Source organism: Furipterus horrens, unplaced genomic scaffold (assembly GCF_987537825.1).
Source record: "Furipterus horrens unplaced genomic scaffold, mFurHor1.1.pri manual_scaffold_11, whole genome shotgun sequence".
Classification (NCBI taxonomy): domain Eukaryota; kingdom Metazoa; phylum Chordata; class Mammalia; order Chiroptera; family Furipteridae; genus Furipterus; species Furipterus horrens.
In genome coordinates, this window is record NW_028327181.1 from 54,605,853 (window position 1) to 54,870,313 (window position 264,461).

A 264,461-nucleotide genomic window follows, 5' to 3' on the forward strand; every position below is an offset into this window, starting at 1 on the left:
AAAAGAACAATAACACAAAAAATTCAAAATAGTGCTTACCTCTGGGGAAGAGAGAAGGCCATCCTATGGCAGGAGCACACGAGGTGCTAAGATTCAATTTTTTAGACTGGGTGGAAATATACAGGTGTTCTATTTTATTCTCTTTTAAAGCACAAAATTTTGTAAAGTAATAAAAAAACACAAAAGGGAACACACGAGAATATTGTAGGTAATGAACCCATACTATCTACACTCAATGTTTTTAAAAATAGTCAAACATGCCTGACTGATGTGGCTCAGGGGGCTGGGTGTCATACCGCAGGTAGAAACGTCAGATTCAACATGTACCTGGGTTGCAGGCCAGGTCCCCGGCTGGGGGCATGCGAGAGGCAGCCGGTCAATGTTTCTCTTCAACATCAGTATTTCCTTCCCTTCCCCTCTCTAAAAATAACTAAATAAAATCTTACCCCCCCCAAATATATATATATATATAGCCTAACATCACCAACTTTTCAACAGTTTTTATATTTTAAACTGATTTTATAGAAAGAAAGGAGATAGAGATTTGTTGTCCCACTTTTTTATGCATTAATTGGTTGATTCTTGTATGTGGTATGTGCCCTGACCAGGGACTGAATCTGTAACCTTGGCCCTTGACATGTTGGGACAATGTTCTAACCAACTGAACTACCCAGCCAGGGAATATACATATATATATATATATATATATATATATATATTTAGAGAGAGAGAGGGAGAGAGAGGAACCTTTTAGGAATAGTTCTTATGGAGATATATCAGTGATATGACATCCAGCAAATTTGTTCCACTTTTTTCTCCTAAAAATTATTGAATCTATTAAAGTAGTATGTGTTATAAACTGAATGTCTTCCCAAAATTCTTATGTTAAGACTTAATTCCCAATGTGATGGTGTTTGGATGCAGAGCTCTTGGGAGGTGCTTAGATTACAAGGGTAGAGCACTCACGGATGGATTTGGTGTTCTAAGAGATCCCCGAGAGCTCCCTTGCCTTCCGCTATGTGAAGGCCCAGTGTGAAGACAGACCATCTCTCTGAATCAGGCACCAAATCTGCCAGTACCTTTATCTTGGACTTCCCAGCCTTCAGAGCTTTGAGAAATGTTTGTTGTTTATAAGCCAGTCTATGCTATTGTTATAGCAGCCCAGACTCAAGACAGTATGTAAATAATCCCAGTTTTAGAGAGAGGGGAAGGGAGGGAGAGAAACATGAATGTGTGGTTGCCTCTCGTGTGCCCCTAGCTGGGACCCGGCCTGCAACCCAGGCATGTGCCCTGACTGATAATTGAACCAGTGACCTTTGGTTCACAGGCTGGTGTGGCTTAGTGGATTGAGCGCCAGCCTACGAAACAAAGGGTCACCTGTTGGATTCTCAGTCAGGGCACATGCCTGGGTTGCAGGCCAGGTCCCCAGTTGGGGGTGCGCAAGAGACACCACACATTGATGTTTCTCTCCCTCTTTCTCCCTTCCCCTCTCTAAAAATATATCAATCTTTAAAAGAAAAAGAAATAATCAGGAATTGTTTGCCAACTACCAATACCAGTTTCTTGGTAATGGAATTTGGGATTTATTTCTATAGTGCTTGGAGATCTTTTATAATAAACACATAATCTTTTTAATAAAAAGTAATTTCTTTTAAGCCCTGGCTGCTGTGGCTCAGTGGATTGAGTGTCGGCCTGCGAACCAAGTGCCGCTGGTTCTATTCCCAGTCAGGGTACATAATTAGGTTGCACTTCAGGTCCCAGTTGGGGGCGCATGAGAGGCAACCACAGTGATGTTTCTCTCCCTCTCTTTCTCCTTTCCTCTCTCTCTAAAAATAAATAAATAAAGTAATTTCTTTTAAAACAATCTAAGATCTAAAACAATTTGAGATCGAAATTAAATATAGCAAAATGGTATCTATTATCTATAATCTTGGAGGTTAATAGATCTTGGCCATATCACATTCTATTCTTTGAAATATAGTATTTTAAAGTTAAAAAATATATCTCAAGTAAACCAGAAATAACTTGCAGAGAATATAGGAAGCTGACATTTACATTAGGTGCTAATGAAAGAAATTATGCAATGGCCAGCTAAATACAGCAAATTAACTCCCCAAACCTTTTAACTTCAGCTCTGAAACATTATTACAACACCCATAATCTTCTCACGGTTGGTTCGAGAACAAAACAAAAACTGGTTAGAAGCGCCTTGAGAAACAGGTAGGAAAAATACCAGAAAACCTGCCTCCTGGTGGTAGTTTTACGGGTGGTAACTCCTGCTCCTGTATTTTATCTTCCTACACTTTTCCAAATTACGTTATAATCATTAAAATAGGTTAAAAGCTGTTATGGTCATTATGGCCTTAATGTAGGAAAAGGGCTAAATCTGTTTGACCACAAACCCAGGACTGAGCGGTGCCTGGCACATAGGTGTTTGTTCAGCGGGCCAATGTGCCATCTGCTCTCATTTGCCACCTCTCCTCAGCTTAGAGCTGCTGAAAGCCATAAATGGCACAGCAGCCCAGGCAGGAAGCGGGGCCTGCGTACTGCTGCCCACCAATTACACACTCGATGGACACACTTTTGGTCAAAATTAGTAAACTTTATTTAAATTTCAAAAAATAAAACAGAGAAAGGCAGCTTTAGCTTTGTTCTTGAAGATCAGGGGTAATGACCCAGCACGGGAACTACCCCTAAGAAGTTAAAACACCCTTTACCCCCAATCAAGCCACAGGCAAGGAGGAACCCTCAATTTGGGGACAGGGCTGGGTAGGTGGGGTAGGAAGAACCCCACAGTCAAGTGAGTGGGTTCTGAGACAGCACAAGTGGAGAACAAGACAAAAGCTCCACTGGAAACCACCAAAACTTCAACAGGGAACTCTGACACAGAAGCTATGTACAGAGGAGCCAGGCTGGGGGCCTGTGCCCCACAAACGAGGCGAGAGGACCGCCAGGCACCACCCCAGCCAGCTGCTGCTCGGCCCTGCTCAGCCTCAGTTCTCCTCATCACTGTCGTCCGGGCTGATGGCTGGGCTGGTGAGGCTATAAGTGGGGCTGGTGGGCGAGTAGCCAGGGGAGGTGGGAGAGTAGGTAGAGCCTTTGGGGGAGGTGGGTGAATAGGTGGGGCTCGTGGGTGAGTACTTGGGGGAGGTGGGGGAGTAAGTGGGGCTAGTAGGCGAGTACTTGGGGGAGGTTGGGGTGTAGACTGGAGAGGTTGGTGAATAAGTAGGAGACGTTGGTGAGTATTTCGGGGTGGTAGGCGAATAGGTAGGGCTGGTAGGAGAATACTTGGGAGAGGTGGGCGAGTATTTTGGGCTGGTAGGTGAGTACTTGGGAGAGGTTGGGGTGTACTCTGGCGAGCTGGGACTGTAGGAAGGACTGGTTGGGGTATACTTTGGTGAGGTAGGGCTGTAGCTGGGAGAGCTGGGACTGTAGCTGGGAGAGCTCGGGGTGTAGGTTGGAGACTGTGGTGTATACCGCGGACTTGAAGGAGAGTAGCTGGGTGAGGTCGGGGAGTAGCTGGGTGAAGTTGGAGAGTAGCTCGGAGAGGTTGGGCTATAGTTCGGGCTTGTTGGCGTGTAGTTGGGACTGGTAGGTGAGTAGCTGGGCGACGTTGGGCTATAGCTGGGGGACGTCGGGGTGTAATTGGGACTGGTTGGAGAATAGTTAGGGCTGGTGGGTGAGTAGCTTGGGGAAGTTGGTGAGTAGCTTGGTGAGGTGGGAGAATAGCTCGGAGACGTAGGTGAGTAGCTGGGGGAGGTGGGAGAATAGCTGGGTGATGTTGGCGAGTAACTGGGAGAGGTTGGGGAGTAGCTGGGAGAGGTTGGTGAGTAACTGGGAGAGGTTGGTGAGTAGCTGGGTGATGTGGGCGAGTAGCTTGGGGAAGTTGGAGAATAGCTGGGAGAGGTGGGAGAATAACTGGGAGATGTCGGGGAGTAGCTGGGAGATGTCGGGGAGTAGCTGGGAGAAGTTGGGGAGTAGCTGGGTGATGTGGGACTATAATTGGGACTGGTTGGAGAATAGGATGGAGAGGTGGGGGAGTAGGAGGGTGAAGTGGGCGAGTAAGAGGGACTCTGGGGCGTGTAGCCCCCAGGGGAGCGGGGCTCATAGGCAGGTGACGTTGGTGAGTAGCTGGGAGACATGGCACCACCTGTAGGGAAGAAGCCAAAAGGAGTTAAGTGACTGGCCCGGAAGGAAACATCAGGGAAGAAATGAACTTGGCACTGACGGACAGGGACAGCTCACCTGGTGAGGGGATGTATGGGCTCGAGGGGCCCGGGGAGCCTGGAGAGCCAGGTGTGGGAGACCAGGCAGGGGAATAACCGGGGCTGAAGCCGCTGGCATCCGAAGCAGCACTGGGAGAGAAGCCAGCCGCCCCTGGAGTCATTCCGCTCCCTGCAAAGTGCAAGACACTTTAAGTTAAAACCGCAGCTGGAGGCCACCCAACACCTTCCCCAGAGCCCCACAGCCTCCAGTGTTGCAGCACGGTGACTTTCCACGAGCCTTCTGGGCCCCCTAGAGGGCCATCCGCCTGCGCTGGGTCACTCACCGACACTGGGGGACCAGGCGCCGTAGGCTGGGGTTGCACCCTGGTTCCAGGGCGTCATGGCCGGAGAAATTCCTCCCATGGGACTGGGTGCTGAGCCAAAGAACATGCCGGTGGCTGCAAAAATGCACCCAGGGACATGTGAGTACCAGCAGCCGGGGACTGGCGGCCCTCCCGCCCATGGCCTGCCTCCCCTTCGGAGACACAGCCAGTTGCGTGCAGCCGAGACTCATACTCACGTCCAGCGGCACCCAAGCCGGGGATGTTGGTGGGGATCTCCATGCCGTACTTGCACTTCTCTGCATCGAGCAGGAGGTCGAAACAGCCGGTGCCGGCCGGAGCTAGCTGGCCCAGCATGATGTTCTCAGACACCCCCTTCATGGGGTCGCTCTCTCCATGTGCAGCGGCTTCCATGAGCACATCCACCTGAACCGCCAGGAGACAGGGTGGCCCCCTTAGATCCCTCCACATAGCACTCCAGCACTGGCCCCCCACCGTGACAGCTGCCCACTCAACAGGGGAAAGACCTGCACTGATGCCCACCACAAATTCACTCTGGTGGATACCCTTTTCCCCACAGCACTCCCTCCTTCCGCCCTGTCCAGGAGTTCTGCCATTACCGTTTCCTCAAAGGAGCATTTCATGAGAGGTCCCGTATCCTGGCGGTTGACTCCATGTCGCGTGATGGCCATCAAGTGGCCACGACAGGTCATGGTATCACACAAGAGAGCCAAGTGCCGGTAATTAACGTAGGAACCATCAAAGGAGATGACATGGTACAGCTCCCGCTCCAAGGCCTTCCTGACGGCTTCAATACCCAATACCTGGCATGGGGGTTGGGGGTGAAGGGTCAAGACAGAGCAGCTCTGCCCCCAGCTCCTACCATCTCAGATTTAGAGGGGCAGTCAGTGAGGCCCAGAATCAAAGTGGATGCAGGCATAGAAAACCAACCGAGGGTAATCCCATGAACGGAGAGCACAGAATGCCAACAGCTGCCAAGAGACCCAGGGAGGGGGCCTTGAGCCGGAGATCCCGGCCAGACTGCTGGGCAGTGGGGCTGTAAGGGGCTCACCGTAAAGATCTCCACAATGTCATTGGACGTGGTGCGCACAGGGTCCACGTCCTTCTCACTCAGCACCCGCATCAAGCTCACGCCGTCCGTCTCTAGAATCCACTCTTGCAGGGCCTTGAATTCCCCATCCTCTGTGATAATGATCTTCTTCTTATTGTCTGTCTGCGGCAAGTGCATGTACACCTGGAGGGGGCAGAGTTCAGGTTGGGAGGGGCAGGGTGGGAGGGAGAGGAGTGGGAGGTGGGAGGGCTGCTGGGGAGAGAACGGCTGACCTTGCTGATCTGCTCGATGCCCTGCAGGGTCATATCTGTCAGCATGTTGGACTCGATGCAGCGCAGAAAAACATCATCGTCCATCTTGTCCACCACCTCTTCTTCCTGTAACAAGAATGAGGTGAGCACTCCTGGAATCTTCCAGGCTCTTCCCAGGCTCACCCCAAACTGTAGCTTCCTCAGGGACCTAACAGTCAAGTCAAGGCCCCAAACTCTACCCTCTTCAGTTTCCAGTGAGATTATCTATTGTCCAACAGTTCAATGGTAGGTTCTGAGCTTTTGCTATGAAAGCACCAGCCACCCACACCTGCTTTAGCAGCCATACTACAATGGAGTCACCAGTCAAACACTTTATCACACCACTCTACCCAGGACACAGCAATTTCTCCTGTCCACCCTGCCCCCCACTCCACCCCTGCCCTCACATGTGACCCTCAGGGGAGGAGACAGCCAACGGCAGGGCTGTGCAGACGAGCCCACTTCAGCGCTACCTGCTCTATGTGGCTGATACTTAAAGATTTCAAAGATTTTGCTGCTACGAGTTTTTTCAATCACTGCTACCCACAATTACCCATTCCTACATTAGGTGGTGTAACTGGCACCTCAATGTTGCTTTCATTTTAACTTCTTCGGTCATGAACAAGATTTAATGGTTTCCTATGCCTGACACAGCAAATTCCTCATGGGCCCCATTTACCTCTTGCATCTTGTTTTCATCACTGTTCATGATGCGAATACGGAGCACCAGCTTTTCTGCATTATCATCATTAAAGATGCAATTCAAATCATCGCCAAAACCTGGTGGGAGGAACCATGAGAAAGATCTCATCTACAGCACTTGCTTCTCATGGTCCCAGTTCATCTGCCGCTCCCCCCTCCCCCCGCCCCCACAGCACCCTTTTGGACAGAGGGAGGGGCAGCACTGAGAAATAAAAGGGAAGGCAGAGGGAAACTGGAGAAGAGGTGCCTTGGGGAGCAGAACCAGTGAATGAAAGGTGGTGACGGCAGGTGGCTTGTTGGAGACTATAGAGTGCCGTGACATGACAGAGAGATACCGGCAAAACTCCAGAGCAGGGCCGGCCCTCCCAGCCTTACCAGCATTGATCTTTTCAGCAATCTGCTCCATGGTCAGCTTCCGGTCAGTCATGTGCTTCCGGTCCAGCTCCACGCGCAGAAGCCAGGGGGAGATCCGGGCCACATCAAAGTCAGGCATCTCGTAGTAGACATTCACCCATTCCTGATCCTCTGCCACCACCGTGCTCTGGGGGTTGGGGTCGTAGTAGATGGCTGTGTTGGCAGTCACCTTCCTCAACGTTGTATGTTCCAGACGGCACAGAATGTCCTGGGGAAAAAAGGGACTCCTAACAAAGGCATTTGGGTAGCCCTAAAGGCCTCTTCACATCCTCCTGTAGAGGGGATCCCAAACTTTTTATTCAAGGAACAAGTGTCCCCCTCCTTTTCCTCCTGCCTGGAAGCCCACCCACCCCAAGCCCTACCTTGGCTCTCTCAGCATCTCGAGCAGACTGGCCCAGCAGGAAGACCGTAAGCGAGGGGGTCTTTGGCTTCTTGGAAATGTTGATGAGCTCCTTAAGTCGGGGCACACCCAGAGTCACATTCTTGGCTGAGACACCAGCATAGTGGAAGGTGTTCAAGGTCATCTGGGTTGCAGGCTCTCCAAGGGACTGTGCAGCCAGAGCCCCCACCATCTCCCCAGGATGGGCCTGTGGAGTAAGGAAAGCCAGCATCAGAAAAAGCCTGTGTCTCCTGGTGAATGATGTGATGCAGTCAGGGCTGGGACTATCTTGTCCTCTTAAAGGATATGGGACAGAGGCATCTGGAAAACGCAGTGACTTAAATTTAAAAAACCAACCTTATTTGATCATCCCCTTCTCTCAATGTTTCAATTTACACACATAATTTCTGCACCCTGCCACCTAAACCCCAAATTTCTAAAAGTACACTAAGTATTCATTTGGTAATAGTCGTCTAAATGGGAAGCTCCCCAGCACATTATTTTAATTGACATATAATCACTTAGCATAAAATATAACCCTTTAATTAGAATTACACAGTAAAAAGCCTTTACAGACTGGCTTCTTTCACTTAGTCATATGTACTTAAGGTTCATCGTTGTCTTTTTGACAATATTATCCCATGATAATAAGCCCCTTATACTTATTATCATGGGATAATATTCCCTTGTATGGATATACTAGTTTGATTGATCCAGTCATCAACGGAAAAACATTTACATTGTTTCTACAGCTTTGGCTATTATAAATAATGCTGCCATAAACATTTGTACGCAGATTTGTGTGTGGACATATGCTTTCAATTCTCTTGGGTACAGTCCCAGGAGTGGAACTGCTGGGCCACGTGGTAACTCCATGTTTAAACTTCCGAGGAGCTGCCATGTCTCTTGCCAGCAGCGCATGAGAGTCCCCGCTCCTCCAGGTCCTGGCCCACACTTGTCTCCTTATATTTCATTTGAGCCATTCTATTGGACATGAAATGGTATCTCACTGTGATTTTGATTGGCATTTCCCTGGTGGCTAATGACAGCATCTTTTCATGTGTTTACTGGTCACTTACGTACCTCCTTTGAAGAAAACATCTATTTAAATCTTTGATGGCCCTTCGGTCAGATATATGATTTGCACATATTCCCCTTTTCATATTGTCTTTTTACTTTCTTGATGGTGTTCTCTGAATCACTTAAGTTTTTAATTTTGATGAATTCCAATATATATTTGTTATTGTTGTTGCTCATGCTTTTGGTGCTGTATCTAACAGTCCATTGCCAACCTAAGGGCATGAAGATTTACTCCAGTGTTTTCTTCTAAGGGTTTTATAGTTTCAGATCTTATATTTATATCTTTTATATATTTTGAGACAAATTTTGTATATGGTGTGAGGTAAGGGTTCGACTTCATTCTTTTGCATATGGGTACCCAGTTGTTACAGCACTACTTGTCGAAAAGACTATTCTTTCCCCCATTTAATTGACTTGGCACCCTTGTCAAAAATCAGGTGACCATAAACATGAAGGGTTTAGATGGAGACACTCAATTCTCTTCAATTGATCTGTATGTATCTTTATGTCAGTAGCACGCTATGATGATTACTGTTGCTCTTTATAAATTTTGAAATCAGGAAATATGAGTCCTCCAACTTTGTTCTTTTTAAAAATTGTTTTGCCTATAAAGAGTCCCTTACAGTTCTGTATTAATTAGAGGACCAGCTTATAAATTTCTGCAAAAAGGAAACTGGAAATTGAGAGGAATTGTACTGAATCTGTAGATCATTTGGGGGATTATTGCCATGTAACAATATCGAGTTTTCTAATCCATGAATACGAAGTGTCTTTCCACTTATGTAAGTCTTCTTTAATTAATTTCTTTCAACCATGTTTTATAGCATTTCCTAATGCATTTTAATTAATAAAAACAGGATTTAGAGAAATGAATTCAGAAGCATGCCTATAATTATAATGCCTCTCTCCTTCAATTACCCAGTAAAATCCTTAAAGATGTGATAATATACTCTATTTAATCTATAAGCCTCTTTTCTGCTTACTGTAATTCCCTACCTCTAATTAAGAATTCTACACACAAGCTTTTCAAGAAAATAAAGAATACTTTCATTTCATATCCCAGCCATGCCACTTATTTCCTGTACGACCATTGTACAAACATAGTCATGCTCTCCCCAAGGCTGTTTTTTTCTCTGCAACACGGGACTAACAACTCTCACCTACCAGGGTCATCTTAAGATGACTAAGGAACAAAGGCATAAAGCTTCCAACACAGGACTTCATACACAGCAGACTCTCCGTGAATGAGAGCTATTATTAGATGATTGTGGGCAGGGGTGGGCTGTTCTCAGAGCCCAGAGAAGCCAATAGGTCAAAGGAGAAAAAGCAGCCTGAAGTGATGACAATACTCACAATGGCTTGGTTGAACTTGGACTCAATCTCTCCAAGTAGCCAGTCAAAGGCCTCTCCACTGAGCCGAAATTCCTCAGCCATGCGACGGGAGCACAGTGTGGATCGAAGGTGGATGTTGAAGAGCAGCGTGGCGTTCTCCTGAGCCTGCCGACTCAGTGGGTCATCCCCATTCACAATCACCAGCTTCTTGCTCAATTCCTTGACTCCTGGGTGGCAAATGAGGGGCAAGGAATTTGTAGACCACAGCCCAGCAGACTCTTGACCCCTATTCTTGCCTCAAAGCAGGTACTCACCCTCTACCACCTTGATGGGGTGCAGGTCGGAGGGAAGTCGAGGGTTGATGTGGAAGATTTTCTGAGCGTTCCAAATCATGCGCAGTAGGTTACAGGGGAGGACAACCTGAGGCGGGAGGTAAGGGAGGAAGGATCAAAAGCTGGGGACAGCCACACAGGGGGCACTTCTGTAGCCCAGCCCTTTCTGCTCAGACGCACCTTGCTGTCCCCAGTTGGGAAGATGACCCTGAGCACCTCCCGATCCTCACGCATCCTTTCAAATTCTCGCTCCAGCTCATTCTGAATATGTGCGTTGCTCAGCACATCCTTCACCAGATCCTCCTGCAGAGTGCGCCTCAGGGCCCTCTCATTGGTATAATCAAAGCGGAACCTGCGAGGGACAGAGCACAGAGTCTAGGACCAGGTGGGCTCTGGGGCCTGATTCCCGCAAAGGAGCACCATGAGGCCCCCAAAGGTGCATATTCCACAGGAACAGGGCTTTGGAGACAAGACTCTTGAGCAGAAAAATATAAGATTTAGGCCCAGGGACCGCCAGTGGGACCCGGGCCTGTGCCAGCCCCTCTAAGCTTGCTTTGTACCATCACCAGAAACAAAGCGGTGACAGGTCTCAACCCTGCCCTCCACCCACCCTCCTCCACAGCGCAGCTGCTATCAGAGCAGTGGGAAAGGGCTGTAAATGGTAAGGTCCACTGCAAGACGCATTCCAGTTGACCTCTGTGTGTGTGAGAAGGGGAATCCCAGACCTCTGGCCTGAGCCACAGGAGTGAGAACCACCCGCCTGCCACCTCCTCACTTCTTCTCAAAAGCCTTGTTGGAAGGCTTAAGGGTAGCCAGGTTCTGGAACTCCACGCTCTCGCCTGCCAGGCCGTCCTCGCCATAGCGCAGCTGCACCACCTGGTTGATGGAGTTCCGCACAGTGGCGTCGTACTTCACCATCACTGACTCCATGGACTTGATCAGCCGCCGTTGGATATATCCTGGGGGAGGCAATCAACTATGGCACCCAAAGCAAGAGGAGGATGACAAAGCCCAAAGAGCGCTGCGGAGCCCTAAGCGACCTGACCCTCAGAAGAGCCAGCTAGAAAGCCCCTCATCCCTGAGGTCTCCCACTAAAAGCCACGTTCACCACCAGATGAAATCAGGGCCCAGCAGAGTCCCCTAGGAACCAGCCACCATGTGACAGGTCAGAAGCAGAGATCCCAAGACTCCATCCCTCATCCTGAAATGCTATACAGCAATCAGACAAAGGCATGTGCCCAACCCTTGAGTTTTAGTCTCTATTCTTTCCATAAAGATCAAAATTACATCTCTGGGAACAGAAGACTTTAGCCCAAGAAACCCCACTCCCTGCCCCAGGGGCTTCTCTGCCTGTAGGACTCTGTGGCCCCAGCCCAAGGAGCCTTTCGTCTTAAGGCCTCACCCGTCTCAGCAGTCTTGACAGCTGTGTCGATGAGCCCTTCACGCCCCCCCATGGCATGAAAAAAGAACTCAGTGGGTGTGAGGCCGGCCAGGTAGGAGTTCTCCACAAAGCCACGGCTCTCAGGCCCGTAATCATCCTTGATGAAGTGCGGGAGAGTCCGGTGCTTGAACCCAAATGGGATCCGCTTGCCTTCCACGTTCTGCTGCCCGACGACAGCGATGACCTGGGAACAGGTAAGGTGGGCATAGCTGCCTAGGCCTTAAGAATGAATTCCCAGTATTGCTCCCCAACAGCCCCACCACTAGCAACACACACCTTCCCTCCTCCTCCCAACCTTCAGTGTGGCCCCATATCTGGAAAGACAAGGCTTCCCACCTGGGAGATGTTGATCTTGGAACCTTTAGCTCCCGATACGACCATAGACTTAAAGTTGTTGTATTCAGATAGAGATTTCTGGGCAGAGGAGCCAGTCTTGTCTCGGGCATCATTGAGAATGCGGTTCACTTGGTTCTCAAATGTCTGCCGCAGAGTGTTCCCTGGGGTGGGCTCCAGCTCATTGTTATGGGCCTTCTCGATGACCTGGGTGCAAAGGAGGAGGCACAGTTCTCAGTGAAACATCAATCCCCATTTTTACTCCCCTTCTTTCTAACCCTGACACCCTCTTTGCTCTTGTTAATTAAGTTCAAAGTCCATAAAAGAATCTCTGCCAGCCTTCCCTCTCACCTCTATTACATCCTGCTTGGCCTTCTTAATAGTGTTCTGAATGTCCTGGTAAGTCTTAGAATCAGCAATAGAGTCCCCAATGCCAATGGTATGACCTAGAAATAAGGAGAAGCATCAGCAACACCTTCTTTGGACTCCCAAAAAACAGAAGAGTCACCGTCAAGAGAGTAAATGGAAGAACACCAAATCTAAGGAGGAAAGAGGGAGAGATCAAAGAACAGGAAAACAGTGGGAGAGGATTCATACAGAGGGCCTGGTAGAGCCCTATACTCACCCTCGATGAGGAGCCAGTTGTTAATGACAGTCTGAATGTTGGAATAGAAGAGGCGAGTGATGTCATGACCCATCTCTAGGTAAGAGATGTGGACCAGGGAGCCAGCTGATGTGCCCAAAGACTTCTTACACAGGATGCCCATGATCAGCTCCCCATTCTCCACCACCACCTGCAGACAAAGCACCCGCTCAAGGCCCCTGCCGAGGCTCCCACATCCAAGTCTTGCCCCCACACATCCAGAAGGCAGGCCCTACTTTAGTGTCCCCAGGAGAGATGTGCTTATAAGGGCCACTGTCCTCATCGTCAGGATGGGTGCTGTGGGTGCGGATACAGTTGATGTGGCCTGGGATGATGAGGGAGAAGATCTGTTTGCCTGTCCACAGAGGCCGGGGCTTCAGGATGGCTGGCTGTGGGACCTTCCCGTCCCACGTGGACAGGAACATCAGGAGGTTCATCACTTCACCCTGTGAGACCAAGAGGAAGAAGGACGGTGACTCAGATGCGCCGGCCTCGACGCTGGGGAATGTCAGGGGAGACCAACCTTCCCCGGGGCGGGGGCAGCGATGCGGATTTTGGAGGCAAAGAGAGGCCAAGAAAAATATTTTCCAAAATCTTAATTAAAAAGTTCATTGTCCTAATGACTTTTTAAAAACAGTAAGTACGTTATAGTACATTATTTATAATAATTAGGAAATAAGTGGATGTAGAAAAGTAGATAAATAGAATTTCAACACGGTCACTTATTTTTCCTGACCTTTTCTTCCCGGACAATACCTCCAGTCACATGACATTTTAAGGAATTAAATGTGGAGCTAAAGTCATATAACTTTTTTGGCCTCTAATCTTTTCTAACCTCCTTTCCTTCCACCTCACAGGGAAGTCTGTCTCACAGGTCAGTACAGAGCCAGTCGGGGCAAAAGTCACAGCCCTTCCTCCCTAACCCTGCCTCCCCGCCCTGTGGCCCCTTCTGCCTGCCAAGCCAGGTGTCCGCTCAGGACCACACACCCGCTCCAGGAAGACGTCTCTCTTAGTGAATTTGCGCACTGCAGTGAGGGTGTCCTGCACAATGCCCATGACAGGGCGATTGCTCTGGGGAGTGACAATCATGCGTGGCACCATGGCAAGCTCCTGGATTTCAGCCCGTGTCTCGAGAGACTGTGGCAGGTGCAAGTTCATCTCATCCCCATCAAAGTCAGCATTGTATGGGGTTGTCACACTGCAGTGAAAGAGAGAAGTCAGAGCTGGGCAGATGCCTGCAGTGAAAGCTCAGGGAACGGCCCAGCCCCAGTCTGCCTCCCTCAGCCAGGGGACTGACCTAAGGTTCAAGCGAAAAGTAGACCAGGGGAGGATGCGGACCCGATGTCCCATCATGGACATTTTATGCAGAGTTGGCTGCCGGTTGAAGATAACAATGTCCCCATCACACATGTGCCGTTCCACCTAGGGAGGTAAAGTGGAAAAGTCTCAGTGAAGGGGTATGCTAAGAATGAAAGGACAGTGGACCTAAAATGTTTCACAGATGGAAACATATGACACTGTGGTATGATCTCACTTGAAATAGTTATTGACCACCCTCTCTGGGCCAGACCCTGGAGCAGATACAAGGTTATCAGACATGACTAAGAAAAGTACTCACCAACCTCAAGGTTCTCAGTCTGGGGAGAAAAATCAAGAGATTCTAAACAAGAAGCCTCTGCTCTGCTCCTCCCTGAATCCCTCTTCTCGGCAATCTATGTCCCTCATGCTGCCCTTGGGTTTATGTGATCCCCACCCGGCTGACAGCCACAAGCTATCCTAGGGCAGCAGTTTCTTGAAAAGAGACAATGAGCCTAGATCCTAATGAACGGGACAGGCTCAGCCGGCCCACTCCAGCCGGCCCCCATTCTAGACAGCTTCCTGCTCAGGTAAGAGAGGCCCTGGACTGTTAACGTGCCTTATAACCAGTCTGTAGGTGAAGGTCACTGGGCTTGGGATGAAAGCGCAGGTCAATGCGATCGCCACTGTCTCGGATGATGTACTTGGCCCCCGGGTACTGGCTGTTTCCCCTGCGCACTAGTTCCTGAAGTCTAGGAAGCAAAGAGATGAAATAAACAAAACACTTCCCCAAAAGCCATTATCGGCACCCGACATCCCAAAGCCCCAAGTGGAAGTCCAGCTTCTAAACTTCAACGCTCCCTTCTGTTCACGCCAAGCCCATTCCCCTCACGTCTCTCCCGCAACTTCAGACAGGACTTGTGAATTGAGCACACCTGTCAATGTTGAAGGGGGTAACAATCTCTGCAAAGGTCATGTTGGCGGCAATGGAGCGAGGCACGCCAACCTGGTCAATGGAGAGGTTGGGGTCGGGAGTGATGACAGTGCGGGCCGAGAAGTCCACTCGCTTGCCCATCAGGTTTCCGCGCACCCTGCCTTCCTTGCCCTTTAGCCGCTGCTTTAAGGACTTCAAGGGACGCCCAGACTTCTGCATGGCCTGTGAACACACAGGGCAGGGGGCACCCCAGCGGTCAGCACCGGCCACTCCTCCGGAGCTCGGAGGACTCACGTTGGCCCCCACCTCTGTCCCCACCCCTTTTCATCCCATGCATGGGGTGCTGACTCACGCGAGGCAAGCCAGGCAGCTCATTGTCCACCATGGTGGCCACATGGAACTGGAGGAGCTTCACGTCCTCTGCAATAACATGGGCTGCCGCACCATTCTGCTCATTGCGCCGAAGCTGATTGTTGATCTTCACGATGTCAGCCAGTTTGTGAGTCAGATCATCCTGAAGCAGGAAGTGAGTGTGGTCACAATCCAGCTACCACTGAGCACTCAGCATGCACATGCCAACACACAGCACCTCTGTCGTCCTCAGACCACCCAGGGAGGCACGTCTGGACTCTCATTTCAGATACAGAAGCATCTTCATCAACTTTAACCACCTTAGGGCCCTCATTAAAGGTCATACAGCTGGTAAGTGGCAGGGTGTTTCAGACCCAGATGATCTGTCTGTCACCCATGCACGCTGCACTGCACTGCTGCCTCCTGCACACCTCCTGCCCCCACCCACAGGGCACCCTCCCCTCAGACCCCTAGCCATTCAGCTGAGAGGCAGAGCCCAGAAGCCACTGACCTGGTTGCGGGCAGAACCCTGCATCACAACAGCAGGCCGCACAGACAGGGGAGGAACAGGCAGCACTGTGACGATCATCCACTCGGGTCGGGCATAGCGTGGCTCCATGCCCAGCACAAAACACTCCTCATCTGAGATGCGTTTGAAGATCTCATGCACTCTCTCAGGACTCAGCAGGATCTTCTTCTCCTGAGAGTCCTCGTTGACATGCTTCCACTCTGCATACAGCTCCAGGCCTGAGCGCCGGATCCTGGGCTGGTACCGCCCACAGCCACCATGGCCCTTCCAGGAGATCAAGGGGCCTTTAGAACCCAGAGATCAGGCCACCTCCCCCACAGCAGGCCAGCCCCTAGGACTACCTCCTGGCTCCTCCCTCCCAACAGGCTGCCAGTCCCAGCTACCTTTTCTTTGGTCAAATCCTCATCGCCTTCAGGCTGTTCCACACCAAACTTGTTGTCCATCTCCTCCCCGCCCTCGCAGATGTTTTTGCCCTTGCAGAGGTCATAGACATGGGTGAGCCGCTTCTTGGGCTGCCCCTTGGACTTGGCCAAAATGTCCTTGATCTTTGGGTTGTTCTGGAGATAGAGAATGGCAGGGTCAGTGAGGCATGCTCCTCTGCACCCCGACCATGTAACCCCACCCCCGGACCAGGGCCCATCCCCCACTCACCGAGTCCACAAGCAATTTGGAACAGAAGAAGCAGACACAGCGCAAAACTTTCATCGTCTTCACCAGGAAGCCCACGTGAAACACAGGTTTGGCCAGCTCAATGTGGCCGAAGTGGCCAGGACACTCTGTCATGCTTCCTGTGGGAACACATACCTAACGTTTTCCTCCCAGCTCTCTCCTCAGAGACCAGATCTCCAGGTGTCCGCCCTCCCGGCTGGTCTTCTTTAAGGGCTGCAGCCTCTCTCCTTCCCGTCATGATTCCACACCAGCTGCCCCCAACACTCACCTGCGCATGTTTGGCAGCGGCCACTCCGCTCAATCACCCCCTGTCTCGGATCCATAAGGCCCCCAAGCTTGGGGCGACCTCCCTCAGTTGTCTCAGGGTATTTGATACCACCTTCTGTCACAGACATTCGCTTCTGTAAGAAAAAAAGAAAAAGGCCAATAACGACTACATAGGATTCCTAGTTTTCAGTGTTCACATACCAAGGTTCAAAGAACCACAAACTATTTATAGGAAATTAACCAGGTTTAGCCTGGGAGGAGGGCACTGGCGTGTGTGTGTGTGTGTACCTCCGGAAATACAAAAGTTGCATGTCACAAGTCAAAAGCCTGTCCTGGTCACTGTCTGAGCTGAGGGGAGCTGGTCTGACCACGTAGTTGCCTACCTCTAGGACACCAGACATCTCTCTGGGTTGAATTCTAGGTCACTAACATACACGAGATATAACAGCAAAATAAAAGTTGTTTCAAGGGGGGAGGCACGGGTGTCCTGCCTCAAGACATGCCTTGCCAACTCTGAGAAGGTAGGTACTCTTTGCCCCCATCTTCGTAACCTCCTCCTTCTCAAGGGCCTGGCCAGCTTGAAACTCTCCATGTTCAGAGGGAGATTTGATGCTAAGACAGGAGAGCCAGGAGCTAGAGTGAAGACTGGTGAAAATTACTTGGAGCAGAAGTAAACCCAGGCACCTCACAGGATGAAGGCAGAGGCAACGGCCGGAGCTCTGGGAAAGGCGGAGCCAGGACTCACTGGCCCCACTTCAGTGAGAAGGGGTGAGATGGAAGAAGGTACTAGCTGAAGAAGAAATTTCTGCCCTGGGCTAGAGGGTGGTGGAGGAAACCTTTAGCTTTCATATGCTGACAACCAAGGACTTTAAAATTAGCTAGGCTTTCTGATCCACTAAATTCCCAGAAGGAAGAACTTAGAAGAATTTGATAAAAGCTTCAATCTGAGTGCCAACTTCATGCCAGGCACCAAACATTGTTTAATGTACCTCATTTCTCTAATCCTAACCACAAACCTAGGAAAGAATCCTGTTTCTTTACCACCTGAGGCTGCGAAGTGACTTGCTCAAGGAGCCAGCAGAAGTCAAACCCAACCCTCTATGGTCCCAAACACATGTTCATCCCACTCCACAATGCTGTAGCAAAAATGATTAACCTCTAGGACACATCTTTTTGGTGCCAAGCGGAGTGCTACCTGATTCATTCTTATCTTCATAACTAACATAAAATTTGCATCACTGTCTCCATTTTATAGATTATAAAACTGAGAGGCCCAAGATCATGCAAGTAGAAAGTGTTAGAGCCAGGATGTGCCTGTGCATTCTTTCCTCTGCAGCAGGCTGGAGAAACAGGTGGGTGAGTTCAGATCTGCAAACTGCAGTGATTATTTACCAAGTGCTTATACACAGCTAGCTCCCTAAGTATTCCACCTCGTTCTGCTACCACCACGTCTGCATGACGACTCCAGATGAGCTCCACTCTGCCAAACCCAACAGACCCGTCTCAGTCCTGGCCTGTTGGCCGGTGAGATTCTACAGATGGCCCACTCCTCCTTGATCCTCACTCTTTCTTCCTATTCCTCTGGCTGCTGCTTCGTAATCTGGTTCCCAGGCTCCTTCAGCACCGCTGCTCCCCAAGGTTTTGGTTCATCCACACTTCTCATAGCACCCTATATGCTATCCCATGATTTTCACTATATACTGATGACACCCACATTTCTACCTCCAGGTATCACCTTTCTTCTGGACTTTGGAGTAACATGAAACCATCTACTGAACTCTCTGCAAGTATCCTATTGATAAATCAAAGCCAACATGTCTAAAACCGAATCCCCGTCTCCACAAAAATCTCTCCTTTTCCTTTAGTCCCCATCTAAAATGGTGGCACTCAAGGCCAAAAATAATACTTACCCCTTCTTACCCTCAGGCATGAAACAGTAGAAAGAGCATAGGTTGAGGACAGAGACCCCTGTTTTCGAATTCTGTCTCTGTCACTCATGAACTATGTAAACATTAAGGACTTAATTAGTCTGCTTAAACCCAGGATATGTAACTGTCCAGTCATTCTCCAAGTACTGGTCACCTGTACCTCCTAAATATTGCCCCTCTTGTCCATCCCTACTACCACTGCCTTGGGTCAGGCCTTTCCTTTGTGGTCTACATAGAGCATTCCACAGGTCACCAACCCGTCTCTCTCCAATCCGTCCATACAATTGGGGTGCTCCCTCTAGAATGGAAATCTAACCTCCATACTCTCTGGTCCTCAGAATAACGTCTGCGTTCAGCAGGACAGTTCACAAAAAGGGTTTCACGACATTTTCACCTTCCTTTCTTTGTCCACATCATTAACAGAGTCCCTTGTGGTTCCCCTATCACCTAGCTATGAGCTGCACCCCCCTGGGTCTTTGTATATGCTATTACATATGCTTGGAATGCCCTTCCCCACAAGACAAACTGTTATTTAAAGACTCAGCTTGGGTATTATTTCTTCAAAGCCTTTCCACAGCCTACTCAAGACTACCTGGCACCCCTCCTCTGTGCTTCTCAAGCATCTCATATGCAATAAAGTCATCCATTGGGGTCTGTTCCCCACAGATTTTAAGCATCTCTCCGGCAGGCAGCGTTTCTCTATCATTCTGGATCCTATGGCTCCCAATAAATGTTTGGTAAGCTGAACTGCTTAGGACCCTCCACAGCAGGGAAGTGCCCTCAAAGAAAACTTGGAAAAAAGAGAGAAGGTTGTCTCCTGGCAGACAAACCAGTAATCTGCTCGTAATGGATCTGACTGGCCACTGCTGAGTAGAAACCAGAATGGGTTACAGACGCTGGGCTAAAGAGGTTCTGAGCACCCACGATGCTCATCAAGATGACCTGATGAATCTCAGGGAGACAGGTCTGGTGGGTGACCGAATTCACAAAGCTGGAACCTCATCAGCTGCACTGTGTCTTGTGAGAAACAGAAAAAAGTGGAAGCAGGCCTGAGCCTGGCTGCCAGAAGAGTTACTAGAAAAGGGCCTATGGAAAATCCCACTCAAAACTTTTCACCTCCCTCTGCTCCAACTTTATGCTCACCAAGCCCACCACCTTCTAAGGACTAATTCTGCTTCCAGGCATTGAGACTGGGCCAGGGGCTGTCCAGGAATGTTCTGGACTATCCCTCTACTGTCAATAAGCAAATTGTCATTTTGGATTATAAGCAAACTGCTTTAGCCCCCAACCCTTCATCCAAACACTAGGTCTCACAACCCACATGATACAGGGCAGACTCCTGAGGAGTGGCTGGGCCCAGGTGCCTCTGAGGTCACAGAACACAAGGTATGCCAAGGATTGTCAGTAAAAAAAAACTCATTCTCTTTCCTCTGCCTTTAAAGTACATAAGTTCCTTACAAGTTGGCTTCAAAGCATTCTTACAGCTTATTTGGTACCTCCACACCCCATTTATGCTCCAACTGCAATAGACTTCTCAAAATTCCTTTTCTTCACATGCCACCTACTTTCCAGTAAACTCCTTTTCACTCTTCAAAACCCAATTCAAATGTCAGCTCTTCAGAGTCTTCTCTATCTCTTCCTGGCCTTATCCACACCCTAGCAAGGTCCCCAGCCCAACTGTAATTACTTGTTTACACATCTCTCCCACTGGATTGTAATCCTCAAAGGGAAGAATCATATTTCATTTATCCTGATATCCTCAGCACCGAGCACAGTAACTAGCACATGGTAAGGGTTCAGTAAATATTTGTTGCATGCATAGGAAATCTCGCATTAGATTATAAATAATTTGAAAACAAGGATAATTTTTTGATTCACCAGTGTAGCCTACACTACCTGAAAGAGTCTATTACTGTCTTAAATCCTTCTTGGAATAAGTTGGGGTATAAATAAATCATGCTTTCCCCGGAAGATAGTTGCTTTTTATGAATAGGAGTCACCCTTCAAATGCAATCAAGCACCCATTTCCTCTGACTTTGTACACACTTTGCATAAAACCCTAGCACCAAACTGCCTTGTTTCCTTCCCCCTTACTAGGCAACACCCAAACACATCTTTTAACAGCAAAGACAATAGCTCGCTCTTGCAGCCAACTCTCAGAGCCCTCAGTACCTCAATACACACACCCCACCTCAAGATTTATGAAAAATATTCTGTGCTTAAATACTATCAATTCCGTAAGAGGGCCCTTACCCATCCATCCTCCTACTCAACATGGAAATGTTATTGCTTCAAAATACAGGAGCACTATATAAACTGCAAGCTATGATCCCTGTAAGTTTTGTGAACAGCCTTTCACATGTTTTTTAAAAGTATAAATAAGCCCTGGTTGACGTGGCTCGAGCTTGAATGCCAGCCTGTGGAACCAAAGGGTCGCTGGTTCAATTCCCAGTCAGGACACATGCCTGGGTTGCAGGCCAGGTCCCTGGCTGGGGGCACATAAAAGGCAACCATACATTGATTTTTCTCTCCCTCTCTTTAAAAAAACAAAACAAAAAAACCCACTTTTTTTAAAAAGCAAAATAAAAGTAAAAATATGTTCCCACTTTTGCATACTGTTTAATAACCTTTTCATTTATCCAGATTCCTAAACTTTTATCAGTTCACGGTACCCTCAGTGATCTAGATCCAAACAACTTAAATATTTATGTCCTACCAACTTAATAGCCATTTGCAAAAATACACATAAATTCATAAATTGAGAGAAACATTTTTAACATATTAAAGTATTTTATTTCCCAAATAACCACAACTACGTACTTATGACACCTGCTGGGCACTGCACAACACCTCAAATCCTGGAATCAGATTGGATAGCACCACCCTTATTTCTTGCTCTACAATGATTTTGCCCAGAACTTGGCAACTGTTAAAAACCAAGTTTCACAAAGATATGACATCATCAGAGGGGATTTGGTGCCATCTAATGTTGAAAAGGAACTACCTGGACCTAGTAAGTTAGTTCCCAGAGCTTGCTTCTGCCCTTCCTAGAAGTTCAGTTTGGGATTTAACCTACTGGGAAGGTCATGTTCTATTTTAAGAATAGACCCTGTGTTATTCAATAGGATTCCTATTAGTAAGTTAACATTTAGGCAATTAATCTTTTCAAACAATGTCATTTTCAAACAATATTACAATAAAATACTTCTACATGTATCTTTGTGTACTGTTCCAATTATTTCATTCACTCATTATTTCACACTTTTTAATTACATGCCTATTACGTGCCAGGTACTACTCAAGATGCTGAGAAAGTGAATACAAAGTCTCTTATGAAATTTACATTCTACTAAGGTAGCAAAAAACAGAAAAACAAATCCTCTCAGACAGTGACAAGCTATGAAGTAAATAAGTCAAGACTAGGGATTAGAGAATGCAGGATGCCATTTAAATAGGGTGGTCAGGGAAGAGCTCCCTTTTTATATCTGAGCAGAGAATCTACTGATGTAAAAAAACAGACCTGAGGAAGTCTGGGCAATGTTGTTCTGAGCATCAGGAACAATGTATAATGAAGTCCTTGAGAGAGTAATGAGCTTGTAGTGTTGAAACTACAAGCAGATCAATGTGGTTAAAAAAGAGCAAAGAGCAGATTGGTAATGAGATGGTGAAGTGCTTAGGCAGGAGCCAAATACAGGACCTCATAGGTCACAGTAAGGGATTTGGATCCTTCAAGAGGATTCCATGAAGGAAAAACATGAAGAAAAGCTCTCTCTAGCTACTCTGCAAATTGTAGAAAGTACAAGTGGGGCTAGGGTTACTGCAATACTCTATGGGAAAGATGATGTTGGGGTGGACCGCGGTGGTCGAGATAGTTATAAATGGCTGAATTTCAGACATATTTGAAAGGCCAAACTGACAAACTGCCAGATAGACTGAGTGGAGGTTGTAAGAAACAGAAGAATCAAAGATGGCATTTGGGTTTTGGCCCTGAGCAACTGGATGAATAGCGGAGCCATTGCTTGTTTGCTGAAGGCAAGACTGAGGAAGGAGTATGTTCAAGGGGAGAAATTATGAGTTTCTTGAAGATGAATATGCACATTAAACTACTCATTAAACTGTCAGTCCTCCAAAAAGGTTGTATCGATTTATCCTCCTACCGATAATGTATAAGCACGCCAAAATCCTATATTTTAAAAAATATTTAATTTTTTTAGAGAGGGCAAAGTAGGAAGAGGGAAACATCAATGTGCAAGAGATGTTGATTAGCTGTCCCTCGCACACCCACAACTGGGGACCTGGTCCGCAACCCAGGCATGTGCCCTGACAAGGAATCAAACCTGCGACCCCTGGGTTCGCAGGCCAGTGCTCAATCCACTGAGCCACACCTGCCAGGGCTACATTCCAATATATATTTTTGTACTTTTATTTTTAGAGAAAAGAAGGGAAGGTGATGGGGGGGGGTATTGATTTGTTGTCCCACTTATTCACGCATTCATTGGCTGATTCTCACATGTGCCCTGACCGGAATCAAACGTAGAACCTTGGTGTATGGGGATAACACTTTAACCACCTGAACTACCCAGCCAGGGCCTATATCCCAATATTTTTGCCATCGGGGGGAATATTTTATTTTTAATTTGCATTGTTTTTATTAGTAAACTGATTATTTTATTTTTTAATCCTCACCTGAGGATATGTTTATTGATTTGAGAGACAGAGATATTGTTGATTGCTTCCCATACGCACCCTGACTGGGGAAAGAACCTAGAACCTAGTTATGTGCCCTGACCAAGAATCAAACCCCCAACCTTTTGGTGTATTCGACAATGCTCCAGCCAAGTGAATCACCCCGCCACGGCAGTAAACTGAATGTTTTTATTAGCCATTTGGACTACTTTTGTGAACTGCCTGTTTATATCTTTTACCTATTTGTCTAGTAGATGGATGTGTGCCTTCCTTACTGATTAAGTGTTCCTTGTACATTAAGAAGTCTAATCTTGTTTGTCACATTGTGAATGTTTTTTGTTTTTTTAGCTATTCATGGTGTCTGTGATAGAGAAGTGGCTCTTATTTTTACACAGGCATGCATTACTATTAAGGGTTTCTATCCCTGGTATCGGCCCCCAAAAGCCTTCTGTATTTTTTGAGTGCTTTATAGTTTCATTTTTAGATTTAAGCCTAAACTCCATCTGGAATTTATTCTGTGGCATGGTGTAAATTCAGGAGGTTATAATTCCAGGCACAAATTTCACAGAGCTGAGCCTTCTCCAGCAAAATTGCCTCCATCCACCAACAGAGCCACTAAACTCCATTCTCTCCAGCCAGCTGGCTCCCTCCAGTTCACCCCCAAAAAGGAGTCCAAGTCACCAACAGCTTTCCCCTAGAACTATCTTCCTCCCTGGTCTCTCCTGCTTCTACACCTAGAGCACCGACCAACTGGGTCTTCATAGGGCAACAAAAGTAGTAGTTTTTAAATGTAAAATTGATGTCACTCTTCTACTTATAATTTTCCAATGGCTTCCTACTGAAATAAACTTAAATCCAGATCGTTAGGTTTTTGTTTTTAAACAATATCCCACCTGGCCTGCCCCACCTCATCCTTCTCCAGCCCATTTGGATAACACTCTACTTCTCAACCACTGAATCCCAGCCACACTGGCCTTCAGCCCCTGGGACACACCAAACTCATTCGTTCCTCAGGCCTAGATGACAGGGCTGCTTCTCGTCCGTCATCCATCTCTGACAGGCCTTCCCAGACCCTGACACCACCTCATCTAAACTAGCTTCACCTAATTTGCTTTCCATCGCATTAGTTTTTCTTTATTCAGGGCACTTGCCAATGATTAAATTATCTTGCTCGTTCATTTATTTGTATGTTTTTTGTGCGTCTCCTGTGCCCCTTCCCACAAAAAGTACTCTAAAAGGCAGGTTCCTTGTCCTTGTTCACAACTCTGATTTCCAGCACTTGTGTCTATCACATAACAGGTGTTCAATTAATATTTATAGACAGAGGAGAGAAAAAATATGGGGGTCGGCTTCTTATCTAAACTTGCGAACGGTCCCTATAATTCGTCTGACTCCGTTTAAGTCGGTATCACTGTGGTGTGATGGCAGGCACTCTTCTGTCCCTTTTTCTCTCCCTCCAGCCTCACCTGCGGCCATGGTCACAACCCTAGAAAAATAACTCCGGGAAGCCGCGAGGCTGGACCCTGCATTGCCTTGGCGGTGCTAACCCATCCCCCTGCCTGTCCCCAAAGGCAGCGAGAGGCACCAAGTTTCCGCAGCCAACGTCAAAACCCCGCGCGCTGCGCTAGAGGGAGGAAGAGAGCGAGAGCAGAGCCGCTTACCAGTTCATCCGGACTGAGAATTCCGAACTGCACTCTCTTGATGGTGCGCAGCGGACATGCGCTGTCCCCGGAGGGGGGGCCACCCCCGTGCATCGCGGAGGCAGGCGCCCTGCGCAGGCGCAAACCTCAGTACAAAAAGCCTGCGCCGCCTCCGCCTAAGTGCTCAGACCCCGTCGGGGCGGCCACCGGGAAGGACCTTCCCTAAGTTGGGAGGAAGAGGCCGGAGGAAGGAAAGGTGGGGGAGGGAAGGAGGTGGGGAAATTAAAAAAGGAGCGAAAGGAATTTTCCTCCCCCTTTCCGGAGATTTTTCGTCTCTCAAAAAATAAAAAATAAAAGAGGAGGGGGAAGGAAAAGGTTGGGGGGGAGAGAAGAAAAAGGGTAACGAATAAATAATTAACCGGGCTCCTGAACGGCAGAGGTTACGGCAGTTTGTCTCTCCCCCTTCCGGGAGCCACCTTCTTCTCCAACCGTCCCGGCCGCGCTCTCGGCGCTTCTGAGAAGCGAACTGACCGAATGACGCCTTTTATAGATTCGCCCCTGCGTCTCCGCCCCTTCCTTTCCCGCCCTCCTTTGCGCTACGGGGTTGCCTGCGCCGGCCTGCACGGGACGCGCGCTCCTGTCGTTGCTCCTCCCTTCCCGACTCTCCTGTTGAGCGACGTTTTGAAGAGACGGAGGGGAGGGGAGATTTATCCCGCCACCTCCCCAAGCTGCCCACTCCCGCACTGAGGTTTAAGGTTTGGAGGACCGAGGGTTAATATAGGCTGCTTTTATTCTAGCTTGGAGTGTGTTTTCATCTTCAACAAAAGTTTGTTATTACTACTCTCCCCCCATTCTGGAAAATGGTCTGTTCTGAGACTCGGTAATTAAGAAGGCGGGGCGAATCGGGTCTCCCCCAGTGGGTTCCCGCAGGGGGCAGTGCTGCATATTCATGAATATGCAGGAGTCACACTGAATATGCATGATGAACCAAGATGGCGAGGCCGATTACTTGTCCGGAAGTAGATATTTGTCGAGAGGCTTCCTGGGACGTGTGGGCAGCTCCTGGCCTCTAATGTATCCCAGTACGGAACTCTGGTCCGGATCCGCGGCCTGAGCCGCTCAAAGAGACCTCAGCTTACAGGCCTGCTCCGGAAGGAGGCTGGCAGCTGTGTGGGAGAGAGATCACGGGACCGTGACAATCCAGGAAAAGCAGATTATCCATGGGGCGGTACACAGGCCCTGGGGGATTCAGTGTCAGGGTCAAGGCATCTGAACTTCAGGGAATCCTCCTCCTTCTAGAATATTTCAGAAAAAAGAAGCGGTGTGTGTGTGTGTGTGTGTGTGTGTGTGTGTTTGCACTATCCTTCCAACGCAGAAAGGAACAAACTGCAGAGCCACGTTCAGAGTGATCCTTGTTTGACGTCAATGTCACGTCACCACCCCAAGTTGTGGGGGGAGGCACAGCCACCAGGAAGGAAAACCTCACTCAGAGAGAAAAGGAAGACTCCCTTCCCCCAGCGCAGCAGCTTTCCCTGTCTGTTTGCCTGAAATCCCCAAACATTCCAGCCCCAATGCTTTTCTCCCTGCTGCTGAGGGAAAGATCTTCCCATGGCTCGTGGCCTGCCTGCCTCGGCCCCCTTTTATCTGCTTCTCAGACCTTGCCCTTTAGTTATGCCCTGATCCTCTAGCCCCAGCCTAGATTCCACATCTCTTGGTCCCCAGGCTTGTTTCAGGTCTTCCAGGCAGTCCCCTTATACCAAGTCCCCAAGTTACCCTTGACTCCAAGGGATATCCCTCTCCCGCACCGGTTCTTTTCAAATCACTTTTTCTCCCCAACCCCTTGTCCCCCAACCCCAACCGCCAGCCTCTCAAGTCAGTCTCACTCCTCCACCTGCCCTGCCCTCTCATAGCTGAGGTTGTGGGTGGTGATGATGACAATGTTGCTGAACACAACCACTGCCCTGATAATGTCAGAAGGTGCCATGGTCTCAAAGAACACATAATGCTGCAGCATCAGGGCCAACACCACCTCAGAGTGCAGGATGACACACACCAGGGCAAGGTCGGCCTTGGTGACTTCATGACTCACACACCAGGGCAAGGTCACTACTGCCCCCACACTGCTCCAACTCAGGGGATCATTGGACAGCATGGGGGTCTGCAGCAGAAAGAGGCCTGGTACGGAGTCCACCAGTCCCACCAAGCCATGTGGGGGAAGTCCCAGGAACGATACACCAGAAGCCAACAATGACAGTGCCAGGCTGCCCAGAAAAGTGAACACAGCCCTAGCTGGTGTGGTTCAGTGGGTTGAGTGCCAGCCTGCAAACCAAGGGGTCGCAGGTTCAATTCCCAGTCAGGGCACATGCCTGGGTTGCAGACCAGGTTCCCTGTTTGGGGGCGTGTGAGAGGCAACCAGTTGATGTATATCTCGCACATTGATGTTTCTCTCCCTCTCTCTAAAAATAAATAACTATTAAAACAAACAAAAAAAGTGAGCACATAGCCAAGGGCAGTGTAGAGGCCCTTGACCTCTTTCTGTAGTGTCCCTAGTCCAGGTCCCAAAGTAACGATGAGCCCCACAGTGCTGTTCGACAAGCCACACCAGTATTAGCGACTGAGACCTGGCTCTCGAGACAGAGGGCAAGGAGAGCAGCGTAGAATGTGGAAGAACTTTTGGGACAATGGCAGCATTGCCAGCAGACATCACCTGAACTGCACTGTAGGCACGTTCAATGCTGAAGATGGTGCAGAGGGCGTGGAGGCAGGCCTGGCCCTGGACATTGAGAAATTCCGACAGTGAAACACCACAGTTGCAGTAGTGAGGCAGTGAGGCGGTAGAAGGGCCATTAACAGATGAGCAGCACCAGCGAGGGTAAAGGGGAAGTCTGGTAAGCCATCAGGGAGAAGGGGCCCCCCCGAAGCCAGCAGGCAGCCCTCACCCAGCAGGGCTACAAACAGACCCTTGGTGGCAGTGCTGGCGCCCTGGAAGGCTGTGTAACAGTGAGAATTGTAACAGTGGGGAATTGTAACCCACCCCAGTATTTTTTTTTTTTGACAGTGTTTCTGTTAGTGCTGACTTTGACTAATATGTGGCTTTTAGATAAATAGCATGTTTGTAAAAGAATCCTAGAAACTAACTTCAAAAAATACAGACTCCTCGGGCATCCCAGTTCCTGGAATTCTTGCTGCCCTCCCTTTCAAGGCGTCAGCCACCTTGAAATTCTTTGCTGGTGAAAGAAAATGGGTGTCTGGGGAGTCAACAGACTCCAAACTGGGTAAGTCTGCAGTGTGCACAACCAGGAGCCCCTGCCCACCACTTGGGTTCTTTGAACCATTTGGGATTCTATAGTAATCAATAGGCACCCCTCAGTGCTAGGCACGGCTCAGTGACAAGAAAAGTCCCAGTTCCCCAGTGTGGGATTTAGTTGGAGTGCTCTTTTGGTTTTGGTTTTCATATATGGCTTTTTGAGTATTATTTGTCTTTCTTGTTGCATACTGTTCTTTCGTTTGTTTTGTGCATTTTATTTTTTGAATTGTTAAAAGTATTTTGTTGTATTTCTTTCCATTACCATTTATCCTCCTTATACCCCTCCCCCCACAACCACCATCCTTTTGTCCATATTTGAGAGTCCTTTTTGCTCAGTCCATCCACCCCCTAACCACAGCCCCCATATCTGTCATCTGTTCTCCATCTATGAGTCTGTTTCTATTCTGCTTGTTAGTTCAATTTGTTCATTAGATTCCACATATGAGTGAAATCATTTGGTACTTTCTCTGACTGGCTTATTTCACTTAGCATAATGTTCTCTAGGTCCATCCATGCTGTCACAAGGGTAAAATTTTCTTCTTTTTTTTTACAGCTGAGTAGTATATTCCATTGTGTAAATGTCCCATAGTTGTTTTATCCACTCATCTACTGATGGACACTTGGGCTGCTTCCGTATCTTGGCAGCATACTGCCTATTAATTGTCTGTTAGCTTTGTTTCTCTGTTCCTCCATAGTTGGAAGTCAGTTTCTGTTTGGTTCTCTCATCTATCTGAAATGAAAGCTATGATTACAATTGTTCTTTGCTTGCTTCCTTAATTTTGGGGGACTTGGTTTGATCTTTGCTGTTTTGTACACACCAGGAATCCTCTGTCTTCTCTGTTTGGACTTTGTGCCATTTGGACGTTGTCAAGGTCGGTGTGAGATAAGATTCTAAGACTAGTCTCAGTCCCTCTTTTTAGAGGATTTAGTTTGAGAGTACTTGTTTGAACTTTGTCTTTCCTTTAGATTTTGTTTTTGCTTCTGTTTTGAAAGAAGTGGCTCAGGTCCTGGCTAGTGTGGCTCAGTGGATTGAGCGCTGGCCTGCAAAACGAAAGGTCACCGCTTTGATTCCCAGTCAGGGGACACGCCTGGGTTGCAGGCCAGGTTCCCAACTGGGGGTGAATGAGAGACAACTGATTTAATTGATGCTTCTTTTGCACATCGATGTTTCCCTCTTTTTCTCCCTCCCTTTTCCTCTCTCTAAAAATAAATAAATATAATTGGAAGAAAGAAAGAAACAAACAAACAAATTCAATCTTAATCCCATCAGCAAGTCCCTGAGGTCACATTTGAGAAGAAAATTGTTTTGCCAAAGTTCTGGTACATAGGATAAGATCGCTTACATGCAAGCTTTCATATTGTTACATTATAAGAATTCTACTCAGAAAGGATTTAAACTTATGGTTCAAAGAAGGGGGAAAAGATCTCACTCCCATTCCAGACAGTAAAACCCAGAGAGAGAAAATAATGAGACAAGGAGTCTTTCAAACATCCCTAAATCCTTCTCCTGGAGGCCTGGGAGCTGCAGCAGTCCCAGAATAATGGAGAAATTAATGTTATCCCTAAACTCTGTTCAGGCTGTGGGAACAGCAGGGGAGAGTGCCCCACCTTAATGTAAAGGAAAAAAATTGGCATTGAAAAAAAATTTCAAGCTCTGCCAAGCCAGATATCTACCCTCCTCTTCTTCAGTCTCCTAAAAGTTATCAAGGTCATTAGATATGAAACAACTCACTTTTGAGCGCTCTAAAGGAATGCAGTACTTACCAAGAATCCAAATGGGTAATTTATGTTTAATTGATGTCTTTTAAAGTTACTAAAACAAAATTTTTTTTCCATGGGTTTACAAAAAGTTCATGTTATCTCTATTATGCTTCTTAAAATGTAAATACATTTGCCAGTGGAAAAAACTATTTCTGAGCCCTGGCTGGTGTGGCTCAGTGGATTGAGTACTGGCCTGCAAAACGAAAGGTCACCACTTTGATTCCCAGTCAGGGCACATGCCTAGGTTGCAGGCCAGGTCCCCAATGGGTGTGCACAAGAGGCAACCACACATTGATGTTTCTCTCCCTCTCTCCCTCCCTTCCCCTCTCTCTAAAAATAAGTAAAATCTTTTTAAAAACCTGTTTCTGAAATTATTAAATGTATTCATAAATTTATCAATCTAAAGAATGCTAATTACTTTTAGTTGTCACTAAAAATTGAAAAAGTCTAATTCAGTTGGGAAAGAATATGTGGTTTTGGTAATAAAAGGTGTTAAGTCATGGCAATATTTTTTGAAGGAAATAAGATTGAAATAACCAATCTAAAGTCGGTTATTTCTTTTTTAAAAAAATATTTTATTTATTTTTAGAGAGAAGGGAAGGAAGGGAAAAAGAGAGGGAGGGAAACATTGGTCAGTTGCCTCTTGCACGCCCCCAACCAGAGACTGAATCTGCAACCCAGGCATGTGCCCTGACTGGGAATCAAACCAGTGACCTTTTGGTCTGCGGAATGATGCCCCGCCCACTGATCTACACCAGTCAGTGCATAAAGTTGGTTATTTCTGAATGAGTCAAGAAGAAGCAAACTAAAAGGGACTAGGAAAGTCGCAGAAAGATTGTGTACATTGCAGAAGGATTGTGTAAGTCACAGAGGGTCTGTATAAGTCAAAGAGGGCCTGTACAAGTTGAAGGATTGTGTTAGAGAGAAGGAGCAAAAAGAGAGAATTGAGGAAGTGACAAATGGTGAGAAAGGATAAAGGAAAGGTATATACATATTATAGAAAGGAAGGACATTGGGGAAGGAATTTTCAACAATTGGAAACGGAAATGGAAAAAAATAACTAAGAAAGAACCCTGACTGGTGTGGATCAGTAGGCTGGGCATCGTTCTGCAAACTGAAGGGTTGCTAGTTCAGTCCCTGGTCCGGGCACATGCCTGGGTTGTGGGCCAAGTCCCTGGTTGGAGGCATGTGAGAGGCAACTGATTGGTGTTTTTCTTGCACATTGGTGTTTCTCTCCCTCTCTTTTTCCCTCCCTTCCCCTCTCTAAAAATAAATTTTAAAAAATCTATTAAAAAAAGAAATAAGAGAGAAAAAAGAAAGGCATATAGATAAATGATAAAGCAAAGTCATAATTTTAATGGCAAATAAAAAAGCCAAAAGCTCCCTTTGATTTTCCAGAACCAATTGTTATTTCCCTACCAAAACCCCAGGTACAATTGACCGTGGAAAACAAAGTAATTGATTTCTTAGTCTGATGTACTGTACTTTCATTTGTAATTCTGATTGTTATCTTAAAATGTTGTTACAAAAAAGTAAATTCCTTTGTCAACTGCATTATAGTCTGATCTATAACCATGTCATTAAAAAAAATTTTTTTCGTCATTTAGAGACCATCATTGTTTTACTCTGATGCATTTGTAAAAATGTTACATTTTGCCCTAACCAGTGTGGCTCAGTTGGTTGAGTATCATTACACAAAGCAAAAGGCCACTAGTTCGGTTCCGGGTCAGGGCACATGCCTGGGTTGCAGGCGGTCCCTGGTTGGGGCATGTGCGAGAGGCAACCAATTGATGTTTCTCTGTCTCTCTTTCTCCCCCTCACCCATAAACAAATGAAGTCTTTTTTAAAAAGTCACATCTTCAAAAAGATCCATAGAAAGGACTCTGACTTATTCTAAAATATTAATTTATGAGAACAAATTTTAAGATCATACATTTGAAATAAAATGGGGATTTGTGGGACTCTGGGCAGCGATTGGATTCATGGAAATACTGGTGGATAATTGGGATAAACAAGAATTGATTGTGGAACTGAATGAACAGAGGATAATTATTGTTCTTACAATTTGGTTCAATATATTGCTGATTTTATTTTATTTTTTTAAGATTTTATTTATTTATTTTTAGAGAGAGGTGAAGGGAGGGAGAAAGAGATGGAGAGAAGAGGAGAAACATCAGTGTGCCACAGATACATTGATTGGTTACCTCTTTCATGCCCCTAACTGGGGACCTGGCCTGAAACCCAGGCATATGCCCTGACTGGACATTGAACTGGCAACCTTTCGGTTCGCAGGCCGGTGCTCAATCCACTGAGCCAAACCAGCCAGAGTTGATTTAAAAAAAAGTTGTTTGTTAGAACAATTTGGTAAATTGTAACAATATTGGAGCATTTATATTTTTCTCCCTACTTGATCCCTCCAGAATTTAAAAACTCAATGAGTATTATTATTTTCATGGCAATATATTTATTTGCATGAATACAATAGGAATCTGATTTCTTCCAGTTTCCAGTTATGGTTTTATTAACTAAGACTTTGATTGGAGACTCTGGATATCACAAAACTTTAAGGAATAAAGATTGACCTTGAAGCCAATAAAAGCCCCTTGGAGAAATGGCCTGATACCTTGCTTATTTACATGGTTCATGGCAATCTTTCCAGATAAGGAGTGAAGGTTGCTTTGCTGTGAGATGGCAAGGAAGAACCTCAAGACATTTTGGGGACCTTGAGAACTTGAGGAATTTACCCAAACCTATAGATATTGCAGGCAAAACCTGATGGCAACTATGTGGCTTGGCTTCCTGGCTTCCTGCTTCCTGAGCCTGAGGGGCTAATTAAAGTTCAGTCTGAAAATTCCTTGTAACATTCCAGCAATGTAGATTTAAGAAAGCCTATCTTAGAGGGGAGAGGGATATAAGGGAACTAAATGGTAATGGGAAAAAGTACAGTAAAAACAAAAAATTTAAAGCCTATATAATCAATTGCTATTCTTGTTGTGTTCATACAAATAATCAGGTTTAATTGAAACTGGACTTAATACAGTAAATGAATTAGTCTTGATTTGGCTCTTTGATAAAAATGAGGGTAATTTTAGGGGAAAAACATGTTTCAATAGAATCTATAACACAGTTGTGGATATTAGACTGATTCTGTAAATCGTAAAATTTTATTTTTCACCTATAAATAAGGGTGAATCCTGAATTCTACTTTTCTCAAATGTTTTGGCTACAACACTCTAACTTCCATGGACATGGAGGAAAAGTTGACAGTGGGGAAATGTAACCCCACCCCACTGTTCTTTTGACATTGTTTCTATAAATGCTGACTCTGGCTAATATGTAGCTGGTAGATAAACAGCATGTTTTTTACAAGGATCCTAAAAAACTAACTTCAAAAAATGAAGACTCTGACCTTCAGGCATTCCCAGCTCCAGGAGATCTGCTGACCTGGTAGATAAACAGCATGTTTTTTACAAGGATCCTAAAAAACTAACTTCAAAAAATGAAGACTCTGACCTTCAGGCATTCCCAGCTCCAGGAGATCTGCTGACCTTCGACTGTGGAGCCAGGATAACATAAAGCCAGGATGATGCACACAGAACCATCACTTGCCTTATCACAATGGACTTTGTTCCTCTGCGTGTAGGGAAATTTTCAGCTCTCTCCCTTGATCTTTGTTCTTTTGCCTTCTTCCTTCTTATAAAAACCTCTGCCCGCACTGAGATGTTGGAAATGGGCTTTGAGACATGAGTCCCTATCTTCCAGATGGCAGCACCTGAATAAACCACTTTCCTTTACATCAGCACCTGCCTCTTGAGTATTGTCTTTCGATGCAGCCGGACCTGTGTTGTGTTTGGTTACAGCTCAGCGGAGTGGCGGGGGTTGTGGAGGGTGGCAATGTCTGGGTGAAGTCAGGCAGGTTGACGTAGGGGGTGACTTGCCAGCCTGTTAGGAAGATAGGAGCTTGGGCATTAAACAGCCATAGTCCAGGGGACCTGGGGTAGGGCAAATGCCAGCCTGGAGGTCTAGGACCCTGTGGAACAGTAGAGGGGCAGGCTGTCTTGCTGAGGAACTTGGGAGCTAGAAAGGGCCTGAAAGATGAATGAAGTTGTACAGTGTGGGCCTTGAGTCTCTAAAGCAGGAAGCAGGTCCTGGAGCATCGTGTTCCTCTGGGTAAGTTGTTCCTGGGAGGAGAAAAATAGGACCCAGGGATGTTCTGTTAGTTTGAGGAAGGGGAGGTGGCCTCGGATGCTATATGTTTATGTGATGTCACAGGTTCCAGGGACATCTGGGTGTCCCATTGTGAATTTCATATTTGGGTATCTTAGGACAGCTGGGAAGCTTTAGGGAAGGAGGAGAAAGGGAGCAGCCAGGAGTTATAGGAAGGGATGCTGTGCCCCCTTAGTCCTCACTTTCACCATTTTTCCGTGGACTTCCTCTTTCCTCCTGGCTCAGGGCACCTGGACCCCTTCTGAGCTCCAATCATTGTGACTTGGTTGGAGTGGAGGTGGGGTTCTTCACTGAAATCTTCCTGAGGTGGGGGTGGGAGGTTCTTCCCTGGAACCTCCCTGAGATGGGGATGGGTCTATTTTTTCATTGTGTTCAACTCTGCTTGCTTTATATCTATGTCTTTGTGACTCCAAAGTTTTTGATTCTTTTTATTTTTCTCTTTAGGACTAGCTCTCTGATGAGACGACTTTGGTTTTAAAATAATTTATGTCTTCCTCGTTTCAAAAGGGTTTTTCAGAAAGGATCTCTGAGAGCTGGCTCCTGTCTCCTGATTTTTTTTTTTTTTTTTTTTGAATTTTTGAACAGCAGGGAGGAGATTCTGGGACTGTCCCTCTGGAGTTTAAAGAATGTGCTTCTTCTGTGTGTGTTTCCACCTGGTGTTTTGTTGGTGCTGTCCCCGGAGGCCCACACCAAGGCCTCTGCATTTACGGACGAGTATATAGAATTGGATATTTCCTCTGGTGGTGACAAATACCTAGATGCGTGTTCATCTGTGCTGGTAGTCATTTATGTGCGCCTTTTCTGTAAGGCTGGGGCACTCCTGGCCCTCGGCCTGATGGGGTCCCCTGCATTTCTGGGGAGTGTGTGTGTGTGTGTGTGTTTGTCTGTGCGCGCGCGCGCGCACGCTGGTTCTGTGAGTGTGCTGACCCTGACTCTGCGGGTCCCACAGGGCCTGATTGTGAGCCTGCCATGTTGTGTGTCTGTGCCCTGAGAGGTTGTGCTTGCTCTGGGCGGTGTGCAACGCTGAGTGAAGGGCATGCGGTGTGTGTGTGGGTGGGTGGGGGGCTGTTCCTTCCTAGGGAGTGGGTGGTCGTGCGATCCTGCGGGAGAGCTGCAGCCAGGCCGGCGCCCCGCTGGATGTCCACCCGTCTGGCGGCCCTGCGCGCAGCCGTTCCCTTCCCTGGATCGGTCCGGGCGAAGGCCGGCTGGTGCGCTCGCCCCAACCCGAGCCCGGAGCCTTGTGTCGGTGTCTGTTGTGCTACGCCGGCCTTCTCTCGGCGGCGGCGGCGCTGGGGGGGCCTGTTTCCGGGGGTGGGGGTGGGGGTAGGACCGGGGGTGGGGGGGGAGCCGATGATGTCAGCGGCGGCGGCGGCTGCGGGGCCGGGCCGGGGCCGGGCGCTGGGGGGGCCGGAGCCGGAGCCGGAGCCGGAGCTGGAGGCGGGCGAAACAGGAGCGGCCGGGGGCGGCCACGGTGATGAGCCGGGCCTGGCGGACGCGGCGCCATCACAGTCAGGTGGGCCCCGGGCTAACCGGGCAGGGCCAGGGCGGACCGGAGCCAACAGCCGGGCCCCCTCCCCGCTGCCCGGTGCCGCGGGGGCCCGGGTCGCGCCGCGCGCCCGAACGCTACTCTTTGGGGTTGACCTGGGGGCTCAAGGGTCGGGGGCTGAGCCTGGCCCCGCCCCCAGGCGCGCACGGCGCTGCGAGGAGACTAAGGGGCCCTGGTACCGCGTCCGACCCAGCGGCGGCCGGGGGAGGTGCGATCGCAGGGGGCCGGGGAAGGGGCCTTCTCACTCCCCTTTTGAAAGGTTAATTTTGCAGCCTGAGGGTCCCTCTCCCCTTCTGGGGCAGGTTGGGGGTAGGGTTAGGCGGGTATGAGGCCCGGCCGGCGCTGCTAGCTGCTGGGAGGGCGATGGCGTAGGAGCCAGGCAGAGAGGGGGAGGGGTGGGCCGGTGAGCGCCCCAGAGTTAGGGTGTACGGGGTGCGCAGGACCAGGAGGGGCCCCGGAGCCGCTGCGCCGTCGGAGCAGGGTTATGGCTGTGAGTCCTGGAGATTGTGTGTCTCCTGCTGTGTTGTGGGGCAAGGTAAACCTCTTGGGCAGCACTGTTTGCTGGTCTGGCAGCCAGGGGTCTGTCTGGGTAGGGCCCTCGCTGGGCCATGGGGACAGAAAGCCAGGTGCTGGAGTGTCCAGTGTTGTAGGGCAGAATTACAACATGTGGCCCTGTGGCTTTGGGTGACAGGTCCACATTCCAGGCAAGGTACAATACATGCAGAGTTTGTTAGATGTGGGGTTTTAGGCATGTTTTATACCAGCATGTTTTCTTCTTCCTAACTGTACATATGAACTATTTACGAACTGTTGTTTTCTGCATAGCTAGCTGGTGTAAATGCTGTGGACCGCACCGGAGTGCAGGGTGTATGTGCCTGTTTGGAGGGGGCGGTTGTTTACCGTTGAGTTGGAAGGTGTCGCTTCTGGGTCCCATTTCTGTTTGCTGAGGTGTGTTCCAGTCTTGGTGAGGATGGCCCCAGTGGAAGGGTTTCTGTATCTGTGTGATGAGCAAGTTGCATGGGGTGGGGGGTGGGGGGTGTACATCTAGAACTGAGGTGCCACCTATCATATGGGACTTGAAAAACCGTAGGGTGTGTCTCAGGTACTTGTGGAGCAGCTGGTACTGGTGTGAGGGGCTCTGGGTGGAATGTGCAGGTTGTGTTTATGGGATTGTGGGCAGCCTAGTGAGGGGACGGTTGTGTGTGTGCAACATTCTCTAAGGAATTCTTTTGTGACATTGTTTGGGGCCGGGGGGGAAGCCTGTCCGTGCTGTTGGGCTCGGAGGCGAGCTGTTCAGAAAACACTGTGGGGAGGGAGGTGGCGTGACAAGGACATGTGGGCCTCAGCCTTGAGACATCAGCCGCAAGCTGTGTGTGCGTGCCTGCCTTTTGTGTGTTTAAGTGGCCTTGTGGGGCTGCTGTGGGGCTATGTTAGGAAGAAGACAGGGAGATAAATATGGGGCAGAGCAAGGGCAGCAGGCGGGAGGCCTGGGTGTCGTCTGGGTGGCCCAGCTAGTCTTTGTGCAGGGTCTGTGAGCTTGCCTCTCACTGGCCTGCCCAGCGCGTTCAGGGTCACTGGGAGGAGAGGCCTGACGGCTGCAAGGAAACTGAGCTTGGACAGAGTGGCTCCTTGGTCATGTTTACGTAAATGTCGAGCATGACTCTTGTCACTGAAATGGAAAAAAGAAACACGAAGTTTTCAGCCTCCTCCTCTTGCTTCCCCCTCTCCCTACCCCCCTGGCTGGTATCTCTGCTTTTCCATCTCTTCTGTGACGCACACTGGGCAGCTCCTGTGACTGTGGAAGGGTCTGAATTCGCTCGCTAGGCAGATTCCTCAGAACAGGTTTTCCTCACCTTTGGGGCCTGGGCCCTTCTGTAGATGCGTGTGTGTGTTTGTGTAGGGGGGTGAACCATGTGTGTGTTCCAAGTGTGCACACCTCTGGGTACTGCGCCTGGCTTGGCCTGGAGGGTGGGTGTGCATGGGGGGCACTGTGGTCGGGCCTCCTGCACGGAGGGGTTGCCTGGTGCTGCGAGAGGCCTGTACAACAGGTGCACCACCGCCTGGTGGAGGGGAAGGAGGCCTAGACTGGAACTGAGCCGTGCTGGCCCTACCGCGTCCTCACTGGCACCTTTCCCTGAGCGAGCCTCAGTTCCTGATCTGTAAAACGGAGCGAATTGCCTGCCCTGCCTATCTTCCGACAGGGTTGTAATCAAGGAGCACATGGGAAATGGATCTGGAAAACAGCTACAGTTTGGGGACTATGCCTGTGCCAGCAACTGTCAGCCCTCTGCCAGCGCTGAGCCCCTATTGGGGCTGGCCTAATAACAAGAGCAGTAAACACTTAATTTAGCACTTACTGTGTACCATGCACTGTTCTCAGCTTTTACACATGGTCACTCGTTTAGTCTTTGCAGTGCCCCATGGGAGCAGGTATTCTAATTACCTCCCTTCTTCAGGTGAGACAGCTGAGGCCCAGAGCAGTAATTTGCCTAAAGCCACTGAGCTAGTAAGAGGTAAAGCTGGATTTGAACGCAGGCAGTCAGGTTCCGGATCCTGTGCTCTTCTATGCTGTCCTCTGCCGCCCTTCCAAAGCTTTCTGTGGGCCCCTCTGTGCACACGCGTCTCCCCAATTTCTGTATAACTTAACACCCACACCATTCCATTTTAGAAGACCCGTATGCCTAGTCGCTCAGGGAATCCTAGCCTGGGGAATGAGCTAATATCTGCTGCTGGTTGCTGGCTGTGGAGGCAAAAAATGTTGATGAGCCAGGTGAAGGAGAGATTGTCCTTGTCCCATGGGTCAGGGAGGGCCAAGAGGGTGGTGGCATTTGAGTTTGATCTTACCACTTGGAGGGCTCTGGGGGAGAAGTTGGGGGAAGGTAAGGTTTCTGACAGGAGGCCCAGCAGAGACGAGGGCACGGAGGTTCGGGATGTGTGGAGGTTGGATCGTACACTGGGTACTTGAAGGGAGACTAACACAAGGCAAGATTAGAAAGGAAGATTGGAACTAAACCCTTGAATGCCTGCCTGGCTGAGGAATTTGAACTTTATTCAGAAGTGAGTGGGGACCAATGAAGGATTCTGAGACTAGGAGTAATACCACCTGAGCTGCCTTGGAGACACTGACCTTCAGTGGGAGGAAGGCTGGCGGGTAAGCCTGGTGGCAGGAAAATAGCTGGGAGGCTATGGCCTTAGACTTGTGTTAACAAGGCCCTGAGCTAGTTTGGGGGCCAGAGGGGTTGAAGGGAAGGCTTCCAGAGCCATTCCCAAGCTGGGCTGCAGACTTGACCACACTTGGTGACTGCTGGATATGGGGAGTGAGGGAAAGGAGAGTCAGACCTGACACAGTTAGCATTTAGCATGTGAGACCTTGTGTGGTGATTTCTGCAGCCCACTGGCTGGCTGTAGGCCCCTTCAGGGCAGGATCCGGCAGTATGGCAGAGGGAAAGCCTCAGTGTCTAGATTCACACAGGCCTAGATTTGAATTTTGACTTTGCTGCTCACAAGCTGTGTGACCTTGAGCAAGGTATATCCACCCATCTGTGAGCCTCAATTTCCTTATTGGTAAAATTGGGATAATATAAATATTAACTTCGGTGGTCCTTTGGGAGAGGTTATTAAATATGGCAATGCATGTGAAGCTCTGGAAGTCTATCAGGCAAGGTAGGAGCGCCCCAGAAGTGGTCAAGTTACACTCATCACCCCAGCTCCTGGCCAGCTCAGTCCAATGCTGAGGATGGCTTCCTTCCTGAGGGCAGGCAGACTACAGGCAGACTTGGGACAAGGCAGATTCCTGCATTCACCAAATTAAAAAATAAAAACTCCCGTTACGTATCAGGTACTGTTCTAAGCATTGGGGATAGCAGTGAACAAAGCAGACAAAAGTCTCTCCCTCTAGAGATAAATGAACAATATGTTTTGCTAAGTGCCAAGGAGAAAAATAAAGTAGGGGAGAGAGATAGGAAGTTTGGGGAGACCGGGGATGGCCAGGGCAGGCCTGGGGCGGGGGGCGGGGGGGCAGTGACTTTAGTGTCTAGGCTTAAGGGAGGTGGAGCAGCAAGGCAGGAGGTTATCTGAGCACAGGACATGCCAGGCAGAGGTGGAGTGTGTCTGGTGGCCGTGCTCAGGTCCCCACCTCGGCAACACCTCCAGGATCACATCGCCGGTCAAGAGTAGAGAAACAGTAAAAATAAATAAAAAACACCACAGAGCCACCAAAGCTAACATGAAGCCTGATTTCTGCCTCTTTCTCTTCACCACCTCCCCCATCATTTTCCAGGACTGAGTTCCAAGATGATAATAAAAGCTAGCACTTACCGAGCATTTACTGTGTGCCTGGTGCTCTTCTAGGTTCCAGTTATTAGCCGACTTATCCTTTATAATAATCCTGTGAAGTGGAAACTTTATTATCTCCATCTCATAGATGGGGAAACTAAGGTACAGAGAGGTTTAGTAACTTGCCCAGGGTCACACAGCTAGGGTCTTCTCCACTCCCATAGGAGAAGTAGGGTAGTGGCCAGTGTGGGGCAGTTGAACTCAGGAGAGCTGGGTTCAAACCCTACTCGGTTAGCAATGAGACTGGGGGCTAATCGCTCTGCTGCTCTGTTCTCCGTACCTGGAAGTGAAGAGTTTATAGAGTATTTGAAGCCTCAAGTTTCCTCATCTGTACAATGGAGTTGATGATAGCCCCTGGTTCACTGTGGTCCTTTTTGAGTGTTGAGATGATGCAGACAAAATGCTTAGCTCTGTACTTGGTACATAACAAGCATTTCATAAATGGCAGCTACAAGAACCATGATTATGGTGATTCTAGGTGATGTCCAAGGGCCAGGCCAGCTTTGGACTTTTTCTGGTCCTAAGAAGCCTTAATAGGCCTTGTCCAAGTATCTTGGCAGTTGGCACACAGCCTTGCCTCAGCAGGCACCATGCCTGTGTGGTTGTGCAGGTAGGCAGGCCTGGCCAAGGGGGTGTGTATGGGCTGGAATTGAACCTTTGCTTCGTTCACCTATGCGGGACTGCTGCTTCCTAGTGGAAGGGCCCTTCCTGTGATTTTAAGATATGGGCTAGTAGGGGCACTCATTGGTGCTGTCGGAAGAAAAACATACACCTATTTTTCTGTCTATTCACAACACTTCCAGTTCTCTGACACTGGCTGGGTTTCCTACAATTCCATTCAGTTCTCTCGCCAGCTGGAGATAGTGTCACATCCCACAGGTTAAGGGCTCAGTCCCACAAGACTGCCCCCACTTCAGATGCCCGTTGCAAATCCAAGTCTTCTGTGTGCTTCTGACTGACCAGCTATAAATTGGGGTTTACCATGACCCCTTCCTCAGATTTGATAATGTGCTAGAATGGCTCACAGAACTGAGGGAAATACTTATATTTACTGATTGAACAACAAAAAATATGATAATAAAAATAGCCAATGAGGAGGCACATAGGACAAGGTCTAGAAGGGTCCTGAACACAGGAGCTTCTGTCTCCAGAGTTGTGTGCACCATCTTCCCAGCACGTGGATGTTTGCCAACCTGGAAGCTCTGTTGACCTGACAGTTTAGAGATTTTTATGGAGGCTTCATCACATAGGCCGATGGATCATTAACACAGTCTCCAATCCCTCTCCCCAGCCCAAAGGGCGGTGGGTGGGGCTGGAAATTCCAAGCTTCTAATCATGGTTTGGTCTTCCTGGTGACCAGTCCCTGTCCAGGAGCCACCAGCAGTCACCTCATTAGAACAAAAGATGCCCCTTTCCCCCAGGAAATTCCAAGGGATTTATTTAGGAGCTTGGTGTCAGGAACCAGGCTTAAAGACCCAACGATTAGAACAAAATACACTCTTCATACTCTTATAACTTAGGAAATTTTAAGTTTTAGGAGCTCTGTGTCCATTCTGGAGATGAAGACCAAATTATATATATATCCCTATTATATCATAATATCATAGCTGTAAACAACACTTTACCTTGATGTGGTATAGTCAAGAACACAGGCTTTGGAGCCAAACTTCCTGGAATCATATCCCAGCCCTGCTACTAACTGGTCATATATTCTTGAGTGAGCTACCTAGCACCTCTGAGCTTCAGTCAGTCACTTTAAAATGGGGAAGCTGCCCTGACCAGTGTGGCTTGGTTGGGCGTTATCCTACAAAGCGAAGGGCACATACCTGGTCAGGGCACATGCCTGGGTTGTGGGCTGGGTCCCTGGTTGGGGTGCATGTGGGAAGCGACCAATCAATGTTTCTCTTGCACATCAATGTTTCTTCCCCTCTCTTTCTCCCTCCTTCCCCTCTCTCTAAAAATCAATAAATAAGATCTTTTAAAAATAAAGTAAAATGGGGAAATGAAGTACTACCTTTTAGGGTAGCGAGGAGGAAAGGAGTAAATGAGATAATGCAAGTAAAGCACTGACTCTTGGGGATCCCAGTGGGCCAGTGGCTGTCCCAGAAGAGAGTTTTGCCTTTCCTCACTTAACATCCAGACCTCCCTGCAGTCCAGCAAATGATGGGGTAGACAGACCCAGGTGTGTACCTGGCCATCTGGGCTGTTGAACTTTTGCATATCACCCCTGTTGATCACTTCCCTGCTTCTCCAGGAGAGGAGTCAGAGTAGTCTTTTGGGAAATTGAAATGGACTGTGGAGGGAAGGTTTTTTAACCTAGTTAGTATGATTACTAAATAGGAAAAGGGTGTGTGTGTGTGTGTGTGTGTGTGTGTGTGTGTGTGTGTGTGTGTCTCTGTGTGTGTGTGTGTGTGTGTGTGTGTGTGTGTGTGTAGGGGTGTTGGATGAGGAATTCCTGATGCCGGACGCCTCAGAGAACATGTGTGAACCAGACCATTCAGAAGGAGAGTGCTCCCAGGCTTCGTGGAGGGTGGACGAGAGGGACCAAGAGCTCTGCTCAGGTTAGCAGGCCTGGCTCTGTGAACAGGCCCCATCTGTTGTCAGCTCAGTGTGACTTTGGCGAAGTCACCATATGGCTCTTGAACCCAGATCTTCAACTGACAAATATGACCCCAAAGCCCTGGCTGTGCCCACTGGGGAGTGTGGCTGTGAGGTGCCTCTTGGGCAGTGGTTGCCACAGCTCAGATTTGGGTTGCCTACTATTCCTTTTGGATGAGCTTCCCAGAAAAAGGTGAGATGGGGGTTGTATTTCACCCCCCATTTTTAAGCCAAAGTCCCAAAGTCCCCAGCTCTCAGAGTAAGGAGTGAGACCCAAGTTTCCTCACCCTTGGTCTGGTGGCCTTGTGTATGAATTGTGGGTCTTGGATGGTCTCCTGGCACTTGGGCCAGAAATCCCCTGAAAGATTATGGGGTTCGCACCTGTGAGAGGAAGTCCTCTCCTCATTTGAATATCTAGCAGCTTGGTCCAAAACAAAAAACAAAAAAAAAAACCTCAAGCAAATATATTTTGATATGTAAATGAGACCATTATTAAAACAGACTGTGCAAATGTTTGATTTCCTTTGAGCTCCAAGATTGGGCCAAAGGGACTTGAGAGTGATCCAAGAGGGTTCCCTGGACCTGTTAGGACTGAACTAACTTGTTTTATGTTTTGAGGTGAATTGGGAATATGCAAATTATCTTGTTCCTGTAGTTCTGGGGGCCATCAGAACAAGGCTGCAACGATCTGTGTGACCTCCTAGGTCTGAGTGGATGCAGCTACGCAAATACCCTGACAGAGGCTCCTGGGAGGGTCATGGTCTGCAGAGCAGCCCAAGTGTGCTCTTTGACCCCGAGTGTTCTACCTTCCGGTAGCTCCTGGGGTCCCTTCCTTCCCAGTTCCCTTACTGAGGACATGGTTTCTGTTTCTTCAACAGAGGGAAGAGGCCCAGCAGAAGGGACTTGCTGAGCCACTCCCATTCTGCTCCATGTTGGCTGTGCTCTCAGGTGAGGTGGTGAGAGGCTTGCAGCTGAGGCCGCAGGCTGGCAAGGGCAGCCATTTCGCCCAGCCTGGGGAGTCCTATGACATGGCCATTAGTAACTGGGGCGGGCTTCCTTCTCCCAGTGGGAGAGAGGTGTCCAGTACTTACTTCTCTAGTCTGTGTGACTTTGGACATTTTAACCTTTGACCTCCATCAAGACCTGAGGTATCCCTGGCATCTTCCAGCCCTAGATGTTTGACATGCTGGTGTTGGGTGCTGGCCAGACATGGGTGGCTAAGCTGAACCCTTGATCAGAAGTTAGACTCCTGTGTCTGACTGATACCCCCTGATGTTACAGGGCCCTTGCCCTCTGCCCAGCCTCTGAGACCCCCCCCACCCCCACCTCTTCCCTGTCCAGGCTGGCGCCATGCCCCCCCCAGCGGAAGTGACGGACCCATCCCACGCCCCCGCTGTCCTGCGCCAGCTCAATGAGCAGCGGCTCCGAGGTCTCTTCTGTGACGTCACCCTCATAGCTGGAGATACCAAGTTCCCTGCTCACCGCAGCGTCCTGGCTGCTTCTAGTCCCTTCTTCAGAGAGGCCCTGCTTGCTTCAGCTCCACTGCCCCTCCCACCAGTTATTGGGGGCTCAGCCCCTAATCCTGCTACCACCACAGCTGCCTCCTCTTCCTCCTCCTCCTCTTCTTCCTCTTCCTCCTCCTCCTCTTCCTCCTCCTCTTCTCCCCCTCCAGCCTCACCCCCCGCTTCATCTCCACCCCGGGTCCTAGAGCTGCCAGGGGTCCCAGCAGCTGCCTTCTCTGATGTCCTCAACTTCATCTATAGTGCCCGACTTGCACTACCTGACGGTGGAGGGGATGGGGCAGCTGTGGCAGAGATCGGCGCTCTGGGGCGGCGTCTGGGCATCTCCCGCCTACAGGGCCTGGGGGAGGGAGGTGATGCCTGGGTACCTCCTGCCCCTGCCCCCATGGCCACCTCGCAGCCTCAAGAGGACAGCTTCGGGCCTGGCCCTAGGCCAGCTGGGGAGTGGGAGAGGGACAGGGCTGAGGCCCAGGCCCCTGACTCACAGCCTTCCCTGCCCCGACGGCCGCTCCCCTGTCCCCGATGTGGAAAAAGCTTCATCCATCCCAAGAGGCTACAGACCCATGAAGCACAGTGTCGCAGGGGGGCCAGCACTAGGGGTTCTGCAGGGCTGGGAGCCGGGACCTCTGGCCCTAGTGGCCCCGCAGGAGTGGATGCCTCAGCCCTGCCCCCCACAGTGGGCTTCAGAGGTGGCCCAGAGCATCTGGTGAAGGTGGTGGGCGGCCATGTGCTGTATGTGTGCGCGGCCTGTGAGCGCTCCTACGTGACGCTGTCCAGCCTGAAGCGGCACAGCAATGTACACTCCTGGCGGAGAAAGTACCCCTGTCGCTACTGTGAGAAGGTGTTCGCCCTGGCTGAGTACCGCACCAAGCATGAGGTGTGGCACACCGGGGAGCGCAGGTAAGTGTCCTGGAGATGGGTGTGGGCAGTGGAGTCAGCAGTCAGCACTTAGGCACCACATGGACAAGGAGGAAGTGGGCAGAGCGTGGAGCCTGGGAAGTCATCCTGAGACTCCCGCTCACCTCTGGCCCTGCTCACCTGCTCTTCCACACCCCTCTGTCTTCCATCAGCCCCTTATTAGCACCTCTAGGTGCCATGTCCTGGCTTGGTGCTATGGAGAAGACAGAGGAGGAAGGAGACTGTTGCCCTCACAGGAAAAAACTATGGCGAGCGCAGGCATGCCTGCCAGTAGTTATAATACGTATTTCTATAATGTGTCCCTGTTCATAAGACATTTCCGCATCCTGTCATTTGAGCTTCAAAAGAAGGCTTTGTGAGTTAGGCGAGGTGTGTGATTATTCCCAGGTCACAGAGGGACAGCTGAGGCCCAGCATCTCACAGCTGGGTTGGGGGGGCCCTGAGCTAGGACTGGTGTCCCTCCTGAGGCTGGTAGGGTGGGATAAGCAGCATGAAAGGAGGGTGAGCAAGTAGCTGAGGGAGTTCTAGATCTGAGTGGAGGGCAGTTGAGGGTGTGGGAAGCTGAGGCCCTGGCTTCAGGGTCCCTGACTCAACTGGCTCCATCCCTGCCCTATTCCCTTTGCCCTGGCCCAGGTACCAGTGCATCTTCTGCTGGGAGACCTTTGTCACTTACTATAACCTGAAGACCCACCAGCGAGCCTTCCATGGCATTAGCCCAGGCCTCCTAGCCAGTGAGAAGACACCCAATGGAGGCTATAAGCCCAAGCTCAATACCCTCAAGCTGTACCGTCTGCTTCCCATGCGGGCAGCCAAGCGACCCTACAAGACCTACAGCCAGGGAGTCCCTGAGGCCCCTCTTTCTCCAAGCCTCGGCACACCGGGCCCTACGGCAAAGCCAGCCAGCTCACCGCCTGGACCCTCGCCTGCCCCAGAGCCTGGCCCCCCACCCTCCGTCATCACTTTTGCCCACCCAGCTCCCTCTGTCATCGTTCATGGGAGCAGCAGTAGCAGTGGAGCAGGGGGTGGGTCGGCCAACACAGGGGGTGCCCAAGCCGCCTCAGTCATCACTTACACTGCTCCCCCGAGACCCCCCAAGAAACGTGAGTACCCGCCTCCTCCCCCAGTGCCTGCACCCATGCCAACCAGCGCAGCCACAGCAGGCAGCCCAGCAACGGCCGCGGGGCCTGCCACGGCCACGGAGGAGGCCAAAGGCCGCAACATGCGGGCCGGGAGGACCCTGACCTATGTGGCCAAGCCAGCTGGTGGGATTGGCGGGGATGGGGGTCCTCCCACAGGGCCTGGCCGGGGTCCTCAGCTACAGGTGCCACCTCCACTGTGTCAGATCACTGTGCGAATCGGTGAGGAGGCCATTGTGAAGCGGCGCATCTCAGAGACTGACCTGCGTCCTGGGGAGCTGAGTGGAGAGGACATCGAGGAGAGTGAGGAGGAGGACGAAGAGGAGGAGGAAGAGGAGGAGGAGGAGGAGGAATCGAAGGCTGGCGGGGAGGACCAACTCTGGAGGCCCTACTACTCATACAAGCCCAAGCGCAAGGTTGGAGCCGCAGGCACAGGCAGCAGCGGGGGCAGCGGGGTGCCCAGGGGCCGCAGGCCACCACGCTGGAGACAGAAGCTGGAACAGAGGAGCTGGGAGGAGACGCCAACAGCTGAGGGACCTGCAGGGCGTGCCTGTGGTGAGCGGAGGCACCGCTGTGGGGACTGTGCCCAAACATTTGCCACCCCGAGGAAGCTGCGAAAGCACCAGGAGGCCCACAGCGGGGGCTCCCACAGCTCCCGGGCTGGACGGAGACCTTCCACCCGCTTCACCTGCCCTCATTGCGCTAAGGTGTGCAAGACGGCAGCTGCCCTGAGCCGCCACGGGCAGAGGCATGCTGCTGAGAGGCCTGGGGGCACCCCGACACCTGTCATTGCCTACTCCAAAGGCAGCACTGGCACCAGACCCGGGGATGTCAAGGAGGAGGCCCCCCAAGAGATGCAAGTCTCCTCATCCAGCGGGGAGGCAGGTGGCGGGAGTGCTGCTGCCGAGGAAGCTTCTGAGACCGCTTCGCTTCAGGACCCTGTCATCTCAGGGGGTGAGGAGCCCCCAGCGGTGGCAGGAGGGGGCACCTATGCATACCCACCTGTTCAGGAATTTCCACTGGCTCTGATTGGAAGTGGCCGGGAACCTGGTGGTGGTAGGGGAAAACCTGGGACTGAGGGGCCAGCGGGGGCTGGGGAGGGGGACCGGATGGAAGGGATAGGAGCTGCCAAAGTCACCTTCTACCCCGAGCCCTACCCACTCGTCTACGGCCCCCAGCTCCTTGCTGCCTACCCTTACAACTTCAGCAACTTGGCTGCTCTCCCAGTTGCTCTTAACATGGTCCTACCTGATGAGAAGGGTGGGGGGGCCCTTCCTTTCCTACCAGGGGTCTTCGGCTACGCAGTCAATCCTCAAGTCGTACCCCCTACACCCCCAACTCCACCCCCGCCAACTCTTCCTCCACCAGTTCCCCCTAAGGGAGAGGGGGAATGGGCAGGGGTTGAGGGTACCCAGAAGGGAGATGTGGGGTGAGCTCTGGGCCCAGATCTCCCCTTTCACCAGATGCCACCCTCCCTGAATCCCCCGCCACTACCAGCTCCCTGGCCTCCCTACCCCTTGGGAGCCCCTCCACACTCTCGTGCAGGGACTTAGGGGCCCTTGCAGCTCAGGAGTCAGGCTGCTTTGTGTGAGATTGTAGTTTTCCTATCTCCTGGGAAGGGATCTTTGGTGGTTCCCCTCTCAGTTCTCCTCCAGGGAATGGCCTCTGTGAGGGGCAGGGCCAGCTCCCATCCCCTTCTCCAGCCCTTGGGGCAATTGAGCAATATACTTATATGAATCTCTACTCACGGCCCCCACCAGCTCTGAATGTCTAACCCAGCCCCCTGATTCGTATACCTAGGGGGAAACCATCTCTCTCACCTAATGATCCCCCCCCCCCCCCCCATTCTGAAGCTTTCTTCTAAGACCTAGCCCAGATGCTTCCTAGCACATTCCATTCTTCAAGGCCTGGGGCCTGGACCAGACCATTGTGATACCTGACACCCACCCACCTGGGAGCTTGGCTTTGGATTCTATTCTTCTGATGGTGGATTTCTGTGTCCCTTTTCCCTCCACATTAAGATGCCATGCCTTCCTTGGCTTCCATGCCTTTGGATCTTCCATATTCCTCCTCATACTCCTACACTCTGGACATGGCCTCTCCCAATCCAGGTCAAAGAGGTGTTGGGGAGGAGGGCTACCCACCTGTTTCCTTCCCAGCCCAGGGCAGCACCAATCTTGGCTCTATATTGATCCCCAAATCCAGTGAGCCCTAGATTCTTCCAAGGCAAAAGAGGTGAGTATATCACAGCTCTTTCTGCCTCTACATATGGCCTCTTCTGGGCTAAATCAGGTTTGGGGGCTAGGAGGGAGGAGCTCCATTTGGGATGGGGAAGGGAATCTACTTTCTCCCTGTTTTTTCCTGATGGTTTCTCCCAGACTAGACCAAATAGCCAGAAAAATAATGGGGGTTGGATGGGTGGGTAAGCCCAAGATTTGCACATGACCTCCCATCCTTACCTTTACTCCCATCTCCCCCAGTGTCATTTCCCTCACCAATCACTCCAGATGGTTTTGGGGAAACCATACTATTCCCTTGGTGGGCTTTGGGGTATCCCCACCAACTTTCCCTCCAAAATAGCACCTTATACCCCATCTTTGATTCAGTTCCCCACACCCAAAGATCCCAGCCTAGGATGGGGTTCAGGGACCTTAAGTAGTCCCTAATCCCTAATTTGCACTAGTTAACCCTGGTCAGGGTCCCTATGTTTCCTTCCAGTGGGGAGTTGAAGAAATGTTTGCTCCTAATTCTCTGGTAACTGGGCCTCCCAATCTGTGATTGGATGAACATTTCCCATCCCACCTTCCTCCCTTCCCCCCCAAAAATCCCAGCTCACAAGGGGAGAGCCAGTTTGGGGGAGCAAATTTGATAAATGGGAATTAGAGGAGTGCAGTTTAAAAAGGGAAGAGTTGCTGTCATCAAAATGGCAGCCTTTTCCCTAGCTACTGTTTTCTGGGGCCAAGATGGCTGCCCTCTCAACACACATTGAAAGGGCAAGATCATGGCTTTTAGAAGGGGAGGTGAACTTGGGGGAGAGGGACAGGAGCAGCGTCCTGCCTCCTCTTACCCTCCCAGACTGTACAAAAGAGTCGGTTTTGACAGGCTCCCTGAATGTCAGCCATGGAGGCGAGTCACTCCCTCACTGCTCCTCTGTCTCTTTGCACTTTTCCTGGTCTTGGCCACAGTCCGAGTGAAGAGTTTTCCTACTGAATGTACCTAGTTCCAATTTTTATGGGAGGAAAAAACAATTTTAAACAGGGAAAAATGCAAAAAAAAAAAATCACTAAAAATTCCCACAAATCTTGTTTCTGGCACTTTAGAAAAACTGCGAAAAAAGTACATAATAAAGGATACATACATATATATATCTACACACAAATTATATATATATACACACACAGCGGAACCACAAGAGAGGCTGCGGAAGGCCTTAGAGGCGGGGGGGCAGATGGAATGATACTCTCCTTATATCCTTAACCTGAACTCCTCTGAGGCAAAAAGGCATGGGAGATGGAAGGGGTGGAGGATAGACCAGGGAATTTGAATTTCAGGACAGGTCAAAGTTCTAAAACTATTTTGGGAGAACTGAGATTGTAGACATTTATTTTTTTGAAAATATGATTTAGGAAAATAAGTTTCCAGAATTTGGTGGTTCTGTGCAACAAATGAGATTGTGGTGAAATGGATATTAAAAGCTATGGGGAACTTGAATATTGTGAATTTCAGATGTTGGAAATATGGGGTTTTGCAATTTCACCTTGAAAATTATCAAGTCTTGTCAGTTTGTGCCCCCTTTCCCCATGTTCCCTGGGCAGAGTGGTAATGGTGGGAGGGAAGGCCGCTGGTTCTGTGCCACAGCACGCAAGATTTAGAATTCTACAGACTCTAGCTCTATATGTAGTAAGGACCCAGATTTAGAGAAACTGACCAATATTTATCTCCGCATTTGTGTGTGTGTCCAACTCTCTAGGCCAATAAACCAACAAGACAAATGAATTGTGCGCCACAGTGGGATGCCAGGTGCAAATTATTTGCGTGTCTGGTGGGTCTGGCTGGACAGGGACATGCTGACCTTGTCCCACAGGGATCCTGGGGAGTTGTAGCCCTATTCTCTGTCTTAGGACAACAACCTCCAGTAACTGAGTAGGTGTGAGGACTTGCTGACCCTAGGCACTTCATTGTAATTGCTGCAGCTCCTAGGCTCCAGCTGATTTTGGTCTGACCTCTAGGAAGAAACATTCAATCAGTTCAGTTCACACAGCCTGCTGGGCACAAGATCTTCATGTCCCAGAAAGGCCTTACCTTAAACCAGCTTCAAACTTCTCCAAATTGAAAGAAAACTAAGGCCAATATATATATATATATATATATGATGGCCATAAGAGAGGCAAACTTCCTTTTTCTACTCCTAGCCTCCCACTGGCTTCAACTCCTTGCAACCTCCTGCCCTCCCCTGTGTTTCATCTAGTGTTATGTACAGATGAGTAAGTAAAATGAGGGAAGCTTGTCAGGTGGATGGAGGCTTTGAAGAACTGACCAGAGTGGGCAGCCACTAATCAGCTCTGACAGGTTGTTGCCAACAGGGGAATCAGGCCTTGTGTTGCTGTAGTTTTTAAAATATTTTCAAGAGAAGCCAGAAATCCGAATTTCTCTGTGGAATACCCAACATTTAAAAGTAACAAATGAATTCAAATTTAAAATTATGCAAGCCAATGTCATGGGTCAAACAAAACACACAAGTTTACAACCTCTGATACATTTTGCATAATGCTTTTGTTCCATCTTCTCATAAGATCCTCAGAATAGGGGGCAGATGCTATTATTAGCTCCAAAACTGGAACGTGGGTATATTTAAAGTGCACTTTTTCCCTCTCATTACAAATACATCCTTTTAGAAATAACCCCCTTCTTTCTTTCAATCCTAAGGGTAATACTTATTTCAAAACATTGTAAATTATGCCCTGGCTGGTGTGGCTCAGTGGATTGAGCACTGGCATGCAAACAGAAAGGTCATAGGTTTGCTTCCTGGTCAGGGCACATGCCTGGGTTCTGGGCCAGGTTCCCAGTTGGGGGTATGCGAGAGGCAACCGATCCATGTTTCTCTCCCTCCCTTCCCCTCTCTCTGAAAATAAATTAAAAAACAAAGTTACAGAGAGGTATAAAAAAGGAAAAATGACCACTAGTCCTAACATGCAAATATAAGTGCTGATTTTTTTCCTTCCAGAAAAAATGTCCCTATTTATTCAACAAATGTTAAGCAGGATATGTGTTAGGTGCTGGGGACATTACAGTGAACAAGACACAGTCCCTGTCCTCCGTAAGGCTTACAGTCTAGTTCTTGTTCTTTGTTCCATTTTACTGGAAATTTGGGTGTTAGAAGCTGCTTTCAGAAGCCAAAGACTAAATCAGCTGATAGGGCGTTTCTGGTGGACCCCAGTATGCCCAGTCCCACTTGGGCTCTCTCCCTGTAAACAAAAGGAGATGACTAGATCCCTTGTGAAGGAGTTAATATGCAGAAAGGAATGGGGCTCCAGAGTGCTGCCCAACTATCAATTTAGCTGGCTAAGGACTTGGGTGTTGGCCCTAGGTCCTAAGGAAAGGGGTCGGCAGGGGGCAAGTGGTATGTGGCATCCAGGAAGATGATGAGGGTCCCGACACTGGTGAAGATGATGAAGGTCCACAGGAAGAGGCGGTCCACTACCATGGCCACAAATTGCCAGTCTTCCTTCAACTGAGGGTAGGCAGAGGAAACTGTTTTTGAGCTCCAGACCCTAGGGAAGGCTACCCCAGAGCCCAGGTCCCAGGCCCCGGGCTTACCACCGCTCTGAGACCAGAAGGCTCCGAAAAGGGTAGCCAAACTATGGGCGGTTGGTGAGGGTAAAGAACCAGTCGGAAAGCAGGGGGGCGGGATCAAATGAGGCAAACTTGCAATTAAAACAACAAAACAAAAACAACAAAAACAAACGAGTGCTAGGGGCGGAGCCTGAGTTTTCAGGTGGAGCCAAGGCTACCAAGGCTTTGCCCAGCTCCACCCTCACTGGACTTACTGCGTCGTGGTCCTCTTGTTCCTGCAGCTGTTGAGCGATGTAACTGATCGAGGAAACGACCTCCCGTAGCTCAGGGGGCAGGCCTACAGCCCGGTTTGGACCATTGATAAATCGCCGTAGATCCAGCGCAGACAGTTCAGGCTGGAACCTGGAAGAGGCGGGATCGTTTGGTCACGCCCGGGGTGCAAAGACACAGCCTGCCTGGGCTGTAGACCCCGCCCCAACACCCTGCCCCCTTTTCAAAACTTTTAAGGCTCTCCCGGCCAGCAGCCAAGTGGGCAGCAGAAGGGATACTACAACTCCCCTGATGCTCAACCACAGCATCTTTTGGGAGCGCCGGCCCTGTGCCTCTGCACAGTCTTCTGGGAACTGTAGTTCTCCCATTCCTGAGTAGGTACTACCTCTTGGATTTGGGGAAGAGAAAATCACACGGTGGCTTCCGAATGAAATATTCATCTGTTCCCCGACCCCAGCCACTTCCCAGAGAATCCCTGAGGGCTGCAGGAGGTGGCTCTGGCATCTGGTCTCTCTCAGGTTTAGGCCTCTTAAGACCCAGGTACAGAGGGAGTTTGTGGATGAAGATCTGCAGAGTAGAAAAAGAGGCATGTTGGAGGGGGCTCTGTTTTTAGACCAGAAGGGAAGTAGCTGGCCACCCTCACGCCACATGCCCATTGCTGAGCATGCGTGCATATGTCCCACGGAGCTACACAGACAAGGAAATGCAACCACATAGCCTTCAGAGCTCTTAAGTGGGCTGGGAGTCATCCTGACTGGAAAGGAAAGTTTTGAAGGATTCCACCCTGATCATACCTAACCCTCGTACCTAACCCTGAGAATATTTCCCTGGGATTGGGATGGGCAATGCTGATGAAGAGAGTGTGGGATCTATGAAATGGTAATGATGGGAGGATAAATTTAATTGTGCAGTGTTTCAACAGCCAACGGGACTTGGTGCTTCAACACTCCACAAAAAGTTGTTCTCCCTCAGGTCTGTGAAAGAAAGGTTGAAGTGGTAGGAGGGAGAGAGGAGTCATACCTGGACAAAAAGCCGAGCACTAAGATTAAGAGTCAATAGCAACTCAAGGAGATTTTTCTTACCTGACGGACCCAAAGGGGCATTTGGTGGGTGTGAGGTGAGCGATGGTGCAGGTTGAGAACAACGACACTGAGGATGACTGAGAAGGTGACGAGGATCATGGTAAACATGAGATACTTGATAATGATGGGTACAGATAGAGAGGTCTCAGGCACTTTGTCTGCCAACAGCAGCAGGAACACAGTAAGAGTCAGTAGGGCAAAGATTGAGAGCCCCATTTTCTCTCCTTGGGAGGGCAGAAGGGAAGGCAGAAGGATTAGGTTTTGTCAGAAGATAATTCCCACAGCACAACTGATGACCATGGATCCAGCCCACTCAAGGACAGGCTTTTGGAAGGGCCAAGTGCCTGCAAATGACTCCTACATTTATACCTCCAACCTGGACTTACTCCCTTAAATTCCAGACTTATATTCACCTGCCAACTTAACCTCTCCACTTGGATGTCCAATAGAAATCTCAAACTTAATATGCCTAAAACCTAATTCCTTCAACACCAACTCCTTCCATAGTCTTCCCCATTTCATAAATAACAACTTCATCTTTCCTGTGGGCACAGGCCAAAACCCTTTGAGTCATTCTCAGCTCTCTTGCTCATGTAATATCCAGTTCATAGCAAACCCTATAATGGCTCTGCCTTCAAAATATATCCTGAAATTGATGGCTGATCACACCTACCCCTACTACCGTGGTATAAACCACCATTACCTCAGGTCTGAGTTATTATAAAGGCCTCTTCTTTGCCCTTATCCACCTCTGTTCTCAACAGAGCAACCAGATTGATTCTGTTAAAATGTAAATCAGATCCTATCACTAAAAGTGAAACAAAATATATAAGGATATGTATGCTGAGTGGCAGTTATTCCTGTGGCATACAACAGACTCTGCAAACTTTATGGAAGATACTGAAATAAATAACTTTTATGGTCTGCTCTACTTTAGTCCTATAATATTGGGTTCCAAGGTTTGCCTTGCTCTAGGAGGAAGTAAGCGTTACATTTGGAATTATGTCCTAGAGCTGCATCACTCCCCTTCCCTAGGTAGAAAGAGGACTTGATTTCAAAGAGAAGGAAAACATGTTTTGAATACCAGAGTTAAGGATATCAGTCTCTGAATCAGACTGGCACTAACCAGGGTTGGAAAACAACACTGCCTCTTTCTGACTGTGTAATGTCAGGCAAATGACATAAACTGTCTCAGCCTCTTTATCTTGCTCTGTATAATGGAAAATAAATCAGTACTTAACTTGCAGCGTTGCTGTAAAGGTTAGAATTGAGTTAATCTGTGTAACATGTTAATTGTATTACCTTACACCAAGTGCTCAAAAGTAGCAAAGACAATACTGCCCTTACATAGAATTTACTGCATACCAGGCATAATTCTATGAGTTGATCCTCAAAATAATCCTGTTCAGTAGGAACAATAATTGTCCTCATGTCCAGATTAGGAAACTGAGACACATAGAGATTAAGGAATTTGCCCAAGGTTACTCTTACTACATTACATTGTAACCTAGAGAAATATTGGTTATTATTTCCAAGGGAAGTGAAAGGTTAAAAGACTGGTAGTTGTCTAAAAAGTTGGGGAAAGAGGATGCCAGGAATGAGGATAGGGAAAGGGAGTGTTGTCTAAACCCAGGAGTTTGTTATTCAAAGGAGTGAAGGTTTCAAGAATGAGATACTAGGATTCTGAAGGAAAGAGTTCAGATAGTACTGGGTGAAAAGAAGTGGGCACCAGAGGAGAGGTAGAGACTGAGGTTGGAGGGAAAATCGGGATCCAGATGAAAAGTCTCTGGTTAAAGAGAAAACCTGAGTGAGATTGGTGAAGCATCACCCATGATGGCTTGACTTGGCAGGAAAACCTTGCCTGGATGAAGGGTGGAGAGAAAGAAGCTGAGATATTGGTAAGAAGAAGGCCTGGGGCCTCCCCCGCCCCTTACCTGCATCTGGTGGCAGGTAGAAGACAAAGATGGCCAAGAGAGTGATGAGTATGCATGGAGCAATGACATTGACCAGATAGAAGAGAGGCTTCCGGCGAATGATGAGGTAGAAGGTGACTTCTTCACGCTGTCCTCCTCCTCCTCTCCTAGGATCCACCGGAGGCTGGATTAGTCGAGAAGGCTTGTGAATAATCTCCCATTGGCCATTCTCTTGAGGGAAGGGGAAAACAGAAGAAGGGTACACAGGTGTGGGACCTGGTCCTTGTTGGTGCTGCATATGGCTTGCTCAGTCACATTCTAGAGCAGAGGAGGCTGATGTGTTAAGGGGCTAGCTGTGGACATTAGGCTGGACAGCCCATCTCTAATAAACTTAAGTAAGTCTCAATTTCCACATTCGCCAAATGTAGATAGTCGTACCTATCTTGCTGACCCCACAGGGTTGTACTGGGCATCATTGATGGAGTATATTTATCAGCTTTTTAGAAACTGAAAGTCATAAAACCCATGGATGTGGGAGCTATGTCCACTCACCAATGAAGGTCCCTTCATGAATGTGCACTTCCTGCCGCTCCTGTCCATGTGGACCCAAGCCAGTGTGCAGGCTGACCTCTGAGCTGTCATAGCTATAGGAACTGAACACCATGGTGCAGTTCTGCCAGTCAAAGGGAAAGTAGGTGACCTGGATGGAAGGAGGAGTCACTAGAGCTGACAGACAACTTGTCAGGGATGAGGGAGTTAGGGAGGTCACAGGGCAGATAGAGGATATGGGGCACCAGGGAGACCGGGGCCACCAGGAGAGGTCACACAGACGGGGTCACAAAGGAATTTGGAGGTTATTAGGGGAAGCCATGGGCAACGGAGGGGAGTTACTGAAGTTACTGAGGAAGACTGGAAGTCAATGAAAGTAAGCAGAAAAGATGAAACAATGGAAAATAAGGAGGGCAAGAGAGATGAGTGAGGGTCATGGGAGATAATGGAGGAAGGTTTCTAAGAGCGCCTTGAGTTTCCCAGATGGAGCCCAGAGACCTGGATGCTGCAGCTGCTGCGATAGAGGCCCGGGGGCTGCCAGCGTACGGAGCCGTCGGAGGCTACCACAACGTTGATGTCCAATGCGACGCCAAAATTTCCGTCGTTGCTGCGAGGAAGGAAACTTCTCATGTGGGATCAGGCCCCGCCCCCATGATGCCCCGCCCTTCCAGAGGCCTCGCCCACCCCGCCGTCTTGGAAAGATCCTACTTGTTCAGTAGCACCACATCTGGTAGCCAAACTGATTGAGCCTGGATGCGGAGAAAATCGATGTCTTCGTACTCCGCGGGGTCCCAGCTCAGCCTGTAGTCAGTCCACTCCTAGGAAAGCAGAGGCTAAGAAGAACTGTTAGGGACTGGAGGCTGGGAGGAAACTTGTAATATCCGAAGGAAACGGGCGGTGAGTTCAAGGGTGGGGAGCCGCGCAGGCATGGGCTTCTGATTCTGGAGGTCGGGGGTTCTGGTTCCGGCTCCACCTGCTAATGTCCCCTTCCCTCGCAACGGGCCCCAATTTTTAGTCTATAACAAGGAGGACGTTGCACTAGCCATCCTCTAAAACAGTGGTTTTCAAACTGCAGTTCGACTCTTTAGTGGCCCAAGAATCAAATTAGTGGCCCCACACTAGTGTTTAAAAAAATTAGAATGAAACAAATGCATGAAGTGCAACTCTCGTAGTAAAGGTATGTTTCCTGAAGCTTCTGTTTCAGTTATAAACGTATTTTTTTAGTTCGTGATGCAAGAAGTATTTTTGACTGGACCGGACATTCGAGGAAATTGTAAAGGCAGCGAGACGCCCTCTCCCACCCCGTGGGGTCTCCGTACCAGATCTAAGTACACCTTTGTGCTCATCTCCTCATCCTTCTCGTTCTAGAAGGGAAAAGTTTAAAAGGTTAAGGTTATATAAGTGGACAGAATTAAGAGGGTACGGCGGGTCAAGCTCTCCCTGGAAACTCCCTGCTTTTTCTGAGTCCCACCCTCTTCGGCCCAAGCCCCGCCTCTCCCTCCGAAACTTCCTGCGGTCTACGGTGTCAGCCAATTCCTCTATAAGTCCCGCCCCAGGCGGGCTCCAGCCACAGCTCAGAATTCACCCAACCCTGAATCTCCCCACGTTGCTATTGATTGACGCTGTCCGGCACCAAGCTCCGCCCCAGCCTGTGACCGCGCCTCAAGGCCCGCCTTCCAGTCAGTCCATCAGCCCCAGATCCACTTCAAGATCCGTCTACAGGCAAGTTCTTCACCGTACTCGGCTCTACCCTTGGCCTGCCCAGCAGCCACGCCGATTTTGACCCAGGGTCTGCTAACGACCAGTCCATCTCTCAGCCTCGACTCGCCCCAGCCGTCCCTCTGTACTGCCCCATCCAAAGCCACGCCCCCCAACCTGCCGGGGAGCCCTGACCTCAACCGTCCGCGTGCGCCCTCACCAGGCTGATGAGTTGCGCCAGTGTGAGGCCAACGCTGACCCTGACGCGGTCTCCCACCTCCCGCGCCGGCCGCACCGAGCTATCATAGCCCGAGAAAAGTTTCTCGCGGAGCCGACCTTCTGCCTCCGAGCCGCGGGCACCTGGAGAAGAGTACTAAATGAAGTCATGGTGCTCGGCCACGACCTCTGACCCTGTCACTGCCTTTTTGAGGCCCAGACTTACCTGGGACGAGCGACGTCCCCAGCGCCCCCAACAACAGCAGCAGCGGCGCCCCTGGGGTCATAGCCCAGCCGTGTTCAGTGAGTTTGCTCAGTGAACCGCCCGGACAGCCAGTGCAGGGGAAGTGACGAGGCACCCAAGAATGTGCACCTGTTGTTGGGGGGCAGCCGCCAGCCCACCCGCCCCGCCCCTGGAACTTGGTCCCGCCCCGAACAACTGCCAATGCCCGCCACCCACAGATGATAGACATCAGTTGTATAAATCTTCTTTAATTGAGAATGCATGGAGTGGAAACCCGGTCCCCTGGGAGCAGAGCCAGGGGATGAGTGGAGCCTGGGGGCGGGGGGGGGGGGTCTGTGTGGGTTAGGAAAGTATTAACTCCACTTGCAACAAGTTGGAAGTAGAAAGAGCAGGAGGAAAAGTGACCTGCCTCCTGCGTCTTAGACCCTCCCTTTGGGGCCTCCTCAGTCTACCATGCTCAGGTCTGAGGCTACTCAGTCTACCTCCTAGTTCACTAATGGGTTCCTGATCTTTTTAAAGCCTACCCTTTGCTCTCCACGTTTTTCAGAAAAATCTAGTCAGGCCCCTTTTGGGTACCTAAAACACAGCTGAGATTATAAACTGTAAAGTAAAGCAAGTTCTCTTCAGTTAGAAGCTCTGGGGGGTATATGAGGTCTAGAATCCAAGGGGCCCTCACCCTCCTTGGCCTAACCTAGGGGAGAGTGGTGAGACTTATTGCTGAATTGGGGTCTCCTCACTGGGGGAGTCAAGGCTATGACATATTTATCCTTTTTATGTTAGACCCATTACCCTAAAGACCTCAGCTTTAAAGGGGATCTGAAAGGAATTCCTGCTGAGGTAGCTAAGTGTTCATGTCCCCCCAACCCAGGTACAGGTCCAATTATGTCATGGTTTTGGCCCCTCCCCCATCCTAGCTTCCCCACTATGAGCCAAGGATTCCTTCTAAAACTCCTCTGTCCTTCTTCAGAATTTATTTCCCTGGACCCCAGCTGAGTTGCAGGAGCTAGAAACTGCATGTAAAAAATAAGGTTAGCATTCTATAGGGAGGATAAAATTTTTAGAAAATTATCCAGGAAAAACAATACATAGTTCTTAATCCATCCAAGACTTAGTTCTTTATGAATCATAGCTGAGTCCTTTCCAGAGCTCATCCTTAATAGGTATCACTAGAGAAGGTGGAAGGATGGGTCTAGAACTTACTCTAGAGCAATAATATGGCTATCTAGGCTCCAGTACCATCGTGGAGGGAAGGGTGAAGAATCACAGTTTATATCCTAGAGCTGAGATTCAGAAGGAAATATGGCTCCATATGTGTCTAGGACACCATGCTCCAGAATCGGGTGTCTCTGGGATAAAAAAGTTAAACCTGTGTGATCTGAGACTGGCCTCAGTTCAGGCCAAAGCCAAGAGCTGAACGGGGCTCAAATCCAGCCTCTCTCTGCTTGGAAACCAGGGGTCTATCTGGGTCAAAAAAGCCTGATGGATCCAGAACAGAGCCTGGCAGCATGCCTGCATTCCAGCACAGAGCCTTAATGCAGAAATGGCCCTGGCTGGGGTGCATGGTGTTCCAGAACCTGTCCAGAACAAGGCAGAAGGTGGAGTAGGGAAAGAAAACTAATCCTGAGCTCCAGTAGATGTATAAATCTATGGCTCGGTGGCAATGAAAAGGGCTCCAGGAACTGGCTGAGCCTGGGGTGGGGAGTATTTGTGTCCTGGTTCTGTCAGTTTGGAAACCCTCAGTGCCATCTCTGGAAAAGACCTTGGGGGTATGTACGTGTGGAAGAAAAGAATTGATCAGCCAGGACCATTTTCAAACATTCACCTCTATGACCCCCTCCTGGGTCCAAGAATCTAAGGGTTTCAGCAGTTCCTAGGCTCCCTCGGGGTAGAGCACCTGGTGGGACCTGGCTGCTCAGGGCATGAGTATGGCAGCTGGGGTGAGAACAGGGCCAGGAGCAGGGCTGGGAGACAGGCTGAGACGGTGGCCAGATCAGTGCAAGTGCAGGAGCCTCCGGTCCAAGGTCTACATTTCAGGGGGCAGGGGGACTGGAAGGGGAGGTTTCAGGAACACTGTGGAGAGAAGGCTCCCGGTACATGGCCACTGTGGAGGGGAGAGAGAGGAGCAGGAAGGAGAGTTAGGCACACAGAGACCTAGGCAGAATCAGAGCTCTGAAAGGGCTCCCCTTCCCTACATTCATCCTCTGGGAACCCCAACCCATAGGAGGAGAACTCCCCAAACGCCCAAAGGCCAAAGTCTTCCTGGCTTGACCTGTCATAACAGGTGTCCTCTTAACACTTGTAGCCCCTAAGCTGCTGTGTGTCACTTAAATGTCTGTGTCAAGGTCAATACCCTCCCATGTGGCCCACATTTTCTTCAGTCCATACTCACCCTCCAGGAGCTTGGGCACAAAGTGAGCAGCTGCCTTGGTCTTCTTGACTCTATTTCCCTTCATGACTCGGCCCTCCTTGTCCAAGCCTAGGTACCAAGCCCGGCCAGAACGGCGCTGACGGTAGAGAGCAGAGGCGTACAGGACATAGTAATTCTCAAAGACACACTCCTTAAAGCGACACTCAGCTGTGAAATGTTGCTGAGGAGACAAAGACCCAGGAAGGCACACACAAAGAGACAAATAGACACATCACTGGACAGAAGGGAGCCCTGAGAAGAACAAGCCAGGACATAATCCATACATTTTTAGGCTGGGAGGCCAATTTCTGAGTCTATGCAGGAAATGGGAAAAAGGGAGGACAAGAAACAGTCTGGTAGGTCCCTGAGGGTTAGGAACTAGACTTTGTGGGGCTTGGAATAAGAAGATATCTTTTCGCCCTGACTGGTGTGGCTGAGTGGGTTGGGCATTGTACTGCGGATTGAAAGGTTGCTGGTTCGATTCCCGGTCAGAGCACAAGACTGGGTTGCAGGTCAGGTTCCCAGTTGGGAGCATTCGAGATGCAACCAATTGACGTTTCTCTGCCTCTCTTTCTCCCTCCCTTCCCCTCTCTCTAAAATTAAATAAATAAAATATTTTTTTAAAAAGAAGAAGATACCTTCTCTTGACTGTATTCCCAACCTCTCACCATCCCCTCTCCTGAATGACTCTGGGGAAGTGAGTAATAATGAAGTCTGGAGGAGGCAAGATGGGAAATAGGAGCCCTAAAAGAGAAAGAGTTGGATATTCAAAAAACCTGGGGGCATCTGGAGGGCTGTGTGAGAGTAGGATTAGAGGGACCCCAGAGGAGGTGCTCTGGAGTGGGCAGTGATGACAGGACATCAGCAAGAGCTGGAGTGAGAGGGAGCCCTGAACTGTAAAATATCTGTAGTTGAAAAAGTTGCAGTTGGAGAGTCTCCAAACCCCAAGCCACTCAGCCTCATTTTCTCACCGAGCTGTAGAGCAGCCCCTCGGCATTCATGGCCATGTAGTGACCCAGCTTGGCACTCTGGATGGTGACCACACGGAGTCCCACAGGGATCAGATTGAAGTGGGCTGGGGATGGAGAGAGGGGACATCAGTACCTCAGGCCTTGAACCCCCATCTGCGCTCCCCCATCCCAGCTTCACTTCTTCCCTTGGAAGTCACAGAGGCAGACCGAAAACAACAGAACCTAAAGCAGGAATAAGATTGTCCTAGGCTCCTAGCCCCACCATCCCCCTTCCGACCCAGGGGTCAGCTTTCCTGCTCACTGAAAGAGCTGGTGTCCTCTGGCGTGCCCTGAATGCTCCCGTCGGGATTTGCCTGGAGGTAGAATCCCTGGCGGCAGAAGAGTTTGGTGACGATGCCTTTGAGTTGAGGCTCTAGAGAGACAGACATTTGAAAATGACATCTCTGTTCCCAGAAACATTCCTACACTTGGTGGGATCAGAGGAAAGAAAGGAGAGTGGAGGGAAGGAATAGGGTTCTATGGCCCAAACTTTCTCACCCTCCAAGAAAGCTCTCTCCCATCTCTCGATTCCTGAGGACGCTGAGTTGTAGGTCCCTTCTGCTTCTTCTAACCACCAGCTTTCAGTTTAATTTATTGAAATTTATTTAAATAGTTTAATTTTACTCTACAGCTTAACCAGAAAGGCAGGGGGCGGGGCAGAGAGGAAGGGAAGAGATCCATCAAAAGGCAGAGGGAGACCGGCAGGGCTGCTGAAGGGGCGTTGTGTTTGTGAATGTGGGGGGCAGCAAGGTGACCACCGGATAGGGCACCCCGCCAAAGTGGGGGTGGGACTGGGCCTGACGCTGACTCAGCACCTGCTGCTGCAGCTGTCGCTCGCTTGGCGCGGGCCTCGCCTTGGCACAGCGCCGGCCAGTCTGACACTGACCCATCTGTCTGTATCTGTCAGTCCGCTGGCTCGGGGGGCCCAGGCCTCCCTGAGGCTCAGCCTTTCCCCTTCAGCCAGGTAACCCGCTCAGGGTGGGGGACATTCAGTACGAAACCAAGGAAAGGGGAGGGGCGGAGGAGGTGGGGAGGCAGGCTGAGTCACGTGGGGGCCGGGTCTCACTACTCAAAGGGTGGGCTGCGGACCGTACCACTGTGGCGGATCGGCGGCGGCGACGTGGGGGAGGGCTCGAGGGGGCTAACCTAGGGCAGCTGGGAGCAGGCAGAAGCGGGGCCAGAGGGACTCCCTGGCTGTGGCACCTGGACGGGGATCACACACTAACCCTCAAAACTCTCCTTGCTGGTCGCTTGCTCTCAGCCGACTTCCGTGTACCCCCTTGTAGGTGGTACGACCCCCAGGCTTGGCTCTGGTTTTCTACCAGCCTCGTACTATGAGTTGCTCGCGGCAGAGGGTCCCCTGAGCTCGTGGGACCCGATTTCGGAGTAGCGTGGAGGGTATTGGGGGGTACCCAGCTCCTCTCTTGAAGCTCAGGTCACGGGAGGAGGGCGCACAAGAGGGGCGAGCTGGCGAGGTAGCTGCAAGGACACCCAGGGGAGAGCTGGGGAGATTGGCAATAAGCCAGGCAAGCTCGGCTGGGAGGAACCAAGCCAAGGCGTGGAGGAGCGGGAGAACCGGGGGGAGGGGGCGGGGCTGCCGGAACCACAGAAACCCTCGGGGTGACCCAGGCGTCCGGAACCCCCAGGACCCTGGGCTCTGGATGGAAAGAATCGCGAGAGACAGCACGTAGGCAAAGGGCGGTGGGGATGGGGATTCTGGGGTGGGGTGTTGAGAGCAGGAGCTGCGGGGCTTGGGGCGCCAGAATTAACCCCTCAAACCTTCCCTTGCCCTCGAAAGCAAGGAGACTAGGGGTTATGGGCAAAAGAGAAGGGAAACTGAGGCACAGACTGGCAGAGACTTTGTTGCCCACCCCTTTTCACTTCCCGGGAGCCTCCCTCAGTCGGGCCCCATTCTTCAGAGCCCCTCATCTCAACCTCCCAGGCAGAGAGACCCCAGTTGCGGAGACCCCGCGTCAGCCACTCACCCGGGCCGCGGTCCGGCCGTCCGGGCCGCCCCCCGCACAGTCGCACCTTGGACAGCAGGATGAGGAGCTGCTTCTGGCAAAGGGACTTGGTGCCGCGGGGACACACGCGCCGCTGCGCCGACACGGGCCGGCTGCCCCCGGGCTCGCGGACCTCCCGCTTCTGCCGGATCAGGCTACTGGCCAGCGCCGCCATGGCGCCCCAGGAGGAGACACCCCCAAACCAGCAGGCACTGGGAGCGTGCTGGACTCCCCCAGAGAAGCCCGCTCACCACCACGGCATGCTCTTGACGCTCTTCCCCGACTCACCGCCCCACCCACAGGACCTTAGGATAAGCCTCAGCGTCCCCTCTCCAACCCGCAGCTCCCACCCCTGAGCCCCGGCGCTAGCTACACTGAAACCAACAACCTATGTACCTCTCAGTTAACCCCACCCTCAACTTTTGGCCTCTACTGAAAACTACCCCTCCCCTGCTCTTCAATATCCCTGTCCCCACTCCCCCTATCCCAAAGTCAAAACCCTTAAAATTTCTGGTATGTGGTTTTAATATTCCCAGGCATCTTTTCACCCTATTTCTGGGGCCTCTGTACTCCTGTCCACTCTTGTAATCTAAAGAGTGGGTCCTTAGCTTTGAGGGTATTAGCTCACCTCACCCCTACTGGAGCACTGCCAATGTCAGGGAAGAGCCCCACCTGGTATCTTTGCCACCCTCTAAGTGAAGAGGATCTCCCACTTTTTTCACTGAAATCCCCCAAAACTGTGTCTCAGAATATCCAGGCTGTCCCTGCTCGGTGAGAACGGATTCCCAGACTCTGTCTCTACAATAGCTCTTTTTCACCAAGTCACCCTCATTTCCAGTGGCACAGGGTTCCAGCTGCTGAGCCCCTTTCCTCACCTTGTTACCCTCCACTCTTTGAAGTCACCTCCAAATCCACCCTTCCGGGCAGATACACCAGGTGGAAGGATGGGGAGGAACCCTTGGTGGACGTCGTCTGGAGGACCCTCTGTCACCCCGGAATAAGGAGCACCCGTGTTTTGTTTTGTTTTCCTGGCTGCCCCTTAATTTCCTTGGGGACAGCTGGTGCTGTTTAGATCCTACGCCCTCTGCTCCAACCAGCCCCCCAGGAGAGGAGTGCGCCCATTTCGCCAGTTCCCAAAGGTGAACAGGCCCCCTGGAAATCAGTGCATCAGAGCTTCCTGCGACTGGGTTTCTTCCTCCTCCCTGGGACTGCCTACAGCAACCCCTTTTCCCCGACGCCCCTCAACCTGTCCTTTTGGTGATCCCGCGACGGGCGCTGGCCCCGGTTCCAGGCTCCTCCCTCCCTGTCCCCCGCCAGCGGAGCTTCCCTCCTCGCCTGGCTAGGCGCCTGGGCCCCCAAAAGAGTGAGGGTATCTCTGCAGAGCGCCCTGGTCCGGTAAAGTCAGAGCACTGGGCCTGGCGGCTGGACCAAGTGCGGCGGCGGCGGCGGCGGCGGCAGCAGCGCCAGTGCGAAGCTGAGGCGGCGGCGGTGGCGGCGGCGGCAACCGCAGCTCCCCCTTCTCCCAGAGCCGGCCGAGGGGGCGGGGCAGGGGGCGGAGACGCCGGGAAAGCGGGGAGGAAGCTGGGCGGGCGGAACCCCGGGGTTCCTTGGAGGCAGGGCGTGGGGACCGTCTCCGACACAGGCGGAGCCGAGGCCAGGCCGCAGGTCTCGCGGTTCAGAGGAGGAGGGACAGGGAGGTGTCTCCACTGAATGGAACCTGAATGGGTGGGGAGGTTGAGCTTCATATAAATGGTACGGAGGACACCCCGAGACTGGAGAAAGAGACCCTACTGCCCAGGATGGGAGGACAGCTGAATGAGGAAAGTAGGGGTAATAACTGAAGAGATTGGGGAGGAGGTTAAAATCTAGCCTGGGGTGACATGCGACCTCCTTAATAAGTGTGCTTTTGTGTGAGACAAATTGGTCTCTCTGGTCTCCATACCTGCTTTCCACGTTTTGTCAGCAAATATACCCCCCCCCCCGTCCTTATTGACTCCTGAGAGAAAAGACCACAAGAACTGGGGGAAGATGATTGCCAGAGGCTGTAACAGGGCACAAGGGATGCTGGCCACAGAAAAGCCAGGACGGGACGACCTGTACCAAGGACGGGGCAGGAGACAAGTGTAAGGTTGGGGAGGAACCTACGAGGACATCTTCTAGAAGGGGATCTTTGGGCTCCAGGGTACTAAGTTTGTCTCCCAAGTGAGGGGCAATTAGTCCCCTCCACATCCCGCTCGCTAACAGAAGCACCTTCCATACCGGTAGAAGTAGTCTTTAATGGGCCCCGCCTCCCACGCCAGCCAAGCCGCCCCCCTTGCGCGCAGCCTTGGCCTCTTCCACCGTGGCGGACAGGGCCCGGGCAGGGTCCCCGCGAAGCCGGGCTAACGCCGCGAGCAGCGTAGCGGCACCGTCCCCTGCCCAGAGCTTTCGGCCGCTCAGAAAATAGTGGGGCAGCATCCCAGCCTCGAGCACACGGGCCAGCTCATCCAGCAGCCCCAGGAAGCAGGCACCTGCGTTCTCGGGCCGAGCCAAATAGAGTGCGGGCAGTCGCTCGCAAGCCCAGTAGAGCAACGTCCGCAGAAGGTAGGGCGCCGCGGCCCGGGTCCCGGCCACCAGCGGGCGCAGCAACGCCTGGGCAGCCGCGTGCGCTTGCAGCAGTGGGGCGGGTATGAGCGCCTTGAGCGCCAGCTCCTGGCGGGCGAAGCATAGCTGCCAGCCGGAAGCGCCCGGCCTTTCTATGTCGCCGCCAGGCACTAGGTAGAAGGAGGACGACTCGGAGGCCAGAGGGCCAGCCCACGAATGGCTCCGAGCCCCCTCGGGCCACCCGGCTGCGGACACCACGGGGATCAGGTCGAAAAGCAGGAGGCGGCGTGGGGGCCCCGGCGTAGCCAGGAGGATGGTTGTGAACCCCGCGTGGCGAGCTGCGTGGACCAAGAGCGGGGCACCTGGGACCGGGATCAGGCACTCGGCGACCTCAGCCAGCATAGCAAAGAACCACACAGCCACCTTGGCAGGGCACAATGTAGGCCACGCCTCGGGAGCCTCCGACGGCCGTGGGACTGATCGATCCGTCGCTGCTTTGGTGACGTCACCATCCAGCGGTGCGGGAAAGCCAAGATCGCTTACGTTTTGCCGAGGCGATTCAGGCTCCGAGCCGTTACTAGGTGACTTTTCCAAAGATACGTGTAGCTCAAGCTCAGTGACGTAACCGTAACCGTGAGGTTGGTCCACGGAGTTTTGCTGGTCCTTGGGACCTTCTTCGCTTTCAGTTTGGTGGGTCGAATCTCGTCCTCCCGGGACTGGGGGTCCTAGGCAATCCTGCCACGCCTGTCGGACTGAGGTTCCGTGGATCAGTTCTGGCAGGCAGAGCCAGGCGTAACAGGACTCTGCGTCCAGCTGCAGCTCCTGCCCAGTGCCATCTAGAGAAAACACGGGCACCAGGAGTGTGAAGCCGGCGTCGTAGTGAGGTCCCCGAGCGTAGGGACCCAGGGGTGAAGGCCCCAGATCCACGGAGCCCTCGCGAATCCCGCCACGAAGCAGCAAGAGCTCTGCTTGGGGGGGAAAGCGGGGGTCCCGGCGGTGAACTAGACCTAAGGGAAGAGAAGGGATCGTGAGAGCGTGACACGATGCCCGGGCGGGGCAGAGAGCTGGGAGTTTCTGAAGGCAGGGAGGGTTACTTACCAAGTAAAGAGAAAACAAAGTCTTTGGCTTGGAGGAGGTCTCGTCCTGTCTTGGGCCCGTCACTCCAGCTCTCCTGCACACCCAGCTCCTGGATAAGCTGGGTTAGTTCCTGCAGCTGTGCTCCAGAGCAGAAGTCGACGTCCGTGAGCGGGCGGGCTGGGGCTGGGGGCGGCGGGCCCCACCAGGGGGCACCCCCCCATACCGCGGAAGCCATGGGGATCTATGGTTTTGGACTAGGGAAAACACGGACGAGAGGAAGCCTAAACCGGCCGTTCCCTTGCTGCTGAAAAGTAGCCTCCGTTCTCTCTTCCCAAAGCCAAGAGTGTCCCTGACAAGTACGCCAAAGGGTCTGCAGATAAAAGGACTGTAAGTTTAGTCTTGAAAACGTACAAATAAATACCTCCTCTGTCCTTGCCCTCGCCCTTTCTCATATTTTGGTCCCCGCCCCCATGGACCGGTTCACCTGACTCAGCAGGTGAAGAGTAGCTGTTGGGCCCCGCCTACGGAATACAGTAGCCAGTCTCCGCCGTCCCTGGTCTACCTTCCCTTACCTCTTTTTTGGAAAAGGCTTACGATCTAACTTCAAGAGCTGGGAAGAGAATGGATAGAACCATATAACAGGTAACTTCTTCCTGCTGCCTGCAAGGCCACGCCCTTACGTTACAGCCACGCCCCTTTCCAGAGGCTGACGGGGTGGTTCCTAGCGGGCCCCGCCTCTGTCAACACGCCTTTCGCTCTGCTCAGATCTCGCGCTAACCTAGGAGTTGCCGTTTTGTCTTCAGCGATACCAGTGTTGAGGCTACGCCCCCGCATCCTTTTGTGCTCTTGCGAAGTGCCTGGTTGGAGTTGTAGTTTCTATGGAGATAAACTGTTCTGTTTCTTTCCAAGCCCAGGTCAGCCCCACACAAACATTCCTAGAGGTTGGAGCAGAGGGGTAATAGGATAGATCTAATAGCAAATAATAATGGAGGACATACCCTAGGGCCTAAGGAGAAATAGGGGCCTCCACATCCCATGTGAGTAGAGGAGCCCTGGTCATTTAGATCTAGAAGGGGTCTTCGGTACAATTATATAACTTCACTTTGGAGATGAGATTGCAGCCTAGAAAGTCTGTGCATGACTTATCCAAGGTCAGACCTGAGCCAGAGAAGTGTTAGAAAGGGGCTCCCCAGGGGGTAATTTCCCCTTGGAATCCGTGGTAGTAGTGTTAGGCAAGAACACACAAGCGGTGACCCAGGAATGGACGTCTGACTCAGTGAAGGGACATATTCATGATACCCACCTCAGAAACACATGCATGGTGGTGGGGAAAACACTTTGGAATTTCACATGTCACATGTATACACAGAAGAGTTATCAGGACTGAAAATCAAATCCAGAGGAAACTCCCAGCTGGGCTGGGGCAATGCGAAGGGAAATCATGGGAAGGAAATTATTTTCAGTAGCTAATGCTACTGGGGACAAAGCTTAAGTGCTATGACACAAGGAGTCAGAATAATGGGATAAAAGATAGGAAACCAGGGATCTCTCCATTGCTGGCCCAGGACTTCTTACATTCCCTCTTCCCTGAGGACTCTCTGGAGTGAGATAAGCCTAAGTCCATGGACAAAAGAATTAAGCAGGGAAACCTAGGAAAATTAGGGGTCTGTAAAGGAAGGGACTCTTAGAATCCAGAGCTCAATTTGGGGAGCCCCGATCTCAGGAGTTTGTAGACACTGACAAAGAGAGCTCTTCTTCCACAGCAACTCAGAGCCCCCAAATACAGCCCAGAACTGGGGAGGTAGGTTTCGATATACCTGGTTGTGACCCAAGAAACGAGATCAGGAAAACTGAAGACTGGGCTCTTTCTCACCGTCTGGGGTAATCAGGCATCTGGCTTCCCTACATCTTACCTCCTCCCTAGAGGGTGGTCTCTGAGTCACCCTATAAAGAACTAAGTTCTCTGGGCTCTTTGGGAGTTTCGAAGGTTCTGGGAATGGGTGACAGGGAAAGGAAAGTTTCTCTAAACTCTAAAACATTGCCATCCAATAAGATTTTCTGCAATGGTGAAAAATGTTCTAAATCTGCGCTGTCTAATACAGTAGCCACTAGCTACCCATGGCATTGAGCACTTGAAGTGTAATGAGACAGAGGAACAGAATTATAAATTTTATTTAATTTTAATTAATTTACACTTAATAACCACGGGTAGCTAGTGGCTACTGTGTTGGAAAATGCAGCTCTAGGGGATAATGGGTTTAGCTCTACGGCTATGGAGGAGAAGCAAGGGCGAGTATAGTTCCAGTCATCATCAGGCCCTGAGAGAGGTCAGTGTCAGGACTGGGCCTGGGGTAGATATCCTCAAACAATCACAGAACACTTTTGTCATCTCTTTATTCCTGATGCACCTTTGTCCCCTCTTTTTCTGAGGGCCTCATTACACCCTGATATCCCCACTTGGTAGTCTCCACTGAGGTCCTGGGTGCCTCTTTGCAAAGGCGCCTAGGAGATAGAGCTTCACACTTGTCTCTGCCAACTCCGAACTGTCTCTGGCGAGCATCAAAGACAACATGCCCTACCCGGGCACATGGCCCAGGACAGTGGGTCTTCCAGTTGATTTTGGGGGGCATAGACATCTGGCGATAGTTCTGGCAGGCAGGAGGAACTATATCCACCGGGCGGCACACCCAGTCTTGGCTGCCTCCTCTCTGGGAGGATGGTTGTAGCTCAATTAGTACAGGTACCTCTGAGAAGGTTTGCAGGCCATTGTAGATAACCTGGGCCTTCGAAGGGCAAGAGTTCTGACTGATTGGGTCAGAAGTACATGGAAGATGCTGCTCTGCATTCTCCTTTTGAGGAGCCTCCTCAGATACAAATGACTTCATCAGTGGCAGTGTGGACTTTGGGGTCTGAGATGGGCCGACAACTTGGACAGAATTAGTATGTAGAGCAAGGCCTGGGTTCTTGTGGAGGTCAGGATTTGGGTTAAGGCATGAGTCCTTGTGGCTTGATTCCTTGGTAAGGCCTTGAGTTGTGGGGAGGCTACAGTCTTGGGTAATGGCTGAGCCCTTACGTTGACCAGGACCTTGATTAATTCCTGGGTACTTGTGGAAGTTAGGGTCTTGAGTATGTTCTGGGTTCCTGTAAATTCCAACATCTTGGGTGAGGCCAAATCTCTTTTTGACTTCATTGGCTTGGGTAAGGCCTGAATTCATCTGGAGGTCAGAATCTTGAGTCAGGCCTAGCTTCCGATGGTCTTCTGAGTCTTGGGTGAGGCCTGGGTCCTTATGGAGGCCAGAGGTTTGGACAAAACATGGGCTTTTGTGGAGACCAGGTTCCTGGGCAAGGCCTGCGCTCTTGTTGACTTTAGAGTCTTCAGCAAGGCATGGGCTCTTATATGGGCCTAGACTCCTAGAGACTGCTGGATCTTGGGTATTATCCATACCCTTGTAACCTCCAGAATCTTGACAAGGGCCTGGGCTGTTATGGAGGCCAGTTATTTGGAAGAGATCTTGAATTTTGTAGAGTACAGATCCTTGGTTTTGTTTTGGATTCCTATAAACTCCAGAGTCTTGCACAAAGCCTGAGCTCCTCTGAATGTCAGAAAGGTTAGGAACTGGCATGTTCTTATGGAGACCAGAGGTTTGGATGAGACATGGGTTCATAAAGATACCTACATCTTGAGGAAGACATCTTGAGGGGCCAGGCTCTTGGGTACTTGGATTTTTGTGAAGGCCAGAGTCTTGAGAATGCCCCAGTTCCTTGCAGAGATGAAGGTGTTGAGGAAAGCCCGGGAGCCTGTGTAGGCCTGGATCTTGATCAAGGCCTGGGTTCTTGTGGAGGCCTGGATCTGGAGTAAGGTTTGGGTTCTTGGCAACTCTAGAATCTTTTAAAGGTCCTGGGGTCCTTTGAAGGCCAGAGTTGTGGGTGAGGCCTAGACTCTCATGAAGTTCAGGATATTGGGGTTGGATTGTGGGTTGGGAAATGGTGGAGAACTGGTGAGGGGTAGGAAACTTGGAAGAAGGTGTGGACTGAGGAGACTTAGAGGCTGGGGGAAGGTTGGGAGCTTGTATTGAGGCGGAGGGCTTCACCTGCTGGTTGGTAGGCTGATGAACAAAGGATCTGGGAGAAACAAGAGGCAGAGAAAGAGTGCATGGTGGAGGAGCGATGCACGATGAGTTGTGGCCACTGGCTGAATAATGAAAGCAAGGTTGAGAAGGTGAGGCATCTTTGGAGTAGACCAAGAATTTGGGGTAGACTGGAGGCTGGGCATCTGTGTTTCTCCTCTCAGAACTGCAAGGACGGAAGCTGCAGTAAGGGAAGGTCTTGGGCTCTAAGAACTTGCCATCATTTGAGATCTTCCATTCCATATTCCCCAGCTCCAGGTAACCCAGTACGGATCCTGTAGAGGGCTTGGCAGTGTTTCCACTAAGTTGCTTTGATGTTTTCTCTGCTGGAGCAGAGTTTACCAGGCCATGACCATCTTGGGGCCTGGAGAGGGTACCCAAGTTCTTTGTGGAATACCCAGCATTCTGAGTGGGGCACACATGGGGTAAGTTCTGCCTTCCCCTGAGGGTATCGTAGGCCACATGGCCAGTGGAGAGACCTTGGCTGAAGGCAGCCAGGGTAGAGGGAATAGGAGTTAGGCTGTGGGTAGTGGTTGGGGTAGGCATAGGAACAGGAACTGGAGTGGTGATTGGGGCCATGACCAGTACTGGGGCAGGGATTGAGGCAGGTATTGGGACAGGGGCTGGTGTAGGGGTTGGGGCAGGAGTAGTAGCAGGGGCGCAAGTTACAGGAGGATCTGGGGCAGAGGTTGGGGGAGGGACCAAGGTGTGGGCATGGGTATAGTTTAGATGAGCATGGGCCAGGTTGCTGCCTGGAGTGTGAATTCTTCTGTGCTCAAGGGTGGGGGCCAGGGAGTGGGCTAAGACATGCACAGGGGCCTGGGCTGGGGCCTGGGCTGGGGCCTGGGCTGGGGCCTGGGCTGGGGTGTGGGTGGAGGTGTGCTCAGGGCCATGGACCTGGATGGGGGTGTGCTCAGGGGTGCGGACGGTGGAGTGGACCTGGGCCTGGGGTAGGGGGTGCTCAGAGGGGCGGACTGGGGAGTGGGTCTGGGCCTGGATTGGGGTGTTCTCAGAAGGGTGGATTGGGGAGTGGGTCTGGGCCTGGGCTGAGGCTTGGGCTAGGTCATAGTCTGGGGTCTTAGTCTTATTCTCTGAGGACAAGTGGAGTGGAACCATATCCCGCTTGCTCATCTTGGGGAACTGGGAAGATGTCTCTTGCCTCGAGAGAAAGGTGCCTTGGACCTTTGAACCTGTGACCTGAGGGGCCTCCCCAGCTCCCATCATTGCCTCCTTCCACTGTCCCCATGGAGTCTCCATGGGAGCCCCGGCGTGTTCACTCTGAGGCAGCGTCCAGCAGCACCTAGAAGCCTTCTCATCATTCGTATCCGGTACCCAGGAGTCAAGGTGGTTAGGGTGCCTGAGCAGGAAGCTTGGGTGATGGTGGAAGTGGGAAGAGGCTCTTGAGCATTGGTTCTTGGGATCCATGGAGCAGCACGTACACGTGGGATGGCTGCCCATACAGCTGGGTTGCTCGTCTGCTGGGAAAGGTGGGATTAAGACAAGGCCTGGATTTCTGAGGGGCTGAAAATGGGGACAGAGACAGAAGAAAGGGGATAGGGCCATATCCCCTTGAGCCAATGCTGAGGACCACTCACCTTTGGGGAAAAAATGATGAAAAAGAATCCGCAAGGAGCTCTTCAGATGCCTCCAGAGCTGAGGAAGCAGGGAAGGGGAGGGTCCAGGAGTAGGGTGAGCCGTGAAGTCCATCCCTAGCCTGGCCACATCCCAGTAGCCCTCTGACCTCACCCCTCCCACCTCAGACCCTAGAGATCCCTCAACCCTGCTGCCCAGACCCCATCCTGACCAGAGTCACCACATTGATCCCCACGTTGAGCAAGATGAAGCTGCCCAGAATCAGAAGAATTGAGTCTCCTAGGTCCTGGCACTTCCTAGGGTTGGTGCCAGAGCACCTTGGGGCTCCATGGTGGGCTTGCTCACCCATGTCCCGGGGTCCCCGGGCTACCTGGGCACCCTGGCCCTCACATACTCACTAGGAGCCAAACTCTTCTGGTGGGGGAGGGGAAGAACTGGGTCATAATGGGACAGCGGGTAGGGTCACAATGAGAAAGGTGGAGGGAAAGGAAGGCCCATGGTGGCATTCCCTGGTAACCAGGTTCAAGTAAACTGAGCCTGGACAGTCAAACAAGGCCCAGAAGCCAACACACTTCCCATCTCATCCCTATTTTTTCCCTCATTGCCTTCTGACTCATTAAGTCAAACATGCATCCCATTCTCCTGATCCCTTCTGAGACCGGGAAGACCATGGCCTCAGAGCTGTGAGGAAAGCATGGCTGGAATCCAGTCTTCCTGCCCTTTGCTAGGTTGCAGGCCTGGATCTACCTACATGTGGAATCCCCAGGTCTGGAATCTAACCTCAGTTTCTTGTGTGGGGCTGAGCCTCTGAGCCTCCTTTGGAGACAGGGAGAGCCTTACACAGAGCAGGTGACCAGAGACCAGCGGTTTGGAATCTGCAGCTGCAAGATCTACTCAGTGCCTTGTGCCAGGAAGGCCTGCAGGCAGGACTGTGACCACCAAACCAAGGGAAGTTTCACACCAAGGGCACACTGGTTTCTCATTTCAGGAAGCCAAGGACAGGGCTCCAGGCTGCAGAAGGATTGGTGCTTCCCAGCTACAGACCACCACAGTGATTCCGGGAACTCTGTTGCTCTTTATTCCCCTTTTAGTGCCCTGCCTCACCACCCGCATTTGCCACTGGTTAGTTAACTTTTCCCATGCGGCCCTTGTGCAAAGAGGGCCTTGAGGCTGAGCTAGAAGGCGGTGGTAGTGAGCTGGCCCGTGCTCTGTTCTCCTGCACCTGCCGCTTCAGCTCCAAGCTGTCGTACACCTGGCAGTTGGCATTGCCTCCTGGGCTCCGGCTGAGTGGCATGAAGATGGGTGGGGCTGGGGGATGCTCAGTAGCCTGGACTTCGGTCAGGGGCTGGGAGGAGTGAGGGAGCAGGGCCCGTTGATACGAGACCTCGCCCAACACAGTGAGGGAGGTGGATGTGGTCAGAGGTTGCTGAGTAGGCAGCGCCTCAGCCCATTCAGTCGCCCTGCGTTGTGCCTCATGGGGGTCCCTGGAGGTGCAGCTCAGGTGTCCTGTGGATGGGTGGGGACTGTGGCTGGGCTGGCTATAAGCCTGGCCAGCGAGGCTCTGCCAGTGGGATTGCGGGGAGTAGCGCTCCCGGGCCTCAGGCCGGGAGCTTCTGGGCACCAGGGCAGATGGAGGCTCAGAGCTCTTCAGACCATGCCGCCGCTGATCCCAGGAGCCATACCGTAGCTGGCCTCTGGAGGGGTAAGGGCTGTGACCCCAGGTGGGGTTAGGGGGCAGCCAGTGGGGAGGTGGTGGAGACAAGGTCCACTGCTCAGCCTCCATATTGCCCCAGACACGGGACTGTGAGCAGTGGGGCCTGTAGGGCTGTAGCCTCAGTTCTGACTTGGCCTCCACACGCTTGGGCACGCGGCGCAGCTCAGGTGACAGGTAGAGAGAGGGTGGTGGCAAGCTGGCCAGGATCCCACCCTGGCGGCCCCACAGCCCCAAGTTGGAGGGCACCCCCATTCGCTGGTAGAGTCCTCCCCGTCCCCCCCAGGGGTACTTGGGATGTGGAAAGGATAGGTTGTCCTCCTCCTCCAGGAAGGAGTCCAGGTCCTCTTGATCAAAAGAGGGCATTGGTCGCAGCTGTGACATCTTACGGCTGTGATGTGGGCTATGGAAGACTGAGCGATTGTTGGGGAATTGGCTGTGGTTCTTCGGATTCTGCGGGTGGCTGCAAGGGGAGCTGCAGCAGTGATTTTGGTGTGGGTGGTGGCCACCGCGGTTGCGGTTGCGGAGATGGTGGTAGGAGGAAGAGGGATAGCAAGTGGGCGGAGCCATCTTCACTTCTACAGGGTCCAGGGTGCAGTGAATGTGGACATCTTGAACCTTGGCTGGGGCCTCTTTGGGGGAACTTTCACAAGGCTGCAGGCTTTCATCTGGGGGAGGCAAGAGTCCATGAAGACAGGGCAATTGATGGTTGGGAGCGCTGGGACCTGTCTTCCTAGGGCTATGGTGTTAGCAGGGGGTGGGGTGTGTCCCCTGGCTCTCTAGCTGCCATACTCACTTTTCTGATTAATCCAAACGATCATCTTGTCTAAGGCATTCTGGAGCCCATGCCACATCTGGGGGTGGGGTAGGTGACTGTGAACACCAGGCTCTCCACCCCCAACCCCAACTCCACTCCCAGCCAAGGTTGCTCTTGCAGGTGGAGGTACAGGCCAAAGCTGGCTCCCACCCTCAGCCCTCTTCACCCATCAGGGTGATCCACAGCCATCACTGACCACAGTTGCCACATTGATTCCAATGTTGACAAGAATGATGAGACCTAGCAGCAGGAGTAGGAAATCTTCAGCATCCTGGGGACTTTCCTGGTATTGATTGCAGCACCCCAAGGTGTTATCCCAGAGCTGGGTTTTCATGGTGGGGGGGTCCTAGGGCCACCTGGGCCGCACCCCCCCCCACCAGCCCCGACCCACACTGCACTCATGCCTGGATTTGCAGGCACCTGCCAGCTGGTGAGAGAGCCAGGTCATAATGAGGCACATTGACAAGAGTCACAATGCAGAGGTGGCAGCTCTTTTATCCATGCAGCTGGCTCCTTATATGTCCATTTCTGCCCCCGGCTCAGTCCCCAAATATCCCGGAGTTCAGTCTGTCCCTTTGTCTCCATGGGAGCTTGCTTACCTCAACACCTGATTCTGGATTTGAAAATATGATAGCGACAGTAGTGATAGACAATCTTCATAGGAATTGAATCATGCAAAAACCATTTCCTCTATTTCATTGTTCTTTTGAGACATTATAGCAGCTCATGTAGCCTGTTGGTATTTCCTACCCATGCCTGCTTGGGGCTAAATGGACGGTGACAGCACGAGTCCTCTCTGAAGTCACTTCACTGTACATTCCCAACCTGTCCTGCCCACTTCCCTGTCATAATACTTCTAGTACCACCCTACCCATCCCTTCCTGGCCAGGGATTTCAGCCTCGGTGTTGGTGGCCGCTGAGCCCATTAGCCCCTTTGCTTCACAGCAAGATTGATTCCACTTTGCTGGGGTGGCTGCCTCTGCCAGGCACCACCCCCAACCATGATTTCTCTCCTCAACCAACTGTTCTCCCACTGAGCAATCCCTTCAAGTTGAAAAACTGATAGCTGCCACTTGAAGAAAGCCAAGTGATATTCACAAAGCACAAAATAGACGTAATTGTTGATATGACATATAGTCTTTGATTTAAACCAGGTTTGTCACTGGGGTCAGTGAAAGGGGTCCCCTGGGGACCACGAGTCATTTGTTTGCACAATAAACAACTCAGCAGAAATAGAACAGCCAGTGGGCATTTTCCATCAAGGCTAAAGTCATAGAGTAGGTGCTCACTACATACCTATTGAATGGAATCAGTTTCCAACTATCCGTGATGTTAGCTGTATGAAAACGAACAGAGAAGCAGGGCAATTCAAAAAAGGTCTGTCTGCTCACATTCCAGGAACCCATCTGGTACAAAGGTGAGATCCAGTTCCTTCAGCTTGGGTGCACTCACATGGCTCCTTGTTTCAAGTTGTATGTGTGTGCAAACATGTGTGAGTGTGTGCGTGTGTGTGACCCTAGCTGCTTGGGGTTTGTTCCCTGCTCTCTGGTGGCTGGAATAGTCTGATGAGTTCACATGGCAAACTAAGGAAGGTGAGAGACTCTGATGGGCCAGCCTGACTCAGTGGCAATGGGATCAGGGGGATGAAACATCTGAGGTCGTGAAGTTGATCCTTGATGTCTGTGTGACCACAAAATAGGCCACTTGGCTTCAGATTCCTTACTTGTGACACGGAGGAATGAATCAGAAGAGTGAGGTCACAAAAGGCCGTGAAGTTATTATGAGGCAGCCCTTGAATGTCCCCCCAATATTTCACCCTCCAAGCCTGCTTACGGGCATAGGAACTTACAGGAGCTTAAGGTTCTGCCTGGGGACCTATGAAGGCCTGGCTACCTTCCCTCTCAATGGTCCCTCCCCAAAGACACCAGGGCTTGAGAAGGAGCTACACCTCTCCTGCAGCTACAGCCTAAACCTGGGCGCTGGCAGGCACCAGACCTCTGAGGGCCTAGAGCCATGGGGATGTGGGTCTCCCTTTTAACATAGGACTGTCTGCGTGCAGAGGGGTGAGATTGGTGGGAGCCTTCTCTGGGCACTAAAGAAAACGGGATAGAGGCAGTTAGGAACCTTGGAATCACGAAGGGCCTGGGAAGGATCTGAGAACAGGAAGTTAATCAGGGTGCTCTGGGGACTCTAGGCTGTTCCCAAGGAGATCATTCCCTTAGCAACCAGGGCTTCTGGGAGCTGTGTGGCCCCTAACATTGCCCCCCACAACCCCACACTCCACCACAAACTACCTCCTTTTTTTTTTTTTTTATTATTCTCCCAGTCACCTCTCTGTCAGGGGATGGTATACCCAGTCCTTGCCCATCCCCTCAGCAGTACTGAATCTGGAGGCCATGGGGTAATAGTGGGACAGAGCCTCCACCTCCCGGGTCAGCTCCCGAAGCCGCCGTCTCACATCACGGGCATCATACACTATGCGGCCTGAGGAGGGGCGGCAGGGGAGATCTGGGACAGTTGCTGGACCCCTGATGGGTGGTGGAGCTGGGGGGCCAGGCGAGCACTGCCCTTGCTCCCCCTCAACCCCTGCCCCCCCTCCATTGTTCCTGTGGCTCAGGACCTGAGGGCTAGGGGGTGGGGGGTTCACAGGGTACACGTAGGCCTCTAGGCCTAGTTCCGAGCGCATCTTTCCTTTGAGGGGCCTTCCCTCTATGGTCTTCTGGAAACGAATGGTCTGGGGAGGTGGCTCTGCAGCCTCCTGGGCCCAGGGAGCCCAGAACCCCTGGGTGGATTGGAAGCCTTCCCAGTCCGAGGGGTGATCCCAGTTGTGGGAGCAGATTGTCGAATGTTGATGAAGGGACGTCTCCTCATCATCAGCGTCAGGGGCCCAGGCCGTTGGGTGGTGGGTATGGCGTGCTGATGAGCCTGGGTGGCGATGGTGGCGAGTGGGTGGGGGAGTCAGGGTCATTTTCAAAGGGTCCATGGTGCATCGAAGGTGGACTGCAGGGGAGTTCTGCTTTGGGGGGCGGGTCTTCTTTCCATGTGAGGATGATTTAGAAGCTTCTGTGGATAGGGGAGAGGTAAGAGGCTGAGGGGGATGCTGGCGTGGAGAGGCAGGGTTCGGGGACAGAAGTGACACCACAATGGCATCTGAGAGGGGAGAGTAGGAGGGGACAGGGCCAGCTGAGGGTCAAAGGCTAGAACACCTGGGTAGCTGCCCTTCCTCTGCCCTAAGCCCCAGGCCCCTCTTACCTTCCTCACAAACAATACGGTAGAACATGTTGTGTAAGAAGCCACGGAGCCTGTGCCAGAGCTAGAGGAAGGACACAGTGACCCCAGGCAGGCCCTGGCCACCAGGTTTGCCCCCAGCCATACTGCCAGCACCCTCCCACCCAGTCCTGCCCTGACCAGCGTCACCATATTGATGCCAATATTAATGCAGATGATGAGGCTCAGCAGCAACAGGATGGAGTTGCCCAGGTCCTGGCAGTTGTTGGTGTTGGGGCTATGATATGAGGCACACCTGGGCCATGGCTGCTCAGCCATGGCCATGGGGGTCTCTAGGGCCACCAGGGCCCCTAGACCCCCAGCCTACTGTGCCACAGTACCCAGCCTGCCTGTCAGAGTGTCCAGGGGGTAAGCGGGTCACAATGATGCTGGGGCTCTCCCTCACAATGTGCCAAGAGGGATTAAGCTTCCAGCCTGAGTCCAGACCTTGGCAAAAGCCAAGCCCTTCACCTTGCATGCCTGTCCTGTAGCCAGCTACCTGCTCCACCAGCTACGCTCTCTGGCCCGCCTGCTGTCTGCCCCCATTAGCCCATTTGGGCCTTTTCTACATCCAGCTCAGTCCTCTGCACAGACACAGGTCCTAATCTTAACTCCTCGAATAGCCCCATCACCATGGCAACCTTACTCAGCGCCCACTCCCCCTTTCTCTCAGACCTCAGAGCTATTGACTGAAAGGGTGTGGGTGCAGACCTCCCTCATTAGTAGTCACGTCCCCAAGGCTTGTTTCTTCAGAGCCCCCTGCTCACACCTCCTAGCATCACAGCAGGCACAACCAACAGTTAAACTTTATATTTACAATATTCTCTTCTTTTGCCAGGTTTAAAAATGTGTACAGAGCCGCAAAGGGTAGGGACATGGGATTGTCAGGGAACTGTTCTGGGGAGAGGGACTGAGCATTGGAGTCCGTGGCTGAATCATGGGATCCCCCAGCCCCTCTCCCATGTCCCAATTTGTGGGACATCTGTCTATAGGATTCAGGGCCCAGGTCCCTAGCATTTAGAGGGCATGGCTGTTTGGAAAGGAACTAGACCAGGCAGGAGAAAGGGAGGGAAAAGAATGAAGTTTCCATGGGTGAAGGTAGGAGAAGGGACAGTCAAGAGGCAAAGTTCTGGAGCCAAGACCAGGGATTCTGGATCTGGGTGTCAGTGGAAGACAGCACCCCACCCCCTACTCACGTTTGGCACTAACAACCCACAAAAGGCCAGCAGACAAGGATTCTCTCCTTCTCCACTGGTGTCCCTGATGAAGTTCTTTTCCCTATAGGCTCAGGTCCCCTCTGGGCAATCACCTTACACATGTCCTTTCAAATTCTTCCTGCTGGTCTCTGCCCACGTCCTGCCCCCCATTGCCCCCTCCATCTGTTTCTCAGTTCAGCTGGCCTCATTCTCTCCCCAACCATGAAGCCTTTCTCCCCTGTTCTCCTCTCCTCCACTCGCCACCCCTCCTTTTCATCAGCCTTGGCAGCTGAGGGAAGAAGGGGCAAGTCCAAGAAAGGAAATGGGTAGCTGAGGGGAGGGGAGAAGCTGGTCTGACACTGAGACTTGGAGATGGCTTCAAAGAGGGAGATGTGGCAAGGGGAAACTGAGGCACAGAGGGATGAGACACAGGTAGGCCCCCCTATAGCTGCCACCTCCCCCTCTCCTTTATCCCACCTGCTCCCATATTTACCTACTCTGGCCTAGGACTGAGGAATCCTTGGCAAACCCACCTACCGAGTTTGGCACAGATGAGCAATGGTCTGAGGACTGAGGGAAAGGCTGTCCTCAGACCCCAATGAGGACTTTGGTCAAACATGCACGGCCTCTATGGGTGGCAGGCCCCATACCCCCAACCCCAAACTCAGCATCTCTGGGAGAGGGAGGGACAGAGCTCTCCCTTCAGGGCTTGTACATCCCCCTCAGCTTCTAACAGCTTGAAGTCTGTTCCTACCTGCTTCGAGGAGGAATTAGGCACTGAGCCTGAGGCCTGGGGATGCAGGGAAGCACTGGAGAGAAAGGGACCATCTGCATGGGAAAACACACATCCACATGCAAGAACATGTCTGCACTCAGAGAAGTGTGCCCTGGACTTCTGGGAATACAAGTTCCCAGGCAGTACAGGGATGCATGATCTCCCGTCCCCCTGGCAGGAATTCTGTGTCTGTTGTCTGTGGAAGGCGAGGCCTACCCGGGAGATGTGCTCCATCGGACTGTGCCGAGGGGGAAAAACATGCTTCTCCAGGGCGGAGGGGGCTGTGGGCCGGGGAGGGGCACTGCAGTTTCCTCACTACTTCCTAAGAACCACCCTGTATTGTCTGGTGGCCGCGGGTCACTGTATATGAACACACCATTTCCAGGGTCTCCATGGGGTGGGCAGGGGAGAGAGAGGAGGTGGGAGAAGGCATGAGGGAATATGATTCTGGGGTACAAATCCCCGCAGAAATTCTTTGAGGGGGCCAACATGTGTCCAGGGCGGCAAAAAAAACCTCACCCTGCACATGGGAAAACACACCCCCTGGTAGAAAGCACACCTCCATGTGGGAAAATCCTTCCACTTCCACACACCGAAGACTGGTGTCCCGATGGAGAGGACAAAACACCCCCCAGATGTTCAAAGGCCCAGGTCCAGAGAAGAAAACGGGCCTCTGTGCACGGGAAAACACACATCCCAGTGAGGAGACCCAGGTCCACCTAATGTTCCTTGATGTGTGATGAGAAAATCCTGTTGCTGAGTCCTCCTCCCTGCCTTCCGAGTGGCACTTCCTGCCGGTGGGAGGGCTGGGGAGGAGGGCCCCCCCAAGCCATCCCCTATACCCGTGTAGTGGAATGGGGGTGGGGTAGAGTGTTGTTGTGGCTGGTAGCGGTGGCAGGAGGTGGGGGAAAGGGCCCAAAGGGATGGAGGGAGGGTGGCGGCGGGGGAGGTGGTGGTCCCAGGCCACTGGGAAGCAGGGTCAGGGCCCCAGGGGCCAAGAGAGGCACATCGTCCGGTGCCCGGCGCAGGGCCAGGGTGTAGTCGGGTGGGCAGGCGGGGCGCAGGGCCTCAGCAGGGTCCGCCCCAACGCCACCACCCCGTTTCAGCTGCAGCGACACCAGCTCCTCTTCTGGTGGCAGCTCTCGGCCAGTGGTAGGGAGCAGGGGACCCCCGGCAGGCACACCGGAGCCTGATCCGCCAGGGGGGCTGAGCCGCCTGCACCGCAGCTCCTGCCGCCGGTCCCGCTTGTAGTAGAGGGCAGCAAAGGCGAGGATGTTGAGGAAGAGGAGGGAGGCGCCCACAGCCACAGTGACGCTCAGCTCTGTAGAGTAGTCCCGGGAATCCCCGGGGAAGCGGTCATAGGCCCTGGGGCCTGGGTCGGGCTCAGGCTCAGGTGGCAGAGTGGCAGGTGGTGGGGGCCTGCGTGTGCCCGGGGCGCCGGGGGGCGGGCGAGGCGGCCAGCGCGTGGCGTAGGGAGGCAGGCGCGTGGTGGTGGTGAAGATCTCCGTATGCAGGTTGTGCAGGTGGGGCACAAGCTCCAGCCAGAAGGCCACCTTGTTGGCACGGTAGTTGTCACGCACGCGCGGCTTCAAGCCAATGTGCAGGTACTGCTTCTCCTTGCTGTTGAACTTGCTCCACACCACCTCCTCGAAGCGGTTGGGCTTGGTGTGGATGAACTTGGTGTCCTGCGGCACTGGCTGGTTGGGGTCGCTGTGGGCACAGGAGGGCAGGGAAAGGAGTGAGGGCGAGGCTCCAGCAGGTGAGGGAGGGTGGAGGGGGAATGCGGAGGGAGACAGAGATGCGCAGAGCCAGGGAAGCAGAAGGAAAGTCAGAGAAGAAGCCAGAGGCAGAGAGACAGAGATAGATACGAAGAGACACAGACAGATACGAAGAGATAAAGAAGTTGTCAGAGACAGAGACAGAAAAACAAAGAGGGATGGAGACAGAGTGCCAGAGACAGCCAGAGATAAGGACAGAGGGACAGAGATAGGCAGAGACAGAGAGACAGCCAGTGAGAGAGGCAGAGGCTGAGACTGAAGGAGATAGACATATAGAGACAGAAAGATAAAGACACATGAGCCCTGGCTGGTGTGGCCCAGTGGATTGAGCGCCGACCTGCAAACTGAAAGGCTGCTGGTTCGATTCTCAGTCAGGCACATGCCTGGGTTGTGGTTAAGTCCCTAATTTGGGGCATTCGAGAGGCAAATAATCGATGTATCTCTCGCACGTTGATGTTCCTCTCCCTCTCTTTTCCCTCTCACCCCCTGCTCTCTAAAAATAAATAAGTAAATAAAATATTTAAAAAAAAAGACACACGAGAGACAACCAGTTTCAACCAGGGTGAAATGAGCAGGCAAAAAGCAAACAGATCAAAGGGATATAGAGACAGCCATAAAGACACAGAGAGGCACAACCCTTACGTATACTCAGACACAAGTGGAAGTCGTCAAAGGGCAGAGCACCAGGAGAAGAAAGAGAGAGGGTGATTAGGCAAGGGAGCGAGAAAAAGAGAGACATGAAGCCAAATCCACCAGTGAGCCTACCCCCAGAAAGGACAGAAACCTCTCCTTAACTCTGCTGAATCTCCAACACGCAACTCAGTGCCTGGCACAGAGAAGGTATCCAGCAGGTGTCTGAGTGGAGAAGGCAAGGTGCCGTAATGCAGGGATGGTGGTAATGTAGGAATGGTAGCCTTGTGAAGGAGGGAGAAAGAGAAGGAGCGGACAGTGGAGGGAGTGTGTGCCTCAGCCTGCAGGTACCCCACCCAGGCCCTCTGGCCCTCACCCAGTCTTGGCGAAGTTGGTCCAGTAGGTCATGACCACGGCGCTGAGCATGACATCATTCTTAGAGAAATTGCAGGGGAAGAGGTCTGTGGCACCCACCATGGGCACACCAAAGACGTAGGGAAGCTCATCCCCATGCGCTGCATCTGCCCACTCAGGTCGGCCCTCAGCCTGGCAGTGGTGGTAGAAGGTGTAAAAGTAGACAGGGGACTGGTAGTCGGCATGCAACTTGGCGGTGGCCACGGCTGGTGCCACCCACTGGTGGTCAGTAAAGAGCGCCAGCAGGGTCTTGCGCCGCATCTCACCGTTGTCCCGGTCGGCCCAGTCTGTGTACATAAACTTGATGGTCTCCCGCAGTACATCCTTGCCCTCTGGGTAGCCATACAGGTTGTCCACGAAGTTGGAGACTGTGAAGTCAAAGGCGCTGGCGGACACGCCATCCTCACTCTCTGCTGAGTCCTCCACAAACTTGAGGCCTTCTCCTTGGTTGACACCGATGAGCATGTCATAATTTAGGAATTCTCCTTGCTGCATGAGGATCTCAGGGTCATCGGGGACGACATCACCATCCACCACGGGCCCAAAGGCGATGTGATAGCTGGGGAGAAGGGGTCAGAGTCTCATCACCTGCTCACTGGCCTCCTCTCAGCTCATAGCTTGTTGAGCCCTCTGCCTGGAAGGTACTTCTCCCTAGTTAAAATTTCCTACGAATCCGCCCTGGTTGGTGTGGCTCAGTTGGTTGGAGCGTCATTCCATAAACCGAAAGGTCTCGGATTTGATTCCCGGTCAGGGCACATGCCTGGGTTGCAGGTTCGGTCCTCGGTTGGGGGGCATTTGAGAGGCAACTGATCAATGTTTCTCTCTCATGTAGATGTTTCTCTCCCTCTCTCCCTCCCTCCCTTCCCCTCTCTCTGTAATCAATAAGCATGTCATGGGATGAGGATAGAAACAAAAAGAAAAACAAAAACAAAACCTCTCCTATGCATCCTTAAGGGCACTTGGCCTGTTGGGAAGTCTTCTCTGAAACACTTTCTGGCACCTTGTGCATACTTGCTCTGTTTGGGCACTTCCTGGAAGGCTTCCAGGAAGGCAGGTCCACCAGAGGTGCCTGAAGCCCACCTCTCCTTGCCAAACCTGTAGACACCTCTCATCCTCTGCCTCCTTGGACTCAGCAAGGTGATGAAGGCCTGCACCTGGCCCTCTCCCACCCCCATATCAATACCCATACCGGGCAGGCTGCACATCCTGGTCTACCAGTTCCCGGGAAGGCTTCCGACGCAGACACTCCACAGCTTCAGCACTGTCCTCCCGGTCACAGCCCACCTTCGCTGCCAGTAGTCGCGTGTATTTGAGCGGCTGATAGTTGACAGACCAGCTGGAAATGGCAGTGCCACTCTGGGCAATGGCCTTCTGGAATAGCCCTGGTGGGATAAGCAGGCTTTATGGACTGGGCAGTATCAGCCCAATAGATAAGGGGGACCTGGTAGGTTCAGGAGTATAGGAAAGGGGACAGGACTGCCAGACTAATGAGGTTGCTAGTACCTTCCGAATGATGAGAAAGGATCAGAAGGTTGACACAGGACGCGCCTGCCCCAGACCCAAAGATGGTGATGCGCTCAGGGTCACCCCCAAAGTGGGCAATGTTTTCACTGAGCCAGCGCAGGGCCTGGATCTGATCCAGGAGTCCATAGTTGCCTTTTGCAGCCTGGTCCCCAGTGCTGAGAAAACCTGGAGGTAAAGGAAGAAAGGGAGCTACCTGGGAGGGTGTTACAGCATCCTTGCCCCTTATTTGGGCAGCTTGGGGCAGCTCAGTCCAGCCCAGAAGCCATTTTGCTGCTGCTGGGTTTAAAAGACCCCACCCACCAGGCCCCCCTCCCAGACTCCCCAGAGTTAGCTGCCCTCCCTCACCGAGCACCCCAAGCCGGTAGTTGAGCGTGGCTACAATGACGTTGCCATAGGCGGCCAGGACAGAGCCATCAAACATGTTCCCGGTGCCCTCCATGTAGGAGCCACTGTGCAGAAACAGCATCACAGGCTTCTTCCCAGAGTCTCGGATATCTGCGTGGAGAGGGGGTGGGCATGTGGGCCAGGAGTGGGGACAAGGACACAGTGAGACCAGAAGCAGCACCTCCCAGCTCCCAGGCCTGCTAAAGACCAGCCCAGAGCTCAGGGGACTTGTCATTCCCATCCCTGGGGGGCAAGACCGGATTCCCCTCCCTCCCGCCCAGCTAGCTCTGGCAGAAGGTCCCTCCCCACCTCCTGCCAATCTGCTCCACGACACTTCTTCAAATGCTAGACAGATCTTCCAAAAAGCCTAACAGAGGCAGGGGTTGGGGGTGGCCCTCCTCAGGACATCTGCTGGATCCAGGGGACCTCCTCCCCACACACACACACAGCAAATCTCCTTCCTGCTCCTAGGAAGAGTGAACTCCTAAGGCTGACATTGGAGCTAAAGATGCTGGAGGGTCTGGGGCGTTTCTCAGACTTAGGCCTTGGCCTCAGCTCCACATGGTAGACAGGTCTGTCCATGACAGGGTGCCAGGCCCTAGGGTCCCTGGGGGCTTGGTCTCCTCCCCGCCCTAATTCCTTTCTAGGTCACCTCCCCAGTCGCCATGGCAACCCCCAGCCTAATTACTATAGCAGAAGGAGGCAGGGTGGGAAAGAGCTTGCTTAATGAAGTCAGGGTGCAGCTCTCTAGCCTTGGAACCCCTTGATCCCCGGGTTCTACACCAGACCCTTCTCTCGCCGTGTCCCACAAGGAGCCCATAATCACTGCAACATATAGGAGACTTTTGAGGCACTCCAGACTATACCAAAACAGTGGGAGTCTAAAAGCGCTTGCCACAGTCCCCAAGGCTATATAAGTCCCTTCTCCTGAAGCTTTTCCATGGTTCACCACAGCACCAGGGCTGGGTGACCGCGGGCCCACAGGCCTTCCTCTTTCGTGACACCTTAAATCTCTGGTTAGCCTGGGCCCTCAGCAAACAAGAGCCAGGCCTGGGCCTCCACAGCTCATCCCCAGTGGCTCTGCCAGCCTCCTGCATCCTGCCGGAAACTTTCTTCTAGCCAGAAGGTCAACCAGCAGGTCACTAAGACACTCCCCTCCATTCCCTACAGACAACTTCCTGCCTCTTCTCTATCAGGACCTTCTCCGCCACCTTTCTCTGCCAGAGTTTGGCCAGGACCTCGTAGGTGGGCAGTGCCCTCTTTATGTCCTCCCCAAATCTTCTTTTCCCCCTTTGTTCCTGAACCTCTGGTGGCCTTCCAGTAGTTCAGGCTGAGTCTCCTTCCCTCCAAGGTCTTGTCCTAAATATCCTCAGTTCTCCCTCCTCCTCCCCACCCAGCACCTCTACTCCCACTATGGGAGGAGGGGAGAGTCAGAAAGGGAAGGAGCAGGAAAGGGGGGCTGGGGCAACAAGAATTCAAAACCAACAACAAAAAACAGGATCAAGAAAGAAGAAAGAAAGAAAAAAAACAACAACCAAAAAGCAAGAAGCTCTTGGGGCAGATTCAACAAGAAAAGAAAAAAAAAAAAAAAAAAAATCCATTTTTTTTTTTGGAAAAAAAGAAAAAAGAAAAAAGTTCTTTGCATTTTTTTTTTTTCTTCAAAATTTTGTGGTGAAACTTCAAGATATTGGGCCCGGTTTTCAAAAATTTCCAAATTCTTTAATTTGCTTCAAATGTTTGCATTTTCTGCATCTAACAGACTTTTGGAAATTGTAGCAGGCTTCTAATGTTTCATTATTTGCCAATTTAATTTTTTTTTCAATGTTGCTTTGTTTCAAATTAAAAGTTTTTTTTCAAATGCTACATTTGACAAGTTTCAAAACAGTCCAAATTTTTTTCAAACTCTTTAACATTTTATCCAATTTTTGGTGTTTCTTTTCTGACATTCCAATTTTTTTTCCATTTTATTTTTGCCATGTTTAGCTTTTCTTGCAGGTTTTCTAGTGGGTCCAATTTTGTTCAAATTTCATTTGAAGTTTTCATAATTCTTTTTTCCAATATTACAAATTTTTCTTTTCTTTTCTTTTTCATTTTTAGTTGGGAGAACGACTGAGGGCCTTCAGGGCTGTGGGGGTATTTAGTCAGGGGCAGGGCCGTGAAAGTGAACGTCCTCTCATCAGCAATCACATGCAGCAGCGGGATTTTTAAATCTACCTGTGTCTGGCGGATTGAGCGTCGCCTCGTCACGTTTTTTTGTGAGCGGACCTAAGACCGGGAACACAAAACAGAGAAAAAAGGACAATTTTTTGGGGAAAGATGGGGTTTGGGGGAGGTGGTGGATGGGGAAGGGAGGAGAGAAAGTAGAAAAGGGGAGGGTGGGGGGCAGAAAAAATAAGCCAAAAAAAGCAAAATTTGTTTGCAAGAAAAAGAAACCAAGAAAAGAGAAAAACGTTTCTTATAACCCAATTTTGTTCCCCTCCCTGGAAAAAGTCATGCCCCAAAGAAAAGGCTGGTTTTGGGGGGGCGGGGTGCCTAAGTGGGCTGAAGCCTGTCTTAAGACATATTGACTTGGCTGGGAAGTATTTGGCTTGTAGATGTGTTCGCTAATTGCTGGAAATGAAACGGTGTTAGAGGTGGGGTGGGAGGGGAAGGGAACCTGCCCAGGAGACCAAGGCCAGCTTTGCCACCTGGGCCACCACTCACGCAGGCCCTCTTCAGGGCCAGCTAAGTACCTGCCTGCTCCCCAGTGCTGTAGAGAGGAGGGGCTGCAGCAGAAATGGCTCTGCTTCCTTCTGGACCAATCTGGAGGGCTGCGGGTAGGTCAGCTAAAGCTGCCTGCCCACCTATCCGGCCCCTTGGCCACCAGCATTTCTCTTCCATCCGCACTCACAGGCCTGGCTTCTCACCCCATCTCCCCAATGGGGGATGAAGCAGGGAAAGGGGTCATCAGGTCTTGCCCTCCACTCCACCTCTTCCCTCTGTACCCCCCCTCCAAACTTCATATCCTACCCAAGCCTGCTCTCCTCCCCCAAAATGGTAAATTTCCCCCCAGGGGCACCAGCCCTTCACCAACCTCTGCTTTAATGCCCCAAACACCCCCTCTCCAATTGGGGGTTCAGTCCACAAGTAGGGAATAAGAAACACAGTGCCCTGAGCCAGCCTGACACATAAGGTGCCAGGAAGTGCTCCGAGGCACAAAGTGTGCCCACTGTCAAGGAAGGATCCCAAACTAGGCCCAGAGTTTGACTCCAGGTTTCTTTCAGGGGAGAACTGGAACCCAGGGTCCTGAGGGTATTCCCCAAAGCTGACTGGTTTCCCCTCCATAGCAAGGGGAGGGGTGGGTCAGCAAAGCCCTGGCCAGCCTATGGAAGTCTTCTCCCAACGGGCAATAATGGCCCCGTGGGGACCCATTAGGGTCAGGGCCTGTTATTCTCTGTGACAGGATGGGAATGGGGATGACGTCAGCAAGGCATGCATGTACGTGAGAGTATTAAGTGAATGAGAGTGTGTGTGCACATGAGCCTGAGTCAACCTCTTCCTTCCAGAGCTGGTGTGAAGTCTCAGTGAGATCACCTGAATGCGTCAGGCCCCAAGCAGGATGGCAGTTAGCAATGGTTAAAAATACAGGTGCGGGGCAGGGTGGACAATTTGTGTGGAGATGTTGGGGTAGGCAGTCCTTGGGCAGGAAGTGCTGGATGGATGTTTCACATGTGGGGGCAATGAGATAGCTCACTGAGGAGGACACTGGGTTGGGCAGCCTACATGAAGATGTGGGAGTGGAGAGTCCACAGAGGGAGAGTGTTAAGATGGACAGTCTCCGTGAAGGCACTGGAGTGAAGAAGTCATAGGAGGGAGAGCGCTGGGTGAGAGGGCAGGGGAATGTGGAGTGGACGGTTCTCACACAGACAGTGTTCTGTAAATGTTCTGTTAGGGTGTTTGGAATCTGGATGGGATTAGAGTGAATGATACTTTTGTGTATTGTGTGTATGGGTAACTATGAGGCATGGTTTATGTGGAGAGGGATAGTTAGGGTGTTAGGGTACGTGGCTGGTATGAGCAATATAGGGTGTTGGGAACAATATGTGTGGGTTGAGGTGCATGAGGTGTTCTGTGATTGGCATAAGAGGACTTTGGGTACAGGGACTGTGGTGTGAGTGCCTTGTGGAATACATGGTCCAGGTGCAGGGTTATTGGGGTAAAGGCTTATCTATGTAAGGGTGTTGCTAGGTACATAATCTATATCCAGGAATACTTGGGGTCACAGGTGTGGGTGATGGAGTACACAGTTTTAGAAAAGTGTTGGGGTATGTGCTGTGTGAAGGTGTTGGGGATTGTAGTATGTGGGGTGTTGGAGCATATACATGGTCAGTGTGTAGGTTGGTTGGGTGCATGATCTGAATGCTGACTAGTTGAGATCCTGATACGTGAAGGGACTTGGGTACATGATATGGGGTTGTTGTGTGTGCAGGACATACACAGAGGGGTTCCTGGTACCAGGCCTTTGTGTAAAGCTGTTGGAAATGACCCATTGGGGCTGTGGTAGGAATGGATAGTTTCTGTTGAAGTGTTAGGGTATTTTGGAGTAGTGCCATGGGGTGTTAGAAGGGTAACGTGGGGCTATGAGGAACGGGTTGAGGAGGCTGGAGTTGTGCTAATTACCTCTGCTGTGGACAGCTGGAAGATACTCTGAAGGATACTCTGATTCATCTTAGTGTGCTGAAGGTTGGCAGGAGAACTGTCCAGGGGGCGTGTGCTGGGGGCTCTGAGCAGAGCTGCAGTGAACTGAGAGCGTACTGACAAAACAGCCAGTTGAAGAGCTCCAGAGAAGGTGTTCTGACGGAGGTGGGTGGGTGTGCTGGGAGTGGAGAGGCCCTTGGCAAGGCGTTTCCCTGATCCTTCAGGATTGTGTAGAGATCAGAGGACATGGGGACCAGAGGCCTGGAGAAGAGGCACTCATCCTAGGCAAGGGGCTCTGGGTGTGATGGGATAGATGGAAGTCTGCAGTAATGGCTGGGGGGAAGGATGAGTCTGCTGTCCTTGAGTTATAGATGTTGCTAAAGTGGACAAGCCAGGGACAAGCCCAGGCCTGGGGGTGGTAGGTGGGGGTAGAGCTGGAACGGGTGCCTAGGCAGGTGATGGATACCTCTTCTATGGGGACCGGCTGGTCAAGTCCAGCCTAGTGCCTGCTGATCTTACCATTGGCTCTCTCTATGGGCACATGGAACTGGGGAGTGGCTGTCTATGGGATTCACTCCTGGGACTGCTTGGCAGGCACCCCTACCACCCTCGGAGGGCACGCACGGCCATCATGGACATACTGTCTGCTCCCTGTCCCCAAAAAGCCCAGCTCCCATCCCAGACTGTGCCAGTGCCTGAGGTTCTGCATGTGTGTTTGTGGGCTGTGTCCCGCCTGGTGCCCGCGCCCTTACCGTCCTCAGTGGGCACGTAGAGGTTGAGGTACAGGCAGTCCTCGCTCTGGTTCTGCACGTAGGTGGCGGCTGCCTCCAAGTTGTCGGTGAACCACACAGGCAGCATGATGGCTGGCAGCGCCCCATGCAGGTTCTGCGGGCAGGCGGGTGGCAGGGTGGTGGCGTTGCGCACGCCGGGCCAGGAGGCTGGGGCCTCAGGCGGCTGGAAGCGGCGGGCGCCCAGGGGTGGTGTGGCGTAGGGCACACCCAAGAACTGCACGACGGGGCCCAGGATCTCGTTGTTGAGCTCACGCCGCACACCGCGCACTCGCCCGTAGGCTGTGTTCACCACTGGGAAGCGCTCCTCCCCAAGGCTGTTGAGGCCCAGGCTGGGGCCACCCGGGGCACTGCCTCCGGGTCCTCCTCCCCCCCGTTGAGCCCCCACCAGCCCCACCAGACACAGCACCAGGAGCCACATGCTGATTGGGGGGCCCCCCCTCCCTCCCTGGGACCCCCCCCCTCGGAGAGAGAGAGAAGGGGGGGGAGAGGGAGGGAGGCCCCCCCCTCGTCCCAGGAGGGAGGAGGGGGTGGAAAAGGAGGGAGGAGGGGAGTGGGAAGGGACCTGGGTTAGACTGGACAGAGAAGGGGTCTGTTCCTCTCCATGGAGGGGGCAAGGGGTGGGGAAAGGGAAGGAGGTAGGAAAAGGTGAATGCAGGCTGGACCTGTGGGTTGGAGGGAGAGGGTATGCAAGGTACAGATGGACAGACAGAAAAACACATAGGGGTGGGGGAAGAAGGACAGACAGAAAGAAATAAGAAATGGGGAAACAAGAGACACGTGGTTAGTGATTTGGAATTTAGACCAGCTGCCCCCCTTCTTCCACCCTCAGGCCCCCCAGCACTGCCCCTCACTCCCAAAACCCCCTCCATCAGCAGGGACCCAGATAGAAAAGTCTGAGGCTGGGGGTAGGGTCAAGATGTGGTAAAAGTCCAGGACACAACCAGAGGGGAAGGATAGTCAGCTCCCCAGACCCGCCTGCCTCCTTCCAGCTGCTTTATCCCTACCAGGAGGGCTCTCCTCAGGGACTCAGGAGTCCCAGTTCCCACCTCCCTGGGAGGGATGAGATAGACAAGGAAGAGAAAATAAAAATACCAAGGCATTAATTAGCAGGAAGTGGCGGGTTTGTTTATACGTGTTAATTACTTCTGAGCTGCAATTTCATGGCACTTAACCCCCACCCCAGGCCAGACTCCAAGCCTTCCTTGGGACCACAAGCTCAGCACTGTCTCCCTTCAACATCCCATTCCCTAAGAATTTGTGCAGCAGAGGAGGGAACCCCTTTTCCCAAGGCCTTTTCTATTTCTTCCCTCAGAAGTTAAGGCGCCTTGAGGCAGGGGCTAGAGTAGGGAGGGGATGCTGCAGGGGGCAAATCCAGGGACAGATGCGTGATCCTGCAGCCGGTTGCCGAGTGACGGGATGCTGCCCCGCAATGTTACCTCGGCAACGGGCTGCAGCTTTAACCCTGGGCGGGGTGGGGGGGGGCGGGTCTGGAGGAAGAGGGGAAGGGACTGGCTTGGATACGGGTCCATTCTAGGCATGAGGGCAGAGGCATGACTCAAAATGCTAGAGTTTCCCCCAACCTTAGCTTAGAGGAAGAAGTATATATGTTGAGAGGAGCGGGAGATTGGAGGCATTAAAGAACCCTAAAAGACCCGCCTCTTGGCCCTTGTTAGCCAATCAGAGCCTAGTCCTAAGTGACCAGGCCTCTGGCTGAGGAGAAGGGGTGCTGAGGTGGGTTTGGAGGACGTCAGATGCACCTACTGACTGCCCCCCTCCCACAATCTTTAACAGCCTTGTACTCCAGGCACCTCTTCTTCCATACATGGTATTTTGACCCGTGTCCTAGGGCAAACCTAGGCTTTCTTCTCATCCTATCTCAGCTATCCACCTCCCCTTCCCCTTGCCAGTCCCCCACAAATGCTGCTCTGATGCCTGCGTGCCCAGGGCAGCAGAAGCAGGACAAGGGAAGATATCAGACTGAATGGGGCAGAAACCCAGGTCATTTCAACAACCCCCCCCAACCCTCCAGCTGCCAAAGCTGTTTGCTGACGCGGGGTTTTCAGAGCCAGGCGCCAGCCCGCGGGTGGCTCTCTGCAGGTGTCAATTTATTTCAGAGATGAGGACACAGGAATCCTCACCACACACACCCAGTCGTGCCCTCCCCCTCTCCAGGTCCTTTAAAGCTCCTGTTCCCCATCACCTAGAGGGGGCTTGGGGCTGGCTCCCTCAGGATTTCCTCTGCCCATGCCAGGGTGGGCTCTGCTTCCATGGCCTTGCCACCCCTCCCCCTCCTACTAACTCGGTCTGTCTGCCTCTGTCACCCTTCCTTCCTTCAGGTACTTTGGGCCTGTGGCCTTCTTCCTGCCAGCTTCTCTCCCTTCTTTCCTCCCTTTGGAGCCCCCCCCCCCCATTTCTTTCCTCTCCATAGCGCTCCCTCAGCGCACCTTTCCCAGCCCCTTCCAGACTGCTCCAGCTCTTGCCTTCAGTCTGTCCCTGTCTTTTTTCATCACTCTGCCATATCTCTCTCCTTAGTGTTCCTCATTTTTCTCTCTCCTTCACATCCCTTCTCTAAATTTCTCCCTCAAGGCTTTTCTGTTTCTCTCCTTCTCTTTCCCTGTCTCCCCCATTTTCTTTTCCCATTCTTTCTTCTTTCTGTCTGCCACATCTTGCTCCCCCCTCCTCTCTATTCCTCTGTCTTGCTCTTTCCATTCCTGCCCAGGCCTGACTCTCACAGCCGGGGAGAGTTGAGGGATGGGGGCTCAGGCCGCAGCACTCCCCCCCCCCCTTCCTGCAGTGGGGAAAAATGGCTTGGCCGGGAAGGGGAGAAGGAGGGGGAGGGGGAGATGGGAACACATGGGGTCTGTGGGCCCATTCAAAGGATCATTCATGGGCTGGAGAGAGGCAGAGACAAAGAGACCGAGACGGAGAGACCCGGCGAGAGCCTCCCTAGGCGGAGACGAACAGACAGAGCAGGCTGGGGGAAACCAGGCGCAGGGAGACAGATGGGGAGTGGGAGACCCCAGTAGACCGCCACGCAATTCCCTTCACCCGGTCGGGCTTAGCTCCTACCTGGCTCAGCCCTGGGGCCGTGGTGCCTCCATCCAGGGCTCCGAGTAGGGGGCGGCGGCCTCTGAGCCCCCGCGGTCCCGCAGGCCCAGCCCCCGCCCGCAGCGCCTCACCCAGCGGGGGAGGGGGATCGCCCCAGCCCCAGGGGGCGGGGCTGGGATCCAGTCGATCCCCGGGGAGAGGTAGGGGATGGGATCAGGAGGAACCCGAGAACAGGGAGCCCCGCAATGAGGACAGCGGAGTGGAGGGGGCAACGGGACAAGACTGGATTGAGGATCCACTGGCTCCGTGGGCCGGCTTCGAGGGACCAGAAGGCGGTACAGGCAGAGGATCCTAAGGAATTGGGTGCGGGGGGAGGAGTCCACGGCAATCCCCAGGGGCCCGGAGCCCGGGAGTGCAGGATCCGCGGTGCAGGGGCAGGGATCCAGCCGGAATCCTCTGGGAGAGGGAAGGATCTAGTCGATCCCGAGGCGGGCGGGAGTGGGAGGTCCGGGGAATCAGAGGAAGGCGGGAGTGGAGTCTGGAACCCCGGGGCAGGGGTCGGTACTGTTCCTAGGAGGGAAGGAGGGGTAAGGGGAAGGCTTCGGGGGACGCTCAGCAGCCGGGAGGCCCGGACTCCTGGCTCCGCGCTCCAGAGCGCGCCCGCCCCGCGTCCATCCCAGCCCGAGAGTGATGATCCGTCGGCGGAGCAGCCGCAGCAGCCCCGCGCGTCACCGCGCGGCCGCCTCCCCCGCCCCCTGCAGAGAGCGGCGCACACCCCTCGCTCGCACCCGCCTGCCCGCCCGCCCTCCAGAGTGTTGGGGTATTGAAGACGGTGGAAGAGGGCGGGAGTGGACAGACTGACGGATGAACGAAGCGATCCCGGGCAGGATGGAGACATCCCCCCCAGACCTCCCACCCTCAGGGCTCGCGGTTGGTGGTAGTGGTGGCGGCGGTGAAGTGAACGGTAGGGGGCGGGGCATCACATGAAGAAGGCGGGGCCTTCGGACCTGAGGAGGAGCCATATGTACAGTGGGCGTGGTTTAATTGAGATGGGTGGGGCTTGGGTAACCGTGGGGTCAACTATTTTTGGGTGTGGGGCTGTTTTAAAGCTGAAAAGGAGGAGCCCGTGGGCAAAGGGGCAGAACTTTGCGTGGGGACGTGGATTTTTGGAAATTGGCAGGAGGTGGGAGGGGGTGTTAGAAGAGGAGATCAACTTGAAAAGTGGGCCAATCCGTGACGCAAATCCTGTGGCACCGCCCCCAACCCCGCTCCCTACTGTTCAGCTCCTCCGTTCCTAATTGGTTCTGATTTCTCCACCCGCCAGATGTCTTCGCCACTCAACAGAGGCTTTACAAAGGCGCAAATACCCGGGTAAGGACCTGAACTCTGAAATGAACACGGCCTTGATTGGACACCTGTGTACCTTATTTGCATGGGAGGTCGGGATTGGTTGGCCTCTTGGTTGTCCTGGGCGGTGTTCGCCAGGCGCGTGACCATCCACTGCCATGGCCCGGCTAGGAGCTGCTTTCCGCCGCTTGGGCGCCTTGTCTGGAGCCGGGGCCTTAGGCTTGGCCTCCTACGGGGCGCACGGTCAGGGTGCTGGGGATGGAGCTGGGATTGTGTTTGGGGCGATATGGCGACCTAGGGGGTCTGGTGCGGGGCAGAGTCCGTGGGAAGTGTCATAGACCAGACAGCCTGCGAGCTCTAAACCTTTCCAATTCCCTCAGCCCGGTCCATTGGTTCCCAGGACTGCCCATGCGTGTTTCTACCAGTCAGAAGCCTCCTGGGGACGCCCTTTCTCTCCAGTGTCCACCAGGGTCCTCCCGGGAGTTGGGGCGTTAGGACTGGTAACCTTTGCCTCTCCTTTACACAGGCGCCCAGTTTCCGGATGCCTACGGGAAGGAGGTGAAGTAACTGCTCTGGGGCTCCCCGACTTATGGGTCTATCAGGGCACACAGTCTGGGGTCCCTGAGGGCAGTAGGGAAGGGGGGTGCGCGAGTCTTTGGAGTAGCAAGGGCTGCAAGCCTGAGGCGTTGGTACCTGAGGGATGGGCAAGCTGAGGCTTCAGCTGGGGATGAGCTTTGTCCCATGGAATCCAGGATTCTGTGTTTCTTAGGAGGTTTCCCCGTTACTCTTTTTCTTACAGCTCTTTGACAAGGCCAACAAACACCACTTCATACACAGCCTGGCCCTGTTAGGGGTGCCCCATTGCAGAAAGCCCCTCTGGGTAATCTTACCCCCTTGCCTGACCCTGACCAAGCCCTACCCACTCCTTCCCAGTCTGTCCTTTCCTTACTATCGTATTTTCTTCCTTGTGTGTCCTTCAGGCCGGGATACTGCTAGCCTCGGGAACCGCGTTATTCTGCACCAGCTTTTACTACCAGGCTCTGAGTGGAGACACCAGCATCCAGACTTTGGCCCCTGTGGGAGGAAGCCTTCTACTCTTGGGCTGGCTTGCCTTGGCTCTTTGAGCTTCCTTGTGTTTAATTTCTGGGTACTTTTTTTGAGAATTGGAGCAGGGAGGGGATTAAAAGAGAAAGGCAAGTAAAGAATTTTGGAGTCTTTGTTCATCTAACCTCTTGGAGGAGGAGGGGTAGGGATTGTCAACTTCTGAACTCCCTCCTTTTCATGACTGAATCAGTGAGCTTTGGGTATGGGGATTCTGTTCACCTCAAGTTAATATGTTATGAGGTTCTTTAACTGGTAGGTATTAGAGTCATAAAAAATGCTTGAAATAATGCAGATTCTCACTGAAGCCCCCTTTGAGGTCTGGGGATCTGTATTCTAATAAGCTCATCTTGTGATTCAGATGCTCAGTATAATTTGAAGATTGCTGTAGAGTAGGGTAGAGGTTTTCAGCCCTGTCATTCCACAAATGTATTGAGCACTCGCTTGCTCTAGAAGTCAGGGTTAAGGCAAGGTTGGAGAGGAAGAGCGCCATTCCAGTCGTCGTCGTCGGCAGCCGTCCGTCTCGAGAGACGATGGTGTAGCTTCTTAAGAGTCTATCTGCACCGCCGAGAATGGCTGTGCAGTCCGACTCGGGAGTGACACGGTATCTGTCTCCTCCCGTGTTGAATTGACATCTTGCGATGACGCTGGAGTGTCCTCTCCAGTGAAGCTGAAGCTACAGAGCCTGGGCAGGGTGATATGGAGGGTCTGCTGTTGCCCATGCAGCAGACCCCCCCTCTCTTCGCAGCTGAAGGGTCCAAGGGAAAGACGGAGTCAATACAGCTTGGCTTCAGGTGTGCCGCAGGAGTTGCCGGTGTTGACTACAACATCAAACCACCTTAGGGACTCCGGCTCCGGATTTTCTGTCGGGGTTTACTCCCCTAGCCTTTCCCCTGAAGAGGTATGCCGCAAGGCAGCGGAGGTTTTTTGGAGTCAGAGTTTTCCTTCTCTGGCCATTCCAGTAGTCCCCTCTTAATCGTGGTTTGAATTTCCATGATTTCACTTTGTATAGTTTTAGTTACCATGACTCAGAAGTACAAAATAGAAAATTCCAGAAATAATGCGAAAGTTTTAGATGGTGCACTCTTCTAAGTAGCGTGATGAAATCTCAAGCCATCCTGCACTGTTTCACTGTGACATGAATCATCCCTTTGTCCAGAGTTACCAGCCCATTAGTTACTTAGTAGCCATCTCAGTTATCAGATCAACTGTTAAGGTATCACAGTGCTGTGTTCAGGTAACCCTTATTTTACTAAATGGCCCCGAAGCCCAAGAGTAGTGATGCTGACAATTCAGATATGCCAAAGAGAAGCTGTAAGGTGTTTCCTTCAAGTGAAAAGGTGAAAGTTCTTGACTTAAGGAAAGAAAAGAAAGTCACGCTGAGGTTGCTAAGATTTATAGTCAGAACAAATCTTTATCTGTGAAATTGTGAAAGAGGAAGAAATTTGTGCTCATTTTGCTGTTGCACCTTAAACTGTAAAAGTTACAGCAATGGTGCATAATAAATGCTTAGTTGAGATGGAAAAGACATTAAATTTGTGGGTGGAAAACATGAACAGAAACGTGTTCTGATGGCAACCTATCATGCCAGAAGGCATCGAGCCTATATGAAGACTTCAGCAAACAATCCAACAGGAAAAAACAATATATATAGGGTTCAGTACTATCTGTGGTTTCCTTGGATACAGGGGGCTACTGTAATTACAGTATACTTTGGAATTCAAGGGGATAGAACATCATCTATTAGGGGTTAGAAAATGCTTCACAATGTTTGAGATGATCCTAAAAAGGACTCAGTTATGTGAAGGAAACACAGTGAACAGAGACAGGTGGGGAGCAGAGAAGTATGTGACTAAAGAAACCCAGTATGGGCCGAGTTTCTGAGAAAAGGAGTGAGAAAAGGTGCCAACCAAGGCAGGCTGGAGTAGCATGAAGAGAATTGGGGGATATTTAGGAGGCAGCATTTATACAGTCAGTGCTCATCAAGTACTGATCATGTATCAAACACACAAGGAAATTAAACTATGAACAAGACAGATGCCATCTTTTCCCTCATGGAGCTCTCCATTTAGTAGTGGAAATGGACCTTAAGCAAATAAGTTCAAATATATCATTGGAGTTGTGCGTGCTTGAAGGAAAAGAATGGAGGCAGTGGAACAGTGGAGCAGTGGGGGGAGTGCCCCTTTACATGGGAGGCCTCACAGACAAGGTCCATCTGAAGCTTAAGCTAACTGCAAAGCTGGAAGGCAGTGTATTTTAGAAAGACTAGCTGGCAAAACAGGCCAAAAAGGAGCAGTTCAAAATCTTTGAGGCAGGAGAAAATTGAGTGGGTTGGAAAAAGTAAAACCAATGTGGCCAAACACCAGGTGAGTGATTGAGGGGTCCTGGATGGTCAGTGCAGGCCTTGCAGGCAGACACTCAGAATTTCTTTGTAGTGCAACAATCAATCATTGAAAAGGTTTTTAAAGTGAGAGTGCTAGAATCCAATATGTTTAAATATCTAGGGAACCAATCAGAGGATGGCAACAGGGAGACCAGTCAGGAGGCCACTGAAGAGGTCCAGGTGTGAGATGGTGATGGTGGCTTGGCTTAGGGTGGGAGAGGTGGTGAAAATGATCCAGTTCAGAATATATTTTTAAGATAGTGCTGATAGGGCTTGCTGATGCATTGCACATAAGGGGTGGATGAGAGGGAGAGTTCTGGCTTACACACCTGATTATTTGGAGGTACAGTTACTCAGATGAGAAAAACCAAAGGATGAGCAGATTAGGGGGAGGTAAATCAGGTCAGTTTTGGACATATTGCTTCTAAAATGTCCAAGAGACATCCAACTGGAGGCTTTAGATAGGTAGCAGGGGAACTCTGGGAGGTGTCTGAGCTTGGGGGAGAGGTCTGACTCAAGTTTACTGTGCAACCCACTCTGGTCAGTCTTCCATCCTGTTTCTTCCCCATAAATGCCCTTGGAGATCCCGTGACTCGTTATGACCTGGTTGCCAGATCTAATGGATGATTCTCAATCTTATTTCTTCAGCCTCTGCAGCATTTGACACAGTTGGCCACACTGCCCTTGAAACACATTTTGTTTCTTCTATGACACCACTCTGCTAGTTTTCCCTATTTCTGTGGCTACTTTGCCAGTTTTCCTCCCCTATGTAGTTTAAATCAATTGTTTCCAAATTTTAATGAAAAATTAGAACGATGTATACATATTTTGATTTCACTCTTTAATTTTCTACCTTTGTGTATGTTTTATAAAGTACTTATCAGTATAATATACTGGAGTTGCATACTTAATTTCTCTGAAGATGTGCATTCAAAAAAGTAGAGACCATTTCTCTCATTGTGGATTTTTAGGTACTCTCATTCAGCCCCACATCTTTAATTAGGATCTGCAGAATTTCTATCTTCCACCCTAGTTCCCTGCTGAGCTTCAGACTCCTGTAGCAGCCTACTGTGTAGTGGAGTGTTCAGTGGAGACTTGAAGGAGTTAGCAGAGGAGGAGAGAAAGGGGTGTGCCCCAGACCAAGGAGAGAGCGTTCAAGGCAGCCCTGAAGCAAGAGAGCCCAGTGCATTCAAGACCTGAAAGAATTCCTGGTGACTGGCTTGAAGATCATGAGAGGGTATAGTAGTGAAAGGGAGAGCAGGGGCCAGATGGTGGAGAGACTGCTGAGAGCTTGGACTGTTTTCTGAGGACAATGGGGAGCCACTGTCCATTTATATCCACACAATGAGACATGATTTGAGGTGTATGAGAGCAGAAGTCCCCAACCTTTTTGGCACCAGGGACCGGTTTCCTGGAAGAAAATGTTTCTAGCCAGGGATGGAGGGGAGACAGGAGCGGGGGCTCAGGCGATAATGTGAGTGAAGCTTTGCTGGCTCAACCACTGCTTACCTCCTGCTGTGCAGCCTGGTTCCTAACAGGCCATGGACTGGTACTCGTCCATGACCCAGGGGTTGGGGACCCCTAATTTAGAGGATCACAATATTTATTCATTTATTTAAGGATAAGTAAAATAAGGCCCCAGAGGGGACCTCCAGAGTGGCCCAGAATACACTGCATCTTCAGGCTCCTACCTCCCAGTTTAGTGCTTTTGATCCATTTCCATCCTTCATCTCAGGCATTGTCTGGGACATAAGGAATCTCCAGGTGGAGGAGACCCGGCTTCCGGAATGGCCACCTTCCGTGTAATATCCCTAATACCTTACTTAGCTTTGGTCCTGCCAGTGGGCTTGGCTCCTGAGGAACCAATATAAATAAAGCCTGCTTGATAATTTGTCCCTATTATTACTACATATGGCATCCAGTCTTCTCAACAGTCCTGAAAGTTAGTGGTAAGAAGTTAAAGGAGGTACAGTAACTTGTTCTGTATCATACAGCTAGGACCTGGGTAAGCTGTGGTTCAAACTCTCTTCTATCCAATTCCCAGAGCTAAGTGCTTTCCTTCATGCACATACCAAGAAACGCATATTTCAACAGTGAAGACAATCCGGTGGTGACAACCTCCCCACGACAACATGCCTCTTGCTAAGGATCTTCATCCCTCTCCAGAAGGGAAGAGGAAACACAAGAAGACAAGCCTGGTGCAGAGCCTCAATTCCTACTTCATGGATGTGAAATGCCCAGGATGCTATAAAATCACCACCGTCTTTAGCCCTGCACAAATGGTAGGTTTGTGTGTTGGCTGCTCCACTGTCCTCTGTCAGCCTACAGGAGGAAAAAAGGCTTACAGAAGGATGCTCCTTCAGAAGGAAGCAGCACTAAACACACCCTGAATCAATATGAGTGGGGAACCAAACACATTTTGGATACAAAAAAAAAAAAAAAAAAAAAATCAGTGAAGACAGACCCTTTAAACCATAATTTGATACAATGTGTTTACTGTTACAAGTAGAAACTGAGGTGGGTTTGTTTTGCGTTTGGGGACTAGTAAAACTTCAGTCTGCTGCTGGGTTTTCAGCATGCATAGTTAAAGGGACAAAATCATACTGGTAACAAAACCAGAGGGAGCCCTGACTGGTGTGGCTCAGCGGATTGGGTGTCCTCCCACAAACCAAAAGGTTGCCAGTTCGATTCCTGGTCAGGGCACATGCCTGGGTGTCCGGCCAGGTCTCTGGTTGGGGCTGTGAGAGACGCAACTGATCTGTTTCTCTTGCACGTGATGTTTCTCTCTCATTCTTTCTCCAGCCCTTCCTCTCTCAATAAGTACTTTTTTTTTTTTTTTTTTTTTAAAAAGGGAGAACAGGGGTGCCTAGAGGGCTCAGGATGGAACAGACAGCAGGAAAAGACAAACCAGAGTAAGTGTGGAGCCCACACTGTGAAGGGTCTCCTGGGCGAAACCTGAATCAGCTTTGACTTTCCTTTTCCTCAAGCCCTTGTCTGAAGATGATGATTGAAGTTGTGGGAGCAGTTAACCAGCCTAGAGGAACATGAACACACAGGCAAAGGAGCTCCCTAAACCTGCTTCTCTCCATGTTTATCTTGATGAGGTTCTCATTCATCTGCCTGATCAACAGACAGGCACCTGAGGTCATCCTGGACTCCTTACCATCACATCTCATCCCCAAACAAGATTTTATTTTTTATTTTATTTATTTATTTATTCTTAGAAAGAGAGGGAGGGAGGGAGAGAGAGAAGAGAAACATGGATGTGTGAGAGAAACATCAGTTGGCTGCCTCTTGCACATGCCCCACTGGGGACTGGGCCGCAGTCCAGACATGTTCCCTAACAGGGAATCAAACTGGAGACCTTTTGCTTTGTGGGACAACACCCAACCAGGTCCCCAAACAAGTTCTATATTATCTAAATATCTCCAAAATCTGTCACTTCTATCTGTCTGCACTACCACAGCCATCCTCTCCCCCAGACTACTGCCAACAACCCAGCCTGGGTGCCCCATTGTTCTCCACATTGCAGTTGTAATGATTTTTCTAAAACCAAAATTTGACCTTAAATTTTTCTGAATTAAATTTGGTCTTAAAATCTTCCAATGGGCTCCCTGCTGCCCTTGGGGCCAAGTCCCAACTCCCCCAGGCCTGTGCACATGGGCTGGCCTCCCTCTCTAAACTCATCTCTTGCTACTCAGCCTATAGGCCCCCAAGGCACAGGACTCCCTCACACCTGAGGCCTCTGCTCAGGACCTAAAAGAAGGGACTCCTTTTGGGGAAAGTCTCTCCTGCTGACTGCGCTGCCTCCTCTGGTCCCCCTGAACCTAACCTCCTGCACACTCACTAGTGACACTTTTTGACTGCCTGTCAACCTGAAAGAAGTACTGTCATTACAAGGTATCTGTGTGGGTCACTGCAGCGTTAGAGAGAAGAGACAGCGACGTAGCTCCGGGAGGTAGAAAGGGAGCCAGGAGCTAGTCCTAGAGTCCAATGAATGAGTGTGAAGGGTGTTCCGCTGCGTCAGCGAGGCCCTAATCGACCTTGGGAAAATGAGCCTGGGGTCCCAAACGGCGCCAACTGTCCTAGCTTTCAGTCGAGGGGCGCTGAGCATTTAGCGCCCGCAGACCTGGCGTGGGTAGCAGGGGTATGTCCCAGCCGGCTGCCCTCCCCGGGAGAGCTTCCTCTTCTGGCCTTCGGCAGTGAAAGGAAGAGGCGTGGACGCCAACCAAGCAGAGGAGCCCGCAGTCCTGGGTCCTAAGCCAGCGAGGAGAGCCGGCATCCTTTCTGCGCACGCGCGGCTCCCAGTCCGGGGGCGGGGCCTAGACGGCCTGGGGGGGCGGGGTCAGGCTCTGGGTCCGCCTCCACTAGCTCTTGTGAGTCTCCGCGCGCTGGGCACCCCACTATTCTAGGGGCATCAGGTGAGCTGCGGGGCGCAGAGGGGTCAGGACACCTCCCTCGAGGTCGGGCCGTCGGTCTGATTGCGGGCCCATCTGTCCTGACGTTTACCAACAGCCGCCTCCGCGGAGAATGGGAGAACAAAGGGAGGGGGCGGTTCTGGAAACCCCAGAGGGAATCCAGGGTCCCAGGTACTCTGCCCCGCCCGCTGACACTTTCGGTTTCTCCCCGAGTCAGAGAGGCGCCTCCCAAAAGACCCCGGGCGGGCGCCGGGCGCAGCTGCCTCTCCGCGTTTCCCTGTCCGTCTTTGTGTCTGTCTCTGTGTCTGTCTGGCTGTCTCCGAGCTTGCCTCCACTTCTAGAACTAAGCGCTTCCGGGACACCCACAACCCGCGAGTCCTCATCCTTTTCCAATGGCAGGTAAGTGGGCGTAAGGCCGAGGGTCTCCGTTATTTCCCCACGGACTTGGGAGCTGGGTGTCGAACGCATCTTCTGGGAATGTGCTTGGACTGGCTGGGTGGGGCTCCCCTCCCTTCCTCTCTGGCAGCCTCCGCCCTGCTCCCTCGCCCCATAGTTTTCATTCTGTTCTCACCACATTTCCCCGCAGCCTCGCGGTCCCCCACGGGCTAAAGGGAAGGGGATGTGGCCACAGGTCCCTTTCTAATCTACCCCTGTTCCCCCACAGGATACTTGCCCCCCAAAGGCTACACCCCTTCGCCCCCTCCTCCCTACCCTGTGACTGCTGGGTACCCAGAAGCGGCACAACATCCTGGGCCAGGGCAGGCGTCAGTACCCGCCCACGTGCCTGCCCCTGCTCCTGGCTTCGCTCTCTTTCCCTCGCCCGGCCCCAGTGCCCTGGGACCTGCTGCCCCCTTCTTGCCACTGCCTGGGGTGCCTTCGGGCCTCGAATTCTTGGTGCAGGTGAGTGGGAGGTGGGGAGGGAGGAGCGACAGGGAGGAGGCCAAGGCGTGCAGACCTGCCAGCTGAAGTGGGCGCGGCTCTTATTTTCTTTCCAGATTGATCAGATCTTGATTCATCAGAGGGCTGAGCGAGTGGAAAGTGAGTGGAAGGACGAGTAGGTTGGGCATTGTGATGGGGGCAGAGATAGTGGGCTCTTGGGCAGACGCTGATGCCTGAGCCTCCGTATCACCCCTTGGCAGTGCTTCTAGGCTGGGAGACAAGTAACCGGTATGAACTGCGCTCAGGGGCCGGACAGCCCCTGGGTCAGGCTGCTGAAGAGAGCAACTGCTGTGCCCGTCTGTGCTGTGGTGCCCGCCGCCCCCTTCGTGTCCGTCTGGTGGACCCCGGGGACAGAGAGGTGCTGCGCCTGCTCCGCCCCCTCCACTGTGGCTGCAGCTGCTGCCCCTGTGGCCTCCAGGAGGTGGGCGGAGAGGGATGGTCAGGGAGAGGTTTGGGTAGGGGGCAGACAGTAATAGGAGGAGCAATGATGGAGCATCACCTGCGTGAGGCATGGGAATGAACAGGTGGGATCGGAGGCCTAGTCAGGGGGATAACAGGTGGTCTAGTGAAAAAGATGGGAGGTCTTGTGAGGAGAAATGGGTGATAGAGCTGGAATGGTGAGAGCTTGGGCTGGGGTGCTCTGACTCAGCAGTAACTCTGTCTGCCTCCCACTTCAGATGGAAGTGCAGTCTCCACCGGGCACCACCATTGGCCATGTGCTACAGACCTGGCATCCCTTTCTCCCCAAGTTCTCCATTCAGGATGCCGATCGCCATACTGTTCTACGAGTAGTGGGGCCCTGCTCGACCTGTGGTTGTGGCACAGACACCAACTTTGAGGTATCAGGAATAAGGGGAAGTTCCTGGGAACTTTAGAAATCAAGATGGCAGCTTCTACCAGGCAGGATGGCCAACACTACTAAGGTCAAGACACTGAGCTCATCAATCCAAATTCACCCTAACTCCTACCACATTTCTAGTGTCCCTCCGTTCAGAAATAGGTTGGCTCCGTGGTCTTATAAAAGCGTGACAAAGAGGGTTTCATATTGAAGGCCAATGCTAATTGTTACCTGCAGCCCTGTGTTGGGGGGGGGGGGCGGTGTGGGAATCTGAGGCCAGGCTGGGTTTAGGGTGAAGGATGATTATTGAGTCTGCTGTGGGCTGGACCATTGTGGCTGCTGTGCATGAGTCTGTGAGCTCAGGCCCTGGAGCAAGCACTAATTTAACGTATTAACATCCTGTGGCTTGCTTGCCAACCTAGAAGTCCAAGTGGCCCCTCCAGGTGATATCCTTCTCACCATGCATTCCTGTCACCAATCTGGAGCCTGGAGAACTCAAGTGGTGAGTTCTGGGAAGCACCTTTGCTTCTAGAAGCCAGACACTTTATAGACCCTTGAATTCTTTAACGGATAATTACCTGTGCAGATAAGGGAGAAACAACAGGTATAATCCAGTAGACTTTCCAAGGCATCTGATGAGGTGTCCTACTTAAGGTTACTTTTAAAAATTGAGTCACCTTGTCCTGGCCAGGTGGCTCAAGTTGGTTGGAGTATCATTCTGTACACCAAAAGGTTGTGGGTTCAATCCCTGGTTGGTGTATGTACAGGAGGCAACAGATGCATGTTTCTCTCTCTCTCCCTAGCCCCTCCCCATCTTCCTCTCTCTCTAAAACCTATAAACATATCCTTGAGTGAGGATTAAAAAAAAAAGAACTGAGCCCTGACTGGTATGGCTTAGCTGGTTGGGCGTTGCCCTGTAAAGCGAAAGGTCGCTGGTCCAGTTCTTGGTCTCGTCACCTGCCTGGATTGTGGGTTCCGTCGCCAGTTGGGGCGTGTGCAAGGGACAGCCGATTGATGTTTCTCACATCGATGTTTCTCTCCTCTTTCTCCCTTCCTTCTCTGAAAATAAATAAGTAAAATCTTAAAAAACAAAACCGAGTCACCTTAGCAGCTGAGGGGAGATTTTGATAGGAACTGGGTGGGAAAGAGATAACTTAGTGACTTCTGGATAGGAATGTGTAGACTCCAGGGTTCTCATAGGGCCAGTATCCCTTTTACATAATTATGGATGGTCCATATTTGGGGCTGTACTCTTGGAACCACAGGGTTGGTTGGGAGAGACCCTGCCCAGCTTGGGACTGGTCTGCAGGAAGTACCTCAGAGGTGTAGGACAGTGAGGGAAGGGGATGGGAAGGACACAGAAGGAAATCACATTAGTTCTAGTCACTGGAGAAGGATCATAGGAAAAGGACCAGGGAGTCACTGTGAATTACCACCTATGTCAGCAGGGCCTATTGCTGCTGCTCAGACTGTTCAGTGGAAAGCTGCCCCCTACACACGCCCCAGCTGGGGACAGAACCCTCAACCCAGGCATGTGCCCAGACCAAGAACTGAACTGGCGACCCTTTGTGACCTTTTGCTTTGTGGGATAGCGCCCAACTGGCTGAGCCACACTAGTCAGGGCTTAATTTTTTTAAAAAGATTTTATTTATTTTATTTTTAGAGAGGAAAGGAGGGAGAAAGAGAGGGAGAGAAACACCAATGTGTGGTTGCCTCTCGTGCACCCCCAGCTGGGGACCTGGCCTGCAACTCAGGCATGTGCCCTGACTTGGAATCAAACCAGTGACCCTTTGGTTTGCAGGCCAGCGCTCAATGAATACACTGAGCCACACCAGCCAGGGCTCAATTTGTTTTTTTAAATCCTCACTCAAGGATATGTTTGTTTATTGGTTTTAGAGAGAAAGGAAGGGAGAGAGAGAAACATCAATGTGAGAAACATGAACTCTCAGAGGCTGCTTACTCCTGCCCTCTCCCCCCAATAAATGGGCTTGGATCCCCTCTAGTTGAGGCCTGCATGTAGTGCTGGACAGAGCTCTTCCTACTTTGCAGGGGAAAGGCACCTCTTTGGGCATAAAGAACCTTCTAGGAACGTGGCTGGCTGATAGGATGCAGCCAGGATTTTAGCAGCCTCCCTTGCCCTCTTGGCCAAGCTGCTTTGTGCAAGGCACAAACTACCAAACGTAGGTGGCAGGGACTTTGGTAATGAAAACAAACCTAGCAACCAGCCATACACTAAGGAGATAAGAATCTGTTATGGTTCCATTTCTTTCACCACTGATGTTCAGTTGTCGTTTTGGCCCTTCAAGAGGAACAGATTGAAGTCTGAATCCTGATTTTTGCTATACACTTGCAGTGTGACCAAAGGTGACTCAGTTTCCCCAGAAGCCACATGGTAACCCAAGGCTGTCGAGAGGATTCACTAAGTGTAAAGCCAGCACAGTTCATAGATGGTGACTGGGAGTGATACTGCAGACAGGTGAACGCAGCTGCATCTACCCTAGTTGGGTCTCATCTTCTTCCCTCTCCTCCCCCTGGCAGGTGAAGACTCTGGATGAGTCCCGCAGTGTGGGCCGCATCAGCAAGCAGTGGGGGGGGCTGCTCCAAGAAGCCCTCACAGATGCAGATGACTTTGGCTTGCAGTTCCCGCTGGATCTGGATGCAAAAGTGAAGGCTGTACTGCTGGGAGCCACATTCCTTATTGTGAGTGGCTGCCCCTCCTTTGCGCCCACTGGATGCTTTGTGCACTTCCTGGCCTCCTGCTAGGAGAGGGTTAGGGACAGACTTTAGGGGGGCTGCAGCTCCAGACCTGGAGCCAGGCTGGCCCAGCCACATCGTCTGTTAACAGTACCCTCCCCTCAGGACTACATGTTCTTCGAGAAGCGAGGAGGCACTGGGCCCTCCGCCATCACCAGTTAGATGCCGCCTCAGAGTGAGGAAGACTGTCACCTCAACCGGAATCCAAGATGGTCACCTGGCTTGGCCTGGCCCCTCCTCAGAGGCAGCCCCTTCCCTCCATGTACACTGCAGGGGACAAACAGGGATGTCTAAGAGGCTGGGGGCTGTGGTGCCCCATCCCTTCCCTACTCCCCCGGCCTCCTTCTCCTGTGGCCCCCACAGAAGGGTATGTATGGGGGCCCTTCCCCTGCTACCTCTCACCGCTTACTGGCAATCCCTCAGCACAAGGCACATCCGCAGATTGGCTTTCAGACTTTCCCTTCTCAGTCCCTTCCACCCACTTCCAGGGCCTCTGCTCTGGATGAGGTTTTTGAAATTCAGGGCTCTGGGGTTTTACAAGAGCTGGGGTGGGGAAGGTAAGCAGTACCAAAGATGGCTGATATGGCCACGCTTCCCTGCATCAGCTTGACCAATGAGTTCGGCCTCAGACCATAGCGCTCAGAGGAGATCCCCACTCCCTTGCAACAGCTCTAGGGCCTAGGCCCCAGTGCCAGCCTCCTCTTCCCCGTGGGCCCTTCCCACAGCTGGTGCTTGCTACAGCTTCCTGTGCCTTACGGAACCACCCTCCTTCCCTGCTCCTACAAAGGAGGCTGCATCTTTGTATGTTATATTCATATAAAATTTGTAACTTTTTGGACATTGGAAGATCTATGTAATGGGAGAGGGTAGAAGAAACAAAAGGAAATACGACAGCTGGGCTGGGTAGGGGTTGCCAGGATCAAGTGTCTTCGAGTCCAAAAGAGGAACTTTCATCACCCGTGATGTCCCCGGCCCAAGCCAAGGCAGTTTGGGCCGTATGACCCAAGTCAGCATAGCTGCTTCCATCATCCAAGGTGGCCCAGTGTGGTAGCTGATGGCAGTACAGGACAGCTGTTTCCCTGGTGCAGTATGGTCGCTTGATCATTCTCTGTAGCAAGTAGAAGCTTCCCATGGTGTGATGTGTAGCAGCTCTGTTCCTCCAAGTCCTCCTCTTGGTTGGAAATGTGGTGAGCAGATAGACTAGATCCTTCAGAGGCCAAGGGTAGGAGGAGAGACTCATCAGTGCCTGGCCCTGGCCTCCTCCTGTACCTGCTTTAGCAGGATCCCTTCAGGTGGGAAAGTGCCCTTTCAGAACCTTGTTCTGGTTCTGCTGGTCCCACGTGGCCAGGCCCTGATGCACGCTGGTGTCCATATCTAAGGGAGCGGAGCTCAGGGCCGAGCCAGGACATAGCGACTGGCCGCTGAGAGGTCCCACTGGTAATGCTCCAAGATGTGCTGGCAGTCAGCTCTGGACCGGCTACTCAGGTGGAAGAGTTGGTCCACCTGTGGAAGCAGGAGGGTGGGCAGCTGACTTCCAGAGGACAGGTGCAGGAGAGGTGGGGACACAAGAGAAGGGTCTGGCTTTACCTTTAGGTTCTGGATGGCAGAAACTACATCTCCTCCAGTGGCTCTTAGTGCCACTTGGCACTCCTGGTAGGTGACTCCATGTACACTCACCTCTACCTGCAGAGGGACAAAGCCTCACTTAGGCTCCTACCCCAGCCTGTAATCCCTGCTGGACATCAGGCCACTCAAGGAGACCTTACCTCCATAACCCTCTTCTGCAGCTTGGGGTCAGGAACAGTGGCTTTGCTGGCTCTAGGTGCTTCCAAGGGGTAACTGTGTAGGGGTTCTCTTTTGGGCCAAGAAGGCCGCTCCCTGGGGGACTGGCTGAGTTGAGAAGAGCTGGAGGCAAAGGGAGGGTGGGGTGGCAGGCGTGGGGGTCCCTGGGTCACATCTCTGGCATGTCGAAGTTCGGGGGGACTTGAACCACCCCCTCTGGGGCAGGGGCCCAGGGACAGAACAGATTCCAGACTCTTGGAAATGCCTGCACAGTTGAGAAAAAAACAACTTGAGAGGAAGCTCAGAGGCTGGGTCCTGTCTTCTTCCCATTTGCTGCTTGTGCTGTCCTCAGGTGGTCCTTGTGTTAGGTGGAGTAATGAGGCAGGTGTGCAGGACAGACACCCAAAGACCTGAGGGTGCAGGGGCTGCACGGGAAGATGCTGTTCAGGGGAGAAGGCAGATCTTAAAGCACAGCTGCGAAGTGGACAGGCAGAATGACATGGGGGAAGGAAGTCACGTGGGGAAATCATAGCTGCAGAGGCATGGATTCAGCAGGGGGCAGACTGGAGGGTTGTTCTTCATCTCAGAGAAAGTGGCCCCACCCCCACCCCACCCCCCACAGTCACCTTTTCTCCTCTGCAGGGGCATGTGCCTTCTCTGACCCTTTGCTGGAGGTAGCTCCTGAAGCTTTGCCTTTGGTCTGACCCTGTAGAAGAGTGATCCAGTTCATTCCCTACCCCAGCCTCCTCCCCACCCCCGCCGCCCCGTATCAGTGTCCCCTCCTAAAGAATCTCTGGGGCTCTCCTGCTGACTGAGACCTGGAGTGGAAGCTTTACCTGGAGAGTAAGCTTTACCCTGGACCCACCCCAAGCTTCCCCTCCAGAGCAGTTGCTGAACTTGGTTGGTTCCCTCTTTCAGATCCTCACCCATCTGCGGTTCCTCGGCTTTGCTCTCCCCAGGCAGGAGAGCCTCTATGGACTGGACAGGTGGCTGGGGAGCCCCTCAGGTCTGCCAGTGTCACTGCAGAGGCTGGGAAGCTGCCCACTTTCAATGTGCGACCATTCTGGCCCTTCCAGGTTGTGGAGCTGGGGCTGCAAGAACAGGCAGTGGTGACGGGGTGAGAGAGCAAGGGGGGAGTGGAGGCTGGGCTCCCACACGCATTCAGCTCACATGCTGTGTGCCATGGAGCTGCATCTGCCTGGAGGAAGGAAAGCCTTTTTCTCCCCAACACAATAGGGCTCTATGGGCCTATGGTGGCTCCAGCCAGGAGGCCAGGCCGGGTGGGGTTCTCAGGGCCCAATGTGGGGAGGAGGAAACGAAGCAGAGGTTCAGGGCTGAAGGAGCTGGGGAGAAGCAGAGAAGGAAACAGGGTCAGGCAGGTTGGGAGGATTCATAGGAAACATGAGGCCCTCACCTGCCCTCGATGACAGTGATGGGATCGCCAGGCTCCATCCTCAGAGCACCCAGATCTGTGACATCCCTCACACAACGAGCCTCAGGGGGCCAGGCCTGAGGAAAGGGAGGAAAGGGTGGCTACACTCGTGGCCTGAGTCAGAGGCTGTCATGGAGCAGGGAGGAAAGGAGCCTCCTCTGTTTATGCACCCACCAATCAAACCCATACCAGGTGTGTCCTCTGTCCTGGGCCCGGCATGAGGCTGTCCCTGTGCCCCAACTGTAGTCCAGTGAGGGAGGTAGACCTGGATTCCATGCCAAGCTGGACACAGTGCAGGGGTGAGGGGGTCAGAGAGCAACTAAAGGGGGCCTGTCTCTACCTAGGGAGATCAAGGGGAGCATTATCCTCCACTGCTTTTACTCCTTACCCAGGCCCATCACATCCACTGCCCAAGCACCTCTGGAAATTTTCCATTTCTCTCCACCTTCACTGTCTTGACCCTCATCCAGACCTCTTCTTATCACTCCTACTTCACAGCCATTGTCTCCTACCTGGTCTTCCCATCTTCAGTATCACCCCTTTAATCCATTCCTGCACCAAGCCAGAGTGATACAATATGTACAGTTGTCTTGTTATTTCCCTGCTCGAAACCCTTCCGTGGTTCCCAAGTGCCCTCAGAGTAAGGACTAAATTCCGTTAACAGTAGAGTATAGGCTTCCAGTCAAGATGGCAGCACAGGTAAATGCAGTACTCACATCCTCCCACAGCCACATCAGAAATACATACAACTACACTACAGAACAACCATCACCCAGAACCATCTGAAATCTAGCTGAGTGGAAGTCCTACAACTAAGGCTATAAAGGAGAAGCCACATCGAGACTGGTAGGAGGGGCGAAGTGGAATGGGCTGGTCCCACACCCACGTAAGGCAGATAAAAATTGGGGGGATATCTCGGCTGTGGAGGTCCCCCTTGAGGAGCAAGGAGTCCCAGCCCCACACCAGGCCTCCCACCTTGGGGTTCCTGTGCCAGGAAGAGAAGTCCCCGTAACTTCTGGCTGTGAAAACCAGCAGGGGTTGTGGCTGAGTGAGAGGAAGAACCTCTGGAGTCCCAGGCAGTTCCTCTTAAAGGGCCCAAGCACAGACTGACTTGGACTCACTCATTCTGAACTCCAGCATTGGGCAGCAGCTTGAACACCAGGGACATACAAAGAGGAAATGAAGTGTCTGGCATCAGCACGAGAGCTGGAGGGGTAGTTTTTTCCCAGATAGAAGTGCTAGGAGAAACCATTGTTCGTTTTCTGAGCCCTTCCCCCACAGAGCTGGCAGGAGGGTGCTACATATAAGTCTCCATCAACTTGGCTACCACTGTTCACCCTGGTGATTCCCTAAGATCCCATCCCACCAACTCTTAAGCCCACTCAAGCTGTTTCCAGTGACTTCCATATGGATGGCCTCTCCGAGCTCATGCTTCAGACTTCCCTAAAATCTCAGACAAGCAGCATCTGACCTTGGCATGCCCTGTTCTCTCACTAAGTGGCCCCAGGCACAGCACCAGTGGCAGCTGGCCTTGATTTGCAGTGTGGCCTCTCCTGGGCACCTCCAGACTCAGCACAAGTAGCAGCCATCTACAGATCACTTTGTAGCTCATGCCAGGTGGCCTCGGGCAGAATATAAGCAATGGCTGACCCTGACCTGCACCTCCTGGGAGGCCCCAGAGCCAACACACCTGGTTTACAGCTTCAGACCATTTTGAAGTACCACCCAACCACCTCCACCAGTGACACACTCAAGGGACGGACTCAGGGGGCACCAGAGCCCCACTGAAGTAAATCCTGATCTGTGGGGTGGACCCCTGCATTGCTGATCCCCCCTCAGTGGTCGCAGCCAGTCCTTGCAGCTGATGGACCTGGGGGTAAATCCCTTCAACAGCAATCAAGACCCAGCTACAACAGGAGGGTGTACACAGCCCACACACAGAAAAGGGTGGGCACACCTTGAGTACCCAGCTCAGGTGAATGGGGAGGCTGTGCCACTGGACCCTACAGGACACCTACTACATTAGGCCTGGAGATGCAGCAGCTCTACCTAATACATAGAAACAAACACAGGGAGGCTGCCAAAATGAGCAAAGAAACATGTCCCAAACAAAAGAACAGAACAAATCTCCAGAAAAAGAGCTATACAAAATGGAGACAAACAATCTATTAAAATCAAAACACTATTTATAAGGGTGCTCAATGAACTTAGGGGAAGAGTAGATGAACTTAGGGAGAACTTCCACAGCATAAAAAAGGGCATGGAAACTAAAAAAAAAAAAACAGAAATGAAGGATATACTAACTGAAATGAAGAATAATTTACAATAGTAGAATAGATAAAGCTGACAGTCAGAACAGTGATTTGAAATATAAGGAAGCAAAAAACACCCATTTGGAACAGCAAAAAGAGCCCCATGTGTCTCGGTTATAGATCAGCCTCCCATGGTCTCCTCTGCAAATGGGCTCCAAGGCCTAGTGCCCCAACACCCCACTCCTGCCACCCATGATCACAGGCTGAGGTCCAGGAGGGGTCACTGCCAAGGTTTCTGCCAGTCCACAAACAAGGCCATGGCAGCCATCCCCTCTAGCAGCTCACTCACAGCTACCAATGACTACAACCAGCACCACCTGGGCTCCACTTTTAGTAATAGCTCCTGCGAAAGTGCTGAGTGCCCTGAGGAAGACATCCCCCACCACCCTGGTCTCCTGAAGGCTGACCCCGGTCACTGCTGGGCAAGCTTCTTTTTCAGGAAGCCTACTCTCCCACTCATGGCCACAGTGGTGGAATCCCCAGAACACTCAAAATCTCCCCAGTCCTCCAGCAGCATAAGCACCTGTGACCTGGCTTGGGAAGCCATAAGGAAGCTGCCTGGTGGCCAGCCTGGCAAAGTCAATGTTGGGCCCCCATCTTGAATGGCCACCACCAGCCACTAGACTTGCAGAGGTGCTAGGCTCTTTTGAGCCCCTCTCCATACCCCTTCTCCTCTACCCCTTAGCCCCTCCTCACCCTACCCCATAGGCTAGGCAGGCTGCAGCAAGCAGGAGCAGTTGGGTACTTTTATATCAAATCAGCAAAACACTGAAAAGAAAGTTGAGAAAGCCCCGCTCTTTACTACCCAAGCCACATGCGAGTCTTCCTGACACCCCATAACTGTGCCTTGCACCAAGTGGAAAATAAATGACAACTAGCTGGCAGCATCATCGATGGTGCTCCTGAGCTGTGTGTAAACACATACACACACACACACACCCCAAAAAGAAACAAGAATCAAAGAAAATGAGGACAAGAATAGTGTAAGGGGTCTCTGGGACAATTTCAGGCATACCTACATTTACATCATGGGGTTACCAGAAGGAGAAGAGAGAGAGCAAGAAATTGAAAACCTATTAAAAAATAATGATGGACAGCCCTGGCTGCTGTGGCTCAGTGGATTGAGCATCGGCCTGCGAACAAAGTGTTGCTGGTTCGATTCCCAGTCAGGGTACATAATTAGGTTGCAGGTCAGTTCCCCAGTTGGGAGCGTGTGAGAGGCAACCACACAGTGGAAAAAAAAAATAATAATAATAATGATGGAGCCCTGGGTGGTATGGCTCAGTGGATTGAGCACCGGCCTGCAAACCAAAGGGTCCCCAATTCGATTCCCAGTCAGGGCACATGCCTGGGTTGCAAGCCAGGTCCCCAGTTAGGGGCACGTGAGAGGCAACCAAACATTGATGTTTCTCTTCCTCTCTTTCTCCTTCCCGTCCCCTCTCTCTAAAAATAAATAAATAAAATCTTTAAAAAAAAAAGATGGAAAATTTCTCTAACTTGATGAAGGAAATAGACATACATGTCCAAGAAGCACAGAGAGTCCCAAACAAGATGAAACCAGAGTTCCACACCAAGACACATCATAATTAAAATGCAATCCCTGACCAGTGTGGTTCAGTTGGCTGGGCATTGTCCAGCAAAGCAAAAGGTCACTGGTTTGATTCCCAGTCAGGGCACACGCCTAGGTTATGGGTTTGGTCCCTGGTCAGGGTGTGTTTGGTCCCTGGTCAGGGTATGTACAAGAGGCAACCAACAGATGTTTCTCTTCCCCTCTCTCTCCCACCCTTCCCCTGTCTCTAGAAATAAATACATAAATAATTAAAATGCAAAAGGTTAAAGACAAAGAGAGAATCTTAAAAGCAGCAACAGAAAAACAGTTAGTTAGCTACAAGGGAGCTCGCATTAGACTGTCAGCTGATTTCTCAACAGAAACTTTGCTGGCTGGAAGGGATTGGCAAGAAATACTCAAAGTGATGAAAAAAAAAAAGCAAGAACCTACAACAGAGATTACTGTACCCAGCAAAGCTATCATTTAGAATGGAAGGATATTTAAAATGGCAGAATGGCAGGACATATAAAGAGCTTCACAGACAAAAAAAAAAAAAAAAAAAAGCTAAAGGAGTTCATCACCACGAAACCAGTATGACATGAAATGTTAAAGGGCCTTCTTGAAGGAGAATATGATTTTTAAAATATGAACAACAAAATGGCAATAAATACATATCTATCAGCAATTGAATCTAAAAAACAAAATAAACGAATAAGCAGAACAGAAACAGACTCATACACGCAGAGAACATTTTGAAGGCTGCCAGATGGGAGGGGTGTTGGGGGTTTGGGTGAAAAAGGTGACAGGATTAAGAAGTACAAATTGGTAGTAACAGAAGTCAGATCCCAACTGTTCCTCTTGCCTGTGCCTTTAGGCAAGTCACCTAAACTGTCAGTGCCTAAACTGTCAGTGCCTTAACTTCCCAATCTGTAAAATCAAGATAACAATGACCTTGTTGGGTTGTTGTGAGGATTAAATGAGTGAACATACATAAGGATACATGTAAGGCACTTAGTACAGTATCTTACACAGATCAAGTGCTGTATATGTTAACTCTGGTTATTTATCATGCCTTACCAATCCCTCCATGGGGCAGCTCCTGAGCACTTCCATTGCCTTTGTTACATGTACTACCCCTCCCCACGCTGAAACTTTCCTCTGCCTATCAAACACCCACTGCAACTTGCTCTGCTGCTCTCTCTACTCCTTCTCCCGCCCAGCTTCAGCCTCAGCCCTTCAGCCTACATCTATGTAGCCCAAGCTGTTCCCCAGGGCTCTAAGCACCCTGTAGGTAGGGACTGAATCTGTTCTGTTCAGAGACCCTAGCCAGGAGTTAATACTGTTAGTCTTGTGCATGGAACCCTGGGAGAGAAAATGGAGGGAAAAGGGACTGAGGGTATCTGGGGAGTAAAGGGTTCTCACCTCTTGGATCAGCTCCTCCAGGCTGGAGAAGCTAGGCCGATCAGCAGGGTGAAGGGCCCAGCAGCGCAAGGCGAGGGTGTAGAGGGCCCTGGAGCAGAGAGGAGGCCTAGGCAGCCGGGCTTGGTCTTTCTCCAACCGCTGCAGGATGAGGTAGGGTGGGACCCAGGCCCAGGGCTCCTTGCCCCCAGAGAACATCTCCCACAGCGTCACCCCGAACATCCACACGTCCGAGGCAGAAGAGAAGGCCCCCTGGCGAAGGCTCTCTGGAGCACACCTGCGGAAGTCGAGCCTAAGGAGGCTGGATCTGTGCTCCCACCTGCCACTGAGCCTGGCCCTAGTGCTCCCGTTGTCCTCAGAAGTCCTCCTTTCCAAGCCCTTGCAGACCCTCAGACTCCTCCGGGCCCAGCCTCCCTCCGAGGACCAGTTCCCTCCGCACTCCTCTTCAGCTAGCTACTGCACTCCAGATCCTCACCCTCCGCACCGGCCTCCGACACCTCCTGCCGCGGGCCGACCCTCACCAGGCATAGGGGATGGGGCGGGGCCCGCCCATAACGTAACGGCCCGGGGCGCCGCCCAGCGGCCGAACCAGCCCGAAGTCGGCCACCTTGATCGTGCACGGTGAAGCCAGCAGCAAGTTGCGTGTAGCGAGGTCCCGGTGCACCAGCCCGCGGGCCCCCAGGTACGCCATGGCCCCCGCCAACTGCCGCAGGAAGAGGCAGAGCAGGACCACAGGCAGCGGGGCTGTAGGGGCCGGCATGGTCAAACGGGCGTGCAGGGAGCCCAGTGGCGCCAGCTCCATCACCTGCGGGAGCACAGCGCCTTATGAGGGGGCGGGGGCGCCGTTGTGGGGGGGCGCCCCACGGGCCTCTGGCTGCCCACCCACCTGCCTCACGTCAGCCCCGGGGCTGTCCCTGGGACCAGTCAGGTCTGCTCACCATTTGCAGAGGCTGGCCCAGTACCAGCCCGTGCAGACGCAGCAAATGTGGGTGCTCCAAGTTCATCATGACGGATACCTCTCGAAGGAAGTCCCTCAGCTCTGTGCCCACAGGGCCTTTGGAAGCCACCCGGAGGGACTTGATAGCCACTGGGACCTGGGGGTGAGGGAGGTACCATCAGGCACCCTAAGGAGCAGCTATACCAGGGCCAGAGCAGAGAGGGCAGCAGAACAAAACGCGCAGCTGGCCCGGGTACCCAGAAGGTAGCAGGCTCCCAGAGTACTCACGCCCTGACCGCTAGGCAGTGTCCACAGCCCTCGGTGCACCACACCAAAGCAGCCGGAGCCCTGCAGCTCCCCTCTGCACACAGCACCATCTGGGATCAGACACTTTAGTCCCCCCTCTGGCTCAGGGAGGAATGGAGGACTGTCTGAGGGTGGGGTGGTCTCCTTCTGCTCAGGGGCAAACCCCCCAAGGATCTGAAACAGGGGTGGGAAATCAAGTGTGTGGAACCCTGCCACTCAGCCCAGCCCATTCCCCAGCCTAAGCTGGCCTTTAAACCTCTCACCCCACTCCACCCCACCCCAAAACACTCACCTTGTAGACCCAGCTCTTTGGCTTGTGTCCCGAACGGTGCCTCTTCAGAGCTTCAACCAGTCTGCGCTGGGCTGGGGGAAGCCAGAATTAGAGGGCTGGGGTAGTATGAGGAGAGGAGGGGACATGATACAAGGGATTTAAAAACAAGAAGAGGGCTGGTGTGTGGAAGTGGGAGTGGGGGAAGAGGTGTAGCAACTAACAGGTTGGAGAAGGAGAGACCAGGGCCTTGGCACAGGAGTCCCTCACCAGGCCTGCCCATGCCAATGCCGTCCAGGTCCTCAGGTCTTACAAAGTCGAAGTGCTCTGGCCGCGTAACATTCAGCTCCTCAAGTATGGATCGGTAAAATTGGGCCAGCTGGATGTCCTGAAGTAGCCTCAGCAGCCACAGGGAACCTGCCTCCGGGAGCATGTCTGGAGAGAGAACTCAGGATGATGGTACACTCTCCTCCAGACACATAGCCCAGGGCAGGCACCTGAGACACTCAGACACTAGAGATGTGGTCCCCAGCTCCCCCCTCAACCATCAGAAACACGCAGGTAGAAGGAGAGACACATCAGGGAGAGCCAGGTATCCTGCCACTCATACACACAAATCTCAGGGGGAATGCTCCCCATACCCTAGACCAAGGTCCTCTACCCCCTTCACTGAGAAACCTGCCCTCCTTCACACCTGAGGTTTCAGCATGGCCGACTTCATGTATGTTGCCCTGCTCACTCTTGAGATATTATGGCACAGTGCCCCTATACTCCTAGGACACCCAGAGACGCTCCCCTTCAGACCTGAGATACCCCACTGCACACACTCACATACACCTGACACACCTCATATACACATGAGGCATTTTGACCTACCACAGACATACCAGATATGCCCTGATATATTAACCATATCATACCTCAGACATGCACGTACACACACACGTGCACATACACACAAGAGTACACTGCCTCCCATACCCAGATACACTGCTACACACACACACACACATGCACTGAGGCCTACAGTTGTGCTGCAAAAGACACCTGAGACACCCAGACGTGTCCTCTCACAATGAGATGGTCCAGTATGCTGCCATAAAACACCCAGGCTTACTGCCACGCACCCTCTCACGTGCATGTACACGAGACAGGGCAGTTCACTGCCCTCTGACTACAGCGCCCCACGGGTCTGAGACACCAAGGTCCACATAAACACGCACAGCGCAGAAGACACCAAGGTACAGTGTGCACATACACCCGAGTTCTGCAGGCACACTCCCCCCAAGCCCAGAGACGGTCAGGTCACTGCCCCTTCTACATAGGAGGCAGCAACATTTGAAATCAAATCAGGCCTTTGTGGTTTAAGTTCAGGCGCAGCCTACAGCCACCTCAGCTCCAGGTAGGGAGCCCCGCTCGCACACCTGAGTCACTGTCTGACTTAGCTTCAGGGCACTCCACCAACCTTTATGAAAAAAGGCTCTAGGTACTCTGGGTGCCAGCTGCCTGCCCAGCCTGCACAGCTCTTCCTTACACATATCTGGATTCTTCCCCACACACACTTAATTAAGCCTGGAGGAAGCGGAGGACCACAAGCTGGGGCCCATTTGGGAACCTGGAGGTGGGCTAGGAGCTGGCCCCGAGCAGGGGCGGGCGAGGAGAAAGCCCAGGACCCTGGGCTGTCGGGGCCGCTTGTAAAGAGGGAAGAGGAAAGTACGAGAGGGGGGACAGGAGGAAAAGCTCCCACAGAAGGAAAAGACCGAGGAGGGGAGACCAGGAGAGGGGAGGATGGGGCGGATAGGCTCAGCACTCGCCAAGGCAACCCCAAGCGATGGTTGCTCCGCTACCTGCGCCAGCCCCGGCCCCGGCGCTCCAGCTTCCCAGGACCCTCACCTGGCAAAGGCGGAAACGGCGGCTCCGGGGCCTCCTGAGCTGCCAGGACTAAATCCCGAGGAGGGCGGGACCTGAGGTGGCGAAGGGCGGGACCTGGCAGCCGGCCCGGGCTGGCCCGCGCCGCGCCCCCAGTGCCCCAATGGGAAAGGGCGAGGGGAGCAAGGGCGGTGGTCGGCCTCTGCTTCTGTCAGGTCAGACCCTGTGCGGCCTCCCTTCTCCTGCGCTTTGCTTGCCTGCCTTCACACTCCCTCTCCACCTTCTCCCCCTCTTTCCAGTCTTCTCCGAAGAACTTTTTACCACTGCCCAGACTTTCTCCTCTGTCCTGTTCCCTGCTCCCCCTCTGGCCAAATCTTCACCCTTCTCGTTAGAGCCCCACCCCTTATATGAATAAGCACCTGATAGAGCCATCCTGCCCAGGCACTAGGAAGATAAGACTAAACAGGACCTGGTCCCTGCCCTCTAGTAGGAAGACAGCTTCCTAGCACTCGAATGGAGGAAAGCTGGCAGCACAGGATGTTTCCAAGTGAAGCCGAGGCAGAGAAGTGCGGATGGTGATGCAGAAAGTTGGCCCCTAGTGGAGACAGAGTCCAAGATTCAAGCCATTTTCCTTTTCCCAGCTCTGAAGTTCAAGGACCTTTTGAGGAGCTAGCTCCCCAGAGTGAAACCTGTGAGCCCTCTTGTATGTGTTGGCTCTTCCAGCCCCATCCCAGCCTGGTATGGGTCTTAGTGATCGAAGGCAGGACTCCAGCCCTGGCCAGGTGGCTTAGTTGGTTGCAGCGTCATCCAACTAGGTTGTGGGTTCAATCCAAAAAGGTTGTGGGTTCAATCCTGGGCACATACCTGGGAAGAGGATTTTTTGGGGAGGAGGAGGGTATTTATTTATTTTTAGAGAGAGGAGAAGGGAGGAAGAAAGAGAGGGAGAGAAACATCAATATGTGGCTGCCTTTCGTGCTCCCCCAACTGGGAACCTGGCTCGCTCGCAACCCAGGCATATGCCCTGATTGGGAATCGAACCGGTGACCCTTTGATTTGCAGGCCAGTACTCAATCCACTGAGCCATGCCACCAGCCAGGACTGGGTTGAGGATTTGACTTCCAGTTGGGGTGTTTATAGATCCACGTTTCCTTCTCACAGCGGTGTTACTCCCTCTCCCCCACTTCCTCTCTCTCCCTAAAATCAATAAGCATAGCCTGAGGTGAGGATTAAAAAGAAAAAAAAAGTAAAAGGCAGCACTCTATGCATCAGGGCACTCCTCTCCAGCACTAGTACCTCCTGGCCTCATTCTGGCATAACCTCCCTCTCCCCATGTAGTTTCTGCTAATCCTAGGGGTCTGTACATTGCTACTTGTCCTGTGGCTTCAGGGACACAGTCCAGGACCTTGATGAAGGCTCTGAGGAGGGACATGCTCTCTTCCTTTCCCTCTGGGGTTCTAAGGAAGCCACCAGTCTTAGGACATCTTTTCTGTCTCCTATCATAAGGCAGGATTTGTGAGCAAGTAGCTTCTGTTCTCAGAGTTCCTTGGAAAGAAAAGCCCCACCCCATCTTGCTAAACATGGGATCTTCCAGTGTTGATGGGAAAATCTTAGTAGTTCACAGTTTTACCTGTATGGTTTTCTTGCCAATTCTCTTCCCTCCAATGAGGCCAGCTCATCACACTGTAATTCCGCCCTCCATATCAGTCATCCCTGAAATACTGTGGGCTCCACAGGGTAGGGGCTGAGTCTGTCTTGTTCATCTAGTGTTCTTAGTACCTGGGACAATGTAGGCATATAATAGGTGCAATAAATATTTTGAAGAGGTATGCTCAGTCTAATTTCTTTGTAGGTGATCTGCCTTTTTTCTCTGCTTTTATGATGATATTAGTGTTTTGTAGTTCTATTACAAAGGATCTAGATATGGATTCTTTTCTATTTAGTTTTCTCAGTATATTGTATTTCCTATATTTATGAATTTGCATCTTTCATCAGTTTTGGAAAATTCTCAGCCAGTATATCTTCAGCTACTCTTTTCTCCACTCTTTGTGTTCTTTCCTTTGGGGACTCTGATTAGAAGTATGGTGGACCTTTTCATTCTGTCCTCAATGCCTTTTAACCTCTCTTCCATGTATTCCATACTTTTTGTCTCCATGATGCACTCCAGGAAACTCTTCAGCTCTGTCTTCTAGTTCACCAGTTCTCTTTTTGGTTATGTCTGATGTGCTGTTTAATCCATATACTGAGGGTTTGTTTTTTGGTTTTGTGGTCATTGTTATAGTCATATGAATACTACTTTATATGATCACAGTACTTTATTGAGGTATAACTTACGTTCAGTAGCATGTACACGTTTAAATGTACAGGTCAAAGCATTTTAAGAAATGTACACATCTAATAATGCAGATAAATACCCATAACATGTCTACAATCCCAGAAAGTTACCTTGTGCCACCCAGGCATATGCTCTGACTGGGAATTGAACTAGCAACCCTTTGGTTCACAGACCAATGCTCACAATGCTCAGTCTGAGCCAGTGCTGGCACACCAGCCAGGGCTCTTAAAAAAAAAAAGATTTTATTAATTAATTTATTTTAGAGATGGGGAAGGGAGGGAGAAAGAGAGGGAGAGAAACATCAATGTATGGTTGCCTCTCATGCGCCCCCAACTGGGGACCTGGCCTGCAACCCAGGTATGTGCCCTGAATGGGAATTGAACTGGGGACCCTTTGGTTTGCAGGCCGGTGCTCAATCCACTGAGCCACACCAGCCAGGGCTCCCTATTTGCTTCTTACTTTTGAAGTTAAATTTTTCTCATTTCCATCTTTGCCCATATCGAGGGAGTGCAGCCTGACCATCCTGACCATCCTCAGGGAGCATCTCCTTCAGGCTGAGATGAACACTTAAACCTGGAGACCAGATCAGGCCCCACTCCCTCCATCTGCCTTTCCCCAACCTCTGCCCTGCCCTGTAGGCTCTGCATCCGAGAAGGATGAGCACATTCACACCACTGGGGCCAAGTCTTTTCTCACAGGGCAGAGATCCAGGAGGATAAGTAGAGAGTGCACCTAAGTTGCCTCCCCTGCCCCTGCCTTGGGTTTTGCCTTGGTGTGGGGATCCATCCCTCTGAGAAATCTTTCTGCTTCTTCTGGAACCACATTAATGCCCCCTTAGCATTGTTTCTGCTGTGATCTCTGAGATCTCTGGGCTCTTTCCCTTCTACTTCACCCAGGTCAACCTTGCAACAGGGGAAAGCATCTTAGCATTTTGGATCTTTCTTCTGAGCCTTTGCATGGCTGTTCCCTCTGCTTGGAAGAGTGTTCCTGCCCTTATCCCAGTCTGACCTTGCTAAGTGCAAGAAACCTATCCCTAACTGATCAGGTCTCTTGTCCTGCACTCTAAGATCCCTGTGCTTTTTTCATCAAGTACCTTGCCTGTCTCCCCTGCTAGACTTCAAGTTCAGGTAGTAAAGAATTTCATTTTGCTTGGGCATTGCTGTCCCCCATGGCCAATCTAGGGCCTGGCTCAGATGACAAGTACTCTGTAACCTTTGTTGAACAAATGGATGAGATAGTCATGTGGGTCAGGTGAAGCAAAGATTTTTCTTTAAAGATATTTATTTATTTATTTATTATTGTCTTTTAGAGAGAGGGGAAGGGAAGGAGAAAGAGAGGGAGAGAAACGTCATTGTGAGTGAGAGATACATTGACCGGTTGCCTCTTGCACACCCCCGGCTGGGGACTTAGCCTGCAACCTGGGCATGTGCCGTGACTAGGAATTGAACCAGCTACCCTTTGGTTCACAGGCTGGCACTCAGTCCACTGAGCCACACCAGCCAGGGCTGAAGCAAAGATGTTTGACATTAAGAGCTCTTCTGCTAGGAGTGATGAGGATGGGAGTTTCCAAACCTAATCCATAAGCATCTTCCGGGTGAACCCATCCCACCTTCCCTCCCCATTTGGCACTCCCTGGCCCCACAGGGTTGGGTCTTCGCAGATCCTTGGTAAGACCCTCCTGTTCGATCATCCCATCTCCATCTTCCAGGACCCTGAGGTTCCATCCTTTCCCAATTTGCATTTGCCTCACTAGTTTTCAGAGTTAGCAGCCCACCACTGTGTATCTACCAGCTGGTTTGCTTTCCCAAGTGGAATCACTTTTAAATCCACCACATTCTTTCAGGAGCTGAGGGTATTTACAACACATGGTAGCTTAGGAGCCTGACTGCCTGAGTTTGAATCCTAGCTTTACCACTTACCATCCTGTGCCCCTGTTTCCTCATCTTCAAGATAGCCTATTAGGAGTTTTACCTTACGGGGTTATTGGAGAATGCACTGTGCCTACGTGTGTGGTAGCCAGTCTCCAAAATGACTGCGGAGAACCTCCCCCGCTGGTATTGGCACAGCTGCATAGTGCCTTCCCACAAGGAAGGTGCTAATCTGTGTCTTCGATGGGATGTTACAAAAAGGGTGGTGTGTGCCTTCCGAGCTAGGTCATAAAAGACAGTGTGGATTTGCCTCCCCCTCCTGAATCACCCACTGTGGGGGAAACCAGCCTCCATATCACTAGGATGCTCAAGCGCTCGGGAGAGAGGCTCCACGTATCAAGGGCCTTCAACGCTGAGTTCTCCTCCACTGTTTCAGTTACCTATTGTTGAGTAATAGATAATACCTAGTGGCAAAAATATTTTTTTATTATGCTCCTTAGCTTTGAGATTCTGGAATTCCAGCAGGACAATGTGGGGATGGTTTCTCTCTGTTTCACTATATCTGAGGCTTTAGTTGGAAAAATTAGTAGTCTGGGTGACTTGACAGCTGGGGGCTGCATTATTACTACTATGTCTGGCAGTAGGTGCTGGATTTTGGCCGAAATTTTCCATGTGGACTCTTCATGTAGACTGGGTGTCCTCATAGCATGGTGACTGGGTTCCAGAGTGAGCATCCTAAGAGGCAGAGGGTGGAAGGTCCCAGTTTCTTAAGGTCTGAGACCAGAAAGTGGCCCAGCATCACTTTTGCCACATTCAATTGGTCAGCCAGTCAAAAAGCCCAGGTTCAAGGGAAGGATACATAAATCCTGCCCCTGTATAAAAGGCATGTCAGAGCATGTGAGTGCCAGTATTATACCCACAGAAGCCACCCCTGTTTGTTGAGGGGCTCTGAAAAACCAGCCCAGCCCTGGCAGGCCATACTCTGGTGAGTCAGCCTTATGTGCACAGAAAAGAGACACAAATTCTGCCAGCCTCCTGTGCTACGTGCTCAGGTAGAGCTTCTGTGGGGAGGGTGCATCAGAAGGGTTCAGAGAAGGGGCTGGGGTTGTCAGGATGCTTGCTGGCGTCTACCATGCGCCAGGCACTGGGGAAACAGACAAAACTTTAAGTAGCGGCTTTATAGGTAGCACACGGTGTAGAGGGAAGATGTGTAAAGAAGCACTACCACCTAATGAGACAGTTGCCACATGAGAGACGCCTAGAGATGGGACACTACACTGCCTCAGTGGCTCCAAGAAGGGTTCCCAGGAGAAGTGATGTCTGATTCCAAGGAAAAGGGCATCCCAGGTATAGGAACAAGCCTGGGCAAAGGTAATGAGGCATGAGAAAACAGTGTTTGGCCAACTATGAGTGACTCAGAGTGGCTGTGGGGTGGGGAGAGCTGAGAATCAGGCTCCAGGGACACGTTGGGGTCGGGTTCTGAGAAGCATTACAAAGGTAGATCACTTACTGGTGAGAAGTAGGCAAGTGGCACGAAAGGAAGAGGATGTACATGGCATGTTGGCACTGCCATTAAGCCTGGGAGAGATCACAAGGGGGTGGTGGGGTTGGGAAGGAAGGTGGGTTTGGACATGTGGAGTCTGAGATGCCCGTGAGGCACTCATGTGGAGATTCCAGCGTGATCTGTGTTTTCACAGGTCTGCCTTGAGGACCACATAAGACAGGGGAGCTGCTTGCTCCTGGAGAGCCTTGAATGTCAGGGTCAAGGGCCAAGCCTATATTCTGTAGGCTAGGAACTATGGAAGGTTTTCAGGTGTTTTTTTTTTTTTTTTTTTAATCATCACCTGAGGATATGTTTTTATTGATGAGAGAGAGAGAGAGAGAGAGAGAGAGAGAGAGAGAGAGAGAGAGAGAGGGATCTCAATTGGTTGCGGTCCATATGTGCCCCGATCAGGGATGGAACCTACAACCTAGGTATGCGCCCTGACTGGGAATTGAACCCGCAACTTTTTGGTGTGTAGGATGATGCTCCAACCAACCGAGCCACCTGGCTGGGACTAGGGAAAGTTTTAACTAAGAGATTATAATGGATAATGACTAATGAAGGCTCATTACATGTTGGGCATAGTCCCAACTATTTTATATGAACTTATTTGGACCTCACAGTAATCCTGTACACCTGCATTTCATTTAAGATATCATCAATTGTAATATATACTACTATGCTATGACATGTCTTCAATTTGAGATGGATTCTTCAGAGATGTTAAAATGTAAACAGGAAAAATGAGGCCAGGGGATCACTGAAATACACAATCTGCATTTAAAATATGAAGAAACGGGAATTGAGAAATTGAATAACTTGCCCAAGATCCACTAAAAGACAGAGACAGGATTTGAAGCTTCACTACAAAGCCCAAATTCTTAACTATCACTTGATGCTGGACAGGAGGTTGTGAGCAAGTGGAGTTTTAAGACCAGGGTGGTCGCTGGGGGTGCAATGAATTTGAGGGGAGCAGGCAAAGTCAGATAGCATATCTGGGAGACAAATCCATGTGAGAGGGTTCTAGAGTGGGCTGGGCACCACAGGGTAGGTGGAGGGGACAGATCAGGTAAAGGTCCTTCATGAATAGGCAGAAGTGGTTGACCCAGTGCATGTTGAATGTGAAAACAAGGACAACTCCCATATGTTGAACCAGCAAAAGAAGGTACAAATAAGAGAATGTGAGGCCGCTACTGCAGACCAGAGGAAGGCTGCATGCGCTGCCTGGGCAGCTGGGAGATGTGGCTTCCTGCCCCAGTTTGGGCAGTGATGCTGCCTGGCACCTGGTGGGCACTCACTAAGTATTCGTCAAATGGATGGACGAATGAATTGTTGTATGATCTTGGGCCAGTTGTATAATCTTGCTGTATGATCTCTGGATCTCATTTGTGTGTGTGTGTAAAATGCCAGATTGGAGTAGAATATATAAGACAATATTGAAGGTTCTCTCCTGGAAGGGGTAGGCATTTCTCTCCCCATCCAAGCGCCTTTATGGGTACCTGCCAAACTGTGGTTCCAACCCTGGCTGTAAGTTAGATTAACCCAGGTTGCATATGAAACCATGAAATTCAGAATCTCTGGAGATGAGGTCCAAGCATGGGCAATTTTTAGAGCTTCCCAGGTGACTCTGACATGCAGCTTGTTGAGAACCTTGACCCTAGAGCCTGCAAGTAATTAATTTGAAAACCACTGAGCTAGGTGTGGGCCAGGATCCCTTCCAGGCCTGGGCCCTGTGGTTGGTGACAGGCCTCTCTTTTCATGTCCCATGTCGCAACTCCCAAACTCAACCTCCTGACAGCCAGGGGAGGAAACACCAGGTTTTCTCAACCCTGTACTGCCGACATTTTGGACTGGATAATTCCTTGTTGTGGAGGACTCTCTTGTGCATTTCAGGATGTTGAGTAGCATCCCAGGTTTCTACCCACTAGATGCCAGTAGCAAATACCGCCTCCCTCTCCCATCAAAGCAATCAACGTCTCCAGATGTCGCCATATGTCTCATGGGGTGCAAAATCCCCCCATTTGAGAACTACCATGCTCCACGGAGTTTCCTGTCCTCCCACCCCAGTTGCAGACAGAGGCCAGGCAGGGGTGGAGGCCATTTCACAAGTTTAGTTGGGCCTGGCAGGAGGGAAGCCTCTGTGGGAGGCCAAGGCCTCACAATGTTAAATGGAGGGAAAGCATGCCAGCAGACTGACTGATGTGGTCTCGCTCAGAGAGGGAGGGAATTTTCCAGAACACTCATTCCCGGATTCCCAATCCATCATAGGAGAGCCAAGAGTAGCTTCTGGGGCAAACAGCCCCTGCTTTCCGGGAACAGACAGAAAGGGGTGTGGGAGTGGTAGTGCGTGTGGGGGGGATTCTTTCCTTCTGTAGATATTTTCCTGGCATTGCTGACTGCCCTCTCTGATTGGTTGAGGGCGGGAGGGGAGAAACTTTCCAGCTATGGGCGCCTGGGTCCCTGGAGGCCCTCCGACAGTGGGATTGTGGGGACATTTGAGTTTCAGTCTGGAAGACTGAAACTTTGGGACTGAAACTAAGGGGCAGCTGCCCCCCACCCCCACCCCCACCCCCGCCCCCGCCCCAAGGGAAATGGAAATTGTGGCACAGTCTCCTCACAGCTGGAGGCTGGGATCTGTCAGCATCTTCGTAAGTCACTTTATGCTTCAAGGAGGTGGGACCTGAGGGAAGATGGAGGTAGGAAGTCTGGGAAGGGGAAGAGAAGGGGGCTGAGAGGGAGGGGAAGGATGGGTGGGGAAAGGTACTGGGTGGGTCGAGGTGGTGAGACTCTTTCCTGCCCTTATCCCCCAACTCACTCCACCACGAGGCTCAGGACACCCAAAAACAGCACACTTCCAAAGACGGAGAGGAGCAGAATCCTGGCTTCCCAAAGATCGTGACTTCCTGCAGGGAACCCAGGAAATCATGAAAGAGGACCATACCCGTTGACACTGGGGGAGCCTAAGAGCTCAGAGATCTGGGTGAGGTGAGGCAGGGGTGGGGAGTAAGAACCTGGGAAGCAGCGTTTTTTGGGCCAGCAGCGTGCCTCAAAGCCCTCACAGGTGGAGCAGTTGTACAGGATGGTGCTGCCCCCTGCAGGAGACAGCAGGACCAGCGCTGGGGAGGAGAAGCCTAGACTCCATGGGTACAGGCTACCCCACTGGCTCCCGCTAACTGCTCTCCTCAGGTGCCCAGAAGCCCCTTGTCCTCGCTAGCCCTCCCTTTTCTACTCACAACAGGCAGGACTGCAGAGAGCTGAAATGAAAGACAAGGGCGGGGGGGGGGGGGAGGGCGTAGATGAGCAGTTTAGCCACATACCCCTTTGCCCAAGATCCTAGGCACCCCTTGACAACCCCCCCGGGGGGGGGGCAGTAAGTACCTTCCCTGGTGTACTCAGGGAGCTTGGTCTTTTGAAGCCATTGCCAATATAAAGGGAGTGAGGAGAAAGACCGTTTGATCTCTGGGGAGGCAAAGAGCAGCCGTTTTGCTCAGGGCCTCAACAATACCAGTTGACTGCCATCCCTTCACCCAGCACCTCCCGTCATGCCCTCCTGTCTCCACTTGCCCTCCTTCTTTCCCGGTCTCCCCAACCCCTTCTTCCCATCCTCCTCCTTGGTGCCCATCCAAGCCCCTTGACTGTGTCTTCCCCAGTGACCTCACCCATGACCCTCAGGACTCTGTGAGTCTTCTCTGTGACCTTGTTCATGGACACCTCATCTGTGGAGATGGGCAAGGACCAGTGATTTATCTCCTCACCAGCCCAGAAGATTCTTGACTTTCCCAGGGTCCAAAGAGGTCCTCCCAGAGGGAGAGACCAGTGAGTCCAGGGAGGGCTGTGGACTGAGGTGACAGCTGAGGGGCACAGCTGGGAAGCCAGATGTTACTTTGCTTCGGGCATGGGGTTCACTGTTGGTGGGCCTGCCCCTGGATGTTTGGACTTACCTAAGGCAAAGGCCGAGAAGTTCCAGGACGCCTCACAGTGCTCCCACTGGGCCTCCATCTGCCTGCAGAGCCACGCCAGGCGGCCTGACAAGTCATGGGCTGGGAGGCGGCAGAAGACACAGGCCTGGGCAGCTGCCAGGAAAGCCCCACCTAGTGCCAGCATCCACATGAAGCCCAATTTGGGGTGGGGGGGCTGCTGGAGGGGAGCTGGCCCCACCTGGGATAGGAAGACTCTGTGATCCTGGTTCCAGCCCTTTGCCTGGAAGTTGGAGTGTTCCAGAACAGCTGGAGGTTCTAGATCATCCCAGAATAGTGCCACTGCTCCATTCTTGGCTGGGGTAAACATGGACCCAAGGAACTGGGGACCAGAAGATGTCTCTAACAGATGGGCAGAGAAAGCAGGACTTCTGCTGCAAGGGAGACAGCACCCCCAACCTGGCCCTTAGCAGCCTTTACAAGCTTGTGGTTCCAAAAGCAACTTTATTTTTCTTCTTGTAAGTGATAAATAATAAGTGACTCCCCCAGAAAAGTTGTTCATGAGTGTCCCATCCCTTCAGGAATGCAGAAATCCCATCCCTTCCCATATCCTCCCTGACTCTCCCAAACTCTTCTGTTTAGCTCTTCTCTGCCCTGAGCAGCCTTGGGTCTTTCCTCTGCTATTTCCTAGCAACAGGCCAATGGTTGCCTGAGCAACTAAGAATTCTATAAAGGCCTCCAAGGCCCTGCTAAGCCCAGTGACTTCTCTTACCTCTCTCACCAGGAAGATCCCAGTGACTCACACCCCAACAGACCCCTCCTGCATATACGGTGATGTGAATACCCACGGATGCATAAACACACACACCTCTTGTGGTTCAACTATCAATTCTCAGCCTACTCACACCCATAGATGCACCTGGTGCCCAAACAGTTTCTCAACCCCAAACAGGCCTGGACATGTAGAGACCACAGAAAGGCCAGCACACAGATGGGAGACAGGATGTCAGGGCCTCACACATCAGTCAGACGCATGCTGACACACATTCACACATGAAGGAAGGCAGGCCAAGGCCCAGGAAGACACCACCCTCCTTCTCGTGGCCAGCTCTACCATCAGTAACAGACCCTTAAAGACACTTGGATCTCCAGAGGAATGCTCCATACCACAGTAAATGGGGATTCTCCTAGCTCCCTTATGCCAGCCTAGGGTGGGGTGTAGCCTTTGTCTCCCTCAGTAGGTGGCTTAGACACAGCAAAGAATCTCCCATCCCATGTTCCAGAGTGTTCTGGTCTGTCACTGGTCAGGCCAGGCCACTCAGCTCCAGGAGAGAAGTCACAGGAGACCACTTTAGAGCTATACGAAGTCCCTCTTCCTCCCAGACCTCAGTGTCCCTGCAGGGTTCTGCTAGGCCTAGCATGGGCAGAGAAGTGTCCTCACTTTTCCAGACCCCTGCATACTGAGCTCCAACCAAGGAAACCGGAGGTCCCCCACTCTGGTGAGAACAAGCCAGGGGAAACTTCCCCATCCCTCCCAGGATTAGCACCAGTCCAGACCCTCTGTACCACTTCTGAGCCCTCAATGGGCTCGGATGTGGGGAGTCCTGTCCACATCTGGGCTCCAGTCAGGTGCAGAGGGACCTCTGACTCTCACAGCTCCTAAAGCAGAGCTAGGAAGAGGCTTCAGGGGAAACCTCATCCCCTTTGCTAACCCTTCTTTCTCCCTCCACTCCCATACAGTCAAACTGAGGGCCGTATTCTCAGCTCTCAGTGCCGGACAAAGCGCAGAGATCTGGAGTTGAGCAGGTCTTCAGGGTCAGGGAAAACGGAGTCTAGACGGAAGCCATGCTCCAGAGCTACCCGCAGCACCTCCTCCAGGAAGCCTGGTGCACCCACCACTTCCCGTTGCTCTCCGGGCCCGCCAGTCCACAGTGGCTGCAGCCCCAGTCTCCTGTACTCCACTTCTGGAAGTCCCATGGGGCGGGGGGCCCACTCCAGATGAAAGTGTGGTCCTGCCTCTGCTCTCTCCTCATTGGCCACACCAAATCGGGCCCTCATGGCTCCCAGACACTCTGGGTCGGTGCAGAAGAGGTTGGCTTGGAAGACGTCTACTTGGACAGAGCTCAGCTCATAGTGATGTGGGCCCTGGCGAGCAGAGAAGTGCACCAGGCGGGGACTGGCATCTATATCTGCGTGGAGCAGGGCAGCTGTGGGTGCAGGGGTACCCTGAGAAGCTTCCAGTTCCCGCAGGGCATCTAGGAGGGGCCGGATTTGGTAGAAGTCGGCCTCGGCCCTGAGAAGTGCTGTCTCCCCATATCCTAGGGGCAGGTCCAGGCGGCCCAGCCGCAGGAAATTGAGAATGTGCCGGAAGGCCTTGCCATCTCGGTCTATGAAGTAGTAGCCGCCTCCCTGGGAGTTGAGGCTGGGGGGAATGGAAGTGCCAGCCCGAAACATAGCCCCCAGCATGGAGTCTGGGAAGCGAGTCAGGGTCTCCAAAGTAGTGGAATATAATGTGCCCCCCACATTCAGGGTCACGGGACCCCCAAAGGAGGGGGGTGAAGAGGGCACTGGAGGAGGGGAAATTTTGGGGAGTACTGGAGACACCGAGAGAGAAGGAAAGGCAGAACTCCTTGGGCGCGGGCAGAATTAGGTCGCAAGGTTCAGACTAAGCTGGAGGCACTGGCTGGAGTACAAGGCAGCAAGATTTGGGGCTCACCCCAGCTACTCTGGTGGTGGGGGATGGCTTCCGGGCACAGAAACACCCGAAAGGTTTAGAAAACGGATGAGAAGAGCACAGGAAAGACCACAAGGAAGACAGATTTAGGTCCAGATGCATCCAATTCTGGGTGGTCTGCGATTCCTTTTTGAGGTCTTTCAATAGTGGCTTTCCGGAATCCAACCAGAAGGTGACGGGCAAGCACAAGGATGACTCTTTGAAGGGTCCAGCTTCCAAGTTCTCGGGCAGATCACTGTCACCGTGGGCTAGTCCACGCAGGCTTCCTGGGACCAGTCGCTGCTCTGGCTTTGGTCTGGCTTTGGCCTGGCTCCGGCTCGGGTTCCAAATGGAGGCGGGGCTCTCTGGAGCTGATGGCGGCGGTGCCTCTGAATCCGCTGGGGAGCGAGGATGCACCCCAAGTTGGAGCTGCGATTCTCCAAGGACTCTGATAGAAGCGGCCAGGAGTCTCGGATCCGCGCGCCACCGCCTTACCGGGATGTCTCAGCAGCTGCTGAAGTCCTCTCCGCCCCCAGGAAGTGGCCGAAGGGCTGCAGCCCCTGGTCCTTTAAGAGACAGCCCCGCCCCCGTGGCGCCCGCCCACCGCCCCCGCGGGGCACGCACGGCTGGGGTGGAGGTGGGAGCTGAGAGTGGCGAACTGGAGACGCTGGGAGGACGGGCTGGACCGGGATGCCTGCGGGGGAGGGGTCCGGAGGGTGACTCCGGCGCGGCGCGTTGCGTCGCGTCGCGTCGCTTTGCCCCGGGTGTGACCGCGACCGCCCAGCCGGTCTCAGGTGTGCCTGACCTCACGTCTGCAGCTCAGCGGGCACAGGAGTCCCCGGTCCCGCCACTCTGAGAAAACAGAGACTAGGCCTTCCACGGCCTGGGGACAGGCACTGCCCTCCTCTCTCCTGTCTGCAGTTCCGGAGGGGGCGGGTGCTGAGCCACCGCATTCCGGGAATGCTTCTGGGCCGGGGTGGCCGAGCCAGCCTCTCCATCCCGGCTCGACGCCAGCTCCCCTTTAGGGAAGGCCGGCCCCAGCCCACGGAGCAGCCTTTCCTTGGCCCGAAGGGTCTGGCCGAGCACCCCGAGTCCAAGAGACCCGCCCCAGGGCCGCCCGGTGCTAGGGCTGAGGCCGCAGCTTCCACTTCGCTCCCTGTGAGTCGCCCCTCATGTGACTCCAGCTCGACAACTCCCATCCATTCCGCATCCCGGGAGCCATAGGGCCCAACACCCTGCGGGCCGGCGGTGGTGCCCAAGAAGTGAACTATGAAGGGAAGAGCTAAGCACGAAGGCTTTAATGGCCACAGGCTGGCAGGTTGGAAGGGTGGGGGGCGCAAGACATCGAAGGCCTGGAATCAGAGCGTGTGGAGGTCATGAGCACGCCGGCTCAGCTTCTCCGGGTCGTCCGATGCCATGAGCGAGAAGTCACGGAATATGTCTAGATACGTCTCGTCTCCTGAGGGGAGGGGAGGGGAGGGAGGAAGGACTAGGAGCCTGGGCAGCTGGGCCCCTAGCTTAGGAGAGTACGCTGGGGACAGAGTGGCGGGCCTGGTAAGATCATAGGTGAAGGAAACACCTGAACTATCAGAGCACAGCCCTTGCCTTTTCTTTGTTTTGAGGCGCTGGCATTTGGGAGAGGCCCAATTCATATGTATTTGTTGAATAAATAATAGACTTAGCCCTGGCTGGTGTGGCTCAGTGGCTTGATCATCAGCCTGCAAATCGAAAGGTAGCTGGTTCGATTCCCAGTCAGGGCACATGCCTGGGTTGCGGGCCAGGTCTGCAGCTGGGGGAGTGGGAGAGACCACCAATCAATGGATCTCTTACACATGATGTTTCTCTCCCTTTCTATTATTTTTAAAAATAGATTTAATCAATGAAGCTGGACACGAGGGGTACAGGTCACCAGGGGCCAGAAGCCCTGAGTTACCTTGATGGGCCTGGTGAGGGTGGGGTGGGGAGGTAGTTTACCTGCCTGGCCCAGGGCAGCTTCGACCTCTCTCATCTTTGCCAATCGAAGCCTAAAGGGGAGGAAATTAAGGAATGAATGACAATCTCCTCACACACACCATGTCCCACCCAACGTCCCATCTTTTGAGTTGGGTTGTTTGTTCATCAGTTTGCCCAGGGACTAGTGCTTAAAAGATCCCCTGACAACAATGTTGATGAATGATGACTAAGGATGAGCTCACCATCCTTGGACCCTGCCCACCCCTTTCCTGCTCCACACCCTAGGCAGCACCTGGAGCATCCTGTTTATTGCCTGGTCCAAGAGCTGACCCCTCCCTTCCCCAGGCCTTCCTGGGCAAGTTGGGCTCTTGGCAGTAGCCACACCCATGTGAAAGATGCTAGCACTAGCCCAGCCCTTCAGGCATCCTTACAGGGTGACGATGTCAGCATTGGCTGTTTCCATGGCGATGGTCAGAGGGTCTCTGCCTTCAGAGTCCTGAGCTCCAAGGTCAGCTCCCCGTTTCAAGAACAGGCAGGCCAGGCTAGAGACGACAGCCAGATTTAGTCAGCAGCTCACCTTGTCTGGAACCTTCCTCCCCAAGGCCATCATCACCACCACTGCTACCCAGTGTGTCCAAGGATGGTTGCGTGGTGCAGTGGGCCCCGGCCATGGCTGTCTGCTTGGTTCACATTTGCCCCATTCTGGAGGAGAAACTCACAGGCCAGAAGAGAATTCTGCATTGAGAAGTGGAAAATGGGGAGAGAGTGGCATCTTTAGAGGCAGATTTATAGATTTTTAGAGGGGGGTCAGTTCAGAGGGTGGGGTATGGGATCAGGAGGTTAGGGATACTGCTAGGTGTCAGGCTCTGCTCTAGCTCTTTGCATGTATCCGTACACTACATCCACAGTGCAACCTAATGAAGTATGGGATCCCTATTTTACAGATGAGGAAACTGAGGCACAGAGAGGTTCTAACTAAAAGTGGTGAGAGCCTGGATTCAAACCCAGGTTGTCTCCGTCCAAATCACACACTCATAGCAAACAGTCTATTGGTTATCACTCCCTTGTGGGGAGTGGGGAGTGGTAAGAAAGTCAGGAGTCGGGAAGAAGAGGAGGAGCTTTAGGGTGGGGTGGGGAGGTTGGCAAGACCCTCACAGCAGCTGTGGCCTGGATCAGTGGCGTGGCATTTTCCCGAGCCGTGTTGACCCAGTTGACATCAGCTCCATGGGCGAGGGCATCAGCCATGGTGGGGAGGGATGGAGGATGCCCAGCAGCTCGAAACAGCAGGGCCCCAGGGTGCAGGCTGCCCAGGTCATCAGAGGGTGGCCCTGTTAGGGGGAATCAGCTTTGAGTCTGGGAAGAAAATCCTCAGCAAAGTCCCCTGATGCTGTAATGGGGTAGGTCACTTCTCAATTGTGGGGAGGCCTTCAAGATTCTGGGGACTGTGGTGGGAAGTGGAGGTGTGTGTGTGAGTATGTGTGCAGGGCCCCTAGGGCTAGAAATTATCGATTTGCCTCTTCTTGTCTAACCGCCCTGGTTGGCCTGGGATTTTGTGGGTGAGTTGACTCACTGAAGCTCCACCTCAGCTCTCTTGGCTTCCTCTGCCCTAGCTAAACTCACACCCACCTTCAGAGGGCTTTGGGGACCCTAGCCCATCCTGACATCTAACTTTTCTCATGCGGTTGACACCCTTACATAGCCTCCCTGCCTACTCCCAGCCCCATGCTCCTTCACTATAACCCCTAGAACTCTTACCTTTGAAAACCAGTGCTGGGTGTGGTCTGGCTTCTCCAACATTCTCAAAGGGAAGACCTGGGCCTTATACTCTGAAACTCCCCACCAGGTTTGGCATAGTGCTGAGCACACAGCAGGTGCACAATGAATGCCCAACCAACCCTATACCTGGCTTGGATCTGAAGCTCCCTGGCCGAGGCTTAATGGAAGGCTTTGGGGGCAGAGGAGGCTGCCCCCTTGGGGGCCCTCGGCCACCTCTTCGCCCTCGAATCTCAGGAAGCTTGGTCAGGAACTTCTTCTCCACATATTTGGCATGAATCCAGGCCTCCTTCTCCTGCCTGGAGGGGGGAAAAGGGGGACAGTCTTCCCTCCTACCGTTTCAGGCCCTCCTCCCTCCCTGCAAAGAGGGCAGCCCCAGCCCCTCCCCACAGCCTCACCGGGAGCAGCTGGGCCCTGGCTTCTTCACTGCCATGGCCTCCACACGGGCCTCATAGATCTGGTTAATGACTACGTTTCCCAGCTCGCACATCAGCTTCAGGCACAGAGGCAGAGGCAGACAGTCAGGCAGGGTCGGGACAGCACCTGAGCCCTTAGGGCTCTGCAGCCCTGTCCTCACCCCACCCTACCCGCCACTTTTCATAACACCCCCAAGTCACCTTCACTAGTTCCGGCTCCCACGAGTCAAGTGTCAGAGACCGGACTTTGGAGAAGTGAACTCCAAGGCTCCTGGAGGGCCAGAGTGGAAGTCAGACCCCATATGAGGCAGCAGCTGGGGGAGCAGCCGCTGCTCCTAGAAAGACTTTAAGACAAGATCCTGCAAGGGGGCCATGCAGAGGCACTGGGCCAGGAGGCAGCAGGGTAGCTGGGCCATGTAGCCTTGACCTACATCTGGCAGGATCCTGTCTATTCATTGTCCCCTCTCCCTTCTTCTGCTACATTTCATTTTAAGGGCCTCACCCCTCCATTCATCTCCCTTCTTTCTTGGTGTTTTGGCCTAGACAACTCTTTCTACCATTCCCCTTCCCTTCTTCTACCAGACTGACTCAGGGTGAGGGCCGTACAGACTTGCTAAGGCCTCACAGCATCTTCTCTCTCTGCTCTTCGCTGGCTCACCCATCCTCAGCAGCCCTGACCCCACATCTCCTCCAATGAAGCCAATAAATTACTCTGGGTGTCCCCCAACCCTGTCTGTCCCAGGACACTGAGAGGCTGGGCCCACCCCCACCTGTGCCCCACAGGCTCAGCCCAGATCTGCCCAGTGACAGCCAGAATCTAAGGGAGGAAGCCAGGGCAGAGGGAGAAAGGAGGAGCCTGTGTGATGGGCTTTCTCTTGGTTCCCCCCTCCACTGCACCCAGAAGGAATGGGGCCCATGCTTGGGGCCTTGGAGAGTGACCTGTGGATGCCGGAGCACTGAATGCAGAGGGTGACACCAAGGTTGATGCTAGCCCACTCAGGGGCTGGTTCCCGGCAGTCGCAGCACTGGGCATTGCCATCCACACCCTGCACCTGGGCTGCCACGTGCCCCACTCCGACAGGCTCCCTTCCCCTGGTCATTCCTCCAGAGCCCAGGGTGGCAGCAGAGCCCATGACCAGGTGTCCTGAGCCCTGGGGCAGACAGAAGAAGGAAGAATGGCTATGGGGCCTAGGGGAAGGGATGTCCCATCTCCCTGGGAAGCCTGGCCCATGTGAAGGTACCTGGCCTGGACCCCGGGGGCTATCATCAAGGTGAGCCTGGTTGAAGGCTGTGGCAATGCTGCTCTGCACAGCACTGATCCACAACTGCAGGAGGCGCTCTGAGTCAGCCTGCAGGAGACAGGACCTGGGCGGGAAAGGGGTCGGAGAGCAGGGCAGGGTCTGAGGCCTGGGGAGCCTGCGGCAGGATGGACAGACTGACATTCAGCTCGTATTCAACTGGTACCAGTCCTACTGAAATATGTCTGCACCAATAGGTCATATCCTTCGAAACACCCATGTCACCCTATACCCTCCCCCCAGGCTGCCCCACAATCCAGCCACCAAAGGGTTAATGCCTGGGGCTGCATGTGGGGTCTCCAGGCCTCTGCTCCAGGGATGCCTCTGTAACTGGCTCTACCTTTCCAGCTGGTAAAGATTTAGAGATATTAGAGCATCACCGCTGGGGATTACACTCACTTGCTGGGAGATACCACCTCAAAGCAGAACCGCCTTTCTGAGTCGGGGCAGAGCTTCACCGTGCAGAGACGAAGGTCATCCACCACCACAGTCACAGGGTCCTGTCAGGGGAAGGTGATATGGGGCAGATGCAGATGTCCAGCCAGGTGCAGCAAGGGCTGAGTTTCCCTGGACCCAGGCCTCCAGCACCCAGGCTACCCACCTTGTACTTCTTCTGATAAACCAGTTGGTTGCTCTGAATAGTAAACCAGCGTCTGGAGGAGGTGGAAGCAGAGTTTGGACATGGGCAGCATCAGGGTAAGGCTGGGACAGGGACAGCAGAGAGTCTGTGTCCTTTGCCCCATAAGGATCTTGTTGAGAGGAGAGAGCCCTGGGCTGATAGTCCCATGAGATGTTCCAGAGGAGGGTGGACAGCTGTGCAGACTGTCTAGGGGATACTATTCACATCTTGGACAAACCATATTTGATATATTTATGAAGACAACTTTCTAGCAGATGACACTAAAATACTTTTTCTAATGAAATAAATCCACTGCTACATTTTTTTTTTTTTGACAGATGGCAGAATCTTGGGGGAGGGGCTCAGTGTCTTGGGGAAGAAGCCTGTATGGGATCTAATTGCACAAAGACCCCATATGGGCTAGAAGGGGCCCTAGAAGGGGAAGGAGTCAAGTCTGAGCAGATCACCATCCTGCCCACACCCTGCAATGGCTCCCCATTTCCCTCAGAGTGGAGCTCAAGTCCCTACAGAAGCCGACAAGGTCCTATCATAATTCAGACCCCTATTTGTTCCAATTTCATTTGCTACCACTTCGTCCTCCCTTCCTCTGTCCGCACCCATAGCTTCCTCTGTTCCTCCTAACACTCCAGGTTCCTCAGGGCCTTGGCACTGGCTCCTCCTTCTGCCTAGAACATTCTTCCCTCAGAAGTCCTTTAAGTATTCACTCAGAAGTCACCTTATTGGGAGGCTTACTCTGACCACTCTATTTAAAAACGCAACCCCTCCTCAGGTACCCACATCCCTTACTTTGTTATTTTTCTCCCCTGGCATTCGTACCTTCCAACGTAATGCATACTAACATAACATTTACTTAATTATTATATTATCATCTGTCTTTGCTGATGGAATGTAAGCTTTCTGAAGGCAGAGGTTTTGTCTTTTTCTTTGTTGTGCTTAGCATACTATAACCACTCAAAAAATATTTAATCGAATGTGTTTGGCTGATTGGGGTATCCACTCTTCACCTGCTCCAGGTCTTAAATGCATTGCTGGCCCGTTTGAAGAGATGTCCTTCCATGACCAGGCCACCAGGTCCCTCCTTTAGGCTTGGCTCTGGCTCCTCCCCACCCAGTTCCTGAGGGCATAGAAGTCAAAGGGCAACTCTGTGAGCAGAAAGCGAGGCCCCATGCCCACCTGTCCCCCTCCAGCAGCCCCCACCCTCACCTTTTGTTTCAGCAGCACGTGTCTTTGCTCCATGTCCCTCTTCTCTCTAGCTGAATTCAAGACCAGCTGGTGCAACTGGGCATAGGAGGGGCATCTCAGATGGCCCGAGCTTCCTTGAACTAGGCCAGGAAAGTCACTCCAGAGCCCACTACCCTCTACCGCCTGCTTGTTTCATGGGGCCCTACCTGGGCACCCAGCTCCTTTCGATACTGGGCCAGCTGGCTCAGCTCCTTGTGGCCCTGCTCAAAATGTGTAGCCTGGGCCTCCACCAAACGCAGCACCTGGGGTCAAGGTGGGCAGGGCGAAGCTGAGTAGGGCCCTCAACATTTCCCTTTCCCCCCCTGTTCTCCATCAGTAGGCTCTCCCCACCTTGCCCTTACCACCCCTGCAACTCACAAACTCCATGATGTCAAACTTCCTCTTGTCCTCAATCACATTGATCTGAGGGTCCCAAAATACCTCAGGTCAGCCTTGAAAACATAGTGCCCCCTCCCAGTGCACACCAGGGACCCTCTAGCCTTGAGGGGATTGAAACCCTGCTACTGGGTCTGGTGTGGGTAGGTACCTGCAGAGCGTAATCCAGTGCCCGTCCCCGGTACCCGGCTCGAGCTGTCTTCAGAGCAGCCACTGCCTCTTCTGCCTCCTGGACTCGGCGCCTGGGGACCTCTGCGTTGTGGGTAAGAGCAGCCTCCAGGCTCTCAGCACCTCTCCAGAAATCCCGACGAGCCTCTCGGAAACCCCGGAGACCTCTGGGGGTGGGGGGATAAAAAGAATCACAGATACACCCACCTGTCCCTCACAGAGAAGTCCCACTAGCAGGCCCACTCATAGCCTTTCAGGTAGTCTCTATGCAGCCAGAACTCCATGGAGGTTCTTGGGATGGGGACAGCACTCAGGCCACCAGAACCCCCTCGTCTCACAGCTTCATTCCGGGAGGCCCCTGTGGTCATAGGAGGGGCTGGAGGACTGGTTTCCCGCACAGCACTCACTCCTTGACCAGAGTGTGGATTTGCTGCTGCAGCATGTGCTGGGTGGCATCTAGAAGCTCCTGAGGAGAAGCAAAAATTGGAAGATGGGGGTCAGGATCACAGACAACCTTGCTCCCCCCAGCTGCCCTAACTACCCCCGCTCACCGAGTGGCTGTCCAGTTTGTGGCTCAGGCTCTGAGTGAATTTGTCCAGACACTCCTAGGCAAGAAGAGGCAGAGAGAGAGTACCAGGCATGGGGGTAACAAGGACCCTCCCATTTTTAGACTCAGCCTGCTATGGCTGTGTCTCAGATGGCAGTACCGGCCCCGCTCTGGCCTGAGACCTGCAGACTCCAGATCAACCCTCCCCTGGCTTCCACAGGATCTCTCCTCACCTCAGACCCCATCCCACCATGAATTGGGCCCGGCCCTATACATACCGCCATCATGGGCTCTGGTGGACCCAGGCGGGCCAGATCACAAATGCCGACAATGAAGGCACGGCCAGCAGCGAGGTAATGGCGCCCACTTTCCAGGAGGCCATTACCCAGCTTGAGGAGCTAGGAGAAGCAACAGGGCAACAGGGAGTCGTGCCATGTGCCAGCAGAGTCGGTGGCAACCCCCACTCCTGTCCCACTTCCTGGCCCCTTCCTTGGGGCTGTGCCCTCCTTCACAGCCTTGCCTATATGTCCCCGCAGCCCAGTTCAGTTCTCACAGTTTCTAACACAAACCTGGTAATTTCTTATCTCTGTTGCTTTCTTCCCACTGCTCTTTCCCTGGAACAAAATTCCTCCCAGCCTGTCACCAAAGCCAGTGTCAGCTTCACCTCCAAACATTTTTCTCTGTCCACTCCTACATGTCTCTACCTGCCCTGCCCCAACTGCTTGGATCCAGAGCTCCCCAGAAACTCCATCCTCAAGCACTGCCTGGCTCACAGGATGAATGCTCCACCTAGTTGGTGTAAATTCTACAATATTCACTGTCTGAAGTTGTCCCGCTCTTTGCTCATTGAATGTTCCTTCATAAATATAAATTGGTCAGTAGGCCAAAGGGTCTGGGTAGAGATGGCATGCTAGGGGGCTCCTAAGGCCCATCTGTCTGGTCCCAATTGACAAATAAGGAGGCTTGATAAACAAGGGTCAGGTGACTAGCTCAAGGAGGGTCTCTCTGGGAGAGCCAGGTGGCTGAGTCAGAAGCCAAAGTGAGGTCTTCTGACCCCTGGCCCTTGTTACCTGCAGGAACTGCATTGCCCCTGAGGTGACAGCACTTGGCTCTGGCTGGAGTCAGTGTATCTGGGATGTAGCAAGTGACCGTGGAGCCTGTCAGCTCGGTCCAGCGAACTTTTGTTGAAATTAAAAACACTTTTCAGAGCTTGTGAAGGCTTCAGGGAAATGAGGTTTGAGGTGGCAAGCAGGGTCAGGAAACTGGCCACATTCAAACCTCATCAGATGTCCCCATGGGGTGTCTGTGACAAGGGACAAGGACCCAGATGCTCACAACTCCATTGTGTGGAGCTGGGGGACTGAGTATCGAGTTTTTTCCTTATCCACTCCTCCTTCCACCAATACGTCCGAGTAAGGAACTTTCATAACACTGAATTAGTGACAAATTGATACATCCATACAACAAAATGGTAGACAGCAATGCAAAGGAATGAATGATTCATGCATGAATTATTGATAATAAACTACTGATACTATTAATATACAACAATTTGAATAAACTTCAAGGACATTATTCTGAGTGGGAGGAAAAAGCCAATCTTGAAAAGTCACATACTACATGATTCCACTTATATAACACTCTAGAAATGACAGAAGTCTAGAGATGGCGAATAGATGAGTGGTTATCATGGATTAGAACAGGGCAAGGAGGGTATCATTACAAAGGGTAGTAAAAAAGAGTTCTTTGTGGTGATAGGAGTTTTGTATTTTGAGTGTGATGCTGGTTATAAGAATCTATACACAGGACAAAGTGTCATTGAATTATATACAAATATATATTTTTAAAGAATATATGCAAAACAGGTAAAACCCATGTAAAAGGCTATAGACAGTTCATTGCATTGTGCCAATATCAATTTCCTGGTTTGGGTAGTATACCATAGTTATGTAAGATACTGCCATTGGGGGCAGCTGGGTGATGGGTACATGGGACCTCCCTGGACTGTTTTTGCAACTTCTTGTGAATCTATAATTAACCCCAAATAAAAACTTTAATATATATGTAAAATATATATGTAGGCCCTGGCCAGGTTGCTCAGTCGGTTAGTGTTGTCCCATTACACCAAGGTTACAGGTTCGATCCCCAGTCAGGGCACATATAGGAACTAGGAGTCAACCAATGAATGCAGAAATAAGTGGAACAACAAATCGATGTTTCTTTTCAACCCTCGTCCTTTCTCTGAAACCAATCAATAAAAAATTTTAAAAATATATGTATATATTGGTCATCCTCTAACTTTCAGGCCATGGAAGAGCAAAGACAAAACATAAAAGTCTCTCATAACAGTTACATTCTAGTGAGGAAAAGTACACAAGAAAGAAAAAAAGCAAAACCAGCATGACAGACACATGTTTAGGTGACCCCCAGGGATTCCTACCCTTGCATAATCCTCACCCCTTGAGTATGAGTGAAGCCTGCAACCTGCTTCTAACCAGCAGAATATGGCAAAGGCGACTGATGGCACTTCCACAATTAGGTCACACTACATGGTGAAGATGATGGATTCACTCTTGTGATTACATTCCAATATAAATTGACGCCATCTTGCCAGCACACATGAGGGAGACTCTCCTGCTGGCCTTGAAGAAGCAAGGTGCTATGAAGTAAACTGTCTATGGACAGGGCCACATGGCAGGGAACTTGGTTGCCTCTAGGAGTTGAGGGCCTGAGTCCTAAAACCTGTGAGCTTGGAAGAAAATCCTGAGCCTCAGATGAGACTGCAGCCTCAACTAATACCTTGATTGCAGCCTGTGAGACCCTGAGCAGAGGACCAGCTTAGCTGTCCCCAACTCTCGACCCACTGGAACTATGATCACAAATCTGTATTAAGTCATTAAATGTGTAATAACTGATTATACAGCAATAGAAAACTAATACAGCAAGTGAATATATAACGTCAGATTGAGATTAACGCTGTAGAGAAAAATAGATAAGAGAGTGGGAGTAGGTGTTTGTGCATGCACATGCATGTGCTGTTTTATAGAGTGGCAAGGGAAGACCTTACAGCTTGTATTTAGGTGTTTTACTGGTTTGTTCTCCACAGTCAGTCTGTGGGCTCCCTGGGCAGAAATAATCTTGTTCTACCCAGTAGGCCAGGGTTGGCATCATGCAGAGCTCAAGAGATGACAGGATAAGTCCACAAGTGAGACTTGTTTTCCAAGATCCCAAGCTCCTTGAGGGTACGGAACCACCTGTTTGCTTCTCTGCAGCCCCCAAATATCTCCCCCACATGATTAGCATTCATTAATCCCTGGGACTCATTCTCTGTCTCCAGCTTTCTTTCTGGCTCTGCCCATCTCATTTTAATCTAATCCTGAGTCACCTTTTCCAGTCGGGTCTCCAATTCTGACACTTCGGCTTCCACCAGCTCAATATTGGCTCTGGGAAAGGAAGGATGGTGTCAAGGGAACATAGTTTGGGTCCATCTGGTCTGCCCACCTTGGTAGGGTCAGGTCAGGGTTAGGGAGTGGAGGACAGAGACAGAAAAAGCTGGTGTGTTAAAAAGGTCCACCCACCAGCCCTCTTCTGCCCGCTCACTACACAGCATGGGAGTTACTATGGCCCAGGCCAGAGCAGGAAGGGTAGAAGAAGGGTGGATGTGGTGAGGGCAGGAAGTTGCTAACCGCCCAGAGCAGGTGCTGGGGGAGGGGCATGGGTCCCAGTGAGAGGGAGGATAGAATGCCAGCTCTAGGGGTGAGAGACTGGAGGCCCTCTCTGAGTTTTATAGCAGAGGTGTTACTTTGGCCCAGGAGCTTGATCTTGTCCCTTTGAGAGTCACTTCCTGTTAGGACATCTGGCCTGGGGAAGGGTGTGTGTGTGTGTGTGTGTGTGTGTGTGTGTGTTGGGGGGCGTCAGACCACCTCTCCTCTGCCCCCCAGACCTGCGCACACTTACCGGAAGCGGGGTGAGTCCTTAAGACACTCCTCAAAATCCAGCTTGACTGTCATATCAGCTTGATCACTTCAGGTCAGTGGTCCCTGGGGCCAGGCAGGTGGGGATGCCGATGGAGGTGCTCTCTGCCCACAGAGGGGTGTTGAGGAGGAAGGAGAAAAGGGTTCTCTCCTGGGTAGAGCCTGGGGGTCACAATTCTTTCCCCAAAGGAAAGGGGTGTCCTAGGAGAAGCTCTCACCCCACACTTCCAGGCAGTACTGGGAGGGGCAGAGGCGGGGCCTGAGCAGAGGAGAGGGGCCTGAGATCAGAGAAGCCACAGCCCCGCCCTTACAGACTCTCCGTTGTCACCTTCCTACTGGGGGCCAGCCTCTTTCCGCTTCTTTCTCCGTTAGTGGTAGAGTTTTGGGAGCCTGGGAGTTTGAGTTACAGGTTCAAATTCTGGTTCGGTCACTTAGAGATTGCGTGACCCTGGGGAAGCTCTCTGATCCCTTGGGTTTCCTAATCTGGAAGATGGGGATGACCACCTCTGCCTTCAAGGTTGTAAGAATTAAAAATGATATTAGTGAATTTGTGGTTGACTGAATCATATCAATCAATCATTGGTATCCTGCTGCAGGTGGGCCTTCTCACACTCAGGATCTTCGTGACTCCAGTTCCCCAGACTATTCTTGAGCTTTCTTCTCTGCTCTGGTTGCTCGTGGTTTCCTGTGTGCGAACTTCCCTTCCTCCCCTCTCTTCAATGACTGAGTAGGTCCCGCCTGAGCCCCCAATTCACAGCACCCAGACTCCGTTCTTTTTCTCTTTATTTTCTTCCCCTAGGGTGGTGTGGCAGGGGAAGGTTGGCCCCCACCCCATCTCCAGCTGGCTATATTTTCTGTTTTTTTTTGGTTCCTCCTCCTGAGTCCATCAAAGCCGCAGGGATTCATCTGGAGAGAAGGGGTTGGGTGAGTGGTTTTCTTAGCGCAGGCATGAGGTCTGGTTGATGTGACCCCAGACTCCCTAGGACCTACCCTTAGCCCCTCTCCCTCCACAGCCAGTGCAGCAGCCCCCTGCTCCTTGCCCAGATTCATATCTGTACCCTTTTTGATTTGGGGAGATTGGGTTGCTACCAGGTTCCCTCTCTGAGCTTTCTGGTCTTTTGGAGTTCAGCCCCTTGGATGCCAGACACTGACACCAGCCAGACACTGCTTGGGACCCATTTTTTTGGAAGACAGGCAGTACCAGGAGTGGGGTAGGTGGCAGAGAGAAGTTGGGGAGGAGGCTTGGGACTAGCATATGATGCCAAGATGGAGGAGGTCCCAACAACTTCTGGCCCTCCCTCGTTCCTCTCTGTACAACATGGGCCTTTCACTCCAGGGTGGTTAGGGCCATAGCACCTGTTGCTGACCTACTGGTATGAAAAGATAGGAGCTTGCCAAGAGCCAGGCCCAGTGACATGGTGTCCTGGTGCTCTTACCAGGCTGCAATGGTGTCGCTGTCACTGTCAGGGAGTTCTTGATGGCCTGTGATCCTGAAGGGGGCTTCCCGTGTGGTCCAGCAAACGGACCTCAGTTCTTATGGAATTCTCATTCATCCAATTCAAGCTTGTAGAGCCTGGAAGCATCACAGGATCAGGGTTGGGCGCCCATCGGTCTGTTGGTTCTCAGCCCTCCCGCCCCCAGGCTGAGCAGGCCCAGCTCTCACTGTTCTGCTGCTCATCTCCCGTGTCTTCCTCAAGCTCCGGGTGAGGACAGCACCTCAGGTATCTTCCTTTGCTATAATACTCCTTTCTTTGCAGATCAACCTCCTTGTCCAACACGATGGTGGCTGAACCTGGGGACTGATTTCTGAAGGTAGACGAATCTGAGGAGTTATCCAAGTTAATCTGAGTCTTATGGTCACCTAGGGTATACAGGCCCCCTGGGTGTCCCCTCTGACCCCCACCACAGGGGAGAAGCTCAAGCCCCAGGTTCTCATCTTACTTCTATTACCTCCTTCCATTTTAGAAAAACTTTAGTGACCTGTCTGTCCCCCACAGGTCTCTTGGGTTTTCTGTTCTTCCTCACCAGCCAGACTTCCCTGGGGACTACCCTGATTATGGGGCACTCACCCCAGCTGCCCCTCTGTTTTCCCTGGAGTCACCTCCCAGCATTACCTCCCCCTCAGGCAGAGGGCCCTTGGCCAATTCATGCCCACTGAGAAAGACAGGCTATGGTGAAGAAGGCTTTGGACTGCAATTCCCTTGAGTCCCTGGGGTCCCACCATAGCTACTAATCCTTGGCTTCTAAGATGTGGTTCCTGGTCACCAGGCCAATCTCATCTTCGACTCCTCTGGCCAGTCCTCCTGCCCAGCCTCTCTCCACAGACCTGAACCCTGGGCCCAGTATCACACCTCCACCGCCACTGCCCAAGCTTTCACTACCCTCACTGCTGTTCTTGTTATTCCCCAAAGGCAGGTTTTTCTGAGTCTTGAGGAACTTTCCTTCACTGTAGTGTGCCTTGCGGCGCTTCTCAAAATCACTGGAGTCTGTGGGCCAGTTTAAGAGCTCAGCTTTCCTGCCATGCTCTTGCTGAAGGTTTACTCCACTTCCCCTTTCCATTCAGTTCCCACCCCTTATCTCACGTGTTTTGGAAAAGTTGTCTGACCACCCGGAGCTTCTGTTATTGCCCTGGAGGACCTTGGGCCAGAAATTGTCTGTTGTTGCAAACCTGAAGGCGGGAGGGAGTCTTGGGGATACTGAAGGGTGAAAACAATTGTGGCAGGTGGTAGATGGGACCAAACTGGCTGATTCTCCCACCTTGGCCTTGGCCTGATGGGAAATGTAGTACCCCCTATTTGGGGAGCCAAAAAGCAGAGTGGCTCAGATCCCAAAGTTCAGGAGTGGAGGAAGAAAGATGCCCCACATCCCCACTGATCTCTGGCAGGACTCTCACCTCTCTGCTAGTGCCTCAGGGGTCACTGTGTGGGAGGACCCTGTGAGCAGGTTCTCATCACTGTCTTGAAGCCTGCAGAAGAGCGAGGAGGCAGTGCAGAGAGGGCGCCATCGGGCAGTATCCAGTCCCTGAGGCCTCTCTGCCTGCCCCCCTTCCCCTCCTTTGCATAGGGAAGAGAGTGTGGACTGAAGGGCTAGGGCTGAAGGCTCAGCACCTGTGGTAGGGAGTGCTGGGCTCATCCACCTTCATAAATCCATAGTCCTTGTCAGCAGGGTGGTAGGTGGCCATGATATTCATTTCATCCCAGTGCTGAGACTTTCTCCTGCGGTGGGGAAGGAACATAAAAAAGAGGGGAGGGGAGGAGGGAACCTTCTAGTGACCCCCTCCTTACAGTTCTCCCTAATCCTTTCATTCATTCAAAAACATTTTTCTTCTACCCACTTGCAGTTCCAGAGGAGTAGGAGGCTGGGGATGCGGCCACAACTAATGATAACCACGTACCATGTAGCCACAATTTATCCGGTACCTGCTGCTCTCCCAAAAGCTTGGAACTTCACATTTCTCACTCAATTGCCTTCACCTACTCAGTTTTAGTTCTCAGGACTCCGCCCCTTCCCTCTTGGCCCCGCCCCCGCCAGTGTCCAGAACCCCTCCCTCCGGGCTCCTTGCTGCTTGCAACCTGAGCTATGATCCTTACTTTTCTGCACTGGGGGATTTATGCATCAGGGTGGAGCTGCTGGTTTTTAGGATGCTACGGGGCCGATCTCAGAGGGTTTGTGGGGTTGCAAGCAATTTGACCCGGAGCGCGGACTGCATCCCGAGTTGTGCACTCCAGGCCCCTCGGACCCAAAGCTGGACGTCCCGGATACACAGGTTCCAGGAAAGGGGGTATTTAATCCGCCAGGGTATGTGCCGGACGCAAGGCTGTGGCCCACAGCCTTCCCAGAATGCTGGTTGGACGTGAAACCGTGAACCGCTACCACCCCAGAGGGCCGGCTAGAACCAGGGCTTCTAATTAGGATTCCCCCCAGAGTGTAAGGGACGCCCAGAATCTTGAGACAAGACTACTTCGGAGGGCAGCCCGGCGCCTGCCTCGACTCCTCTGATGCCTCCTGGCACTCCCCTGGTTGCCTCTCCAGAGGAATCCCCATTGAGGCCGCCTGCAGCCCCCGGAGATCCCGGCTTCTCCATTGCCCCACCAGAGGGCCACTCTCCGCTATCCCGCTTCGCGTCTCTGCTCCACATAGCCCCGCCCCTTAGGCCCCGCCCCCGCCGCGGCTGGCAGGGGACGCTCCCTCTATGCTCCTTTGAGTAACGGTGGGCGCAATCCAGACTATATAGGGAACTCAGGCCAAGAGCCTCCCCCCGGGTGCCCCTCCCTTTCTGTCCCCACCCAAATCCCATTTGTCCCTCCCTTTTTGTACCCCCCACCCCAATCTTTCTTTGTCTCTGAGATTTGTTCCCGTCCTTCTCCCGGGGTGGGCCTTGTGATGTCACAGTCATCCAACTTTAGCGCGAGCGTCGGAGTTGGGTTGGTGGCTTATTAATAGTTCTGGGGGAATCTTGGGACTGTCAGCACTGTTACTTGAAACTGCTTGCCGGGTCTGTTTTTTGGGTTTTTTTGGACTTTTTATTCGTGGCTTTAAAAATCTAAGTTTCACGGGATTGGAGTGCAGTGGACTGGATTGGAAACATACTCAAGCCCTTTTCCCCCAAAAGTCGGTCCGATTTGCTTCCCACGAGAGGTGTGATACAAATTGGAGGGATTGCCACAAGGTCGCAAGGCATATTTGGTCTCAGTCGTGTAGAGGAAAGCTACTGGTTCTCATTCACACAGCCTCAAAGCTTGTAGAGAAGACACCTCCTCCTCTTGCCGTAAAGCGAATACTTCAAGGTGTCGCCAGCCTCTACGAGGGCGGGGTCGTCGGTGGCGCTGTCTCAAAGCTGAAAGTGTTTTAGGCACCAGCACGTCCCCTTCCGTCATAAAGATGGCTGCGGCAATCATTCCTTTCACTGTCGCAAAAACTCCCGGCCCAAGTCTTCACCCTTTTCGGAGCCACTGTCACCTCGTCGTGCCGTAAAGCAAACCTTCCCGACCCCGTCGTCCTTCTGTTCCCATCGTGGTAGTCGTTAATTTCTTAGCTCGGGATGCTTCAGTGCCGGGCAGTGCCGTAAAGCATATCTGGCTCCAGTCCCGGGTCCTATTCCCTCAGGGTGTTTGTGCACCGTGGTTGCTACGGTGCCGCCAAACGCGGCTGTCGCGCGGCCCCGGCGTCAGCGGCGATGGCGGCGGGGTCGGGTGGGAGTGGGGGCTCTGGGGGTGGCCCCGGGCCGGGGCCTGGTGGGGGTGGAGGCCCCGGCGGGAGCGGCCCGGGATCGGGGTCTAGCGCGAGCTTGGGCAGCGGCGGAGAGCTGCACCCGCGCACTGGGCGACTGGTGAGCCTGTCGGCCTGTGGGCGTACAGCGCGGCGGCAGCAGCCGGGCCAGGAGTTTAACCACGGGCTGGTGTTGAGCCGGGAACCCTTGCGCGATGGACGCGTCTTCACCGTCCGCATCGACCGCAAGGTGCGGAGCTGGGGCCGCAGAACCGAGATGTGGAGGATGGGAGGGGACCAGAGAGAGGGAGGCGGGGTAGGACAGCCAGTGTAGTCCACATCACCGGGTACCGAGGGGGAACTGACAGACTGAGGACACCAGGTGACGGACAGGAAGGGAGCATGTGATAGAAACATTCAGCCTGAAGGAGAGCTTGAATTACCTTAAGTCCCAGGAGCAGGGCAGGGACACAGGGCCTCACGCCCTAGAACGACTAGGGGAACAGACCTGGAACCATTTCTGGGAGATGGAAGATGGAGAGATGTCAAAGATATGATGGGCGATGAAGAGCAATAATAACCTAGGAAAGAACAAACCGTTGAAGGACAAACTCACGGTTGGGTGGGAACGATGGTTAAGGAGAGCTACTCGGGGAGAGGGAGGTTTGTGTGCTTGTGTGTGACTTAGTGAAGAGGACAGAGTGAATCTGAGTGGAGCCAGAGTCTAGGAGAGAGTTAGGCCAGCGGGAAGAGTGTGATATGCAAGAACAAGGAATGTGGGCATGGAGAGCTGTGCACCTGAGTGGTTGAGAAGCCACAGAGACCAGTGAAGTTAGAGGAGGCAGGGGCCTGGAGCCAGGGAACTTAGCCAGCATAATAAGGAAAGGACTGTTGTGGACACTGAGCATCCAGAGTAAAGAGCAGAGTTGCTAGGGAGAGCAGACCAAACGATTCCTGAGACAGTGCAGAAAATTACTTATAGGACTGCATCTGTGGGTTAGCGTCTCATGTCTCAAAGAAAAGTCAGTTAAGCTGCCTGAAAGGTGAAGAGAGGAGGACACAGGGGCCTATGAATTGTGGTTTGCTAGTGGTGGGGGGTCCACTGGCCCATCCTGAGCCTCTGTCCACCACCCCATCACAGGTCAACTCCTGGAGTGGCTCCATTGAGATTGGGGTGACGGCACTGGACCCCAGTGTGCTGGACTTCCCAAGCAGCGCCACAGGGCTGAAGGGGGGTTCGTGGGTAGTGTCGGGCTGCTCGGTGCTGAAGGATGGACGTTCTGTGCTGGAGGAATATGGTCAGGACCTGGACCAGCTTGGCGAAGGGGACCGTGTGGGCGTGGAGCGCACAGCGGCTGGGGAGCTGCGGCTGTGGGTGAATGGGCGAGATTGTGGTGTGGCTGCCACAGGCCTGCCTGCTCGGGTCTGGGCTGTTGTGGACCTTTATGGCAAGTGCACCCAAATTACTGTGCTACCCCCTGAGCCAGGCTTCAGCCCTCCTACCCCCAGCCCCACACCTCCCCTCGAGCTCTCCTCTCTCCCTGAAGATTCTGCCTCTGCTGAACAGGGGTCCTCTAGGGATGAAGGTGAGAACACTGCTAGGGCAGTGGTGGAGGGGTGGGGCAAAGGGGACAGCTGAAGGGGGATGTAGTGACAAGTGAGGCTGGGTGTGGGCAGGGCCACTCAGACCCCTCAGTCTGTTGAAGGGGAGAGCAGGGGCTAGAGGAGGGGGTCTCCTGGCTGTGGGCCCTGCAGCAGGGGCTGAACCCTTATTCCCCTCCCATCCTGCCTGGTCCCCAGCCTTCATGGTGTCCCCAGCACAGGCCCGGCCGGAGACGTTTCCTAACAGCCTTGAGTCGCATAATGGTGAGGGCTTCTGGGAGGCCCTGGGGAGGGGAGTGGGAAGTGAGGCGGACAAGGGAGGGACCTCAGGAGAGGGGTAGGGAGAGAACTGCAAACCTGCAGGTGGAGAGCCTCATTTCAGCTTCCTTCCTTTACCTTGCTGCTGTAGACTTGGCCAGCATGGAGCTGTCTGAGGTGGTGAGCAATGCCATCCTGTCTGCTTACAATGGGGGGCTCCTAAATGTGAACCTGAGCTCCCCACCAGCAGGGGAAGGACTAGGGTCTAGCTGTGCTGCCACCTCGCCCATCCTCACTTCCAACGACGCCCTGCTCTTCCATGAGAAGTGTGGAACACTCATCAAACTCAGCAACAACAATAAGACAGCTGAGCGTCGCCGGCCCCTGGATGAATTCAACAATGGGGTTGTCATGACCAACCGCCCACTCCGGGACAATGAGATGTTTGAGGTGTGCACGATCTTAGGGTCTGGCTGACACCTCACACTCTGGGAACTAAAGATGGGGCTTGATCCTTGCTACTGTAAGGGTTGAGACTGGGGCAGGACCAAGGGCTGTGGGTCTTGTCTCTTCATTTACATGAGCACTTCTCCCTTCTGCTAATATTCCACCCCAGATTCGCATCGACAAGCTCGTAGATAAGTGGTCAGGCTCCATTGAGATTGGTGTCACTACCCACAACCCCAACAATTTGGAATACCCAGCCACCATGACCAATCTGCAGTCAGGTACCAGCCACCGGCAGGGTGGGGGCACAGGCCTGGGATCACCGAAGTGAAGGAAGCTCATACCCTAACCAGGGCGTGTGCTTTCCCCTAGGTACCATCATGATGAGCGGCTGTGGGATCCTGACCAATGGCAAGGGCACCCGCCGGGAGTACTGTGAATTCAGTCTGGATGAGCTGCAGGTGAGGGTGGGACGCATCCTGGGCCACTCTCCAGGGGAGTCCCAGTACTGTACCCTGCATCCCTGCCTGGGCACCATGGTCTAGAGCAAGGCCCTTTATTTTTGGCCTGAAGATTCCTTCAAAGAAGGCAGGGTTGCCCAACATTTAGACACTCGCATTTTTGGAGTCAGAGGGGTTGTGGTAGTGACCTGAGGCAAGAAGCTTACCCCTGTCAGTAGTTTTTTGTTCTTTTCCTTAAACGTCTAAAGTGAGCATGTTAGTAGTGTTTTATAGATTGTTGTAAGGGATAAACAAATTGATAGTTATAAGGTGACTTAATGCAGTGCAGTTCGGCCTACTGAATGGCAGAGAAGTTTGCTGGTTCTCCCAGGATGGTCAGTGCAAAGATGTGGAGTCAATGGGTAAGCTGCAAGCTACCCTCCAGAATACAAGTAAGGCACAGGTGATCAGCCACCAGGGGCATGAAGCAGGAGCAACCAGGGTGGTCTTGAGACTCCTAGGAACTTTTTGGAGCTGATTCGCCTGTGATGTGGAGTGGCTGGAAGGCTCTAGGACTGCTCTGTTCTCATGGTTCCCACAATGTTTAGAGCCTAACTGTGGATGGATTCCAGACTATTATTTTTCTGTTTTGAATAGGAGGGTGACCACATTGGTCTCACAAGGAAGTCCAACTCTGCCCTCCACTTCTTCATTAATGGCATTGATCAGGGTAAGGGGAAGCTCAGCGAAGGGTTTTGGGCCAGGGCTTTCAGTGGGGTGGGATGTGTACCTCATCCTCCTGTCTCTTTGATACTCGATCTCCCTATATTTGACTCTTCTCCCTTCAGCCCCCCATTCCTGTGCCTTCCACCCCTGTAGGCGTGGCTACCCCATTGACACCCCCAGTGGTGTATGGTGTAGTGGACTTGTATGGGATGGCAGTGAAGGTGACCATCGTCCACAATAACAATCACAGCGACCGTCTGCGCCGGAATAATGCCATCCTGCGGGCGCTGTCCCCTGAGGGTGCCCTGCGCCGTGCTGCTCCTGCTGCCCAGGCAGAACCTGAGCGCCTGCTCTTCCATCCCAACTGTGGGCAGAAGGCAGCCATTACCCACGAGGGACGCACTGCTCTGAGGCCCCAGTATGGCCCATGGGGTGGGGAGAAGCCTGCAGAAGGGGCTCTAATGGAACTGGGGGGAGGGGTGCGAAGTGGGAGTTAGAGTAAGTCAGATCTGGGATGTCCTAGACAGAAAAGGGGTGAGCCTCTGAGTATGATGTTCCTCTGGTTGACTTGGGCTGAGATCTGGCACGTTTGGAGCTTGTGTCGATGGTCTGAGTCCCCACTTGCTGTGCCCTCAGTGCCACTGATGACTTCAATCATGGCGTGGTGCTGAGCAGCAGAGCCCTGCGGGACGGAGAGGTATTCCAGGTGCGCATCGACAAGATGGTGGACAAATGGGCTGGCTCCATTGAGATTGGTGTCACCACCCACAACCCTGCCTACCTCCAATTGCCCTCCACCATGACCAACTTGCGTTCTGGTGAGCTCCTAAGAAGGGCAGGGCCAGGATAGGGCCCTAGGGAGGAAGCTGTCCTCACAGCCCTGGCACTTGTTCTCCAGCCCTTTTTTCATCTGTCACACTGTGACGACTGATTCAGTGGCTGAGGAGTGCGGCTGGCTTGGGAAATGCAGTTTTCTTGTCCTTCTCTGGCAATAAAGCTGACAGAGAAACGGCAGCCTGGGCTAAAGGCTTTGGGGAATAATATGGGGACTGCTATATGAAGGAGAGGAGTCCTAGCTTCTCCCTCATGTTGTCTGCCACTCCTTGTCCTCCTAGGGACCTGGATGATGACTGGGAATGGGGTGATGCACAATGGGACAACTATCTTGGATGAATATGGACACAACCTGGACCGCCTCAAGGTGGGAAAATGGATGTGCTGCCAGGTCTCAACATCAGGGAGTAGCTAAGGTGGGGCTGCTACAGGACCAGCCCAGGCTGGGACTCTGCCTGACTCCTCACTCCAGCCCCGCTTCTTCCAAGGCAGGGGACACGGTGGGCGTGGTGCGGCGAGAGGACGGGACTCTCCACTTCTTCGTCAATGGGATGACCCAGGGCCCTGCTGCCTGGAATGTGCCTCCAGGTGTCTATGCTGTTGTGGATCTCTACGGCCAGGCAGCGCAGGCCACCATTGTGGACGACGTGGGTGAGGGCCGGGCTGGGCAGGGGCAGGAGGGTGGCCTCGGGAGGCCTCAAGACAGCTGTATGCCTAATGGGTGATGTCCCCTCTTGCAGAGGTGACCCCAGTCCCTGAGCCACTCCCTGAGGGGAACAACCAGGTGTCTCCAAGCTCCCCGTCATCGGGGGCTGGGGGCTCCGACCTGCGCTTCCACCAGCTGCATGGCAATAACGCCGTCATCACTAATGGGGGCCGCACTGCACTGCGGCACAACTGCCGCAGCGAGTTCAATGACGCCATTGTTATCTCGAACCGGTCAGTGTCTGGACTTGCATGTCCCCACTTTCCCATGGCCTAGCCTCAGCAACCCCATGGAGCCTGTGTGATCACCGCTCTCCCTGGCAGGGCCCTGCGGGATGGAGAGCTGTTTGAAATTGTCATTCAGAAGATGGTGGATCGCTGGTCAGGCTCTATTGAGGCTGGTGAGGGGCCCCTGTGTGTGTGCATGAGCGTGCCCGCGTGGGCTGGTTGGGGGGGTGCTGCTGGCTGCCTATAGCTGGGGGCTTGGCTCTGACCTATCCCTGCCTCCTCCCAGGAGTGACTGCCATTCGGCCAGAGGACCTTGAATTCCCCAACACTATGACAGACATTGACTATGATACTTGGATGCTAAGGTTGGGCTGCTTGCTTTGGGCACCAACTGGCAGGGCTGGATAGAGCTGGTTGGAATGAGGGAAGCAGAGTTTCAAGCCTGTGGTAGTCATGAACAATAACGGACCTGGGGAATCTGGCTACCTGTTCTCTTTAATTCTTGGGAACCTTTCCATAGGGTTCAGGCCTTCTTCCTTATGGGGTATTTACTACTTTTTCTGTGAGAGGATCCCAGGGATGTGGGAGACAGAATTGGGTCTCAGACCCCAGATGAGATCCCAATCCAAGGCAGAGACTGGACAGGGACCTGTATGGGGAGGAAGCCGGGAGGCTGACTTGCCCCTTTTGCCATTCCCCCACTCCAGTGGCACAGCTATTATGCAAGATGGTAATACGATGCGCAACAACTATGGGTGTGACCTTGACGCGCTGGGCACAGGTGCACGCATCGGCATGATGCGAACTGCCAAGGGTGATCTGCACTACTTCATCAATGGCCAGGACCAAGGTGCCGCCTGCTCAGGCTTACCTCCGGGTAAAGGTGACTACTCTGTGGCTTTCGACCTGCTACCCTCAGCCTGGCCCACCCTGGGTTATCAATGCTCTGACTCCTTCCTCTCCTACCCAGAGGTGTATGCGGTAGTGGATCTCTATGGCCAGTGTGTCCAGGTGTCCATCACCAATGCTACTGGCCCCATGGACAACAGCCTGGCGACCAGCAACACTGCTACTGAGAAGTCATTCCCCCTGCACTCCCCAGGTTCAGTGGACAGGGAGGGAGGGTGGGCTCTGCTTGCCTGCTGTGGGTCCGAGAGATACAGCTTCCGGGTCAGGGAAAGGGGAGGGAATGACCCATGCTGGGAAGCAGCCAGGAAGAGGGCAGGAGTTTATGCCTGGTGCACGAGGCCTGGACATTTTCTTGCCACCAAGGGGCCAGGACACCATAAGCTGGGCATGGCAGATTTGGGAATGAGTCTGCTTTAGTGAAAAAAGGTGTCAGGGGTCTTGAAGGAGTGACGGCCGATGGGACCTCATGTCAACTTCGTTTCACCTGAAAGCTTTGCTCTGTGTCCTGCCTGAAGCTTGCTGCCCCAGTTCTACCCTTTCCTTTGGCGCCATCTTTCCACAGTGGCTGGCGTGGCTCACCGATTCCACAGTACTTGTGGCAAGAATGTCACTCTGGAGGAGGATGGTACTAGGGCAGTGCGTGCTGCTGGCTATGCTCATGGCCTTGTCTTTAGCACCAAGGAGCTCAAGACTGAGGAAGTCTTTGAGGTAGGCTGTGGAGATGTGACAAAGGAGGCTTCCAGGCCCTTCACAACAGGGCCAGACTTCTTCCTAACCCCCTGCCCCCAAGTAGTGCAAGCTAATATTGTCTCACACAGGTGAAAGTGGAAGAGCTGGATGAGAAGTGGGCAGGTTCCCTCCGGATAGGGCTGACCACACTAGCGCCAGGGGAGATGGGGCCTGGAGCAGGCGGTGGCCCTGGCCTGCCTCCTTCCCTGCTGGAACTCCGGACTAAGACCACCTGGATGGTGTCCAGCTGTGAAGTGAGGCGCGACGGGCTGCTCCAGAGGATGAACTATGGCCGGAACCTAGAGAGGCTGGGGGTGAAGCAGCTGAATCCAGAGATAAGGGTGGGGTGGGAGTGGGGGTGGCAGGGGACATGGGGTGAGCATCTGTTGTCTCACCTTGGTCCTAGGTGGGGAGCCGTGTGGGTATTCGGCGGGGGACAGATGATTCGATGCACATCCTGGTGGATGGAGAAGATATGGGGCCTGCAGCCACTGGTGTCGCCAAGGTAGACCCAAGACTTAACTTCGATTCTGGGAATGGGGTTGAGGTCTTCCACTCATCTCCAACTTCCTGGGTCTTTTGTGCCTCCAGAACGTGTGGGCAGTGTTGGATCTATACGGGCCAGTGCGGAGTGTGTCTATTGTCAGCTCCACGAGGCTAGAGGAGCCAGAAGGCACCCAGCCTCCTTCCCCCATCTCGGACACCGGAAGTGAGGGTGATGTGGATGATGAGGACGAGGAGCATGGCCTGGGAGTAAGAGGCTACAGCAGGGCCCTCTGGGCACATGGCTGAGCGCTTTGGTGGGCCATTGGCCACCAGATCGTGTTTGGGTTCTTCGATCCTGTCCTGGATGGGTAGAAGCTTATGTGCAAGTCTGTGTAAACTCTAGTGGGGTGGCTTGGGCGTTGCATCAGCAACCCCAGCAGCTCAGTCTCCTCCACACCAGGGCCAGGATCAAGTAGCCATTATGCCTACAGCCCTCGAGTTCCTGGAAAACCATGGGAAGAATATCCTCCTATCCAATGGTAACCGTACAGCTACTCGGGTGGCCAGCTACAATCAGGGCATTGTTGTCATCAGCCAGCCCCTGGTGCCCCAGCTGCTGGTCCAGGTGGGCCTCCTTTCCTTATCTCTTCCTTGTCCCCAGCAACTCTTGCTCAGGGTGACCCAGGGCCAACCCTACTGGAGCAAGGCCTTTCTAGATTGAGGACAAAGTGGAAGGCAAGTCCCTTGAATGAGTTTCCCAGGCTTTTGTTCATACTGTGGTGTGAGTTACAGATCAGTTACCAGGAAGTGTCCACTGGTGACTGGTGAGGAAGTAGTAGGGAAGAGCTGGGGGATTCTAGGAGAGGGGCTTAATCCTGTATGTGGGAGCAGGGAGGATTCTCCAGAGGAGAGGCCCTTCTGCTGCTAACTAAAAGATGTCACTGTTAGCCAGGGGAAGGGAGCGTCTAGGGATAAGAATCCTTAGAGTCCACAGCAAGACTAAGGCTGAAAGAGGGAAGGAAATAACTGAATTTTTAGTTTCCAATCCCTCTAAGTGTTGGAAGGGGCAACATCCCAGGCCACATGCTGGGAGGCGTCATCTTTCCTCCTTGGCTGCTATGAGAAGCATGGGTGTGCTGGGTGGGTGGCCTCTTCCCAGGAGGCCGTGACAGGAAAGTTGCCTTCTACAGGTACGGATAGACTTCCTGAACCGGCAGTGGACATCTTCGCTCGTCCTCGGAGTCATCACCTGCCCACCCGAGAGGCTCAACTTCCCTGCTTCTGCTTGTGCCCTGAAACGGGCAGCCTGGCTGTTGCGGGGCCGTGGGGTCTTCCACAATGGCTTCAAGGTGGGTAGGGAGCAGAGAGAAGTGAGGGGCCAGGTCTCTGAGTACAGAGGCGCTGGTCAAACAGGAGAGGGAGTGCGAGGGGTGGACTCACATGAAGGCGTGAGTATTATTTCCTGGACAGTCTCAGGCGGGCTGCCTCCTCCTATGTCCCTACAATTAAGAATGTGGCAGTGGGGGAAAGGGAAGGTGGAGTCTGGGTCATGGAAGCAGGAGGCAGAGCCCACAGAGTGAGCAAGTGTGGCGACAAAGCCCAGGGATGGCAGCCCGAGTAGAATGAAGGGTGAGGTGGCTGCTACTGGTGGGAGTCTGATCTCTGGGAAGACAGTAGGTCTCTCCTCCCAGATCTGTGAGAAGTTTGGGCCAAATCTGGACACCTGTCCTGAAGGTACCATCCTGGGACTGCGGCTAGACAGCTCTGGGGGGCTACATCTCCATGTCAATGGGATGGACCAGGGGGTAGCTGTGCAAGATGTCCCGCAGCCCTGCCATGCACTCGTGGACCTCTACGGGCAATGTGAGCAGGTTAGTGGCAATGGAGGCAGGGAGATGGGAGTGTTTGGGAGACAGCTGCCCAAGTAAAGAGGAAGTGTGTGGTCCAAGGAGGGGATCAACAGGCTCTGGAGGCTGGTCACACTGGGTGACCACCCCTCTGTTCTACAGGTGACAATTATGAGTCCTGAACCAGGAGCTGCCAGTTTGAAGAGTGCTGGAACTCAAGGGGACATGGAGAAAGCTGATATGGTGGACGGTGAGCCAGCCTGAAAGGACCAGGATCTTCCCATCCCACACTCCACACTTCTAACCTCATCTCCTATAACCCATGTCCCTCTGCTCCCTCAGGGATCAAGGAGAGTGTATGTTGGGGTCCACCGCCCACTGCCAGCCCTCTCAAGAGCTGCGAGTACCATGCCCTTTGCTCCCGTTTCCAAGAACTGCTGCTGCTTCCTGGTGAGTATCCAGTCCCCTAGAATCTGCCTCATTCCCTGGACTAGTTCAGGGCCATGCCCAGAGCCCTGGAGACCAGTCAGGAGGAGGCTATGTGGTTGAGGAACCATAGCACCAAGTCTGCCACTCACTCTCCCACAGAGGACTATTTTATGCCTCCACCGAAGCGTAGCCTGTGCTACTGTGAGTCTTGCCGGAAGATGCGAGGGGATGAGGCCCACAGGCGCCGTGGGGAACCCCCGCGGGAATACGCCCTACCATTTGGCTGGTGCAGGTTCAACCTCAGGTACATATGGGGCAGGAGGATCATGTGTCTCCCTTACTGTTCTTTTTTCCCTTGGGAAAGGAGGATCCTAAGAGGGTGCATGCATTGACAGAACTGCATGTCTAGGGAATGATCTTGGGGAGCCTAGGGGATAACCTTGGGGAGCCAGTGAGCTTTGTCCTATCTGCCCTGTCTATCTACTTCCTAGGGTGAATCCCCACCTGGAGGCTGGGACACTAACCAAGAAATGGCACATGGCATATCATGGCAGCAATGTGGCAGCCATCCGGAGGGTGCTGGACCGAGGGGAGTTGGGAGCAGGTACCGTAGCTCCAGCAGAATCAGAGCAGGCTGGGCCTGTGGGCTGAAGCAGGGGGCTACACTGACCCAGTTCTCCTCACAGGCACTGCCTCCATCCTGAGCTGCCAGCCCTTGAAGGGAGAGCCCAGGGGAGGATTTGAGGAGCCAGGCGAGAACTGTGCACCTCCTCGGGAGGAGCAGCCCCCTCCGGTGCTGCTTTCTCCCTCCCTCCAGTATGCTGGGGCCGAGACCCTGGCATCCAAAGTGCAGTAAGTACATGGGAGGCCCTGGGGCCACTTGGGCCTCCATGATTTGCCTTCCCCTTTCCCACCTTATTTTGCTAGTTCCTCAGGTACCCCCCAGCCCTTTCTCCACACATTTGTTGAACAAATGCCACTTCTTTCATGCTATCTCAGTGAACAAAAAAAGGGAAGCTTGTTCTTGTGGGACTTAAGTTTTCTCTCTAGAATGAATGTTTATGCATAGTAAATATTTAGTATTTTTAAAGGTGAAAGTAGTACTATGGAAACAAAAAATAGAGTGGGGGTGGGTGGGTTAGACGAGCGGTTGGAGCCCTGGCTGGTGTGGTTCAGTGGATTGGGTGCTGGCCTGTGAACTGGAAGGTCACCGGTTCGATTCTCAGTCAGGGCACATGCCTGGGGTGTGGGCCAGGTTCCTGGGTGGGGGCGTGCAAGAGGCAACTGGTCGATGTTTCTCTCACACATCGATGTTTCTTTCCTTCTCTTACCTGGACCCCTGCAATAAATAAATAAAAGCTAAAAAAAAAAAAAAAAAAAAAAAAAACCCAGAAAGGTTTAAAAAAGGAAAAATGACCACTAGTCCCAACATGCAAATGTAAGTGCTAATCTTTTTCCTTCCAGAAAAACATTTCCCTTTTTATTCAACAAATAAATAAGACCTTTTAAAAAAAGTGTGGTCACAGCAGACGTATTAAATAGGGTAGTTAGGGTAGGTATCATTAAGGTGAGAGTTGAGCAAAGGCTGGAGAGGGATGGGAGGGAGTTAGCTGAAAAGGCATTGGGAGGAGGACCTTTTAGAGCAGAGAACAGCTAAAGCCAAGTCCCGTTTATAAAGTGGGAGGGATTCCTAGGAACAGCAAGGCCAGTGTAGTGGTTGCACTTAGCAAAGGGGAGAGGTGACTGGGGCCAGAGGCCTCACCACCCTATTTCTGCTTTTTGTCTGACAGATTCCGGGACCCCAAATTCCAGCGGACACACCAGGCCCAGGTGGCATTCCAGGTGTGTGTGCGCCCTGGCTCCTACACCCCTGGCCCTCCTTCTGCTGTCCTCAGAGAACCTCCTGACCCTCACTTCAGCCCAGCTGAACTTGAGTGGGTAACCAAGGAGAAGGGGGCCACACTCCTCTATGCCCTGCTGGTACGGGTGGAATGAGGAGGAGAGACCTCACGACTATAAGCACAGTTGGGCTTTGGGCCCGCGGACTCTGACTGACGACTGACTGCCTCCACCTCATTCCAGTGACCCACAGCATGCATGGTGCTCAGTCTGGCAGATGCACAGGAGCATGTAGGCAGTCTTTCAAACTTAGGTGGGAAGTGGAACACACCTCCGTGTCCAGGGCCCTGGAACACTCCCTCTGAGGCAAAGGAGCTCGTGGGGAGCCCAGCTCCAGGCCCTGGGCAAACCCTGTTCATGCACTGATTTGGGGAACACGACTCCCTCCCCTGTATCATTTAATTTATTTCCGTTTTTGTTCCTGGTTACTGTGAATCCCAGTGGAGTCTGTCTGTGCCCCACATGAAGCTGCTTTTTTTCTGTGGCCATCGGGCGGGAATGGGGAAGGGCGAGGGCAGTGGAGGGGTTGGGTCCTCTGTACAGTTGTCATGACTCTGATTTCGAAGGAACAAATAAACACCGTCTCTGAGCCTCTGTCTCACCTCTCTTGCACGCCCTAAGGGGACCCCGGCCCGCCCAGTCCAGGGTCCCCACCGCGGGACCCGGGCCGACTTGGAGCGTTTTGCAGCTGAGTCAGCAGAAGCTGGGCCCCGGGGCGGTTGGAGCGGGCGGGCGCCGTGGAAGGGTTTGGACTTCACAGGTACCCGTCCCCGGCACTTCCGCCTTTCCCTTCCCACCCAATCAGTGAAGCCGCTGATGCTCTGACCTCGGAAGGGTTAATCCTCGTTACCGGATGTGACGCAGAGCTAGAGCGCGCAGGAGGCCGCGGAGAAAGCGAAGAAAAATCGAGTAGGGAGGGGCTGGGGCCCGGGTTGGCGGGGAAGGGGGCGGGAACCCCGAGGCTAGAGACCCCAACGCGCTTGCGCGCTAGAGCCCCGGCGGGCCCTGTACATGTGACCGGGACGACGAGCGGCCTTCCGTCTCGGCCGACCGCGCGCGATCACTCCTGAGTCCCCGCCTGCCCGCAGGCCCAGTCCGAGGTCTGGAAGTCAGCGACAGAGCCGGGCGCCCACGGCCTGAGCGCCCCCGGCAGCACCATGCCTGCCCTCCTGGAGCGCCCCAAGCTTTCCAACGCCATGGCCAGGGCGTTGCACCGGCACATCATGATGGAGCGGGAGCGCAAGCGGCAGGGTGAGCCGGGGCCAAAGCGGGAGGGCACACGCCCATGGTGGCACGGCTGTCCCGAACAGACCCCCACCCACTGGCAGACCAGTGCACCAGCGGCCGAAGCTAGAGAAGGGATGGAACAGTCCCGTTGTGGTGGGAGTTTAAATCGACGGGTCTGAATTCCAGAAACCTTGAGCTGGGAAGGACCTTGGAGAGCACCTAAGGAAACCTACCTCTCCCTGTCTCGTTGTCTTAAGATTGTAAAAGATCATTGGGATAACCAGTTCTTGCTGGTCTTCAGTCTATAACATTGTAATTATTTTAACCACCCTGCCACTTTCCTATTTGACTCTTCCTCCAGAGGAAGAAGAAGTAGACAAGATGATGGAACAGAAGATGAAAGAAGAACAGGAGAGAAGAAAGAAAAAGGAAATGGAAGAGAGAATGTCACTAGAGGAGACCAAGGAACAAGTATGTGTAATCAGTCCCTTGATCTCTCCCAGCTTTCTTCCCTTGGCTCTCCTACCTTCATCTTTTCTCCTCTCTCAGATCCTGAAGTTGCAAGAGAAGCTTTTGGCCCTACAGGAAGAGAAGCACCAGCTTTTCCTGCAGCTCAAGAAAGTTTTACACGAGGAAGAAAAACGGAGGCGAAAGGAGCAGAGGTGGGATTGGAGAGCTAAAATTTCAATTGGGGGCAAAAAAATATAAGGGGTCGGGTAACAAAAGATCATCCATTGTTTAATGGCAAACGAGGGTGCATTTGTCCTTGATTTTTGACCTGCATTTCTTTGATTCTAGTGACCTAACCACTCTGACATCAGCTGCATACCCACAGAGTCTGACTGTTCACACAGGAACTCATCTCCTCAGCATGCAGGGTGAGGATAAAGAAACCGCTTGTTAGAATGGATCCTCCCGGGTCTTGTAGACTACCGTTTCAGCATCATGCCCCTCTCCCTCTCTAGGAAGCCCTGGAGGACACAACCGCCCAGGCACTCTCATGGCAGCTGACAGAGCCAAACAGATGTTTGGACCCCAAGTGCTTACAGTAAGAGTAGAAGGATTGTTTTCCCTACTATTTACATCCACCTTACTAAACGAACATTCAAGTCATGGGTAACTGTATGGGGGAAAAATGGGACATACACAAGTCACTTGAGATTCTGCTTCCAAGTTTACAGTGAGTTCTCATCCTCCTCAGACCCGGCATTATGTGGGCTCAGCAGCTTTCGCAGGGACCCCAGAGCATGGGCAATTCCAAGGCAGCCCAGGTGGTGCCTATGGGACTGCTCAGCCCCCACCTCACTATGGACCCACTCAACCAGCCTATAGCCCTAGTCAGCAGCTCAGAGGTGAGTGATGGGAAAAGATGGGGGGCTTTCCTCAAGGCCCAAAGGGAGGAGTATTGTGAACAAACTAAAAGGAGGTTCTAATGGCTGTGCCTCCTCCTGCCTTCTCAGCACCTTCAGCATTTCCGGCAGTGCAGTACTTGTCTCAGCCACAGCCACAGCCTTATGCCGTGCACAGCCACTTCCAGCCCACCCAGACAGGTGATAACACCCCACTCAGGGGCCCTGGTTCCACACGCCCTCCTTTTCCCATTTTCTACTCATTTCACACACCCTTCTTACCCACCTAGGGTTCCTCCAGCCTGGTGGTACCCTTTCCCTGCAAAAGCAGATGGAACATGCTAACCAGCAGACTGGCTTCTCTGACTCAGTGAGTGTAGAGCCTTGGGAGGTCAGGGGAAGGGGTATGTGAAGGGGAACCCCAGGCTGCCTCAGGTCCTGACTCTGTTCTCTGCAGTCCTCCCTGCGCCCCATGCACCCCCAAGCTCTGCATCCAGCCCCAGGACTCCTTGCCTCCCCCCAGCTCCCTGTGCAGATGCAACCAGCAGGGAAGGTAAGGATCCCTGTACTACCAGGGAAAACAGGACTGGGTAGGGCAGGTGGTCCACACCCCCGGTTTTCCCTTTTTTTCTTGGGGCTGGTTTTATGGGCATGGAGTATGACAGAGTATACACACTGACAAAACCCACCTTTCACCACCACCACCAGTCAAGCTTTGCAGCCACCAGCCAACCTGGCCCCCGGCTCCCTTTCCTCCAGCACAGCCAGAACCCAAGATTCTACCACAAGTGACCATGAAATTTTATCATCAACCTTACCCCACCCCTTACCATGGGTGAGGGCCTGGGTCCTAGGCCAATAAAGTCTACCTGCCATTGCCCCTGGGTGGTGCTGTTTGTGTTCCCTCCCACCTGAACTAGGCCAGAGCTGCTTGGGGGTGGGGATGGGAAGCACAGGTACCTGGCAGGTCCATGGCAAATCACAGTGGGACAGCGGGTTGGCTGTAATGAACTCAAGTGTCACAGTTCAGTCTATGTTTTTAGTTCCCAAATTTCCGTCCTAATCAGCAAATACCTTTTTTATTCAAAGTAGCCAAGTTGGGGCTTCATATTAAACTTGTTGTTTTATTCAGGTTTGATTTTAACAAATGTGTTGGGGAGAGCCCACAGGAAAGGGTGAAGCCCATGGGGGCAGGGCCCTCCCAGATGCCTGAGGAGGGGGCAGGTCCCCTTCTCTCTCCTCCTCTTCCCTCTCCTGCTAAAGGGATTTGGGGAGAGACTTAGGCATGGGAGGAGGCTGGTCCCCAGTCTGTGGGGATGGTGCTTGGGGAAGAGGGCTATGGGAACAGGGATGAGGGGAGGGCCACAAGGATTAGTTGCCAGAATCCACAGCTTTCTGATTCCAGGGGGGGAGAGAGAGAAAAAAAAAAAAAAAAAAAAAAAATCCCTAAACCACAAGCAGCACCCACCCCCACTCCCCCACCAGGGCTGTAGTTCCAGGGGAGAAAAGGAGGGCAGCTTCACCAAGGCCATGGCTCACTCACTCCTGGCCAAGGGAACAGGATGAAGGGCAGGGGCTCCCCGACAGAATGAGGGGCTGGGGGAAACCAAAATAAAACGTCAAATAAATTGTGTAGGAGTCCAGCGGAGGGCCCAGCCAGAGCTGGGCCAGGCTGGGGGAGGGGGCCTCTGCAGGCTCGAGGATCACTGCTTCCGCCACCGCATCCTGGGTAGGAGAGAGAAACCAGGTAAGATAGAATACTTTCAACAGGAAGAAGTGTGAGAACCACACTGAACTAGAAAGTCTGGAACAACTAAGACTAGAGCAACCACAAAGTATGCGAAGGAGGCTTGGGGGGAGTTTGTCACACTCACATGGGAGCCAGTTATTTTGCCATGGCCTTGATTGCAACAGCTGCCTCCTCTGTCATGGCAGAGAGCACTGTAATCTGTGAGGAACAAAAGGGAGAGTCACAAGTCTGACTAAGAGATGAAGCACAAAGAGCGAAGCACAGAGTGAAGCTGGGCACAGAAGGAAGGGATGGGGCCCCATACCAGGATCTCCTCTCCACAGTCATACTTCTGCTCAATCTCCTTGCCGAGGTCTCCCTCAGGCAGACGAAGGTCCTCTCGCACCTCCCCACTGTCCTGGAGCAGTGATAGATACCCATCCTGGATGCCAATCAGCTGGGAACAGATAGGGAAGGAAGCTGAAGGTTGAGGATCAAGGGTCTGATAAACTAGGGTGGCAAACTGCTAATACCAAATACCCTTTCCTGCTATTTTCTTCCTCTGTCCCAACACAAACTCTTCTGGTTAATCTGTATCCCCACTCCCAACTACTAACCCATCTACACCAAGACCATTTACATACCTGGAAATCATTCCTTTTGATGTTGGGGACATCCATATTATGAGTTGATGGGCAGATATCTTCATATTTCTTCCCAGTAAAGATGTCAATACCAACCAGGTGGACCTGTATATGTGCATCACATTAAAGAGAAACCCAACCAAACTCTAGGATGGAGGAGATAAAAGCTCAAGGTGATCCTGACTGATGAGGATAATCAGACTAGACTGTTTGAGCAAAGACTAGAGAAGCTGGGAATGAACCATAAAGTCAAGAAAGACTAAAGCCTCTAAAAAGAACCCGAGGCAAAAAGACCACCATTGAGACTGGGCAGACAGTACAAGGTAAACTAAACTAGGCCAGGCCTGGAGCAATCGATTACCTCCAGCTACCAAATCATTGACAAATAAAAGGCAAGAACCTAGGAGTGGGAGAAATCTAGATAAAAGTTTACAAGTTTTCTAGACACCAGAATAAAAGGCTAAGGATTTGGGAAATAAGGAAGGCAGAAGGAAAAGAACTGAGAAAAAGGACTGAGAAAGGAAGAGAGCTGAAAAGGGAAAGTGACTTGGGGGAAATCAGAATGAACCAAGCAACTGGGTAATAAGGGAACCAGAAAGAACACAGGAAGGATCTAGGACATTGATGGGTAATCCAGGATGAATGCCAAGTCAATAGCAGATTTTAAAAACGGATTAGGGAACAAAATCACATAAAATGCAAGGATGAATCAGGTTGAACTATCAAGGGGAAAAAAGTCTAAAGTACCAAGCAAAGCACTAGACAAGAACATTAGGGCCCAAGAAAGCAAGGAGGCTCTAGGAACTCAAGGAGAGGTGGTAGCTAGGTGATTTGGAAATTCAGAGCTACAGTGGCCCCCTTCAGGAAAGACTATTCCATGTTAGGATTGGAGAAACTCTGAGCACAGTGATAAAAAGTACCTACAAAGATTCAAGGGAAGAGACACAAACAGAAAAAGTGAAAGTCAGGAATAAGGAAGGAGCAGCTGAATAGCCAGAGAGTAAAGGACCACCAAGAGAAGTTAAGAGACTCAAAGATAGAGAGCGGGTTACCAGAGAATGATTGTGGAAGAGGCTCAAGTCCAGGAGTAAGTGTAGTAGGAAAGGTATCCAGGGCTGAGTGCTGAACACAAGAAGTGGGATGGTAGGTAAGAAAAGAGTTAAAAGACAGAGGGCTAGGACTGATGACAGCTTGCTGCCAAGAGCCACATGGACATGGGAAGTGTAGGGAAGGCAAGATGTGAAAAGTGAAATTCTAACCTTGGCGTGGCCGTGCTTGCCAGTCTTGGAGGTGGACATCTCCACAATCTTACATGGCCGTCCTTTGAGCACCACAAAGCCATTCTTACGTAATGCTGAGCACTGCATTGGGAAGGTGGCAGAGGCCCCTGCATCTCCTGTCTCGAAGTCCAAATCATCTGCCATTTTAAGAGGCTTTGATTCCAACTAGAGTCAAGAAAAACAAAACAAAACTGGGGTCAGTAAGAATGAAGGTTAACAGTGTCTCCAATTTATACTCCTCATTCCTCCTCTGGAAACATTGCCTCATTTTCTTTCCAGTTGTTTATTCCATTGCCCTCCTAAAATAATGTCAAAATTCCTAGGCCAAATATTGATTGGGATCACAAATACTTGAGAACTGATGTGTGTAGTGTGGAAGAATACGCTGGATCCTTACCCCAATGAAAGGTAAACAGAGCTCGGGAAAGGAAGTCTTGAGGCATTAGGATGACAAATATCTGAGATGGGCAAAAGACCTAATCCCTGGGAGGGGGAGGACTCAGGTGTTACTTGCCACTGAAACCAGCCACCCCTTTAGCCCACACATAACCAGGGCTATAATTAGGTGAGCAGCTATGAGCCAGCACAAGGGCGGGGCTAATGTGGAGGGGAGAAGGGAGGGTGGATACGGGAGGACAGGGCCCCACCCGTCTGTTACACCCCTATCCACACACAAGCCAGTCATTGGTACAGGAAACCACAAGGCCTCTTTGGGGGATTCCCGCCTCTGTAACATGCATCTGCAGATGCAGCCAAGAGGGAGAAAGTAGTTTTCTAACTAACCCCCCTGCCAAACACCTCGATCTCATTCCCCAAAGGGAACCCAGGAACCCCGTCTCTCATCGGGAGCCCTCCCACTTTTCCCAAGATGCATTGGTCCTGTCGGCTTTTCAGACCCGGCCTGTAAGTCAGTAGAAAGTGGGGGAGTGGGGAGTGGTGAATGACAATAAAACGAAAGCAAAAGACTGGTGGTAGTGAATAGTATAACTTACACTAGGCTAGTAGAATTAAGGACTCTAAAAAGGAACTTCCAAAACATACACATCGAGGAAGATGGTGACAAGGTTTAGAGCACCTATAACAAGGAGGAACTCAACTGTTCCGGAGACTTGAAGGCGCTTTCGGCACCACTGAGTTGGGCTCCCATCCAATCGCCCTCGGTTTCCCCATTTCTTTGGCTTTCCAGCAAGGAACAGTGCCACTTACACCTGGCTGGCCCCCTCACTTCACCTGAGGTTTGGGGTAAATCTCCAGGGGCCCATGAGGTGGTAGAGCGCTAACATATGTCCGCAGCGGGCTCTCTTGGGTGATGAGGATCCAGGCCTCGGGCTTCTCCCACTCCTCAAATTCCCAAGTTCCCCTAGGCGCCCGCGTGGACCTGCTCTCTCCGCACAGAGGGTTGCCGGTTCCCGCCCAACATGTGGCCGCCCGGGGCTTCCGGTGGCCGGGAACTGGGGGGAGGGGTCCCCACGCTGCCTTGCGGACCTAGTCCACGTCTGGCCATGCGGCCTCCGACCCCAAGAGCAGCCTCCCGTGGGGGACACTTCCGGTGCTACCGTTGCCCCCTCCTCAAAGGCCGCACCAGGCTGGAGCCACGCCGCCTGCCCTCCCCCCGCCAACCCCCCCAAATGTCCTCTCACCGAACAGCCCCCTCCCCCACCTCACGTGGCCGCGCGGCGCCTGGTTCTCAACAGCCCAGGTACCCTTGCCCCGGCGGGCCGATCTGACCCCCAGCCCTCGCCCCGGCGTGGCCGCCCGGCGGCCTCTCCCGCGTGGTGGCCTCGCGGCTCGCCGTCCCCCACCTTGCGTAGCTCCAACGTCACCCGGCAGGCCCCAACCGTCACCCAGCGCGCTAACCCGGGCGCGCGCCCGCGCCTTTCCGCACCTCGCGCCGCTCGCCGACAGGACCCCGTGCGGCAGCCACCGCCGCTGCCTTCTGTCCCCTCCCCGACCCCCGCGCAGACCCATCAATACTCCCAGGCTCAAGCCAAGGTTCCGCGCAGGCGCGTCCTTCCCGCTCTCACCTCGCGCGAACGCAATGACTCGACGCCGTCCGTTCGCTGCGAGCCTAACCGCTGCCTCTGAGCCCGCTGCTGCCGCCGCCGTCGCCGCCGCCGCTGCTGCACACGGGTCTTAGTACGCAGGCGCTGACTCCCCACTGACCAACCAAGCAGCCCTGTGACAGCCGCGCAAGCGTGCTCCCTAGCTCCACCGCCCACCACCCCCGCACTGCGCAAGCGTACAGATCATCTCCAAGCTCCACCCTCCCTCCCACCTACCCCTCCAATGACGCGTATACGTGACCCCGCCTCCTCACAAAGCCTCAGTTCGGCCCACCAGTAGGCAACACGCAGGCGCACCCGGTTTTTTAATCCCTTTAACCTCCTCTTCCCTCCCCGAGACAGACCACTAGCCCTACCGGACAGTCCTTGCGCCTGCGCAATAAGGAGTCCTAGACTCCGCACCCTCCGAAGGAAACGCCTCGATCTCAAAGCGCATGCGTACTGAAATCTTGACCACCCCTTTCTACCTCAAATGTCGTCGGTACGCAGGACGTTAAAAAGACCACGCCACTGTATCGCCTGTCTCGTTTAGAACGCATGCGTTGTAGAAAACGCCCCACCTTGGCCTTAACTCGACTTAAACGACTTACACGTTTAAGAAAACTTGCGCTGTAGGGTGGGCCCCTTGTCTCAAAACCCATCCCCCATTCCCCCCGCGCCCCCTCCCTCGGGCTTTGGTCACACACATGCGCACGAGTATCGCCTCCGCTTCAGTCTTCCCGTTGTCGTGTTATCACATAGCAGCTTCAGTTCTCCAAGCGGTACGGCTCTGCTCTGACACAGAGTTTCATTCGGAAAGATAGAGCGGTCCTGTCCTAGCCACCATCTTATTTAAACCCTTGGTTGGCCTTGGTCCCTATGGCTCCCATGAAGGCTATTCTACTTCTAAATAGAGACTTTGTCATTCCTCTTTTTTTCTCAACTATTCTCTGCGGTCTCCAAAACAATTTTGGAGCACCCTTAGAAAAAATTGTAAGAATGGTGGAATGTTAAATTTCACTGACGTTCAGTTAAATCATAAAAGTTGGCCATGAAGCTGGAAACAAGCTATCTTTTGGAATGCATGTCCCTGGCCGTCGTTCTAGGGAAAAAGCTGCTGCTTTTCCCGAAACTTTCTAGTCTTCCTGCAGTTCCTAGGCTTCCAGCACTACTTTCATGGCTATCTTGTTTGCTTCAGCAAGCTTGGTGAACCACAGTACTGTGAAACAAAATGAATAACTAAATATCTGGGCTTAGCATCCAAGAGCCCAAATCTGGCTCTTGTTTTAAGACTCCTGAGACATGATAGAGGTGAATTGCAAATATCAGCTTGAATTAATACATTTCTGTAGCACATTAATCTATCACCCCTCCTCCCAGCTCATTTCACTCAATTTTCTGAAATTTCTGCTCTTTCTTTTGTAAACCAAAGCTTTCTGGGTGTATCATTTAAAAGTTAAAATGATGATAATGGTGGAGGTTGTGCATGTGTGGGGCAGGAGGTATATGGGAAATATATACGAGATCTCTTCAGAAAAAGTCCAGCCATTGTTAACATGAGAATGGTTTGCAAGCCATTGATGTAACCTGGTAGCTAAGGACAGTGGACTGGAATGTTTGTGTGTGAACAATGACACCTTCACTGTACTAGTCAGTAGGTGCAGCAGACCCTGCTGAGTGAGCATGTGTACTGAGTGGCAGTTGCACTCAAATTGACTGAGCGAAAAAAGCAACAAATCTGTATCAAATTTTGAATCAAGCTTGAACATTCCTCTGCAGAAACTATTTGGATGATTCAGAAGGCTTTCGGGGATGATGCAATAAATGCAGCGCAAATAAAGTGTGGTACAAATGCTTCAAAGTTGATCAAGAATCTGTTGAAAGTGATCCACATGCTGGAAGGCCTACAATAAGCAAAACACCTGAGAATGTTGAATGTGTACGGTCTGTAATCAATAAAGATTGGTGAATGACAGTGTGAGGACTGTCAGGGGATTCCCAAAACTACTATGTTCAAGATTTTGATGCAGGATCTTGGCATGAAACGTATTGTGGCAAAATTTGTTCTGTGGCTTCTGCTACCAGAGCAGAAGGAACATCGTGCTGCAGTTGCTAATGACTTGATTCAAACCACTTCCAGTGAACCAGATTTGGTGTCCTGTGACTTCTGGCTTTTCCCAAAACTAAAATCACCTTTGAGAGGGAAGAGATATGAGACTGTCAATGAGATTAAGGAAAATATGGTGAGACAGCTGATGGTCATTCCAACAAAGGATTTTACAGTGTTTTGAACAATGGAAGAGATGCTGAAAGAACTGTGTGAGGTCCCAAGGTGCCTGCCTTGAAGACGACTGAGTCATCATTGAACTATGTACAATGTTTCTGGTATCTTCTATCTTCTTCAGTAAATGTCTCTATTTTTCATATTATAAGGCTAGATACTTTCTGGGACAGACCTTGTATGCTTTTTGTTGTGAACCTGAAACTGCTTTAAAAAGTAAAGTTATTATACTTGGGGTGGTGGTGGTATTGGAGCTGGACTGGATGCAAGAGACCAGTGAAGAACATCTGACAGTAGCCCAAGTGAGCAAGAATGAAGACCTGGATCAAGGCAGTGGTAGTGGGGCTGGGAGGAAAAGATGAGTACCAAAAACATTTTGGAGATCTAATTGATGGGACTTGGTGGTTAACTGAATGAGTAAGATGAAGTCAAAGGGTGGGTCAAAAGTGTCTTCAATCTGTGTGATTGGGAGATATAACAAATTGATCAAGCCATTCCTGAAGACAAATGCAGTCATACAGGAACTGGGAAATCCTCTTAAGTTTCTGGGATTCTGAGATTCAAGCTCAGAGTTGGACGGGTGAGTACATTAGTCTCACAGCAGAGCTGGGCTCAGGAAGGTGAGTTAGAATGGAACTGAGGACAAACCAGCTATTTTTTTGTACTTGTCCCTCACCTAGAAGGGAAGGGGCTTCAGTTGTATCAAGAAGAATGGTTTTACATGATTGAAAAGATTTTGCAAAGTTTTATTTATTATGAAAATAGGAGTCCATTGTAGAAAAATTTTGAAAAACATAAATAACCATAAACCCAACACCCAGAGGCAACTTCTATTAATGTTTTACCATATTTTCTTCCGAAGTTTTTCTATGCCTTCTAAAAAATACATCTGAGATCATAGTGAACTGTTTCTGTGTTGCATGTGAAGGCAAATTAAGTCATCTGATGGAAAGAATTCCCCAGTAGAAAAAAAAAAAGCTAAAAACAGGAACAGGTTGGAGTTGAGGTAGGAGTTCTCTGGTACAAATATTTCACAGTGAATTGATCCTTATCAAGGGGCCTAGACAGGGGCTATTCTTCCCTCCACCCTCAAGGGCTTGCATAAAAGTCAAACACACCAAATGGATCTTGAGAATGAGTAAACAGGTAACCCTTAGAGGAGGGGCAGGGGGTCTTGAACCTGCTCTCACAGTACCCAGCTGCTGGGATCACAGCAGAAATCTAGACTGTACTCACTCACTCATACATTTATTCAGTTAATATTTACCAAGTCTGAGTACCAGATACTTGGGGGTGCGGTGAGCTTAGCAATATAATCTGTGCCCCATAGTTGGTGTTGGGGGGGATTATCAGATAATGAATAAATATCCAATGTTGGTCTGTCTGCTCAGGCCAGTATCTACCTACTACCAGTGAATGATAGGTTTATAAATGGGAGTTGATAGGAGAGGAGGAAAAGCACCCTGAAGGTGCCTGAGCCAATCACAATGACTACAGAATGTTGACTGTGATGATTCATTTGCTCATTCATTCACTCTCCAGGTGGTCACAGAAGGTTTGCTCTGTGCTAGGTCATATGGCCAGTGGGGGAGATTTAGAGGTAGCCAGGCAATTGCAGAGACATGTGATGCAGCTCACTTCAGGGAATATGGGTTTGAGTGAGCAACAAGATGGGGCCAAATCCAGACTGGAAGCCTGGTAGACCTTTTAGCAGTGGAGACACCAGAGCTGAGGAATCTGAAGAAGGATCAGCTCTCAGCATGAGAAAGGGTCTGGGAGTTCTGTGGGCAAGAGATAAAGAAACATTAGCTGGGCCCTGGCCAGGTAGCTCTGTTGATTAGAACATCATTCCCATATGCTAAGATTGTGGGTTCGATCCTCAATCAGGGCACACACAAGAAACAACCAATCAATGCATAAATAAGTAGAACAACAAGTCGATGTTTCTCTTTCTCTCCCTACATCTTTCTATCTAAAAATCAATAAATAAAATTTTTTAAAAAAGAAAGAAATGTTAGGTGGTTAGGGTTCATAGAAGAATCAACCAATGAAGCATGGATAAGTGGAACAACAAATTGATGTTTCTCTCTCTAAAATCAATCAATCAATTTTTTTTAAAAAAAAAGATCCATCCATGTTGTCATAAGCACGTCTAACCAGTTGCTTCTAATGGCTGCGTAATACTCCATAGTGTACACTCAACACCCCCCCCCCCCACATCTTACTTATCACATTCCCACTCCCAGTGATGGATGCCAGGATGTCTCCAACTTCCCAACTTCACATACTCACACACACCTCCTTAAAGACCTGTAAGAGAATCTCTCTGAGTCATGTGCTCAGAAAATGAATTTTGGGGTCATAGGGAATATGTATATTTAGTGTGCCTAAATAATGCCAGGGAAGAAAATGCATTTTATAAAGATCTTTCTGGCTGCCTTCCTTCATTCATCCAAATATTTACTGGTCACTTACTAGATGTCAGGTACAGTTTGAGGTACTGAGAATACTGCAGTAAGACAGACAATATCCCAAACTCATAAATTATTAACAAGAAAAAATTAGATACTAATAATATATAGTGAAAATAAAGTAGGTAGTAGAACAAAATGAGAAGCTATTTTGCTTGTGAGATATTTTGTGAAAAGTGGGGTGGAGGGGGGTGGAAACCATTGGAGGTAAGAAAGCTGAGAGGCTATGGCAGTGATGTAGGTGAGAGATATTGATTGTGTGAACCGGGGAGGGACAGTGTAGTCCACATCTGTGCAGCCAGATGTGGTGAAACCCTTTACAAAGACAGGGGAGCCTAGAGATTTCCAGCTTGCAGTTGGCCATCATGGGTCTGGAGTCCCGGTGGTCTAGGCTGGAGGCATAGATTGGGGAGTCATTCCTGTTTGGGTTGATTATTGGTTCCCTAGGGCTACTGTAACAAAGTACCACAAACTTGGTGCTTAAAACAACAGATATTTATTCTCACAGTTCTGTAGAAATCTGAAATCAAAATGTTGGCAGGGCTAGCCTCTCTCTGAAGCCTTGAAGAGGAGCCTTTCTTGTCTCTTCCATCTTTTGGCAGCCACCAGAATTCCTTGGCTTGCAGCTGTAGCAGTTGAGTCTCTGCCTCTGTCTTCACATGACATTTTCCCTATGTGTCTGTCTTTAAGTGGCAGTTTCCTCTTAAAAAGTCACCAGTAATATTGGATTAGGGCCCATCCTAAATGACTTCATCTTAACTTGATTACATCTGCAAAGATCCTGTTTCCAAATAAGGTCACATTCACAGGTGCCAGGGGTTATAACGTCAACATATATTCTTAGGGGACACAATTCTACCCATAACAGTTCATATCTGAAGCAGTGGGAGTAACTGAGCTCTCCACAGGAGAGGTTACAGAGTCAGAAGAACAGAAGAACTGGAGACTCAGACTTTTAGGAAGGGGCAAGTAAAAGACAGAGGAGCCCATGAAGAAGTCTGAGAAGGAAATGGTCTCCAGCTGCATCGTCACATAGAGAAACGAGGGCAAAAAAAGTATCCACTGAATTAAGTAACATGACAAATGTCAGTGTCTTTCCTGAATGCCAGACTGAAGGAAAGAGCAGAGCCTGGGTAATGCAGACGGTCTTCCAAGAAATTTAGTTTGGAAGAAAAAGCCTGACATATGGAAAGAACTACAGGGGATGTGAGGCCAAAGGATTGTTGAAGAAGATGGAAAAATGTAGTCCCAGCACCGTGGAAGGAGGCTGGTGACTTGGAAGTTGGGCTCTGGTGTTAGACTGATCTGCATCTGAATCCCAGCTTAGCATGTTCCACAGTGGTGTGAGTTTAGGCTGGTTGCTTCACTTGACTATACCTCAGTTTCCTTATCTGAAAAATTGGGATAATTAACATAGTAGCCACTTCCCAGGGTTGTTGTAACTACTAAATGACTGCAGGCATCTAATGTGCTTAGAACAGTATATGGCACACAGTAAATGCTCAACAAATATTAGCTCTTACTGTGGTATTTTGTTACAGTAGGTTCAAAAACAAACAAGGGCCATGGTTGGTGTGGCTCAGTGGATTGAGCGCTAGCTTGCAAACCAAAAGGTTTCTGGGTCAATTCCCAGTCAGAGTACATGCCTGGGTTGTGGGCCAGAGGCAACTGATCGATGTTTCTCTCACACATCAATATTTCTATCCCTCTCCTTCTCCCTTCCTTCCCCTCTCTCCAAAAATAAATAAATAAAATATTAAAAACAACAACAACAACAAAGACTTCCGGCCAAGATGGAGGCCTAGACAGACATGCTGCGTCTCCTTCCACAACTAAAAAAAATTACAACTACCTCAAAACTAGAGAAAACCAAAAGTTCCAGAAAATTGAGCTGCATGAAAGTCCAACAAACAAAGATATAAAGAAGAAATACTCATCCAGACAGGTAGGAGGGGTGGAACTGGGTGGACAGGGCGCGGTGTGGTGGCAGCAGTGGCAGGCTGGTGGAAAGTGCAGTCACACAGTTTAAAAAGTAGGGACGGACACCTGGGGAGTGCTCCCAGCACCAGACCAGACTGCATAGCTATGGTTCCAGCACCAGGGAAAATAAAGCCTCATTGCTTCTAACCGTGCAAACCAGTGGGGGTTGGGGCAGAGGAAGAAACTGCTGGTCGTTCAGCAGAGTCTGTTTGTTTAAAGGGCCCCATGGTCCTAGAACATCCGCAGACCCACCCACTCTGGGAACGATGGCCAGGGCAACAGCTAGAGAGGCACTGGTCCCATACGGAAGTGGGAGAAGTGCCTGGAAAAGAGGCGAGTGCTGAGCAAGCAGCATTGTTCCCTCTCTGACTCCTCCCCCACATACAGCGCCGCAACATGGTGAAATGGGTCACCTTGTACTGATGAATACCTAAGGCTCTGCCCCTTACAACGTAACGGGTGCAACAGCTCTACCTAAAACACAGAGGCAAATAAACACAGGAGCCTGTCAAAATGAGGAGACAGAGAAGTATGGCTCAAAAGAGGGAACAGATCAAGGTTCCAGTGGGAGAACTAAGTGACGAGGAGATAGCCAACCTAACAGGTGTAGAGTTCAAAACACTGGTGATAAAAATGCTCACAGACTTGACAGATATGCTTAAGTACGGCAAACGCATAAGGGAAGAACTGAAGGTTATACTAAATGAAACGAAGGAAAATCCACACAAAACCAATGGTGAAAGGAAGGAAACTGGGGTTCAAATAAATGATTTGGAACATAAGGAAGAAAAAAGTCAACCAGTACAGAATAAGGAAACAAGAATTGAAAAAAATGTGCCAACATCCAAATCATAGGGTCGCAGAAGGAGAAGAGGAAGAGCAAGAAATTGAAAACTTACATGAAAAAATAATGAAGGAAAACTTCCCAAATTTGGCAAAGGAAATAGACATACAAGTCCAGGAAGCACAGAGAGTCCCAAACAAGCTAGACCTGAAGAGGACCATACCAAGACACATCATAATTAGAATGCCAAAAGTTCAAGATAAAGGGAGAATCTTAAAAGCAACAAGAGAAGTGCAGAGAGTTACCTACAAAGGGGTGCAGGGGTGCCTATAAGACTCTCAGCTAATTTTTCAAAAGAAACTTTGCAGGCAAGAAGGGACTGGCAAGAAGTATTCAATGTGATGAAAAGCAAGGACCTACAACCAAGATTATTCTATAGTAAAGCTATTATTTAGAATGGAAGGGCAGATAAAGTGCTCCCCAGACAAGGTAAAGCTAAAGGAGTTCATCATCACCAAGGCATTATTATCTGAAATGTTAAAGGGACTTATTTAATAAAAATAAGATAAAAACTATGAACATTAAAATGACAACAAACTCACAACTGTCAACAACTGAATCTAAAAAATAAAAACAAAATCCAACTAAGCAAACCAGAGTAGAAACAGAACCATAGGTATGGGTATCATTTGGAGGGTTATCAGCTGGGAGGGGGAAGTGGGAGAAAAAGGGAAATGGTATAGGGATTAAGAAGCATAATTGGTTGGTATAAAATAGACAGGGGGGAGTTAAGAATAATATAGAAAAGGGTGAAGCCAGAGAACTTATATGGACAACCCATGGACATGAACTAAGGGGGGAGGGATTGCTGGAGGGAAGGAGGGTACTGGGAAGAGGGGAGCAAAGGGGAAAAAAATTGGGACTACTGTAACAACATAATCAATAAAATATACTTAAAAAAAGACAAGGAAGGATGTTTCAAGAAGGAGGTGGTAAGTAATATCAGATAAGGTAGACAGGTCAAGGAGGTAGAGGATGAAATAAAGATCAAGGATTTGACAGAGTGCTAGCAGAGCCTGGAAAGAGGGGAGGACAGAGGTAACAGTAGCTAAGAAGTAGATGGGAGAAGAGAGGATGGAGGCTGTAGGTATGGAACACTCTCTATAGCAGTTGAGAAATAAGAGGTCAGGAATTAGTAGAAGTAAACTCTGATTTGAGCTGCAACAAGAAAGTTGCTGGGAGTATTTGGTACTAGGGGACAGAGGTGACACCACATTTTAAATCTTTCAAATGTTATCTCAGTTTGATACCACTAATTTCCACTTGGCTGTGCTAAGCCTAGGCATCCAGGAACAACTGTTCTACAAACAAGGAATGCGCACTAAAGAATGATCCCTGTGGGAATGTGGTGATATAACTCAGCAAGGAGGGGGGCGGGAGGGAGGAAAAAGAGGAGCTGAGATGTGGGCTTGTCAGGTTTCAGAAAGCCTGCAGAGCAACTGGCTAGAGAGTCTGATAGAAGGTGGGGAGGTCACAGGGCTGGAGACACGGGTTTAAGAGCCATCAATAGCCGGTAGTCACCCAAAGCAGGGGAATGGATGGCAGGGGGCAGGAGAAGGCAGACCAGGAAAGATTGGGGCTGGTGGGAAGGAAAAGCCACAACGGGAAGATATTAGGGCAGAGGGGAAGGTTGGGCAGTGGAAGCTACCGCAAGAACAGTACTTCTTTGTATGGAGTCGAAAGAGAACCAAAAAAGCAGCCACTGAAGATCTCAGTTAAGAAGGGACTGTAGCAACCATAATAGCATAAACAATAAAACGTGAATTAAAAGAAGAGAAGGGATTGTAGACCATTGCTGAAGCCGTCTCAGTGGAGTGGGGAGACTTAAACTGGATTTGAGTTGGTGGGGTGTGAAAAAAAGATGAGGGAGTAGAGATAAAGACTGATTTCAGGAAGTTTGGTGTTAAATTAATGGAGCTGTACTACTGGGCAATAGTTAAGAAGGAAGGGTGGGTTATTTTGTTGTTCTGTTTTTGTTACAGTGGCACAAGATAAGTGAGACAACTTCAGGTGGGCAGGAGCAAATGAAAAGACAGTGACAGAGAAAGGAGGAAGTCTTTTCTCTAGAATGCCTGGAGCCCTTGTTATCCATAGGGCATAAAAATATTTAAATAGCCCTGGCTGGTGTGTCTCAGTGGATTGAGTGTCTGCCTGTGAACCAAAGGGTCACCGGTTGCATTCTCAGTCAGGGCACATGTCTGGGTTGCCAGCCAGGTCCCCGGTTGGGGGGGCACTAGAGGCGACCACACGTTGGTTTCTCTCCCTCTCTTTCTCCCTCCCTTCCCCCCTCTCTAAAAATAAATAAATACAATCTTTAAAAATATATTTAAATAACCAGAAAAGTATATGCACAAACCCTTCAACTGAACAGGGAAATTAATTGCTTCTATCTGTGGCGTCTGCTAATTCTTATCCATGGGAATAGAATATGTAACTGTTGTATGTACACAGTGTTGTTTCAAAGCTCAGAGGCCTCGGTGGGAGTATTTTTCCCTGCAGCATCTCCACCCCTGGTCTCGCCAATTTTTGGTCTTATTACAAACAGGGCTCATCCTTCTCATGAGCTTCCTCTCATCTCACCCACAAACCTTATAGTTAAACTTAGTCCACACCTGAGCCCTTCTGTATGTTCCATGAGATTCTTTTTTTTTTTTTTTTTTTTTGTCGGGGCTACATTGTGAACTATCTTGCTTGCCTTTCTCCAGCCTTGCTCTCCTGCTTCTGGCACCCCTTAAGCTCAGGGGTGGACACAGGTAAATCGGTCCTTAACAGGCTAAGGGAGGGTAGTCATTTCTGTATCTTTCACCGCCTCGCCTTGTGATTTAGTTGTTTTCTCATCTTTTCTTTTTCTGTCCCTTGTGCCCTGGGAATCAGAATCCTCAACTCCGAAACTGGAGTGAGAGGGGCACCCGATTAAATAACGGCAAGGAAGTCAATGCAGGCAGGCCCCGGGAGCGGCCGGAAGAGGGCGCTCCAGGACCGGGATTGGCGCCTGCTGTGGCCGTGGCTGCAGAGCGGAGGCCGGGTTTGGCAGGGGTACACCTGGCCTGGGGAAGCGCACGTGGGGCGGAGTGGCGCGTGGGGACACGTGTGCTGCCCCGGGCGCTCTGTCCCGGCTAAAAATACGAGCTGCCCAGCACCGGCCACGTCCTCCCTGGGTCACGGAGGCGGCCCTCGGGAGCAGCAACTTCTGGAGCTGCGTTATTCTGGGAGGCAGATTGCTGCTACCGGGACGGACCCTCCACGCCCCTGAGAAACTGAGGCAAGCTTCCCATCAGACCCCAGTCTTCTCATCTGTGGAACGAGGACCATTCATTTGTTGAAGAAATATGGAGAGCCTGCGTTGTGCTTTGCACTGTTCCAGAAGTCAGAACTGTTATTGCAGCAGAGTTCAGTCTAGCGTTGCGGAGGGGACAGGGGAAGGAGGATAAGGGCGCTGGGGAATAGAATAAAGAAGCAAAAGAAGCAGGATACTCTCATATTTTCAAAAATGCCATGAGGAAAATAAAGAATTGATGTAGTAGGAGTGATATGTAGAAGAAAAGAAGAAGGGAGAGGCCAGGGCGAGGGGGGAGACCACAGCGCCCAGCACTACGGACCCTGAAACTAATCTAGAGTGGTAGACATCAGAGGGCGAGGGAAGAATACCTTGACTAGGGTATTGACTACCTGGATTAACATGTTTATCAAAACTCAGAAGAGTTGTGCATTTTGTTATAAGCAAATTTTACCTTAAAAACAAAGGTGAGGGTCCCTGGCTTTTGAAAGTAACCGTGAGCTGAAAAAGTCGTTCTGCTGTGCCTTCCAGCTTGCTCAGCTGGCAAATACCGCAGCCTGGGCTGTGCAGGCATCCTCTGGAAAGAGGGTGGGGGCCGGCTGGCAGAAGGCATTCACACCTAAGCAGCGTGCGAGCCAAGGCGGTCTCGAGGGTGGAGGTGATCCGTGCGCTCGAGGCCAGAACTGGACTGCGGAGTCCAGACCCAGACCCAAGTCGTTAGGGGTAACCTTGGAGCTGCCCACCCAACCCCGCCCTCCGCGCTACCGCCAGGTGGCCGTTGGGGCGCCACTAGCCCGTTTGATTTCCCGCGGCCGGTGGAATTGGGCGGAGGGGGGAGGGGAAAAGAGCTGTCGACCAATGGGTGAGACCTGCACGATCACGTGACAGCTTCGGGGCGGGGCCCAGGTGTACTTACGAGGCCGTGGGCGAGGGCCTCAGCCTCAACGCGAAGTCCGGGAGGCGGGGCGGGCTTGCGGGTCGGCGAGGGCTGCTCCGCTAGGATTGGCCTGTGGCCAGCAGGCGGGGCTTACGCGCGCCGCGGCTGCAGGCTGCGATTGGCCTGGGTTCAGGGCCCGCTGCCGGCTTGCGGGCGAGTCTCGGGGCGCGAGGATCTAGTGGGGTGGCTGGTTCGCGAGCCGGGGGTAGGGGCCGGGGCGGTAGTGGCGGCGGTGGCGGCGGAGGAGGTGGTGGTGGCGGGGGCCGGTACTGAACCCGGCGGGATGAGCGAGGCGGAGGCTGCAGCGGTGGCATCAGCGGCCCCCGCGGCCACGGTGCCCGCGACGGCGGCAGGGGTGGTAGCGGTTGTACCGGTGCCGGCGGGGGAACCACAGAAAGCAGGCGGCGGGGTCGGAGCCGCCTCGGGCCCAGCCGCTGGGACCCCATCAGCGCCGGGCCCCCACCCCGCTGGCAACCCGGCGACGACGGCCTCGGGGACCCCCGTGCCCTCAGCCCGGAGTCAGGCGGACAAGCCGGTGCTGGGTGAGGGGGGGACGCGTGCCAGGGCGGTTCTAAGAGGGTGGGTGGGCTGGGTGAGGGGCATCGTGGAGCCCGGCGGGGTCCAGAAAGCCGAAGGTGGGCCTGGCCCGGAGGCTCAAAGGACTATCTGGGCTAGGAGCAGCGGACTATAGTGGGTTCCCGTGATGGAAAGTCCTTCCGTGCCTTCGTGGGCCGGAGGGCGTGGTAAGCAGGTCCAGCTAGGGTCTGGCCACGCCCCCGGGGCGGGAGACTTGGCCTAGTTGACTCAGGTTAGCACCAGGTAAATCTCTAAGCCCGGGAAGCAGGTGCACTAGGGACCCTTACATTAACAAGGCTAGAAAACCCCTCAGGTATGACCTGAGGGCCTCGCTTTGTGGATGAGGTGAGTGTGCGATCCTACATGAAGGGCCTGGATTTGTAGGCTTTGAGGAACATATCTTAGAGTTGGAAGGGTTTTGAAAGCCTGAGCCTCTCTGTGTGGGCACTTCCATTTGAAGTTAGGCTTACTAGGCAATAGGGAGGTAGGTTAGATTTTGGAGTGTCTCAAAACTGAGTCCAACTCCATCTCTTCCCCCCATCTTACTGTCCCCACTGCATCTCTGCCTGGCAGCAATCCAGGTCCTGGGCACTGTCAAATGGTTCAACGTCCGGAATGGTTACGGATTCATCAACAGGTATCTGAGAAACTCAGGGAGGGTGTGGAATGGGTGTCTTCCAAACTGGCCTGTGGGACTGGACACCTTCCCAACCTCATTTCTACCCTGGCCGAAGCACATGGTTGCAATCCCCAGCTGATGCTGATTAAAAGTCTTTAAATCCTACACAAATGAGGGCAAGATGATGTTCCTCATCTTCAAGGGCATCAGAGGGCTAATGATCTAGAAAGTTGGCAAACCTGGCTCTGACCCTCCCAGCTTGTTTCTCACCTTCTGGTTTAGCTTGCCTCACCTTTGGGGCAGAATGTACCTGATCTCTGTGCCCCAGAGCTCCTGGGCTCACTCATTTCCTCTTTCAGGCAGAACACATAGCATTCTTATAACTCATCTTCCTTAGAAAGTTACTGGCTCATTTGAACCCCCCACCTGATGGGGCTGAGTCTGGTGGAGGTTGGGAAAGGAGCCAGCCCAGTCAGAGGCTGCTGTTTTCCTTCTCTTTGGCAGCCTCACTCCCTCCTGGCACTGGGAGGGGCCCTAGTGGCAGATTTTGAGCAAAGCCTGGTCTCCCCATATGGGCCCTTCTCCAGCCAGGGCACCTTGCCCAGCCCAGACCTCTTGGGAGGCCCTAGTTCCCTCTTAGCAGGCTGACCTTTGTGCAGATCCAAGTGCTTTACAACTAGAATATTTGTTCTAGGGAAGGGCTCTTCTCTAATTCTGGAAACTGAGGACTCCTGGGAGGTTCTGAAGGAAAACCTCTCCCCTCCCTCACATTGGGGTGCTAGGGGATAAACAGGGGTAATAGGCAAGTAGTAATACAGAATGATCAAATATTATCTTCTCTCTCACCCTTGGTCCCTTGGTGTGTTGAAAGGGGGCCTGATCCTGGGCTTTACCTTCTGTTTGAGGCTGAGAATAAAGTTTGGGGCTATTTAGAGGAACTTCTTGACACATTGTCCCTATCTCAAACTTGTTCTGCACCTTTTCCCCTGTCCCCACTTTCTTGCTCCTTCTTGACTATAGGAGGAAGGAGACAGGAGTGGAATTTTCCAAGCATGATGGGAGTTGAGGAAGAGCAGGTTGACTAGGGACAGTTATACCCAGCACTACCAGGTTCTAAGTGGTAGAGGGTAGAGTGCTTAGTGCCTGCAAGATACTTCCTCCTCCATCCTTTCTTCATGAAGCCCAGGTTTTCCACCAAGGTTTAGGTATACTTTCTTCATACCAGCTCCTGGGGGCCCTGTCTGCCTCTAAGCCACCATGGAGGGCTGGAGAGGATAAGCCTACTGATTTTAGGACTAGATGGCTAGGGAGCCCTTGGGGGAGGTGAATTACTCACCAAAGCCACCCCCTAACAATGCATCCTGTTCTGCAGGAATGACACCAAGGAGGATGTCTTTGTTCACCAGGTAAGAGCAAGGTTGGCTTTCTGAAGGAAGGAACCTACCCTCTCTTCAGAGACCTTTGCCATAATTCTTAGCAGCACAGATCATGCTTCTCCAGCTTTTACCTCACAACAGCATGTCCACCAGGAAATTGTTTCCCTCCCCATCTGCATCAGGTGCCTGAATTACTGCCATTGGCCCCACTTGTGTTGGGTTGTCTCTAAGAAATGAATGTGCTGCCCTCTGGGCATCGCATAATCAGTACCTACTGGAACCTGTTAACACCACAAGACTGAATCACAAACATTGTTCAGAGGGAAAGGACACAGGCTATAGATGCTTGAGTTCGGTGGTTCTCAAAGTGTGGTTCCTGCACCAGCAGCATTGCCTGGCATCCAAATTCTCAGGCCCCACCCCAGACCTACTGACTCAATCAGGCATGGGGGAGGGGCTGGCAGTCCGTTTTAACAAGCTCCAGGTGATTCTGATGCAGACCTCAGTTTGAGAACCACTGCTTTGGTGGAAGGAGCTCTCAGTGGGATTGAGGTAAGAGGCACAGTACATTTTACCCACTTTGCACCTTAAGACTGTCTGCTTTTTGATTCTGAGCTCATGTTTCCTGCCTCTCTTTTTGAAATCCCTGAGGGGTAAAGGGAGGAGGGAGTGTGTCCTGGGACAGTGGTAACTGCACAATCGTTCTTGAGGTGCCTCGTTCATGGCTTTTCCCCTATTAAATCCTACTACCTTCTCCTTGCTTCACCTTCCGACCCCAGCCCACAAATAAAATGGTGAAAAGAATAGAATTGGGTGGTGGGCCAGCAGGGGTGAGAGAGACTCTTAGTCTTCACCTTTCTCATGGCCTTTCCCCTAACTAGACAGCTATTAAAAGAAACAACCCCAGGAAGTTTCTGCGCAGCGTTGGAGATGGAGAGACTGTGGAGTTTGATGTCGTGGAAGGAGAGAAGGTTTGGGGGCTGTGGTGGGATACACAGTGGGAGGGTGGTCTGGATGTCATCCCAGGCTTTGGCCCTCCTGAGGCAATCTTCCTCCAGCCCATTAGCCCAGACCATGTTGTCATGCAGACATTGTCATCATTAACACTTTGGCTGCTCTAAGCGATGTCCTAAAGAACATGTCCCTGTTATCACTTAGTAATTAATATCTGGGTTTTTTTGTAGTTCAATCACTCCTATGTCTGTTCTCCACATGGGACCCTGTCCCCCAGGCTCTCAGACTCAGCCCCTCTAGTAAGATGGATAGTTGCTGCCAGACCTTTCTCCATCCACGCACCCCCTCCCCCACATCTTAAGCTCAAGGTGGCCCAGTAGCAGCTATTTCAAAAGGACAAGTTACAGAGGTAGACCCTCCTAGAAGGATCCAAACATGCCATTGCCCCCCTGGGGGAGGGTGAAAAGAAGAAGTTAGAGGGGCTGAAGAAAGCTGAAAAGGGGATTTAGCTGGAAGAAGGAGGAGCCTAACGATTGGAGCCATCTTGGGAGTGTTGTGTGTGTGTTGTTGGAGCGAGTTCTCTCCACCTCTTCCAGGGTGCAGAAGCTGCTAATGTAACAGGGCCTGGGGGTGTGCCAGTGAAGGGCAGCCGCTATGCCCCCAATCGACGTAGGTTTCGCAGATTCATCCCCCGGCCTCGCCCAGCTGCCCCACCGCCCATGGTGGCAGAGGCTCCATCAGGTGGGGCAGAACCAGGCATCGAAGGGGAGCGAGCTGAAGACCCTGGGCAGAGGCCCAGACGACGGCGCCCGCCACCCTTCTTCTACCGACGTCGCTTTGTGCGAGGCCCAAGGCCCCCCAACCAGCAGCAGCCTATAGAGGTGAGAGGGGAACTCGCAATATGGAACCAGCTCCCCGAGTCCTGGGAAAGGACTGGGAGTTGGTGAAGAGAGAGACACAGAGTCCCCAGGGTTGGGAAGAGCTGTGTCCGGACATCTGGGTCCTGGGCAGCTGCTGTTACCCTAGCTCACCAGGGCCTCTGTGTGTTCCTAGGGCACTGATGGGGTAGACCCTAAAGAGACAGCCCCGTTGGAGGCAGACCAACAGCAGGGAGATGAGCGGATCGCCCCACCCAGATTCCGGCCTAGATACCGAAGGTAAGACTGTCTTTCCAGTGCCCTATCTTCCCCTTGGACGGGGGTTGGGAAGGGGAAGATCTAAATTCTCAGACAAGCCTGAAGCTAGTGATATAGGTGGGGAGAGGAGCTGGGCAGCTGAGAGATTATGCATGGGTGCCCCCGGGAAGCAACCCCTGGAGCTGAAAGCCTGGCTTCTGGGGGTAGTGATGGGGATGCGAAGCTGGCTGGTCCATCTCTCCTGGGGGAGTCCTGGGAGGGAGGGAGGTAATCTGCACTGGGATCCCTACACCCTTTGGTGTCCACACTTCTCTCTCCCCAGGCCTTTCCGCCCCAGGCCACCCCAGCAGCCTACCACAGAAGGTGGAGATGGCAAGACCAAGCCCAGCCAAGGTCCCACTGATGGTTCCCGGCCTGAGCCCCAGCGCCCACGAAACCGCCCCTACTTCCAGCGGCGACGGCAGCAGCCCCCTGGACCTAGGCAGCTCACAGCCCAGGAGGTGAGGACCTTGGTTGGACTGTCCATCTACTGTGGGGCCAACTTGCCCTCTCCTTTCTTCCCTCTTTCTTCTCTCCTTCCCCTTTTTATTCCCCTTCCCACGTTACTCTATCCTTCTGCTCCTGCCTCTCCTGGTCCTGCCCCCACGCCACCCCGTTTCATGCAGCCTGACACTAGCCAGTACTGCTGGGCCCACCTCTGGCGGGCACCCCATCCAGCAGGAAGCCCCAGCAGAGGCAGTCTGTCCTGTATCAGCCCCTCCAGACTCCCCTCTCAGCTCTGCCTGGACCCACAGCACCAGCTGTGGATAGGAACTGGGGGAGGAATGGAAAGGGGTATAGGCATGGTGAGAGGTAAGGTGGAAGAAGGTTGAAGTTGGGGGGCTCTAAAGAACAAGAAGGTCTCAACTGACCACCCCTGTTCTCTCTAGACCTCAGCCGCCATCAACAGTGGGGACCCCACCCCCACCGTACTGGAGTGATTCCAACTCAAGGACACCCAGAACTACCATCTGGTGAGCGGCTGCTCTTGGAGAGGGCCCAGGGTGGGGAGCCAAGAGGGTGGGGAACTGGGTCCTGATAAGTTACTAGTCATGACTTGTCCATTTCCTTTTCTCTCTCAGGTATCTGCCAGTTTTTCCAACTGACCTGCACCCTATCCAGCATCCCCTCCCCCCTTTCCCATAATTCATGACATCACAACACCGACTTTTCCCCTTTTTCCATGAGACTCAGGAGGGCCAAAGTAACAGCCTTTTTTGTTGTTTTTCTCTCTCTCCCCTACCAAGGGTTGAAGGAAGGGATCCATCATTTTTGTTTAGGGGCACCAACTCCTTTCCCTAAATCAGGCTGAGAAGGAACCAGCCAGCTCTTACTTCCTCCTGGTTGTTTTTCTTTCCCACCCCAGTTTATTTTTTGTTTCCCCTCTACCTGCTCCCTCTGAAGCCATTTTATGAACTGTCATGTGCCACCTGAGCCTCCAGTAAAACCAAAAACAGGCTTTCTTGTTGTCTTGGTCTCCGCCTCTTTTTTGTTTGGAGAATTGCTGGTAACTTGCTGGTAAAGATGGGGAGGAGGAGAATGTGTGGGCAGCAGGCAGGGTCTGGTCTTGAACACTGTTCCCATGCTTCTACTGTGGAGTGCTGAACCAGTGCTGTCATCCCTGTGAGTCACTTTTTCCATCTGTCAAATGGGGATATTTCCCTTGCAGAATGAGCATTTTGTAAAGTGCTGAAAGCACAGTCTGCCACCGGCAGCTCCAACTTGGCAGCATTTACTATTAATAAAAGCAACTACTAGAACTGTAAGTGGGGACATGAGTGACAGCATCCAGAGGATCCTTCAGCCTAGAGCTGTGGCGGGAGGGAGAGCAGGGAGGGGAAGGTATCATCCCTGAGCCCATCCTTAAGTGCCTCCACGACAGGACGCTCGTCTCATACAGTGATTTTATATACATATCTGTATATTTACATTTAGTACAGCAGACTTTTGGTTTCTTCTCCCTACCCCTTCTTTTTCAAACAATACAAAAATATCTGAAGATTCCTCCCAGCCTAGTGTTTACAGGCAGCCTTTCAAATCTCTTTCCCTTAGTTGGTCAGAAGCCTGTGGGTACAACACCCTTCCAGAATGGGAGAGGAGGAAAGAGTTGGGGCCTTGGGGAGTAGTTGGGGTAGGGCCACAGCCCTAAGTTTAGAGTCAGGAACTTGCTGTCCCTTTTTCTCACCACATACAGGCAGGTGTTCCCTCTTGCCCTAGAAGGTCAAACAAGAGGACTGAGCCTGCAGTGAGAGAGGTGAGGTTAGACCTCAGAAAGGTGCATCCTTTGCCTTGGAGGGGTCAAGACAGAGCCCTCTTCACCCAGTCTGTGTGGCAAGAATTCAGAGAAAGTGCCAGAGAGCGGGAGGAGTCCAAGGTGACAGGAAATTCAATTTCCTTTGTCCATTCCTGCTCTGTACCTCAGTTCACCTACATTAAAGTCAGTCGCAGAGCCTCTCCTCCAGTCCCTCCTCTCTAGCGGAGGGGCAAAAGTATATTCTGGAGCTGAGGCGGGGTGGGGCTGAAAAAGGAGGAGGAGGACAAAAGGGGAGCATGGCCCACCCTGATGGCCCCAGCCTAACCATAACACATAAATAATCCAAGACTCACACAAGGGGAAAGAGGAGGTGCTCAGGCCACTCCTCCTTCCAGCTTCCCAATTCCCCCAGGCTGCAGGGGCTTTCTCCACCCTGGAAGGGATGGGGAAGAGAGGGTTAAAGTGCCACAGAGGAAGGGAGGGGGTCTTGGGGGACAGAGAGAGAACTGGCTCTCCCACCCCTGCCCGGCCCCTCAGTCATTCTCATCTGGCCCTAAGTACTCAAGTTCTGTGCTGGGCTTCACCTCCTGCTCTAAAAGAGAGGGTGTCCGACGGAAGGCAGCTGAAATCTGGTCAAATGTCCGGCCTCGGGTTTCAGGCACTCTGAGGAAGGTGAAAATGAAGAAGCCGAGCAGGAGGACAGCAAATAGAAGGAAGACGTAGGGACCCATAGCATCCTGGGACAGGCAAAGAAAGAGGTGTGACAAAGGGGAGGGGAAGGGCAGTCTCAGGCAAGCTGGGAACTAAAGTCTCTCATAGGGAGCTGGGATCCTGCAGAAAGCAGGTGGCTCCTTTGTGGGGCAATGGAAATAACTGGGAATGAGAATTTAGTGAAAAAAGGATCCTCTGAACCCCAACTATCCTATAGTTTCCCCCCTTACAATCCTGAGTTACCACACTCAGAGTGGATTCCCAGCCATTCACTGTATTAATATGAATTTTATAATTTTATTCCTAGTGTAAATATGTTATGCCACTAGTTTGTTTTGAAGACACCTCTGTTGCTTTGTGATCTAATTCAGCTCCCTTCTTTCTTTTGGTTCTGGTGGAGCAGGTGGTCTTCAGCCCCTACATGGTCCACCAAAGTGATCCTCAAGACCAGTAGCCTGTGGGCTAGGGAAGTGCCTGACTGGAAAGCCAATGGCTGGCTGTGAGTTGCCCCTCTCTGGCCTACGGTTGTGGGAGATCAGACAGGAGCAGGCCACCTACCGCAACATACTGGAAACACATGCCAACGAGGAAATTGCACGTCCAGTTGGAGAAACCGGCCAGAGCCATGGCTGCTGGGCGGGGCCCCTGGCTGAAGAGCTCGGCCACTATGAACCAGGGGATGGGGCCGGGCCCAATCTCAAAGAAGGCCACAAAGCCGAAGATGGCCACGATGGAGACATAGCTCATGGCTGGAACCCGCTCCTGGGGACCAGGCAGGAAAGGTGGGAATTCAGGTCAGACCTTTCTGAATCTTCCTTTGTGTTCAACCCAGAGAACTGAAATCAGCCCCTCCCAGCAGCTCATGGGGAGGGGAGCTGCCACCCTTAGTTAAAACAGGCTCTTGAGCATTTCTGAATGCTGACATTCAGCTGTCTGCCCTATCCCAATTCAAAGCTGAGGGAATGTTGTGGACTCTCAGCTGTTAAGATAAGCAATTCCCCCAAACAAGAAAAAAATAATGGAATAAAAATAACCACAAAAGGTGATCAGTTCCCTTTTGGTACTAAAGCTGGGCCCTTAGGAATTGTTCCCAGGGCTGGACAGGGGCCCTCCTCCCTGGCTGCCAGAGTTGTGCTACAGCTTTCTCGCAGGACGGGAGGAAGTGCTGCCTGCGTCCTTCCAGAGCACAGACTGTGGCCTGGCACACAGGCTGGCTCCAGGATCAAAGGCACATGTGTTGAGGAATGGCCCTGGCTGGACACAGAGGCTCTTGGGGCAGTCCCCATGGGTTGGGCCACTGGTCCCCTTCCCACTCCCCAGGCCTCACCAGCAGCAGGAGGGCCACAGTCATCAAGATGGCACAACCACACATCCCTGCCAGGCCAAGAAGATGGAGTGTCCTGCGTCCAGCCCGCTCCACCAACAGCACCTGTGGGGAGAGTCAGGGCTTGGCAGGGGGGCTTCAGGGCATGGGAAGTGGGAGGGATTGGGTGGACGGAGACAACCAAGGGGTGTGAAGCCCATGGTGACAGCCATCCCAGAGGCCAGCAGTTACCGAGACCAAGGTGAAGACTGTGTTGACCACACCGGCTCCTATGGTGGCATATGCTGGCTGTCTTACCCCTGCCGTCTCAAAAATGCTGGTTGAATAATAGAAAACCTAGAAGTGGGGGGAGGGCGGAGAAGAAAGGGGGATGACAGGGATGTTCCTTCCTCCCCTGCAGCCACACCAAGCTGGACTGACCCTGAATTTTAAGGGAGGGGGCTTGTTCCCTTCTCCTCTCCTCTAGGGCTCTTCCCTAACCCTGCCCTTCCTGGAGGCAGCAGCATACATACGGCATTGATGCCTGAAAGCTGCTGGCTCAGCTGCAGCACAACTGCAATGATTAGGGGCTGCCGGTGGGTACGGCTGCCCAGGAGCTGCAGCAGGGATAGTGACCGCTCGCGCTCCAGCTTCCGCTTCTCCTCCTTCAGCTCAGCCAGTGCTCCAGACACATCAGCCCAGCCTGTCAGACGCTTCAGACCTGGAGGTGAGGAGGAGCTGGTCTGAGAGGACAAGGAGAGGGTCTGGGAGGGGGATAGGCACTAGCAAGGTAGGGTAGAAGCTCACTCCTTTTGGCAGGCCCTTCCAGGTTCCGGATGATGTAGAGGTAGCGGGGACTTTCTGGGCAAAAGGGCAGCAGGACCATCTGCAGGAGGGCAGGCAGCACTGTGATGCCCAGGAGTAGTGGCCATAGGGTGGCAGTGCCCAACATGGACTCCAAGCCCAGTACCTGTGAGAGAAGGCGGGAAACCATTCAGCCTGTTCCCCAGAGCCCATCTCCAAACCCCTCCCTATGAGGCCAGGCCCAGTCACCTGGGCAATCAGAATGCCAATGACGATAGCTAGTTGGTTGAGTGTCCCCAAGGCGCCCCGCAGGTGAGTGGGGGCGATCTCCCCCACATACATGGGCACCAGCCCTGACGTCAGCCCTGGGCAGAGGGAAGAAGAGAAGGCTGAGGTGGCTACACACTCCTTCCCACCAAACCCAGGGATAGTGAAGGAGAGCAGGGCACTGGGCGGGACCATGATGGCTGTGGGTACCTGAGTAGGCACCAATGAGGAACCGTCCAAGGATGAGCATCTCATAGGAGGCAGCGGCGTTGGCCAGGCCCATGAGGGTGCCCCCCAGCACCGCCAGGGTGTTGTTGACCAGCATTGCCCTCTTCCTGGCAGGCAGAGAGTGGGGCTGTGAGAGTTAGGGTACCTGTGCTGTGGTTCCCTTCCTGCTCCCTACCCTTGTCCTTCAGCCCCGTACCTTCCCAGCCACTGAGAGATGACACCAATGAGGAAGGAGGAGACCATGCCGCCCACAGAAAAGATGGCCACGGAGAGAGCCCAGAGGGTGGTGAGGGTGCCTGGGGGGATGGAGCCAGGTCCCTCAGGCCCCTGCCTCCCCAGCCACGTCTCATTGTAACTCTGTTCAATCACCTGGGGAGACAGCAGAGGAGTGAGTTCCCGCAGACCCTTCCCTCTCTTTTCATCCCTGCTGTCCCCTGCCTTCCTTGTTTGGGAACCCCCACTCTGTCAGCCGCAGGACCCTCACCTTCTGTGGGGCATTGATGACCCCAATGTTGTAGCCAAACTGCAGGGAGCCAAGCACAGCAGAGAATACCGTGAGGACCAGGGTCCCAGTGACTCGCTGCTGAGGGGGTTCCCCTTCCTGGGCAGGCAGAAGTAGAGAGGAGGCATGTCACATAGAAACGTGGTTTCTTTCCTTCCCTCAGGGGCCTGGGCTTGCGCCCAGCCAGAGCCTTATGTTACTGGGTTCTATCCAACATGTTGGATGAGGTAAACTGGGCCATATTAGGACTTGTGGGAAGATCTGAGTGTAAACAGGAGCAGAAAGAGCCCCACAGTAACCAGGGCATGGAGGAGAAACTGGATGTTTGAGTCCAGCCGGCAGAGAAATGTTTGAGGACCTAGGTCTCACAATTCCTCTGTGACCTTGGGACAGACTTGGCCTTAAGAGACCTGAGTTCAGTCTGTGTGACCTTGGGCAAGTCAATTCCCTACTTTGAACATAGGTTTCCTCTAGGTTAGGAGAAAGAGGGTAATGTTGCTTGGTTTGCCTACCTGTCGATGAAAGTGTGAAAATCAAAATAAAATGTTAACAGTATCCTAGACAGGGCTGGTTTTATAAACTGACAGTGAATTACCATCATCAGCCTCTGTTCTCTTCCCCCCACTCTGGGGGTTCTCTCAGCTGACTCCTGGAGGCCCCCAACAGGCTCAAGAAGAGCAATTCCAAAAAGGACATCGCGGTCATTCCTCCCGGCCTACGGCCCTTGTGGTGGCCTTCTCTATCTCCGCCCCGATCTCCCCTCCCCCTCTAAGCCCCAACGAAGTGCAGGACCGTTCAGGCTTTTGCCTGGAAGAGCCTTGCCCCGGAGATGGGGGCGGGAAAGTGGTGTGAGGGGCGGTGGCTGTGGTGGCCTCTCACTGGCGGCACAGGCTGTCTCCAAGCAGAAACCTGAGCTGGGGGGTGGGGGGTGGGGGAGGCTGCCAACCCTCTCTGCACCTCCACCAACCATGGGGCCAAGGGAAAGTTCAGCGTTCTGGAGAGCAGCCAAGAGTGGGGGGTGGGGGCCAACACAGGGTCCCCGGTCCTCGAAAACTTCCCCAGAGCCCGGACAGACGGACAGCTCCTGGATGGAGTTCAAGACCCGCCTGGATCTGCTTTCTCAAGCTGGATCGAGGGCAGGGTGTCCCTGATTCTGGCGCAATGCTCCATGTACTAGAGACAGGAGCGAGCCCTTGGTCTCACAAAATCCATCTGTGATCCGTGCCCCTGAAGAGTCCCCCAGATCCACTCATCCTCTTGGAGGGACTGGAATCCGACAGTCGACAGTCACGGGTTGTCCAGCCCGAGTATAAATAGCAAGGCTCCCCCGCCCCCTACCCCGCGCCTGCGCGGGGACCGCCCCTTAGCTGACCCCAACTGCGACCCCAGCCCGAGAAAAGCGAGACCTGTGCCCCCGTCCCACCATCGCATGCTGAACCCTACTTCTGAGCCGATCTGTTGGAAGCCCGACGGCATCTTGTCTTAGGAGATGGAGGCAAAGGAGCTGCAGTTAACGAGGGAGGTGACTGGGGGTCTGCGGTCCAGCCTGGCAGGTAGAAGGAGCGGGCGCGACAGGGGTTCCGGAGTGAAGTGCGGAGGGTGGGCCTAGCGGGACCCACAGATAGAGCCAAGGAGCCCGAGAGCGGCAGGGCTCCCGGGGATCTGGTGGAGCCCGGCCTGACGGAAGAGACGAGAGGAGCCCCCACAGCCCCCACGGGCCACGCCCTTCACAGCACCCATTGGCCAGGAGCCCGCACACCCCAGGAGGCCACGCCCCTCCCTAAGCCTGGGGTTTAGAATTTGGCACCCGAGAGCGGGTCCGCCAGCCAGGTCACACCCCTCAGCGTGCTGGGCGAGACACGCCCCTCGGGTTCCCTCCAGCTTCTCGCTGGGAAGTTTTGAGAAAAATTACTTGGAGCACAGAAAGCCTCGTCCCCGTCGTGTGACGAATCCTCCCATCAGCCAAGGTTTTGGGCTGAAGAGGCTACTTGAAAGTCTTGCGCTGCGGGTTGGGACAGCGGGGTCCGAGAAGAGGGAATGGACCAGGTATCCTTGCCCGGGAGGGAACTCGGGCGGCCTGAGACAGTGGGCGAGCCGGCTCGCGGGGTGCGTGAAGAGCAATGGACTAAAGTAACCCACGGTGGTTATTTTTAGCTCCCACGTTGGGAGAAGCCAAATGTCAGGTCCCGGGTGTCCCGGCTTGTCCCAGGCTGGGGACGGCCCGGAGATGGAACTTTAAAGGGTCCGCAACATGTTTCCCACGTGGAGGTGGCCCTGGAGCACAAGAAATTCCGTTCCTTACGGATCGGATGACCCTCTTTCTATTCATCCCTGCTCCGGGAACTGTCTCTCTGGCCCTTCCCCTATCCCCGTTCTTCTCGTTGGTTCCTGGAGGCAGCGCAAGGAGCAGGTGGTAACACCAATCACGCCTCCAGCCCTGAGGCCCCTGGGCCCCCACGCATTTGCTGGTCGCGTGGACACTTGGACACACTCTGGAAGCCTCTCCTGATTTGAAGCCCCAGCTAAACCCTGCCCTGTGAGGAGGACGCGACCTGGAGTGGGCTTGTCCAGAGAAAAGCTGAACACGGAACAGGCGCCCCACAGGAAACAGGGCTCAGAAGCGCGGGATTGTGGTGCCACCTGGAGGGAGAGCGAGGACCCGCTTGCAGATGGGGCTAGAGTAGACTCTGGCCCCTTGTCCCTGGCCATTCAACCCCTCTAAGGCTTGTGTTACGTCCAGCTGAGGCCTCTCTCCGGAGCTCCAGATCCGAATGTTCAACTACCGCGTGGGTGGAGTCCAAACCTGCTCTTCCTAAGTTTCTCATCTTAGTGAATGGTTTCAATAGCCACCCTGTCACTCCTATCAGAATCCTGCAAGTTATGCTTATTTTCTCCTCTCCTGCAGCCCCCTTTATCCAGTTAGTTACCAGCACTGGTGTTTTGACCTCCTAAACTCACAATCATCCGATTTTCTTCACCTGTTCTGCTGCCAACTTGGTCCAGACCGCCCTCACCGTGACTGGTATTCCTGCCCCTCCTTTTCCCTTACAGGGAGGGCAGAGTGTAATACAAAAAATTCAACCTCATCTCTCCCAACCCCGAAGTAACTGGCTTTCTGTTGCCCCTACTCTCAAGTTCAAACCCCTTTTCAGAGTGAACAAAAAACCTCCTGCCTCACCTCTCCTGTCTCTTCTTCACCTTCTATCTAACCCACTCAATACTTACTTCCTGTGCCCAGGACACACAGTGATGTTTTCATTCCTTGGTGTCTTTGTCATATTAATAATCCCTCAGTCTGTAATACCAGAAGACTTCTAGTAATCCTTCAAAAAAAGTTCATCCTCTCTGTGAAACCTTTCATGGTTTTCCTCCAGAAAGCCAGGTGTCCTCGATATAGTATATTGTCATTATTTTTTCTCTGTATGTTAACTGTTGAGAGCAGAAGATCACCTTGTTTACCTCTGTATCGCCAGCACTCAGCCTAGGGGCAGGCACTCAGTAAATGTTTGTTGAATGAATAAAATGGGGATCTCCTCCCAATGGCCTAGAACACAGGTTGGGGAGCAATCACAAAGGAGGGAACCATTTGGTAAATTACTCCACCTCTCTGACTAAGGGGGTGTAAATGAAGAACGAAGATGTGAACATTAAGGAGAACCAATCATTTATGAGCAAACAGGAGAAGATGTGATGGATGGATGCAGAGAGGACCAATCAGGAAGGAAAAAGGAGAACCAAGGATGCTGGAATATCACAAAGGGAGCAGGTCAGGCAGGGGGGAAAGCAGAGAAAGGTGCTGAGGGGAAAAAAGAAAGTAGGATGGAGGCAGAGGTTCTGGGCAGATGAAAAGTCAATATAAGTGAAGTACAGTGCTGGGGTCCAGTACCCTGGGCACTGTCCTACCACGTGTTCAGATGCTTTGTTTTCTGATGCTTCTCAGGGTCCAGTCTAGTCATTTAAACCCCAGGAAAAGCAAGATTAAGGAAAGCAAGTCAGAGCTAGGTATAGGAGACAGAGTAGTTTAAAGAATGTGGAGAAGTGATGGGGAAGTAGAAGAGAAGACAAAAAAGAAATAAGGAGAATGTTGAAAGAAAGAAAGAAGCATAGCATGGAAGGTAGGGGAAAGATGTTGACTGTCAGAGGATTGAAAATGAAGGAGAGACTTATGACAGTGCGAACTTTGAATTGGAGCTCATGCATATGGTGTGTGTGTGTTGCTTTTGTATAGTAATCTTTGGCCCATGTAATTTCAGAACCAATTGTAATCCTCCCTAAACTCTGCCCTGTATCATGGGAAGCCAAATCCTGCAGGCTTTTGTTTTCCAACCTCCTGCATTCACTGCTTTCTGGTTGGGTTCAGCCCATGGTTAGGTAAAGAGATTGGCAGGCAGAAGAAAGCTAGCATATTCATTCACACGACACCTCCCACTCTGCCCCCAGCTCCTACTGTACAGACCCTCTTTGCTCCCAGATTCTGGAGGGAAACCTTGACTTCTGAGCTTCAGTAATGCTATCGCCTCTCTTTGTTCTTTCATTGCATTTTGTCTACATATATTAGGGTCTCAGGTGTGGAGAATTGAATTAACGACACAGTTGTTGATACATTTTCTTCATTGAACTAAGCATAAGCTGACTTTTATGTTTAAAAAGTTATCTTTTGAGACAGACATGCTGCGTCTCCTCCACAACTAAGGAAGAATACAACTACCTAAAAACTAGAGACAACCAGAAGTTCCAGAAAATCGAGCTGCATGAAAGTCCAAAAAACAAAGATATAAAGAAGAAATACTCATCCAGACAGGTGCGACATCTCTACCTAAGACACAGAGGCAAACAAACACAGGAGCCTGTCAAGATGAGGAGACAGAGAGGTATGGCCCAAAAGAGGGAACAGATCAAGGTTCTGGTGAGAGAACTAAGGGATGAGGAGATAGCCAACCTAACAGACACAGAGTTCAAAACACTGGTGATAAAGATGCTCACAAGCTTGACAGATATACTTAAGTACGGCAAACACAAAAGGGAAGAAGTGAAGGCTATGCTAAGTGAAATGAAGGAAAATCCACATATAACCAATGGTGAAGGGAAGGAAACTGGGGTTAAAATCAATGATTTGGAACATAAGGAAGAAAAAAACAGTCAACCAGTATAAAATGAGGAAATGAGAATTGAAGAAAATGAAGAGAGGCTTAGGAACCTCTGGGACAACTTTAAATGTGCCAACATCCAAATCATAGGGGTACCAGAAGGAGAAGAGGAAGAGCAAGAAATTGAAAGCTTACGTGAAAAAAATAATGAAGAAAAGCTTCCCAAATTTGGTGAAGGAAATAGACGTATATACAAGTCCAGGAAGCACAGAGAGTCCCAAACAAGCTAGACCCAAAGAGGACCACACCAAGACACATCATAATTAGAATGCCAAAGGTTCAAGATAAAGGGAGAATCTTAAAAGCATCAAGGGAAAAGAAGGGAGTTACCTATAAATGGGGTGCCTATAAGACTCTCAGCTAATTTTTCAAAAGAAACTTTGCAGGCAAGAAGGGACTGGCAAGAAGTATTCAATGTGATGAAAAGCAAGGGCCTACAACCAAGATTACTCTATTCAGCAAAGCTATCATTTAGAATGGAAGGTCAGATAAAGTGCTCCCCAGACAAGGTAAAGCTAAAGGAGTTCATCATCACCAAGCCCTTACGTATTATATGAAATGTCAAAGGGACTTACTTAAGAAAAAGATCAAAATTATGAACATTAAAATGACAACAAACTCACAACTATCAACAGCTGAATCTAAAAAATAAAAACAAAATCCAACTAAGCAAACCAGAATAGGAACAGAATCATAGGTATGGGGATCATTTGGAGGGTTATCAGCTGGGAGGGGGAAGGAGGAGAAATGGGGAAATGGTGCAGGGATTAAGAAGTATAATTGGTTGGTACAAAATAGACAGGGCAAGTTAAGAATAATATAGGAAAGAGTGAAGCCAAAGAACTTATATGGACAACCCATGGAAATGAACTAAGGAGGGTGGGATTGTTGGAAGGAAGGGTGGTACTGAGCAGAGGGGAGCAAAGGGAAAAAAAACTGGGACAAATGTAATAACATAATCAATAAAATATACTTAAAAAATTAAAAAAAACAAAAACAAACTCTTTTGCCCTGGCTGGTGTGGCTCTGTGGACTGAAAGGTTGCTGGTTCAATTCCCAGTCAGGGCACATGCCTTGGTTGTGGGCCGGGTCCCCAGTTGGGGTCATGAGAGAGGCAACAGATCAATGTATCTCTCGTATGTTGATGTTTCTCTCCCTCTCTTTTTCCCTACCCCCTCTATAAAAATAAATAAAATAGTTTTCTAAATTCTCTTTATTTACATGCACATTTCCTGTTTGTCCCCCCCTTCAAAGGCAACCCTTGCAATGCCTTTAATGCTTGTTTTTGTTTGTGCTCTTGTAAAATATGAATTGTTTTGTGTATATTTTAAATTCATATAGTGTCTTGTTATATCTTTTATTATTGTTAAAAATCCTTAAAAATTTTTTCTTACTGATTGATTTTAGACAGAGAGAAGGGAGGGAGAGTGAGAAGACTTAGATTTATTCTTCTACTTCTTTATACACTCATTGACTCTTGTATGTGCCCTGACCTGGGATCGAACCCACAACATTGGCACATCAGGATGATGCTCCAACCCAGCTGAGCCTCTTGGCCAGAGCTATATCTTTCTTTCTGATCTTATTTCTTTTATTTTTAAATCCTCTTTGGAGGACATTTTCTCATTGATTTCATAAAGAGAGGAAGGGAGAGAGAGAGAAAAACAGTGACTTGAGAGAGAAACATCTTTTGGCTGCCTTTCCCATGCACCCCAACTGGAAACTGAACTCACAACACTTTGGTTATGGGACAGCGCTCCAATAATTGAGCCACACAGCCAGGACAAGATCTTACTTATTTTGATAAGCACTGTTTTAAAAACTCATTCATGCTCTGTGATTGTCAAATTTATTTTTGCATAGTACTCCACAGTATCAGTCACACCACGTTTTATAATCCTTTCGGTGAGCACCCATGTCACCTTCAGTTCCCGGCCACAACAAATAATGTGGCAATGAACACTTTCACACAAGATTCATTATGAACTCCTATGAGAACTCCTTTGGAAGATATATCTCTGCCTCAGCCTATGTCTATGTCTTTATTTATATAGTTCTCGCAAGTGGAATTGCTGAGTCATAGGGTATACTTACATCTAATATGACTAAGTGCTGGCAGCTTGCTGCTAAGAATGACTGTCCCAGTCTCCACTTCCATCGGTAACGTGGAAGGATTCTATTACCACCACACCCTCTCAGTCACTATCCACCCAGAGGCAGCATAGTTAGGAGTTCCATGGACTCTGCCCTGGCTGGGTTGCTCAGTTGATTGCAGTGTTGTCCCCGTGCACCAGAACACTGCAGGTTCAATTCTGAGTCAGGGCACATACCTGGGTTGTGTGAGGCAACCAATCAATGTTTCTGTCTCACACAGATGTCCTCCCCCCTCTCTTTCTCCCCCTCTCTCTCTTTCCCTTCCTCTCTCCCTAAAATCACTGAATATATCCACAAGTGAGAATTGAAAAAAAGAGTATGGCCCTGGCTCATGTGGCTCAGTGAATTGAGTGCTGGCCTGCAGACCAAAAGGTTGCCAGTTCAATTTCTGGTCAGGGCATATGCCTGGTTATGGGCCAGGTCCCCAGTTGGGGGCATGAGAGAGGCAACTGTTCAATGTTTCTCTCACACGTTGATCTCTCTCTCTCCCTCTCTCCCTTCCTTCCTCTCTCTAAAAAATAAATAAATAAAATCTTAAAAAAAAAAAAAAAAAAAGAGTATGGAATCTGGGCCCAAACTGCCTTAGTTTGAGCCCTGCTCTGATGCTTACTAACTTTGTGCCCTTGGGAAACTTACCTAAACTCTTTGTGCCTTATTTACCTCACTGGTAAAATGAGAAGGGAGATAATAATAGTATCTACATCTCAGGGTTTTAATGAAGGTGAATAGTGTAATATTCATATAGTGCTTAGACGAGATTAAACTGAATGAAGTTTTAAAAAATTGTTTTTTCTTTTGATTCTAGAGAGAGGGAAAGGGAAGGAGAAAGAGAGGGAGAGAAATATTGATGTGAGATAGAAACATCAATCAGGTTGCCTCTTGTACACGCCCCAACTGGAGTTCCAACTCACAACCCAGTCATGTGCCCTGACTGGGAATCAAACCTGCGACCTTTTGGTTTGAAGGATGATGCACAACCAACTGAGACATGCCAGCCAGGGCTGAATTAAGTTATTTCTTTCTGTTGTTTAAAACAGCTTTATTGAGGCATAATTGCAAAAAAAACAAAAACAAAAAAACAGCCCAAAAACTGCACATATTTTAATTGTACAATTTAGGTTTAAAATTCTTTTGTTATTAATTTTAGAAAGAGAGAGAGAGGAACATTGATTTGTTGTTCCACTTATTTAGGCACTCATTGGTTGATTCTTGTATGTGCCCTGACCGGGGATCAAACCCACAACTTTGGTGTATTGGGATGATGATCTAAACAACTGAGCTACCCAGCCAGGACTATAATTTAAGTTTTGACATATGTATACACCCGTAAAACTGTCTGAATAATCAAGATAATGAACATATTCATCATTCCACAAAATTTTCTTGTACCTCTTTGTAATGCTTTCCTTTAGCCCTTCCTCATCCCCTAGGTTACCATTAATCTGCTTTGTTATAATAGACCGTTTGAATTTTTTAGAATTTTATGTAAATGGCAGAGTGTACGCTTTTTGTCTGGCTTCTTTCACTTAACAATTATTTTGAGGTTCATCTATGTTGTTCCATGTATCAATCATTCATTCTTTTTTATTGCTGAATATTATTGATTTCATTATCAATAGTAATCAGTCTGATTATCCATTCACCTGTTGATGGACATTTAGGTTATTTCCAACATTAGGCTGTTAGGAACATTCATGTACAAGTGTCTTTGTATAGACCTATGCTTTAATTTCTCTCGGGAAATGCCAAGGAGTAGAATGGCTGGATTATGTGATAGGTGTATGTGTCATTTTTTATAAAACTGCCAAACTGTTTTCCAAAGTGGCTGTAGCATTTTACATTTCCATTAGCGGTGTATGAGAGTTCTAATTCCTGTACACCAGCACCAACATGTAAGATGGTCAGTCTTTTTTTAATTAAAAAAAATTAATTAAGTGTATTGGGGTAACGTTGGGTAATAATACTATATAAATATCAGGTGTACCCCTGGCTGATGTGGCTTGGTGGATTGAACACCATCCTGTGGACCAGAGTGCTGCTGATTCTATTCCCTGACAGGACACATGCCTGAGTTGCAGGCCAGGTCCCTGGTTGGGGACGTTCAAGAGGGAGCCGATCAATGTTCCTCTCACACATCAATGTTTCTCTCCCTCTCTTTCTCCCTCCTTCTCCTTCTCTCTAAAAGTAAATAAAATATTTAAAAAATAAATATCTGGTGTACAACTTTATAATACAACATGTGTATACTGCGTTGTGTTCACCACCCGAAGTCTAGTCTCCTCTATTACAATGTATCTGACCCCCTTGACCCTCTTACTTCTCCCTCCAAGCCCCTTTCCCTCCGGCAACCACCATTCTGTTGTCTGTATTTATGAATTTGTTTGTATTGTCAGTTGTTGCTTTTTGTTTTATATGTCACATATGAGTGAAATCATACGATTGTTGTCCTTTTCCATCTGACTTATTTCACTTATTTCTGACACTCTCAAGATCCACCCATGTTGTCACAAAAGTCAATATTTCAAGTTGGTCAGTCTTTTAAAACCCAGAGTGGACTATATCAGATTTTAATCAAACACATAAGTTGGTTTGGATTTCTAATATTTGTCAGTTTCATAGTGGAAGGTGATATCTTACTGAAGTTCTGTCTGATTAGTCATGGCTTGAAGCATCCCTTTAAATACTTGTTAGTGCTTTAGCTTTCTTTTGTAAATTCTCTCCTTATTGTCTCTGCCTGTTTTCTCTTGGAATATTTTTCTTGTTGATTGACAAGATTTAAAAAATTATATTGGTTCTTTGTCACATTTAAACAATGCAAATATTTTCTCTCATTTTATCATCTGCCTATTAAATTTTCTTTGATGAGCTTCATTGAACAGAAATCCTATTTCTGGTGTAATCAAAGAGACATTTTTTCCCTTTATGGTTAGTGATTTTTGAAAGTTTGCGTATGTTCTTTTCCATCTTTGCACCACAAAGATGTTTTAAAATATTTTCTTTCATAACTTTATAGTTTTACTTTTCACATTTAGGTCATTTTATTTATTTATGATATGTTTTATTGATTCGAGAGAGAGAGAGAAATATAAATTGATTGTCTCCCATACATGCCTGACTGGGAATCAAACCCACAACCTAGGTATGTGCCCTGATGGGGAATTGAACCTGCAATCCTTTGTTGTATGGGTGACAATCCAACCAACAGAGCCACCTGGCCAGGGCACATTTAGGTCTTTTTAATCCCTCTGGAGTACATCCTTATTTTGGGTGTTAGGGATCCAATTTATTTTTCTCTTAGTGAGCCACATTTACCACACATCAAAATCTGTTACATATATGAAAGTTTCTATCTCTGAGCTCATATTCTGTTTCATTGGTGTATCTGTCTGTTCTTGCACTAACACTACACTGTTATTTAACTTTATTTATTATATTTTTAGAGAGAGGGGAAAGGAGGGATAAAGAGACGGAGAGAAGCATCGACATGCGATGTGCAAGAGATACATCAATCATGCAAGAGATACATCAATCGGGTGCCTCTCGCACACCCCCAACTGGGGACCTGGCGTTGCAACCCAGCCATGTGCCTTGACTGGGAATAGAACTAGCAACACTTTGGTTCACAAAACAGCACTCAATCCACTGAGCCACACCAGCCAGGGCTGCGATGTTATCACAGTTACAACTAATACTGCAAATTTCTGTTTTTCACAATGCTTTGTAGCAAGTTTAAATTTCTGGAAGGGCAAGACTCCTCTTGTTACTCTTCTTTTTCAATGTCAACTTATCACTTGTGGTCTTTTATTGCTACATACACATTTTGGGTTAACCTTATCAAGATCTTCTTAAATATATATTTTATATATTTATTTTTAGAGAGGGGAAAGAGGAAGAAAGAGCAACATCAATTGATGGCCTCTCCCATGTGCCCAACCGACCTGGGATGAACCTGCAATTCAGGCATGTGTGCTGACTAGGAATAGAACCAGCGACTTTTAGCTTTGCGGGACAACACCCAACCAACTGAGCCACACCAATCAGGGCTCAAGATCTTTTTAAAAATTGATAATATAACAAATTGGAAATTTATCTGGGGACAGCTGGTATCTTTGTAATGAACTATTTTTTATTCAGGCCATCTTCTATGTCGTTTATTAGAAAAAAACTATTTTCCACTGAGGTCTTATAAGTACTTGGTTAATTCCTAACTTATCTATAATTTTGTCACTGATGCAAATTGAGTGTTATTTTTAATTATATTTTGTTATTACTAGTGTAGTAAAATACTAGTGATTTTTTTTGTAGGTTGATATTGTGTACAGCTACCTTGCTGAACATCTTGCTGATTCTGTTCACTTTTCCAAGTAGATGATGGGATCATCTGTAAATCAGTTCTATGTTCTATGTTGTCCCTTTGCACTACTTATTTATTTTACTTCCTTGTTGTAATTATCATGACTTTAAGGACTTTGTCAAAGAAAAGGGGTAATAGTGAACATATTTGTACTTTTCCCCATGAAAAAAGAATTGAGTCTAATATATCTGCATGAAGTATAAATTATCCTTTCTGGGAGCATTTGAGATCTTGCTCCCTGGCATATGTCTTCAGTCTGACTGAAATAAACTCAAAAATTCAAAAAAGAATTTCCTTTCTAAATCTTTGTTTTCTTTTTTAAAAACATTTTTAGATTTTATTTTATTGTCGTTCAATTACAGTTGTTCCAATTTCCCTGCCTCGTTCTCCCTGCCCCATCGCCCCCAATTCGTCACTCCCTGCCCTGTTTTTCATGTCCATGGATCCTTTTTACATGTTCCTTGACTAGACCGTTCCCCTTCTTTCCCCCCTTATCCCCTCCCTCCTGGTCGCTGTCAGTTTGTTCCTTATTTCCATGTCTCTGGTTCTATTTTGCTTGTAATCTTTGTTTTCTAAAAGTTCTTATCATAAATAGGTGTTGAAACTAATCAAATGATTGAGGTAACCATATAGTTTTTTCTTTAGTTTATTAATGTGGTGAATTACATTGATGGGTTTTCTAATAGAGACACTTGTATCCCTGGGATAAACTGCCCTTGTTTGTGATGTGTTGTCTTTAAAAACACTTTTACATTTAGTTAAGCAATATCTTATTAAGAGTTTTTGTGTCTATATTTATAGATGAAATAGGTCTTTAATACTTTTCTCACATTATCTTTAACTGATTTCAGAGGCAAGATTACCCTATCCTCATAAAATGAGTTGATCACTTTGTCACTCCTTCTCCAGAACCGTAGCTCAAAAATGCACTCCCGGTGGAACCACAGGTGATCATCTGGCCTAGACTCCTATTTCCTAAGCAGGCAAAATATTTTCACTCCTATTTTATAGGTAAGACAATTGGGGCCCAAGAATATATTTCTAAATGAGGTGGAATTAACCCTGGCTAGATAGCTCAACTGGTTGGAGCATCATCCTGATACACCAGGGTTGTTGGTTTGATTCTCAGTCGGGGCACATATGGGAATCAACCAGTGAATGTAAGGTAAGTGGAACAAGTTGATATTTTTCTCTCTTTCTCACTCTCTCAAAAAAAAGAAAATCAATAAATAAAAATAAAAATAATAAGTGAAGTGGCATTAGAACTTGAAATATTTTGTCTGCCTTGGGGGCTATAACTTCTTGGCCTAACCAGTAAAATAATAATCAGTGATCAGTATAATAATGAGTTTTTGAGTAATAATGCATAATAATATTGCAAGTTTCCAAAGTTCATTTATCACTTTTTTCAGAACTCAGAATGTACTTCCCTATGGAAACAAACAAGTTGGTTGGGTTTCCATACCAGGCTGCTTACCTCATCATATCATCTGTCATCCTCATGCTATGGTGTGTGTCCCCTAATCTGACCCAATCCCCTAATCAGACTTGATCTTTCAAACTCTTCCTCTGTGACCTTTGGATTCGTCTATCATCATCCTTATATTCCCAGCTTGTTCTATGAATGTTCCTTTTCTAAACTTTGCTGAAACCTGGCTGTCTTGGAGAACACACCTCCCTGGCAGCCCTCTTAACAGAGGCTTATTTTTGGTCTTATTTCTTACACCTCAGGGTCTGGAGCTGCTTCTAGACCATTATTCTTTCTTCATCCTTCAAAATCTTCTGCTCCTTTGAAGTTCATGTCTGCAAGTGTATTACTCACTGCCTCTAACTGTTGCTTGGGTCTTTCAGCCTGCTCATTCACCTACATTCACTGATAACTGTAGCACCTGGCTCACCATCTTCCTTTTTACACATATGTCCCTATCATTGTTGTTGACTTCAAAATCTGTCAGGTACTCCATCTCATTGTAGCCTCTCAGTCCTCAGGCTCATCTCCAATGATTTTTCTCTTTAGCCCATCCCTAGGCCTTGTCAGCTCCAAAACCAATCTCCTTCAATTTATTGAACTTGAGCCTCCCACTTGTAATGATCCCCTCCTAGCCTTTCAGCTAATTTACTTATGTATTTTTACATGTATTCCTTTCACTTCTAAACCATTGACGCTATCAGTTTTTTACCAGCCACCAATCCCTTTTTTGTATTTACTCTCCTTTTTACCCAATATATCAATGATCTAACACATGAAACACTCTCATGCAAATACCTTAAAATCCCTTCTCTCTGTTAACAATGAACCTCGGTTAATTCCAATCATCAATCTACCTGCTCCTTGCACCCATTTTTTTTTTTTTTTATTGTCACACTAGGGTTCAGAGGAAGATTCTACTGGCATCTAATCAGTAAAAGTTAAGTATACTAAATATCCTATAATGCACAGGACTGTCACTGATATCAAAGAATTATCTGGCCCCAAATGTCAATAGTGTGAGGTTAAGTGATCCTGCTTTAAATTAATACAAGTTTTAAAGGGGCAACTGACACAGGATCTTAAAACTCACTGCTTCCTCTGACTATAACATGGTTCTTTCATGGCTGGCTCATTATTTGCACTTCCTAGGAAGGTCTCCCTGACATCACTGGAGTGGATCTAAGTTCATCATAGTAACCTGCTTTATTGCCTTCAAAACATGTACCATTTTGTTTATGTCTTTATGGTCTGCTTCCTTTCTCTAGAATCTAAATTACATGAGCACAGTGTCTTGTTTACAGCTGTATGCTCAGTGTCAAACATGGTGCCTGGTACATTATATAGGGTATCAGAAAATACTGCTTGAACAAGTGGATGAAAATATGGTTAGTTTCAATATTCATTTATTCATCAAATATTTATTGGTGATAAAACCTAGACACATCTCTGCCCTCTTGGAACTTAGTACAGTGGGAGACTGACATTGGATAAATAAACACACAAAGTAAATAGTTTCAAACTATGATAAGAGCTTTGAAAGTAAAGTACAAGTAGCGGTGAGAGCATTCAGTAGATGATCTGACTCAGTCTGGGGTGGGGTAGACTGTACAGGCTTCCTAGGAGAAGCGATATATGAGCAAATGGTTGAAGAGTTAGTTGGTTAGCTGGGTAGAGGAAGATAGGTGGGGGTAAGTGGAGAAGAACATCTAGGCATAGAGAACAGAGTGTGCAAAGGCACTTTGGTAGGAAGTCTGTTTCAAGAACAGAGAGATGTCAGAGTGGCTGAAGCAGAGTCTGGTAAGGCATGGTATGGTATTTGCCAAATCTAGTGGAGCAATAGGAGCAAAAGAGTGCCATCGGAAGATATTAAGGATTTTCAACAGGAAGTGACAAGATCTAAGTTTGTTTATTTATTTTTTCTTTTTAATATGCTTTATTATTTATGCTATTACAGTTGTCCCAATTTCTTTTCCCTTTGTTCCCCTCCACCCAGTGATACCCCTCCTTCCAGTTGTTCCCCCCCTTAGTCCATGCCCATTGGTTGTGCATATAGTTCTCAACATCTTTCTATCTACTGCACTCCCTTCTATTAAGCTCCTTAATTCCTGTACCATCTCCCTCCCTTTCCCCCCTTCCCTCTCCCCACTGACCTCCCCCCAAAATGTTCCCCGTACCTATAATTCTTTTCCCACTCTCGTTGCCTACTTAGTCTGCCTTTGTTTCAATTCCCTACCTTCTGTTGTTGTTGTGATACAGTTTTCATCTTAATGTTCATAGTTTTGATCCTCCTTCTCCTAAAGAAGTCTCTTTAACATTTCATATGACAGTGGTTTGGATCTGATGAACTCCTTCAGTTTTACTTTGTCCTGGAAGTACTTTCTCTGCCCTTCTATTCTGAATTACAGCTTCACTGGATAGAGTAATCGTGGTTTTAGGTCTTTGCTTTTCATTACTTTGAATATTTCTTTCCAGTCCTTTCTTGCCTGCAGAGTTTCTTTTGAGAAATCAGCTGATAGTCTTATTGGGGCCCCTTTGTACATAATTCTCTTCTTCTTTCTTGCTGCTTTTAAGATTCTCTCTTTAGCCTTAATTTTTGACATTTGATTATAATGTGTCTTGATGTGGTTCTCCTTGGGTCCAGTTTTTTTGGAACTCTCTGTGCTTCCTGGACCTGGAAGTCTATTTCCTTCCCCAAGTTAGGGAAGTTCTGCTTCATCATTTTTTCACATAATTTTTCAATTTCTAGTTCTTCTTCTTCACCTTCTGGCAGCCCTATGATTCTAATGTTGGCCCGCTTATAGCTGTTCGATAAGTTTCTGAGCCTCTTCTCATATTCCTCACTTTTTGTTTCCTTTTTCTGCACTGGTTGACTGTTCCTTCCCTATGTTCTGATTTGTTAATTTGATCCCTGGTTTTCTTGCCCTCACCACTAGTTTCATATGTGTTTTTGTTCCTTTCAGCAGGATTAGCCTTCATTTCTTTCCCATCTTAAGATCTGCTGTTAGGTCTGTAAGCATTTTTATAACCAAAGTTCTGAATTGAGCGTCAGAAAGATTTCCTATCTGCTGAGCCGTGAGATTAGATATTTGCTGTCTGGTCAGCTGCGTCACCAGGATCTCTATCATGATCTGTGCCACCCTGACCGTTTTGTGTTTACCTTTGCTTCCTGGGCAGGGCTGTCACACCTTCTACGCTATAGGGGGCAAGCCCCATGCACTCGTCACAATCAGGTGACCCGTTTCACCACGCTGTGGCGTTTTCTACGGGGGTGGCGGTCCAAGATGGATTCCTGCCATTCGCTCTCTGCTGAGAGACCGGGATCCTCCTCCTCTGTCCCCACCACGTCTGGGCCTCACAGTTCAAGGCAATGGAGGTCTGCCTTCCCCCGCTTTGGAATCGCAAGCTGATAGGTCTGGTCTGCATCTGGGGGTGCTCCCCAGGTGCTTCTTGCCTCCCCCTAAATACGGGTGTCTGTGCTTACCGCTGTCCTGCCACTGTCGCCACAGCTGCCACCACCAGCACAGCTTAAACTCTCCTCCCCAACTTTGCCCCTCCTACCTGTCCGGACAAGCACCACTTCTTTATAACTTCATACGTTGGACTTCCATTTATTTTCTGGAACTTCTGGTTATTTCTGGTTTTGCGGTAGTTGTATTCCTTTTTAGTTGTGAAGGGAGACAGAGCGTGTCAGTCTAGGCCTCCATCTTGGCTGGAAGTCTGCTGTGTTTGTTTGCTTCCCTGTCCCAGGGAGAGCTGTCCTCCTACTATTTTGTAAGGGGTGGAGCCTTAGGTATTCTTCAGTAAGGGGCAACCCCTTTCACCACGTTGTGGCGCTGTATGCAGGGGAGGGGTCCGAGAAGGAACAATGCCGCTTGCCCAGGACTTACCCCTTTTCCAGGCACTTCTCCCACTTCTTCACTGGACTGGCGCCCCTCTAGCTGCTGCTCTGACCGTCTTTCCCAGAGTGGGTGGATCTGTGGACATTCTAGGACCAAGGGGCCCTTTAAATAAGCGGACTCTGCTGAGAGATCAGCAGTTTCTGCCTCTGCCCCAACCCCCACTGGTTTGCACGGTCAGAAGCAATGAGGCTTGATTTTCCCTGGTGCTGGGACAAGGAGCTTCATGGTCTGGTGAGGAGCTGGGAATGCTCCCCAGGTGTCCCTCCTGACTTTTTAAAGCATGTAACGGTGCTTTCCGCCAGCCTGCTGCTGTTGCCGCTGCTGCCACCACCACACCGAGTCTTCTCTGCCCTGGCTCCACCCCTCCTACCTGTCAAGATGAGTATTTCTTCTTTATATCTTTGTTTGCTGGACTTGCATGCACTTTGATTTTCTGGAACTTCTGGTTGTTTTTAGTTTTGAGATAGTTGTATTCATTCTTAGTTGTGGAGGGAGACACAGCATGTCTGTCTATGCCTCCATCTTGGCCGGAAGTCTGTTTGTTTATTTTTAAAAGAAAAGTCACTTCCAGCCCTAGCTGGCATGGCTCAGTGGACTGAGTGCCAGCCTGAGAACTGAAAGGTTGCCAGTTCAATTCCTGGTCCAGGCACATGCCTGGAAGTGCACCAGGTCCCCAGTTGGCGGCATGAGAGAGGCAACTGATTGGTGCATCTCTCGCACATCAATATTTCTCTCCCTCTCTTTCTCCCTCCCTTCCCTTTCTCTAAAATAAATAAATAAAATCTTTAAAAAAGAAAAGAAAAATCACTTCCAGAGACTAGATTTTAGACAGACAAGAAGGGAAGCAGGGGATTGGTCTGGAGGCAGCTGCAGTGTCCACGCAAGAGGTGATGGTGGCCTGGCCTGAGGTAGTAGCAGTGAGTTCAGGGAGAAGTTAAATGTACTCAAGTAATGAGAAACATGAAATTTCAGAATTGGAAATCACCTTTAAAAACCACCATTAACCAAAAAGTAGGAAAAAACGAATAAAATAAGTTAAAGTCTGCATTTTATAGAAAAAAGTTAATTAGCTTAGTATGAGGGACCCTTTAATATGTTTATTGGATTCAGGAAGGAAAGACCTACAGAGAAATGCTTGAGAGGGAGGAACAAAAATGGGAAGTGCAAGAGAGCTGGGGGTGGGGGGAGGAGAGAGAAACATCAAAGAAGAGACGGTAGGAAACGTGTGCGAGTCTGAGAGGTGTGACAAGGTGAGAGGGGAGGAAGACTGGAGGAAGCCGGGCAGGAAGGTGAAAAGAAAGACTAACTGGTGACGCTGGATTCTAAGGGGGCTGGAGACAGGCGGGGAACCAAGGTAGACTAAAGTAGGAAGTGGAAAGGCAGGAAGGGGAGATGGTAAATGATGAGGGAGGAATGAGTGAAGGAGGGGATGCTGGGAGTGTGCACACAAATAGAAACAGGCATGTTGCAAGCTAAGAATGAGAGAAATGTGTGTGGTTGGGGCGGCGGAGAGGTGAGAAGAGGGAAAGGTGAACGATAAGTTTGGAAAGGCTGCAAGGGAGGTAGGGACGGAGGGGGGTGTGGTCAAGGCTGTAATGAGGGCCTTATCCTGCTCCCCATCCTCTTCTGGCTTCTAGTCTCAGTCGTTTCCTCTTTCTGTTACAAGGACCCTTGACGCGGGAGGGGATAGTGACCACCGGGATGTGGGGTGCTAAGCGGTCAGGCATTAAGTCATGTCAGGGATTTGAATGGAGTGGGGCAAGAAGATAGGAGGTCTTGTCTGAAAGCTGGGTGTCTGTTGGAGGGCAGGGTAGGAGAACGAGGGACACGGGACCAGGAGGGTGCGCTGGGGCAGTGGCCCCAGGCAGCGACTCCAACTCGGCTGCCTAAGTGAGAGTTGTGAGGAATTGGAGCCAGGGCCCCTGAAGGTGAGGGCAGCGAGGATAGGAGACAGAAGAAAAAGGAGTAGAGAAGAAGGGGGTGGGGCGGGGGAGCAAGGCGGGACAAAGAGCACTTAGCATAGAAGTAAAGAGTTCCCGCGGGGGCTGCGGGGGAGAAGGGCGGAGCGAAGGTTGGCCAGGGGCGTACCCCGCGCTCTGGCTCCCAGCGTCCCTGGTCCACCTGTTGGGAAGAAGGGAAGGGGTATCCTGGTGGCCGGGCGAAGTCCAGTCCAGAGGGGCTGACTTCCGAGAAGACTCCTCCTTCTCCCCACCTTCGGTCAAAGAAGGGCAGGTGAAGGGGCGTGACCCTGGTGCTCAGGTTTCTTCCTCTACACCTGGGAGAGGAGGGGTGGGGGCCAGGACTTCCGGCCCAGGTGAGTGTCCCTTCGGTGACGTCAGGTCACCCTTGGCCGCCCCTCCGGTTCCGCTCCCTCTAGCACTCCCAGTGCCCGCAGGGGCGCGCCACCAACGCCCTACATATACTCAGGTGCGCCGCACCTGTCCGCCCGCATCTGCCCGCTCACCGCTGCTTGAACCTTTACCTCGGGCCAACTGCCCAGGGCACTTTGGGGACTTACAGCACCCAGGGCCGGTCCTACGGCTCCTCCACCTTTTGTTTGGGCAGCGTCGCCAAGAGTGGGGAGCGAACGGCCTGGCCTTCGGGGATCGCCTTTGCAGGCCACCAGCCTTCCCGGCATAGCCTGTTCCCTCTGCTGTGAGATCCTCGACCTGCCGGAGGGGCGACTTGTGTTTACTTCGGGTCATAAGAAATTTGCAGTCGCTCGACAGAAAACTTTTTCCCCCCTCTTTGGGCGACTTACAACTCCACCCTAAATTGTATTGTGGGGTTGCCCCTCAATTTTTGTTTGTTTTACTGCAGAGGCGCCAGCCGGGCGCCCCCAGTCTCTTCGGAGGGCGGAATGGCCAATTCGGGCTTGCAGCTGCTGGGCTTTTCCATGGCCCTGCTGGGCTGGGTGGGCCTGCTGGCCTGCACCGCCATTCCGCAGTGGCAGATGAGTTCGTACGCGGGCGACAACATCATCACGGCCCAGGTCATGTACAAGGGGCTGTGGATGGACTGCGTCACCCAGAGCACGGGAGTGATGAACTGCAAAATGTACGACTCGGTGCTCGCCCTGCCAGGTGAGGCCGCGAGACCGACGGGGCGGACGAGCCCAGGGCCCAGGTCACGGGGTGGGTTGCAGGGCAGAGTGGGGGTCCCGCGGACCGACGTACTGGGGAGCCCGGGAGCAGGCAGGGAGAGGAGCGGGCGGAAGCAGTCGGGACAGGGCAGAGGGGATGCCCGGAGCAGGCCGGGGTTCGGCGGCTACACGTGAGCCCTCACCCGGTCGGCTGCACCCTCCTCCACCCCCAGCTCCCCAGGGGTTAGCTGGGGCCTGGGCCTGGGTCTCTTCTTCCCGGCAGCGCTGGGCTGGCAGTGGCCTCCCCCACCCCCGCTTTTTGCTCTCGGACAAAGGGTGACTTGGGTGGGAGGCCGCGGGGGCCGGCGGAGGCGGCCCGCGCTCTTGTCAGTTGTGGGCAGACGCCTGCGGCCTCTAATCTTATCCGCCGATTAGACGAAGCCACAGACCTCGTGGCCTCCAGAGGGGTCAGAACTGGGACTCCGGCCGTCGTGTGCGGCCTGTTTGGAGTCTCCTACCGCCGCCTCCGCTGTCCCTTTCACCCTTCCCCCTACCCGGAGCAGTTTCATCGAAACCCGGGCGCCCCGGGCGGGTCCGAGAGCGAAAGATAGGGCGGGGCAGAGCTGGAAGGCCGAGGAGTCGGGATCCACCCCCAACCGGCCCGGGACGTGGACACCGAGGCTATCGCAGGCCGGCTGCGGGCAGCTCGAAGGCTGGAAGGCTGGAGCCGTCCGAAGGCTGCCTGCACTTCCAGCAATGAAAGTCCTTCCCCCTTCCTCGCAGCGGCCATCCAGGCCACTCGAGCCCTAATGGTGGTATCCCTAGTGCTGGGCCTCCTAGCCATGTTCGTAGCCACAATGGGCATGAAGTGTACACGCTGCGGGGGAGACGACAAAGTGAAGAAGGCTCGTATAGCCATGACCGGAGGCATCATTTTCATCGTGGCAGGTGAGTCACAGGTCCAAGGTGGCTTTGAGGGCTCCGAGGAGTGAGGGTGGGAAAGGTGCTGGTTTGGGGGGCTCACAGTATGAATCCTCTTGCCTCTCCAGGTCTTGCTGCTTTGACAGCTTGCTCCTGGTATGGCCACATGATTATCACAGATTTTTATAACCCTTTGGTCCCCACGAATGTTAAGTAAGTATGGGAATCCTGCCTCCTGAGGGAATAGGTCTGGGGTTGGGAGAGGCAGGCCAGGGTTTCTGACCCCAATCCCCCTCTCTCCACAGATACGAGTTTGGTCCTGCCATCTTCATTGGCTGGGCAGGGTCTGCTTTGACCCTCTTGGGAGGTGCACTACTCTCTTGCTCCTGTCCTGGGAGTGAGAGCAAAGCTGGATACCGTGCACCTCATTCCTACTCAAAGCCCAACTCCGCCAAGGAGTACGTGTGAGCTGGGACCCCTTGCCCTAGCCTGGCAGCGTATGGGTGTGCCTCAACACTTAGGATCTGGGGCAGAGCGCTGAGTCTGTGGACAGGATGTGCAGCAGATGCCCTAGGTCACTCCAGTGCTGCACACCATGTAGTTTCCTAGGGGCTGGGTTGGAGACCAAAAGAGGGGGTGGGTATGCTTTTTGTACAGTAATAAAGTATGTTTTTGGAAAGTAGGCCTCTTTCTTCCTACTTGCAGGGAGCCTAAAACCTCAAGTATACCTATTTCAGCTAAGAAAACAAATGGTGTGCCAGGTCATCCCTGTTTCACCATTCCATTGTCATTCAGGCCCACTCAGGGGCTTGGTTTCCCATCCTCCAGCCCCACTCCCAGCTCTTGCTTAAATAGCTACCACAGTTTGTTTTTTAATTGAAAACAACTTTATTAGGCTTCAGGGACAGATTTCCTGGTCTTTCACCTGCTCTGTTCCCACCCACTGGATGCTGCTCTCTGGCTCATGAGTCACAGGGAAGGGCCTCCACAGACATAGGAAACAAAGATGGGACAGGGACAGTGACAGGGTGAAGGTCAACTTGAACAGTACAAGGATGGTTGTGGGCCCAAGATCTCCCCCCGCCCCGCCCCAATTAGTCTAGTCAAATCTCATGGCCAGTTAAATATCTAGGTCGTCATCTGGGTCCTCTTGGTCCAGGTCATCATAAGCATCTGGCTCATAGAAGATGTGGCTGGTAGCCTGGCCTTGACCACGACACAGTAGAGCCTGCTGTCTTGAGAGATAAGAGAATTGGTGCTGGTAAGGATAGGTAACAGGGGTCCTATCTGAATACCTTATACTTGGGGACTATGACTCTCTTTGTCCTCCATGTTTTCTTGGTCCAAGTCTCCTTCTCTGACCTCCTGGTTTAGTTAGTACTGAGGTACCGTTTGGTAGTGGAATACTTTTACACTGCTCTCCTAATACTACCTCTTAAGTTCTTATTCCTAGTAGCCTGAGGGCAAGGATCCTGCCAGTCTTGTTTCATCCACCCACACACTGGGTACAGAAAAAGAGGCATCTACTAAGCCTGTATAAACCTGCCTTTGCCCTCCTTATCTTGTTTCCTGTCCTAGCACCGTTGCCTGGAGATAGGGCCATTTCCTGAGGGTCTTGTCTCAATCAGCCTTGACCCAGATTGCTCTATGGACAACTGTGGAGCTGGGACCCAAGGCTGTAATGGGGAGAAAAAGAGACAAAGGCTCTTTGCCATTGTTGTTATGGGTGGGTAGAGAACCACTCCCCAGACTTGACTATGGAGATGGACTTCAACCCCTATAAAGTCTGATAGGTTAATCAATAACCTGTTGTTGCCCCACCTCTCAGGCCCAGGTACTGGGCTCAACTCAGGGACCCAGGCACATAGGTCCCAACCTTACTTTTCAGAGCTGAACTGGAAGGGCAGAATCAGGCTATCTTTGGCTTCCTTCTCTTTCTCGGACAGGTGAAGGTTGAAGGTCAAGTGAGTAGTGGGATCCACCTGTAGATACAAAGGATGCTGCCACTCTGCCCCTTCCCGCTAATGTCTGACTCCACCCCCAACCTCTGCAGTTTTTATTCTCGCCAGACCCCAATCTCCATTCTCTTGTTCTGGCCCTGGCACTTTTATAGATACCGAGGGTGTAGGAGGATCTGGGAGGGGCTGGAACTTTAGGGGAGACACCCTTTGGAGGTCCAGGCTGAAGTCAGGCAGGATGGAGAACCATTGAGTCTGGTGAAAGAAAGGAGAGAAGGAGAGTAGTAGTTTTTTTTTCCCATTTTGCTGAAGAAACCAGAGAGATCTATAGCTCTCTAATACCTCTGGCCCCAATCAGGTAGGTAAATGGCTGCTTTCAGCTCTTGCTCTCCACTTCTCACCCCTCCTTCAAACCTCTCCATATGGATTTATTCTTTATCCCCCTAGTAACCACTCCCAGTCTTTTCTCCTTTTCCATTTCCTAGAGGGCAGTATCTTTCACTGGTTAAGCTGACAGGATCTGAATTTCCCAGACTGCAAAAGGGGATAATAAAACTCTCACAGGTTAGCTAGAAGATTAAATGAGGGAAATAATGAAATGATGACATCAGCTGTTAGTGCTCTTCCCCTCTGTGTGACTCCAACCTCTAGTCCTCCCATGCTTCTAACCTCATGTGTTGGGCGCTGTTGCGGCCTCCTATAGAGAATATGAGCTGAGGCCTGGCCCCCTGTACCGCTCAGGGTCACCTCAACCTGAGCAAGGGTGCTCAGTGTTGCCACGGGGCCTGGGCCATGAAGCTCTTCATGTAGCAGGCCCAGCACACGCATGTGTTCGCCTGAGTAGCTGTTACCTAGAGAGGAGCAAGAAACATAGGTCATGAAGGGCAGTACGCAGCATTCGGGGTGGATGCCTGGGATCAAATAGTGAAGAGGAAGAGAGGAAAGAAGGCAGGCCCACATTCCATCATGGCTCTGCCACATTCCTGACTGACTTTGCCCAGTTTCATGGCCCTGCTCTGAGTCTCTTCTGGCTCTCACCTTTCATGCACTTTCTTATTCCAAAATCTGAGTAAAGCACCACTCTTACTACAGTCCACAGGAGCAACTGATGGCCTTCAGGATGAATTAACACTTTCACCATCTGCTCCCTGCTTTATCTCTTACATACTGAATAACTTGCAGTTTTTGGAACTCGCCTTTGATTCCCTCCCTTTTGTGAGGGGGAGCATTTGGACACTGCACTAAACACTAATATAACATTTCAATCCTTATGAAGGTCAGCATTTATAGGTTGAACTATATGAAATTGCTCATATCTGATATTTGACCATATATGAACTACAAACATGGCAATTCCACACTTTCACAGAGGAAACTGAGGCACTGAGAGATCAAGTACCTTAATACAAAGCTAGGAATCTGGCTCCAAAGCCCATGCTAGTTAGTCCCAGAGTGTACAGGGTGGGGCAAGGTAGGTTTACATGGAAAACAATACAATAAATAAATAATACAAGAATAAACATTTTGTTTCCTGTACTCACAACTGTAAACTACTTTTTGCCCCACTCTACTTCAAGGCTAGTCCTCGTGTCACAGGCCTGGTCACATTTGCGGGGCTGATCCCTTGGTTCCTTCTTTAAGGTAGTCTATGCATGTTCCTTTATCGTCATGGCTTTTATTATCCTTGATAAAACTGAGCTCCTGGAAGACAAGGATCTGACTACAGTTAGTCTTTATTTCCCCATTACCTAAAAATGTATCTGACACATTGTATAAATTTAATGTTTGTTGAATAAGTGAATAAAATAGATGACTAAAAAGGAATTTGGAGCCCTGGCCAGGTGGCTCAGGTGTGGTCCTGTATACCAAAAAGGTTGTGGGTTTGATTCCATGTTCAGGGTGCATGCCTGGGTTGCGGGTTTAATCCCCCATCAGGGCATGTGTGGGAGGCAGCCGATGGATATTTCTCTCTCACTCTCTCAAATTAGTAAATATATCCTCAGAGGAGGATTAAAAAAATTTAAAACTTGGAAATGAAAAAGTGAAGGCTGGGTAGCATTACAGAGAAGTCAAGAACTAGCATAAAGGTTAAAGAGATGGAAGAAGGTCCACTTGGAGATCCCTGCTATGTTTTCCCTTAAGGTTGAAAGGAGCACTTTCCTTGGCAGGGGGAGATGTATAAGGGGAAGTAATGAAGGAAGAGTCTCACCAGGGCGGGAGTCCTGATGGCTCAGAGCATGCAGGGTCTGGCAGAGTGTGGTGCAGGGAAGGTGAAGCAGCAGCCAGCTAAGTGAATCAAGAGCAATGGTGACAGGACCAGGACCTGTCCGTCTGCACATGGCTCTCAAGACTCCCAGGGGCCCCCCAGGAACAGCCTCCGCAGTCTTTGACCAGTTGAGAGGGTCGCTGAAGAGGTCATGGTAAACTAGCCTGCAAAGGGAAAATAGAAGACAACATAATACTGTCACTTCCCCCTAATCCTGAAATTCATCCTCTGATCTTTGTGGCTCTGTTTTCTCAATTTTTACTAATATCTTAAATACCAGTGAAAAGCAAAACAAAGAAGTAGACTATAGTCACTGAATATAGACTTCGGCATCAGACAGCCCTGAGCTCCAAGCTTGAGCCCAAGTACACCTAATTGATAAATTTCTTAATCTAAGGCTCAGTTTCTTCATTTATAAAACAGGGATACAAACCTCCTGACATTCAGCACAGCGCTTGAGACATACTAAATACTTGATAAATGTTAGCTATCATCACCGTCAAATATATATATAGTCTGAGTGGTGCCTAAAGTGTATCATTCTCTGAATGGAAAAAGAGAAAGGGAAGAACATGAGAAAGGGTTCCAGCCTGCAGAACAGCTTAGCAAAGGTCAAGAATTGTTATGTGGTACTAACTACAGATAAAACAGCAATTCAGGAAAGGGAAACTAGCATGGGCTAAAAATTCTGGGAAAGCTTCATGGTGGCAGAACTTGTTTCCACAGACTTCCTTTGTATCTCCTGCTTCCTTTGCCAATGTCATCTTAACATACAGCATCAACTTTCTCACAATCGCTGGTATAAAATCAGGGTTCAACAGACAGATATAAACTGTTATAACCCATGGAGCAACCCTGATCAGGAAGTAATTTTTCTTAACCAGGCAACATAGGTAGACTCATGGACCTCCTGATCTGGATGCTCTACCCCATATCTGTAAATCCTGGAAATCTACCTGCTAAAGTCCTCTTACATCTGTCCTAGACTCCCCATCCCTACTGCCACGCCCTCAAGCCAGGCCTGTCACCTCCTACTATTATTCTCTAAGATTTGTTGAAACAGGAAGCATATCTGCCTCATTCACGGCTGTATCTCCAGTGCCTAGCCCTGGTTCACAACTGCTCAGTACATATCTAAGTGAACCTGGATTACTGCAGTAGCCTCTCACCTGGTTTTCCCATCTCCAGGCTCCTATCAGCCCTTCTCAAAACTGTGGTTACTGAATCTTTGTAACAGGAAATTTTCAAAATGATCCCCCACTGTCTTTACAATATCATCTGAACTCCTTTTCAGACTCTGTTAAACCTTTCACTATCAGGTTTTCTTATTTTTATTTTTTCTGTCTGACTTCAGGTACCTCTTTCACCTTCCATAAACAGGTATGCCTTCCCATACCTCCCTAATTCTGCATATGCTGTTCCCTCTGCCTGTAGGACAAGCCCCCCAGTAGCTTGCAGTTAAGTGTTGATGCAAGTTTGGAATCCCTATCTGGATTAAGCATCAACAGATTCTGAGCAACTCAACAAGGCAGAACATGTTTTCTTCTCCAGTACAGCTTCTAGTGCTAAACTAGACTGTTGGCCTTTACCCTCCGTTTCTCTCTCACTCTATAATCTCTGCTTTGGATTCTCCAGATACTCACCACTCCTTCTCATTCCTCTTACTAATTCTTGCCTCCTGAAAGACCCATATCCATTCATTCAATGAATAAGTAGCTGCTACAACATACCAAGTCATTCGTTTGTTGCTGTAAGGGAAATTCCTTAGCAACAGAAGTCGCACCTCCAATTAACTCTTCCAATTTGTACTTACTGGCTGTTGATGCTGGAGTCAAAACCTTGACGAAACTCTTCCTCGCTCACTTCACAGCCCAGGATGTGGACTTGATCTCCACTGAGGGACACATGAGGCAGAATGTCAGAGTGGGGCCCAGGCTTCCGTACCGCGGACGACGGGAAGGCGCTGCGGGATACTCACCACAGCGCAGATTTCTTGATTAACGCCTTCAAGAGGCTGCGGCCCTCCCACTCCACAGAGTCTGGGAAAAGTGAGGGACGAAGAAACAGCGTGAGAACAGAGGTTTCTGCTTTCACGAACCCGTCGCAACCGCGCCCGTAGCTTCTGACCCACAGTCCTTCCTTTTCACTTCCGCTCTTTAAGCCCGGCTCCGAAGCCCCCGGGCCTGTAACCCTCACCCCGAAGCAGCACCAAGCCGCCAAGAGCTAATAGTGACTCCAGCATCTCCCACTGGCGTCCCGTCTTTTCTCCGACGCCCTTTGATAGCGTCATGGCCTGCTGCCCCGCGCCTCCGGGGAAGGGGCGGGGCACCCGTGATTCCTCCCACCACTGATATCTGGCATAGTTTGAAATAGGAGGTGATCATGTTCAATATTCCCAGGGCGGCTCAGGCGGAGGAGCCACTCCCGTTCCCTGGCTCATATACGTACGGACAACGCCCTTATCCACATTTTTACAGTGACTAGAACGGGAAGAGCGGTTGGGGCCGTTATGAATGGGAGACGGCCGCACAAGGCCTCCCTCAGACCGCCCTAATTCGGGGTCAACTGACATCACTCCGCCCCATTCACCCTGTTAGAGGTGGGACCTGCAATCGCTCCAGTTCCCGCCCCACAGCCACCTTCCGCGCATGCGCGGTACTGCACCGTGTTCGGGGAACACTCTACTTTTCTCATCCCCACCCCCATAGATGGACTCCGGAACACTACTCCGGGAGAAGCGAATACACGTCACCACCGGAAGTAGTATCAGAGGGGAAGAGGAGGGGGGAAAAAGGAGGAGGGAGCCCTTTGGGTGATAAAATGGCGCGTGTCAGAGTGGGAAATCCAGCTGCAGAAACTGCAGCCCCACTTCCCAGCGGCTAAGGCATCCCCAACCTCGGGGAGGGGGAGGCCGCCCTGGTTCAGCCATCCGCGCTTTTCGGCTCCCCCTCCCCTTCCTTCCCAGCTCCCTCGCTGAGCCAGGCAGTTCGCCGCCGCCGCGGCCCTTCGCGCGCCGCGGCCCCCGCCCGCCCCTTTTCTGCGGGCAGCCCCCTAGCGCGCCTGCGCAGCGGGCCACCCTCCGCTTCCTCCTTCCCCTCCCCCTTCTTTCTCCCTCGCCCCCTCCCCCATTACCCCCTCCCCCAACTCCATCCCCTTCCCTCCAGGTCTCGGAGGACCCCGTCCTACCCCGATCTATCTCGGCCCGCAATCTCCTCGAAGCCGTCGGTGCCACTCCCTGCCCATGTGGGCCCCTGCGGGCTGCCCACGCCTGTCCCCCAGCTCCTGGTTCCGCTGGGCTTTCCCCTCGCCGGGGGTGGCTTTCTGAGCCGCCCGCTCCGTGTCCCTCTCTCTGCAGCCTCTCCTGCCATTCGGGGCCCCCGTTCCCCCTCCCGGCGGCGGGGGGCTGCCCCCGGGGGGCTGGCGGAGCTGGGCCGCGGGGGCCCCGGGGCCGGCGGTGCCGGGGTCATCGGGATGATGCGGACGCAGTGTCTGCTGGGGCTGCGCACGTTCGTGGCCTTCGCCGCCAAGCTGTGGAGCTTCTTCATTTACCTTTTGCGGAGGCAGATCCGCACGGTGAGCCTGGGTGGGCGCTGGTCGTGGTGGGGACCTCTGTTAGCGGTGCTCACGGGTTTTCGGAAAGTGTCGGGCCCCTGTTTGGTCCTGGCGGCGGCTTCTCTCCTTAGACAATTAGGGCACCTTTAGCAGGGCATGGGGTGGGATGGGGAGGAGGGAGACCCTTGTAGTAGAACCGACATCGGAGGACTTAGGGACAGGATTTGGCAGCTCTTGGGGGCTAGGGTGGTGGGTGGGGCGCTCTTAAGAAAGCTGGAGTTGCTAAAGATACTGAGAGGCAGGGAACACCTGTTTGCTGGCAGCAGATCTGTTGATGTGGGCTTGTGAAAGACCCTCCTGTTATTAGGGAACTCCGTGTGTTATAACAAGGGAGAGACAGGCTTATGTGTCAAAAGAGTGGAAGTGGGTGGGAGGGCATATGTGACAAACAAAAATGGGAACTTGGAAAAAGCCTTGGGTGTGAAGGAGAAACCTCTGAGGTTTGCATTAAGGGAACTCCTCCAAAAAGGCCCAGAAAACTTACTTCATAGTGTGAGTGCCTGGATTTGAGATCCTGGGACCAAGATGCTTTTTTATGTTAGGCTTCTTGAATTGTGGACAGGAGCACATTAAAGATTGGGTATTCCTGTCAGAAGACCGTGTTTGTCAGTTGCAGACTAAATCCCAGGGCAAGACACCCTTGTTTCTCCTGGAGACCCTTAGCATTGTGAGGAAGACTGTGGGCAGTGGAAACTGTTTGCATGTATACAAATATCTCTGGGTTCCCTCCCCTGTAGCTTTTCTCCAAAGTCAAAGCTCCTTAGGCTAACATCATTTAATGAATGGGTTCTTGTGTTGCCTTCATCACTGGGGAAAATCAGCTGAAGGAGTCTGGGGAGAATTAAGTGAGCTGGGGTGCAGAGGCTCTCTGGTCTGTACTCTTTGTCATACCTCAGTAAAACTTGAAAGAATAAAACCAGGTAGGGGCTGCGTAGGTCAAGGAATTTCCAGAAAACCCTGGGTGGTACTGGTGGTGGACTTACTGATTTGGGGGAATTGGCATTTAGTGTCTCTTTTACTATTCTCTTCCTTCCACTTCCTGAGTTAGCATTATTCTGGGTAATCATGGTTGTAGGCAGGGCTATTTCCCTGAGACAAGAGTTAGGAGCCAAGAAGAATTTGGGGTCAAAGATGCTGAAATGTGTGTGGAGCTAGTGCCTGGCATCTTCTTTACACGTTAGCTGCCATCCTTTTTTGCCTGGCCTTGCTCTGAGCATCCCACCTTCTTCCTCTAACATGTCAGTTTTTATTCTGGGTGCAGGGAGCAGTGCTTCAGGCCACCCAGAGGCTAGTTGCTCTACCTTGAGTGGCACTGACCCCACTGCCTTCTGTCTTGTCTTCCCTTCCAGTCTGGTCTCTTCCCCCACCCCCTTTCTGGCAGATGCCTGGAGCAGTCCCTACATGCCCAGCATGTGCAACCCGAGACAGCAGGGCAGGACACCCGAGCTATTGCGGCCCTCATCGCGGCCCAGGGAGAAAAGAAGGGCAGATGCCTTGGGATGAGGGGTGAGGGCCCTTTGGTTTGCAAGGGAAAGCCTAGTTCTGGTGAGGCTCAGGGCCTGTGTATGCACTGAAGAGCATTTGTCTGTGTTTGCCTTAGAAGAAAAGAGCAGAGGAGGGAATTGCCAGGCTTTGCATGGGGCAGAACTAAGTGTTAGAAATAGGAGTCCCTGGAGAAGGCTCGGAGAAGCTGGAAGGCTGAGGTGGTGATGTCCTTGTCCCATCTTCACCTCTCACACCCTTACAGCACTCTGGCCTTCTCTACACCCTATCAGTCAGCCTGGTGGGTGGGGCTTTCCAGTGTCCTCTGCCTTGCCCTGGGTACCAGGAAAAGGAGGCTGTTCAAAGGGCTGAGGTTCTTTGCAACTTGTGACTTGGCTCATAGAGACAGAAATGGACAGGTGGCTGGTTAAAATAGGCCTGGTGGCCCCTAGCCAGAGGAACTTAGCTGACCTGACAACCCCTGGATTCCCTCATCCTCTATTCCGCCCAGGGACCCAAGGACCTCCCTCGCCTCCTACTCCGTGTCCGCTAAGGAATCTAAGGCTGATGGGAGTTGTCGCAAAGAATCCTAGGGGTGGAGGTGGGGAGAACTGTGCATTTCTTTGTTCAGTGTAGCAAGATAATATCTTGGTTAAGAGAGTAGGTTCTTGATTCAGACTGCAGGGTACAATCCTGGCTCCACCACTTTATCAATTCTAATATTAACTGACAAACCCTGCTACAGTGTTCTAGGAATACAGCCATGATGGAGACAAAATCCATGCTCTCCTGGAGTTTTCATTCTAATTGGGGCAAACAAATAATTCCCAGCTGTGTGGCCTTAGGCAAGGTATTTAACCTCTCCAAGCATCAGTTTCTTTATTCTTAAAACAGAGATGTTATTATTATTACTATTATTATTAAGATTGTCTTGAGAAATAGATGAAATAATCCTAAATCACTTACATGGAGCCCAACGTATGGTAAATGTTCAGCATGTGCTACCTGTTGTTACTGGGGAAGATGTCCTTGTCAAGGGTTCTAATCCTCTCTTTTGTTCTCAGGTGATTCAGTACCAAACTGTTCGATATGATATCCTTCCCTTATCTCCTGTGTCCCGGAATCGGCTAGGTGAGTGTGCTGCCTTCGGAGATCCTTTAAGGTGAGGTAGGAAGGGTTTAAGGTCTGGTCTGGAGGTTGGTTGGTGTTACTCCTTTCTGTTGTGGTTCAGGCCAGGTGAAGAGGAAGATCCTGGTGCTGGATCTGGATGAGACACTTATTCACTCTCATCATGATGGGGTCCTGAGGCCCACAGTACGACCTGGAACACCTCCTGACTTCATCCTCAAGGTGTGTGGGGGCGGGAAGTGGTGAAATTGTTATGTCTGTTATTCTACCTGGACCTTTTCTAATCCCAAAATGTGTTGTCCCCATCCCTATCCCCTGGCACCAGATTCAGCCTGAAGAAGGGAAGCAGGCTGTGGGAAGTTGGGGGGTGTCCTTCAGGTGCTGTGGTGCTCAGGACTTCCCCCAGCCCTTCCTTGTTCCTCTACAGGTGGTAATAGACAAACATCCTGTCCGGTTTTTTGTACATAAGAGGCCCCATGTGGATTTCTTCTTAGAAGTGGTGAGTTTGCAGAAGCCAAAGGGAGGTCTGTGATGAAGGAATGGTTTTAGGGTTCTGGGGATTTAGAGGATTTGGAGGAAGTAAGGGGTGAGGAGAAATGGGTAAAGTCAATTTTGGAGAAGGGAGGTTGTGGGATGGTTGGAGAATGAATTTCAGTAGTTTGGGTTCATTTGTTTTGCTGGTATAACTATTCTTTCACAGGCTTCCTGTTCTTTTTGTTCTTGCGTCTCTGAATCTTAAGGTTGTATGGTGCCTGAGACTCTTGAGTTTGGGGGCACTCAGAATTTTGCGTCCTCAGAGACATGCGATATTGCTGAACATCCTGAAGGACAAGGCTAGAGTTCTATACATCTAAAGGAGCCCTGACTGGTGGCTCAGTAGGGTTGGGTATTACCCCACAAAGCGAAAGGTCACCGGTTTGATTTCCCATCAGGGCACATGCCTGGGTTTCAGGTGTGTCTTTCACATATTGATGTTTCTCTCCCTCTTTCTCTCTCCCTTCTCCTCTATCTAAAAAATAAATAAATAAAGTCTTTAAAAAAATAAAATAAATGAATGATCAACTCTTCTGACACCTCCTTCTCCCGCTCTCTACTTCAGGTGAGCCAGTGGTATGAGCTGGTAGTGTTCACAGCAAGCATGGAGATTTATGGCTCTGCTGTGGCAGATAAACTGGATAATAGCAGAAGCATTCTCAAGAGGAGATACTACAGACAGGTAAAAGACTAGAATCCAGGTCTAAGAGTGAAGCTCTGGAAGCAGGCTACCGGGGAGCGATTTGAGTTTGAAGCAATTGTCCTGGAATGGGACCTCCTGGGGACATGAGGAAGACATACTGCTTGATCCCCTTTGATGGAGTTTGGCTGCCCAGTGTTTTTAGGTTTGGGAGAGGGAGCAATCACAGAGGGTGAGGTCTCCTTTTGATACCCAGCTCACTGTGCCTTCCAGCACTGCACTTTGGAATTGGGCAGCTACATCAAGGACCTCTCTGTGGTCCACAGTGACCTCTCCAGCATTGTGATCCTGGATAACTCCCCAGGGGCTTACAGGAGCCATCCAGGTATGGGGGAATGTGGTGAGTCTGGTAGGACAAGGAAGTGGGTCTGAGGAAGTATTTTGAATGCATGGAGCTGGGATGCCTTGCTTTACCATAGGTCAGGATGGTGGTGTTTCTCTTTTAAATGAGATGTTTTCCCCTCCCCCATATATCCATTTCATAAATCAGATTTCTCATAGCAGATTTGCTTCAGGTGAAACCCAGTGGTAATGTTTGACTAGAAGCCTAGTCAAACTAGTATGAGAAATGGTGATTGAAATTTAATTTTATTTTGGAATAAAAGTCAGGGAGGTTTTTACTTAGATTTCAATATGAGTGGGTGGGTGGTGGTGAGATATATACAGAAGTGGGAAAAAGTAGCTTTATAGTTCATATGGAAAAAGACATGCAGGCTATGATTATTATAATAGCTTTTTTAACTCAAAAGAATGCCACTCACAGTTATAAACATATTTTTGTCCACCCCTGTATTTTAAAGTAATGATTCCTATTCCCAAATAAAAGAAGAAACACCATGCCTCTTGAATCCTTTGTTTCTTCTCATGTGCATTTTTCACTCAATCTAGACAATGCCATCCCCATCAAGTCCTGGTTCAGTGACCCCAGCGACACCGCCCTTCTTAACCTGCTTCCAATGCTGGATGCCCTCAGGTAAGGGAAGCTAGACACTTAGATTTCTGAGGAAAGGAGGAGGTGGGGAAATCCCAAGAGGGAATAAAACTTTGTCTTGTTTTACTTACTTATCTCTCTTCCCTTAAGCATTTAGCGTTTGAACCCAGGTGTTATACTAAAGCACTTTTAACCATTGGGATTGGGCAAACTCAACCCATCTCGTCATGTCAAAATGGTGACAGCCCCAGTCTCCAGTGAGGCTGCCTCACACTAGTGTGGGGATACCAACTCTAAGGACTCTACCAATGCAAGTTATTGTCATCCCAGGTTCACCGCTGATGTTCGCTCTGTGCTGAGCCGAAACCTTCACCAACATAGGCTCTGGTGACAGCTGCTCCCCCTCCACCTGAGTTGGGGTGGGGGGGAAAGGGAGGGTAAGCCCTCAGGATGCCTGTCTGATGCCCTGGCCAATGGTGAGGACTGCCTGGGCAGGGTCTGCCCCTCCCTCCCCTCTGCCCTGGGAGCCCTGCACTCCATATGGAGTCTGGATGGACACATGGGCCAGACTATGAAGCAGCCTCTCTCTAACTTCGTGTTCGCACTTCCTGGAAACCCCAGACTGGGACAAAAGCGGAGGACTAGGAGAGCCGAAACTGTCTGTGGTGGAGAGAGGACTGGCCAGAGTGAGAGACAGACATTGGATAATCCGAGAGGCTCAGAGAGAAGCCAAGTCAGCTTTGTTGTGATTTGATTTTTTAAAAAACTCTTGTACAAAACTGATCTAATTCTTCACTCCAAGGGCTGGGTTGTGGGTGGGAAGCTGGGATTTGGGCCACTGGATTTCCCCCAAACTTGTACTTCCTTACTTTTCTCTTTACTTTACTTTCCTAGATTTCCTCAGACCTGTAACCAGCTCACTCTGTTTTTTTGTTTTTTGTTTTTTTCCTCTTTTAAACCATGCATTATAACTTTGAAACCAAAGCTGCCCCAGGTCCTTCTCTGGGGTTCTGGGAGATTAAGGGCAGAAGGGAGAGACTGCTGTTGGTCCTAGAGGTAGGGGGGATAGGCAGTGCTGGCTTGGTGAGGATGGAATAGTGAACATCCACACCACATGCTCTGGCGGGAAGCGTCTTAGTGACAGGATGGGCGTCCTGGCTGGGAGCAAAAGGACAACTGTATGTTCTGAGGGAACTTGAGGTCGAGAGCAGTAACACACAGGTACTTCAAAGGAGGAGAAACCTAGATGCCAGAAAAGGCATATAGTTGGAGAGAGGCCCGGCAGGGGGAATGGCTAGACCAGCTAAACTGGCTTTGCCCCCAGGCGGCGTCTGTCCTCAACCCTACTCTCCCGGGCTGCCAGTCTCCCACTCCCGCACCGGCAGCTGCGGGCTCCACCTCCCAGTGCCCCCCCCCCTCCCAGAAGCCGGCTCTACTTCTTCGTCACGTGATGCTCCGCCCTTCTTTTACATCACATGATTTCATTGCTACAAGTGCTGAAAGTGTCCCTCCGCATTGACGTAGTCCCCACCTTTCGGACCTACGCGCCAGTTCTTATTGGTCCGCTCCTGAAACCTAAGCGTTTTGTGCGTCTCTCCAAACATACAGTTTCTGCACTGTATTTACTAAGGCCACCGTCTCCACTTAGGTACTACTTTGTTTTGGTGTCAACAGCCGTCTTTAGCGTAGCAGCACGTTTTGTGAATAGCTGTCCTTGTAATTATCTTTTTTCTCTACGTTATGTACAAAGATAATTTTTGGAGCACCGAGTCTCAAATTATGATTACTATCTCCCAGGTTCTTTTCATCCCCAGCGTTGGCGGTGGGTGGGGAAGGTTAGGAAATAGGTTTTAAGTTATTTTCGATGGTAGAAAAGCCAACCACCTTTGCTACGTTGCCTGCTCAGCCCCCAAGTTGATTCCAAAGCGATTACGCTGATGGCGTTGGGGGGCGCGGGCTGTAAGCGGTGCTAAGCTAGCAGCGTTAGGGTTGCTGCGCTGGTGGCGTAACTAGTAAGCAGGGCGGCTCCTGATGGGCGGGGGTGGGGTTGGCGAATAGGGAAGTGGCGCAAGTCCTGGGATCGCTCCGCTGAATCCGCCTGCGCGTCGCCACCGTCGTTGCAGCCGCCGCCGCCCCCTGTCCCGGCCCCCCCTCCCTGGGTTCCCTCAGCCCAGTCCGGTCCAGCCCGGTTCCCGGGAGGATGAAGTTCGTGTATAAAGAGGAGCATCCGTTCGAGAAGCGCCGCTCTGAGGGCGAGAAGATCCGAAAGAAATACCCGGACCGGGTCCCGGTGAGGACGGTAGCCAGGGCCAAGGGTGTAGGGCGCCTGGCACTGACGCCACAGCCTGGGCTTGCGTTTGGAGCGGGCGCCGTGGGCATCAGGCTGCGGCTTGTGGTGGGATTGGGAACGATCGTGAAACTGCTGTCTTTGGGACTGGAGGTGAAAGGAGGGATAGTAGTGGTAGCTGTAGGTGAAAGGGTGTAGACGGGAGAGAGAAGACCTTGGAATTCGAGTGGGAGGCTGTAGGGAGTTTGACAGTCTTAATGTCACATGGTTCCCCCCAGCTGGCTAGGTTTTTGAGATTGAAGCTGTAGTCGGCCCATACAAGTCATTGCCGTCTGATTAAGATAGTTGTTTATCACAATTCCCCCTATTCAGGGTCCTGGAGGTTGAGACGAGTTGAGTCAGTGGGCTCCGGGGTCTCTACTCAGGGCTACACCGCGTGTTCAGAGACAAAGAGAAATGAGTCTGGGGTAGGTTTGGGTGCCAGGAATATTGTTGCTTACATTCCTGACAGGTGGAGCTGTGGGGCTGTAATATCTAATGTCTTCTAATTTTTATTTTCCCTTTATCAGGTGATAGTAGAAAAGGCTCCCAAAGCTCGGATAGGAGACTTGGACAAAAAGAAATATCTGGTGCCTTCTGATCTCACAGGTGGGAACTTGACCCAATACCCAGGTTTGCTAACTGTGGGAGGAGGGTCCACATAGCAGTTGTTTTTTTGAAGGCATTTATGGTATTTGTGACTTTATCACACCTTGTATTTTTGGCAGTTGGTCAATTCTATTTCTTGATCCGGAAACGAATTCATCTCCGAGCTGAGGATGCCTTGTTTTTCTTTGTCAACAATGTCATTCCACCCACCAGTGCCACGATGGGTCAACTATACCAGGTATGGTGACTGGGAAGTAGTGGAGGCTTTGGAGAGGGAGATGGAAGAGCTTGAGGGGAAGGAAGTTTTAGGTCAACAGTTCTTGAACCAGCTGGCTTGCTTAGTTCTCAATTTTATCTTTGGCCTTAAAATTTCTTGGTAGTTCTGGGCTGGGGATTTGGGCAAGGTAGTCGGAATAGAAGGGAGAGAACAGTGAGCTGGAACAACTACTCTGATATGGGTTCCCTGCAGTCCTAGTCCCCTCCTCATTCCAAGGCAGGAAAGAACAATTTGAGGTTATTTTATTTTATTTTATTTTTTGCTCAGGGCTGCTGCTAGGGATAATCCTGTTCGGCTGCTAGGTCCTGGAACAAGTGAGGGAGAGAATCAAGGCACTGATCTAGGGGGTCTTCAAAAATGGTTTTTGAAAAATGTGTTTGGGTGGTGGGTGGATCAAGTAACTTAACAGCCAGATGCCTGAGTACCATTATATTCTGCTTTCACCCCAGGAACACCACGAAGAAGACTTCTTTCTATACATTGCCTACAGTGATGAAAGTGTCTATGGCCTGTGAAGCTGCTGCGCCTGTGGTGGGGGGTCGCATTCTACAGAGAGAGAGGTGGCCCTCCCTTCCTTGATCTCCCTTCAGGACCTGCACTTCCTAATGTTTGAGGCTCTTCACCATAACCTCTTAGCAAGAGGGTTAATGGGGGAGATGGCCTCTAGTACCTCTCCTTTCTCCTTTCCCGTTTCTTTACCACCTTTTCCACTCTGCTTTAGACTTGATTGTCCATCTCTGTCACATCCAGTGATTGTTTTGGTTTCTATTTCCTTTCTAACTGCCAAGGGGCTCAGAACCCCAACAATCTTTTCCTTTTACTACCTTTCTTTGGGGTAGATGGAAGGGTCTGAAATTGTCGGGGGAAAGGTAGGAGGCACATCAATAAAGAGGAAACCACCAAGCTGAATTGGATTTTGCTTTGTGTTGCTACTCTTCCCCTTCTGTTTTTTGGTGGTCTGTGGGAAAAGATGAGGTTGGAGGGGTAGTAATATATTTTGGTTTATTCTGTTGATGTTAGGCTTTCCCTTGTCATAAACAGTATGCCTTTGTTGTGATGGATGGGATACTCTGAGTATTGTTTCTTGAAACTAAAGTTGTACATACGTGTGTTTTGGGTCCTGGTATAAAGAGTGCCTTTACTGTGGGTTCCTGTGGAGGAGGTTTGAAACTACCTACTTTAGATAAATACATCCAAGTGTGTTACAACCTTTTGGATTAAGGAAGATATTTTCGTGTGTGGAGGTGGTAAAAGGATTAGTCCTCAATTGCATGTCACTTGGCCAGACTTTGTGCGGGCATGTGTCATCTAATAGAGCGGAATCCAAGGGAGGGAGAAGACTAGGAGGAGGGAAGCCATTATCACCACAAGGACTTCATCTCCCAGCAACCACTTCTCTGTCTGACCGGAAGTGGGGCGGTCCCCCAGGGGAGAAAGAAGCTGCAAAATGAGGCAGTATGGTGGCCGAAAGTTCTAATCCGTTCTTTCCCCTTTCTAAGTCCCGCCCAGCCTACATTTCCCAGGAGCCTGTGCGCGCTCTTCCGCTCTACCCTCGGCTCTCAGTCTCCCCGCCACTCCCAGGGGGATGGGAGGGGTTTAATGCGCCTGCGCTAATCTGTGGCTTGCTGGGAACTGAAGTTCCCTAGGCTTATGCAGTCCCCTTCCCGCTGCCGCCAGACGGACTACAAGCCCCTTGATGCATTGCCTGTCGGCGCCCGCGAAGGGAGGAGAGGAGGGAGGGAGGGAGGGAGGGAGGGAGGGAGTGGAAAGGAGGAGGGAGCAGGCGACCGGCGGCGCGGGGGGAGGGGGCTCGGTCCGGGAGTGCGGGAGGCAGTGGTAGAGGGAGGTGGCGGCAGTGGCTAGCGGACTCGAGTCACAACCGGGTCGAGGCAGACACCTCTGTGGAGTGAGGCAGTACGAACACCGAGGACCGGAGGAGGCACCGGGATCCCCTGCTCAGGGGAGGGGGGCGCCGGACCGGGAGGAGGGGAGGGGGCGATGCTGGAAGCCATGGCGGAGCCCAGTCCCGAAGGTGAGCGAGCTCTCGACCGGCATGGAGCGCTGAGCCGGAGGGGGGCGGTCAAGGAATCAATTGGCAAACTTGGAGGTCGAGCCCCGGAGCCCAGCGAGGGAGCGTGGGGAGGGTTTCGGGGGCCTGCCCCTGGAGGTAGGAGAGCGATGAGTTGAGAGACCTTGGAGAAAGAGGAGTGGGAGACGGAGCTGGGGGTAGTTGGAGATCAGATGCTGGGTGTGTTGGAGGCGGCAGAGGTGGGGAATAGGAGCTGGGAATCCGGAGCTTTGGGTGTTAGGGGCCGAAAGGGCCTCTAGCGGGTTGGGGCCCTGAAGCTGAGTAGCTGGGGGAATCTGGGGGCCGGAGAGTTGTTGAGAAGGGTGGCGGTGGAAGAGGACTGAGTGAGGAGCCCGGGGAGTTCGCTTAGGTGGGGGAGTTTGTTGCGGTGGTGCCGGAGCTCCCGGTAGTTGCTGCTGGAGATAGCCCGGTGGTTGTTGGAGGAGTGGGAAGATAGTTGTGGGGAGAAGAGGGAGTCTGGGTATTGTCTGCTGTAAGGGACCTGTATCGGGGGTTAGTTGGGGAGAGCCGGCCGGGAAGCGAGGAGAGCTGGGTAGTTTAGAGGCGGTGGGGAGGGGTGGGGGGATTAAGACCGGCGGGTTGAGAGGTGGAATGGGGGAATTGGTCGAAGAGGGTTAAAGCCTGGGTCGTGGAGGGTGAGGGGGCAGCGCGGCAGCAGTGGGGGATTGCTGTGGAAGGAGAGAGTAGCTGGGCGGGGGTCTAGAGTTTAGGGGTCCATAGGCTAGTGACTTGGTGGTGAGTACAGGGATGAGGGTGGGGGTGACTTGGTGGTGAGTACGGGGACGAAGGCGGGGGGCGGAGAGAGCTCCGAACTCGGTCCGGGGGCCCGGCGGGGAGCCCGGGAAGCTCGAGGCGGGGAGGGGCCAAAGCCCCGGATGGGGGCGGAGGGACAGCGAAATTGTGGGGAGCGCGCTATGTGGGGAGCAGGTGGGGCCACGTCCGGGTGAGGTCTCTGGTCTGTCCCGGACGCAAAGTGGCGTTGGATGTGTGAGCCTGTGTGTGTTTAAGGTGGGGGTGAGGGGCGCGCCGAGCCTCGTGCTCGAGTAGAAGGGGCCGGAGGGCGGGGAGCGGCTGAGCGTGGTCATCCTAGATCCTGGGGGCCGGCGGGCGGGCGGCGTGGTCTTGGAAGGACCAGGGGTGGTAGAGCGGAGCTCGGCAGGAACTCGGGTACTGGGCGCCTGTGAAGGATTGGGGTCGGCGGCTGCTCGGCTTGGTCCCAGGAGCGGTATGGCGGGGTGGGGCGCTGAGAGATCCGAGTAGACAAGTCTAGAGAAACCGTGAGGGGGGGCGGGGCGCCAGGCCTCCGGTTGGGGGAAGGGGAGCGCTATATCGAGGCACTAGAAGGCGCCGCGCCCAGGCTCCGCCCCTCAGGGGTGGAAGGAGGAGCAGAGGCGGGCCCAGCACAGCAGGGGCTTGCTGGCCAGGCTGAGGGACCTGGGAGAACTGGGGGTTTGCTTGGGATCTCCAAGGTTTAGAGGTGGGGTTTTACCCAGACTCTTTCCTAGTGCCTTGACTCAGCTTTTATTGCTTTCACAGATCCACCTCCGACCCTTAAGCCAGAGACTCAGGTGAGGTTTCCTTACTTTTGCAGCCTAGCATTATTGTCCGACTCTCTCCTCCCCCTCCTTTTTCCCTCCTACCTTTTCCAGGTCCTTATTCCTGGGACTCTGCTTTGGAAATGCCTCTCTTGAACTCCATGTGATACAAGTTTCCTTCCTTTCAGCCACCAGAGAAACGTCGGAGAACAATTGAGGATTTCAACAAATTCTGCAGTTTTGTGTTGGCCTATGCCGGTTACATCCCCCCTAGCAAAGAGGTAAGAACAGGAGGCCAACTGACTTGACGGTGGTGGCCTAGGACTATAGAGCGTTCATTGAGCAAATGGAACTGTACTTATTTATAGGAGAAACCTACCAAAAATTACATGTACGACTAGGGTAATTAGAAACTAGTCGGAAAACCAGTATTTGGGGTCGGGGTGGTATTAATAGAGCTAGGTGGCTTGAGCAGTGAATCGTTTTGGGGCGTTGTTAAAGGAAGGTGCTTTGGGTAAATTTTGGGAAGCTGAAAGTGGTAACCAGTAAGGCTGTACAGAAAGGGCTTTTGTTGGAGAGATACAGTGTTGCAAAGGCAGTGGGAATTAAGGAAATGGCTAGAATTTGAGGGCAGAAGTAACAGGTGCTTAAGAGGAGATGCTAATAGGAATTGGGGTAGGGGTACATTTTTGAGTTCAGTGAGATTTGGTGGTTTTGGCAGGGTGTTTTAGGGGAGCTTAGTCTCTAGTTTTTAAGCTGGGTAAGTAGAGAAACTGAGTGAAATGACACTAGGCCTCATTCTGACCCTGGTCTTGTCTCCCTTTTAAGGAAAGTGACTGGCCAGCCTCTGGCTCCAGCTCTCCGTTGCGAGGTGAGAGTGCAGCAGACAGTGATGGCTGGGACTCGGCCCCCTCAGATCTCCGAACTATCCAGACCTTTGTTAAGAAAGCAAAGTCATCCAAGAGACGGGCCGCTCAAGCAGGTCCCACACAGGCAGGACCTCCAAGGTCCACTTTCTCTCGTCTGCAGGCCCCTGATAGTGCCACCCTGCTTGAGAAGATGAAGCTCAAGGACTCTCTCTTTGATCTAGATGGGCCCAAAATGGCATCTCCACTGTCCCCCTCATCCCTCACACATGCCTCCCGGCCCCCAGCTGCTCTAACCCCAGTGCACCTTTCCCAGGGGGACCTCTCCCAGCCTTCTCGAAAGAAGGACCGAAAGAACCGAAAGTTGGGGCCAGGAGCAGGGGCTGGCTTTGGGGTGCTTCGGAGGCCTCGCCCAGCCCCTGGTGATGGGGAGAAGAGATCTCGAATCAAGAAGAGCAAGAAGCGGAAGTTGAAAAAGGCAGAGCGGGGGGATAGACTCCCACCTCCTGGGCCTCCCCGGGCACCTCCCAGTGATACAGACTCTGAAGAGGAGGAGGAGGAAGAGGAGGAGGATGATGAGGAGGAAGAGATGGTATCAGTGGTAGGGGGTGATACCCCAGCCCCTGTGCTGTCAACACCCCCTGAGGCTCCTAGGCCCCCTTCCACAGTGCACCCTGAAGGAGCCCCTCCCACTGACAGTGAAAGTAAGGAGGTGGGTAGCACTGAAACAAGCCAAGATGGAGATGCCAGCTCCAGTGAAGGCGAGATGCGGGTCATGGATGAGGACATCATGGTAGAATCAGGTGAGAAGTTTGGGGCTGCTCAGGGGCAGCTGGGATGATGGGTATGGAGCTATTGTGGGTGCAACAGCTCTGCCACAACACCAAACCAATTTTTTCCCCAGGTGATGACTCATGGGACCTGATCACGTGTTACTGCCGAAAGCCCTTTGCTGGGAGGCCCATGATTGAGTGTAGCCTCTGTGGAACATGGATCCACCTCTCCTGTGCTAAGATTAAGAAGACTAATGTCCCTGACTTCTTTTACTGCCAGAAGTGCAAGGAACTGCGGCCGGAGGCCCGGCGGTTAGGGGGGCCTCCAAAATCTGGAGAGCCCTGACATCACTGTGTCTCGGCTGGAACTTCCAAATGACAACATGACTTGGGACCTGAGCCTCAGGGTCCTCAGCCAATCCCCTGAAGCTTGGATATTGTCCCACTTCAAGGAAGGAATTCCCAAGGGAGACTGGTTTGGAAATGAGTTCCTGCTCTACTCTTCCTTCCGATCTTGTGCATTTGAACTGGGACCCATTACAGTTGGGGGTGGAGACTGTGTGGGTCCCTAGACAGTTAATTTCTGTCCCTTGGACCTGCCACCTCTCATATTCTGGGCAACCGTTGGAATTGCGATGGAATGGGACAGTTGTCTATAAAACGCTAGTGTAAATATAGCACTTCCCTCCCTCAATCTTTTCTTCTCTTGCTCCCCATTTATTCTACACTGGTTTTATTTTTACTTTTGGACTTCCCTTTTTGGGCATGGCTGCTTAGAAGTGGAGTACCAACCAGAGAGGCTGGAGGAGGGAGGAGGAAAAACAGGTGACCATTCTCACCTCTTGTTTTTAATAATATTGGCCAGCTGTTTGTGCGGACAGCCTGCGTGTTGTAAATAAAGCAGAGTGGGCTTTTTTGTGTTTATAGCCCTCACTGACTAGCCTGCTTGGGAGGGATGCTTTGGAAAAGCTGCAGAAGATGGCTGGAGGTGGTCTTGAAAACGCACCTCTCAAAAGTCCGAGCTGAAAATGACCAGGCTCTGTGTCTCGCCCACCAACTCTATGGCCCTCATTGGCGTTGCACCATTTCAACCCCAGTCTAGGACCTCAAAGCCCCACCCTCACTCCCTACGTGCCTGCACGCTGCAGCGGGTCCGAGTTGCTTGGAGCTCCCCGCCTGAGGGGGTGGGGGAGCATGTTTCGGGGGCGGGGCCCTCAAGGGTTGAGAGACCATTGCTGAAAGCAATCACGTGGTGGGGACACTGGGGAGGGGGTGGTGAGTCACGTGACGCGAGTGGGCCGGGCCTGGGTCACGTGATGTGGAGGGTGGGCGGGGCGCTGAAGGGTGTTCGTGGAGGTGGCGGCGGCCCAGTCCGCGGCTCGGTCGCGCCCCGCGGCCAGTCAGCCTGCGGACTCCCCACCTTTCCCCCTCTTATATTTCTCTTGCACTGGGGTAGTCCAGTCCGCGTTCGCCCGTCGGTTTGCGGGTGTGCGCAGGCGCGGTGGGGGCGATTAGCCCAGTTGGGTGGGCGGTGGAGCCGGAGAGCGCGCGGGCGAGACCATGGCGGGCGGCAGCGCTGGGGGCGGTAGTGTCGGGGAGACGAAGGTGATTTACCACCTGGATGAAGAAGAGACTCCCTACTTGGTGAAGATCCCTGTCCCTGCCGAGCGCATCACTCTCGGGGATTTCAAGAGCGTCCTGCAGCGGCCCGCGGGCGCTAAGTACTTTTTCAAGTCTATGGATCAGGATTTCGGGTGAGCGCGAGGCCTAGACTGGGACAAATGGGGGCTGTGCTGGAATTGATAGAGCAATATTGAAGGGCACAGGTTTAGTTTGGGCCATACTGGGATTTTTCTGAGCTATCTGGAGCAGATTGTAGTCTCTTTTTGTTTATACCAAATTGTACTATGTTGAGGTAGATTGGATATCCCAGGACAGACAAGGTTATGTATGCATGGACAGATTGAGGTGCACGGAGTTGTAGGAGGAAGACTGGGCTATACCAAACCATAAACCAGATTAGAGAATATCAGGCTATACTGGAATAGAGTGGGGCACACTGGTTTATTTTGGGATATTTTGGACTGTGCCCAGGTAGATTGATCTACCCTCTGCTAGTTAAGTTAATTCAGAGCAGTCCTGTAGCGCACAAGGATATTGTGTAGTATTGTGGAATTTACTGATATAGACTGAGCTATGCTGAGGCGGCTCGAGACATTCTGTCCTATACTAGGGCAGCCAGGATTGTTATGGGACGTTGTAATCTGTATTAATGCAGCAAGTGCTATATTGGGGTGTTCTAGGATGTCCTAGGGTAGATTGGGTTATTCTGGAGAAACTTGGGCCATTCTGATCTCTCCTGAGTCATATTAGTTGATCTTAGTTTGTATTGGGGCCTAGTTTTTATTGGTACACTCAGTACTGAGCAGACAGGGCTCTTAAGTGTCGATGCTAATATAGACAGCTGTATGGGGATATGCTAACCTATACTGGTGCAGACAGCTGCATGTGTGGGCATTCTAGGCTGTGCTAGAATAGATTGGGCTATCCTGGGTTAATTTGGGACATTCTGGGCTAAACTGGGACTTTAAATAATGCTGAGTAAGCCCTTTTATGTTTATAATTTTGGTACTGAACCCTCTGGGTCCTCCATCTCAGCTCTTGAAGGCAGGCTGAATTAAGCTGGGATAGCCTAGGTTCTAGGAGAGCTGAATTGACTGGGCTCTATCTAGAAAGATTGTTGGCCATTGGGAAAGTGGCACTGCCTTGGGAGTTACCTTGGATTTAAATCAAGGTTCTTCTATATGTCAGCAGTGTAATTGGGCAATTTTAAAAACTTTTTTGCCTTGATCTCATCTGTAAAATAGAGTAAAATGCTTAGTATAGGTGCAGTTCATAGCACACGGTCAAGTCTTGGTCAGTGATAGTTGGCAGTATTGAGTCTGACTATTCCATAAACTAGGTTATGGTAATACAGACTGGAATACTTTGGCAGGCTAGGCTATGCTAAGACAGAGTGGCATTATGTTATAAATACTACATTATGCTCAGACAGATTGGTAGTGACTGGGCTGTGTTTGTGACATTGAAAGTAAATGGAATTAAGTTGGCATATATCCAGGCTTATAGAACCATATTAGGCTAAAGGGTTAATCAGACAGGATGTCCTAATTTGGGGGTAAGGGTGTGTGAGAGTTTGATTGATTCTATTCAGGGTAGAGAGCCTCATAGTTCATATGTGTATTCGTTTAGTCAAGTATTCATTGATGTGTGTGAATTGTCAGGTACTTTGTTGTGTGCCCAGGACATGCTGTTGAACATTAATGATTTCATATGGTGGTTAAGAAGAAGGGTTAAGTCCAGTCCATCACAAGGAACCCATGGGAGAGGTGACCCCCAGCGTTGAGCATTGGAGTCTGTGAGGCGGAGCAGATTGCATAGTGCAGAGTTTTGTGCCAGGTGAGGCAAAGAAGAACAGGAAGCTGAGCCTCCCCTCCCCTTGGAAGCTCTCAGCCTAGTGAGGAAGTACCATTCTTTGGTCTAATGGGTATTTTTACCTAGGCAAAGACGGCACACTTGGATTGGTCTCTGGGAGTGAGCTAGAGAAAACTAAGGAAAATTAAGAGTAGAGTCTTAGATGAGGACCAAAGATGTTTTTGGGGAAGGTGTGTGAGGAACAGTGTGGAAGTTGGGGGGAGGCTGCCAGCAAGGTCCCAAGGTTACATAGATATTTGGGGCAGCAAGGATAATGTTCAGGAATGGCTTTTGAACTTTGAGAGGTTTGAATCAGAGGGAATCTTTGGAGCAGCAATGAGCCCCTGATGATGAGCTGGGGAGAGAAGGAGGAATAAGGAAAGAGAATTGAGTTTGGAGATATCTTAGGTGTAAGAGTGAAGTGTTTTAGTGTGAGAGAAGAGGACTTGGACAGGGTGGGAGAAAGAACATTCCTGAACTGGATGAAGGTTGGGAGAGCCCTTTTAGCTCTCTGAGCAACACCATAGCGGTCAGCAAGAGCAAGCACCTTATGAAAGGCAGCACAAAGGAAGCCGAAAAGAAAGTGGTTGATCTGTTTTCTGAGAAAGATTGGTGTGATGTGAAAGCACCAGTTGTGTTCAATATTAGAAATACTGGAAAAACTAGTTACGAGAACTCAGAGAACCAAAATCGCATCTAATGGTCTCAAGGATCGGGATTTTGAAGTTAGCCTAGCTGATGTACAGAATGATCAAGTTGTATTTAGAAAATTCAAGCTAATTACTGAGGAGATTCAGGGGAAAAAACTGCCCCACTGGTTTCCATGGCATGGATCTTACCTGTGAGAAAATGTGCTTCATGGTCAAAAAGTGGCAGACTGTGATTGTGGCTCATGTAGATGTCAAGACTACTGACGGTTATTTGCTTCATCTTTTCTATGTTGGTTTTACTAAAAAACGCAACAACCAGATTTGGAAGACCTCTTATGCTCAGCATCAACAGGTCCGCCTGATCTGGAAGGAAATGAAGGAAATCACGACTTGAGAGGTGCAGACAAATGACTTGAAAGAAATGGTCAATAAATTGATTCAAGATAGCATTGGAAGAGGCATACAAAGGCTTGCCAGTCTATTTATTTGCTCCATGATGTCTTTGTTAGGAAAGTCAAAATGCTGAAGAAGTCCAAGTTTGAATAGGGAATACTTCGTGGTGAAGGTAGCAGTTCGGGAAAGGCCACTGTGGGTGAGACAGGCGCCAGAGTTGATATATGAGCCCCCAGTCCAAGAATCTGTTTAAAATTCAGACTTTTCACTTAAAAATAATAGTAATAAAATTCAGGCTTTTAATGGTGACAAATTAAAATTCTATTTGTGACTTAAGAAAAGAAGAGATAAAAAGGAAGATTGGGAGAACCTTGGGGATAAGAGTCGGGGGAGCAAGTCCAGTCTCACTGACTTCCATCCTGTCTCTCGGCAGGGTGGTGAAAGAAGAAATTTCAGATGACAGTGCTCGCCTTCCCTGCTTCAATGGAAGGGTAGTCTCCTGGGTAAGGGGCCCTGGCTATGAGGGCCTAGTCTCTCCTGTATACATTCCCAAGCTCCTCTGAGCCTCTGTCTGGCCTTATAACTCAGCCTTTCATTAGTTGTTGGAGGCCTGGCTCTTTGCTTCTCTACCTGTTTGGAGAGTCAGTTGAGCCCCTCAGCCATCTCCTGGAGCCTCTAAGGCTTGCTTCTGTTCTTTTTGTGGTTTTCTTCAGGCTCTTAGACCCTGTCTCCTCCTTTTCTAGTCCTTTCCCTTTTTCCCATCTCATATGCCTCACCTCCTGGTAGAGTTTTTTTTTTTTTCCCCCTTTTTTTGAATCATTTGCGCTCTTCTAGCTTGTGTCATCTGATAACCCTCAACCTGAGATCGCTCCCCCAGCCCAGGAGCCTCGGACAGAACTGGCACCTCCAACTCCACCATTACCCCCTTTGCCACCGGAGAGGACTAGTGGCATTGGGGACTCCAGGCCTCCATCCTTCCAGTGAGTCCTTGGGATTCTTGAGTATAGGGTTGGGAGGTGAGGAGGGAATCCAAGTGTCTTGGGTGGGGAAGCCGAGGATTTAGAGCTCTGTCCCACTGACTCGGGTTGGCCCCACCTCTGCCCATCCAGCCCTAATGTGTCCAGCAGCCGGGAAAATCTGGAGCCTGAGACGGAAACAGAGTCAGTAGTGTCTCTGAGGCGGGAGCGGCCTCGCAGGAGAGATAGCAGTGAGCACGGCGGTGAGGGGGCTGGGCCCTGAGACTGGGTAGACTGGCCTTGGGAAAGGGTTGGGTTAGACCTCAAACTTGATGCGGGGAAGGAGCCTGAGGCCTGGTTCCTGAGGTTGCTATTTATACTCAGCCGGTGGCCACAGGCCCAGTGGCCCCTCAAGGCTGGAGCGCCACCTGGCTGGGTACGAGAGTTCCTCAACCCTCATGACCAGTGAGCTAGAGAGCACCAGCCTGGGGGACTCGGATGAGGACGACACCATGAGCAGGTATGGCTCCACAGATCTCTTCCCAGGGTATCAGTCCCTTCTCTTCCTTCCTTCAGCCAGTCCTCTCATTTTGGCCCATGACAACCTTTGCTTACAAGTGCTCCCTTCCCAACCTCCTGACAGGTTCAGCAGCTCCACAGAGCAGAGCAGTGCCTCTCGCCTCCTCAAACGCCACCGGCGGCGGAGGAAACAACGGCCACCTCGCCTGGAGAGGGTGAGGGGGTCTCATGGGACAACTGGATTTTGGGGAAGTTGGGGGCCTGGGCCTCGGTTTAGTGGGTATAAGGGCACAGACAATCCCAGGCTTGTCCCTGGGTCGTTGAAGGCAGTCTAGCTCCTTCCCCTTTTCCCACCACAGACCTCATCCTTCAGCAGCGTTACGGATTCCACCATGTCTCTCAATATCATCACAGTCACACTCAACATGGGTATGGAGGGAGCTGGGGACTGGGGGGTTAGGGGACCTGGTCTCCAGGGCTTGGGGTCATGTGGCCTGGGCTTCCCCTGGTCACATGGACTTCTTCCACAGAGAAGTACAACTTCCTGGGCATCTCCATTGTGGGCCAAAGCAATGAACGGGGAGACGGGGGCATCTACATCGGCTCCATTATGAAGGGTGGGGCCGTGGCAGCTGACGGGCGCATCGAGCCAGGGGACATGCTTTTGCAGGTGTGCTGGGGCAGGGCACTTGGGCAGGGGCTCTCAGCCTCTCCCACCCTGCCTCTGACCCACTTTCTCTCACTTCCAGGTGAACGACATGAACTTTGAGAACATGAGCAATGATGATGCTGTGCGGGTGCTGAGAGACATTGTACATAAGCCAGGGTGAGCCTCTGAGCTGTTCTCAGGTCCTCAGTCCTCTTGTCTTTGCCTTTTCACCTTTTTGTTTTATAATTTTAAAAAGTAGTGAAATAGCACTAATCTAAAAATACGTGAACCAGCTCTGGCTGGTGTAGTTGAATGGATTAAGCACTGGCCTGCAAACCAAATGGACGCTGGTTCTATTGCCAGTCAGGGCACATGCCTGGGTTGCAGGCTGATCCCTAGTTTGGGGCATCTGAGAGGCATCCAATCCATGTTTCTTTCCCTCTCTTTCTCCCTCGCTTCCCCTCTCTCTAAAAAATAAGTAAATGAATGAAATCTTTTAAAAAGTCCATGAAACAAACAAATGTATAATGTAATGAGTAATTCTAGAGTGAATGAGTACCCCTGTCACCATTACCTAGATCATGAAATAGAAGATTGCTGATACCCCAGAAATTCCCCCCAGTGCTCCAGGGGTCATCACTCTACTGATTCTTTTTGTCATCACTGTGACAAAATCTTTGCTTCACTTGGTGTTCTTAACACACATGCATGTATCCTTGAACAACATGGTTTAGTTCTACCTGTTTCGGGGCTTTCTCTGAATGGAATTGTACAGTGTGTACTCTTGTCTGACTCAGTATGTTTTTAAGAGTTACCCATGTTGGTGAGTCATCCACATTGTGGATGGAGCCTTCCACCCTCACCTTCTTGGGCCCAACCTTGTCTGCTCTTTTCTTCTCTCCCTCTTTCTGTCCCTCAGCCCATTTTCATTCTAGGCCTCCACCCTCCTGAGGCCTCTCCCACACCCTGCTTGACTGGCCTTCTCCTCTTCCCCACAGCCCCATCGTGCTGACTGTGGCCAAGTGCTGGGATCCCTCTCCCCAAGCCTATTTTACTCTGCCCCGAAGTGAGTGATGCTCAGAAGGGCCTGCAGCTGAGAGGATGGGAGGGCTGGGACCAGGTCCCAAGGCTACAGGGAATGGGTGGAGGAAGGTCACATCTGAGTCAAGAAGGGACAGGGATGGCTCTCTGGGACTAGGAAGTGATCATCTTGGTGGCTTTCTCTGTTCCAGATGAGCCTATACAGCCAATTGACCCTGCTGCCTGGGTCTCACACTCAGCTGCACTGACTGGCACCTTCCCAGCCTATCCAGGCTCCTCATCCATGAGCACCATTACATCTGGGTCCTCTTTGCCTGATGGTGAGTCCTCAGGCCTGCCTCATCCCCTCTTCACAGAAGGCCCCTCAGCAATGTTGTGACCCTGTTGCTCCTTGGGAGTGGGCTCTGCCTCTGATTCCCTACTTCTCCTGTCAGGCTGTGAGGGCCGGGGTCTCTCCATCCATACAGACATGGCATCTGTGACCAAGGCTATGGCATCTCCAGAGTCTGGACTAGAAGTTCGGGACCGCATGTGGCTCAAGATCACCATCCCTAATGCCTTTCTGGGTATGGCTGGGCCCTGCACAGGTGGCAGGGGAAGGGGAGCAGGATGAGGAGGAGGCCAAAGCTGGGAATGGCCCAGGCCAGGGCTGAGACAGATGTCAAGAAGGAGAACCTGAGGCCTCTTTCTGCTCTGGGTGGTCCCAGGTTCTGACGTGGTTGACTGGCTGTACCATCACGTAGAGGGCTTTCCTGAGCGACGTGAGGCCCGGAAGTATGCCAGTGGACTGCTCAAGGCGGGCCTTATCCGGCACACCGTAAACAAGATCACCTTCTCTGAGCAGTGCTATTATGTCTTTGGAGACCTCAGTGGCGGCTGTGAGAGTTGTGAGTGCCTGTCTCTAACCCAGACCTTGCCCAGAAACCAACCAGGGCCACTGTGGACCATTGAGCAGTACGTGCCCTGCACGAGGCCCTGCAGTGGCCGGATGACACAGTGGGGGCTGACGTCTACCACTGTTCTGCTGAATGAGCTGTGTATCGGGCGCAGAGCTGTGTCTGCCAGGCCAGGGGTACTTTTTTCTGAGTCTTTTGTAAAAGCATATGGGACTTATGGTGGCCCTGGCTGATTTTCTGTCCTGATAGCAGTGGCAGGTGGGGAATTTCCTGTTACAGGCCCTCATTTTAATCCCCATCATGGATGGTTCTGGGGGAAAGGTTCCCAGTTCCTCTTCATTCATTGTCTTGGTGTCCTGACCCCTTGAAACAGTGACTCTTCGTCTCTTCACTTCTTTTCCAGACCTAGTCAACCTGTCTCTGAATGATAATGACGGCTCCAGTGGGGCTTCAGACCAGGACACCTTGGCTCCTCTGCCTGGGGCCACCCCCTGGCCCCTACTCCCCACCTTTCCCTACCAGTATCCAGCCCCACACCCATACAGTCCCCAGCCCCCACCCTACCATGAGCTCTCGTCCTACACCTATGGGGGAGGCAGTGCCAGCAGCCAGCACAGTGAAGGTAAGTAACTGCCAGATTTCAGTATGGTTGTGGGTAGGGACCAAAGGGAAACCAGGGAGGAGAGGTAGGAGCAGGGGCTAGGGAGGCTAAGGGACCCTGGGCTAGAGCTCAGTTGCCCCCTTCCCTCTCCTCCAACAGGGAGCCGGAGCAGTGGGTCCACACGAAGTGATGGGGGGGCAGGGCGCACAGGGAGGCCTGAGGAGCGGGCCCCCGAGTCCAAGTCTGGCAGCGGCAGTGAGTCCGAGCCCTCCAGCCGGGGGGGCAGCCTTCGGAGGGGTGGGGAACCTGGTGGGACTAGTGATGGGGGCCCTCTCCCTTCCAGGAGCTCATCAGGGGGTGCTCCTAATCTCCGAGCCCACCCAGGGCTCCATCCTTATGGACCACCCCCTGGTATGGCCCTCCCCTATAACCCCATGATGGTGGTCATGATGCCCCCACCTCCCCCTCCTGTCCCTCCAGCAGTGCAGCCCCCGGGGGCCCCTCCAGTCCGAGACCTAGGCTCAGTTCCCCCGGAGCTGACAGCCAGCCGCCAAAGCTTCCACATGGCCATGGGCAACCCCAGTGAGTTCTTTGTGGATGTCATGTAGAGCCAGCAGTGGGCCATCTTGGATCTCCACCCTTGGCTTGTCCAGCCAGTGCCTGGTGCTCCTGTCCTGTGATTGGAGGTCTTGTCAATCATGTGCTCATCACTCCTCCCATGGTGCCTGGGCTCAGCCTGTGGGCTGCTTGCTGCCTGCTATGAGGTTACCACCGTGACTTACCAGCAGTGCCTGGCTCCTGCCCCTTTCCTCAGGGGTGTACAGGGGACCTTTGGTTATTTTTAGCTTTATTGTTTTTTGTAAGCCTTTTTGAAGGTTAAAATAGACTTTTCTACATTTTTTTAGACTTTTTTTAAGTAGGAATTTCCTCTTTTATATGAAGAATCCTTGTCTCCTTGGCCCCTCTTTTAACCCCAAAATGTGACCTCCTACTGCATTCACCCGGTTAGCTCTGTCCTGCTACCCTGGGAGGAGGAGGGGTTGGTCACCCTTGACAGCAGTCAAAGGAAGCTGGGATGTTTGGTATGTGGGGCCACATAGCTGCTTTTGTTACTCTATTTATTTTAGCTACTGTATAAAACACCAAATAAAGCAATAGGGGCAAACTCCCTATGCCTTTGGCTCCTTTCTTTGGGAGGGAGGCAGGCAGCGAGGGAAAGGACTCGGACACAGTAGCCAAGCATGACTTGCTGAGGACTTTTATTTGTAAGGCCTGGGTGCTCCCCCTGAGAGCAGGCACAGTCCTGAGGTGAGGTCCCTCCAAGGCAGAGCCGGGGCTCACAGGAAAGGGGCCTGGGCTTTGGCTTGAAAGAAGGCACATTTCTGGCCAGGCCCTGGCTGGGAGTGTTCAGAAGCCAAGGGGATTGCTGGTGACCATGCCACCCCGCTCCACCAAGGCCTGGGAGATGCTTTTGAAGTTACGGAAGAGCTCCTGCTGCTGGGGATCAGACTGCAGAGCAGCCATGTTTTCCCGGACCCGGGCTGCAGCCTGGGGAGAGGGAAGGAGGGGTTCAGGACTGTTCCTTGAACCCCCCCACCTGCTCTTGGCAACCCCAAATCTCACCTCAATACACCAGCTGTCACAGAGCATTTTCTCATGCTGGGCTGTGGGGTGGCCCTCACTCAGGGATCTTGAGGCTCTGGTGGGAAAGAAGAGGAGACAGTACATCAGGGCTGTGACCCAGGCCCAGGAACCCCTGCAGCTCAGGCCTCCCACATGCCTCACCTGGAAAGCACCACCACCATGGCATAGAGGTCAATGGCACTGTCTGCCAGACGCTGCAGCACAAACTGTTCATCTGTCAGGTAGATGGGGTTGGGGGGAGGTGTGTCAGGTGGGGGGAGAGGAAAAGGAGGGGGCTGGGAATGGGGTAGGGTTCACTCACTGACAATCTCCTTCTTATGTTTTATCAGCTTGATCTCCACCACAGTGGCAAACTGCTCCAGAGCTTGCACTGCCTGAAGAGGTGAGGAAGGCGCCCAGGGTTCAGAGGGGGCACAGCCCCATCAGCTCCTGATGCGGGCTGTCCCCTACCCCTCCAAGTCTTGACTACTTACCAGTTCACCACTGCGACTCAGCTCTGGATGGATGATGCCACTGAGACTCAGGCCACTGCTCAGCCCTGCCCGCCTTAGAGGAGAGGGGAAAGTGAGTGGTTAATTGCCATACACAGCCCTGCCCCAGCCCCTACGCTTATGGCTGGCCCCTATGGCTGGCCTCTACGCTTACCGCCTCAGCTGTTTGCCTGCCTCTCCTAGCAGGAGGCCAGCGTTCCCAAAAGGATTCTTTAGAGCTTTGCCAAGCCCAGTGAGTTCCTTTCCTTTGTCCTGTGGGGAGGAGGTTCCAAGAGTCAGGATTCCCTGTCCTCCCCACCACCTCCCTTCAGTTCTCCTCCTGCTTACCATACAGCCTTGCAGAGCCACAAACAGCCGGAGAATGTCATTTGTTCCTTCAAAGATCCGGAAGATGCGAAGATCTCGGAGCACACGCTCTACCCCGGGCTCCTAGCCCAGGGAAAGACAAATCATACGCCTCTGTTGAGCGAGATGTCTGCCTACTCCTCTCAGCCCAACTGTGGCTACCAAGGGCAGAGAACCATCCTGTACCTTCATGAAGCCCATGCCCCCCATAATTTGGATGCACTCATCTGTCACCTTCCAAGCTGCCTCCTAGGGACAAACAAACACATAAGATTGGTTTAGGAGCCAAGCTCCCAAATTGGGCTCTCCCTCCCTGTGGGCCTGGAACCTCACCGAGCCAAAGATTTTGCTGATGGCGGCCTCTATCTGGAAGTCCGTGGATCCCTGGTCCATGTTGCCACTCACCATGTAAGCCATGGACTGAGGTTGCATGGTTGGGACATGGGAATGAAAAGGGCTGCATCACATTCGGTCTGATCACCCAGATCTCCAAGACCAGGTCCACCCCAGCTCCCCTTCATCTTCTAACTCCCTATCAGGGACATTGAAATATTTGGTGCCCTGAGTCAGTTCATCGGGCTTTTAGGCATTTAACTTCTTGAAAGAGATGAAGTAAGTGTGCATGTGGGAGTAGAACAAACTTGAGGTACCTCTGGAAAGCACTCAACAGAACAGCACGGCCCCCCGCTTCTACAGCAGCTGAGCTGACTATGCCTCCCCGCATCCCCTAGGGCATTGGTGTAGAGCTGGAGACCCACTGCCCCAGGTGCTGCTGGGGGTTGTAGTCTGACCCAACTGGGGAAACTTGGGAGGACCCTCACCTCTGTCACATAATGCAGCATAGCCATCCGGGCCAGCTTCTCCTGGATCAGCCCAAAGTTGTGAATTTTGTCCCCAAACTGGGTACGATTAGCAGCATGGTCCACCTGAAAGAGGGCACCTGTGTCCCACTGTGGTTCTCTACGCCTCTCAGGAGAGGAGCTTGGCTTTGGCCATAGCCAAGAGTTCAGACTAGGGTTGATGGGAGGCCTAAGCTACCAGGTCTAGAGCTGCTGGTGGGGGAGGGGTCTGGTGGAGGGAATGCCTGCAAGGGAACAGGGATGCATGGGAAGGGGGACATTGTAACTTAGACTAACTAGGGACTTAAGCAGGGTACTCACCGCCTTGGCAATGATGCCCCTCATGGTGCCTGCAAGGGCTGCAGCCATTCCAAACCTTCCGTTGTTGAGAATGTGCATGGCAACCTTGAAGCCACCCCCCACCTCGCCCAGCACATTTTCTGATGGCACCTGTACTCCATCAAAGTACACCTCTGCTGTGTTTGAGGCCTTGATGCCCATTTTCTTCTCAGGGGGTCCACTGTGTCAGGGCAGAGAAGCAGAGGTGTGTTCAACAAGTTGCAGGGGAAACTGCCCCTTCATTCCTTAGGAACCAGGAAGGTACTACAACTACCAGCCTGCAGGCAAAGTTCCCTACATGCCCAGAGGGCTGAGGAGCCTGGCTCCCTCATCATGCCATGTGTTGGGCTCATTGGTTGCTGGAGCCAAAGTTTTGGATCTTTTCCATACATCTTAGTCCCAAAGGGAACGTGATGTCCAACCGCTTTGGCTTTTGCACACATCCCCAGGGTGACCTGTAACAGTCATCTGTCCTAGAGTTCAGTACTGCTTTCCTCCCTGGCTTAACCCTTCCTCCCCAAATCCACTCACTGGGTAACACCTCCAAAGCTCCTCTCCACCACAAATGCTGTGATCTTCTCTTTCACGACCCCTGTGGCTGCATCTGTAACTGGTGTTTTGGCAAAGACTGTGAAGATATCCGCCAAGCCCCCATTACTGTGAAAAAATAAGGGCAGTCAGAGCGTGGAGGACAGAGCAGTGGCCTGGAATTGGGCAGAGATGGAAAGGAAGGGACAAATGGGAGGTAGATTGCCTGATCCAAATCTTGCTTCCATTGAGGGTGTAATATTTTCCACAGGGACTGGGCACAGCTGAGGTTCGGATGGAGGCTGCATCTGACCCACTCGAGGGCTCAGTTAGACAGAAAGCTGCTATAGTCTCCCCTGTTGGGCAGAGAGCTCCTTTACACTGGGCCCTTCACTGGATCTTCATGGGCATTGAAGGCCCCTGAGCACCAACCCTCACCCCTGCCAATTACCCCTTAACATCTCAGGCAGTATTTAGTTTCTTCCCATTTCCCTACCAGCACCCTGTCATGCCTTCCCAGAATCTCCCTCAACCAACACACCCAACTATGTGGTGATCTAAGTAGTACCAGCCTAATATTCACCGAGCCCAGGACACCACTAACCATTGGGGCTATTAGGCCTGCCTTACCTGATGCCAGTTTGGGGAGGTATTTTTCTTTCTGGGCCTTTGTGCCAAAGAGCAGGATGCCTTTGAAACCGATGCTTTGATGGGCGCCCAAGGTGATGCCCACACCCAGGTCATGCTTGCCCACAATCTCCACCAAGCGGGCGTACTGGAGAGGAAGCAAGCATTTGCTGTAAGTGTCCATGCAGACTTGCCCTTAGTAAGAAAGGTGGGCAGGGCCTGACCTGGGCATTCCCAGGAGAGGGGAAGTGGGACCATGGCAGAGAAGGACACTGGCTGGCTGGTGTCCATCCCGTCTTGGTGGCTTCCTATCCTGTCAGTTGGTCCCCACCTTAGTCATTAGGATTTAACCTGGGTGAGCTGGTGTGTTTGGAGACGGTGCGTACACACCAAGAGAGTCAACATCCCATAGGCCCCCAGGACAGATGCTTGGCAGAGACCTTTGTTAGCCCCAGCTGTAAGGGAGGAGCTGAATCTGCCAAGTTGAGCAGACTGTAAACTGGGATACTGGGAAATGACTGAGGCTCCCTCACCTGAGTGTTGCAGAGGCCCACACCACCCAGTTCATTGGGCACTTGCAGACCAAACGCCCCCAGCTCCTTGAGGCCCTGCAGAGTGGTTTCCTCAACACGCTCCAGCGAGTCATTCTTGGCAGGATCATTCACCTCCTGGGGAAGGCACAGGATCCCACATCCAGGTTCCTTTAAAGGTCCTTAACGTCTCTACCACCCCACTAGGGACAGAGCTCTCTATTCCCCAGGCCCAGTCCTTCCTTACCTCGAAGAAACGGGACACAGGCCCCACCAGCTCTTTGAGAAACTGTGTCTGCTCCTCGTTGAGCACTGCGGGGCAGCAGAGACAGGCAGGTCAGGCCACGTGATGAGGTGAACCTGCCCCAGCCCAGCTCTGACTACCCCGTCCCTTACCTGACGGATACGGGAACACCTGGTCTGTGGTCAGCTGGCCCTTGAATATCCCCACAGCAAAGGACTTAGATTCCTGCAACAGGAGAAGGGGGTTTCAGGAAGCTGGCTGGGGTGGGTCCGCCCCTGGCTTAGCTCCTCCCGGCCTCAGGGCCACATACCGCCTTGGCGGGTTTTTCCCTGGTCGAAACCTCAGAGGAGACCGCATCTGACTTGTCCAGAACCGCCTGGGGAAAGGGATAGTTATCGTGGCTGGGGAAGGGGCTGCCGAAATGCCAAGGAGAGCACAGGGGAAGAACCAGGTGCCGGGAAAGGCAGGTCTGGCGACCTTTCCCCTAGTTTCCTCCCCAGGGCACCCTGGCTTGCCCTTTCCTCTACTTTCGGTGCCAGGTCGGTCGGCAGGTGACAGGGAACAAGAGGGAGACCCCTGTCGGTGGCGGAAGGGACCTGGAAGCCCAGGCAGACGTCCACTCCCGAGTCCCCCGCTCCCGAGGCCGTCGTCACATACCTGAGCGGCCCCACTGGCATAGGGTCGTCGTACTGGGTAGGGCCGGGACTGCCCCAGGAGAGCACAGGGTCGCGAGCTGCGGGGAGTTGGGGTTCAGTCCTGGCCCCGTCCCCAGGCCCGCTGCCCTCGTCCCTCCTGGCATATACACACACACTTTCAGCGCCCCCAACCTCAGCAACTGCCGCCCCACACCCGGGGCCATCCTCGCCGCCTGCATCTCTGAACCGCTCCGGCCGCCGGTCGCCGCTGCCTTGAGCGTTGACCTAGCGCTCGGGTCCGGTCTGCCAAAGTCTGGGTGCCCCCCAACCCTGACTCATCCTCCACAATGCACCGGGAGGTGGGCGGAGCTTCAGGACGCCGCTGCATGCTGGGAGTTGTAGTTCCGGAGCGCCTCCCAGTACTGCATCCTGGCAGACCCAGGGTGATCTGCAAACGTCCCTTGTCTCCCCCAAACTGCTTCGTTCCGCCTGTCCGAACTAGAGTGTAGCCCTCAGAAGGGGTTATGGGATAGGTAAGGGCTGAAGAGGGAGGAGCGTAGGTAACTGCAGCCAGAGGGATGGAGGGTGAACTGAAAGGAAGACTTCCCAGGTGGAGTTAGAAAGGAGAGGTGGGAAAAGAAAAGTATAGATAGGATAGATGCCAGAAGCATGGAAAGGGGACTACTTGGTATGTCCCGTGAAATTTACAAAAGGGAGGGCAGTGGTGGGGTGGGTGGGGGACTCAAGCTAGGGTGTGAGTGTCCCAAGCATATTCTCCTGAGACCTAGGAAGTGTCATTAAATTGGAAAACACCAAAATTTTCACAGTAGGAAGGACCTCTTCTTCTCTCCTGGGGTTCACTCCCTCCCCTTTAGGCCTCTGAGACGTTCCTCAATATCTACCTCACTCTGCCTGCCTTCTGTTTCTTCCTGAGACATGTGCCCAGGCTAGATCTCTGGGCAGGTGGAGTTTTCCCAGGCCTGGGAGGAACGGTAGGAATTCTCTTGTCTCTTCCATCTCCTACACTTCTCTAGCTTTGGGTCAAGAAATTCTAGGCAACTTATGTCCCTCTTTCTGCCATTCTCACTGGGGACAGGCCCAGAAGGAGACAGGGAGCTGGGCTCAGTTTCTTTTATTTTTGAGCTATGGGAGCCTCCTTGGGGGTAACCCTCTTCCTCAGTCACTTAGGACGGTGTAGCTAAATTATGCCTGGCTTTGGGAAGGGGCCAGGGTGTGTGGAGCAAGGTAATGGTGGTGGTGCCTGGGGACCTGGAGAAGGATAGGATATCTGGTTGGTTCAGAGAGTGCCTGCTTTACCTCACAGCTAGAATTGGGTGGGGAGAAGACAGCTCAGCTCCAATCCTGGAGGATTAGGGAGATTAAAGTGAGAGAAGAGAGAGAGATGTCGGAGAGACCAAGAGGTGAAAAACAGGAGTCTTTATGGAGAAGAGGTCTGGGGATGCAGTGGGGGGCTGAAATTTTGGGATCCTTCTCCCTGAACCTTTCCATAGAGTCTGGGGTGAAAGGCTGGGAAGAGGAGATGAGTGCGTGTGTTGGTCTCTCTGCTCTTTTTCATCCCGATCCACCCTCACTTGCATTTCACCAGCTCCCAGGTCAGTCCTCTGGCTCCTGGCCCCCCCACTATTGCGATGGGCACCCCCACTCCTCACAGTGCTGCACAGTGACCTTTTCCAGGCCTTGCTGGGTGAGTAGTCCCACTTTTCCAAGGAACAGTGGTGGAAAAGGCTGGCCTGGGCTTTTGAGGGCAATTACTGAACTCTGGGGCTGGTCGGGAGCCTGGAGGTCATTTGGTCCAAGCAGGAACCTTAGGCCAGGGTCATCCCCATAGTACCCCTCCTCAGTGCCCACCAGTTTTGGCTGGAGGAGCTCTTCCCTTACCAGACAGCAGGAGGCAAGATGATTGCAGAGGTAGCCAGAGAGGCAGGGGGTGGGGGAGGGTAACTCAGTGCTGTTCCTGTGACAGACATCCTGGACTGTTATGAGGCTTCCATCTCAGAAAGTCAGGTAAGGGGGCAAGAATGGGGGCCTAACTTCCTGAGGAAGAGGGCAGGGCTGGAGGGTTGAGCAAAGTACTGCTGATACTGAACTGAGATTTAGGCACCCTGGAGACAAAATCCTGAGTCAGGAGCCCAGGGAATAGACTCTCTTGTCCTTAAGCCCCTTCTCCCTCTTGCTTCCCCCTTTTCTTTGCCTGCCCCAATTTCAGACACTAGGCATTAAAGAGTTTAGGATATAATTGTCTTTCAGGCTTCCTCTTGTGAATTTTGAGGGAGAACTAGGCCCCTAGTATTCCCTCCTGCCAGTGCTACCTCACTCCTACCCAATGCCACAGCCTCTCTCCAGTATTTAAACAACCGTGGGTGCTCCCAGCCCAACAACCATGGTGCTTCCTTCTCTAAGAAATGAAATTCATCCTCATCGTGTCTGCTGTCATCTCTGGTGGCTGGCCAGGTTTTCATGTTTGCTTCAGGGCCTCTCTGCTTCTGCTTCCGTCTCCTTTCCCATTATCCGGGTTCCTGCTAGCACTGAGGGAGTTAACTCTGCCAAGGCACCCCCCCCCCCCATTCTGGCTCCTCGCTCCCTCCCTCCCTCCCTCCCCCTGCTTCCTCTCTCCTCCTCTCTCCCCTTCCCTCCTCGGGCTCTACGGCTCCCTCGCCGCTGCCACCTCCACCCCCCCACCCCACTCCTATTAAGGCCCCTAGACCCTGGCCGGTAGGCAAGACAGCGCCCCTCCCCGGGGCTCCCCGAATCCAGTTCCCTTCCCCCACCTCAGCTCATGCCCCAGCCCCCGAACTCCGGGGCTGCTAGCCCCCGGTACCCCCGTCCCTCCTGAGAACCGGGGTGTGCTCCCCAAGGCCCCCCTCCTTTGGGGACCCCCTTTTAGGACCCCCTTCCCCTCCCTCCCACGCTCCCTTATCCTTCCCTTCTCCAACCCCCTCTTTCCCCTCTCACCCCTCCCCCCATCCTGGCCACCCCTGCAAAAGTGGGGTGCGGAGGGGGGAGGGGTGAGAACCCACGGAGGGGAGGAACGAAACTCCGATGAAGTCAGAGCCCCTTACCCGCCGCCGAGGCCAGGCCCCCCAACATGGACTGTCTGTGTATAGTGACAACCAAGGTAAGCATGATTGGGGGCTCTAAACTGGGGGGAGGGTATGAGTTTATGGGGAAAGGTTAGGAAGGCCTAATCTGGGGCTGGGGGCCCTGGAGAGCATCAGAAGATGTATTTGGGGTCCTAATTTAGTTTTGGGGTTCACATTTGAGAAAACGCTGGGTTTGGCCACAGGTGCCCCCTGGAGTCATCCCTTCGTACCTGTAGAGAAATGGAAAATTGGGGGGTCTGGTGGGTTTTGGGGTTCACCAACCATGTTTGAGAAAGACTTATTTAAGGAGAAGCCTGGCTCACATGGGAGTCCTTCTCATGTATATTAGAAGGGGGGCTATGAGTGTGGGGGTTCTCTTTACTCCTGGGGGACATGCTGGCCTCCAGGTGCCCTGTCCAAATTTAGGGGGCTTCTCGCATGGGGGTAGAAGGTTATTGGTTGTGAGTGCCTGACTGGTCTGGGGGTGTCAGCCAGTGGGAAGGGGTGGGCCTTTAGGCTATAGAGCCAGCATCTTCTGGTAGGTACATTTGGGGGTGTTTGCTCAATTAGAGGGAACTGTTAATATAGGGTTTGGTCATATGGCATGTGGAGAGTTGGGAGTTCTCAGAGGGCTGGGGTTTTACATAGGATTACCTGGGGAAATGGACCAGGTAAGGTTAGGATCTGGGCTACTCCCATGGGAGGCAGAAGGATGCAGCAGCTGAGGTTGCCAGTTCCTGAGGAGGAGGAGGAGGAGGAGGAGAGCTTTTGGAAGAGAGGGGATTTGAGGAGGGGGACCAGGTGGGTGGTGCAAAATTTGGGATGGCCTAGGCATGTGCTCAATATCCCCCTTTCTTCCCACACTGTATTTACCCCTGGTTTAGAAAGAGGGTGAAGAGTAGATGGAGAGGAATGTTCCTGTTACCCCTGACACTTGCGATCAAGGTGGGGAACACCTGGATTTAAGGTGACTGGGGTGAAAAGGAGCAGGAGGAGGGCAGTGGAGATCTGTACCAGGGGTCCTTGTGGTTGGAGTCTGGAAAGGCTGGAAAGAGCAGGAGATCAAGGATGGGGAGCACAAGCAAGCTCTTGGTAGGTGCAGAATACCTAGGTTTTGGTTGTGAGACTCTGGGACAGGGAAGCTGGATGCCTGGTGTGTGGAGGGAGGCCTGGGCTGGTGGCAGGCATCTGAGGGTTGAGGGGGGTGGGACAGGAAGTGGGGGCCGAGGAGGCGGGGTCCGGCTGAGTCACAGGCTGGGGAGGGGGTTATATTTAGTGGGAACTGCAGCTTTTCATGGGAGAGAGCTGAGGACACACATGTTCCCTGTTATAAACTTACACATGTGTGTACACATGAATCGTGGGTGTGTGAGCATGGATGAAAGGGGCTGGAGGCTGAGGACCTTTAGGTCTGAAGCCCCCACCCTTCTCCAGGGCTACTTGCTTATCTCTTCTGTGAGACTTCTCCCACGCTGCTTCTTGGCAACCCCCCCCCCCCCCCACAATCCCCTGTAGTTTCGGTAGATTTTGGGGGCTTCAGTTTCTCTGGCCTGCTCTCCTTTAATGTCCTCTGGTCCTCAGCTCCTCCTGTCTCCTGCTCTTATCCTGTCTCTTAGACTTAGGCTCCCTGGCTCTGATCCTGTGTACAGGTGTACAAAGAAAGCCATTTGGAATGTGTGGGCTCTGCTTCCAACACGTGAACACATATGTGAGCGAGGGTGAGGGGCCTGCCTGCACTGGCAGCTATTCTGGGAGAGGGGGATTTATCCATCTCCCTTCCAGACTCCTACTTCTTCCATGGAGCTCAGGGTTGAACATCCCTGAAGTAAGGAGTCTTGCATAGAGAGGATCATGTATTTGGGGTTTTACAGTGGAGACTCAGGCTTGCCACATTCCTTGGCCGGGAAACTTGTCAGTTGTGGGATGGTAGGGACTCCAACTCCCATAAGGCCTTGAGGCCCGAGATCACTCAGTGTTAGAGAATTGCTGCCGTGGGGCTGTTGGGACTTGTGGTTCATCTCTATCCAGGGCATCTCGGAAGGTAGCCCTGGAGGAGCCAGCAGGGGGCACATGGCTCTTGTCCCCAGCCCCCCTCCCCACCAGTGCTGGGTGGGGTAGGGGGTGCTGAGGTCGTTGAGCTTCCCTGCTCCGTCTGAGAGTCCTCCATCTTTCGTTGCCTATATTTAGACTCCTGCTGCAGTAATTTAAAGAACATTTATTGAATGCCTACCATGTGCCAGTCCCTGTGCTTTTATAGCTATCACTTACTCTTACTTTGTGCCTCTCTCTGCAGGAGTCTCTCGATCTCTGAGCATCTCTCTCTCCCACTCCGCCCCCGTCCCTCCCCCTTCTCCCCGCACTGCTGCCGCCGTTGCCATAGTAACCGGCGACGACTGAAGTTGCGTGGCGGACTTGAGGGCCGGGCGAGGGTGGTGGAAGGCGGAGTAGAACAAGTTGAGGAGGGGCAAGGTGGGGAAAGACCAGGGGTATTTGACCACCGGAGGCGAAGCGGTTAATCCTTCCGGGTGGTCCTTATTGGGCAAAGCTAAGATAACGGGGGCGGGGCAGTGTGGCCGACGACCTCATTCATTGGCCGACAGGGGCGTGGCGAAGGGACATTATGGGCAAGGCTGGGGGAGCAAATGGGCGGGTAGTGGACGGGGGCGTGGTCTCCTGGAGGCAGGTGGGCGAGGTTTGGCTTACTCTGTTTAAGTTGGCGGGCACCGCCCTCGGAAAGGGGCGGGGCATTAGGGCTGAGTAACCTGACTGAAGTGAGGGCGGAGCTGACCTGGCAGGAGAATGGCGTGGTCCCATGTGCTAAAATGAGACAGGGTTTGAGGGGCTTATCTAAGTAACTGAGGGGCGCGGGGGTCTTTGAAAAGGAGAATCCGGGGGTTGGGCGATCTGACGTCTCAATTTTCCCAAGATGGAGGCCTGTTCAGATTTCATCAGAGCACAACCTCCTACCTCAGCTCTATGTTCCAAGGAGACGGTTGCTAGGCGACAGCAAAGTCCTTGATAGCAGTGTTGCTAGGCAACCGGGAAACGGAAAATGGAGGGAAAAAGGAAATGGGGGCTGGGGGGAGGGTCTTAATGGGTCATAGCGCCCACTGGTGGAGAACTGTGATTTTTTCTATTGTAGAAGAAATTTCGAGTCCAGCCCCTTCCGCACTGGTTTCCTTTCCAAGCATTCTATGCAGATATGAAACTAGGGTATTGGGGGTCATCTTGGGGGCGCATCTAACAGACTCCGGTCAACAGGAAAGATGGGAACATAGGCGAGATTCTAGGGAAGTCTGTCCTTTGTGCCATGTGTGAGCATTTTAGAGAAGCCAGAGAACAAGATTTGAGTAGACTGCTCAGTGGGCTTTAAGAGTTGGAAAGGTGGTCGTTCAATGGGAGACTATTTGGAAGAGATGCTTTCAGGTCCGGTTGTTAGGGAGAAAATGGAAGCCTCTGAAGAGACTTGAGGCAGTCGGTTTGAGGTGTTCTGGAAGGTCTGTGTGTCAATGCAAATTGCAGGCCATATCTTACTTTGGTGGGTAGTTTTTGTGGAGCCAATCTTCCAACACAGAATTCGGAATCATGGAGGGGATGTTGATATGTAGGGGAGGGCAGTCAGGAAAGGCCATAATGTATGAAATTGAGGGGTAAAGAAAAGGAATAGGGAAATTATCTCTTAATTTAAGGCTTTGGAAATAAATTGAAGAGGTTGCAATTTAATTTGGAGGGTCAACTTTAAGGTACATTAAGTATTCCCTAAAATTGGGGACTGGTGGTATTGGGGGCTGGTGTATTAGAAAGTCATGAGTATTTCATTAAATTCGGGGATTTGGACAGGGGACCCCAAATGAAATTGAGAACTGCTTATTTTGATGCTTGCATAGAGCAAGGATAATATCTGCACAAATTTAAAGGTCTCTGTTAGTGGATGGAGGGGTAGATATGATTTTAAAAGGGATGATTTAAGGGGAAGATTATTTTGAGGGCACGACAAGGATCCGTGGTCCTTAAATTCTTGAAAAGGCTTGTCTGGCTATCAAGTGGGGCTGGACTGCTGGTTAGAATAGATGTCTTTGCATCTGATGGTATGCTGTCCATATTAATAGTCTTTGGGGATGTGGGGGGAGGGGCTTGTGGGAGAAAATTTAGATCCCTTGAGGGGTCCTGAATTGAGAGAAGTGCTGCTTCCTTCCTTCTCTGTACCCTGGGAGTTCAGTAGTCCTGTGAGGTTTCGGAATAGTAGGGGTTTGGTGATTTTAGGGGTGGAAGATTAGGTAGAATAAGGGGTCCCTGAGAACCAGAGCGATAAACTGGTAAATTTTTGGAGTGTCTCTATTTGTAGGGGCGGGGGTGTCGGAATAGGAATAGACCGTGTAAGGTGAAGTCTACAAGAAACAGCTGGAACCAGGAAAGTTGATGGCCAAGAGGGTCTCCCCCTCACCCTCTGTCTCCCATCGTGACGCTCTCCCGCACTGCGCAGGCGCTGTGCCCCCCCTTCCCCACCTCGGGCCGCAGCCTCCAGTTGCCGCGGCCGCCGCAGCCCCCGCCCCTCTGCCCCTCCCCCTCCCCAACCCCGGGACCTTTGCTCTCCCACCCACCCCTTCCCCTCAGTCCCCCTCCCCTTCTCCATGTCGGCTCGGAACAGATTCGCCTCCATGTGTCTCTGCGTGGTACGTGCCGCGGTACGGGCTTCGGCCCCGCTCCCCTCTTCCCGGACCCTCCAAATCTCAGGGTGCAAGCTTCAAGCGCTGTTCCTTCTGCTTGGCGCAGGGTCTCTGGGTCGCAGTGTCTCGCGGACAGGCGCAGTGGGTCGCCCCTCTTACCATCATATACTTTCACACGCCTCTATTTTGGGGATGCAAGCCTCCGTTCCAGGTTATTTTGTGCAGCTGGGGCTACAGTGAGGAGAAGGCCAAGGGGAGAGGAACAACAGAGACCCCCAAGCCTTTTACTTGTGTTATGCCCTAATATATTGGGGGTTCGGACTTGGTCCGGATAGCATTTGAGCTGTCGCTGGTCCGGCCCTGAGTCCCAGTAGGGTAAAAGAGGGGATCCTCCTTTTCTGCCTGTCCTGCTTTAGTTGTCCTGTAACCTAGGACTGAGAGGTGCTGGCTCCAACCCCCACCTCCCAGTTTGCAGTTTCAGAATTCCTCTCCCCTACCCTCAAGCCTCCAAGTCTGCCACCCCCCCCCCCCGCCCCTTACTACGAGTACTTCGAAAATTTCCAAGGGCTGAACATAGGCCCTAACCTCCTTCATTCACATTCTGGGTACTTGGTACCCTTTCCTTTCCATCACATTGTCTCCCAATCCCGAGGAGACTTTTCCTCAGCCCTGGACCCCTTCTCCCTCCCCCCCCGTGGGGGCGGGGCAGGGAGATGTGTCTTCAGTCTCGCTGTGATAAAAAAATTTACCTTCAGTTCCTCTCTAGAATAAACAATGAAATGACCCTTTTCATGCTTCCATTTTCTTTATGTGCACCTGGCATTTCATCATGAGATTCAGGGATTTTCTCTGTGAGATGGGGTGAAGATAGAGGGGCATTGGGCTCAAACGCCCACCCGGACTCCTAAACTTGCAGCTGCAACCCTTGACCCTGCCCATTTATCAGAAGATTGGGGGCCCTGTGAAGTGAGAGAGGAGAGCTGCCTGGACACCCCCAGTTTCTGGGGCACTGTCTCTCAGCTCTTTCACTGTCCAGGCTGAAGATCACCTTTTCAGGATGTGGAATGAACAGCCTCTTTCAGTTAATTGAATTCTGTTATCCAAGATGGCCCAGTCTTTGAGGAGCGCTATTTATCTTACACTCCTCCCTCCTTTTCCTCCTTCTCTGTTTTTATTTTTGTGTGTCCAAAATATTGAAACCTGGAGCTCAGGATACTACTCTCTTCATGTCTGTGGGCCAGAAAATGGAGTGTATCTTCATGAGCCCTATTTTCCTTCGTTAGGGCTCTTCAAATGTATCAAGATACTTCTTGATGCTAGTTGTCTCTGTATCCTGGTTTTGAGCATCCTTCATGTTGCTGGCACCGTCTCTCTCCCCTCATTGTCTTACTGTATACTGAGCTAAAGCCAAAGTTGAGTTCTTCAGCCTTGGTTCATCATCCTGAGGAATTTCAGAATCATACTCTAGTATCAGGCACTGACCTTGATAAGCTTCCTCCAGTTGGATCTTGATGCTGTTGCCCTCCGAATGTTGAGGTACTCTCAGCTTCTCATATACTTTTTTGAGAGGGAAATTCTTTTTTTTATCCACTTGTACTGGAAAGTGTATTCTGTCTTCCTCACTCCCTGAGGGAGCCCTGCATATGGTACCCTTCTCTTTCCCTGAGCCTGGAGTTAGGGAGGATTTGCTTCTGTGGGGGGCAGCTCCTGAGATGGGGAGCAGCATGAGGTCAGAGGTGGAGTGAGGGGACCCTGGCATGGCTGCTGCCCTTCACTGCTGTCTCCAGCTGCCCTTTACCTCTCTCTCTGGCCCCCGGTTAATCTCATTAACGGCTGTCCCTATTAATCTAGCGCAGGAGGCCCTTGAGATGGCAGATGGTTAGTTGGGAAGAGAGTCAGGTAATGTTGGGTCTTTCACTGCAGAAGGCCAGAGGGAGATGAAGATTTCACCCTGAGGCTCAGCACTCTACCCTCTTCCTGTCAGAGAATCTGGAACCTGACATCCATTCCTGCCTCTTTCCTGAACCCTATTGCTCCTGTCCTCCCCCCATATCTCCTATCCCTTTCTTGTACATTCGATTAGCTTGTTGGGCATTTGTTGGGGTGGGGCTGGACTCTTTCTGCCCCCACTGCAGACGACTTGGGAACCAGCCGGGGCCTTTGGAGAAAGAAATGGCCAGATCTAGTGCTAGTGGAAGGGCCTGAATGCGCTCCCTGCTTCCTGTGTGGGAGATGCTGGAGAGCTGGTCTCATGAGGTGGAGGCTGCAGTGGGGAGACTGAGGCGATGAGGGTGGGGTGATGGTGGGATGGAATGGAGAGCAGGAGCAGCAACTGGAGTAGGAGGAAGGAGGTTGCAACATGGGGAGTGGGATTAAGGTAATTAGGGAAGTGGCATGAAGATGATGAGAGAAGCAAAGAATTTGGGAGTGGATGTAGAGAATGCGGGTCCCGCTGGCAGAGGGGCTGGAGCTCTGAAATAATGGAGGACATACAATGATGGCCTGGGAAAAGGGTGAAGAATCAGAGGCCAGAGGAGGGAGTGTGCTAGGTAGAAGGCTGGGGGTCCTAGGATGGGAGGAGGAGTTGGGGGTGGAGCTGGGATTTGGGAAGAGATGAGAGGTGCCAAGGCCTGGCAGGAGAAGGGGCTGTGGGAAGGGTGGAGAGAGGGGAACCAATGGGCTGGAGCAGAGGGAGGGGGAGGAGCTGGTCAGCCCCAGGGCCTTCCTGCACTGCACTGGCTGGGGGAAGAGGAGGCGGTGGGGGCTGGCAGCCTGCAGCCTGAGGCACTGGGTGGGCCCCAGTGACACTTCCATCCCTGTCCCCAGAAATACCGCTACCAAGATGAAGACACGCCCCCTCTGGAGCACAGCCCGGCCCACCTCCCCAACCAGGTAAACGCCCCCGAGCTGGTGCACGTGGCGGAGAGGAACTTGTCCCACCTCGAGGCTGTCCACGGGGTCGTGGGTCACACCCACCTCTCCCCCCTCAAGGTAGGAGACTCAGGCAGCCCCCCTCCCCAGTGCTGCCCCCTTGGAGCCTCGGAGCTACAACCACCCCCAAGGGCCGGTAGGGCAAGAGTCCAGCTGAAGGTGGAGGAAGGCTTGGACTGGGGGGCCTGGCACTTAGGCTCCTGGGGTCTGGGAGAGAGGGTTTTGAGGGGCTGGAAACACCCTGTTCCTACAGAGGAGAAACAGAGGCCAGGCAAGTGGAAGTGGATGTAGCGCTTAAAGCCAAGATGTGTGTGTGTGTGTGTGTGTGTGTGTGTGTGTGTGCACGTGTGCGCGCGCTCATGCTTGCGTGTCTGCACGCATGTGTTGAGATGTGTGCAGGATGCTCATCAAGCCCAGGCCGTCTTCATTCCTTTACATTCCCTACCTCTGTTTATGTCCTCTGTGTCCAGAGCTCTGTTGAGAGCTCCTGCTGCCCTCATTTCCTCTTGTCCCTTCCCTGCCTCCTCCCCCCACTTCTTGCTCTTGGGCCTGCCTCTCCCTGTCCCCCTAGTCTCCAGCCCTTTCCATCTGTCAGGCCTGAGACTTCTAGTTGTGGGGCCCTTCTGCCTCTGTCCCCTGCCCCAGCCTTTGCTCTGCTCCTGTGCTTCCTCCCCTCTTTGCTGCCCTTCCCTCCCTGCTGGCTGGCTGGCTGGCTGGTTCTTGATGCTGTCTCTCTCTTCCTCCCACGCATTCTCCTTCCTCTCCCTGATTCCCCAGCTCAGGCCCTCTGTGGCCTGCTCAGTCCTCTTCACCGGTCAGCCAGCACCCCCACGCCCTCCCACTTACCCCTTCACCGTTCATCACCTCTCTCCTGCCCTCCCAGGCCTCCCCTCCCACATCCTCTTGGGCCCTCACCTCTGCCCGGATGTTATTTCTGTACCCTATCTGTTCCCCATTATTATCTACGACTACCTGTTTCCCCTCCTCCTGTGTCCTCACATCTGATTCTCCTTCTCCAGTGCTGGGGAGGCCTCGTTACTGAGACCTTCCATCCTCCAGGCTGCTTTCCGTCTTCTACCCCCTCACTCTCCTCTCCCAGGGGCACAGGATGGGGGAGGAGTGGAGAGTACCAGGCAAGCTGTGAGATCGAGGGGAGTGTTGTGGGGTCAGGGCTGGGATTTCAGGATCTTGTGGGATGCCCTGGGAAGGGGGAGGTTGCTGACAGGATGCCAAGAAGGTGGGGAAAGGGTTTTTGAGTTTAGGGATAAAGAGGCAGAGAGAGGGCAGCAGCAAGTGCTGGGGTGAAAGGAGAGGAGCTGGAGAGAGAAAGAACATATTCTCTGGCTCATAGCACAATGGAGAGACAACAGAAGCGTAAGAGGTCCCAGGGCAGGGGACAGATTGGCATGGGACTGAAATCAGGGCGGCAGGTTGAGCTGATTGAAAGAAAGGAAAGTAAGGCCCTGAAGATGAGGAGATGGTGCAGAGTATTCCTGAGAAACTCGGGGGGCTGCAAGGAGTGAAGGAAGGAAGACTAGAGATGCTTTTTTTGAGACGGGGCCGTTAAGTCCCTGGCAGAGAGAAGATGAGAGAAGGAAGGCTTGAGAGGTGGCAGTTGGTACATGCTAGGGAGTGCTGCAGTCAGAGCTCAGGAAGCAGAGGGAAGTGGAAGGAGGGAGTGTGGAGGCCTAAGTGTGTGTGGGAAGTCTTAGGGCCAGGCTGGAGCCGGCAGCTGGGAGAAACCCCAGTCTTCACAGGAGATGGGGGGTGGGCTGAGAATGGAGGGTTGTGATTTGGGGACAGAATCTTGGGGGTTTGAGATGAGGTAAGGGGGAGCGGTGCTGATCTTCCTGGGGAATGAGAAATTAGGATGGAGGGTCAGGACGGAAGACTGATACAGGATGGGGCTGGAGGGTGGGATAGGGACAGGGAAGCAGAGGGAGAATGGAGGCTGGGGTTGGAGGGTGGGCACTGAAGGTGGGACAAGGATGTAGGTGGGGGGATGTGGGGTGGAGTAGAAAGGGATGAAAGATGGGGTTTGAGGAAGGGGTTCTAGGACGGGCATGGGGATTGAGGATCGGCTACGGAATGCAGGGTGGACAAGTGGATGAGGTTTTGGTGTCAGTGGAGGGTTGGAGGATGGTGTTAATCGATTTATGAGTATGAAATCCATTATAGAGTTTGAAAATGGTGATGTGTAGTATTGAGAGAGGAGAGACCCCTTTGCAGGGAGAGGAAGAGGGGCCTGGGAAATCCGTGAAGAATGTCTCGAGTAAACTCCAAATTAGTATTTGTTTAAGGAAGCGATAGGTTGGGGGATCCCAGAAGGAGGCTCTGGGCAGCCTCCCCCCATTGCCATGGAGATGTGGCTTCTGTTGCCCTGGTAATTGGGGAAGCCCCTAGGACAGGCCTAAAGCGGGCCCCGGGAGTCTAGAGACCCTGCTATTTCGAGGCCACTGACGTCAGGGGCCTTGGCACACCACACTTTTAACTCTGTCTTTAATGAAGTGTGTGTGTGTGTGTGTGTGTGTGTGTGTAAAGGGGGGACATGAATAGATGAGAGGAGAGGACCCGGATGTCTTTCAGTACTCCCCCCTCCTGACGTCCTTTGCATTGCGTGGGGTGAGGGGGGAAGAGAGGTTGTTCAGAATGCGCTGCTCCCACAAACCTCTCCAGCCTGGACTTCTCTCGGCCTGGCTAACTGGGGGCGGGACCCAGGGCAGGAGAGGCGGGGCCAGCTGATCCTTCTGCATTGGGGAGTCTGGTCGCCTTTAGGCCACGCCCCCACCCCTCCCGTTGTCTTGACGACAGGGCCTCCTGGAGGTGGGTCTTTCCTGGCCTTGGCTGGGCTTAGATACTCTTGCTAGGCAACAAGGTCCCTAGAGGAAAGAGTGGATTAGATGGCGAGTGGGTGAGAGAGAGGGAGGGAGGGGCTTGCATCTGGGGAACCCCTGGTTCCCGTGGCCGAGGATTTAGGACAAATGTGTGTAAAGGTGAGGGGAAAATCTGAGGGAGAGTTATGGAACGTATCTGGGTGTATGTGGGTGGATAGCGACAGGGATGGGGGCAAGAAGAGGGGGAGCAGGACCCTGTGGACATAAGCCCTGGGGTTTATGTGTGTAGCACATAAGGCATGTAACACCCTGTGGTGTTACATCCGGTGAGAGGCTCTCCCAAGCCGGCCCCCCTCCCCGTCACTCTTTACCATCTGCTGCTCCCTGTCTGGCTGTCTCTCCCTTCTGGCTTCTCAAACATCTCCTTCGCCACGCAGGGGGCCTGGGCTGGGCAGAGTTAAGTCCGTGCATGACTGCATGTGTGTGTATGTAATATAGATTGAGGCTGGATCCTTGAGGGACTGTAAGGGTAGCAGAGGAGGCCTGATTAAGAGGCTGAAAGGGTGGCCAGGCTGGTGAGACTCTTAATTATGGGCTCCCTCTTGAGCCAAGGCTCAGGCAGCTTTTCATCTCCTTTTTCCCCCTCACAGGCCAATTCCCCCCCTGTGATTGTCAACACAGACACCCTAGAAGCTCCGGGATATGTGAGTTGTTTAGATTTTGGGGCTGTTGCAGAAGGAAGGAGGGAGAGAGGGATAGCCTGGTTCCAGCAGTAGGGGAGGGACAGCTTCTCAGGTGGGAATGTCTGTCTCACTGTTTCTGTGTTTCTGGTCCGTGCTGGAGTTGCAGGTGAACGGGACCGAGGGGGAAATGGAATACGAGGAGATCACTTTGGAAAGGGTGAGCAGGCTTCTCCATCTGAGGCCCCCATGCTCCTGTCCGTGCTTCTCTCTGTGCCCATATTTTCCAGGTGGCCAGCCTTTTAAGCCTGTCCCTTCCTGCTCTGGTCACAGCTCCCCAGTCCATTCTCCTCCCCACTCGCTTTGCCAAAAGTAGGAAGTGAGGGGGGCTGACCTTCTTCCCCTCCTTCTGCCCAGGGTAACTCAGGTCTGGGCTTCAGCATCGCAGGTGGCACCGACAACCCACACATCGGTGACGACCCATCCATTTTCATCACCAAGATCATTCCTGGTGGGGCTGCGGCCCAGGATGGCCGCCTCAGGTGGGGAGAGGAGACAGGGGCTAGGATGCTGGTTCCCTCGAAAGGGAGGGCCAGGGCAGCAGGAAGCTCGTGGCTCAGGCCCACCTTGCTGCTCTCAGGGTCAACGATAGCATCTTGTTTGTAAATGAAGTGGATGTGCGGGAGGTGACCCACTCAGCTGCGGTGGAGGCCCTCAAGGAGGCCGGCTCCATCGTCCGCCTCTATGTCATGCGCCGGAAACCCCCAGCTGAGAAACTCATGGAGATCAAGCTCATCAAGGGGCCTAAAGGTAGTAACCTGTTATGTCACTACCCCTGTGTCAACTGTCTACTGCCTGAGGCTTGTTTCCCAGGCACCCACCTCTGCCTTCCCTCCATCTAGGTCTTGGCTTCAGCATTGCAGGGGGAGTAGGGAACCAGCACATCCCTGGAGA

At 51.7% G+C, this 264,461-nt stretch overlaps 29 protein-coding genes and 4 pseudogenes across 53 annotated transcripts in view; 15 read left to right on the forward strand and 18 right to left on the reverse strand.

Annotated features, from left to right (window-relative positions):
- Positions 1–2,581: 2,581 nt before the first annotated feature.
- On the reverse strand, positions 2,582–25,367 carry POLR2A (RNA polymerase II subunit A). Its single transcript, XM_090290975.1, has 29 exons — positions 24,886–25,367; positions 16,612–16,744; positions 16,326–16,462; positions 16,058–16,231; positions 15,657–15,938; positions 15,147–15,308; positions 14,796–15,016; positions 14,480–14,612; positions 13,862–13,986; positions 13,552–13,762; positions 12,801–13,010; positions 12,547–12,715; positions 12,273–12,367; positions 11,925–12,128; positions 11,550–11,772; positions 10,923–11,106; positions 10,328–10,499; positions 10,130–10,235; positions 9,837–10,042; positions 7,387–7,611; positions 6,986–7,232; positions 6,588–6,688; positions 5,891–5,995; positions 5,619–5,801; positions 5,167–5,370; positions 4,786–4,972; positions 4,550–4,663; positions 4,246–4,395; positions 2,582–4,150 (listed from the first exon to the last, which is right to left on the reverse strand). Exons 1-29 carry the CDS (start codon positions 24,976–24,978, stop codon positions 2,994–2,996), a joined length of 5,913 nt encoding a protein of 1,970 aa, XP_090147101.1. The 5' UTR covers positions 24,979–25,367; the 3' UTR covers positions 2,582–2,993.
- A 1,376-nt stretch (positions 25,368–26,743) lies between these two features.
- On the reverse strand, positions 26,744–34,350 carry SLC35G6 (solute carrier family 35 member G6). The gene is given in 8 exon segments (XM_090257494.1): positions 26,744–27,125; positions 27,362–27,485; positions 27,488–27,541; positions 27,544–27,671; positions 27,673–27,777; positions 27,779–27,854; positions 33,791–33,962; positions 34,342–34,350. Coding segments are annotated over 8 exon segments (1,050 nt in total).
- A 1,215-nt stretch (positions 34,351–35,565) lies between these two features.
- On the forward strand, positions 35,566–48,043 carry ZBTB4 (zinc finger and BTB domain containing 4). Of its 2 annotated transcripts, none has more exons than XM_090291374.1 (4): positions 35,566–35,672; positions 43,517–43,586; positions 43,980–45,058; positions 45,710–48,043. In XM_090291374.1, exons 3-4 carry the CDS (start codon positions 43,989–43,991, stop codon positions 47,643–47,645), a joined length of 3,006 nt encoding a protein of 1,001 aa, XP_090147500.1. In that variant the 5' UTR covers positions 35,566–35,672; positions 43,517–43,586; positions 43,980–43,988; the 3' UTR covers positions 47,646–48,043. The 2 variants fall into 2 exon arrangements, with proteins under 2 accessions (XP_090147500.1, XP_090147501.1); XM_090291375.1 differs by lacking the exon at positions 35,566–35,672 and adding an exon at positions 42,481–42,601.
- A 1,506-nt stretch (positions 48,044–49,549) lies between these two features.
- Positions 49,550–58,082, reverse strand: CHRNB1 (cholinergic receptor nicotinic beta 1 subunit). 2 transcript variants are annotated; one of them, XM_090291379.1, is made up of 11 exons: positions 57,960–58,082; positions 57,738–57,877; positions 57,139–57,183; positions 56,528–56,637; positions 56,318–56,426; positions 55,823–55,970; positions 55,292–55,501; positions 53,358–53,434; positions 52,661–52,842; positions 52,260–52,407; positions 49,550–51,943 (listed from the first exon to the last, which is right to left on the reverse strand). In XM_090291379.1, exons 1-11 carry the CDS (start codon positions 58,018–58,020, stop codon positions 51,803–51,805), a joined length of 1,371 nt encoding a protein of 456 aa, XP_090147505.1. In that variant the 5' UTR covers positions 58,021–58,082; the 3' UTR covers positions 49,550–51,802. The 2 variants fall into 2 exon arrangements, with proteins under 2 accessions (XP_090147505.1, XP_090147504.1); XM_090291378.1 differs by having other exon boundaries at positions 53,358–53,581.
- Positions 58,083–58,209: 127 nt separating this feature from the next.
- FGF11 (fibroblast growth factor 11) lies at positions 58,210–64,847 on the reverse strand. 2 transcript variants are annotated; one of them, XM_090291381.1, is made up of 5 exons: positions 63,380–64,847; positions 61,657–61,767; positions 61,356–61,459; positions 60,367–60,481; positions 58,210–60,078 (listed from the first exon to the last, which is right to left on the reverse strand). In XM_090291381.1, the coding sequence occupies exons 1-5, from the start codon at positions 63,570–63,572 to the stop codon at positions 60,008–60,010; spliced, it is 594 nt and encodes a 197-aa protein (XP_090147507.1). In that variant the 5' UTR covers positions 63,573–64,847; the 3' UTR covers positions 58,210–60,007. The 2 variants fall into 2 exon arrangements, with proteins under 2 accessions (XP_090147507.1, XP_090147506.1); XM_090291380.1 differs by having other exon boundaries at positions 60,367–60,565.
- An 806-nt stretch (positions 64,848–65,653) lies between these two features.
- On the reverse strand, positions 65,654–67,738 carry TMEM102 (transmembrane protein 102). Of its 2 annotated transcripts, none has more exons than XM_090291377.1 (3): positions 67,630–67,738; positions 67,079–67,427; positions 65,654–66,816 (listed from the first exon to the last, which is right to left on the reverse strand). In XM_090291377.1, the coding sequence occupies exons 2-3, from the start codon at positions 67,290–67,292 to the stop codon at positions 65,672–65,674; spliced, it is 1,359 nt and encodes a 452-aa protein (XP_090147503.1). In that variant the 5' UTR covers positions 67,293–67,427; positions 67,630–67,738; the 3' UTR covers positions 65,654–65,671. The 2 variants fall into 2 exon arrangements, with proteins under 2 accessions (XP_090147503.1, XP_090147502.1); XM_090291376.1 differs by having other exon boundaries at positions 65,654–66,987.
- Positions 67,739–69,450: 1,712 nt separating this feature from the next.
- On the reverse strand, positions 69,451–73,126 carry SPEM3 (SPEM family member 3). Its single transcript, XM_090257495.1, has 4 exons — positions 72,989–73,126; positions 72,780–72,837; positions 72,082–72,659; positions 69,451–71,958 (listed from the first exon to the last, which is right to left on the reverse strand). The coding sequence occupies exons 1-4, from the start codon at positions 73,124–73,126 to the stop codon at positions 69,451–69,453; spliced, it is 3,282 nt and encodes a 1,093-aa protein (XP_090113621.1).
- A 774-nt stretch (positions 73,127–73,900) lies between these two features.
- Positions 73,901–75,639, reverse strand: SPEM2 (SPEM family member 2). The gene is made up of 3 exons (XM_090291026.1): positions 75,502–75,639; positions 75,281–75,342; positions 73,901–75,149 (listed from the first exon to the last, which is right to left on the reverse strand). The coding sequence occupies exons 1-3, from the start codon at positions 75,637–75,639 to the stop codon at positions 73,901–73,903; spliced, it is 1,449 nt and encodes a 482-aa protein (XP_090147152.1).
- A 1,991-nt stretch (positions 75,640–77,630) lies between these two features.
- SPEM1 (spermatid maturation 1) lies at positions 77,631–80,184 on the reverse strand. Its single transcript, XM_090257883.1, is given in 3 exon segments — positions 77,631–78,368; positions 78,558–78,620; positions 78,623–80,184. Coding segments are annotated over 3 exon segments (1,035 nt in total). The 5' UTR covers positions 78,858–80,184; the 3' UTR covers position 77,631.
- A 6-nt stretch (positions 80,185–80,190) lies between these two features.
- On the reverse strand, positions 80,191–91,159 carry NLGN2 (neuroligin 2). Of its 2 annotated transcripts, XM_090257880.1 has the most exons (7): positions 90,703–91,159; positions 87,488–87,538; positions 85,235–85,384; positions 84,869–85,054; positions 84,555–84,747; positions 83,328–83,924; positions 80,191–82,253 (listed from the first exon to the last, which is right to left on the reverse strand). In XM_090257880.1, exons 1-7 carry the CDS (start codon positions 91,157–91,159, stop codon positions 81,380–81,382), a joined length of 2,508 nt encoding a protein of 835 aa, XP_090114006.1. In that variant the 3' UTR covers positions 80,191–81,379. The 2 variants fall into 2 exon arrangements, with proteins under 2 accessions (XP_090114006.1, XP_090114007.1); XM_090257881.1 differs by lacking the exon at positions 87,488–87,538 and having other exon boundaries at positions 90,703–91,107.
- A 4,097-nt stretch (positions 91,160–95,256) lies between these two features.
- On the forward strand, positions 95,257–96,341 carry TMEM256 (transmembrane protein 256). The gene is made up of 4 exons (XM_090257884.1): positions 95,257–95,379; positions 95,663–95,694; positions 95,936–96,016; positions 96,117–96,341. Exons 1-4 carry the CDS (start codon positions 95,295–95,297, stop codon positions 96,258–96,260), a joined length of 342 nt encoding a protein of 113 aa, XP_090114010.1. The 5' UTR covers positions 95,257–95,294; the 3' UTR covers positions 96,261–96,341.
- Positions 96,342–100,676: 4,335 nt separating this feature from the next.
- LOC149997694 (small ribosomal subunit protein eS27 pseudogene) lies at positions 100,677–100,999 on the forward strand (annotated as a pseudogene).
- Positions 101,000–103,320: 2,321 nt separating this feature from the next.
- Positions 103,321–107,794, forward strand: PLSCR3 (phospholipid scramblase 3). Of its 4 annotated transcripts, none has more exons than XM_090257372.1 (7): positions 103,321–103,437; positions 103,703–103,938; positions 104,034–104,076; positions 104,178–104,398; positions 104,655–104,816; positions 107,354–107,515; positions 107,675–107,794. In XM_090257372.1, exons 1-7 carry the CDS (start codon positions 103,431–103,433, stop codon positions 107,729–107,731), a joined length of 888 nt encoding a protein of 295 aa, XP_090113498.1. In that variant the 5' UTR covers positions 103,321–103,430; the 3' UTR covers positions 107,732–107,794. The 4 variants fall into 4 exon arrangements, with proteins under 4 accessions (XP_090113498.1, XP_090113500.1, XP_090113499.1 ...); XM_090257374.1 differs by having other exon boundaries at positions 104,727–104,816; XM_090257373.1 differs by having other exon boundaries at positions 104,178–104,335.
- Positions 107,795–108,367: 573 nt separating this feature from the next.
- On the reverse strand, positions 108,368–119,549 carry TNK1 (tyrosine kinase non receptor 1). Of its 3 annotated transcripts, XM_090257371.1 has the most exons (13): positions 119,468–119,545; positions 117,845–118,009; positions 117,599–117,669; positions 117,289–117,480; positions 117,002–117,157; positions 116,585–116,868; positions 116,067–116,340; positions 110,766–110,860; positions 110,278–110,442; positions 109,978–110,057; positions 109,336–109,616; positions 109,157–109,252; positions 108,368–109,072 (listed from the first exon to the last, which is right to left on the reverse strand). In XM_090257371.1, exons 2-13 carry the CDS (start codon positions 118,005–118,007, stop codon positions 108,959–108,961), a joined length of 1,971 nt encoding a protein of 656 aa, XP_090113497.1. In that variant the 5' UTR covers positions 118,008–118,009; positions 119,468–119,545; the 3' UTR covers positions 108,368–108,958. The 3 variants fall into 3 exon arrangements, with proteins under 3 accessions (XP_090113497.1, XP_090113495.1, XP_090113496.1); XM_090257369.1 differs by having other exon boundaries at positions 108,368–109,252; positions 119,468–119,549; XM_090257370.1 differs by lacking the exon at positions 119,468–119,545 and adding an exon at positions 119,422–119,457 and having other exon boundaries at positions 108,368–109,252.
- On the forward strand, positions 113,189–113,697 carry LOC149997697 (pancreatic progenitor cell differentiation and proliferation factor pseudogene; annotated as a pseudogene).
- An 8,448-nt stretch (positions 119,550–127,997) lies between the features above and the next one.
- TMEM95 (transmembrane protein 95) lies at positions 127,998–129,314 on the reverse strand. Its single transcript, XM_090257496.1, has 6 exons — positions 129,128–129,314; positions 128,846–128,902; positions 128,565–128,645; positions 128,420–128,440; positions 128,198–128,278; positions 127,998–128,089 (listed from the first exon to the last, which is right to left on the reverse strand). The coding sequence occupies exons 1-6, from the start codon at positions 129,294–129,296 to the stop codon at positions 127,998–128,000; spliced, it is 501 nt and encodes a 166-aa protein (XP_090113622.1). The 5' UTR covers positions 129,297–129,314.
- Positions 129,315–129,587: 273 nt separating this feature from the next.
- Positions 129,588–131,626, reverse strand: KCTD11 (potassium channel tetramerization domain containing 11). Its single transcript, XM_090292925.1, has one exon. It carries the CDS (start codon positions 131,567–131,569, stop codon positions 130,871–130,873), a length of 699 nt encoding a protein of 232 aa, XP_090149051.1. The 5' UTR covers positions 131,570–131,626; the 3' UTR covers positions 129,588–130,870.
- Positions 131,627–133,092: 1,466 nt separating this feature from the next.
- ACAP1 (ArfGAP with coiled-coil, ankyrin repeat and PH domains 1) lies at positions 133,093–144,444 on the reverse strand. Its single transcript, XM_090292926.1, has 22 exons — positions 144,186–144,444; positions 143,614–143,671; positions 140,507–140,626; positions 140,233–140,286; positions 140,089–140,147; positions 139,665–139,848; positions 139,496–139,540; positions 139,285–139,380; positions 139,100–139,174; positions 138,901–139,010; positions 137,858–137,909; positions 137,656–137,756; positions 137,200–137,323; positions 136,898–137,109; positions 136,160–136,229; positions 135,941–136,035; positions 135,672–135,841; positions 134,925–135,097; positions 134,395–134,504; positions 134,201–134,311; positions 133,791–133,840; positions 133,093–133,275 (listed from the first exon to the last, which is right to left on the reverse strand). Exons 1-22 carry the CDS (start codon positions 144,236–144,238, stop codon positions 133,175–133,177), a joined length of 2,223 nt encoding a protein of 740 aa, XP_090149052.1. The 5' UTR covers positions 144,239–144,444; the 3' UTR covers positions 133,093–133,174.
- A 1,221-nt stretch (positions 144,445–145,665) lies between these two features.
- On the reverse strand, positions 145,666–148,286 carry LOC149997701 (uncharacterized; annotated as a pseudogene).
- Positions 148,287–149,279: 993 nt separating this feature from the next.
- NEURL4 (neuralized E3 ubiquitin protein ligase 4) lies at positions 149,280–161,215 on the forward strand. 3 transcript variants are annotated; one of them, XM_090290666.1, is made up of 29 exons: positions 149,280–149,660; positions 150,552–150,996; positions 151,211–151,276; positions 151,422–151,720; positions 151,887–151,998; positions 152,090–152,178; positions 152,815–152,887; positions 153,037–153,301; positions 153,520–153,701; positions 153,999–154,084; positions 154,206–154,368; positions 154,458–154,656; positions 154,747–154,823; positions 154,937–155,015; positions 155,358–155,533; positions 155,621–155,752; positions 156,122–156,267; positions 156,378–156,602; positions 156,695–156,793; positions 156,880–157,041; positions 157,235–157,399; positions 157,965–158,123; positions 158,466–158,645; positions 158,784–158,871; positions 158,964–159,071; positions 159,210–159,354; positions 159,542–159,654; positions 159,737–159,902; positions 160,841–161,215. In XM_090290666.1, the coding sequence occupies exons 1-29, from the start codon at positions 149,379–149,381 to the stop codon at positions 161,043–161,045; spliced, it is 4,686 nt and encodes a 1,561-aa protein (XP_090146792.1). In that variant the 5' UTR covers positions 149,280–149,378; the 3' UTR covers positions 161,046–161,215. The 3 variants fall into 3 exon arrangements, with proteins under 3 accessions (XP_090146792.1, XP_090146790.1, XP_090146791.1); XM_090290664.1 differs by having other exon boundaries at positions 149,379–149,660; positions 155,358–155,527; XM_090290665.1 differs by lacking the exon at positions 151,211–151,276 and having other exon boundaries at positions 149,379–149,660; positions 155,358–155,527.
- Positions 161,216–161,785: 570 nt separating this feature from the next.
- On the forward strand, positions 161,786–164,933 carry GPS2 (G protein pathway suppressor 2). The gene is made up of 11 exons (XM_090257900.1): positions 161,786–161,858; positions 162,038–162,200; positions 162,538–162,647; positions 162,726–162,838; positions 162,975–163,054; positions 163,142–163,224; positions 163,378–163,528; positions 163,637–163,726; positions 163,816–163,895; positions 163,983–164,078; positions 164,234–164,933. Exons 2-11 carry the CDS (start codon positions 162,107–162,109, stop codon positions 164,315–164,317), a joined length of 981 nt encoding a protein of 326 aa, XP_090114026.1. The 5' UTR covers positions 161,786–161,858; positions 162,038–162,106; the 3' UTR covers positions 164,318–164,933.
- On the reverse strand, positions 164,630–169,370 carry EIF5A (eukaryotic translation initiation factor 5A). Of its 2 annotated transcripts, none has more exons than XM_090257903.1 (6): positions 169,203–169,370; positions 167,158–167,343; positions 165,899–166,003; positions 165,580–165,711; positions 165,400–165,473; positions 164,630–165,250 (listed from the first exon to the last, which is right to left on the reverse strand). In XM_090257903.1, exons 2-5 carry the CDS (start codon positions 167,320–167,322, stop codon positions 165,411–165,413), a joined length of 465 nt encoding a protein of 154 aa, XP_090114029.1. In that variant the 5' UTR covers positions 167,323–167,343; positions 169,203–169,370; the 3' UTR covers positions 164,630–165,250; positions 165,400–165,410. The 2 variants fall into 2 exon arrangements, with proteins under 2 accessions (XP_090114029.1, XP_090114028.1); XM_090257902.1 differs by lacking the exon at positions 169,203–169,370 and adding an exon at positions 168,839–168,911.
- An 11,915-nt stretch (positions 169,371–181,285) lies between these two features.
- YBX2 (Y-box binding protein 2) lies at positions 181,286–187,179 on the forward strand. Its single transcript, XM_090257269.1, has 9 exons — positions 181,286–181,552; positions 182,160–182,223; positions 183,578–183,611; positions 184,463–184,552; positions 185,132–185,416; positions 185,589–185,692; positions 185,994–186,171; positions 186,601–186,684; positions 186,793–187,179. The coding sequence occupies exons 1-8, from the start codon at positions 181,294–181,296 to the stop codon at positions 186,649–186,651; spliced, it is 1,065 nt and encodes a 354-aa protein (XP_090113395.1). The 5' UTR covers positions 181,286–181,293; the 3' UTR covers positions 186,652–186,684; positions 186,793–187,179.
- A 421-nt stretch (positions 187,180–187,600) lies between these two features.
- Positions 187,601–193,483, reverse strand: SLC2A4 (solute carrier family 2 member 4). The gene is made up of 11 exons (XM_090257268.1): positions 193,223–193,483; positions 191,762–191,878; positions 191,474–191,646; positions 191,260–191,384; positions 191,032–191,147; positions 190,786–190,948; positions 190,512–190,699; positions 190,231–190,335; positions 190,003–190,104; positions 189,234–189,437; positions 187,601–188,701 (listed from the first exon to the last, which is right to left on the reverse strand). The coding sequence occupies exons 1-11, from the start codon at positions 193,253–193,255 to the stop codon at positions 188,498–188,500; spliced, it is 1,530 nt and encodes a 509-aa protein (XP_090113394.1). The 5' UTR covers positions 193,256–193,483; the 3' UTR covers positions 187,601–188,497.
- A 17,582-nt stretch (positions 193,484–211,065) lies between these two features.
- Positions 211,066–213,486, forward strand: CLDN7 (claudin 7). The gene is made up of 5 exons (XM_090292302.1): positions 211,066–211,118; positions 211,625–211,887; positions 212,670–212,834; positions 212,936–213,020; positions 213,113–213,486. The coding sequence occupies exons 2-5, from the start codon at positions 211,665–211,667 to the stop codon at positions 213,273–213,275; spliced, it is 636 nt and encodes a 211-aa protein (XP_090148428.1). The 5' UTR covers positions 211,066–211,118; positions 211,625–211,664; the 3' UTR covers positions 213,276–213,486.
- Positions 213,487–213,678: 192 nt separating this feature from the next.
- On the reverse strand, positions 213,679–219,370 carry ELP5 (elongator acetyltransferase complex subunit 5). The gene is made up of 8 exons (XM_090292638.1): positions 219,228–219,370; positions 219,010–219,070; positions 218,845–218,925; positions 216,975–217,195; positions 215,435–215,616; positions 214,925–215,020; positions 214,689–214,789; positions 213,679–214,042 (listed from the first exon to the last, which is right to left on the reverse strand). Exons 1-8 carry the CDS (start codon positions 219,319–219,321, stop codon positions 213,928–213,930), a joined length of 951 nt encoding a protein of 316 aa, XP_090148764.1. The 5' UTR covers positions 219,322–219,370; the 3' UTR covers positions 213,679–213,927.
- Positions 219,371–220,145: 775 nt separating this feature from the next.
- CTDNEP1 (CTD nuclear envelope phosphatase 1) lies at positions 220,146–226,402 on the forward strand. Its single transcript, XM_090292635.1, has 8 exons — positions 220,146–220,604; positions 223,190–223,256; positions 223,357–223,475; positions 223,681–223,752; positions 224,353–224,469; positions 224,701–224,812; positions 225,376–225,460; positions 225,749–226,402. The coding sequence occupies exons 1-8, from the start codon at positions 220,503–220,505 to the stop codon at positions 225,807–225,809; spliced, it is 735 nt and encodes a 244-aa protein (XP_090148761.1). The 5' UTR covers positions 220,146–220,502; the 3' UTR covers positions 225,810–226,402.
- Positions 226,403–227,487: 1,085 nt separating this feature from the next.
- GABARAP (GABA type A receptor-associated protein) lies at positions 227,488–229,539 on the forward strand. Its single transcript, XM_090292636.1, has 4 exons — positions 227,488–227,708; positions 228,275–228,353; positions 228,473–228,591; positions 229,080–229,539. Exons 1-4 carry the CDS (start codon positions 227,619–227,621, stop codon positions 229,143–229,145), a joined length of 354 nt encoding a protein of 117 aa, XP_090148762.1. The 5' UTR covers positions 227,488–227,618; the 3' UTR covers positions 229,146–229,539.
- An 887-nt stretch (positions 229,540–230,426) lies between these two features.
- On the forward strand, positions 230,427–234,819 carry PHF23 (PHD finger protein 23). Of its 2 annotated transcripts, none has more exons than XM_090292403.1 (5): positions 230,427–230,662; positions 232,256–232,287; positions 232,443–232,535; positions 233,083–233,923; positions 234,025–234,819. In XM_090292403.1, exons 1-5 carry the CDS (start codon positions 230,629–230,631, stop codon positions 234,237–234,239), a joined length of 1,215 nt encoding a protein of 404 aa, XP_090148529.1. In that variant the 5' UTR covers positions 230,427–230,628; the 3' UTR covers positions 234,240–234,819. The 2 variants fall into 2 exon arrangements, with proteins under 2 accessions (XP_090148529.1, XP_090148530.1); XM_090292404.1 differs by lacking the exon at positions 230,427–230,662 and adding an exon at positions 231,612–231,646.
- A 415-nt stretch (positions 234,820–235,234) lies between these two features.
- Positions 235,235–244,775, forward strand: DVL2 (dishevelled segment polarity protein 2). 2 transcript variants are annotated; one of them, XM_090257429.1, is made up of 15 exons: positions 235,235–235,647; positions 238,844–238,913; positions 239,245–239,390; positions 239,520–239,629; positions 239,751–239,886; positions 240,010–240,100; positions 240,245–240,314; positions 240,416–240,555; positions 240,635–240,711; positions 241,533–241,600; positions 241,767–241,895; positions 242,010–242,141; positions 242,283–242,462; positions 242,875–243,093; positions 243,232–244,775. In XM_090257429.1, exons 1-15 carry the CDS (start codon positions 235,454–235,456, stop codon positions 243,678–243,680), a joined length of 2,211 nt encoding a protein of 736 aa, XP_090113555.1. In that variant the 5' UTR covers positions 235,235–235,453; the 3' UTR covers positions 243,681–244,775. The 2 variants fall into 2 exon arrangements, with proteins under 2 accessions (XP_090113555.1, XP_090113557.1); XM_090257431.1 differs by having other exon boundaries at positions 239,520–239,617.
- On the forward strand, positions 237,531–238,705 carry LOC149997713 (small ribosomal subunit protein eS1 pseudogene; annotated as a pseudogene).
- On the reverse strand, positions 244,315–249,634 carry ACADVL (acyl-CoA dehydrogenase very long chain). Its single transcript, XM_090257432.1, has 20 exons — positions 249,487–249,634; positions 249,317–249,392; positions 248,970–249,035; positions 248,812–248,884; positions 248,663–248,727; positions 248,419–248,553; positions 247,889–248,033; positions 247,485–247,614; positions 247,262–247,387; positions 246,713–246,911; positions 246,374–246,478; positions 245,886–245,972; positions 245,739–245,801; positions 245,535–245,636; positions 245,362–245,459; positions 245,190–245,262; positions 245,018–245,090; positions 244,858–244,930; positions 244,696–244,771; positions 244,315–244,620 (listed from the first exon to the last, which is right to left on the reverse strand). The coding sequence occupies exons 1-20, from the start codon at positions 249,531–249,533 to the stop codon at positions 244,480–244,482; spliced, it is 1,953 nt and encodes a 650-aa protein (XP_090113558.1). The 5' UTR covers positions 249,534–249,634; the 3' UTR covers positions 244,315–244,479.
- A 2,337-nt stretch (positions 249,635–251,971) lies between these two features.
- Positions 251,972–264,461, forward strand: part of DLG4 (discs large MAGUK scaffold protein 4) — a 21,718-nt gene continuing 9,228 nt past the window's right edge. Inside the window, exons 1-7 of one of the 10 annotated variants that reach the window (XM_090257422.1) lie at positions 251,972–252,430; positions 259,889–260,053; positions 263,478–263,531; positions 263,668–263,727; positions 263,925–264,049; positions 264,148–264,317; positions 264,410–264,461. The exon at positions 264,410–264,461 is cut by the window's right edge and continues 85 nt beyond it. In XM_090257422.1, the coding sequence (XP_090113548.1) occupies positions 252,401–252,430; positions 259,889–260,053; positions 263,478–263,531; positions 263,668–263,727; positions 263,925–264,049; positions 264,148–264,317; positions 264,410–264,461 (656 nt within the window). In that variant the 5' untranslated portion in view covers positions 251,972–252,400. Of the gene's footprint in view, positions 252,431–257,049; positions 257,069–259,888; positions 260,054–263,477; positions 263,532–263,667; positions 263,728–263,924; positions 264,050–264,147; positions 264,318–264,409 lie in introns of those variants that run through there. The other 9 variants (XM_090257423.1, XM_090257427.1, XM_090257428.1 and 6 more) reach the window with 9 other exon arrangements.

What these genes read in the sequence shown, in the direction of transcription:
- POLR2A (XM_090290975.1), bottom strand. Translation starts at nt 24,978, where the DNA reads ATGCACGGGGGTGGCCCCCCCTCCGGGGACAGCGCATGTCCGCTGCGC. An exon ending in TTCTCAGTCCGGATGAACTG is followed by an intron (nt 16,745 to 24,885) that starts GTAAGCGGCTCT and finishes TTTTTCTTACAG; the next exon opens with AAGCGAATGTCTGTGACAGA. An exon ending in ACATTGTGGAGATCTTTACG is followed by an intron (nt 5,371 to 5,618) that starts GTGAGCCCCTTA and finishes CCCCCATGCCAG; the next exon opens with GTATTGGGTATTGAAGCCGT.
- ZBTB4 (XM_090291374.1), top strand. Translation starts at nt 43,989, where the DNA reads ATGCCCCCCCCAGCGGAAGTGACGGACCCATCCCACGCCCCCGCTGTC. An exon ending in TGGCACACCGGGGAGCGCAG is followed by an intron (nt 45,059 to 45,709) that starts GTAAGTGTCCTG and finishes GCCCTGGCCCAG; the next exon opens with GTACCAGTGCATCTTCTGCT.
- CHRNB1 (XM_090291378.1), bottom strand. Translation starts at nt 58,020, where the DNA reads ATGACCCCAGGGGCGCCGCTGCTGCTGTTGTTGGGGGCGCTGGGGACG. An exon ending in TGGCGCAACTCATCAGCCTG is followed by an intron (nt 57,184 to 57,737) that starts GTGAGGGCGCAC and finishes TTTCCCTTCTAG; the next exon opens with AACGAGAAGGATGAGGAGAT. An exon ending in CTCTTCCCCAAATCCAAGAG is followed by an intron (nt 52,408 to 52,660) that starts GTAGTACCTACT and finishes CGCCTCTTCCAG; the next exon opens with GTTCCAGCCTGAACTGTCTG.
- FGF11 (XM_090291380.1), bottom strand. Translation starts at nt 63,572, where the DNA reads ATGGCGGCGCTGGCCAGTAGCCTGATCCGGCAGAAGCGGGAGGTCCGC. An exon ending in AGAGGACACCAGCTCTTTCA is followed by an intron (nt 61,460 to 61,656) that starts GTGAGCAGGAAA and finishes CTCCATCCCCAG; the next exon opens with CCCACTTCAATCTGATCCCT. An exon ending in TGTGCCCAAGCTCCTGGAGG is followed by an intron (nt 60,079 to 60,366) that starts GTGAGTATGGAC and finishes TCCCCTCCACAG; the next exon opens with TGGCCATGTACCGGGAGCCT.
- TMEM102 (XM_090291376.1), bottom strand. Translation starts at nt 67,292, where the DNA reads ATGGCTTCCGCGGTATGGGGGGGTGCCCCCTGGTGGGGCCCGCCGCCC. An exon ending in CTTTGTTTTCTCTTTACTTG is followed by an intron (nt 66,988 to 67,078) that starts GTAAGTAACCCT and finishes CTCTTCCCTTAG; the next exon opens with GTCTAGTTCACCGCCGGGAC.
- SPEM3 (XM_090257495.1), bottom strand. Translation starts at nt 73,126, where the DNA reads ATGGGTGAGCAAGCCCACCATGGAGCCCCAAGGTGCTCTGGCACCAAC. An exon ending in GGATCAATGTGGTGACTCTG is followed by an intron (nt 72,838 to 72,988) that starts GTCAGGATGGGG and finishes CTGCTTCCTCAG; the next exon opens with CTCTGGAGGCATCTGAAGAG. An exon ending in CTGAGCACACCCCCATCCAG is followed by an intron (nt 71,959 to 72,081) that starts GTCCATGGCCCT and finishes CCCACCCTTGAG; the next exon opens with CACAGAAGAATTCACACTCC.
- SPEM2 (XM_090291026.1), bottom strand. Translation starts at nt 75,639, where the DNA reads ATGAAAACCCAGCTCTGGGATAACACCTTGGGGTGCTGCAATCAATAC. An exon ending in GAATCAATGTGGCAACTGTG is followed by an intron (nt 75,343 to 75,501) that starts GTCAGTGATGGC and finishes CCCCACCCCCAG; the next exon opens with ATGTGGCATGGGCTCCAGAA. An exon ending in TGGATTAATCAGAAAAGTGA is followed by an intron (nt 75,150 to 75,280) that starts GTATGGCAGCTA and finishes CCCAGATGAAAG; the next exon opens with CCTGCAGCCTTGTGAAAGTT.
- NLGN2 (XM_090257880.1), bottom strand. Translation starts at nt 91,159, where the DNA reads ATGTGGCTCCTGGTGCTGTGTCTGGTGGGGCTGGTGGGGGCTCAACGG. An exon ending in CTACCGGCTTGGGGTGCTCG is followed by an intron (nt 85,055 to 85,234) that starts GTGAGGGAGGGC and finishes CTTTACCTCCAG; the next exon opens with GTTTTCTCAGCACTGGGGAC. An exon ending in CCTTTCTCATCATTCGGAAG is followed by an intron (nt 84,748 to 84,868) that starts GTACTAGCAACC and finishes TTATCCCACCAG; the next exon opens with GGCTATTCCAGAAGGCCATT.
- TMEM256 (XM_090257884.1), top strand. Translation starts at nt 95,295, where the DNA reads ATGGCCCGGCTAGGAGCTGCTTTCCGCCGCTTGGGCGCCTTGTCTGGA. An exon ending in GGCCTCCTACGGGGCGCACG is followed by an intron (nt 95,380 to 95,662) that starts GTCAGGGTGCTG and finishes TCCTTTACACAG; the next exon opens with GCGCCCAGTTTCCGGATGCC. An exon ending in CGGATGCCTACGGGAAGGAG is followed by an intron (nt 95,695 to 95,935) that starts GTGAAGTAACTG and finishes TTTTTCTTACAG; the next exon opens with CTCTTTGACAAGGCCAACAA.
- PLSCR3 (XM_090257372.1), top strand. An exon ending in GAGGGCTGAGCGAGTGGAAA is followed by an intron (nt 104,077 to 104,177) that starts GTGAGTGGAAGG and finishes ACCCCTTGGCAG; the next exon opens with TGCTTCTAGGCTGGGAGACA. An exon ending in GCCCCTGTGGCCTCCAGGAG is followed by an intron (nt 104,399 to 104,654) that starts GTGGGCGGAGAG and finishes CTCCCACTTCAG; the next exon opens with ATGGAAGTGCAGTCTCCACC.
- TNK1 (XM_090257369.1), bottom strand. Translation starts at nt 118,007, where the DNA reads ATGCTCCCGGAGGCAGGTTCCCTGTGGCTGCTGAGGCTACTTCAGGAC. An exon ending in CATTGGCATGGGCAGGCCTG is followed by an intron (nt 117,670 to 117,844) that starts GTGAGGGACTCC and finishes GGCTTCCCCCAG; the next exon opens with CCCAGCGCAGACTGGTTGAA. An exon ending in TGCAGAAGAGGGTTATGGAG is followed by an intron (nt 109,253 to 109,335) that starts GTAAGGTCTCCT and finishes GTCCCTCTGCAG; the next exon opens with GTAGAGGTGAGTGTACATGG.
- TMEM95 (XM_090257496.1), bottom strand. Translation starts at nt 129,296, where the DNA reads ATGTGGATGCTGGCACTAGGTGGGGCTTTCCTGGCAGCTGCCCAGGCC. An exon ending in CAGAGTCCTGAGGGTCATGG is followed by an intron (nt 128,646 to 128,845) that starts GTGAGGTCACTG and finishes TTGCCTCCCCAG; the next exon opens with AGATCAAACGGTCTTTCTCC. An exon ending in CAAAAAACGCTGCTTCCCAG is followed by an intron (nt 128,090 to 128,197) that starts GTTCTTACTCCC and finishes GGTTCCCTGCAG; the next exon opens with GAAGTCACGATCTTTGGGAA.
- KCTD11 (XM_090292925.1), bottom strand. Translation starts at nt 131,569, where the DNA reads ATGCTGGGGGCTATGTTTCGGGCTGGCACTTCCATTCCCCCCAGCCTC.
- ACAP1 (XM_090292926.1), bottom strand. Translation starts at nt 144,238, where the DNA reads ATGACAGTCAAGCTGGATTTTGAGGAGTGTCTTAAGGACTCACCCCGC. An exon ending in CCAGGGCCCAGCTGCTCCCG is followed by an intron (nt 135,842 to 135,940) that starts GTGAGGCTGTGG and finishes TCCCCCCTCCAG; the next exon opens with GCAGGAGAAGGAGGCCTGGA. An exon ending in GAGCTTCAGATCCAAGCCAG is followed by an intron (nt 135,098 to 135,671) that starts GTATAGGGTTGG and finishes TCCCCCTAACAG; the next exon opens with GGCCACCCTCTGATGACCTG.
- NEURL4 (XM_090290666.1), top strand. Translation starts at nt 149,379, where the DNA reads ATGGCGGCGGGGTCGGGTGGGAGTGGGGGCTCTGGGGGTGGCCCCGGG. An exon ending in CATTAATGGCATTGATCAGG is followed by an intron (nt 152,888 to 153,036) that starts GTAAGGGGAAGC and finishes CCACCCCTGTAG; the next exon opens with GCGTGGCTACCCCATTGACA. An exon ending in TATGATACTTGGATGCTAAG is followed by an intron (nt 155,016 to 155,357) that starts GTTGGGCTGCTT and finishes CCCCCACTCCAG; the next exon opens with TGGCACAGCTATTATGCAAG.
- GPS2 (XM_090257900.1), top strand. Translation starts at nt 162,107, where the DNA reads ATGCCTGCCCTCCTGGAGCGCCCCAAGCTTTCCAACGCCATGGCCAGG. An exon ending in TTGGACCCCAAGTGCTTACA is followed by an intron (nt 163,225 to 163,377) that starts GTAAGAGTAGAA and finishes CATCCTCCTCAG; the next exon opens with ACCCGGCATTATGTGGGCTC. An exon ending in AGATGCAACCAGCAGGGAAG is followed by an intron (nt 164,079 to 164,233) that starts GTAAGGATCCCT and finishes CACCACCACCAG; the next exon opens with TCAAGCTTTGCAGCCACCAG.
- EIF5A (XM_090257903.1), bottom strand. Translation starts at nt 167,322, where the DNA reads ATGGCAGATGATTTGGACTTCGAGACAGGAGATGCAGGGGCCTCTGCC. An exon ending in GCAAGCACGGCCACGCCAAG is followed by an intron (nt 166,004 to 167,157) that starts GTTAGAATTTCA and finishes GCACATATACAG; the next exon opens with GTCCACCTGGTTGGTATTGA. An exon ending in ACTGTGGAGAGGAGATCCTG is followed by an intron (nt 165,474 to 165,579) that starts GTATGGGGCCCC and finishes TGTTCCTCACAG; the next exon opens with ATTACAGTGCTCTCTGCCAT.
- YBX2 (XM_090257269.1), top strand. Translation starts at nt 181,294, where the DNA reads ATGAGCGAGGCGGAGGCTGCAGCGGTGGCATCAGCGGCCCCCGCGGCC. An exon ending in GGTTACGGATTCATCAACAG is followed by an intron (nt 182,224 to 183,577) that starts GTATCTGAGAAA and finishes CCTGTTCTGCAG; the next exon opens with GAATGACACCAAGGAGGATG. An exon ending in GGCAGCTCACAGCCCAGGAG is followed by an intron (nt 186,172 to 186,600) that starts GTGAGGACCTTG and finishes TGTTCTCTCTAG; the next exon opens with ACCTCAGCCGCCATCAACAG.
- SLC2A4 (XM_090257268.1), bottom strand. Translation starts at nt 193,255, where the DNA reads ATGCCGTCGGGCTTCCAACAGATCGGCTCAGAA. An exon ending in TCCAACAGATCGGCTCAGAA is followed by an intron (nt 191,879 to 193,222) that starts GTAGGGTTCAGC and finishes CTGCCTGCCCAG; the next exon opens with GAAGGGGAACCCCCTCAGCA. An exon ending in CAGTCTTCACCTTGGTCTCG is followed by an intron (nt 190,105 to 190,230) that starts GTAACTGCTGGC and finishes CTCTCCCCACAG; the next exon opens with GTGCTGTTGGTGGAGCGGGC.
- CLDN7 (XM_090292302.1), top strand. Translation starts at nt 211,665, where the DNA reads ATGGCCAATTCGGGCTTGCAGCTGCTGGGCTTTTCCATGGCCCTGCTG. An exon ending in CATCATTTTCATCGTGGCAG is followed by an intron (nt 212,835 to 212,935) that starts GTGAGTCACAGG and finishes TTGCCTCTCCAG; the next exon opens with GTCTTGCTGCTTTGACAGCT. An exon ending in TTGGTCCCCACGAATGTTAA is followed by an intron (nt 213,021 to 213,112) that starts GTAAGTATGGGA and finishes CTCTCTCCACAG; the next exon opens with ATACGAGTTTGGTCCTGCCA.
- ELP5 (XM_090292638.1), bottom strand. Translation starts at nt 219,321, where the DNA reads ATGACGCTATCAAAGGGCGTCGGAGAAAAGACGGGACGCCAGTGGGAG. An exon ending in ATCAAGAAATCTGCGCTGTG is followed by an intron (nt 218,926 to 219,009) that starts GTGAGTATCCCG and finishes TGTGTCCCTCAG; the next exon opens with TGGAGATCAAGTCCACATCC. An exon ending in CCATCAGGACTCCCGCCCTG is followed by an intron (nt 215,617 to 216,974) that starts GTGAGACTCTTC and finishes GCTCCTCTCTAG; the next exon opens with GTAACAGCTACTCAGGCGAA.
- CTDNEP1 (XM_090292635.1), top strand. Translation starts at nt 220,503, where the DNA reads ATGATGCGGACGCAGTGTCTGCTGGGGCTGCGCACGTTCGTGGCCTTC. An exon ending in TGTGTCCCGGAATCGGCTAG is followed by an intron (nt 223,257 to 223,356) that starts GTGAGTGTGCTG and finishes GTTGTGGTTCAG; the next exon opens with GCCAGGTGAAGAGGAAGATC. An exon ending in GGCTTACAGGAGCCATCCAG is followed by an intron (nt 224,813 to 225,375) that starts GTATGGGGGAAT and finishes CACTCAATCTAG; the next exon opens with ACAATGCCATCCCCATCAAG.
- GABARAP (XM_090292636.1), top strand. Translation starts at nt 227,619, where the DNA reads ATGAAGTTCGTGTATAAAGAGGAGCATCCGTTCGAGAAGCGCCGCTCT. An exon ending in AATACCCGGACCGGGTCCCG is followed by an intron (nt 227,709 to 228,274) that starts GTGAGGACGGTA and finishes TCCCTTTATCAG; the next exon opens with GTGATAGTAGAAAAGGCTCC. An exon ending in CGATGGGTCAACTATACCAG is followed by an intron (nt 228,592 to 229,079) that starts GTATGGTGACTG and finishes CTTTCACCCCAG; the next exon opens with GAACACCACGAAGAAGACTT.
- PHF23 (XM_090292403.1), top strand. Translation starts at nt 230,629, where the DNA reads ATGCTGGAAGCCATGGCGGAGCCCAGTCCCGAAG. An exon ending in ACATCCCCCCTAGCAAAGAG is followed by an intron (nt 232,536 to 233,082) that starts GTAAGAACAGGA and finishes CTCCCTTTTAAG; the next exon opens with GAAAGTGACTGGCCAGCCTC. An exon ending in GGACATCATGGTAGAATCAG is followed by an intron (nt 233,924 to 234,024) that starts GTGAGAAGTTTG and finishes TTTTTTCCCCAG; the next exon opens with GTGATGACTCATGGGACCTG.
- DVL2 (XM_090257429.1), top strand. Translation starts at nt 235,454, where the DNA reads ATGGCGGGCGGCAGCGCTGGGGGCGGTAGTGTCGGGGAGACGAAGGTG. An exon ending in AGATAGCAGTGAGCACGGCG is followed by an intron (nt 239,630 to 239,750) that starts GTGAGGGGGCTG and finishes ATTTATACTCAG; the next exon opens with CCGGTGGCCACAGGCCCAGT. An exon ending in CTATTTTACTCTGCCCCGAA is followed by an intron (nt 241,601 to 241,766) that starts GTGAGTGATGCT and finishes TCTCTGTTCCAG; the next exon opens with ATGAGCCTATACAGCCAATT.
- ACADVL (XM_090257432.1), bottom strand. Translation starts at nt 249,533, where the DNA reads ATGCAGGCGGCGAGGATGGCCCCGGGTGTGGGGCGGCAGTTGCTGAG. An exon ending in GGGAAAAACCCGCCAAGGCG is followed by an intron (nt 248,885 to 248,969) that starts GTATGTGGCCCT and finishes CTCCTGTTGCAG; the next exon opens with GAATCTAAGTCCTTTGCTGT. An exon ending in TCAGCAAAATCTTTGGCTCG is followed by an intron (nt 245,802 to 245,885) that starts GTGAGGTTCCAG and finishes GTTTGTCCCTAG; the next exon opens with GAGGCAGCTTGGAAGGTGAC.